Genomic DNA, 264885 nt, shown 5'->3' with positions numbered 1-264885 from the left:
CAGTGAGCTCCAGCTAATTACAGTGGAGAGGAAGACTGACATGCAGAGAAAGGAAGGCCACTAGAGACCAGGCAGTATCAGAAACAATCCTGGTGTTCAGAGGTTTCACAAAGGTTATATTGACACACACAACGACTCCTGCCGTTACAGCTCAGGTCAAGAGATCAAGGAAACTACTTTAGTGTCTAGTATCGACTAAACCTCTGCTGAAAACACAGAAACACTCAGGTAACAACAGACTAAAGTTGCACTTTCATGCAGACAAGTGATCTATTCCCTTTAAATGGCTCCAGCCAGTCATAGTCATGATGCCTTCAGGCGCCTCTCAAATATCGGATAATACAAAGCCTGAAAGTTTTTCGCGTTCAAGTGTTTTTAACGGGCCTATTCTAAATAAAAAACATAACTGTATTGTTACTTTTTATATTATTATTATTATTATTATTATTATTATTATTAATAATAATATAGAGACAAGTAGCTATATTATCCTGTGCCAATGTGTAAATAGTTGTTTGTGTATCTGAGATAGAAAAGAAAACACAGCAACGCACAAAATGCGAGATGGACACATCAATGGAAACACCAAGAAAATTAAATCGCCAAGTCCACTGTGTGTTTACATAGTTCCGACGACCCTGAAAGCAGCATTGGTCTCATCTACCGTGACGCGCCTCGGCTACGGTAGTCGTGCGGTTTTTAAGCTGTTTGCAAAACTTTGCTGTTGTTATTTCGACATGGGAAAGTTGGTGGTGGCCTCGCTTGCGGTAGCTGCCTTGTCGCTGCTGTTCGGGGAGAGACTCGTCAACCTGAGGTAACAACATTTAACGTTTCTGCGCTTGTTTTTCATTCAGGAGAAAAGTTTGGTTGTGGCCACCTGCACTAATGTGCGTGCGTGTTGCAGGAGGAGGACCCTCGCCTCCAGGGAGCTCGTCCAAAACCACCTCCCCAACTGTGTTGCACTCAAAAATCTGGGTGAGTAACTCCAGGACAAAATACAGCTGCGATAAAAAAAAAAACAAAAACAAACATCTGGGACACATTACAATTAACCATGTGACCATCGTGTTTGCAGATTATGGGTCGGAGGATATAACGATCCTTGAAGACGGACTGGCTTTTATCACGACCGTGAGTGTTTGAGTTGTAGAGCAGCCAGATCTGTGGCTCCAAGCTTAAACAAACATCACTTTTCATGCAAAACAAGGGCGCAACCAGGAGTTCAGGTCCTCTCACGCAGCGTGTTGGCTGATTGTGCTTGGGAAGATCCTCTGTGAACTAACACTGATGCCATATAAAAGGAAAAACTACCTGTTCACACAGGAGGAATTATCATATGTGATTTAATGTGGCCTCATAAATGTTTGTTAGGTCACACAGTTGGTCTTAGAATGAACAAAAACATGATTTGGCATCAAGTCTACTGACCTCTGACTCCAATCAAAGCTGGTTTTTATTTTTGCACACAGCATGGTGTCATAACTTTAAATTGTGAATTGTGTTTCATTTCCTATATTTTAAATATCTAAAGGGCCTTAAGTATCCTGGATTGCCATCCTCAGACGTGACAGGGAAGATCTTCTCCCTTGATTTACAAGATTCTCGGCTGAAACCTGTGGAGCTGCGAATGCCAAGAAACTTTGACCTGGAGTCATTCAACCCTCACGGCCTCAGCGTTTACGTCGATCCCAGTGGTAACAGCACAATAAGACATAAGCCTCAATTAAATCCTCAGTTTAATCCACATATCGACGCTTATGGGTCAACAGATCATTTGTTTATGTGTATTTGTATGTTTTGCTATAGAAAAACTTCTGTGTTTACTGAAGATGGGTTTTATTTACGCTCTGCTGATGTTATATATATTAGTGTGTGTGTATTCACATACACGGTGGTGGTTGTGGGGACACATTTTACTATTCTTATGTGGACATTTGGGGGTTTTTGAGGAGGTTTTTTTGTTGGAGTTAGGCTAAAGGTTGAGCTTAGCTATTTAGTTTTGATAGTTAAGGTTAGAGTAAGGGGCTAGGCAATGTGTTAAGTCAATGAGTGTCTTCACAACTATAGTAAGACTTGAGTGTGTGTGTGTGGGGGGGGGGGTTTACCTATGGTAGACTGAGTAACCTGTGGGGCCATGGGTGGCTGATCAATCAACTGATCGATAGATGCCTTTAATGTCTTAGTGCAAGTGCAGGATTAAGGACCTTCCATTGTGTGCTAAGAAACCTGATGTACAAGTTGTGGCTTTATGAAGGGTCCAGTTTAGTTTTGCACGTTACCAGTCAGCTGTGGAAACACTGGTATTACTGTAAAACACAAACTTAGTATTATTGTCATTTCATTTAGTGTGTTTGTGTGTCGTCCTATTTTTATTCTTTATTTCTTCATTGTGTTGGACCTGAAGTCTGAGTTGAATTGAATACCGTATTTTCCAGACTATAAGTTGCACCGGAATATTAGTCGCTTTTAGCAAAAACAGCCTTGTCGAACAGAAAACAACATATATAAGATTCTTCAGTGTGTAAGTCACATTTCTAATGATACTAATTATAATCTAAATTATTCTATATAAATATAGAATATATAGGATAGACATAAAAAAACAGAAGTGCACTACTGAATTCATTCATCCTTGTCAAGTAACGTTACACACCTGCACCAACATCAGGATGGGGAGATGAAACTCCCCAAAATGAAATTCAAGATAACCCGTAGCCAAGATTATATTACACAGAATGTGAAGTGTACATTAAAAATGATATATACACAATATGTTTATGCAGAAAAAGTATGAGGTGTGCGTACTTGTATGAATATGGTCTGTGCTGCTACAAATGTGATTGTGATGTGTGGAGCTGTGATAGTTTCTTTCCTTCTTTCTGTTTCTCATCAGATGATACAATATACTTGTTTGTTGTCAGCCATCCTCGACACAACAGCCAAGTAGAGCTGTTCAGGTTTGTGGAGGATGACCACTCCCTGGTGCACCTGAAAACCATTAAACACGACCTTCTCTACAGGTACGGTTTGGTGACAAGCTCCTTTTGTACTTACCATCTACTGCAAGTTTAACTCTCCCATATATATATATATATATATATATATATATAATTATACGTAAGGAAATCATTTTCCAGTTCTGCTTTGTCTTTGCAGTGTAAACGATATCGTTGCAGTGGGGGTGGACAGCTTCTACGCCACCAATGATCACTACTTCTCCCATAAAATCCTTAAAGGTTTCGTGGAGCCTTTTCTGGCTCAGCCTTGGGCTAACGTTGTGTACTACAGTCCCGAGGACGTGAAAGTGGTGTCGCAAGGTTACTACTTTGCAAATGGCATCAATATCTCCCCAGACAAACGGTAGGAATGAACTGTGGCTGCGTTCACTCATGTTTCAGATGTCTGGATTTCTTTACTGTGATACTCTTTCTCAATCATAGGCATATTTACATGGTAGACACGTTTGACCAAAATGTGCACGTGTTTGAGCGCAAAGACGACAACACACTGGTCTCTGTGAAGGTAAATGTTAACAAAATGCTTTAATTGCACATTTTAAGATTTGCATTCCCATTTAATGGCATAAATGTTTCACTGTCGACTCAACTGGACAAATGTCTTTACACATGAAGAGAGAAAATTTCAATAGCTGATTTTTTTTTGTTTTCAGTTTTTATGCAACACAGTGGAGCCATCATCATCTCACTCAAAGTGAATGAATGATAATAGCCCAGTTCATATTGACATAAAATGAAAATATATGAGGAATTTTTTTTTTACCTTTTCAAGGAAAACTCCTGCATCATTTAAGGAAATCTTGTCCTCCCCATCTTCAGTGTTAACATTTGGTACTGAGGCGGCTTTTCTTATGCCACGTGTACACTAGGTACAGGTAACTTGAGGTATGGTTACAGATTTCATTTATGCATCTTGTGTGTAGTAAAACACTGCAACGACAGTAAAGAGGTGCAGGAAATTAGTACAAATCAGGCGATGCTGGAATTTTCCATGTTGAATGTATGTTTTTATGATCCTGCCCGTCACACCTCACCAGTCTGTGGACGTGGATTCACTCTGCGACAACGTTGAGGTTGACCCTGAGACTGGCGACCTGTGGCTGGGCTGTCACCCTAACGGATGGAAGGTTTTGATGTTTGACCCCAAGGACCCACCAGGATCTGAGGTGCGTCTTTTTTAAATGATAAATTATTAAATGTATTGAACTAAATTATTAGAGACCATCCACTGTACGAACAGCGGTGCTGCTGTTTTTCGCTCTATTTTCAGATCTATATGTATTTCATCCAAACAAATGATCTACCTTTTCCCACTTACTGTCTCAATGCAGCACTTTCTTTGTGGTGATCATGTTTTCTTCAGGTTCTCCACATTCAGAACATTCATTCTGATCAGCCAGTGGTGAAACAGGTGTTTGCTGACAACGGTCAAGTGATCATGGGCTCCTCAGTAGCAGCTACACATGCAGGAAAGTTGCTGATTGGCACCGTGTTTCATAAAGCGCTTGTCTGTGATTTAGAGTAGATGCTAACTCTTTAAAACTATGATTCTCAGTAAACATAAAAGTTAAAAAATCAAAATTTGAAGCTCAGTTTGAGAAAAGAAAATCAAGATTTACCTTTTTGCAGTGATCCTCCGATAAGGCGATGCCGATGTGAGTGAAGCTTTACGTACTGTAATAGAAATAATATAAATGATCGTGTACAAGACAGGATCTGTCATCTGGATAAAGGGATGGACGGGGTTAACTGGTTTTATTATAACTGGTACAAGAGTAAATCTGAAGTTATTAAAGTAGCCAGATACAGATACAGCCATTGTGACATAAGTACAAATATATTGTTAATCAAACATGTAAAATGTTTATATTGGTGCGTTTTTGTCATGTGAAATTTTGTCGTTTATGTATCTGAGTGGTTTTGCATTGTTATTGCTCTTAATCGAAAAGGTAGTCATGCTACAGCTGAATTGTTATGGTTCAATAAATGTGCATTAAATATCATAAATACCAAGATCTCACATCTCAGCAGATTTCTGTCTCTTCTGTGTAAATAGTTCAGCCTTCATGTTGCACATACAAAATTATAATGAGCTTTTGTGTTTTCTGTGTCAGATATCTCATATATACAGTGGGTACGGAAAGTATTCAGACCCCTTTAAATTTTTCACTCTTTGTGTCATTGCAGCCATTTGCCAAAATCCAAAAAATTTCATTTTATTTCTCATTAATGTACACTCAGCACCCCATCTTGACAGAAAAAAACAGAAATGTAGAAATTTTTGCAAATTTATTAAAAAAGAAAAACTGAAATATCACATGGTCATAAGTATTCAGACCCTGTGCTCAGTATTGAGTAGAAGCACCCTTTTGAGCTAGTACAGCCATGAGTCTTCTTGGGAATGATGCAACAACTTTTTCACACCTGGATTTGGGGATCCTCTGCCATTCTTCCTTGCAGATCCTCTCCAGTTCTGTCAGGTTGGATGGTGAACGTTGGTGGACAGCCATTTTCAGGTCTCTCCAGAGAAGCTCAATTGGGTTTAGGTCAGGACTCTGGCGGGGCCAGTCAAGAACGGTCACAGAGTTGTTCCGAAGCCACTCCTTTGTTATTTTAGCTGTGTGCTTAGGGTCATTGTCCTGTTGAAAGGTGAACCTTCGGCCCAGTCTGAGGTCCTGAGCACTCTGGAAGAGGTTTTCTTCCTGGATATCTCTGTATTTGGCCGCATTCATCTTTCCTTCAATTGCAACCAGTCGTCCTGTCCCTGCAGCTGAAAAACACCCCCACAACATGATGCTCCCACCACCATGTTTCACTGTAGGGATTGTATTGGGCAGGTGATGAGCAGTGCCTGGGTTTTCAAACACACACATCGCTTAGAATTAACGCCAAAAAGTTCAATCTTGGTCTCATCAGACCAGAGAATCTTAAATCTCATAGTCTGGGAGTCCTTCATGTGTTTTTTGGCAAACTCTATGCAGGCTTTCATGTGTCTTGCACTGAGGAGAGGCTTCCATCGGGCCACTCTACCATAAAGCCCCGACTGGTGGAGGGCTGCAGTGATAGTTGACTTTGTGGAACTTTCTCCCATCTCCCTACTGCATCTCTGGAGCTCAGCCACAGTGATCTTTGGGATCTTCTTTACCTCTCACCAAGGCTCTTCTCCCACGATTGCTCAGTTTGGCTGGACGGCCAGGTCTAGGAAGAGTTCTGGTCGTCCCAAACTTTTTCCATTTGAGGATTACGGAGGCCACTGTGCTCTTAGGAACCTTGAGTGCTGCAGAAATTCTTTTGTAACCTTGGCCAGATCTGTGCCTTGCCACAATTCTGTCTCTGAGCTCCTTGGGCAGTTCCTTCGACCTCATGATTCTCATTTGCTCTGACATGCACTGTGAGCTGTAAGGTCTTATATAGACAGGTGTGTGCCTTTCCTAATCAAGTCCAATCAGTTTAATTAAACACAGCTGGACTCCAATGAAGGAGCAGAACCATCTCAAGGAGGATCAGAAGAAATGGACAGCATGTGAGTTAAATATGAGTGTCACTGCAAAGGGTCTGAATACTTATGACCATGTGATATTTCAGTTTTTCTTTTTTAATAAATTTGCAAAAATTTCTACATTTCTGTTTTTTTCTGTCAAGATGGGGTGCTGAGTGTACATTAATGAGAAATAAAATGAACTTTTTTGATTTTGGCAAATGGCTGCAATGACACAAAGAGTGAAAAATTTAAAGGGGTCTGAATACTTTCCGTACCCACTGTATATATATATATATATATTAAACACTGATTGTGGTGAAGATCTTTCACCTGATTTGTTAAAAAACCAACAAACTCTGGAAGAGGAAAAACCTAAATCTTAAACCAGATTTCGCTCTGACTCTGCTTGTTGCCATGTACTTTACTTTAGCTCCATCTTCTGTGTATCTGCGTAAACGCACTTTGGACGCTTTCCTGGGTGGCCTTTGACTTGTAAACATGGCTGCCATGAAGAAAGCACTGCTTGCTGCTGTTGTAGCTGCATTGGCAGCTTTCATTGGACACAGGCTTCTTAAGCTGAAGTAAGTGAATTTCATTTCAACTGTTTTATTTTAGCAGTAAATAAGAGCTTGTGTACACAGTATAGTAGAAACCTGTAAAACTTAATGTATGAAGCTTTTGTTTACAACATCAGTGAAGCACATTTCAAAGTGTCGTGCAGTCAGAAATGTGACCCTTGCACTCGGACGTCTGCTCTACAGCTTTGTGGTCTTCTACAAAATTGCAGGTATCACCAGAGCGGTAGAGAAAACAGTCTCCATAACCTGGAACCTGGCCAGATATATCGCTGTGATTTTTTTTTTTTTCACAGAGTCTTATGAAAGTGTCACCTCTCTGTTTTCTCTACCGCTCTGGGTATCACTACAAGCACCAATTGGCACATTCAGCCTGTAGCTTTGACACTTTATGCACAAATCGGTTGTATATTTTGGGGTTTCCAGGCATGATCAGCTGCATAGATGGGACTCGTGTCCCTGTTGTGGCTCCCTCTGTAAACGAAGGTGATTATTGTCGTGGTAGTGTGCAGAACGGGCCGAAACTGATTGACCCAGGACAAAGGAAATGACTGCCTTTCATATCAACTCAGCAGTTTCAATTTACACAGTCACAAGTAAATCACACCTGCATGACATACACACAAGTGAATACACAGTGATTAGCGAGTCTGTGTGACTACCTGTCTTTTCCCCTGCTTCCTACTGAAATACAAAGCAGTGTCGAAAGTCTTTGTTGAATTCACACAGGGAGGTAGCAGACGTACTGTCTGTCACAGTGACGGTTATGTCAATAGGAAGTCCTTCCACAGCATGAATGTGCAGGGAAATAAGGGCCTTTAACATTCATCATGAAAGATGATTCCATCACAGCTAATGCAGATTTTTTTGTTCTGTGTGCCTAAGGTCATAGCTGATGCATCACACGTGAAGAAAAGTGGCCTGGATCTGTGCATGACACACATTTTTCATGAGTGTGCACTAAGCCACAGATTTTGCTGTGATGAGTAGTAACACACACCTCTCTATGTTCTGTTATCCATGTATCTCTATACGGGCCAGAACTGAAATGACCGTGGGCATAGTCAAGGCCTGGTTCCAGTGCTTTCACAGGCTCAGGGGCAGACCAGACAGGGCCTGGGACGTTACTGTGGTGTGTGTGGTTCTCCACAACATAGCAACAATGTAAGGGAGCAGTGTCCTGCACCAACAGAAAGTGAAACAGTCCATCTTGACTAACCTCAGGAGGTGCCAGATGACAGAATAATTAGGGACACAATTTGTTTTAAACATTTTGCATAATAAAACAAAGAGAACATATAAGTTTTCTTTATTTCCTGCAAGCACAGATGCAATAAATGGTCATTTTATGTTAAAACCATCAGACATTAATAGCAACACGTCACCTTACCCACCATTAACTTGTGTTCCAGCAGCTGGGTTTCTAGTTGGCTCTTTTTTAAATGATCCATCTCTAGATTTGGTTTGTGTATTTGTTCTCCACGTATTCTTAATACGGTTTCACTGGGAGCTTGAAGAACACGAAAGAATGATGTTCATTCTGCCACAGCCCTTTAGTATAATTGCAAATCATTATTCAACAGGAGACACGATCTTACAGTGGCTCGTTGAAACAGGCCCCAGGTTTGAAGTTTTAGGTTTTCTTTTATTTTGAAAGGCTGACTCATATTTACATTTCTCTGCAGGCAAATGACCCTTACTTCCAGAGACGTAACTGTGAAACACCTCAGCTGTCATTATTTAAAGAATATTGGTATGTTTTATGTTTGTTGTCTTTATTTTGGAATTTAGCTTCATGTGCAACATGATCATGGCCAAAGACTTTGCAGTTCAGTTAAACGTCACTACGTCAGCAGTTTGTGTCTGTAGTCTCAGGCTTTGTCTTGTAAAATGTGAAGTTTTTCTTTTGTTTTGCACAGAACATGGGGCAGAGGATATCACAATACTTAAAGATGGACTGGCCTTCCTAAGCACAGTATGCTCTTATTGTGAAGATCATTGTAAAGCTGCAAGATTTCAAAGAGAGGAAACAATCTGATTTATTGTTAGCGTGATTGTTTTAATTAACCTCTAAATGATATTATGGTCTGGGTCATCACTTTTAAATTGGGTGATGACCAATTAGTTAACTTGAAACTGGACAATGACCTTTTCAAGCAAATTTGCAGACATTACTAACATGTACCTTTTTCCCCTCAGGGGTTAAAGTATCCTGGTCTGCCTTCGTTCTCTGATGAACCTGGGAAACTGTATTTACTGGACCTACTGCACCCAAGACCGAGTCCACTGGAGCTGCAGATTGAAGGGAAACTGGATCTCAGTTCATTCAACCCACATGGCATTAGTGTATACATCAATGAAACAGGTACAAGTACAAATCAGATGCAAAATCCTAAATAAGAGCAAAGAAAATAAAGTGGCATCTCGTGGTGATTCAGCAGAATGCAACTTTTTGAGCACCCCACTGTAAAACAACAAGGAAGACTCACAAAATGTGATTTCAGTAAAATACCTTATTTTTTAATTACAGTGTGATTAGTAACATACAGTGGGTACAGAAAGTATTCAGACCCCTTTAAATGTTTCACTCTTTGTGTCATTGCAGCCATTTGCCAAAATCCAAAAAGTTCATTTTATTTCTCATTAATGTACACTCAGCACCCCATCTTGACAGAAACAAACAGAAATGTAGAAATTTTTGCAAATTTATTAAAAAAGAAAAACTGAAATATCACATGGTCATAAGTATTCAGACCCTGTGCTCAGTATTGAGTAGAAGCACCCTTTGGAGCTAGTACAGCCATGAGTCTTCTTGGGAATGATGCAACAAGTTTTTCACACCTGGATTTGGGGATCCTCTGCCATTCTTCCTTGCAGATCCTCTCCAGTTCTGTCAGGTTGGATGGTGAACGTTGGTGGACAGCCATTTTCAGGTCTCTCCAGAGATGCTCAATAGGGTTTAGGTCAGGGCTCTGGCTGGGCCAGTCAAGAACGGTCACAGAGTTGTTCCGAAGCCACTCCTTTGTTATTTTAGCTGTGTGCTTAGGGTCATTGTCCTGTTGAAAGGTGAACCTTCGGCCCAGTCTGAGCTCCTGAGCACTCTGGAAGAGGTTTTCTTCCAGGATATCTCTGTACTTGGCCGCATTCATCTTTCCTTCAATTGCAACCAGTCGTCCTGTCCCTGCAGCTGAAAAACACCCCCACAACATGATGCTCCCACCACCATGTTTCACTGTAGGGATTGTATTGGGCAGGTGATGAGCAGTGCCTGGTTTTCTCCACACATACCGCTTAGAATTAACGCCAAAAAGTTCAATCTTGGTCTCATCAGACCAGAAAATCTTATTTCTCATAGTCTGGGAGTCCTTCATGTGTTTTTTGGCAAACTCTATGCAGGCTTTCATGTGTCTTGCACTGAGGAGATGCTTCCGTCGGGCCACTCTGCCATAAATCCCCGACTGGTGGAGGGCTGCAGTGATAGTTGACTTTGTGGAACTTTCTCCCATCTCCCTACTGCATCTCTGGAGCTCAGCCACAGTGATCTTTGGGTTCTTCTTTACCTCTCTCACCAAGGCTCTTCTCCCACGATTGCTCAGTTTGGCTGGACGGCCAGGTCTAGGAAGAGTTCTGGTCATTCCAAACTTTTTCCATTTGAGGATTATGGAGGCCACTGTGCTCTTAGGAACCTTGAGTGCTGCAGAAATTCTTTTGTAACCTTGGCCAGATCTGTGCCTTGCCACAATTCTGCCTCTGAGCTCCTTGGGCAGTTCCTTTGACCTCATGATTCTCATTTGCTCTGACATGCACTGTGAGCTGTAAGGTCTTATATAGACAGGTGTGTGCCTTTTCTAATCAAGTCCAATCAGTTTAATTAAACACAGCTGGACTCCAATGAAGGAGCAGAACCATCTCAAGGAGGATCAGAAGAAATGGACAGCATGTGAGTTAAATATGAGTGTCACTGCAAAGGGTCTGAATACTTATGACCATGTGATATTTCAGTTTTTCTTTTTTAATAAATTTGCAAAAATTTCTACATTTCAGTTTTTTTCTGTCAAGATGGGGTGCTGAGTGTACATTAATGAGAAATAAAATGAACTTTTTTGATTTTGGCTGCAATGACACAAAGAGTGAAAAATTTAAAGGGGTCTGAATACTTTCTGTACCCACTGTATATGAATATTGGCTGTATCTCAAAGGATGGTTCTGAAATGATTACCTGTAACTGCTGAATGTGGTTTTTTAGTCTTTTTTAACTTATAGGAAATCAAATAGCAAAAATCAGTCCTATTGTTAAAATAATTTCAAGTAAAGTGTCATTGTTTTTAAGTCGTTGACATGTTTTCTGTAGTTGTACCTTTTTTTTTTTTACAAATTAATGGATTTAATGTGAATTCATCCTTTGGTTTTAATTCATATAACAGGACAGAAACACAAAAAACAAAAATACAGTGCACGTTTCTTTGCATCACCAGATGACTTGCAGTACACTGTGGTTGTTATAATGAGCATTCATCAAATGAAATGGGCTGGAGCTGGAAGCTGTGCTTACTGCGTTGAAAAACAGTCAAGGTATAATGTTACAGCACACAACAACCCAGTTTATGGGAAACGAGTCGTGACAGCCACAGAGTTCTTTGTGAACACCGTGCTAATGTTTTGTTGACCACCTGCTAAAACTCATGATCACCTGTAGGAAAGCTAATGTACAGTGTTACAGTAAGTCTGAGCCACAACAGATTTGCGAACAAACGTCATGTGCTTACTAGTTTCTAAATTACTGGTGGTGAGGGAACGCAGCTTCCACAAAATAGAGACTCAATAATAGAGTAGACTTGCAAACGTCAAAAGGTGCTCTGTGTTTTTTAGTTCGAAACTCTTTCTTCATGAATTTTACTCTGCAGCAGTGAAGTTTTGAAATTTAGAAAGCAGACCACTGGAAAAACTTTTTTTATTCATGGTTGATCAACTCTCCTTGAGCAGTTGTACAATCTGGTTTACAGGGAGTTGAGAAAAAACATACGACTAATTCAAAGTTAGATAGAAATAATAAGAAGGATGAATAAAAACATGAGACGTGTGTGTTTACAGTTAGAAACATTTGCTGCTGGTTATTGTTTGTGTTTGGGTCACTGCCATTTGATGTATTTACATCCAGCCACGACCTCCGTAAACACCGGTGGTTTGCTTTGGTCCGTCCACCAGGGGATTCACAAGAAAACCGTGCACAGTCCAGAGCTACTGTTTGTCATTTGATCTGATGCTTTACAGTTTAGTGCAGCAGAGTTAACCCAACATTTTCACTGCACTTGCATCACGTTACAATGCGTCAGCTACACAAACAGACTGGCTGTTATTACCCACTGCCACAGGAAAGGTATGTATTTGTCACAGAGATGAAGACTGACCACAACTAAAATATGCGTCTACAAAACAGCAGTGTTTTTCTGGGAGCTGTAGTATTCAACCACACATGCTGTTACCCGAGTAACCAGACTAAAATCTCAATGATTAGAACTTTAGGTAAAACCTAAAATTGTCATGGCGTGACAGCAAGACCAGAGCATGTGTGGCTAACGCTGACATTACTGTTTCTTTGCAGATGAGTCTGTATACCTGTTTGTTGTCAATCACCCTCAGCACAAAAGCCAAGTAGAGATTTTCCGTTTAGATGAAGAGGACACACTCGTGCACCTAAAAACCATTACCCACCCCCTACTCCACAGGTACGTACTGTATAAAACCATTTCATTTTATTACACCTTTTACATTTAACAATCTGTAACTGTTTTTTCCTCTTTTTCATTATCTCTTTCAGTGTGAATGACATCGTTGCAGTTGGAGTAGAGAGCTTTTACGCCACAAATGATCATGCCTTTCCCAGTGATGTTCTTCACTTTCTGACCATCCTTCTGGGCCTTCCCTGGTGTGATGTGGTCTACTACAGTCCAGAGGAAGTGAAGGTGGCAGCCAGTGGATTTCTGTCTGCCAATGGCATCAACATATCGCCCGACAAACGGTTATTCTCAGTTCACTTTAGCAGTCACTGATGACGTACAAGTGCATCTTTTTTGAAATTAAAAAATTCAACAGTAATATGTTATTCTGCAGTAATGAAATATTGTGTATTACAGGTACATTTATGTTTCAGACATCGTAGACCATGAGATCGATGTCCTTGAAAGACAAGAAGACAAGGAGTTGGTGTATATTAAGGTAATACAGCGTTTTCTTATTTAAAAAAAAAAAAAGGAATTAAAGGTGCAACATGTTTCTTCTGAACACTCCTGACTCCCCACCCGTTTGGCATGAGGGTGGGTACGGTGGTTGTCACCTTTAAAACAAAACGTTATTTCCTAGAGCCAGCGTTTAATTTGTTGGTTCTGGACTACTGTAGAAATATGGCAGAACAACATGGCTGCCTCTGTGAAAGGAGACCCGCTCCATCTGTAGATTTACAAGGCTCTTTCTAAGTTTATGAAAATGAAACAGTTGGTGTTTTACTGGTGATCACACACTAATAACAACATATTTAGGAATAATATATTCCATTTCTGCTAATAGATCATTGTACATATCACACATTGAACCTTATCAGCCACTGAACATAAGCTCAGTACAGCTTGGAGAGACATTAACCTTCAGTAAGTGTCATTATGATATGAATCAAACTATATACCACTCTCTTTACCGTAAAGATTGGAAAACTGAAATAGTTGTTTTCTAGAGTTGTAATTTCTAGAGTACAGAAAAAATAATTATCAGGCCTCATTTACTGTATGCAATTTTTCCAACCAGTCTGTAGCTGTTGGGTCACTTTGTGATAACATCGAGGTGGATCACAGGACGGGTGACCTATGGATGGGCTGTCATCCGAATCCCATAAAGATGTACATGTTTGACCCCGAAGATCCACCTGGCTCTGAGGTTCGTTCTACCATGTTCGTTTTTTTATGCAATACTTTTGCTGTGTTTGCTGTGGTTTGATTTGCCTGATAATTGTATTTGTGTGTTCTCAAGGTCATCCAGATTAAGAACATTCACTCAGGGCAGCCAGTGGTGAGCCAGAAGTATGTTGATGATGGCCATGTGATCATGGCATCTTCTGTAGCAGCTCCCTATGAGGGAAAGTTGCTTGTTGGCTCTGTTTTCCACAAAGCCCTGTGCTGCGATTTGAAGTAATTTGCCTTTCTCTGTTCCCGTAATCACTACAGTTTGAGAATATAAGTGTATTGTTGTGGATATAGGATAAAATAAAAACAAGTCCTGTTTGCCAAAAGAAGAGTAGTATTCTACCTGAGTACTGGCTCACTTTGTGCACCTTTTAAATGTTGACAAGTCACATGTGTCCTCGCAAGGATAGGAAAACTATCTGACAGTGCAGCCTCGGCGTCACTGGCTCTTTTGATAACAGTATTCAGGATATTTCTGTACAAAACCTTCCCCCAACATTTCCTGACTGCTTTGACAGTTGAAAGGCGAAAAGGAAGGGGTGAAGTTTTAAAAACAACATTTTACCCTTTTTCGTCTTTATCTGTTAACACATCTTCCTCTTCAACCTTGCATATTGTAAACCTGGTCCCCCTGCCGTCAGGGCGTCGTACACTTCCCTCTTCTGTAGCATTACTCGTATGTACTCTAAGGATGACGCGATCATTTTCTGAATCCAATGCAGAACTGTCCTCGACCTCATCACTATCCGCCCTCACCCGTTCTGTAGGTTCATCTCCATTGCTTTCTGGTGTTAAAGAACCTTTGTCCACTTGGTCGTCGTCGTCAGTAGTAGCATTTGCATTTATGAACACTTCACTGATACTGATCATGCGTCTGTGCCGTGGCGAGTGCTCCAGGGTCTGGATGGCCAAGATGTCGCTGCAACTCTTAGAGCGATTGATGTTTTCTGCAGGCTTTCTGTTCTTTGCTGTGACTCCAATGGCCTTGATCACTGTGCTGTAGTCGTCGTCCTTCTCAGACAGGAAGTTGAAGATGTCAATGACGGTCGGCTTTATGTTTGGGTTGAGTTTTTCCATGACAGGCTGGGGTTCCTCGTTACAGATGTGTCTGTGCCTGTGCCTTCTTTTCTTCAGCACTTTGTGAGCTTCCACTACCATGTGGACGTTCCAGCTGAAGAACAGAGAGAGCCAGGCCAGGCCCATGTAGATCCATAACTCTGCGAACACTCTGTACAGTCTGGGATATTCTATGTTTGGGTTTACACCTGAAATGGAAGTAGGCGCACCGACATGACTTTTACAACTAAGGAAACAAAAACGTAGACACAAAAATAACCTTAGAGAGACATTGACCTTCAGGAAGTGTCATTATGATATGAATCAAACCTACCTGCCACATAGTCTCCAAAACCAACGGTTGTGAGTGTTATGAAAGAGAAATAGATGCCTTCCAGGTAGGTCCATCCTTCCAAATGCCTGAAAACAAATGGAGGTAGCACCAGGTGCACCAACAGTCCCCATAACAGGAATAAAGCTGTGCAGATGAACTGGACCTTTTTCTGTCGGAGGGGAGAAAAGAAAACACACGTTCTGGTTGAAATATTACAACTTTATCAAGCCGCCTTGTAGAAGAATATTCAGACAAACACAACATTCAGCCTTCAGTCATTTCTTACCACTGAAACACCTTTACGTATCAGAACCTGGGACAGACGTTTGGCCCTGTCTCCAAAAAATGAACCCAGTTCACTGATCCATACCAGGCACAGTGGGATCCCACACAGACCATAGAGGATGCAGAACACACGGCCTGCCTTAGTCTTGGGAGCAACATTACCATAACCTAAATGAAGAATAAATATATATAAATAAATATAAATCATATATTGTTGTTGCCTTTATTCGTGGCTAAAAGGTCATTTATTAATCATTTATAGATGTAAAATAAAAGAATATGAACTAGTGCATATTATCTGAATAGTCATAAAAAATAATGATTTGTCAGCAGAGACCTTTGCACTGTGTGTGTGTGTGTGTGTGTGTGTGATTTTCAACTTAACACAAAGTATTGTCTTTTTTTCATTCCATTTGTCTTAATGTGTCCAAAGTGAATAAATAGAAGTGATATTACACATTGTAGTACTACACACAATACAAACCTACTGTAGTATTACGCAATACAAACCCACTGTAGTATTACACAATACAAACCTACTGTAGTACTACACACACACATACAAACCTATGGTGGTGACTATGGTGGCAGCAAATATGACCGAGTTCGCCCAGTCCCAGGTTTTGCGGTGTCTGTCTCCGGTGATGGCGACACCTTGACCAGCAGCCTCCGACACGATCTGCAACAATAAACGCAGCAAATCGGTCTCAACAAAACCCGCTGGCAAACTCCGGCACTGCTGCAACCTCCCGATGCTACTTTTCCTGGACCAAACCCAGTGAATACCTGTAGGCTATGCGGTTCATCCTCTGTGCTTTTGTTTATGCTCGTTGTTGTGGGAGAGTCTGCGATTCATGCAGCTGCTAAAACCGGGACACACCTTGCGCAAACATCCAAATATTTGTGGCTGAAGACGTGTACCAGCACGTGTCCCTGAAGGCATGGACGCCTCACTTCCCTGTGCCAATCACGCTCAACAGCCTTTAGTCGCTTCATAGAGTCCGGCAGCTTTAATGGTTGTTTTCTAACGTTATTCCCAAACAGGAAAACAACTTCTGAGGATCCTGACGCGTAAAGGAGACGACCTTCTGTCTCCTCAGCCACGTTCTGAGTGTGTGCTCGCTCAGAGCGACATGTATGTAACTTACTCTACAGGCAGCATCTGCACATGTTTTCGCTTCTTTCCTTTCATTTAACAACTTCACCACAGTCGCTGGCTCTTTGGTTTTTTGTTTGGCAATGGCAAAGTGACGCACAGCGGACTATTGTGAAGTTCGAGCCCTGTTGGGATAAATGGAAAAGTCGTTTCAAACAGTCAAACAGTTAAAAACAGAAGGTTCCATACCTCCAAGATCTCATCCAGACCTTCTTTTGTTAAGCAGGCATAGTTCTTCAGAATGTTTTCCTTCTGTAAGATGTATTTGTCTCTGGCTGCCACCCAGTTTGGCTCCTCCAGAATCTGAAATATCGCCGCCCCGATCGATAGGTAGAAAATAATACATGAAGTTAGAAAAGGACCCTTATCAGCCATATTAAAGTCATAACTTCCGTCCGAAAACGTCGGGTAGCTCGCAGACTATTCCTCCAGAGGGCTGTCGTTTTACTACCAGCTCTGCATTCTTCCTGCTAAAACATAATGGGCTGCCTCGCTGCCCTCACTGGGGACTGATTCAACCTTAGCTCCATTGTTCAGCTATTGGGCATTGGTAGAAAAAACAAAAGCAAGAACTATCTGCGCCTTTAAGATGAGTGTATCGACAGAAAACAACAGAAGCGCTTTAATACTAAAGTACTTTAAGAATGATCTTAATAGCTCGTATCAAAAATGTAAAGCTGCTTTCATTCAACGTTTTTACACAGATGACATATTAGTTTGAAGAAGCCAAATGTAGAAGTTTTTCAGTAGCTAAAGGCTGGAACAGCAAATTACAAATAGTCTGTGACCAATACAAAGTAAGATTTTACACAGGTAAACTAGTACAACTAGTAAAAGCATCAGCACACACACACACACACACACGTCTCCATACATCACTTTGAGGTAAGAGCAAACTCGTCTGGGGGAAACACTAATAGTTTTTATTCTCGGGGCTGAAACAGTTGAGCTGTGTGGAAGCAGCGGGCTCTTCGGAGGTGACCTCAGGAGATGGCCCTTTTTTTTCTTGGCTTTTTTCTCTCTACAAGTCAGGAAGCAGGCAGGCTTGGACACGCATGGTACTGGGCAGCTGAAGGCAGGGAGGGCCCGGCAAATTAAAGCAGATTTAGGAAACGGCTCATGCTCCCTCAGGAGACAACGACGCATTACTGACTTCCACTAATCTGAGACCAGATCTGTTGTCGCGGTTCAAAGCACAGCTGGTTGTGCATTTCGTGCGAGGACCCTGAGCTGGCGCACAGAGGCTGAGCAGCTGGTTGGAAACCCAAGGTCCCCCTGGTGGAGGCTGGCTGCACAGATCTTGTTGGCCAGTCACTTTTTTCCCTGATAACTGGGTCTAGAGCCTAAAGCAGGTACTGGGACTACTTGTCCTCTCTAAATGGTTAGGCCCCACAGACTGACAACAGCAGCTGAGCACATTGTGCGCGTCCCCCTGGGGATCAATGAAGTGTTTTCATATGTCCATCTATAATAATGCAACATGATTTAAATGTTGATTTTAATGTGTAGGCTATTAACCTTTCTGGGTGCAGTTATGGACACATCCACCAGGGAGCAGCACGACGTGAGTTGGCCACGCAGCGTTTCTCGCAGTTATGTGTAGGTATTCTTTCGTGCGTGTGCGCCGCTGGTGACGGTTTGTCTTATCTCAGTGAGCAGCTCTCCAGGAGGCACAGTGCGCCAAGGTGACCACACAGGGTGGATCCTCGCTGTGCTGCCTGATAATGGAGAATAGGGGCTACTGCATGCCAAAGGTGAACATGAAACCATCGGAGACTATTGATCTGCCTGTGGAAACAGATGCCAAACAAATAAATAGAAAGAAATAACAATATTCCTCGCGTTAAAGGGTTAATCCGCATATTTAGAATCAGGCAGAAACGTGAAACCAGCTACTTCATGTTTGTTCAGGGACTACTTCTTACAGAAACAACTGTTAGAAATTAGTTCATGTTTTGTTCATTCTCCAAAAAGAATAAACAGGAAACAGCGCCGCTGTGTGGATGCACAGTGAAGTCTGTAGGATCTGCCTGTTTTGTCGTGCCGACTCCTAAAATCAGCTCAGAAGTTGAGAGTAGTTGGACAAACGCGGGATGTGTGAGCTCCTGTAACGCATCAGTGCCTTCCTTATATAACGCAGAGCCCTGCAGCAGGAGAGCTGCACCTGTGCTGCAGGAACAATGCTGGGCCTGACTCACCTGGACACCTGCAGACCCTAATGTGTGTGTGTGTTAGGAGAAGTCATGCCTGCGCTTCCACAGACTACCAGTGTGGCCCTACTTGTCGAAACAGGAGTTTACGCTCCCACCTCAGTTCTCCACCCATCAGCTCCTACTGCTGCGTCATTGCTGCTGCGTCACCCCCTGTCAGTGGAAACCTGGGCGCGAGTGTCCACCTTGTTCTGCGGGGAAACACCGGAATTATGGCACCGACCTAAACGCGGAGGAGACATCTGCCTGCACAGGTAGGACTCGCCTACGTAGAAACCACTGTGCTGTTTGTCGGACACCTTTTTGGGACGAGGTTTGTTGTTTTTTTCCATTTCCCGTTTCCTTACGGCAGGAGTTCGTTTAGAGTTCACTGCGTCGTATTTAGAGGGATTATGTCAGGGATATTGGTGCTACCAGTCTAGACAGAAAGCCAAAAATACGCCTTCCAACTGTCTGGATGTTCAGGTTCGTTAAAATGTCAGCAAAACGCGTGTTAACTTTGGTTTCATCTGCCCAGAGACTGTTGGGCCCAGATATTCCTCAAAGCCCAGACACACGTATCTTTAAATCCTGTGGGAATTCTGCAAACTGCATGAGGGAGGTAGGGATCCAGAGGGAAACCAGTTCTATAATTACCTGTTACCATTGCACTGGTTATGTTCATGTTCCTGCTGTCTGTCTGTTGCACAGCTGTTGTGTGATATGTTGGTAGTTGAGCCCATTGATCATGTAAATAAATGTCTACCTGGAGTCTGGACCTCTTCATGGACCGGTGCTGTCAGGGTTGGATGTTTCACTGTACTGACATGCTCTTTCCCTTTTTGTTTTTCTGTCCGGGCCTGACCTCACGTTGAACAACGACCACCTACACCGATATGATGTGAGTAAAAAAGCCATTTGCTCTGTTGCATATAAGGATTGTTTTCTTGGTGTTGTGATGTTTTTCATACAGTTCACTACTTTACCTTGTCCTCCACCATAACATACCACACTGAGGTTTAAAGGTAACACAAATAATAAATACACATTACTGCCCTGAGCTGCAGAGAAGCATGGAACAATTCTATCAGAGCTCATCAGAGAATATAAGACCTGAATTCTTGATGACCTCTATCTGATGTGCCAGTCCCACTGGGATTTCACTCTAGACTATTTAGACTCCTGGTATCTTCTGCAAGCATAAGTTCTCTTCAGTTTATTTGTGAGAAAACATGACTGCTATTGCTCGACCTATTTATTTCAAAAGAGGAAAGGATTATTATTTCATTCCACATTCAAAATTATCCTAAAAAACTGCTGGACCTTCTGGAAATTATGGTGTGTTGGTCTTGCTGACTTGTGTGTGCCCACATCTTGCTAGTTTTGGGAGGGGTAGAGTGAGGGTGTCAGCCTGAGGCGTCTGGACGCAAACACATTTTTTATCTCTCAGAAACACATGTTCCCATCATGCATTACAGCAGAACTGACGGGTACTTTCTCTCTTTGTCACGACAGATAATTTAAGTTAAATTAAAGAACCGACCTTTACCCATGTAGCTTTTTATTACAAAAACACTTACAATACATAGACAATACCTAAATATGACTATTTGAAACACCATCATGTGGCATACACAAGGAAAGTAATTTATTATCTGTCCACCAGGTGGCAGCGTAAACTAAGACACCTGGGTACTTATAGTAGCTGCAGACAGTCAAACCAAATGTAACATGGACTTAGCAGGCCTGGAGAGTCTGCTACAGTTTGCTTGGTGTACTGTGAGCCCAGGACTTAGTACAGGGACCGTTTGAAGAATCTAATACCTAAAAATATCCAAGTGTGTGCATATTCATGTCGGCATTTCAGTTCAGTCTGCCCCGTCACTTGAATTGTCTGGATGCAAATGTTTCACTAGCTGAACAAAATGTGTGTGATGCGTTTGTGGGGAAGTTGTCCCATCTAGTCCCTGTGTTAGGTCGGAGCTGATTTTGTCCTTGATGAAACATTTCACTCTGTAATGTGAAGTGTCTGGGGTGAGAGAATTCATACTTGGCCTAAAGCAAGGAGGAGATGCTTTATTCCTTCTGGCAGAAAGGGGCCGAAACATGGAACGTTCCTGGTTCATAAATTCTTCATAGCATAATGGTGCACTATGAATATTGATGTTACCAGAGCTGAGCTCCTGAGCACAAATAAAACCCCTGCATCCACATGCCTCCATCGTTCTCATGTTGAAAGCATTTCAAAGCTGCACATGTGCTTTTACATAAGATAATGGAGGGAAGGCGGCGGGGTGTGTGACGTGTACCCAGATGCAGTAGTGAAAGTCAGAGAGAGATGAATTGGGTGGAAGTGGTATGTGGCGTTATGTAATCACTGAGCGATGGAGCCAGAGAGGGATAAAGATGCTCCAAACAAACATAACCCCTGTGCACTCAGCGGGAGTAATGCCCTGCACCGTGATGTGTGCGTGTTTGCCTCTTGCTTTTGAACAAATGAGGAGCAGTGATGGGGGAAACAGAAGGCGTGCGTCACCGCTTTGGGTGTGTCCGCTCTGTGAGTGGGTCGTCTCAGAGTCTGTGGTTCCAGTCTGTCACCGTCTCGGGGGACTGTGGGTCTGTGAGTGCTGCTGCTGCTGCTCTCCTCTCTCCTCTCTCCTCCCTCTCCTGGGTCCAGCTCAACACCTGCTCTTCGCGGTCGTCGCAGGGCAGGGCAGGGGTTCCTAAGCAACTGCAGGCGATGTTACTACTTTCATACAGTCTTTGTTTCTCTCTGCGGCTCCTCCTCTGTCTTTCTGATTTGCTCAGTGCATCCAGAGCTGAAGCAGAGAAATCAGAAACTGCACAAATACACAGAATCCAAATGTACTTGCTTTGTTTCGTACCAACTAGGATTAATCGGATCCTTCCCGTCCTGTTACGGTGGAGTAAATGCTGAGCACCAGCAGTTTGTAATCCTGCAGCTGCATCCTCACTTTGCTCTTTCTAAAGAAAACAAAAACTCTGACTGACTCTAACTGTGAAAGGGGGATATTTTGTTTTCCTCTTACTCACATGTTTCTTGTTTACTGCTTTAGAAAATTTTAAATCATCATATTCATGGATTAGTCTTTAAACTAATAGTTTTTTTTCCAATGAAGAGGAGATAAAACACGATATGTGACATTGCTGTGCATGAAGTCATCTGAAACAAAGGTGCTGGTGCTTTACTCATGTGGCTCAGAGAATAATACCCCCCCCTCCCTCCCCCAGGCCCCACTCTCAGCCTGAGCTGCGTGGCCCTAATGGGGTCAGGCAGATGGGTGGGGACCATGCCAGGGTCCATAAAGACAGCTTGTGTGTATGTGTGTGCAGAAACACATGTGTGAGCTTGATTGTGTTGAATCTTTAGGTTTAGAGGAGATGGTTGAGGGCGGATCTGCTGTTGTCACAGATGAATGCACCGTCCCGTTTTCTGAACCGATGCAAAGTAACTCAGACCTGTACGATGTTTATCTCTATTTTACTTAAGGATTTCCATTTTCTGCTACGTTTCAAATTAAAATATATACTTTTATTTTATAACTTAACTTACTAGTTACTTTCTGGACAGATACAAGATACGTCACATCAGTGTTAGTTAACATTAGCTCCACCTTTACCAGCTGCAGCATTAGATTAATGAAAACAATAATGCATTAACTGTGATGGACTGGGGACCTGTCCAGGCTGGACCCCTGCCTTTCACCCAATGAGAACTGGGATAGGCTCCAGCTGGTCCCTGGGACCCTGGTTAGGACTAAGGGGGTCTAGATGATGGATGGATGGTGCATTAATAAAAATGACCCAGTAATAGAAAATACATTAATATTAGATTTACCTTTGAATACTTTTACTTTTGGTATATCAAGTGTATTTAATACTTTTTTTTTTTTGCTTTTACTTAAGTCTAGTTTTGAATGAAGTATTTTAAGGTAAGAAAACCTTTATTTGTCCCACAATGGGGAAACTGCATAGTTGCAACAGCAAAGTATAAGTACACAGCAGAGGGCCAGAAGTAAAGATATGAGATAAACAAGAAATAAAAATATTTAAAAAATACTCTGTTACCTGTATCAGAGTATTATTACACTACGGTCTGTGACCTTTGCCTCCCTCCAGTTTGTGGACTTTGTACTGTATCAGTGATTATACTCTATGGCACGCCTGCCCCAGTGCCTGCTGGGACGTTTTGTACTGAACTTTAGTGTAATGTGTAACAAAGTGACGGGCTCTGTATTAAAAGTGGATCTAAATATTTCTTAGTGTTGGCAGAAAATATACACAGCTGTCATGTTTCTGCAGATGTTGCCAGCTGTGAGTCGCTGTGCTGCGGGCTTGGATTACAGCAGCAGTTGTGGTGCCCTTTAGATGAATCCTGCACCTCTGCGTGCTGCTCGGTTCTCAGTTGGTCAAACCGAGGTCCAAGCTCCGGCGTCAGACTCCGCCCCTTTACGCGCGTCGGACACCTCCAGCACAACAAAGCGCGCGTCGCTGCGCAACATTGTTTCTCCTGTGAATGAGCCGAATATCGGGTTTGGTCGGATTTGTGCTGTTCGCTTCATCATTGATGCTCAGCCCGGACAGGTAAGACCGGCGGGAGGTTTCCGCTGCTCGGGTTGGTTGGCGACGACTTAGTGTTTATTTGTTTTGTTCTTCATTCGGCGCCATTTTCATACCCAGGTTGTTTAAATGCCCTGGCGCGTTGGCCCGACACAGAAAGTTGAGTGTTTTACTGTGCGACCTTTAAAGGCTTAGTTATTAAGGCACGTTGAAATGATCGCATGTGGTGTGTCACGGTGTGGAAGAACAGCTCCAGAAATCCAAAGTGGTCCGTGTTAGAGGAGGGGGCGACGTGTGGTCCTCATGTGTGACTTGTGTGAAACCGAAGGGGCATCTCAGTTATTAGTCCGCTAAAAAAAAAGGGCGCACAGTTTGCACATTTTAGTAAAACTCGCTTTAAAAAATATTGATTTGTTTTTGTACTATGTTTAGGTGGTATCACTATTATGAAATAGTGCAGAACATATGTATTAATCCTTCATGTCTGTCTAGTAACTGCTTCATTTCACATGTAGATGTGTGGTCAGATTTAATGTGACGTATGAGACAAATGGACTCAGATCTGTTGAAGCCAGATGATGCACATGTGTCTCAGGATGGTCTTGGTCTCAAATGCATCTCCATGTTACTCTGTGTTACTGAAAAGGTGTTTGCTCAGATGTGCAGATGTTGTTGCTGTTGCAGAGAAGCTTCTGCTTTTGGAGATCATTTTCTGCTTGACGTGACTTGTTCTTACCCCCAGAGGAGCTTATGGGTTAAAAATATCCATCTTCAGTGCAGGGCGGCATATGTGTGTGAACGTGTGTGAACGTGTGTGACCGCCTGTACTGTACATAACACACATAAGAGAAACTCATCCCGATTGATGACTCTGCTGGAGATGTATATGTGTATATAGTCGTGTAATCTGCTGCAGACTGATGAGGGCGAGCCAGAGGCTGCTGAAACACAAAGGTTATAAAATGACAGAGAGGAGACGTTTGTGCTCGGGGTCTCCTCTACTGCTGAATCAGCGGTGTTGTGAGCACAGAGCTGCTGAAGTGATGCTGAAGGATGTTTTTGGCCCTGCAGTGTGAGAGTGAGGTCACCGAGGTCCCTGAAGAGCTTGCTGGTTTTAATCCTCTTTGGGGAGTTATGATGCGTTCGGCAGTTAGACTACTACTCTGTGTGAGCGTGCTAAATAGGGTGCGCACCCAGTAACAGATTCCCTTGCTCTTTTCTTAATGAATGGAGGGAATCTGTGGATTTGACTCATTTTAGAGTCCCGGTGAAAATGAAGCTTTATTTTTAACCCATGAAAGATTCAATTTCAGAATCATTTCACTTCATCGTGGTCACTTGAAAAACAACACACAAGTCATTGTAAATCATTATGTAATGCAGACACAGATGTGGACTTTGTGTGTGTCCGATATAAAAAGAGCACATCTCTGATAATGTGCACTAATGTACAGATATTCTACCCCTGCAAGGGGCTTTGGTTGAGATGATGTTGGAAATGGATTCAGAATTGCTTTCAGAGTAACCACAGTAAATCAATCAAGCTGCTTCGTTCTTCTCCCATGTTGGTTCAGGTTACAGCATCAAGCTCACGGACCATCTGTGTGTATCGATCGGTTTAGGACTGGGTTTGGGATGGGGTTTCACAGGGAGCTACACCGAAATACCCCTTTGTAGGCTAATACCTGTCGGTGGACTGTACCTCAGTTCACACCAAATGTTCACAATGTCATTCAAAGTTCGATGATGCAGTGTTACTTTGGACTTTGGACCATCTGAAAAGTAGAAAATGTGTAAACTCCAATGGTTTCAGTTCCTGATCATTTTACATGTATCATGATGTACACGTCACTTTAACCAGACTGACAAGCTGCTTTAATTGCACTAGCACCCATCGTGTCTGTACTGTTTACATAGTGCACTGGTTTGGTACTCTAAGCTGCCATGTGCCTTATGCTGTTTCACTTCATTTATGTTTTTACTTTATTTTTATCTGCATTCCCCATTTGTATTTTCATGTTGCACTATTTAGTGTTTAGGGTCTAGGTCTGTCTGAGAGTACTGCAGTTTCAATTATCTGTTTGTGCTCAACATGTGGCAGAATTGACAATAACCAGGCAGGCTCGTGTGTGTGTGTGTGCGTGTGTGCGTGTGTGTGTGTGTGTGTGTGTGTGTGTGTGTGTGTTAACTGAACATATGAACAGTGTATCCAGGCACATGTTACTGTGTATGTTGGCATGTGTGTCTGTGTTTACTCAGCAAGGTTAATAGAAGCCACCATGTGGGCAGAGGACTGATATCTTGGCCTTCCTTTCATTTCTGTTGATTTTCAGCCAGGTGGGCGTGGCTAAAGTTAAAACCATGAATCAGCACAGCTGATCGCTACTGTCCTTCTGCCAGCCCCTCTCCCACACACACACACACACACACACACACACACACACGGATGCACGCATACCCAGAGAGTGAGAGAGATACTGTAGGCAGGTAGATGGAGATAATCTCACTTGGTCACTTGGGGGCTGATTAACTCTAAACTCCCTCTAATTCCTTAAGCCTGCTCACAGTACCCAGGAAACATGCTTTCTTTATGTCCCAATATTCCTGCCAGCTGAAGTTATTTTGGAGCTCATGTCGGTCAGTGACCAGCATTGGTGAGCACGAGGGAAGTGAATTTACTCCAGAGAAATAAAGCCTTTATCTGTTGCCTTAAAACTAGGAGGTAAATTTAGTTTTGTGTCTGTGTGTGCGTTAACTCACACATGCACACATGTATGCACATGTGCGTGATGCGTGTTGTGTGCAGTACACTGTGAACAGAAATAGATATGAGCGTGTCTGCAAAGGCGAACTAATGAGTTCCTGCATCCTGAGTACTTTGAGTTATTTATATACACCTCCTCCTTCATCGCTGCAAGTTTTTCCCGATTCAGCCCTCTCATCTCGTTTCATCGCACATACCATAGACCTTCTACACACACAGCAGCAGCAGCACTGCAGCGCCCCTGGCAAATAATAGGAACCTTTTGGTATCCAGACAAATTCCCACATATGTCTCTTTAAACCTGATGCTTTGTGGGGAATTAGTGAGTCCATTCATTGGACTCGCATCAGTTAAAATTAAAATTGTTGTTTACATGAATTTAAGCATAAAAAATATAACAATCTCAAGTCATTTGTTCTCCTAAAGACAGTAAATGTTCAGATTTTATTTTGACCTTTAAGTGAAATTAACTGATTCAAATTAAATCCCATCAAATTCCAAATGTTCCTCCTGTGGGAATATTCAGTCCAATTAAAGGCAGAGAAAGTCTAAATCAAATCCTGATTCAGCTCCATCCCTGGTGTTTGCACCTGATCCACTGGCTCTTTGTGAGCGCGGCCTACTTCATCTATAATTTAGCTCATTAGTGACACTAATTATGTAGTATTGAGGGCAGATAATTTTTTTTTAGAGTACAGCAATATTTCATCTAATTACGTCGACAACAAAAAAGAAATATGATGCTGGTGTGATTGATGCTGTATGGAGAGATCCTGTGCTGTGGCTCTGTTTTTCTCAATTGGTCCTGATGCAGGTTAGCCCTGCTCAGCTGGCTCATAGCAGAGACGTTAGACAGCAAACGTAAAATGGAGGAGGCAGCAGACACAAGCTCAGCTGGTCCATTAGAAGCATGTCTGTTTCCTGACAATCACAATTGAGATGACAGAGCATTAAGAGACCCAGAGGAGCCTGTGAGCATTGATGCATACCGGTGTGTGTGTGTGTGTCTGTATGTAGTGACCTAGGGAATGGATGTGTGTGTGTTTGGTGGTGGTGGTGTGGGGGGGGTCTTATGGGGGGAAGGGTAGGCAGGATTAGTTATAGTGTGCAGCATAGTTATTGGTCACTGGACACAAACAATGGTAGGGCTGAAGAGGATTTGGTCTGTGTCTGTGTACCCCGCCTTCCTCTCCTGCTGTCCTGGAGTGCCAGTACGAAGGGTATGGTATAGAGAGCCAGGCTGCACCCTTTGGGGCGGCCCTGTACATCTGGAAGATTGGTCTGTCTGCCTGTCTACCATTTCCCCTCCCCCCACACCATACCAGTCAGGGTGAGACATTGAACTACATATGGAGCAGAAAAACAGCCCCATTAGTCACCAATTAGACAAGGCCTAGTCCACAAACAATGGGTTTCTCAAATCTCATACAAGTTAGGAACTGATTGAGATGTGAGTGACTGAAACTGATCTGTTGCATTATACCACCAGTGTGTTTCGGTCAGTTCGTTAGAAGTTTCTAGGTTTTATACCAGATGTGCCACATCAGAGTTAAAATCTGTGATAAGAGTAATTGATGCAAATGTCCTTGCACTGTTACACATTAGCAGCGGCCTTTACATGTTGTGTAACTACTGCACATGTAGGCTGAAAAGGACAGTGTGTCAAATGTTTGACTGTGTAGAAGTTGACAGTATGGAGAAAATCCTCTTCCACAGCATCCTGTGTGATATGTAATGTGACATCTAGTGATTAGACTGAAGAATGCATCTTCCCCAACCAGCAACAGTTAGTATTTTTCAGTGATTACACACTGAATACTGCACTATATTTATACTAATAGATCACTGTAAATATTACGTACTGAACCTTTAATATATAAATATATTGGGGGCAGACCACGAGTTTTAACATCCTACCTTAAATGTGTTTTTTTTTTTTCTTTTTATTTGGTCAATCCAGCAAATTAAATGTTTAACAGAGATATATTAACAGAATAATTACCTTAGTATGAGCAGCAGGCCATTAAGAGTTGACAAATGTGATACGATCCTGTGGTGTATGTCATGTCCGGGGTCGGTGTGCATGAAGATGCTGTGGGTGTGTGTAACAACCAGTCATGCTCGGCGATGATGATCCAGGCCGTGATGATCCAGGCCGTGCTAATAGGCAGCTCCAGAGCAGAATGTCTCCTTTGTGCCAGAGAAATTTAATGAGTCTGTGATGGGCAGTGTTGTGAGGAAGTGCATGTAGACACAGACACACTCTTCAACAAGGAAGGCTATTGTGTGATATTGTGATGTTTGTGAATGTGTGTGTGTAAGAATAAGTGTGTTTGAGTTACAGTATAATCTGTGGGTGGCGGTTGGTTGGATATTATATGGAATAATTAGAGCAGGATGCTGTCAGTAAATTTAAGGACCAATGCAAATGAGTCGTCGTAAAAATTGCCAATGGTAAATTACAATTGATTAGTGACCAACAGCTACAGGGATAAAATATTATTATTCAACACACAAAATTTGGATTATTTTTGTTGTTTGTGGAACTGAAGCTAAATATTATTTCCAGTACTGAAGAATCTGTCAGATATTTTCTCACTTGGTTTATGTATAAATTGTTAAAAAAAAATAAACCAATAATGTCCATCACATTTGGATAAATACTTTTATTGTCTAACAATCAAAAACTAAGATAGTGATGTATACAATGATATAAAACAGAACTATAGATCCAGTCACCACCATTTCTGCTCTAGTTGTTGCTGATAGTCTTTGAACATCATTGAATCAACATCAACATTGATTCCTGAAAAATACTTTTCAGCATCAATGCTGCATCGTTATAGAAAAGTCCATGTCTTCCATTTGATGTCCGTCCACAGCAAAGTGAAGTATGATGCTTCCAACACGGGATAATGCTTCTAATCTTATTTGTTGTGCTCCAAGTATAGCCGTAACTGTACGCCACCTTGACCTTTCTCCATCCATGACGCCCTTCTGTTTTCCTTCGCAGTGGCTACCATGACAACAGAGGGAAGTGCCGTGAGTGAGACGGAGACCGAGGGCAAGCAGAAGGCCGGCGGTGCCGAACCTGAACCAGAAAAGCCAGAGACCAAGCAGAAGCCAGAGCCGGAGGCCTCTGAGGCTGAAGGGGAGCAGTCGAAAAAGGAGGCCCAGGAGCCGTCCTCTGAACCTGGGCCTTCTGACGTTGCTACCTCCCCTGAAGAGGAGCAGCTGAAGCCTCGTACACGGACGTCTGCTGGAAAAGGCCTGTCTCGCCTTTTCTCGTCTTTCCTGAAACGCCGCTCGCAGTGCTCGGAGGGAGAGGGGTCTGAGGCAGAGAAAGCCAGGGAGGAAAAGGCTGACAGGGAGGAAAAAGCTGAGAAGGCAGAAGAGGAGAAGGAGCAAGAGGCGAAAAGTGATGAGAAGGAAACTAAAGCCGAGGAGGAAACAGAAGTGAAAAAGAAAGAGGAAGAAAAAGTCGAGAAAAAGGGCAGCAAAAAGAAAAAGAAAGATGCTAAAAAGAAAGTAGAGGTCAAGGATGAAGAGACGGTGAAAAAGGAGGAAGCAAAAGAGGAAAAGGTGAAAACGAAAGAGGAGCAAAGGAAGGAGGAAAAAACACAGGAGACTGTAGAGAAAGGAGAAGAAACATTGGAGACAAAGGAAGAAAATAAGGAGACTGCTGAAATTAAAGACAAGGGGACAGAGGCTGGAAAGGAAGAGGAGGAAAAACTAGACAAGAAGGTGGCAAAGAAAAAAGAAAAGGAGGAAAAGGTAAAGAAAAAGGAAGAGGAAAAAGCAAAGAAGAAAGCAGAGGAAGAAGAAAAGGTGAAGAAGAGAGAAGAAGAGAAAGCAAAGAAGAAAGAAGAAGAAAAGGCCAGAGAGGCAGAAAAAGCTAAGAAGAAAGAGGAGGAAAAGGCAAAGAAGAAGGAGGAAGACGAGAAAGCAAAAGAGGAGAAGACAAAAAGGAAAGAAGAGGAGAAACTGAAGGAGGCAAAAAAGAAAGAAGAGGAGAAACCAAAAGACGAGTCAAAAAAGAAAGAAGAGAAGGTGAAAGAAGAGACGAAGAAGAAAGAGAAGGAAGAGGAAAAAACAGAAGCAAAGCAGACGAAGGCCGAGGACAAAGGGAAGAAGAAGGAGAAGGGAAAGAGCAGAGGAAAGAAAGAGGAGAAGGAGGTGAAAGCACCTATAGCCGACCCAGAGCCTGAGCTAAAAACAGAGCTGGACACTGAACAGGCCCCGGATCAGCACTCGATAAGCAGCACAGAGACACAGGTGAGTGCGACTAAATGTTACACCTGAAGGAAGAGTTCTGTGGGAAACTCTGGCTCCTCTGCTGAGCGTTAGATCAGATCAGTGTGTTTCTCCAACCTGTGCTAAGCTGAACTAACTGCTGCTGTCTGTGTCGGACAGGAGTAAGACTGGTGTCCGTTTGTATTGAACCCTCGGCATCTATTACCCAAACTGTGTTTTAATCATGGGTGTGTGGTAGGGTCACCTTCCTACAGAGGCCCGTCAGAACCAGCTCAGTGTGTGTGTGTGTGTGTGTGTGTGTCTATATATGGACTCATACTGCAGATGTCATCGTAGTGGAGAGCACATTTTTTCTGTCTAATGAATTTTTGATGATGTGGACATCTGGCTCAGTGAAAGCAGCTCCTCTGGTCTGAACTGAGAGCTTGGTCTAAAGTGACTCATGCTGCTGTGAACCAGAGCCACAGTCAACAGCAGTGTAGTCACTGATTAGTCCGATCTGTAGTTGTTTTAATTAGAGCTCTGGCATCTTTTCCAAAAAAAGCACCTTGTCCTCCTGCAGCCTGACTTTGCAAACGTCTTGTGTCTTTGATTTTTTTTCTGTCTGTCTGTCTGTTTGTTTATCCATCTATCTATCTTGTGTTGACCTACCAGCCAGCTCAAGGGGGTCACAAAGTAGAAGCTGCGATAAAGACGGAGCCTGAAGTGTTGGAAGAAGTGAAGGAAGAGGTCAGAGAGAAAACCGAGGAAGAGCCAGCAGAAGAGGAGAAAGAAGCCAGACAAGAGGAAAAGACAAAGGAGGAGGTGAAGAAGGAGAAGCCTGTGAAAGAGAAGAAGGCAGACGAGGCTAAAGGCTCCAAGCGGCAGAAAGTCATGCAGTGCAAAGTCACCTTGCTGGACGACACTCAGTTTGAGTGTGAACTTGATGTAAGAGACTTTGACCTTTCAGTAGGTTCTTCTGGTTATGTGGTTCCTCTAAGTAAACATCAGATTGTTATCAAGTCTGAACAGTGTCTCCCTCCTCTGTCTGCCTGCCTTTAGAAACACGCCAAAGGCCAAGAACTTTTGACGAAGGTGTGTGACCATGTCAACCTTCTGGAGAAGGATTACTTTGGTCTCGCTAACTGGGAAACCCCAACCGGCAAGGTAGACTCTTTTTTCACCTGTAGGTTTAGAGACGTATATGACACTGACAGAAATGGTTGTGAGCAGTTGGTAATGTTTTTCTTTATCTTCTGCAGATATGGTTGGAACCCACAAAGGAGATCCGGAAACAGGTTTCCGGTGCCGTGTATGAGTTTACATTCAATGTTAAGTTCTACCCTGCTGACCCAGCACAGCTTACTGAAGACCTCACCAGGTGAATGTCTCTAGACTTTCTAATAGTTTGACATTTGGGGAGATGAACATTAGGTTAGAAGACTGATACCATCTGTCCTTCAGGTATAAAGCCTGAGCCAGCAGCCACTTAGCGTTGCCTAACAGAAATACTGAAAATGGCTTTTTTCTTTCACATGTTCTCCAGGTACTTTCTGTGCCTCCAGCTGAGGAAGGACATAATCCGAGGTGTTCTTCCCTGTTCCTTTGTCACGCTGTCCCTGCTGGGCTCCTACACGGCCCAGTCAGAGCTCGGAGAGTATGACCCAGAGGTTCACGGAACAAACTACGTTGCAGATCTGAACCTCGCCCCCGCACAGAGCAAAGAGCTCGAAGAAAAGGTGATGGAGCTGCACCGCACATACAGGTAATCAAAGGACATTAATCAGGTCTCATCGATCGATAAGGAACTTGCATCTTCAGTGTTTTAAGAGGATGAGTCCAAAGCTTTTTTTTTTTTTTGTTTGTTTGTGTGTTTCCAGGTCAATGAGTCCAGCCCAGGCAGACATGCTGTTTCTGGAAAACGCAAAGAAACTTGCCATGTATGGAGTCGACCTGCACCAAGCAAAGGTAGGGGAGCACAGTTACTTCACCTGTTTGGATTAATCCCTTGTGGATTACCTGGTGGGGTTTTTATTTAAATTCTGAAAGCCCTGTCCTCAAATCTCTACTCACCCCCCATGTATTTTTATAGCGTGTCATTTTGCAGCAGTGTGCTTGTACTGCATCAGTGCCTTCCAAATTGTAATTACAAAATTGATGTAAGCCCTCTTTAAAAAAAAAAGGCAGAGATTAATAACATCACTACATGCTGTTATAGAATGAGAAAGTCTGCCTCCCAGTGGGTGTTTACTGCTAGTGCAGGCTTAGGGTGCCTGTTTGCAGTGATTAAATCTCACAATAGTTGAATGATGTTTCTGTACATGCAGGATCTTGATGGTGTTGACATTATGCTGGGGGTTTGCTCCAGTGGTCTGATGGTTTACAAAGACAAGCTGAGGATCAACCGCTTCCCTTGGCCCAAAGTGCTCAAGATTTCTTACAAGCGCAGCAGCTTCTTTATCAAAATCAGACCATCAGAGGTAATTTTTGCTTTTTCGGTTTTACATTTTGTCCCGTTTACATTTGTGTATTCGAATAGTGAGAAGAACTGACTTATGGATCAGCTGTTGGAGTTATGGACTTATTTTATGTCCTCAGCATAAGATTATTATATCTGACTTTGACTGTATGTTTGTTCTGTTTCCTACAGCAAGAGCAGTATGAAAGCACAATTGGTTTCAAACTGCCCAACTACAAAGCTGCGAAGAAGCTATGGAAAGTTTGTGTTGAACACCATACGTTCTTCAGGTAGGAACAGGTTCTTCTCACCTTTAGCTCAATGACACCTGTCCGCCTGGAAACACAGGTCGTTCTCAGTTCCTACCTGTCCCCTGGATAATTGGCTTAATTCCTGTATTGGCTCTGTAGCAGCTGAACCACTGAGGAAAAGCTAAAACCATCTGGCCTGGAAAGTTTTGCCTAGTTAATAAGATAAAGGTTTTCCTATCCTTGTTGCATAATAATGTCAGTGTTATAGAATCTTTTATGTGATATAACATCATTTATATGTGAATCCCTGGAGCAGAGAGATGACATTTTGCTAACCTGATTAAAATATGCCTCAACGAGAACTAAATGGCCGTTTCTGTCCCTCAGGGTTTCGACAGTGGAGCCTCCATCATCACGTCGCTTCCTTGTCTTGGGCTCCAAGTTCCGGTACAGTGGGCGAACTCAGGCCCAGACCCGCCAGGCCAGTTCCATGATCGACCGGCCAGCTCCTCGCTTCGCACGCTCTGCAAGCAAGAGGCTGTCACATAACCTAGATGGAGGTATGTGCGTGAAGCAGCGCTGTAGGGTGAGACCTGTGTGTATCATTATAACAGCACAGGGTCAAAAAACGTCTCTCTGGCTTGTTTGACTTGCAGCTGGAGATGAGACGCTCCAGTTTGTGCAACAACTCTCAGCATCATCCAGGTCTGAGACCGATGACTGGTCACTGGTGCTGACGTCTGACAAAGCTCAGCCTCCTCCTGATTTCACAGGTACCAGGATCATTGTGGAGCTGCACCCGCGTGTTTTGGCAGATTTGCAGAAATAATTTTATTCTCACTTGAAAACAGCCTCATCACGTCATTTAACACACTCATCCATTTTGGCTTACTGGCTTTAACACTCACAAGCTTTAGAAGACATCGCCTTTCAGCTTTGGATAACATGGTTTACTTGTCAGCACGGCAGCCTGTTCAGACACGTGGACAATGACACCCACCTTGTCCTTTCCCTGGAATCAGTCCAGGGTAACTTTGGTCCTTGTGAACTCTGAAAGTGAAAAAATAAGGCATTTCCTCACTTGCTTAACCATTTTCCAGTCTTGAGGCTGCTGTTCCTCTTTTTTTGGCGTTTTCAGAGGTTACTGCTTCATGTGTGTTGCACAACGACTTTTGTTTGCTTGTAGTTTGTATCTTTAACTTCTTAACCGACTGACTCATTCACTGACTCATGCTCCAGTTGCTGCCATTAAAACGAGATAAAGATGGATCTTTCATTCAGCTTTGTACTAACCCCAGTTTACTGGACAGAGCAGTCTGGTGCTTGGCGTCATCAGAAACATGCTTGAAGCACCGTGAAGTGTTCACAGCCATCATCTCTCCAGTAAGACCGTTACATAACTGCCACCACCTCGTCTGTTCACAGCCAGAGGAGAGTCTGGGCAGACTTTCATTCAGTCCTGGGAGGAAGGGCCGTCTGTTCAGACAGTCACAGTAACCTGGCAGAGCACTGAGACTGGGCAAACTGGCTCTCAAACCATCAGCGAGTCAGACAGTGGGACGTGGCAGGATCTAGCATCAGAAGAGCAGCAGCAGCAGAGGGTAAAGGAAGACGAGAGGTCTGCTCTGCTGCATCTCCATCCTCCTCTTCCTGTTAACTCACCTTTTGATTTTGAGAAGCGCCCAGGTATCTTCTGCACTCGTAACACTCTGCAAATTCTAATTGTTTTCCTAAAAGGGACAGTAAACCTGTGCTTTCTGTTGCTGCCTCACTCTGGATTGTCAAAGATCATGCACCTGAATTTCATTTCATTGTGGCCTGAATGCTGCCAATACATTTTGCTGCAGTTTCATAGAAACCAAACCTGTGACATTGTTCCACTTATGTTAAATCATCTACATTGAGATCTGTGTGGGTTTGCTCCTTTGCTATGATCGTACTCACTGTGGTGTCTCTGATGTTGTCAGCTAAGCTCAGTTTGACAAACATGAGCTTAGCTGACAGGCTCTTGCAGCCAGTGCTAAAACAGCAAGATGACTGGTTCCTGTACTTTGACCAAATCTTCAGCCTGCCCTCACGTCAACCTGTCGAAAAGCCATGTGAGTTTGTTTGTGTGACTGTGTGGAAAAAAATTTTTTTCACAGCTTTGCAGCATGAATGAAATTTTAGTCCCCTTCATGGTTCATAGTTTTACCTTCTCCTCTGCTCTTCCCGTCACCCATAGCCCGGCTCCAGCTCCAGGAGAAGCGTGAGAAGGTCGTATATGTGGCAGAGCAGGGACTAACCAGCGAGGAGGTCATTGAGAGGTTTCAGGATGAAGTGATCTTGGAAGAAAAGCTGCAGGAGGCGGTTACGTTGGAAAGGAGGCTGAAAGAAGTGAAGGATTTAGAGGAAAGGCTCCTAGAGGTAGACGAGATAGCAGGGAGACTTCAGGAAGCAATAGAAGAAGAACTGGGGAAGGAGGAGGTAGAGAAGTTACAAAAGGAAGAGGCAGATTTGGAGAAGGAAGAACAAATACAAGTGAAAGGTGTAACAGAAAGAGTGGTGAAGAAATCTGTGAGGAGGTTTGAGACAAACGAGGGTGAAGTGGATGAATTGGAAGAGCAGATAAAGAAAGTGTTTTTAAAAGGCCTGTTGCCTGAAGAGGGAGAGGTGAAGGTGAAGCAGGAGAGTGAAAAAGACGTGATAGATGATAGTTTGAAAGCAAAGCTAGTCCAGATAGAAAAGGAATGGCAAGAAGAGGTGGAGGAGAAGTCTGGCTCTCCTGAAGCTTCTGTAGTGGCGTACCAGAAGGTGGAGCGTAGGACTAAGAAGAGATTGACAATTGTAGATGAGAAAGGGAAGCAGCAGGAAGATTTGGAAGACGTGCAGGTACAGCCTGGTGTCATATCAGAGGAGAGCTTAGAGCACCGAGCCGTGAGGCAACAGACCCTGGAGCAGAGAACTGAGAGAGGAGGTGCAGACAGGCGTCAGGAAGATCTCTGGTTCGTACTGTTTGATCGGCCTCTATACAAAGCTGTTGTCAAACCACCAGGTACGGTATGTGATTGTGCAAACAGCTTTACAGCGCCACTAATCTCTCTAAAGATACAGCTTCTGTCTCGTTTGTGCACTGAAAGTTGAAGTTAATGGGGATGTTAACAATCCAGGACCCAGTTTGATTTGGTTCACTCATGTGCTTTTCTAATAAATACAGTTTGATGTTTATCAAACCCCTTCTGTCGGAGAGGGAGCAATGACTGTAGAGCTGGGAAACTGAAATCTGGTGATGTAGAGGTCCTAATAGTGTAACTGAGGGAGCGGGGGATGGATAATTGACACCAAAACAGTGATATTAACATATTAACCAACTAGTTTGGCTTCTTTTCTTGGAATTTACTTTTTGTCTGTTTACCTTATAAGAGAGAATAACCCGCCCGTCCCCTCACACACTTATCCTGCTCTATTTCTGTTAGCATGAGCATCTTGGCCCTGCAGGTTCTTTGCTCCATTCAAAGATTCTGTCTCTTCACTCTCGTCATTAGTTACCACTGTGGAACGTACTCAAGCGGGTGAGGGTGAGTATTTCATCTCTGAGGCCGAAATGACAACCGTTGAGGAGAAAAGAGAAAACATAGCAGAGGAGAGACAAATAAGAGAAGAGAAAATATCCCGTGCTCCAGAGCTCCTAGCACAGACGCTCAGAGAAAAAGATGATGACTGGTTTCTGGTGCTGGATGGTGTTCCCAGAGAAACGCCTTACGTACCTCCAGGTATATCAAGAACCTCCCTGTACTGCGTTGTTGTACCTTACACCTGGAATTATGCTTCTTACTGACGCTAATACTGTTTATGCTCATATCAGTTATATTCAAGGAACAAGACCAGGTGGTTGCTGAAGGTTTAGTCTCAGCAGCTGCAGTTGCAGCAGATGAGATTAGAGAAGTGGTTGTTGAAAAGAGAATGGTAATAGAAGAGGCACCAACACATGTAGAAGAAATCTCACAGCAGCCAGTGACAGACAGGAATGACAACTGGTTTGCGTGGCTGGATGTTGTTCCTAGAGAGACACCATTTGTCCCTCCAGGTATTGTTAAGATCCCCCTGCACAGTTTCAAGTCTTTATAAAAGAAAGCAATTATCCTGAGCCTGATCGTTGCAGCCCCTGTACCATGCACAGCGTCTGAGGATTTGTGATCTCCTTTGTCTTAGCTGCCGTCGTGGAGCGTGTTCGAGTGTCTCCAGAAGAAAGTGTCTCTCAGGTAGTAATCACGGTGGTTGAGCAGAGGGAAAAAAGAGCGGAGGTTGTTGGAGACACAGGAATAAAACGAGAGCTGAGTGAAAAGCGAGCAGTGGCACTTCCGCAGGCCCGGACACAGATTGAGGATGACTGGTTTGTGCTGCTGGATGTTCCCATTAGAGAAGCTGCATTTGTACCACCGGGTAATGCCAACTTCCTCTCATGCTCTGTCCTTAGTTCATTCATTGCTCATTCTGTCACTTCTCTGGCTTCGATGTCTGAAAGTCCTCATTCATTCTGTTTACCGTCAGTTACCGCGGCCGAATATGTTCAGGTTTATCCCGAAGAAAGCATCTCCTCCGTGGCTGAAGTAATATCAGTGGAGTCCAAGATGGAGGCTGTAGTTGAAGAGACTGTGGTACAGAAAGAGGAAAAGACGCCTCCCGTGCTGAAAGTATCCCAGCCAGTGAGAGAAAGAGATGATGACTGGTTTCTTCTGCTAGGTGTTGTTCCCAGAGAACCTTCCTATGTGCCTCCAGGTATCCACAGCCCTGAACTGTGTTGATTTTCTTTCCCCACATGTTTCATTCTGTCAGAGAAACAAATTGTGTGTCAAGCAAACTATCCAGAATTGTTTTTGCTTAGTGCATATTATACCAAATGTGAGGCTTCTGTCAGATTGGCCACTGACAGTGAAGTATTTACTCTGTTCTCAGTTTCTTTGGAAGTGCCGAGCCAAATTTATCAAAGTGTTGAAGTTGAAACAGACGTGAAAAACGTAGAGCTGAAGCTGCAGCAGGTCGATCTTAAACAAGTTAGACCGCCACCTTCCCAGCCGCTGCCAAAGAGAGACGATGACTGGTTTGTGCTGCTTGGTGCCGCTCGTGAAGGGGCAGCCAGGCTGCCGTCAGGTACTCACTTAAAATACGCTCCACCCCTGACGCTCTCACACACGTTATACTTCTTATGAACATGTGCAGCTCTTTAAAAATACAGGGTTACTCAGTTCTTATTTTACTTCTGTCTGTTTGTGCCAGTTATTCCAGTTGAGATTATTGTGGGTGTGAGGAAGACAGTTGATGTTGAGGTGGCAGCTACAGAGACTAAAACATGGAAGAAGACGATAATTGGTGCAGACAGCAGGCGGGATGAGACACGCTTGTCTGAAATTAGACCGAGCCGAACTGCGCCGCTGTCAGAAAGAGGAGATGATTGGTTTGTGCCGTTCGACGCTGTCCGGGAGAAACCTGTTGTCAAACCACCAGGTATCTTTGAGGGTCTGTACATGAACCTGACGCCTTTTAGTTTGTGCCACATTTATTTACCATTATGTTTGTGTTGCTGTGGTGGAGCATGTTGTTGATCCGGCTTTGTGTGTATTCTACGTTAGCTGCTGTGGATGAACCTGTGCGCTTGTATCCTGAAGTAAGAGCAGCTAGAGAGCTTGTGGCCGCAGAGCAGAGGTCACAGCAGAGAGTTACTATAGTGGAGCAGGTGTCACAGCAGAGACCGAGCCCTGCGGTGACAAAGGTGGAGGATGATTGGTTTATTCTTCTGGATGTGGCCCCGAAGAAACCAGGTACAATCCAGTGTGACTGAGTCCAGTTATACTGTATATACATAAACATTTCTAGTTTTTCTTTAGTGTTTGATCTATGAACCTGCTCTGTCTTAAGACCAAGCAGTGGTTTTATTTTATTTCCCAGTTCTTTCTCAGGTGTAGTCCTATTTCACTGTGAATGCAAGTGTCCTCGTATTTTGTACCTTATTTCCACAATAATACCTGGTTATGTATTTGTAATAGTCGTTATCCCCGAGCGCATCCAGTTCCCAGCAGAGGTCAAAGTTCCAGCTGCCGCGGCCAAAGCGGGGACCGCTATTTCCGAGACGAGGCCACACTTTGAGAAACGGATCCTGACAGAAAGGCGTCCTTTGACGTATACACGCGTCAAAGACGATGACTGGTTTGTTCTCCTAGATGATGGCCTCAAAAAGTCAGGTATTATTTGTTTGGGTTTGTTTCTTCAGATGAACTACTCACACGTGATCGTGGCTTCCTTGCTTCATTAAACGCTTATTAACACTGGCAGGCTGTTTACAGGACACGCTAACTGTGTCCACGTATGGCAGTGCACGCTCGCCATTACTCAAAGACGTCTGACGGTGCCGTGCGTGCAGGCTGGAGAAACAGTGCTTTCTTAATATCAACTCAGCCCAAACCAACCTGGTTGAGCTTTTTAGCTCCATGAGGCCTGAAATCATCTGACTTTGCATCCACCAGTGGACCGTAACAAGAACTAACTGCACTTCTTGCTCTCATTCTGCTTTGTGGATTTTTGCTTCTGACCTACCACCAGCTCCAACAAGTGCTTGTTCTTTTTAAAGAACCAACGCAGCATGGATGGTACAGTGTACCTGCAGTGTGTGCTCTTAACACTGAGGCAGGAGACTGTAAGTATGATGTGACGGCATCGATGCTGTTTTCACTGTGTGTCTTACTCACTAAGAGGACTGATCATGTCAGATGTGTGTCACACGTTGTTCTAAAACATACCCATTTTGGCTTTGTTTTGTTTCCAGTGGTAAGCACGCAGAGGGGCACCCGTCCTGTCAGTGCTCCAGTCTTCTCCCAGGCCGCTCTGGCAGAGGCAGGGATCCCCATGGCCCCCTTTGAGCAGCCCCAGACCTCCACTCCAATCAGGACCGGCCTCCTGGAGGAGAGAAAACTGGAGGTCACTATTGAAACCGTGGAGCCCTCGAAAACTGTAGCCGAGGTCAAGGTATTCAGTTTCTCTCATCACTGTTTGACATGTTTGTGATGTGATATCAGCAGAGGTCTGAACGTGTGTGTGCAGGAAACATGAAACTCCAGGTAAATGTGCACCTGGCAGGATAACTGGCACCACTGAACCATCGACAAATTATACATGATCTCATGGCGACTTCCTGTTGGGTTTAATTGTAGATAATCACAGCTGTACAATGAATACAGATAAGTCTTCATGTAAACACGTCGTAGACTTAGTAATGAAAGTTACTGTGTGAACTGTGTCTCTCTTGCTGCTGTAGCCAGCAGTGTGGAGGGACCAGAGAGAAGTAGACTCTTCACTGATACCCACCATCAATGGGGATGTTCAGGTTAGTGTCACTGGCCTCCTGCATGTCCTCCCCTCAGAAGATTTGTCTCCACCATGGCTTGGCTGTGAGTGTTAAAACCCAACACGTGGAGGATGCTAACATGTGTCCCTCTCTCCTCCCTGGGGTAGCACGAGTCTGAGGTGATGAGCACGGAGGTGGTGCGAATGCGAAAGGTCAGATTCGTAGCCACGTGTTTCCATAAGCATTTCTCCACCTCCATCCTGTTGACATCAAGCTACTAATCCAAAAGACAAAAGACTCATTTCTTCCTCTCCCCATGTTGTGCATTCACACAGCTAGGTCAGGTTCAGTGCACACACAGCTGTAATATATAAAGACTGTCATTTAAAGATGAAGATCTCATGCTTGTCTCATAATATGTTTTGACATATATAAGCTCTTAAAGTTTCCAGGGCAAACATTTCCTCTCACTGCCTGCTGCTGTTGTAAACCCTGGAATGGAAACATGCATGATTATTGATGATTAATGCACTTTACTAAAAAAGGGGCATGATAAATAGTGTTTAATCACAAATCTGTCACTCCACTGTTTATTATCTGTCCTCATTATTACAGTAATCCACTAGAACATTAGGGTCTTTGCTTCATTATTACACTGCAGCTTGGCCCTTATGGCCACCTGGCCCCATACTGTTTTGCATGTGGACTCCTCACAGTTCCTCTCGTCTGTTGTGTATAACAGTCTGTGAACTCAGTGCATGTCCTAGGTGTGGCAGTTTGACATAGGCTTACAGGGAAACGGAAACAAACCCACACTGTTTTTGTTCTTTTTATTTTTCACAGAAAAGAGCTAAGAAAATTGAGGGTGACTCAATTTATATCAGACATAGCCTTTTAATGTTGGAGGTTTGTATCCCTTCTGGAAACGTCTCTAGCTTTATTTTCTTGCTCTTTGGCTGCTGTTTAATATCACGCTTGCATGTGGCATGACCTGCACTTTCCTCATCAGCGTAAATGACTGGCTGTAGACACACATAATAAATGTGTGAGTGTGTGGCCACATGAGTCTAATCTGGTTGTTTCAGGAGACTGCTGCTGAATTTACTAACCAACAAGTACTGGGCTCTGGTCAGGACTGTACTGGTGTACACCAGCTGTGTCCCTGACGATGACCCTGTGATGTGGTACATGAGTTAATCCGGGACAGGAAAACCTATTTAGACTGTTTTGAGTTGTTTTGGTCCTTGTTTTGGTTTGTTTTTGTTTTTTTGGCCAGGATTCACCAACAGCTCCATCTTCTATATTTTTGTTCCCAGATCATCAGTATTCTCCTGCTCCTGCTTTTGCTGTTTCTACCGCCATCACCTTTTCTAACAAAGCATTGCACTTTCTCAGCCATTATGCAAATGCAATATTTTGACCACAGAAATGCAGATTAAACAGACGGTAAAATTATACACCTGTGCTCTTCTGTGTGAAAGGAATGACGTTTGGAGAAACACTTACCATTAAGTTGCTCTTTGGCACCACAACGAAGTGACGATTGACGGTTAAAGAAAAGTTCATGGACCAGAACATCAGCATGTTTCATAACACAGTTGTCACTAAGAACGTTGTCCTTAAAGATCAACTTGGTGCTAAATGTTTTTATATCATTGCTGCTTTGAGTTTGAGTTAAATGAACAGGGTTCTCCTCTTTCACGTGTTGCACCGTGTCTGCTGTCATCAACCCTCACGCTCTTTGTTTTGAAGCCTGTTTTCATGGTGTGTTTCACTGCAAACCTGATGCTGAGAACTAGATTTTAATGCTGTGCTGTGTTGCTAATAGCTTCTATTCATCCACAAAGTAATAATCCGCTCTGGTACATCATGACGCTGATTCCTTTGAATCTGCCTGACTTGATTTGCATTTTGAAAAGGAGCTGCTGATCATTTATCAATACTCGACATAGAGTTATCACCTAGATTAATGACATGAATCAGCAATTAACCCTGCTTCTGCTTATTTGTTAAATCAGCAACATGTCAACACAAATTGTACGCAAAGAGAAGAAAAGCATCATAATCAGATTTTTGCACCATTTCTCTCTCTCTCTCCCGACTTTTCCTACATCTGTGCTTTTCTTCCTCCTTCCTCATCCAACCTTCACTGTCTGTCATCTCATATTTTGTCACCTGTTTTTGTTCCGTTACTCCACATCACCCCCTCCTCAACCACGCTGCTTTCCCCCTCTTGACTTTCCTCTGTGTAGGACTTTAATAAGCCTCAGGAGGAACTTCTCAGGCATCATGCCAGTATTAGTGAGCTGAAAAGGAACTTCATGGAAGCTGTCCCAGAGTCGAGGCCCAGTGAGTGGGACAAGCGTCTGTCCACGCACTCTCCGTTCCGCAGCCTGGGTGTCAATGGTCAGCCTCTGCCCAGTGCAGACGGGGTAAGTCTGCTAAAACACACCTGCCTTTACATATTTCATCTTGCGTCAGTCTCTCAATTGAAAACAAATCTTGCAAATCAAGTCAATTTCAGCTGAACTAGCACATTAGTTTGTCATTCCTGAAGTGACTTGGTTAAAATGACCTGATCACAATTATTTTCCATGGTTTTAGAGATTAGTTTACTTGAAAACAACACATGAACATGTACATGAACCTGAAATTAAAGCTAATTAAATACTGATTTACTGCATAGCATAATATTCTCTTTACATGGTGAATGTACTAAAACAAAAGAAACTGCTAAAAGAGCAGATCAGGCTTTTCAAGGTATCATTCTTGGTTTGAGTATAATGGTTGTGTGTGTGTGTGCATGTGTCTATTCAAGGTAATAGCATGTGGTACGCAGCACATGCATGTGTATACAGAATGCAGTTTGACTTGTTGAACAGTCTGTACTTTTGTTCTTTTACTTCAATGAGCGATGTGGGCCAGGCATCCTTGAGACAGGTTGTCCACACATGCAGAGCTCCCGTTGGTTCACCCTGTCTGCGATGGATGCCTCTGCAATCTGACATGTTCACATTGCATGACTGACAAACTGGACTCATAGTGCATGACTCAGAGAAGACCACTCTCTTGAATCTCTGCACGTACTGACACCGAGCAGAACTGACCTTTTCCCCTCCTTGCTGCCCTTTGAGCTTCCTTTCTGCTTCTGCACTTTTCTGTTCATGTTATTGTTCCCTGTTTTTGGCTGCTGATTTCTTCAAACTGTGGCTGTTGTTCTATGAAGAGACACGTCCTCATTCACAGCTGTATCAGCAGTGAATAATAAAGGATTGCAACATGAAGCTAATGTAATCGTAGCATTACTGGCTTTAGATCAGGAAACACAGACACACATTCCCAGTCTAGATGAGCCACAGGCACTTGATCAAAGTGTTATCTGCTGAGGTTCATTCTGCATGCCCTGCAGCAATTTATTAATTCAAGTGCATGATAAGAGCCTGGAGAGAAACCACTCTTACACAGCCCAGACGTGCATCGGTTTGTCAGGATGCACTAGAGCTGCAGTAAAATCAAAGCAAAGCAAAACTGTAATCGCAGCAAATGTGATGGAGGCATTTAACACAGTGACGCTGTTTGCACATTGTTTATGCTAAATTGTCCAAGGCAGTTTGTCTTTCTGCTTATGCTAAATGTTCATTATAATAATAATAATAATAATAAGATTATAAGTCCTTATAAGTCCTCCTCCCTAATAAAAGATCCCAGAAAGGCTAGTTTTTAAAAATGCAGATGAAGGTTGTCTGATTATCAGCCTCTGTCAGAGTTTAATCACATTTGCACTTCACAGCTTTGTTGCTGTCCAGCAGCCTCAGGCTGCATCAAATCCCATTTAGCACTTGGAGATAATGTCACACAGGACATCTGCAGCAATTTAACATCTCACATTAGAGGTGCAAGATCATCCTGCCTGGACTAACTTAGAGATGCACCCCCCCTTTTTTGGATTAAGATACTAGTGTGGAGGACTATCTGTCTTTTCAGGCTTAAGTGAAATGTGGGACATGGAAATAAATGAATAAAATGCATGTGCCGGTACAATTTCCATGCTCTGGACAAAGCTGCTCTCAAGCTCAGTCACATGTTTAGTGTAAGAATGATCACTTCTGACAGGCTGTTGAAGCTTGTGTATTCAAAAACCATCTTACAACTTCAGTTCACTGCCAGTCTTTGCAGACAGTTCAAAATTCCTCCCTCTCATCTCTTTTCCTCCTCCTCCCCCCACCACAGTTTGTTACCCGTCTCCCACGTGGCCCCCTGTTAGACTTCTACTCCAAACGCAGCTGAGGGGCCATCTGAACCCTGCGGAAACCACACAGGTTTGAGTGTGACCCGTGGAGACCTCACCCAGTCCATCTAGCCGCCAACCTCTAGCTTTTCTCTTCTGCTCATCCATCTGTCACCGCCTCTGCATTCTTTTCCTCTCATCCTCTGCTCCACTTCAGAAGCTATCCCTTTTTTCAAGCCTCTGCGGAACAAGACTTTCATTCCTTTTATTTCTCACTGCAGCAGTTTCCCTGGTTTGTCCAGGGAGAACAGACCTGTTCTCCAAAGACTGTTTAGGACCGGAAATGACAATCAACCCACTACTTTTTTGCATTTTCTGTGATACCTCTTGGACTATAAAGATACCAGTCAATGATGCCAGTGTTACCTAACAACTGGAGGTTTTTAAATGTCTGACCATGACACTTTGAGCCTGCTTTTATACCCATTTTCAGATCCATTTATATCGTCGGTTATTGTAGGGTATTGTCTTTGTGTAGGCTGATCACTGTGATGTGGTTTCATTTGATTTTATATATATGAACATATGCTTTTATCCTGAATCCACATTAAGTAAGCACCAGGAAGTGTTTTAGTCTTTGTACACTATAGTATTTCCTATGATGGGAGTCCTTGAGGCAGCTTAATTGTAATACTTCTTAAGAGTTTTCTTGTTGCATGACTTTTTCGACAATCAACTTTAACCAAAGAATAAAAGTCATCCCACGTAGAGCAAAGTGACTGATTGTTCCTTTCAAGGAGATTTTCTTTAAATGAAAGTACATCATCTTTAAGGACATGGCTGAACTGGCCCTGCATGACTTTTTTTTTGTTGTTTTTTTTAAAAACAGAGTGTTTTGAAAATTATGACACATATTATTTGATAAATTATATTGATTGGTAAATATACAGCATGCACCCAAACCTGTATTCAGCATCTCTTTTATTTAATGTAGTGTGTGTCATGTGGCCACTTTAATGCAACACATTGTCCTAAGCTGTGGCATTAAAACGGTGATTAGATTTTTAACCTGCATGCATATGTCTTGATAAGCTGCATAGATTTGGCTTGTTGTACTCATCACATCAGCAGGAATGCTTCACCTCCCCGTGATCACGTAGTGACTGTGTTGTCTTTTTTAGAGCGTGTGCATTAGTACCCAGTGCAGTGGTTCAGAGACAAAGGCTGCACATGAGGAAACCTGCAGCCATTTGGGTTTTTCAGGCATACCCAGTCCCGGTGCGAGCCACAAGGGTGGGCCTGATAGTGTCGAAGCCAACGGTGCGCCCGTTCAGGAAGTGTCATGTGATCAAGAGGAAGTTGTACTTTTTGAGAACTCCTTGGTGCCCATCGTAGAGGTGGAGGTGGCGCAGTTGCCTCTCTCCAGCGACCCCTCCTGTAAGGCTTTAGATGAGACCCAGGAGGAAGAAGGATCACATCCTGGAGTGTCAGAGTGCTCTGGGAGCATAACTGGAGCTTCCCCAGCCTCCTATTTCAGGAGCGATGGTCCACAGGTCATACGCTGCTTCCAGGTAGCCTCCTGCCTCCCTCAGGGCGATGCTGATTCTGTCTCTGCCTGGCCTCTGTATGATTTCACTGCCACACTTTCTCGCTCCTTTGCAGCAGCATTACAAGTAGAAATTTGTGAAACTGGTGTGAAATGATGCTCATCATAATAAACCTGGTTGCTGCCAAGGTGTTTCACAGTGGCCTGCTGTGGTTATGGGTCCCTGTAACACTTGCACATTCTTCTCTGCCACAGAATGGTTCTAACACGTTGACTAGCCTTTCACCATCTTGCCAACCCACTTATGGCTGTATGTTTTCACTGTTTCACTTCTGCTTTCTAATAATTGGTGCTGGGAAGGAAAGTAACAAGGCCATCCTTTCCATTAATCATAATTGGAACAGATTTTGTGAGAAGAACGGGCTGTTGCAGTGATAATCAATCCACGCAGACAATGGCTTACAAAGGAGTGCATGGTGTGAAGTGGACGTGGTTTCTGTGTGGTGCTATGTGTCCGGTCAAACAGCCACTCATGGGACTATAACTCCCATCCACAGCCCCCTCTGGTGCAGACCCAGACAGTCACCATCTCAGCTGTCTCCAACTCCTTATCCAGTGGCATCACCACCACAGAGGTCCCTATCGTCCCGACCAAGAGCTTCACCTATGAGTCGTCCAAGGTATGGGGCTCCAGCACCCGCTCAGTCCAGATCTGTGTCAGCTGCAGTATATTGCAATGAGGAGAGGGTAGCACCAGCTGACACCAAGCAGGTCTGGAAGACCAGGCCAGGTGCTCCAGAAACACCACGAGGCAGCACCTTCCCTGGCCGAGGGTCATGTAATATAAAAATTTTCTTCAAGGTAGATTTTTTGACTTTGTTTTGTTTTTTTCCAGGTGACAGTTGATGGGACAGACGAGGACAAAGATGGCACGATGTCCAGCTCCAAGACCATTACTTCAGAGACCACCAGTGGTACCACAGTCACCACCACTCACATCTCAAAGGTCAGTAGAACAACTCAGTCCTGCCCTTTTAGCATTATTTTACTTCATTTGACCCCCCCCACTTGTATTTCTGTCTTCTTTCTACCAGGTAGTGAAAAGTGGAACTTCAGAGACTCGTGTGGAGAAGAGAATTGTCATAAGTACAGACTCGGACATTGACCAAGAGAAGGTAGAAACTCACTGATGAACATGTTTTATCGTGTTAAAGTAGCTAAAGTGTAAAAATGACAGGGGGCAGTGACTTTGTGGAGCCACATTAGCTGTTTCTCCTGCTTATGCTAAGCTATTCTGCTGGTAACTGGAGCTTCAGTCCACTAATTTAACCTTTGGCCAAGTAACTGGACTGTATTTCTCAAACTGTCAAGCACCATATAACAAAGATGAGCATTTTTGATTTTATCAGTTCAGCTTGATACAGTTACACATAATGTCTGTATTCCAGGAGAAACATGGCGGAGCATCAGCATTGTAACTGAATCACCACCTTCACTCGTTCCCTAACTCTCCACTCCTGACGTCCCTTCACGAGCGTCGCACTCGACACACACTCACCAGCCCTGTGTATGCACACACACACATCCAAAAAGAATGATCTCATAAAGCCGCATCTTAGTAGGTCATGTTTTCTATTTTCCCCAGGTGAGCTGTTTGGTTGTAGCTAGAGCAGGGCTGTGCTTCAGTTTTGCATTGAATGCTTACAAAGGCTTAGCAAATACACATATATTGGTTAAAAAGCTGCATTTTCAGTTAAGTGGTCTGAGTTATGTTTGATTTTAATTGCTTTAGTTTTCCTAGAGGTTTTAACATTTGTTCATTTTATAGAAATGCACTGTTTCCATTCCAGTTTAGACGATATTTATTCCCTTGGTGCTGCTAGGGCAACATTAAGACCACGTTCAAGGGATTTCTTTTTGCTGTTTACTTGTTTTATTTAGGAGAGAGATGAAATTTTTGACATGAAATGACATACCTCGCATCAATAAGTGAACAAAGATATTCTGTGCTTAGATCCGGACAGTTTGTTTGGCTTTGTTCATTGCTCAGGTACAAAAAAAAAAACAAAAACCTAAAATATTTCTTCCCAAACCAGCCAAGAACCAGTAGCCTACACATTATTGTAAAGTTTGAAATTGATCTATTTTGAAATATTTCTCTATTTTATAGAATTAATGCTTTTATAGGATTTGTACAAAGTGAGGTTTTTAAGTTATTCGTATCCATCTGCTCATTAAAATTCTAGGTTGCCGTTGTGCTGGTTATGCAGTGTTCAGGTCTCTGGTCAAGACCTGCTCACCTGTCTTGCCTGACACCTTGAATAATTGTTTTCCTCTCGTTATCCACCAAGTCTGTCAAACACATCAAAATTTACATGACCACGGAGTGCTTCCCTCGGCCCTGTGTCTTGTTCCGTAGCATAAAAGTCCTAATTGCTCTGAATATATTTGGCTGATAAGAAACGTTTTACAGGTTTGGTCTGCTCATCTCAGGTTTTGCTGTTTGTAAGACTACAGACCTCCGCGATTGTACGAGGAATGTCAATATATGTGCATCCGTCCTTACTTTTTAATTGTACATTTATATTCAGCCAAGTGACGTCAATAAATATAAAAGGCTGTTTGTCAGAGTACCCACACATTTAAGAGGTGAAGGCAGCTGCCCCGGTATATGTGGCTTTTCTTTCATAGGCGCACACGTTGTCTTTTTCTTTTTTTTTACGTTCTGCTATACAGTAAATTACTTGTAAAGTAGGAACTGTTTGATGTGATTTGATGTACTGTGATGTTTCAACACAAGGTGGTTTCCAGGCTCTGTTAGAGATGTCACAATGTTAAATGTTGCATTCATTATCTACCGAGGTTGTAAAGCCTTTTGCCATATAGTCTGAGTAGATCGCTCTCTCACTCGCTGTTTTCTTGTACGTTTCCATAGAGGTGAAAATGTTTGAGTCCCTTTTAGATAACATGTCTGTTAGCAAACCTTTTTAATCCAAAAACAAAGCCATTGGTATTGTAGCTACATGAACAACAACAACCTCTCCTGAAATGAAAAGTAGAATTTCACATGAAGTAAAATAGTTTTTAGACAATGGAAAATATTGTTGCTTTGTGATTTATCCGTGTTTTTATGAAAAAAAATAATAAAATGTGCATTATTTTGCATTTGATGAACTGTGTATATATGAAGCGTGGACCTCAAAAAGTATGAATGAGATCTTTGTAGGAAATAAATATTTAATGTCATTCATTTGTTACATAGTGGATGTTGTCAACACCAAACAAACAAATCTGTCTAGATTGTAACATCACAATATAAACACAATGAAACGACAAAGAATTATCAGGAAAATATCACCACAGTCGCCTTAAACAAACAAGCACAAACAGCTACTGACGTTAGAGAAGACTAAAGTAGAAGAAGGATACTGTCTAGCATAGGTCCATTTTAAGATAAGTTCTTACTTTCTGCCCCTAATTTGGCATTGATTGTTTCTTGGAAATTAGCAGCTGATCATATTTACACATATTGATGCTTTTAAATTAAATCCTTTAGCTGAAGAGAAGAAAGTCTTATGCAACATCCACAAGTTAATGTGACTTTTTAAAACTTTGACTTTCATTGGGATTGCTTAATATATCTCTAAGGCAAACCTTTCAGGGGCTGGTGGTGAGATTTTCTTTACATTTAATCACCTGCAGTTAAGCCACAACTTAAATTGTAGCCTTTGTTATCGCTAAATTAGACATTTTCTGTTCAAGAGAAACCCTAAAATTTAAAAATATGGATTCATGTAATAAAAAAACACTCTTGTACCACAAGAGATGACGCTTTGGGATTAATAACATTTTTCGGTTCAGACAAAAACTAACTTGCTCTAATATAAATGTCACACTACAGCAGAGGTGACTCCAAATGTGTCTTTCAACATAAAGATTGAGATTCAAGAACTGTACACGCAACTATTGGAAATACATAATCTGTTGCTTCTAACAAATAGTAAACAACAAAGTCTGTGAGTGCACTGTCTTCATCAAAGTTGAGGTCTAGCGAATTGTCTTGACTGGGCTCTTGAAACTTGATGCAGCCTGAAGTTGGAGTTGATATGCCATTGGGTGAATTTTGAAACCATACAGCCTAAAAAAAAAAGGTTAAAAAAAAAAAAATCAATCAAAATGCTAACTTTTCTGTGTGTGTCAGTTTATCAAATATTTAAAGCTACAGGACAGATTTTGATCAACATTTGATATAGAATCTGTCCCCTATCACTGCTTTAAAGTGATGAACAATATCATATGTTGAAGTGTACTGGTTAACAATAATGCTACGAATAAACAAGTTAGAGGACGTCAAGTCAAACCTTGGCACAAACTGGTTGGCCGGTCTCTTTGGACGATACTCTGGGTGCACCATGAACAGCATGTGTGGGAACCCTGTCCCGAAATAGGCTCCATCTGTGTGGTGGTGTCTAGAGGATTTAGGGGTGTATACATCCATGCACTTTGGGCAGTAAAGCTTTACCATTGCTTCTCCGGGGATGTCTGACAAACCTACATCAGACAGGAGATTAAGAGTGATTGAGTTTGTCTTCATAGCCACTGCCAATTGTCAGCATCATCCTATTACGACGGAGATTTTGTTTATCATTTAAGGTAGACTAATATCAGACTTACCAATAGGAAGCATTGGCTGATTCTCACAATAGACCCTGGGGCAATAGCCAAAATCCCCTTGTTGATACTTTTCCAGCTACGGAAAACGACAAATTTACTGCTGATTGTTGCCATGGAGCGTGTATGAATTTGAAGATATTAAGTTATATATCCTACCATCTGTGCAATGCCTCGGTTCGTGAGGATGTAACGTGCATGTATGAGTCCGTAGAGCATCTCTGCTGCCTGCTCTATCAAGTCACTCTGGTTGGGGTTATCTTCAAGTTCCTCATCTGTCAAATTAAGCCCATTCAGATTAAATCACATCTGACTCTGCTTTATTCTATTTCACATAGGAAATATTCTCACCTGGCTCCAGGTCAAGAATCATGTCCAGAGCCTGGCGGTAGTGAGGCACCTGCTCATTTAAACCTGTCAGGTTAAACTTGTCCTGGATGTAGTCCTCATCAACCTGTAATGCAGAACATCACTACACCACACTGATGTGGAAATATTGCATAAGAGCTTTACAGGATTACTTAGCTGCTACCAATGAAGAAAGTACGAAGATAAAATTAGAATTGGATTTTATTAACACTTATCTATCAGTGTGTTGGACACTGATGCCAACACTGACCCACATGTCTATGTATTTTTCCTTTCACATGTCTCCCTAAGGTGCTTTTTCAGTGAGAAGGCCCCACGTGGAACAGATTAGTAACAAACAGCAGGGGGAGGTGGCTGTTACAAGCAGCACCTAGCTGTAAGACTTAATGTATGGTGACAAAATAGCACATGTTATTGTTAACTAGGAAAATAGATGTTGTCATCTCCAGATTTACCTTCAGGCAAGTAAAATCTGTAGAGTGTTAATCCATCATCTAGACCCCCTTAGTCCTAACCAGGGTCCCAGGGATCAGCTGGAGCCTATCCCAGCTCTCTTTGGGTGAAAGGCAGGGGTCCACCCTGGACAGGTCCCCAGTCCATCACAGGGCCACATAGAGACAAACAACCTCACACACTCACACTCACTCCTATGGGCAATTTAGAGTCACCAATCAACCTGACATACATGTTTTTGGACTGTGGGAGGAAACCAGAGTACCTGGAGAAAACCCACACAAGCACAGGGAGAACATGCAGACTCCGCACAGAAAGGCCCCTGATGGGTTTCAGACCAGGAACCTTCTTGATGTGAGGCAGCAGTATGTCTGATCTACTGTTCTAGAAAGTATAGTATAAAGACTCACTGTAACCAGTCTTGGGGCTGAAACTGGGCATGATTATTTTCTAGATTCATCGTTTGTGCAATAAAATATCAGGAAATATACGTTTCTATATTCCCTGGTACCTATTTGTGAACGATGTTGCCGCATTTATAAAGATTTTCAACCGAACATTAACGAAGGTCAAACAAAAATCAACGGGTTTCAATTATAGTCATCTGTTTGTTTTTTATTTTCATCGGTTTGTCCCTGTCTGAATGTAACTTTAGACATATAATACAGAAATAACTGCAAATCACCCAAAATGATCACGACTGATTATATCTCACACGAAATATGTAACTGGGAACACAGGTCCCGGGGGAACCTATGTAACTGGGAACACAGGTCCCGGGGGAACCCTTGTAACTGGGAACACAGGTACCGGGGGAACCCTTGTAACTGGGAACACAGGTACCGGGGGAACCCTTGTAACTGGGAACACAGGTACCGGGGGAACCCTTGTAACTGGGAACACAGGTACCGGGAAACATAAGGAAAACCCTTTACAGGTAGTCGTCATTTATCTCGCTCTGTTGGACCAACAGATTAAAACCCGTAGAAAGTTACTATTGACGCTACTATCATGTAAAACAGAAGGGCAGTAAATTGTCACAACTGAGAAATGACAACTTACTCAAATATGATAAACATATCGATTAATGGACTAACTAGCTGATCATCGCAGATGAGGTGCCAGCGGGGGGGGGGGGCTGTGTCTGAGTCTGTACCTGCCTGTCGGAGCTGTAAAAATAAAACCCCAGGTACTGACCTCACAGAAGAATTCATTGCCCCTCAGTCCACAAAACCAGGATATCCAGGACACCTCCTCCGAGCTGCTCATTCTCCTTACAAGCTAAAGCAGAGAGGCAGAGACCAGGACTCATTTATACCCACACTGTTTGGCTAACTGCCAACAACCCGCTGCTACTTCCTGCTGCGGTAAGTCGAACTCTGTAAACACACATTTCACGTGTGAATCCACCGCACTTTCAATAAGGCGAAGTCTCAAACAAATGTGTGACACAACGTTAATTTAATCTTTAAATTACCTGCTGCCTGAGTTAGCTAGCTGAGTTAGCCTGAGCTAGCAAAACGCTAGCCCGAGTTAGCCACACGCTAGCTTACGCGCTAGCACCGGTTAGCGTTAGGTTAATACATGAAATATTAGAGTTACTGCAACTGAAATATGTATTTACAAGTACTGTCTTTTTAATGTACACGACGGTTTCTACTGTTACTTACCCTTCTCTATGTTAGTAAGAACATTAACTTGCGAGTTTAGCTTGTTTATCCTCGCTCCCTGAATGACAAGTACGTCTTCCGGTCATCCAGAGTTTTCACAATAAAGTTTCTCATGACGTCTCTCATGGGCAACTGACGGGAGAGGAAATGTTGGTTCGTGTAAAAATAATTAACATAGAACATTTAATAAAAGTGAATAGAGAGAAAAGTGTGTTTTGTTATTGTCTTCATTGACAATAACAAAACACACTTTTCTCTCTATTCACTTTTTATTAAAATTCCAAAAACTATAATAATACAGAATTAGTGATTGTTTATGTAGATGTATTTTTATATGTGTTCAAATGTTTATTTTATTGTTATAAAATGTTGGCCTTGACATATAGACAGTATAAAAAGGTATAATTCCTATATTTAATACATCATGAGGCATTGAATTACCTATAATGTATGAAATCTGGACTGTAGTCATAATCAGAAGACAGAATGCTCAAACTTTTTCATTAATCCTTAAAAAGAGACACATTTTACAATATAATGTTTTCCTGTTGACATGAACGTTGAAGCATTTACTGTTGGTGTCATAATGACACTCATTCTCAGCGTCTTCAGGGAAGGTCTGAAAATGTTTTGCGAGAGGGTGGTCCAGCCTCTTTCTGTTCCTGTTCCTTCCCCATGCTTTCAAACATCAAGATCCTTAAAAAAAAAAAAAAACAAAAAACCACTCACAGATGCTATTCAATATATTGTTGTAAACTTTAGACAGACATTAGATTTGAATTACTAACCAATCATCAGATGTCATTTCTATTTTTTTCAGGTTTATTTATTGAGATAAAACTAGATTTGCTATTTATATCAGGACCTCAACAAAACCTGTAACTTCATACAAAGTTATTCAGTTTTTTAAACACAGCACTTCCTTGTTTTTATATTTTTTTTAAATCTCCCGTTAACTCAAATCATCCTGTTATGAAACCTTGGATATCCCCTGAATTACCCTGAGCATTTCACACTCACAGTTTCAGTATTGCATTTCGTTTTCCCAGCATCATGTTCAAGAAGTCGTAATAGCTGATAGTCTCTTTTGATGCATCTCCAATCACCTCTGACATCATCTTTTTCAGCTCTAAATGAGTCTTGGCCACGCCGAGTTTTTCCAGCATTCGTTTTAACCCCATTATATCTAGAAAACAGGTAGTTCAAAGAAAATAGGAAACATATACAAAGAGCTTATACGTATATTCTGACATCTTTGTTGTTAGTACTGAAAGTTGCACAATATAGCTAAGAATATTTTAGTGCCGTTTTACCTATTTCTCCTTTGTCAGTAAGATCAAACTCCATGTATTTCTCTGTGAAGCAAGCAGATCAGATATTAGCACATGTATAACAGTTAGCAGTTCATAGAGGAGTAATAGGTGGCCCCTTGAATACTCACTTTTAAACATTTCAAGCTTTGAGGCAAGGTCTTCCTCGTCTGCATACTTAGAATCTGAGAGGAAACTCTAGGGGGGTGATAGAAAAACAACAGTGACATTAGTATCACAGTAGTATCATGAAAACACTATCAATCAATAAAGATATCGTTTTCCAGTTCAACTCACCTCGTTGATAGAGTTCAGTTTTTCTTCCTGTTGGGACTTGAGCAGACCATATGCTTTACCTCCTGTGAGAAGGCGTTAACCAACAAATTTGACAAATCATTTTATTTTATTAACTGCACTACTGAAATAAGTTTTTAGATAGCATAAATGTAAAGATTAAAAAGCATAGACGTAGCAGAAAAGAGACAAATCAACCTTGCGCACTGTTGTCCATTTCTGTTCACTGTGCTGAGTGAATAGTTGTGATGGTGTTTCTGTAAATTTAGCCAGAAGAGGAAGTGCAATAACAAAGTTAGCGTCAGTGAGGTTCCTCTGCTGTATCTAACACCGCAGCAAGAGGAAGGTGTAAATTTTAACTTTCTCATGTTTGAATTTCACCAAACTGGGACTGTTGTTGTGCCCGTTAAGAGACGTTTGTGAGGACTGGCTCATTGAACTTTAACAACTATAATACAGTCTGTGTAAAAAAGAAAAGAAAAGAAGTGCTGTTTGTTTCCCACTTTAAAAATAAGCTGACATTTGAATTAAAGAAGGAAGAAAGACCTAGCCAGCAGAAGTGTTTCTTTGAAAACCGAAACCAATGTAAAGTGCTCAGCAGAGATGATTTGGTCATGAGGTATGTGTGTAAAACGATATTGTAAACCTTAATTTTTCAGGACATTTTGACGGGTAGGGATGTTGGTTTTCTTCCTGAATGTCACATTCACACAGTTTCTTCAGTTTCATCTGCTGCAACTGAGCTTTAAATGCTACTTTTATCATTTTCCCCATTCACAGCTAAAAGTGTGCCCAATAAATTAGGTGGTATCATTCTGTGCTGTTATGCTCAAGTCCATGTAATGTTTTGTTCTTGCCACAAGATGGCAATAATAGCCACATAACAAGTCAACAGAAAACTGTGATTAACTGCGGAGCTGGTTTCAAGGTGAGGCTTTGTGTGGATCTTAGGGAACTGAGAATAGATGTAGACTTAAAAAAAACTCTAGAAGACGATAATCGTTCTTCTCTTCACTTGCTGCATGGCACAGAAAATGGCGCTTTTCTCTCCGCAGCGTCTCCTGTTACTAGCTCTGTTAATAATCCCATCTGAGTGCAGAGGTGAGTAGGTCACTGGATCCTTTCCTAATCTGTTAAAATTCATGAATGTCATAAATGTATTTTACCCACTTCTGTTTTTTATAGTCAGTCGACAAAAGGATTACTTGTTATATACAGACTGTGACTGTGAACGTATACACTACCCTCTTATTTAATAACTGATGCAATCCTAAGTTATTTACATTACAGTTGTGAAACTAAATGCTTTAGTTAGCAAAACATCCAGTATGCAGTGTGTGATTCTTATTCTTTTTGTCTTTACTTTCAAGTTATCTCACCAGAGACAGTTTCTGCTTCTCGAGAGGAGGATGCCGCTCTCCCTTGTTTTAATTCTACTGTTATGGATCCAAAGAGCTGCTACAGAGTCCAGTTAATTAAATATGCCACAGATAGCAGTCAGGAGAAGGTTGTGTTTGCCTGGCCTAGAAAAGACCAGGTTGTTGAACATGTAAAATGGGAAGCTGATGGGAATGGACAGGTGTCTCTTTTTCTGACAAAATTACAAAATTCTGATGGGGGACTGTACGGCTGTGAACTCTGTCATGGATGGGAATGTACTGTGGTCAAAAACATATCTTTAAAAGTCAGAGGTGAGATTGCATATTGCAGTGCCCTTATTTTTCAAGTAGATGCCATTTATGTGTCGCATCACTTTTGAATCTTCTCTTCTTTCCAGAATGTAAACTTTCGAGTGTAAAGGCAGCGCTCAGGGCATCTGTTGAACTGAAGTGCCCAGTTGGGCCAGTGTCAGAACGACAAGGACCCCAAAATATCCTCTGGACAAAGCTGAAAGGAGACGACCCTGTGCCTGTCAACTATACAGGAGCTACAGTTAATGACACATCACTGACTCTGCATTCTGTGACGGCCAGTGACAGTGGCTGGTACAGATGTGAGTACATGCTCGGAAAAACGCAGCTGTGTTTTGACATCAAGCTTACGGTTGCAGGTAAGATTTTAAAATATTGTGTTTGGTATTATCACCAACAATGAATATCTATAACCTGTGTACCTTTCCTAATTCCTTAATGAAGAGGAAGCTACTGTTAGATCCACAGATGTTGCAGGGACAAGAGCTCAGCAAGGTCTGTATCTCTTGAATATATTCCTTATTAGTTCAGTTGGGTCAGTAAGCTCCTGTCAGCATGTCGTTGTAATTTTAAACACCGTCTCTTTTAGCACTGTCAACCACCGAGACTTCATTAGCAAACAGGAAGGAAGAGAGCAGTGGAACAGTTATTGCAGTTATGACGTCACTCATTATCATTGCCATTATTGGTGCACTGATGGGACTGTTGATTTATCGCAGACGTCACACACAGGGAGACATGATGCCAACCCAGAGGCACTCAGCAGGTTTGACCACTCCTGAAGCTGTTACAGTTGTTTAGAGCTAATACACTGTAGTGAACTGGTGTCAAAGCTCCACATGTATCTGTCCTTAAACAGGTACTCTTAGGCAGTCAGTTGATGGCTATGAGACTGTGAATCTTACACTCCCGGATGGTGAGCATGGCACCTTTCAGTGTGACCACTCCGTTTGTTGACCATGTCAGTGACAACTTTTTAACTTTGTCTCACAGACCGTTTACAGCAGTCCAACAGCCTGTACCAACAACTGGATATCGCTACGGATCAAAGCATGTGTACAACTTGTAAGTGGCACGATGATTATACAATCTGCTATTATTAAATCATAAATCAACTAGTTCCTCATCATGTTAAATACCCAAATAACATTTTGTCTCCTTTATTACAGTCCAACGTTAGTATTTTTTCAGTCTACTCAAGAAAAAGAAGATTATCCTTGTGAAGTACTGGAGTACTGGTGTCTTATCTGGGTTGTCTACTAAACTGTTTGAGATCGTAAGAAGAGAAACTTATTACTGACTTTGCCTTTGTACAGTGTATCTGATAATAATCTGTTATTTTCTATAAAACTGAGACATGTTTACAGTTTAAAATCTGCTGTCCAGTGTAAATCTACCTGGGCCCAACATTAAATGATCATGATGGCCTCAAGCATTTATCAACTTGTCTGTTTGTCACCTTTTAAATGTAGGATGAGAAACATATTTTTAGTGTGTTCGTGATTAAAATAGAGACATATCATTTTTCAGATCTAGTTTACAGGCTGTAATACAGCATAGCAACTGCTGAGGGTGGTTGCTTCTCTTTTATGTGATATGGTCTGCTGTAGTTCCTCATTATTTACATCTTGAACGTCCTCATAAACATGAATCTGTGAACAACAATAGTGCGGTTATTGCATTTGAATGTATTAGCTTGATACAAAGACAAAGCTTTTAATGTTTAAACTCCGTTTCTCTTACCGTTCCAATATCCGACATCTCATTTCCTGCAAACAGATAGGGATGAAAACTTCAGTTAGCTAAAATTAAATATTGGTCGAGCCTGTTAAAGCAGTTTTAATTTATGATTTTTTAAATCTTTTTTTTTTATTTTTTACCAGATTCAGTATCTACATCCTTGTTGTGCTTCTTCTTCATGTACATGTAGAGTCCCCCAGCAGCTGTAACTGTCAGGAGACCCAGGGGAAGGGCTAACCACGCAGGTGTTTGCAGAGCTGTGGACAGTAAATTATTATAAGTTTCCCCCAGTTTACTCAGAGATCTGTGCATTTATTCTTATCGGTGAGGAGAAAAGGCAACATCCTGCCATACGTACGAGAATCCTTAACAGGGCACCATTTCTTTGATGCCATCACAGCATCTTCTCTGTGGACAGAGCAGGTTATGTCATCTGATCTCACCGACTGAACCTGGAGCTTGTTCATCAGAGTGTTGCTGTCAGTCATCAAACCACTCTGCGGCTGTTTTTGGCTGCTTCCAGACCAAGTTAAATTAAAGTCTTTTTCACATTCTTTAGCACAGATAAGCGTGCAGGTCAGGGTCAGATTATCTCCTCCAGGGCCACCCTCTGAGGTAACTGGAAAGATGAGAGCAAATGTTTATTGGCAGTGATGAACAATTCACGCTCCGTCGGCACTTACAGAGTTTGAACACTCACCATCGAGGACGTGCAGTCTGATTGTTTTTAACAGTTGTTGCTGACCAGTGGTGTCTAAACAGTGGTAGTCCCCACCATGCAGCACACTCACTTTGCCAATGACCAAAGATGCGTCTTGAATAACATGAAATGCGTCTGACTGACTTTTATTCGGTGAGATACCTTTCATCAGTGGCTTTCCACCCACATCCCTCGCCACACTGACGCCAAGAGAGGAAGTATTGCTACAAGAGAGGGACACTGACTCACCCGCTGCAGCAAACACTTCCTCAACGCCATCTGGACAGAAGGTACCTCTGGTTACAGCTTGTACATTGTGAAACACATCGTTCGTTTGTGGAAACTACAGCTTTAGTACCTGTTATTGTTGATGTATAACTGATGGCGGCTTTAATCACATCATTTTGCATTAGTTGGCATTTCCATTTCCTCTGATGGTCTGTCAGTTTTTTGCTGATGATCAGTTTAGAGAAGCATTCGGAAGGATTATCAAAGCTAAACCGTTTTCCGTTTATTGGTGTGTCATCCTCAGTAGTCCACTTGATAAGTATCCCTGTGTTGCTGCAACCTCTATATCCTTTAAATGTATTGAGGAAACAGTGAAGTTCCACTGTGTCCTCTGCAGGAGTTGGGTTCTCAGTAACTGGTGAACAACAAAAAATATGCGTGACCATCAAGATGATATTACCTTATTCAAGAAGGGTGTGAGATACCAGGACAAATCACTTACTTTCAGGAATCCTAAGTGAAACATTTGAGCTAAGTGCTCCACTTTTGCAAAAGTAGTCTTTAGCATCATTGAGAACCAGGTTATTAATCTTGAGAGAGCAGTTCTTTAGCAGGCTGAACCTGCCGAGGTCTGGAGCTGTCACTCTTCCTGCTGTTACCACTTTGCTACGTGGCTCATTTTCTCCAACAATGCCCCAGTTAATAGACGTGCAGGATCTGATAGAGGGGATACCACATGGCAGAGTAATGCTGTCCCCCAGTAGGGCAAACCTCACCAGGGTATCTGTTGGAGAACACAGCATTTAGGTTTTTAAGTATTTAGGATGTTTTCTGTAAAGATCTATTTAACTTTTGCCTGAGCAATGTTCCCTGACACGATGACACACTGACCCAGGTGACCCAGAAAGTGCTGATAAACACAGCTGATTGCATTTTGTTATTACTTTTTAATACACTAGTTTTCTGCTGTAAGCAGTCAGTCTCATTCATTCCTAACAGTGAATCTTTCATGCAGATACAGGCAGTAGCTGGACATCTTGTGAATATAATCATATACTGTATCAGTAAGTCATATCATACAACAGATTAACTGGGGAACATTTTCTGTAATTACCTGATGACTGAAGTCCGCTTTGTGTCCATGTCAGAGGAAGGAGACAGAGTCCTAGCAGTGAAAAGTAAATCATACTTCTCCCAGATGATATCTTCTTGCTAAATACTCCGGCAAGATAAGTTTTCACAAACATATTTTGAGGAAATGACACTGAGGCAACTCATTTTGCTTTTGGGACCAGCCCCTGGGTAAGTGGATCCCTGTTCATTTACACACATTAACCGTTATAGTTTTACAATTATGGAAAGAAAAAAAAAACTGTACCAATCTATAAATTAATACATCATGTGTTTGCATTACATTTATTTTTTTATATACAGTGATATTTTTTTCTGTTTGTCCCTTGTGTGTAATATAAGTTAGAATAATTCCTTTTATTGGGCAGCTCTAAGGAGAACTAATATTGAAAATGCAGATAAGACGACAAGCGGTGCCCTAACCCAGTGATGGGCCTGACCCAGTGGATGCTGCATGTCACCTTCCTATTTTCCACAAAAGGGAAGTTATTTCACTTTTGGTAGCAAGAGTGTTTGTTCCTGAGTGTCATAATTTTACATTTGACCACTTCCAGTTTTCAATAAGCCACACTGGACCCACTGGCTGACCTCTTTAATCACAATACAAGCAAATAGAAGAAAGTTTGGATAATAAACACATTTTAATGTTCTGTCATCATTTTTACATATAAATGTTTTTTAGAAAACATTCATTTGTTTATCCAGCAAGTACTCCGTACAGCCTCTGTGGCTCAGGGATGAGTTACGGGTCTCGGACGTGCTCTGACTGTGTAGGACTTGACCTTGAGCACAATACTAGCTACTCCTCTCAGGTCGGGCAGAGGGGCGTCTCTCTCAGGAGGAAGGAACTGAAAATCTCTCAGCAAGTAGGCGGTGAACAGAAAGACCTCCATCTTAGCAATGGACTCTCCCAGGCAGAGCCGAGCCCCCCCTCCAAATGGTACCAGGGCACGGGTTGAGCCTCCACCTCCTTCCAGAAAGCGCTCTGAAAGAGTGATAGCGTACCTGCTTAATCTGAGCTCTGCTAGGCCAAGTGAGGGGAATGTATTTCACTATGCAGGAGTTAGAGCATTACCTGGTTTGAAGCTGTACGGATCAGTCCAGACCTCAGGGTCATGGTGAGCTCCAAAAAGATTAGGAATGACGACCGTGTTCTTAGGAATAAAATAACCTGCAATACTAAACATGTACGTGAATTGTACATTTGCTGTAGTGCAATAACCTGTAATATGCTGTGAAAAACAGCCAAAGCAGAACAACATTAAATTGCTGAACATCAATAGAAGTAATTTCTGTGTAAATGCATCCTGGAACATTTAAGCAGAAACCTGTCCCAACCAGTTAAGTCCATTATTTATAACATACATGGTAAATATAGACTTGACAGAGTATTTTGTTATAGATCTGTAGCCAAATACACATTTTCAGTTTGGAAAAGAAACAGATTTCTTTTCTGTGCTCAGTCAATTATTTATTCATTTCTTTAGTAGCTCGGCTGACCTGCTGTCTCTGATGGCTCTGTGTGGCACCGCTAGTGGGGCAACTGGCCTGAGTCTGAGCACCTCATTGATCAAAGAGCACAGGACAGGAAGTCTGTGCTTGTCACTGTATTTGGGGTATCGTCCCTCTAGTACTGTGCACAACTCCTCATACACCCTGGTCTGTACCTGAAGGTTAAAATAACACAGAGAGAGAGAGGGAGAGGGCAGATAGTGAGATGAACATCAGGCTGTGTGTCTGTTGTGTCTTTGTAAGGTATTTTTGTAAAGATGTGCCTCTGGTCTGTGCAGAAGGAAGGCCACGGTCCAACTCAGCCAAGCTGCAGTGGTCTCTGATCCCCCGATGAGAAGATCCACAGTAGCCATGTGAACGTGAGTATCTGTGAGGAGCTGGAGACAAATGCATGAGGACATATTATTTAGTGTGCCACGAGCTGTTTAAGATACTATAGCCTGAGGGTTAGAGTTTCACCTGGGAGACGGGGGGGGGGCTAAGGCCTTAACAGCCCTGATCCACAGTTGTCAAAGTGGGAGCTGAGATGAGACGAGGGCGGACAGAGCCTCAGTCACAGGAGAGCTCACAGAGGAGCGCACGTATGAGCCTCAAACAGACGTAGCGCTCTTAGAGGGTGGTGTTCTGGGGAAGACTTGAGCTTTAGAGCTGGCTAGTGCTCTGGCTCTGGTTCTGGCTCTGGTTCTGGCTCTGGCTTCGGTCCGGCACTCCTTTCAGGAAGCTGGCCGCGCACTGTGTTTGTTATGTGGAAGTGTTTTGGTTGTAGCCTCTTGGCGTGCATATTTACTTTCAGGTTTTGCATGGATGGCACCTTATTTTGTCTTAAGTTAGAATAAAGGCCTTTTGAAAATGATAAGTTCATGTGTGTGGACTCCCATCCTTGTTTGAGCCAAGCTGGAACAGGCTTATTTATAATTTAGTGTTTATCTGTATGCACCAAGGGTCTGGGAGTAACAACATGTCGACTCTGTATATGCTCTGCATGTGGCAGAACTGACAATAAAGCAGACGTCATTTGTAAAACCCACATTCCAGTTGGTTCACTGGTCTCCCCTGAGGTTCCCTGTCATAGTATCTGCACTTACCACTTCATGTTCTGTGCTGTGCAGTTTGCCAAGGCCCTGGAGAAGGGATCCTGTGATGGTGTCCTCATTTTCTCTGTCTTGTGACTGCACAGAACATAAAGTAATACATTATACTAACTACTTTCTATATATATACTAAATGCAAATTAACATGGAAATGAAATTTGTTAAAAACAGACAGATGGATATTTTATTTTGACAGAATTTATATATTTATTCTTGACTAACCTGGTATTTGTTGAGATGTTGTGTTATAATTTTATCTCTCCTGGCTACCTCTTTCAGGAGCCGGGAAAACACAGGATTGGGTAAGTTCTTTGAGAAAACACGAGATAATGTGTGAAATCACATTCAATAGATTTCTGGTAGTTTATCTCTGATCCACAGTCCAGTTGATTAATATGTACTGACCCTGAGCAGTGGGAAGGAGTCCAGAGCAGAAATCCAGGATGAGCCCCAGAGAGCAACAATCTCATTCAGACAGCTATGCAACTGCTGCAGCTCTGGAGAACACTTGTCATACTAGAACACAGAGAACTGTATCTTTCAGAACATCATGCTGTACTAGAGTTGGACATTTTAAATGTGCGTGTGCAATGTGAGCTCCAAAGTGGGTCAATGTAAACAGCGGCTTTGCCCAGTCCTGATCACAAACAGGCAACTAAGCAGAGCCACATTCCGAACTGTTGGCTGATGAAAGCAGATTCTGTTTTCCAACTCCACTGCTCCTTTTATTTACTCAAACTGATCTGTGAAAGGAAAGATACTCACTTCTTTACCAAAAGCCAAAGTGGTGATGACATTACTGGCTGCTACCGTGAAATCCTCTGAGAGGTCTACAGCGCTGCCTTTATAGCCCATCAGGACCTGAACAGTGAACAAACCAATCTTCTCATGTGATCACCCCAACCTTTGCTTTGCTAGCTGGATATGTGCTATCACATTATTAGCCACTGCAGCTTCTTCTTCCACTTATGTTCTGTACCTTTCGCAGATGCAGCGCCTGTCTCTCAATCACGTCGTGCAGAGACTTCTGGCAGCAACGTTTCAAAGCACCATGTACTAGACGCCGATGTGCCTTCCACTCCTCAGTATAGTCCCCCAAAGAGATGGACAACCCTCCTCTAGACACAATATCGCCTGATACAAGTGAGTAGAAGTTACTTTGATTGTTTGCTTGTGTTTATTAATTGCAGCTGCTTTTCATACTGTAATAGAAAAGGAAAGTGGAGCTTTGTACCTGTGTATGAAAGTGGCCTCCCAGCAAAGTCGGACCACTTCTTTACCAGTGCTTCTCTTATGAAGTCAGTACTATTAAGAACAACCATAGCTGAAAAACAGACACGTCAGGGCTTTAGTGTGGTGATCAATGAGACCCCAGTGTGTTGATTTGCCTTTTTCTTTACGATACAGTAAAAATCAGTGAGTACGAAATGGGTTACTTGTGTTTCCACATTTAAGTTTGTAAATGTTTCCATAGCGCTGGGCCAGACTGGTCAGATGAATTGGCAGATGATCATGCATCAGCTCCATCATATTGCCTATGAGGAAGAGACCAGGAGGACCTGGGAGGGAAGGAGATGAGGAACAGGGGAGGAACTGATAGAGATAGTGCAGAGGTCCAGACTGAACTCCTAGATTGAGTTAGAGAGGACAGAGGTGAGACAGAGAGGGTGATGCTGTTATTAGGATAAATTATATTAAATCAATAATCACCTTCAGTGATCTGTGTTGTAGTTGTCGGAGTATACGTTATATTTTCAGTTACAAAGACATATTTACCTGCCGTCTTCTTGGCCTTGTGATCTCCCTGTACATGTTTGTGGTTCTGATCAGAAATGCAACTCAGGACCCACAGCAGCAGTACAGCTATGAATACAGCTCCCACACTGGCTGCTGATATTTCCAGTACCATTTTGACTCTTCTTGCTGGTGTCCTGCTTCAAAAAGCTGCTCATCTCACTGCCTGTCCTCTTTATAGTCACCTCGATGAATCCCGTAGCATGTTGACTTGATGCTGTTGGTGTTTTCACTAAACTCAAGGGCGTCTAAATATTTTTGGGTCAGCATATCTGCTGATGAGTGGAAAGCACCATATATAACAAGGGACAACCTGATAAACATGACTGAGACGTCCTGAAGGGCACGATAACTAATCACCTTTGACGCAGGCAGGAAGTTACTGTGACATTCATCTATCTCACGGTGCAGAAAATGAACACATGACACATCAAACCCACATTAGCCACATTTATTCCAATGGAGTGAGACAGTGCAAATGTAATTACAGCAGTAGTGGGGTGGCATACTGTTGAGGTGACCAAGAGGGAGTCAAAACAAAACTTTGCTGAAATGGACAGTAATTATAATAAAAACATTTCTCCGTTTCTCGTTTGGTATATTTCTTCAAAAAACAGCCCAGAAAAAAAAGAAATCAAATGCACTGACAGCTGCTGTTACAGCTTTCAAAATCACTGTGCATGCACTTTCAACTGAACAGTGACAGGAAGTAACTGAGAGCCATTGTCCTATGGGCCTCTGGAGCTCCTTCACTATGTTCGATGTAAGGTTTTCAGGTTGGAGGGCCCACGGAGACCAATGTGTGTTTAGCCACGAGTTGCTGGGGAGAACCTGGATGGTCTGAACTTCATTTCAGTGAAGGGAATGGAGGAGTCTTTACCCTTCCAGTCTATCCACACTATTCCCTATATACCAACAAACACAGAAGTGGTGGTGTGTGTTCAGTGTGCTGTATGGCAAAAGATAAAACTGTTCGAACTCATTAGAGATGAATTAGAGATGAATCATACCTGGTTATTACTGTTGATGCCATACAGACCGTTGAGGTTGGCCTTGTAGCAGTTCTTGTACCACCAACCTCCCATGTAGGCCCTGGCACAGTGGATCCCCAGAGCATCAGGATCTTTGTCCCGGGTTGAGAATGGACGCCCATTGTGGTACCTCATAGAGTCACCTGACCGAGCAAAACAGTGACACAGGCATTTACTCTATGATAGATAGATAGATACTTTATTCATCCCCCATGGGGGAAATTCAGCTGATGACTAAAAATCTGAGCTGAAATGTCAAATATCCTACATGCTGCACATGTTCATTAAGATATTACAGTTTTATGCAGTTTCCACCTGCTGTTCCCGTGAAGCCGGACACTGTGAGAGTGTAATGCCTGTCCTCGGAGCCGATGGAGAAGTTGGCATAGTGAGCGTAAGCCATGTCATTTCCAGATCGCATATCCACCCTTAGACTCACAGACCCGACACTGGTGAGGTTGTGAAGAAGCTCATTTCCTGTTGGGTTAATACCATCGTCGGTTAGGGTAAAGACACACACAGATGATTCACTCGATAATATCTTGCTGCTGATGAGTTAATAATAAATGTTTGTTCCAACTGTACCGAGCCAAAACTCTTCACTCAGATTTCCAAATCCAGCACCGTATTCACTCCAGGTCCTATAGAAATCTATCTTTCCATTCGTTCTCCTCTGGAACACCTAAAAACAACACACGCCAGATGTTTGGATGCTATCTAAATCCATTCTTTCATTTCTTTAGAGCAAAAATGAATAAAAGCAACAGCAGTTTTCCTCACCGTCCAGCCCCCTCCATCAGTCTCCATGTCACAGTAGACTCTGACCGCTTGTCCGTCTTTTCCATATGGGTAGATGTCCACCTCCCCTGACAGCAGAGCGCCATTCAGCAGCTCCTGAGAGCACTCAGCAGGGAATGGGAATCGTAGTTTACCTGAAAAATACATTTGCTGGCCTTACGATTCATGTAGTTATGGGTCAAATCCATTGGCAGGAGTTTTTTTGTATTTATTACCTGTGATGAATTCTGTGGTGACAACAGGTGTGTAGCGCCCGTCTCTCTCGCCTTGTACCACAACAATATAACGTGACATGGGTAAGAGCCCTGTCAGCTTGTACTCTGTGATGGTTGGGTCCAGGACCACTTCCTAATGTGTGTTTAGAGACATGAGAAGCTGAACGTTCCTGTAGATGTCACTGCTCTCTTTTCTATTAAACGTGCCAATGATGAGGTCATATCACCCACCTTTGTCTCCTGTGCCACCTGATAGAGCACTCTGTAGCTGTGATAAACAGTAGTGGATCGTCTCCACGTTATCACCGCAGAGCGAGGACCCACGTCACTGGCTTTAACCACTGAGGGACACGAAAAAGCAAGCCCATGTAGTTTATGCATTTCAGCACATAAGTCTACTCTTTATTTTCCCACCTCTACTCACCATTAGCAGTAGTAAATGTGGTTGATAGGACCATACTCTGGAGGCTGTCCTTCTGGCTCAGGACTTTGACCGTGTACAGGGTGCCTCTCTGTAGGCCTCTCAGCTGGTGCTCCACAGAGTTTCCAGACAGCATCACTGTCACTGTCACGTTAGGAGCTGCAGCAAGAAGCAGAGTTAATAACACGAAGCTTACCAGCGCCTCGTCGTTCCTCATTAACATCACCACACTCACTCTTAGAGGACTCATAGCTCAGGACGAAGCGGTCCACCTTCCCCAGACTGGGTGTCCATTGCAGCACAGCTCTGGTGTCTGTCACATTGACAACTTGAAGGTGTGTTGGAGGGGCAGGCACTGCAGTCCGGAGACAATCCACAGTGTGTTTAAAACTGTTTTCACAAGACAGCCAAAACCACCACAACAAGCGTGTTTGAAGGTGTACCTGTGGTGATGATGGACTTGAGGGCATCACTCTGGGATCTGCCTTGTGTAGAAGCGACAGAGACCATGTAGGAGGACCCAGCAGACAGTTTGGACAGAACCACAGAAGACTGCTGAGAGTTCAGGGTCACAGAGCGGCTCTCCCCTAGACAGATGATATCACACCAAAACAGTTAACGACCTCAACAAAATATCCAGGCTGTCTGATAGTAAGCAAGGGGATTATGACCTGTAGCGTACAGGCAGCCTCTGACAAACCTGTGACAATGTTAGTGGATGTGACCCTAAAGCCTGTGAATATGGTCTTTGGCTTGGACCAGGACACAGTGACAGAAGACTCGGTTACATTGCTGAAAACCATGTCTGTGGCTGGCTCAGGACCTGATGAGAGGAAGAATATATAACTCACTTCCAGTCCTGGTTGTGTTCGTAGCAGTAGAGTTATATATACGTGCCTTTAATTACCTGTGACTGCAGTGACTCTGTGAATCCTTGATCTTCTCTCAGCACCAGTACCATAAATATGCAGGACGTAGCGAGTGCTCGCTCGAAGGTTACTAAACTCCACAGAACGTACACTGCCAGGGACCACAATCGAGATCCTCTTAGTTTCAGTTTTATCCCTGGATCCAACAGTTTTACCAGAGGACATGGTTGTGTTGGTGGTCTCAGCCTGTACCTGGACCTCAGCCGGGTTCTTAGCCACAGAGGTCCTGTCTACTTTGGAAGCATCTTCTTCAAACTCCTCACGATCGTCTTCATCACTCTCTGTTTGTGGCTCTCTTCTGATCACAGTGAAGTTCTTAAACATCCCTTGAGGTGCCGACCATGTGACAGTGAAGCTATAAGAGGATATGTTCCCAACCTTCACAGAACCCAGTCCAGAGCCTCCCGTGCCCCTGCTCATCCCAGAACCATGGGTGGTTGTTTTGTTCTGCAGTAATCGAGCCTCGTCTGACGTTACTGCAATGGTTGCGTTCAGTTCGTGCCGACTCTCCTGTGCAGCTTTCCCTCTTCCATTCTTTCCAGGTTCAGTGCTCCTGTTGTCAACAGGCTGCACAACTTTAACTTCCTCCTTTTCCACCTTAGTGCGTTTATGTTCGGATGACAGAGTAACGTTCTTCTCAGCCAGTGTGGACTGTTCCAGGGTCTCCTTCCCTGTTCTGGTTTTATTTGTTCCCACGCCTTTGGACAGAACCGTCACAATTTTTGCCATGTCATTAGATTTCCGCACGTTACTCTGAGTTTCATTAGTATGAGGTTCGTCTTTCAGGTGATCAGATTTAGGATTTGTTTTACTGGCAGCTCCTTCCTTAACAAGGAGGTCAGTTTTCTGGAGGGTCCTTTTCGAGGCCAGGACTGTTATGCCTTTGTGGGCCTCTTCCTGCTTTCCGCCTTCATGTTTCAGCAGAACTTGAACAGCTGGGCGGCTGCTTTTTGTGGCACTTGAGGAACTTTTTGTGGTTCTTTTGTTAACAGAAGATTCCAGCTTCGTTTGTGTTTTAACACCTGGTTTAGAGTTAATAGCTACTTTGGGCTTGGTCATTTTAATCCCCTTCCTGAGAGTGAGCTCTACTCTGGTGGTTTTCTCCTGCATGTTGTCCTTGTCTTTGTTCAGCTGCAGGGTCACTGTCTCCACAGTCGGTTTGGTCTTCCCTTTGGCAACTTCTGAAATTGCAGAGCAGACATTGAGGTCAAAGTACGAATGAGATAGTAGTTAAAGGGCAAAGAAAAGACTTTAAAAAACAGAATCTCTAATGCTACTACATCCAAACTATGGTGCAGCTCCTTGGGCACACTTACTGCAGTCTGGACCTGTGAATCCCTGATGACAGACACAGTTTCCCTTTTCACATTGTCCATTGCCACTGCAGTCATCTGGACAATTTGCAGAGCATGGACCTGTGCAGCACAAAAACAAAACAAAAAATGAATATGTTTTCCATATTTAAACATAATATAATCTGCTGAGTATGACAGAACCGTACATTTCTCTTTTAGGAGGGACATCTCTCTTTCCAATCGGGCCAATCGTCCCTTCAGTGCAGCCATCTCGGCCTCACATCCCCCACTGCAGCCACCGGGCACCAAGCTGATCTTATGCGTCATCACCAGAGGAGCACCGGGTGTCAGCTTCAGCTCCTGCTCCTTGGCGTCGCTCGAGTCACAGCCGTTGCTGATCACCACCTTAATCGGTTGGGAAAGGGCAGGCTTTTCTTTGGTGGTGTCGGGAGCCTTAATGGCAACGGTCCGGTTGGCCGAGGTTGTAACCTTATCTTTCTCGGCTGCAGAACCAGCAGCTGTAGCAGCCTTTGCTGCTGCCGACTGAACTGCAGTCAGGGCTGGCTTGTCTTTAGGGCTTTTCCCATCACTGCTGGAGGGAGACTTAGCTACAACGGTCTGATTGACAGAGGCTGCAGGCTTGTTTTTGGTGGTTTTAGTGACACTGGCAGGAGCTGAGTCTGTGGATGTTGACTGAACATTTTGAGCTCCAGTGGAGGCAGGTTTGTCTTTGGCAGCTTTTGTTTCACTGGTTGAAGCAGATTTAATTGAAACAGTTTGATTAACCAGAGGTTGGAGTTTGTCTTTGATGGTTTTAGCACCGATGGCTGGAGCAGATTTTGTGGTTGTTGACTGAACATCTGGAGCTCCGGTTGGAGCGACCTTATCTTTGCTCACCCTCACTTCGCTGACCGGAGGAGGTGCAGTCGTGTTGACTGAGATGGTGTGCTTGTCTTTGTCTCTTGCTGCTGATGGACTAGTTTGATTTGCCACTGGGCTGGACTTCTTTTTGGAGGTCCCTGTAGCGTTGAGAGTAGGATGCTTTTGGTTGGGTGCTGTAGTGGGTAAAACTGACTGGTTGGAAGGCTTCAGGGTTGGGCGAACGGTCTGCTGGGCGTGAGCAAAAGTGGTTTTGGGTTTTGAAAGGCTGGAAACAGCGTTAGGTTTGGTTAGGCTGTTTGCCGTGGAGTCTCTTTTGTCATTGCTTGTGGTTTGAAAGGAAGGAAATGGGGTGAGGAGGAGGAGAAGTCCTAGTGTAAACAGCATTTTGAGCCAGCAGCAGCAGCTGTTAGAGGATCTTCAGGTATGTTACTGTAAATTTATGATCTCCTTCCTCTATGTTTCAGTGACGACTTGCAGAGTATAGAATTTTGCAGGTATCCCCTACAAATTAAAAACAAATGCTCAGTAAAAGCAGAGTGATGATGAGTATAATGCAGGAAATGTTATGCCAAATCATTTGAGACCTTTTTTATCCCATGAAAGGCTTTGCTGAGGGTAAATACCTATTTTTTTATGCTCCTTGAATTGGTTACTAAAAAAAACACACTTAAAACAATTTCAGGTTTTGTGCCTTGCTCCTGGCAGCAGCATCGCTCACTCCACACACTCGTATCTTTTAAATCTCACAGCTTTTTGCACTTTCCTAAGACCGCAGAGTTGTGTTTTTTTTAATTCCACAAACTGGGCCAACCTATACTGGACCAATTCTTAGGAACATTTTAAAATGTTCATACTGTGAATGGAAAACATTGCAAAAACACATCAGTGTTCAGCTATAATGCCAAATTTAAAGGTTGGCCAAACCAAGCAAACTCTAAATGAGCCCATTTTGAACAGGAAGGAAGAAGGTGACCTGAGCTCTCCTAGGGAGACTAGTGGAGGTAACAGTGTCCCACAGTTCTCTGGAACTGTGGGACACTGTAACGTCTTTCAGGAGGTTTCACACTCCACTACACCCACATATCATAAAACCACTAAAAAAAAATATGTCCAGCCTTGACTTTCGATCAGTAGCAAATGAAATACATCATTCATCAGGTAAACGTATTCAGATGCTTTGCTGTGCAGCAGTGAAATGTTGCATTGGAGAGTTGGAGTGATGGATTAGTCGACTAATTGCTGCAATATAATCTAAAATAGTAGCTACTCTTTACTTTTAAAGGCTCGTTGTCACAGAACGTTGTCTCATGAAATGAGAAATAATTGAAGCGGAGACAAACTTATTATCACAGGTCTAACAGTGAATGTTAAAAATATACTCCACACAAATAATAATTATATTTGTTCTCATGAAACTAAAACACACACATAAAACTAACAGACTAAAACAAGACTGTTTATCATCCAGTCAAGAGGCTTTATGATCTGAAGGAAAGTCAAAGTGGAGTCTGTAAAGGCAGATAAACCAATTCACTCAAATCACTGCAGTCACTTTCCTCATATTTTAATGACATGGAAAAATCACTTACCTCACATAGACCTGCTGGATGTGATCTGGGAGGAAAGGTGTGAGAGAAGGGACCACCACTAGAAATCAGGAGAGTGATACAGTCGGCTCCTACTTAAGGACCCCCCCGCCCTCTTCCCTCCCCCTTACACACTTAGTGGCCCCACTTTTTCACCCACAATGGAAAATATTTGTATTAGACCTAAAAAAATGATCAAAAATGATCAGCTGCTCTCTTGAAAACATGTTTCTTAGGTTTAACGTTTATTCTCTCGTTAGATTTATCAATACAAAAGATCCAAGTTAGATCCTTTAAGTCAGTGTATTCTGTTTAAAAGATAAATACTAAATCTGTTTGTGTGTGATTTAATATCATATTTTATTCGGTTTTTATTGATTCAATTTGCAGTTTTGCTCTCAAACTCCATAGGTTATATCATGTTTTTACAAAAACAGCCTGTATGCTTCAGCTTTGCATGGATCATGATGGTGATTTGAGTGTCTGCTGTATCTAACATGACATTGTTAGCACCTAGACACAGTCCTCGATTGAATAAGGGTCAGCGAATCCTGATTCTGCTGGAATACAGAGCGTAACACTGCAGGTATTCAGTGCTGAGTCTGGGGACAGGACCCTCGTGCTATGAATTGGCTGCTTGTTGGAAGTAATGAGATGTAACTACATGGGGGTTATGTAAGTGACCAAATATCCAGCAGATTTATGGGATGCTCTGTGAGGGCACTGTATCTCTAACCAAAGGGCCACCCACCGTTCCACCTTCTGAAAACCACATGAAGACGAGAATGTCAAGGGTGTAGAGCAAACAGGGCACGGGTGTCATTTTCCTAATTTTACATGAGAGCAAAAACAAAATGTTATATCACCGGAGCAGTTTATATATTCAAACGTAATATAAGGAATGTTGATATTAGTTAAGATCCAGTTAAGTTATGACCAAATATTGCATTTGTCTAATAATTATGTGTTAGAATTATTAAATAATAATAAATTCTTATCTTATCTTGTGATCTATGACTCTCCAGCCTTATAAAAACCATAGTTACTTTTTATTCCTGTTAACATTAGTTCAATCCATCCTTTATGAAAAATTAACAGGAGAAAAAGTTTCATCTAATATCAGATGAAAAAACTTTTTTGTTACCTTTCTGGCAGTAACACCAAATTCTAAGATCAGTTCTTAAAGGAGACAGCTGCATTAATACTGTTACAGCACATGCACGTGAGAACCCATGCACTAAAACATACATTTACCTGTAGGTATTTTAGTTGTAAATATGTTGAGACAGCAGGTTTTTCTTGCACCGTGTTGCAGTTTGCTTGGAAATCGAGAAAAGACATGACAGAGACGTACTGACAGGATGAAACGGCCGCAGATGCTGAGAACAAGGAGCAATCAGTCAAATTAAGAATGAAACTATACATAGTTGACATGACGGGAAAGAAAATCTGCTTGAATAGTGTCTTACAATGTGCAAACACATCCTGAATATATGCTCAAAACTACTCACAAGCTCACCCTCCACATCCTTTAATCATGGCATGGACTGTATGTTCACAGCATTAATTTGGGATCAGTTGAAAAATGTGCCACATCTTATTCAGAAATATTAGATTTGTTTTTGTGACTTGGCAGGGAAAGCACAGCTGTAAGGATCACTTTGTGTTTTTTTTAGTTTCCCAGTTAACAGAACAAAGATGCTGAAACTGAAGCATCTAAATGGGATTTTACCATTTATGTGGGTGCTGTTCCTGATGTGTACGTCCAAAAATGTCTGTTCTGATAACAAGTCGCCCTCATAGCAAGATGGAAAACAAGAAGTAAATGTCAGAGAAGTCTGGACTTAGTTGGTGGTCCCTCTCCATCACGGCCTCCATCTGCCAGAAGCCTCCAGGGGAGTTCCACCTTCACTCTTCCTTTCTTTCCTTCCTTTCTGCACCATAGACCACCCTCACTCTGCTGATCCTGTTCTGGCCTTTGATAAAATGGCTGGAGACTTACCTTCAGCACCTAAGACTGCAGCACACCTAAGAAAATACACCTGGACATACAGTACGTGCACATTTCACCATCCCCAAGCCAATTTCACGGCTGCTGCCTAAGCACATTTGGTCTGTCGGAGTAGGTGAACATGTGCTCATAGAACATGTGTGTTTACAGTCAATCTATCCAAGTCTGTCAGTTGGTCTTTGTTGAGACATCCTGGTATTTTTTAGTGCTGCACAGAAAATGTAAACAAGTAAACTTTTAGACTTTTGCTTTCAGTTTATTTATTGTGACTGTAACCATAACTGTCTACGCTGCTGATTAAGGATGCATTCAGAAACATCATGTTGGCCCAATGGTTTTCCCCAGATGAAAACGTGTGACGCTGAACTCAGTGTGTTTATTTACCCTTTGATTCCAGTTTAATGAGATGTCTAATGGCGCGGCTGAAACAGCGCGGGCATTGATCTGGCTGTGATTGAAGTAACGCTCGGTGCTCCCGTGTTGCTTACATTGGACTTGGCCTCACAGATTAGAATAATATAAGCATATAAGCCGCCGCTTGTTCCTCACTCCTCCACCCAAACCCCCTGCCTCTCCCTCTGCCCCGCTCCCTCCCACGACCCCTTGTTTTCTCACATTACCTCCCTCTGCATCACTTACATATACCTGCACTAAGTTGCTAAGAGGATATGCATGTTATCTCTGTCTAATAAAGAGCTTGTATGCTCATGACACGATGAACTAACTCACCAGGAGCCTGTGAGACTCTTTATGTTTCGGCCGGGGCTGCGTCGAGCACAGAGGCCCCTCTCAGCTCCTTCACTGCCAGTAAAATAAAAAATACATTGAAAAAGAAATATATTCAGCAGGAAAGCTAAATCAAACCAGTCCACTAAACTCAACTAAACTATTTGGACGGACATGAAAAAACAAACATACGCTGGTGAGTTTCATTTCCAGTGGTTCTCTAAACACGTCTGCTGCAACCCAAATAAAAAGACGTACAAAGGCATCAGTTAGACAATATTAGGAGGTGTTTTTATTCAAACACTGTTAGCTCATATAAAGTTAGATATGATGAATCTGTCATTCATACTGTCTGGCTAGGAATAATAGATGCTTTCTGGGCTGATTAGAATATGTTGAGTTAAAATAGCAGTAAAAAAGTGCCCAACATGTTGAGTCACAGGAAGGAAAGTGAAATGATGCAGCTTCTTTCACTGTCTGCAGCCGTTTATCTTGTACTCATCCACAAATTCAGAAAAACCTGAGCAGGCAAATCGATGGGCAGATTTTTTACACTGTTCACTCGCAGGCCTTTGCTCAACCCAGGTGTTTGATTCCAGCAGATACTGCATCCTACGAACGAAGAGAATGAGAATCACTCAGGTTTCATAAAATACACTTGACAGTTCAAGTTTTAATATCACTGATGCTGCTTACTTTCCGTTCGAGTCGGTTGTGGAGCCATCTTTACCCATGATGAGGTACTTTTTCCCCAGATGTAACTGTTCTTTACACTGATATCTCTTAGCAAACACTCGGACAGAGTTCTCACTCACCAGCTTATCTCCATCTGGCAGACACAGGACAGTGAGAAATGTAAACATGCATGAACGTTCATTTAAAGGTCTGCTGAAATTCAGGTAGTCTGAAAATACTACACGTGAAAATATTAAACGTAGCCAGTAACATTTCTTCTCTCATTTCTCCTGAGCTTAAGAACCTTAAAAGTCCTCTAGGAGCTCCTGGGAGTGCTTCTGAATGTGGCCCCGTGGGTTCTGGGTACTTACGTGACTTGAGAACCTCGGTTACGTTAGTTTTGTACAGCTCAAAGTTACTCTTCACTGACACATCCACAACGTGAACAATGTAAGCTGCAATGAAACACAGTTATTTAGAACCAGTCGTGTGAACCGTAATGTGATAGATGGCAGGACGCTACGTCATTGTCTTGTGCACAGGACTGACCGTAGTCCACCGTGGGCAGGAAACAGGCATGTTGCATGCGGTCACTCTTTGTGATCCTGCGATTTCTTTCATTCAGTTTGAATGTCGCTTGTATTTTGTGACAGGGCCCTGTAGAAAATATGAGCATTTTACACAGTCCAGAGGTGCAAAACCTGCTTACATGTTTAGAGTATGTGAACAGTCTGAGGTCTGTCAGTGTGGGCCTACTTTCTGCACACTGGCACACATCCTCTGAACACAGCTTGGAGACCAGCTTGCTTCTTTGGGGAGCAGAGTAGAAGACAGTACACTTTCTGCCTGTAAGAATAGCACAGATAACCCAGACGTTCCTGTTACACTAAACAAAGCTGCCCCTTCTGTAATGAAAGGATGTGGATAAAACAAAAGATGAAGCTCACTTGGTTCATAATAGTCATAGAACACAGCCGGAGCAGGCTGTAGAAGCCCAATCGGCACCGTCTGTGTAGCATCAAAACTAATACATTCCTCGTGAGCGAAGAGCTAGAGAGGGAGAGCAAATCTTTTAGTATTCCACAGGCTTGTTTTTTGCAGCGTAAACTGATTTCAGCCTTACTTGATTGAAGTAGAGCAGCACTCGGCCATGGGAGGTTTCATAATGGGAAATATATTGTTCAGGTGGTTCTTTTAACTGGGAGGAAAAACAGAATTGAAGTCATAACATAAAAAAATGACAAAAAAACATTACTAAAGGTCAGTCCTCTCATTTATGGCTCTGATTTGTAGTTTGATGGAGTAGAGTTTCAAAACTGGTGTTTTTTATTTCTGCATGACTCTAAATGCTAAAGTATCAACAAGCTTTACGACCAGTAAAACCAGTTGCTAATTAACGTGTGGCTTGTATGTTGAACCTGCACAAAAAGAATTGAGTGTAAAAACAAAACTATGTCGTATGTAAGTACACAGTGACCTAATGAGGAGCATCTCAAAGTCACGTGAGCCAGCTCCTCCTCCCACTTTGTTCAGAGGGTGACGGTGATGAAGAGGAGGCAGAGAAACCCACTAACCAGGTCCAGATTCTGAGTCTTAGCCTCAAATCCACTCAGGAGTGTGATGTCAGCAATGGCCATCCCTGTGAGGCTGCTGTTCAGGCTATGACTACACAAAGCAACGAAAGCACAGGCTGAGTGAAACATCCTTGAGGAGCCTGCAATGTTCATTGTCTGTGTGTGTGAAGCTCATTCAACTAACCTGACACAGACCCTGTAGGTGACAGTTTCATCTGAACTTATATTATCAGTTTCTCTCCTGTTTCGGGTGTGAGCGTCAAACCATTCAGGGGCTGATCGAGACACCCTCGTCTCCATTTCCTTGTAATCGTAGTCATAGTAGTCATAATTTTCCTGGACCGTATCTGGAGAAACAGAGGATCATGAAACCGTGTGGCTTTTATCAGCAACACACATGGTTGTGGTCTGTAAACGCTGCCACAGGCTCACCAGTGTACTGCACTTTCCCCTCCACTGCGACGCTGATAGACAGTTTATCACAGTTGTCCTTGGCATCCAGCAGATGATAGGCCTTTATAAGCTGCCACAGGTGGATCATTAACTGTAAAGTATGTACGTATTTCAGCAGAGGTACAGACATTTACTGAACTTACCTTTAGCTTAGCTTGTCCTTTTCCTGTCAACTCCACAACAATTTCATTCCCTACAAGTTTCTAGGGCAAGAGAAGGAAAACGGCTCATTTCAGAATCAGACAGTGTGTATTTGTGTGTATTATAGTGACTGTCCTGACTCTGATACCTTGAGGTCTGTTTCCACCCTCTGCTTCTTATTCTCCAGTTCAAGCTTTGCCATTTCTTTCTTTCCTCGGACGGTGAAATCTGCTATTACATTTACTTCAGGACTGCTGGACCTGGAGAGCTCATACTCAGAGAGGGCTTCCAGTGCCATGATGGTGTCCTGGACATGGCAGTAAAACATTATTAACATGTTGACATCACTAGTCTGAGAGTTATTATGGGCTGTACTGCATTGTTCAAACAATACAAGTAACCCTGTGAGTCACCTGTGATGATTTGTAGCCTCCAGAATAGTTTTCTTGGCTGGTTAGCCAGCAGGCGGCCTTGCTTGCCCACTCGGACTTCCTAAACCCCACTGCAGCTAGGAGGGCATAAGTTGAAGTCTCTACTGTGATGGCATCTGCCTGCTTTTGATTGGTTTCACTGGGATTAGTTGTCCACAGATAACATCCATTCTTCCCTAATAGGTAAGCATGAGAAAGCTGTCACGCCTCCTAAAGACCAACATACTGCGACACGCTATGGTCACATTTAGGTTTAGCTTTGCAAACTGTGTGAAACTGTAAGTGATTGCTAGTTATTGATGATTCCTATTATACATGCCTCTAGTAGCCATCGTTTGAAGTTTTATCCAGACATGTGTCAAATCTGTTTCTTTTGGCAGGCAAACTGAGAGACAACAGGCTGTAATGGCAACGGCATAGGGATGCTGAAGCTCCTCGAAGTTTGACAGTAGATATGTCGTTGATCTTGAAATAGCTGCTTCCTGGTAAAGAAGTGGGATAAAGGCAGTGGATTCATTTTCTTGCACATAATCCTGCCTGTAAGTAATGCTCTGACTACAGGGTATTAAAATCTGTTAAAATAAAATAACACCATGAGATTAACAACTTCATTTACCCAGTTTGTTAGGTGAGTCGTGCTGTGGTTAAAATAAGTGTCAAAACAGTTAAACTCCAGTAGATATTTCTGTGTGAGTTGTCTAAAAGGAGCATCACTAACATGGCTATAAACAGGACAATATGACAATATTTCTATTTTATTTTTTAATATTTTGAACATTAGCTCACCGCAACACTTCGCCCTTCAGGTTCCAGGAACTGAAGAGACCGGTTCAGTGCAAGAGTTATGAAGGCCGTCCTGGATGAATCTCTGTCTTTGTCCTTCTACATTAAACACACAGAGAGAACAATACTGTTTAAATTGTCTATATATACGTCCGTCTGTCTGTCTGTCTGTCCGTCTGTCCGTCCGTCTTTGTGTGTGTGTGTGTGTGTGTGTGTTCCAACATTTACCAGGATTCCTCTGTGCAGCACTGGATATGGATCAGTGAATGACCCATCATTGTTTTGTGCTGAGACCAAGTAACTGACTGGGTGCCTGATCTGCCCCAGTGGCACAGCCCTACCTAGCCTGCCCTGTTGACCAAAGGCCGTCGTCTGACGCTCTGCAATCAGCGATAGCACTTTTACTACAAGTGCAGTCAACCTGGGGACAAGAAAAGATGAAGGCAGGAGAAGAGAAGAGGACAATAAGGCAACAGGATTCACCATGTGAGACGCTCAATGTAACTACTAACCTGTAAGTTGCAAATACTCACCAGTTACTAGATGACTCTGAAGCCCATGGCCCATAAGATCCATTAGGTTTCTTATATGTGAAAATCCTTATATAACCTGACAAAGAAAGTGTTGACTGTGTGTAAATATCTACAGCAACATAGCAGGTTCAGCGTTAATGACGACATCATACAAATGAAACACTATGATCACTTTTCATTGCTCGTTGAAAAGGTGGCGGTTGGAAAAAGTGACGTTATGTTTTTCTATTGGTCCCTAACTTGTGTCCCAGTCCTGCAGCTTAACTTAACATTGTCACTTATGGTGCCGTCAGGCTTCTTTTATGTTTTATTCAGTTTCCAGATAAAGTTGAAGTTCCATACCTTCATGAGTATTGGAAAACATGATACCACTTGTGTTCTCATAAGAAGCAGTCCTGATCGTTTGATCCAGTTTTGGATGAGAGATAAAATGTCTAATTCCATTTAAATTTTCCTGTGACAGAACCAGAGCACCCAACCTTAATTCTTACTCTGGTGCTTAGGAATGAATTTTGTTTTCCTCAGTCTAAATCTGTCCTGTCCTAAAGTGCAAATTTTAAAATGATACCTTTGCAATTGACTGACTTGCTGTTTGTATTCTTACTTTGTTCAATGTGATTGAGAGCATCATCTCTGGCACCAGCAGGCTGGTCAACCCATTGGTCACTCTGGTCGAGGTAGCGGACGGCCAAAGCTGTCGGGACCAGTCCTACCATTGTCTGCTCTAAACATCCTGTCGGCAACACGATCAACCTCGCGACTTTCTCAGGAGAGAGAAGGTTCTTCACCTGTGAACTGCCAAATCCATCCCCTGACAGGTAAGAACAAAGTTGAGATATTTATTAGTTGTTTACAAAGATTTGTAAAGTGTGTGTCTGATAGTACACACCTTCCAAAGAAATGAAAATATTGTTCTTGGAGTCAGGAACCGTCCCATCAGGTAAAGTTCCATCAAAGGTCAAACTCTTTGGGCTCTTTCCTATCGGGACAGAAATAAATGAAAACACATTTAATATACTAAATAAAAATATTTAAAAATATATATATCAGCCAATTATCTTTGAGGATACTACAGCAACTCACCATCTAATTTAACCACTTCAGTTATTTCGTCTCTCATTTCTATTCCTTCTGTCTGCAACATGAGGACAATGGAACCAAATTAGTTTTTGTTTTGTCCCATAAGCATTTTCAAAGAATAATCATCTCACAGACTCACCCACACATTCAAACTCTTTTCGACTGCATCTATCCCACTCTCATCCTCTATGTCGTAGAGGCGTATTTTGATGGGTATTTTGCCAGTTTTCATGGGAACAGCAGAGAAAGAGACAAACTTGGAGGACTGTTGGGCCACAGTAATGTTGACAAAGGCTGTTGTGGTTGCTGAACCGGGGGAGCAAAGTCCTTCGGTTTGTTCCATATGAACCGCCACCTATGAAAATGCAATTAATAACAAAGAATAACATGAAGGACTGAACTGTTTTGTACAGCAGGTGGTTAAAGTTAACATTAGATTATAGCTACCTGCAATGGGTCATCACCGTAGTTGTAGATAATGGGGGAAATGGACAGCTGCTCATACTTTTTCACGGAGTAAGGCAGCCTCAGAGACACAAATGTCCTCCTAAACGCTCTGACCTCAGATGGCTTCACGACACAGAAACCTGCAGCACAGAGGAAGCCGGTTCCTGGTATTTAGAAGAAGCTCTGTGGTCAATATCCAAAATGCATTTGGCAGGTTGGGATCTGTTATTACCAGTGTCAGCAGATAAAGTGGCGACCTGAACCTCCCATGTGGTAATAGAATCGGGTAGAGCCAAAGAATACCTAAACAGGGTTTCAGTTGAGAAACAATCAGTCGGCTGTAAAATGCATCAGACAAACACTTTCTAAAGCATTTTACCAACTTCACTTATAGTAAACTGTAAAAAAGGAAAAGGGACTGTCAGTCTCTTACTGTCCTTTGCCGTTTATTTCGAATTCTGTGAAGGCAAAGCTCGGGGGGAAAAATCGCCGAATGTACTGAGCAGCAGAATACAAGAAGAACTCTTCGATGTCAGCTGTGCTCGCAGCTGAAAATGAAAAGGTGAGAGATTTGTGTTTAAACTCTTCAATAACCATGCCACACTCACTAAGTCATATAAGGTGCTTGATGTCGACACGTCAGTTAGTCTCACTCCGGCCAAGTTCCTTTACTGCGTCTTCTTTCATCTTCTCTTTCCTCAGACGTTCTCCTTCAAGGCAGCATTTTAAAAAAGCGTCTGTACAAGCTTGGTCTGTGTTCAGCAGAGAGACCCTCTTTGCTCTTTCCTGACATGTCAGTCTCATGGGGATCACAGCAAATCCAGGCTCACAACACTCTTGCAGTCTTCCTTCAGTAAAGTTCGATTCTGAAAGCGACATTAAAAAAAGAAAAGGTGCATTTCATAACATGTTCTTACGAGGACTGTTCTAAATGATCTAGTTGCAGCAGCAGAGTGTCGTCTTACTGAAGGCCATCATCCCCTGTTGGAGGTCCACAGAGCGTCTCTGTCGTGCACCTTGTGAATCACACTCTGAAAAGTGATGCACACAACAGCACAGCAGCTCATCGTAGGATACACAGGAGGACAGCTTCCTTCAAGTAAACTACTATGATTCTGAATTTGTAGTGACAGTGTTAATTATAATTACAACCAAAATGGCATCAAGGTCACACTTAAGGTCACACTTATATTTTTGTTATACCCTTTTTCCACACTGACTGTGTCAAAGATACAAATGATAGTCCAGCGTGTGTTACTACAGATGCTGAGTCAGCTCCTCCACCATATGAGCAACCAAGGTCGTACGACTGCATCGCAGAGAACACCTGAAAAGTGGGAGCATGAGATTCACTGTGTTATAACTGACTTGTGTTGGTTGGATGAAACTGCTTCGGTGTGTGATTGCGGAGACAAAGGAGTGTGTGGACGTGTTACCTGTTTGGATGTGAGTTTGTTGTCAGCATTGAGAGCGTAGAAGGCCTTATCCACAGCCAGCAAAGCCACTTTGGCTCTCTGACCATGTAAGTCAAATTCTAGCTTTGATAGTTTTCCAGGTTCAAATGGGCCTTTTTGTTGCACCTGAATTAAAGTTAAGATGTTACGGATCTTTTCTGATATGCTGTCCACGGTGAAGGTTGATTATGGCAAAACATTCAAATACAGCGTCTACGTTGGGCTGAGTAGTTTGGGTCTAACCTGAACTAAATCTAATTATATATTTTATGTTGGCATGGATAACTGGCATGCAGCCTAACAACAACCACAGCAGCTTAAAGCCTTTGCATCATTTTCACATCAATGTAATGCAAAACAATAGAGAACGGACCTGTTCCAACACATAATCAACCGAGGTAAAGTTCTGTTTGTCTGCTGTGTCACTCTTATCTGCTCTGTTTACTCACATTGACCTTTATCTCACATTCATCCCTGACATCAACCCACGCCGAGTCAGCAACAACATCGCCGTTCTGGCTGTAGAAATAGCCAATCAGACGGAAGGATGGAACCATGTCAGGCGTTATCAGCACCTTGTGTTTAAAAGAACTACCCATTGGGTGAGACTCGTTTTTCATTAGGATGCCACGGCTTATGACCTGCAACAGAGAAGAGTTTAATCATGACAAACTGCAGCTCCTCTTTTCTGACAAATACGTCATGTTGGATTTAGTCAAATGTGGCTCACCACGGAGTATATAAACTTGTCTGTAGGGCCATTCAGGGTGTTGAATGTTACGGTAAAGAAATCGTTCACAGAGTACACCTTGTTGGTAAAACTCAGGTAAAGGTAGCTGTTACTTGGAGAAGAAAATCGGCTGATTATTTTCTTCTGTTCTTGTTTGGTCTGCAGGACTTCCACGGTCACCTGTGAGAGCCAGAGGTGGAAACATTTAGAAGTGAGCACGTTTAAAAACAGCTTCAGGTGAGTTTGGGGATACTAACTTCAATGTTAGTCTGAGTTCCAGTGCCCATATTAAAAGGACAAAACACTGCCCCCTCCTGGTCAGTGGTGCCTTGAAAAGATTTGTCTGTAGATACTGGAACATTAATCTTTATTGGCACACCAGCTGCTGGAGAGCCATCTGGGAGACGCAAGACCACCTGTAATAAAACAAACAAAACCTTTTGCATACAGAATCATGATCAGAAGCATCCAGTGTACTTAGCTGTGGTTTGTTAGTCCATTGCATACCACCACATCTAGTGGATACCCAGGGAGGAAGTGGGAGCGAGTTCGAGAGAGATCAATGGTGTATTTGTGGGAGACGATAGGAAGGAAAACTTCTGCCTCTTGTATTTCACCACCTGGAGCAGAAAATGCACTTGGAGTATTATCCATGACGGAAAAGGACGATATTTAAAATCCTGCAAAAGTATCATTAAAATATTTATGTAGTAATTTCATTGAGGTGTGTTTCATAGGTTTGAGTCTAAAAATCATGATTTCATGATATTTTCCTACTCTTACACTCTTGTATGAAGCCCCTGAAGTTCACAACAAAGTGTCAAGCTGCTGTGTTTCACCACAGGACCCATTAAATACCAGATTGCAAAAGCCAAAGTCAAAAATGTGCCCTGGAGTTGCATAACTGAAATTAGCTCAGCATCTCCCCATTTACATCAAGCGTGAGTGAACTACTGCTGTATAAAAACACTGGAGTCTGGTTTAACAGACACACAGACAGACAGATAGATAATATGACATCAATATTAAACAATTATCTGAATGACCTAAACAATAAACAGCGGCATAGTGTCACAGCGTGTCCTTTACTTCGTATGTTGGTCACATGTACTCTCAAATAGATTTGTGCTCCTCTTTGCTGTAAATCAGAAAGGGATCCATTCATCTGGTTGTGGACTTCCTTGTTTATATTTTCTGTATTCAAAGAAAGTTTTGCAGTTCCATTCTTGACCTGCAAGAAATTGCAAAGTCACGTGTTATCACGTAACGTGACGCTTAAGAAGTAAGACTTATAAACTTTGCACAGTTAGCAGTTTCCTCACCGAACCAGTCAGCACCAGTGTCCTGATAAAGACAGGGTTTATGTTTTGACCACGTCTTTTCACCACTCCAACTTGGCAGTGGTACGCACCTTCCACTTTTTCACCATATACATACCTAAAAAAAAAAAGCATGTCAGAAGTTGTTTGTTATTTTGAACAATATAAAGATCATAAAAAAGAGTCGTCGTCTTCTAACGTTATAACGTTGAATCCAGTTTTTAGAATAAAAGAGTTTAATGATTGTTTTTAATGAGAAACCAGCACTTACATGGCTGAGATGGTGAAGTCAAACTGTTTAGCATCCAATAAAATATAGTTCTGCTCCATGGCAATGTTCACTTCAAAACTGGGTAAAACTAGAGGTGCAACATCAAAACGTCTTTTAGATTGAAAAGATTTTATCTTTCAGTTTAGTCTTTAATCAAATTTTGAACTTACCAAATTTTTTGACCTGGAACTCCCGAGAAACAGTGTTTTCTTCATCACCGTCGTAGTGAGCTGTGATCTTCCATGTGCCCGTTCTTTGGAAACACAACACACGTGGGTTCATGTCAAAGTTGCTCAGGTGCTTATACAAGTCACAGTCTGTTGCACACGTGGTAGAACCTACTTGGAGACATCAGGAATAGTGATTGTGTCTTTGAGTATTCCTCCCTCTGCCGATTTAAGAGATTGCATTATTCTGTTTCCAGCAGCGTTCTGTCATAAAACGATAAACCCATCAGTCATTTGTGCAGATCTTCCAAAGTCGTCTTTCCTCTGAAAAAAATGGGTCTACTCACAATTACTGATATGTGGATCATCTCCTTATGAGGCCTGAATGAGTGGTCGAGAGTGAATATCCTGTACTTCACTAGAACAGGGACATTAAGTATAAAATGGCTTTCAAAAGAATCACTGTTAATCCTCTCGTAGGGTCTGGAGTTTCACATTTGCTAACTTTCTCTTACCTTGCTGTGTTGGGTTGTACATTGGCTGATCAGTCTGAATGAAGATATAGCCCCTGTGTTTGGATACCATGACCTTTGTTGACTTCCTCTGAGTTAAGGTTTGGCTCTCTGCCACCAAGGTAAGGTATGTGCGGCCATCTCGCCAAGGCAACCTGTCCATAATTTCTTTGTTTATCTGCAAAGATGCATATTGCGTGTGTGTGATTATGGAGCTCAGTCTTGCCTAAACTGTGTTTTAGTGTGAGCTGGGGAGTTGTCATACCTTCAGCTCCACTAGTTTGATGTCGCTTTCATTTTTACACTCAACACCTTTCTTCTCTGACACGAGAGTGTTAGTAGTCTCATGCTCCAAGTAGAGAGTAACAACTGTGTTCAGGTGATGTTTTCCCATCTGCACTAGCACTTTCTCTTTAACACCCACATGAAAAAATCTGGGAGCTGAGATGAAGAAACTGCACAGAAACAAAAAGATGCAAAAATAGCACTTATGTTTTCTTTTAAAAAATGTACTGAATGTGAATGTGCAATACAGACAACACGTTTTAACCCTGTTTTCATTAAGCACAAATAGGTTCATTCATAATGTCTTTCATGCAGGTATGTACGTTTACCTGTTGTCTGCTGAACCCTGTGATTCCACAATGAAGGTCAGGAGCAGTAATGAAACGACGTGGAGCTTCATTGTGCAGCTTCTGTCTTCGCCTGCTCTGCCACAGGATTGTGATTAACTGAGGTTTTGTAAGTTATCCTCCCTTGTATTTCCCAATACTTGGATCTCTCAGTGTCCTCCCTCTGCTTTTTTTTTTTTCCCTCGACAACTTAAAAATATGATTCGTTCCTCAGAATAATGTCTTGTGTCCCAAAGCAGCAACACGCTCATGCAAACCAGAGAGGCCACAACATTAAAGCTTAATGCAATTGAAAAGAAAGGAGAAATGACGTTGTACACAAATTACACATGTTGTCACAAATTCCCACAGCAAACCTGGATTCCCTTCAATTTGGGAGCCACTGTTGGATAGTTGGTCCACAACATGTCTGATTGCATAAAAGTCTGTTTTGAATCACTGCTTGACCTGCAGTATGTTTGTTTCTGTTTCACAATCTGTAATCATGCCCACATTGGTTACTGCACATTTCCCCCAAATCATGTGATTTACCAGAAATCAGGTTTATGCTTTGTGTTTTTGTTGGAATGAGACCTATTGGCTCTAAATGTGGTTCAGGAGTGAATGAACCACATTTAGCTGAGTTTCTTCACTTTAGTGAATCTGAATTTTTAATACTATGGATAATTAGTAGAGCGTACCTACAGTGTAAAACTGTATTCATCAGGGAACTGGCCTATATTGACTGAAATTTAAAAAGCTTCCAAACTCTTTTCTGATGTAAAAGATTGAAACAGTATGAACGATGACACAGACCCACAGACAATGTCAGAAACTTTATTTCTCTTCATGAACATCTTGATAAAAATGGTTAGTAAAAACATATTCTATCTATCTGTCTATCTAGTCAAAGACATGCCAGCAAGATAAGCAAACAACTCATGTTTTACTTCCTTTTCCAAGATAATATGACATTCCCACTGTTTCAGTTTTCAGAGGTTAACAGGAAAATTCAAACTCCACTGTGGCCTACAGGTTTTGAATTTAGATTCTTAATTAAAGCCAAAAGCCACATTAATTACAAAAACATTATTTTTTAATAGTATTTCATTTCAAAATGTTTCTAATCCAGTGTGGGCCCTGCAAAGTCACATGTTTTATCATTAAGATGCAGGCCTGTCATAGGACTAGCTACATGATATAATTCATATATAATTCATGATATAACTCCAACATCGATCCCTGTATTATCACCGTAAGAGGTGAGAGGGAGTAAAAACCAGAGACTGAGGCATGATGTCCACCCACAACTCCTGGCTGTGGAGAAGTAATACAAGAATTGCGTTTGGACAATCAACACCAGACTCCCTGTCAAACTTGGGAAGATCAGCAATAGCATCTCTTGGCCTTGGGAGTAAAACCTGCAGTGGATTAATAGTTTGATAATCATAAAATAATAATTATAATATGATTGTAGTTTAACTAAAGCAAGTGCAGAAATCATAAGTGATAAAATGCACTGAAAATGTTAAAGCATTTGCTCAAGCAGTTTATTTAAGAGAAAAAAAAGAAAGCATGTTACAGACTCTATCTAATCCAAGAGTAGCTGTTTGTTTACGCACCTCTGACACTAAATGTTTTAAACATACATATCTGTGATCTAACACTTTCCTTTATATCTAATTTATAAGTGTCAGTCCATTAATCTGTACCTGGAAGCAATAAAGTAAATGGTTTTAATACTTACATTATGAACCATCAATAGTCAGTGTCAGTAGTCCCAGAGAAGCCACTACTCATAATCCCTATGTATATGAAATATTAAACTCATTACTTCTGTCATTTTAAATGTGTGTAAAGTTCACTTTCCCCTGCATCCGTCCTCAACCGCTGCCTGTTCAGTTTGCCTGTCCATGTCCCCCTTTCTATCTCTTCCCCTCTATCCATCTCATTTCATGCAGGAGTGGGGTTACCTAAGAGACTGGCCCTCAATGGAGAAAATCTCTTTTTCTACAATTAACTGTGAAAGTGACAGAAGGAAAAGAAGGCGGTGATCTGCGGAGGGGTGCAGACCTGGAGGAGAACAGGATAGAGGATGTGCATTACAGGTAGAGGAATATAACATTAAAAACTAATATTTGCACTTTTTTATCAGGTTTTAACTTCAGGAAATTTCAAGGCAAATACCCAAATAAAGTTTTTAGCTGACCGTAATTGTAGATTTGTTTTAGAAAAACATCTGTGCCCTCATCTTATTTGGTATCTTATTTGTGTATGGTTTTAGAGAGGATGATAGCATATGATCATTGTGATAAACTATTATATACAGTAAAGAATATATTTGTATATTATGGATTATTATGGATTTGGTTAAAATTGTTCTCATGCACCTGCAGTTAATACATGAACTGTTGCATCTCTCTGCTCGCAGTGACAATAGGCCGAATTAGGCTGCATTGCATTGATCCCAGTGAAAGTGAATTATCATATTTATCTTTAAAAATGCAGAGGGAGTAACCTCTGGGTTACCATGGAGAGATGTACACAAAAGGGTGTGGCGTGGGAATGGCCCTCAGGGGTCAGGAGTGAGGGTGAACAGGTCAGAGGTCAGAGCCAGCTGGACAGAGAAGAAGAGGAGATGAGGGTGAGAAAAGGAGGCGAGGGGGGAGTCCAGAGACTGACTGACTGAACCCAGTGAGACATTAACATTGAACTGATGGGAGGCTCACTGACCAGTGCCTATTCAGGGAAACACTAAGCTGTAACACACTCATGTGTAATGGTCCATGGTAATTGACAAGTGACAAGAACCTCTTTGTGGATGCAAAGGCAGTTTTTAAAATGCAGCAGTGGATTACAAGCAATACATGGTGCTATTCTGTCGTTATATGGGATTATTTTATTCAATAACACCAAAAGACCATATCAGTTATAGATATTTATTTATTGGCAGTGTGGGGTTTGGTTTCCAGTAGTTTTAACTTCCAGCATTAAAGCATAGTCTAGTTCATGCTTTGCAGCCCTCTTCACACACACTTCTGTTTTCACCCCAGTGAACACTGACTTTAACATGTACCAACATTTAAAGCCCATTTATTGTGTATGTGGAGCGTTTTAAAAAATGAAGTATTATTTTTAATGCTAAAAATCTTTTTATTTTCAGTTGCTGTGGTTGTTCCGTGCACCTCAAGAGTACAGACAGGAAGGTAAACATGAGCTGTGGCTTCCATGTAGCTGCTAGTGAAGGTCAGGTCAGTGAGGGCAGCAGGCAGTCTGGGATGGGGGCCACACTCTGGTGGTCTAAAAAAGACAATGTTGGGGCCCAGACCAGGGGTCAACATACAAACAGTAACCCCTAAATGAAACGCACAGAGCAAATCAATGTTCTCACATCAGTCTTGTTGCCCATGGCTGTGAATATGCACGCCTACAGGCGGCACAAGGTTTTCGTATTTGAATAAATGTGGTCTCAACAACAGGGGAGACAGCTGTATTTGAACAAAAGTAGAAGCCTGATGTCATAAGTGTGTGTCTTCAGTTCATCACAAATCAGTGGTTTGATGGTACAATTACTAAAAACACTGTTAGAGTATAAACACAGGCAGCACAGGTATGTTAGCTCTTTATACAGTGTGATGAAAACCGCAACAGGTGTCTTCAGTCCTCCCCACTCATTTTGTACATGCAGAGCTGATGACATCCAGTTTTTCTGCACACCTACACACTGCTGCCCTCTTGTGGCCTCAGTGGAACCAGTTCGATCCAGACGTGTCTGGGGTCCCAGCTCTGCTAACTTCCTGTAGGTAACCTCACCCAGAGCCAAATATTAAAATGACAAAAGTTAGGGGTACTGTCACAGTTGTTGCGATCACAACTGACATTTCTGTAGTTGTGTTGTTGAGCTTAGTCCTTCATGTACCGTGCATAGGATCTGTGGTATTAGGGACATTAATTGGCAGTTGTTGCTTCTTTGGCATTTGTTTGATATAAGTGTGAAATAAAACATAATTAAAATGTGCTTAGAAACACTGGAAGAATTAAGTGTTCTTAACAGGTGTCGGCTACTCTCACCTGTGCAAATTTGAAAATCAGTTCTGTGTTTACATCCATCCATCATCTGTACCCCCTTAGTCCTAACCAGGGTCCCAGGGATCTGCTGGAGCCTATCCCAGCTCTCTTTGGGTGAAAGGCAGGGGTCCACCCTGGACACCCTCACAGACATAAAATTTAATTTTGGAATAAATACAAAACTTAAATGAAATTGTAGACAAAACGTGTGGACAGGTGAGAGCAGCCTACACCTGCTAAGAACACTGAATTCTTCTTAAGCACATTTTAATGATATTTTATTATAAGATTCTGCTTATGAGAAACAATATGTCTGGTCATGAAATTATGTCAGACCCAGAAAACATATTTTAGGTCCTGAAAAATAAGTGATGTCCAGAAAATATATATGTCAGGTCCTATAGTTAATTGACTTCGATGGAAAAATATTTTAGCAACAATTCAATTTTGAATTCCAGATATCTATACTTTCAATTCATTAATGGATATTTGAAAGGGCCCCATATGAGGCACATGTGAAAAGAAAAAATAAAATACTGCTTATGAGAAATTGCAAGTCAATTCCGTATCTAAATGTTTAGAAGCACAATAGCTCATCTACAGATCTTACAGAAACTACAGCCTGTTCCTGTAGAACAATGGGGCCTTAAGTTGAAATTTCCAGACTGAGGACTGTTGAGCTTTTTAAAGACTGGAAAGTTTTACTAAACAAGTAGCCTGGCCAACCAGACTAACTCTTCCTTTTCTATAGCAAAATTTAGTCTGGAATCTTATTGGTCCAGTAGACGCAGAATAAACCAATCAGAGAAACGAAGGATATGACGCAAACAACAAGACAATGAGAGCCGTATCAACCACAGACATAAAACACATACAGTGTATTTTATATGTCTAAGGTGTCAACAAACAAACTTGGCGTTAATCCAACAGAGCAGAGACGCTAGTGAGTGGCTGCTGTAAAAACAGGATGTTATCACCAGCTCCACGGAGTAAACAGCAAAAGCTGCGGAATATTTGCGGACTTGGGACTGGCATTGAGCAACTTTAAGAACAAGTCAGTGCGCATGTGCAAAGTGTATTTAAATCTGGTTGGACGATTGGCGCGTAAAGCCCGCCCCATTGCAGATAAACGGCTGTGATTGGCCAGGCTCTTTTAAGGCCGGAGGAAGAGACCCCCTTAAAACGCAGGGGTCCAGACACACATTCTTTGCCTAAGAAAGGACTGGGTCTGGCTGGTCAGGCCTCTGGACAAGACCACTGGGGCAAAAAGAAGTAATATAATACACCTCAACCCTAAAACCATTCTAAGACCTTTTGTGGGTGTGGCTCTCCAAACATTAGCTCACATTAACCCTGCTGTGCCTTAATTAGGCTTTTGTAGTGCAATTTGCCATATTATACTCACCATCAGAATGAAAACAATCACACGTTTCCATTTGTTTAAGCAGGGAACTGTTACTTTTCATTATTTCCACTTTATTGGCGATGAAGTGGTGTTTAGGTGTAACCTTAAATTGTGTATATTATTGTTTTAAATGGTCAAGTATGAACCACTAATTTAAATAAGTATAGTTAGGTAACAGTAGTAGGGGTGTCATATGACGGGCTGTTATGGGTGGTCCCATGAGGCTTTTTGGCTCAAGGGATCCTGGCATGGAGCCATCATGGCCTGTAAACAACAACAACATCGTCAAGCTGAAGTAAACTGGACCGCAGTGCTGGCCTGTTGTCTGGGGGTTGTCTGAGCTCAACAAGTACAGAGAAGCGGGTTTCAACGATGCGTCGAAGGTATATCTGGTAAGTGGCTTCCACCTTTAAACAACCGTGAGCTTCGGGACAACAAACTGCTCCTTCAGACCACGCACTGCTCTCATGTGAGCTACGTTAGCCACGTTAGCAACGTTAGCAGCGACCGCTAACAAGCTAATCTTAGCTACCCGCCGAGGAAACTCCGCGCTAGTTATGCGACTTTACTGAAATGGGACTATCACTGTGGAGTCAACACGCTGCGCAGTTCTGCGGACTATCGGGGTAGATTGTTTCCATATCACACTTTTGACAAAATGTCACATTGTGCAATATCGTTTCCCGTTAGCGCCGCTGCTGCAGCCGAAGCTAACGTTAGCTCGTATTAGCTAGCCACGGTCTATTGAACGTTTAGGGTCTTTCGGCTAATTAGCTAACAGTAAAATACAAGGTAAGACATTATTGATGCGTTATTGCCACTATAACACCGAGGTAACTGCTGTTCAGTGAAATACGTAAACACGGCTGCGCTTATGGCGTTTAACATTTAGCTTAGCTAGCTAACGTTAGTAAATATCTCGTGTAGTTAAATGTTACTGCGTATCTTTAGCTGCGTTTAGCGAATGTGTGAGGTTGTGGTGCCGACAGTAGCTAAAAAAAACAAAAACACTGGTACAATCTAAGCTGCAGTTTTAACAAAGATTCTCACATAAAATGTTGTTAAATCTAAACGGATTTTCTATTTAGTTTGACTTGTTTAACTTGGTGCGAATCGTGGAAAACTATTTGGCTTGTGGCCTTTAATTTATCAAACAGACGGGTTGTTCATGTTCATGTTGCCCATTAAATGAGTCCTTTTGTGTGAAAATTACTATATGTCACGGCCATTTTAGGGATATAGGAGTTAGTTAATGTCAGTGGTTAGAAAACTGGTTAGTAAACGCCACTGTGTCCTGCAAATGGGACTAACGTTACAAATAAAGATGCTTTTCTCGGTTTTATAACGTGAAATGGTCAAATTTGTTGATACATTTCAAAATAAATGTCAGACGTCTTGTTTTGTTTGACCAAGAATCCCAAACCATGAAATATTATATTTTTGACTATAATAAATGGGGTAAAACGGCACATCTCCCCATTTGAGAAGCTGGAGAGAGTATTTGGCAACTTTTATTGAAAAATGACTTAATTGATAACTGGTTTACCTGTTGACAATTATTGAGAAGTCAGTAGTGTTTCCACAGTACTTGTGATAAAAGGCTAAAGACAGATGTTTGCTTCAGATATGGTCAGAACCAAATGTAACTCCTAATTGTCTTTTTGTGTTGTCCTCAGATTGATATCCTTCAGACAGGACGTCGTTCTCTCCGCTGGGTAGCGTTATTAGTCATGTCCTCACAGCAGCCCAACAGTACAGCCTCCAACAGTCCCACCAACATCCTGAGTTCACCTTTCTCAGTTATCAGCCCCTCACCTAACTCCCCACTGATCTCACCTTCCTTGGGATTTGGACCCATCAGCAACAGTCAGGTTAGTATTGGAAAAATTAGTAAGTCTACCTGTTGAAAGGTATTGGTGTTTGTTCACATGGAGCAAAGGGTACACACATTAGCTGCAGCTTTTTTTTATTGCACTTTATAAAGTGCAGCAAATGATCAGAAGATGACGTATATTTTGATAATGCTAGTTGCCATACGCTTTAATATAGACAATGGAGACTGATGCTGAGTCATTTTTATAACAAACGCAGTCACTAGTTGGTTCAAGTAACAAAAAAAATCGGTCTTGTCCTTGCGTACCATTAGCCAACATTAGTTTTAATTGTTTTATTTGGTTGCACTGTGTATCCAGATTTCTTCGTCAGCACCTGTATCAGGAATGCACTCAATCAGCAGCTCAGAGGATATCAAGCCTCCTTTTGGCCTGAGGCCCATGCCAGCTCACAGCCCTGGAATAATGTCTCAGAAACGCCTGTGTGTCATCTGTGGAGACCGCTCTTCTGGTGAGTGAGTGCACTCAAAGCTGAATGGACCACCATCAGCTTGAGTCTGTTTCATTTATATAGCAGTTTTAGTGTGTTCACAATCTAACAAAATACATCTAAGTCACTGTTACTAATAAAAATACAAAATATTCATTCGTTTGTGTCTGATCTTGGCCTCTAACTTTAGTTTTTTGTTTGTTTGTTTTTTTTAATCCAGGTAAACATTATGGGGTGTACAGCTGTGAGGGTTGCAAAGGTTTCTTCAAACGAACTGTGCGCAAAGACCTGAGCTACACCTGCAGGGATAACAAAGAGTGCCTGGTTGACAAGCGCCAGCGCAATCGCTGCCAATACTGCCGCTACCAGAAGTGCCTGGCCATGGGCATGAAGCGGGAAGGTATGCAAGGAACAGGGCAGTGTAAGAGGTTTAAGTTCTTGTTGAGAGCCTGTTCATCTTCTGAAGGTTTAGGCACATGCTTTGTTGTGTTGTGTACATACATATATATATATTATATACAAAGATTACGCAGTTTTCACCAACAGGAGGTAAACATTTATTTTTAGAATAACTGAGACATTGGCAGTGTTAGATTTCAACCAAGGGACATCCAGTTGAAGTGATTAAATAGTATTGGATTAGTTCTCTATTTCTGGCACAGGTCAGGGTGGATTCCTGATTATATAAGCTAAAAGGTAGAGATGGGTGTGTTGGGGCTGGTTTATATAACTAACCCCTCTCCATCTCTTCCCTTCACTTTCTCATATTCTACCCTTTCTCCATTTTTCAATAGTGATCAAACAAGTAAAGTGGATAAAAGAAGATGGAAAAGATGAGGGATGGATGAGTATGACATTAAAATTTCAAAGATACTGTACTTTAATGTTAGCCTGTTATGCGAGACATGCTGAATTGTTGACTAGAGGATTTGTGTATGAAAAATGTACCCAGAAAAGATGGAGAGTGAGGATTGCTATTTGATTATAGACTGCTTTATGAAATGAGCTGTGAGCCAGCTGTTGTTCTCTTCTGAATGTCTGTAACCGTTTTTAAAATCTTGTTAACTAGAGTGTGTCACCCCAGTGAAAATCACCATGAGCCACAGGATCGCTTTTAGGGTACATGTATGGAGAGATGAAGGCTCGTCATTCAGTCTTTGTAGCTGTGATTTTGGCTGCGTTTTAGGCACATAAAGTCGGTTTATTGTGTCACTTTATTATATCTCCCTGTGTCAACGTTTCCAATGACATTGATTAAATCAGAGTGATGTGCTCTGAGCTTGGTCTCCTTTTGTGTTGCTATAGAGAACAGTCACTCCTTCACTGTTGCTAAGTTTCAATGAACTGCCCTAGACTCCTCTAGACTCCTGAGTTGTCCACGTCGTGCTTTGTGTAGGTTCGGACAGCAGCAGGCTGGCGTATGTAGTGTACTGTGGGAGAAAATCTGTAATCCAATATCCAGTATGTGCAAAGGTCGCGAATCATTCATAGAATTACTTTTTTTTTTTTTTTTTTACCATGACCACATAGAATCTGCACAGGACTTTAACACATCAAAGCCCTGCAGGAGGCAGAGCCTTCATAATAAAATCACTCTATCAATTCTCATTCTTCCTTATTTACCATCATCATCTCATTATATTTCTCCCCCCTTTTTTTTTTACCGTATCCTTGTGGTTTGTCTGACACAGCGGTCCAGGAGGAACGCCAGAGGAACCGAGAGCGTGAAGGAGAGCTGGAGTTCAGCAGTGGAGTGAATGAGGAGATGCCTGTGGAGAAGATCTTGGAGGCAGAGACGGCCGTGGAGCAGAAGACTGAGCTTCACTCGGGCGTCGGCTCGGCCGGCAACTCGGTGAGTGATTTGAACTGACAGTAGATTTATAGAAGTTACCGTTGGTCATCTGTTCTTTTTATGATGGTGTACGGGTTGTGGGTTCTAAAAATGCACTTTCATGTAAAGGGTAACGAATTCATTTTTGATATGTCACTAAGAAGCGGTGATGGTATGTTGTTTGGTTTCAGCCCCACGATGCAGTTTCCAACATCTGTCAGACTGCAGACAAACAGCTGTTCGCCTTGGTGGAGTGGGCAAAGAGAATCCCCCATTTCTCTGAACTGCCCCTTGATGACCAGGTCATCCTTCTGCGTGCAGGTAGGAGCCGTCTTCCTTCAGGAGAACGATCTGTGTGAAACAGTGGCTTTAAAATCAAAGATGTTGTTCCTGTCTATTACAAGGTCGGGGGCAAAGACTTTCATTTCTTTATTGTGTGCTGGGTTCAGCTTGAGAGGAAAAGCTAAATCATGGGAGAACATTAATGCAGAAAGATTTCTGTAACGAACCTCTAGAGGAAGGTTTTGGTGGCTGACTGCTGACGTGTCCTGGGGCGTTAAGAAAGTTATTGAATGTGAAGATGTTTTCTAACAGCATCATAATCAGATATTACTTTTCATTTAGATTTACGCTGATTTTCATGATGAAACATCATCAGCAATTATTTTTGCTGCCAAATTTAACATCGCATACTTGAGTTTCCATTTAAAACAGCTATTCATTGTGATCACGAGTTCATCTTAAGATCCACTGAAATGTTTCTCGCTGACATGACTTACCAGGGTGGAATGAGCTCCTCATTGCCTCGTTCTCCCATCGCTCCATCGCTTTGAAGGATGGAGTTGTTCTTGCCTCTGAACTGCAGCGCAGCAGCACACACAGTGCAGGGGTTGGAGCCATTTTTGACAGGTACTTCAGTGAAGAATTGCAAGGGCTTTGTCTAATGTTTTGCATATGTGTAGTGACTTTTATAATATTGTTTTTTAACACAGGGAGAATGTGCAAAGTGCAGAGGTTGGGGCCATATTTGACAGGTAATTTAATAGTTTTCCAGTATTTAACTTCATAAAATTGTTTTTTTTCCTTCATTCTGCTCTTTGTACTAAAACCTTCCACATTTGTCATTATTTAGGGTTCTTACTGAGCTCGTCAATAAAATGAGAGATATGCAAATGGACAAAACAGAGCTGGGCTGCCTCAGAGCCATTGTCCTCTTCAACCCAGGTGCCTGACACAATGTGCTCATATGTGAGACAGTCGCTGTTTTTACAGCGTGGGATATATACATTTATATACAGATAAATTGAATTGAAATAGTTTTATAGCCTCTAATTAAAATGTGTTTCTGGTTTCCTGCAGATGCTAAAGGGCTCTCCAACACCAGTGAGGTGGAGCTCCTTAGAGAAAAGGTCTATGCATCATTGGAAGCCTACTGCAAACAGAAATACCCAGAGCAGCAGGGAAGGTAAATGTCTGCAGCTCAAACTAGTGTCTAGTCTTGTTTTTTTTATTTTACTTTTACGTAATTTCTTTCTTTTAAATGTTGACATTTAGATTTGTTTTTCCTGTTTTCCCACAGGTTTGCTAAGCTTCTCCTTCGACTGCCAGCACTACGATCCATTGGCTTGAAGTGCTTGGAGCATCTCTTCTTCTTCAAGTTGATTGGTGACACACCTATTGATACTTTCCTTATGGAAATGCTTGAAGCGCCCCATCAGTTGTCTTAGATAGGAAACGTGTACTGTGGTTAGGTTTAGATAGTTGGAGTGGGACTGGAGTGGCACTTTAAATTCTTTGAAGATTTGTCAATTTGTCTCACTGCTTGTCTGGGTGACACTATTTTAGTGTTGCACAGATTTGCTCTTTAGACCAAACCCAAGGCTTGGCATGATCTACAAGCTGGTGCTATATGTGGAATTAACTTCATGAGTTAGCATGGTTTAAAAAAAAAAAAAAAGGTATTTTTAAAAAGGTAAATACATTTACATATGTCCCTCACAGGAATAGCTATAATTTGGGTACTTGTTTTTATATAAGCTTTTTAGACTACTCAAACATTAAGTTTCAATTGTTTCTCTAACTGAACCGATCCCTAAAACCCATTTTTTAAGGAAGGCAACCTGAATCATGAGGATACATTAAGTCCTCTTTTTATAATTCCTAATTCCAGCCAGATTTGAAAGTCTATTATTGCACCAAACAGTCAGCTAGAACTATGTCCAGCATCAGCTGTGAGTTTTCTTGTGCTCGTCGCAGAAGGTAAAATGTAGAAGACCAGTCAGCAGTTGAAACTGTGAGGTCTGGCTTCTTTGCATTGATTGAGGATCAGCTTTGAATTGATCTGTGTCTGGTAACAGATAGGAAGTGTTGTTTACTTTGACATTTTATTAATCTAATCACGTTGTGGTTAACAATTCTACTGCACTGCAGACACTTGCTATGTACTATTTCTAAAACGTACTTTAAATAAATGCCTGCCCTGTAAATGGCCAGGTGTTTGTCTTTTGGTGCTATTTCAGAGGTAATTTGACTAATGCAAATCTACACCAAAACAGAAAACCTAAGAAAATATGCAAAATCCTTCTATCGATCTCTGTAGCAATATAAAATGTAAAATTGATAACGGCTTTCTGCCTGTAAGTTATTCAGGGGTTTTACAAAGCAAGAAGCAAGTCATGTCTGGTGGAAAGGGAATTGTCCGTTTTTATAATTTATCTGTTCAGTTCTAAGGTACTGTGCAAAAATAATTGTTCAGGGAAAATGTATATTGATAAATTTGAATTATGATCAGGAGAAACAAGTTCTATAATTCTTAATATGCCCTTGTTCTTAGTTTTCAACTCGGGTAAAGCAGAACATGTCTTGGGTTGCACTGGATTTGCTGAGACTGTTTTTGCTGTTTTGTTTTGTTTTTTTTTTTTTTATGCTAAGTTGTATTTCATACCTTTCCTTCCTTTTTAGTTAGCTGTCTTCTTCTTTAATGTCTTTGCAATTTATTAAGAGCAAACAATATAATAACATTTAGATCCATAACACCTGTGGATACATAGGACTTTAGACAAGACCAAATGAGGTCTGTTTGATGGCTGTAGGCTGTACTACAAAGCTTGTCGTCGACCTCCATGTGCTCTTGAACATAAAGTGACTTGAAGCATGGGTTGTGTGGACTAAAAAAAATAAAGAGGCAAAAGATTTTTTTTTTTTTTTTTTTTTTTTGGGGTTTGTATTTTCTGTTAAAATATTCCCTGGAGAGTAAAAGGACACCACTAAAACATGAGTACAACATAGCCAAAATATCTTTTAATGAGCCTTTTTATTGTAGTTAACATAGGTTTTGCTGTAGGCATAGATGCAGTTGAAGCCTTGGCTGTATAGCACTTGTGTCAAGGTTCCACAGTGATGTTATGGCACAGGCAGCAACGTGTGTGGTGGGCTAAACATTTAAGGAACAAAATGTCGAGTGCAATGAAATCAAAAAGTCTTCTAAGGGATTCCACAGGAGTAGCTGTTAATCAGTCCATAAGTAAAAAGGTTTAACAACACACTTTCAAACCCCACAGCTCTGAAAACCAAAGTGAACCTCCCTTTGTATCAAGCAGATGTGACACCTTTTTTAAACCATGCATGGCTTGGTTTGCTTAAATTAGAATAATACTGCTTTTAGTCTATAATACACTATTCTACACACGGAGCAATGAAAGGAAAAAAAAAAGACTGTCATAAACATGTACATCATTTTACAGCATTCCCCTACATTACTTTAGACATTTGTCTTACATTTGACAAAACTCAGTACAATCTGGGAAGCAATGAGCTCTTTCCCCTGTAACTTCAGTTCTAAATTGCATGCTACACATTGAACCTAAGGTGCTGAAGAGATTTCAGTAAATACTAAACAAACGAAAAGACCAAAAAACCTTCCTGCTGGTGTGGATTTATGTAAGTTTGTCATGACGTATGCGCTCGATGCTTGTTTCTCTCAGTGGCTTTCCATCACAGTTAAAGTTTAGCCAAGACCGTTCCAGATTAATCAAACGCACAATTAACTCAATAGTTTAAAAAAAAAAAGTCTACAAAATCAAAAGTCCAACTCCTTCTTGTCCACTTCAATACTAATTTACAAGTTTTTAAACTAATTACGGAGATTTTATGTGCATCTGTATCAGCTCTGACGTCCACACAGGATCCTCTTCAGGTCATACAGATGACAAACCAGAACATCCAGTTAAACTACACAAGCTCTTAGATTTTACCTAGATCTTGACGAATGGAACAACGCATGTTTAGAGTCTACAATAAGGCAACAGGATACAGCTAATCTGCATAACCAATGCATATACTGTCATAAATACTCAAAGCTATCTTCATAACAAAACAATCTGATCTGAGACACACAAAAAAAAAAAAAAACAAATTTTGCCAGGACAAGTTTAAAAACACTGGTTAAAAATAAATCACAGCTCATAAGTGATTGCAGTATTAATCTCTCCTCCCTCACAGACCGCACATCTGTATTTCATGATTACATGTCCCTGAAAACATTTTAATAAATAACTGTCTTTGAAAGGCACTCTGACATGTGCAGCTCATAGTTTCTACAAAATAAAACTACATTAACTCTGAAGACTGCTCCTGTAACCTGCTTTCCTCAAACTGCCTCCTAGCGTTCAGTCCGTTAGTACGACTAGGTCACATGACGCAACTTGTCTATTTATTTAAGCTATTAAGCTAAACATGTTTGCGTGATGAGCATCAGTAAGAAACTAGTGGCATCACCAGTTTTATCCACAGTAACTGAACTGCAGTATTTAAAAATATTTGCACTTTTTCTGCTAAATTCCTTCCTAAGAAAACTAATGCACATCTGCCTCGAATCTGTCCGCTCGGATTAGAGGTTAAAAACTGTGCTACTGTTGAATTGCTGGTTAAACCGTTTTCAGATTCAGATGTCAGACTGGTTCATCAGTGTCAAGAATTTCACATTCCATTGATACCAAACTTTTACATCCAGTGCAATTGTTCCTTATTTGAGCACCTTCTTGAGCAAAATCAATAGAAACACAAAACTACCACAGTAGTATAAGACAGAATAACCCTCTGCACAAAGCCATCTATTTAATAGATGAATGTCTTTCAGTCCATTTCGTCACTAAAGCTGCAGAGCTGACACTAAACCCAAGCGAGCGAAGTGAGTGGGGAGTTTAGTGTCTGTACCGCACTTCTAGTCCACTGGATTCAGTCAAGGCCTCGGAGATTGAAGCATTGCCAACTATTTTGATGCTCTCGGCCTTAAATAATATACTTTTGCGTGTTTCTATGCAATTTCATGTGGGAAGGATGATTGTGAATAAGCCTTGTGGGTGCAGATCGCCTGTGTTTTTCCATGAACACCAAAGCTTAGTGGTTGGACTGCAGCGATCTGTGTCTGTCTGGCAGTTCAGCCTTTTATCCATTCTTCAAGAAGCACTTGTGTCAAACTTATGTAAACCGAACGCATAAAGATGAGATCAACTCATCAAAGCTCGGCCCCGGGGGAATTTAAGTGCCAAGCCACAGTAGAGTGGGTTGCCAGGTTGGGTGCAGGGGGCAGTGAAAGGGCTTCCACGACGGGAATCGGGCCGAGCTCACACCTGCATTTCTGAACCACTCGACAAGCCGAGAGCATTAGCCTCCTCTGTCGTCAAACCGTTCTTCAGAGTCCTCCTCACTGTTGTCAGTAAGGGACAAAAAATAAGGGGAAATGAATGAATGAATGAGCTTCTTATAGTGTTCACTCATGCAGCTTTTGGCTTCCTACCGTTCACAGTAATTAATCATGCAGTTGGTTCAGTGGTTGACTTACGTGATTTCCGATTGGCTCGGGAACGTCGCCTCTCTCGAGGTTGCGTCCGCTGGCCGGGCCCCTGAGTGGCTGACCTGACAATCCTCTCCATGATCTCATCAGCTGTGTCGTCTGTGCAGTTCACCGGGTCGTCGGTGGCAGAGTACCACGGCGGGACACGCCCTAAAACAGCGAGGGGACAGTGGGAAAGATCACAACAGGTTTAGTCTACAGAAGGGCAGCTGTAATATACCGAGACTGAAAACCATCATGCTCACAATAAGTGCACGATAATGCTGATGTTGGCCAGGTGTAAGTTTGCCGTGATGGTTGGCACTGTTGCCTCACAGCACGAAAGGTTCAGAGTTTGAATCTCATTCAAAGCTAAGGACTTCCTGTGTGAAGCTTTTAAGTCCTCACTGTGTCTGTGGGGTTTTTTTTGGGCGCTCCAACTTCCTCCCACAGTCGAGAGACCTGCAGTTTGGGCTTAGGCTAATGAGTGACCCTAAAGCCACACCTGTAGGTGTGAATGTGAGTGTCTGCCCAGGGCGTGCCCCACCTGCTGCCCAATGTCAGCTGGGCTCCAGACTCGCCCTGGATGTGCCAGGATCAGCTACAGATACTAGATGGATGGATTCGCTGATTGGCACCAAACATTAGCTGAGGCTGATAGAAATGCCATTAAATGGAAGTATAGTCAGTCTAGTCTGAACTGGTGACATACAATAAGTACTGAATTTATTAAAATGCACTCGAGTGTTTCATCGTCATCAATCTAATAGTTTTAAAGAGATTTCACTTAAAACCGTGAACATCTTGTGCTGCCTGATGAAAAGCCAGGGGATTACTGCAGTCATGAGGATCCATTTTCTGGAGATCCCATGATCAGTAAAAAAGATTGATGACACACGAGATAATTCAGTCTGGACCAGTTTCAGGCTGAAGTAAAGTGAGATGCTCATGCTGGACAAAGGACATGATGACAGTTTGAAAACTATGCAGGGGCTGTAACAGTAACACATGTTTAGGAGACTGACCTCTGGTGCTGCTGGCTCTGGTGCGCGTACGGAGGCCCGGTACCGTGGACGTCCCACACTCTCCGCCCTGCAGGCTACTTCTTAGCACAGCCTTCATGTTCTCATGTTCAGCTGCATCTTCAGCATTCTGGATACCCTGAGGCTGTGCGTCCGATGAGGCACCACCAAATTTACCAGTCTGTGCAGGGGACGATACACAATTACAGAACCCGACAGTGGGAGACAGTGACACTCTCAGTGCAAAGGAAGAGGATTAATGAGGAAACTTGTCATACAGGTTAATCTTTAGTAGCGACACAGCATTTAGCCTGAAATAAGTCAGAGAGTTACAAGTTGCACATGCACATTTAGTTTTTGACACAATAAAATCTTTTTCCTCATGACTTCAACAACACACACATGCCAGGTTGAAGAGTTCAAGCTTCCTGTTTCACTTCTCTACCATCGAGCATCCACGTGCACGTGACACACAACCCGTCAGTCCTGCTAATGACCGGTCCTTTGTTTGTCCTCACAAATACACAGCTTGCTGTTTAAAGTGATAACAGCACAGCCTGGTTGAGTGTTAGTGACAACAGAAGGTTTACATGCACTTATTTACACACAGCTACGAGTTACCGTCCTACCTCACTATCATCTTCATCCTCACTCTACAGAGGTGAAGGAAACGGGGGAGAAGGTACAGTGAGATGTGCTGTAGGTACAGTGTGCTGCTGGCATCGATCAGAAAGTGACCAAATCTTCAGAGTGACTCAGGTTTTTACGCAGGTTGTGGAATCATAAACTGGAAATAAGCTTATTTGTTTCTGTGCTGAGAGTCAGATGAGGAGACTCTTACATCTGAGAGGTAGATACAGACCTGGACAACTGCCGCCTGCTTAGCTTAGCATAAACAACTGAATCCAGGGGAAACGGCTAGCCCAGCTGTGTCCTGACAGAACAAGGCCACTTTGAATGTACAGATATACTCTATCACTCTTCTCATCCAACTCTCAGCAAGAAAGTGCATGAAAACGTCAGACTGTCCCTTTAAACATCGAAGGTTCTATGAGATTTCCACCTTGCAGGTAAACACACTGTGGAACAGAGACGCAGATGTGGCTGAACGTCTTCCTACGTGGTGGTTAAGGCGTGAGTCTTATTATTTCTCCTTCAGGGACAGCCAAGGCTTTGAATTTTCACACAGTGATTGAATTAGGGTCCACTCTGAGAAGCTGACTCCTGGGGGCTTAGAGGATTTTAATCACGCAGAGTGGTGTTTGCTCTGGCCTTTCTTACTCTGCTGCAGCAGCTACAGAATCAAATACACTAGAAACAACTCTCAGACTGTCGTCAGAGTCAGCTATACACGTGAACACGTTACAAATGCTGTGCCGTCTCAGAAACAGCCACATCTGGTGCTTTAACCAGGATATAACCAGCGTCGAGGGATTGTTCTTTTACAAATGAAACAAAGCATCAGGAAGTGCAGGGTGTGTTTGTGGTGAAGTCCACTTACATCAGTGATCATTTTTCCCCTGGTCTTATTTCTCTCTCGGTGGTTGGCCCTCTTCTGTTTCTGCTGTAGCACGCGCTCTCTTGTTGTGCGGTACTCCAGGGCAAATTCACTCAGGATCTTGCTGAAGCGATGGATGCTGACTTCACGTACTGCATATATCGGATGGCCCAGGAACAGCAGAAAGGCATGAAACCTGTGGACGCGTCGACAACATCATATCACGGTGCAGCCCACAGGACACGAAGCTTAAACACGCCCCAGTATGGAATGAAAGTCGCTTCAATAAAGACAACAAGTGGCTGTGAAAACCACTGACAGGTGATATGAAATGCAACATGACGTGATATTAAATGTTTTCATTGGTGAACATACCTGTTGATGATTCTTCGATGTACTATCTTCAGAATAATGATTCTTTCTGCACAGTCTTTGAGAAAGTCTGACATTTTTTGTTTCAGCGCTGGTTTCATCTCATGCTTAGCGATGACCTTGAGGTGATCCCATGATGCTTTGCACCTTTGCTCCATCTGGGCCAGATTGTCTTGAAGCTGGTCAAAGTCCACCTGACAACAATATATTGCAGACAAAACTCATCACATTAACAAACTGATACGGTGACGAAAGAGTTTTTAAGAGGTAAACAAAGCTAACCTTTGTCAATCGGGTGATAGCTCCTATCTCAGAGTAGAGGTCAGTGCTGTCTGGAAACTTCTCCACCACGATGGAGCAGGCGTGGTGCAGCAGAGACTGCTTATGAACCGTGTCCTTCACCTCTGGGACTTTCTCCAAGTAGCTGAGCTCAAAGCCTTTAGCCTAGAGATGCATACGTACACGGCAACACAGAATCTGAGGCTGAAGTTAAAGATCAAGAGCTCCTACTACTCAGGGACCAAATTGCAGTGAGTTTCCTTTTTGGCACAGGCAGAAGAGGGAGCTCAATGGAGTGTGCTGAGTAGATATGTAGATTCATTAAGCTGCAATTATCAGAAACCACAGTCTAGTTCAGTCCGGACCCATTGTCCTGCTCACCACAGAAAAACTAAAAACGTATCAGGAAAGACATAATGCTAACAGCCGCTCCCTTGTTCTTCTGCCAGCTTTAAACGACTTACTGCAAAATATAAATGCAGCCATTATTTATGGGAACTACTTGTTTTGATGTTGATGACTTATGTTTCCCTTTTGCATGTTACGCTCTCACATCCCAGAGGTACGTAGACTTACACACACATGAATGCACACTAAGGACCTTGCAAGACTTCAGAGACACACAAAGAAACCCAGAAATAAAAAACAGAGACACAGATGTAAGTTCACAAGCAGCCAGAGAAACTTCAACTTCTAGAAAACACACAGTCGCTCAGCCTCCCTCCCTCCGTTATTCTTCTTTGACACACACACACACACACACAGTCTACTGTTATCGCTGCCAAATCAATACATTAGTGGGAGAGCAGGAGGAGTGTGGGGAGAAATGCATGAAAAAAGAGGAACTTCTCACTCACATTCGAGCCATTGAGGAAGTTGCCTATGGTCAGAAGTGTAGTCAAGATGTAGCGCAGAGTCTTGTTTTTCTCCAACTGGTCCATTCCCTCCTTCACATCTTGAAGAGGCTCAGCCACTTCCTAAAAAAGCAGAAATATGCAGTAAAGAAACACATTCACCTTCCTAGCCTGCTTGTTTCCCCGTCTCTAGCGTCATATTCACCATGCAGACAAAAACTAAACAGGAAGTTATCTGCATGTGATTGGAGTGAAATGTGCTCGACCTTCTCAATCAGCTCGTAGTCCATCTTGAATGCCCACAGCTGCAGGCGGGCGGACAGCTCCGTGATGGAGGACAGGGTGAGCAGGAACTGCTCAGCGCTGCCCAGGGGAATATCAGGGTTTACCAGCTGAGCCTCCTGGATCCTCTGCTTCTCCTCCTCTGTGGGGATCATCGTCAGGATTTTCTAGAAGAAATACGCAGAGGACGGGGATAGAAAAGGCTCAGAAGATAATTCATCATCTGCATTTCCAACATTTTTTAGTAATTTTTTCAGTTTGTCAAGGGAATCAACCATAGACAGGGAGAGGAAACTGATTCTGACACTGTAGCTCTGTTTATCTAACATGTTTTGAGTTTTACCACAGACTTATGGGACTTCTGAACTTTCAGCCTCGTTTTTGTTGTGGATTGGGATACGCCTCTCCGCTGAGAATGAACTCAAGGAGAACTACAGGTTATATAATATACCAAAAAGCTCCCAACATTAGTGTTACGCCCCAGCCTAGGGGTTGCCGGAGCGTAACACGATTGTGGAGTTCTCCTCCAAACCTCTTCCACTCTCAACAAATACGAACTAGACGAACTACGATTAACACGAATATTTATTCTGTTTAAACACAGAATACAATACAGAATGTACAACACAAACAAAACGCTCCGTGAGCCCTACGATAGTATACGAATACGGGAAAACAAACACAAACGCTAAATATAGCCCTATGGTATCAATCAAAAGAAACAACACAAAATCACAGGTCGCTAGCCTGGAAACTCCTAAAACAAACAGGAGAAAACAAAACACAAACGTAACCTACGAATCTAAATATTTCTAATCTAAACAACGAAAATCCTATCAATACTAAGTCCTCTAAACGAAACAAAAACCTAATCTCTAACTAACTAATTTACGAAATCGAAGTCTTTATCAAAATAGCTGGGAATGGCAAAGGTGGGAGAATAGCTCTCCTGAACAGTAGTCCGTGGGCTTCTTATCTTCCTTCCGGGAAGTGTTGGACCAATCCCGGAAGTCCAATCCACGGCTTCGAGTCCACGCCCACTCCAGCATCCGATACACACACATACATACACTCGAAATGGGGAGGGGAGAGCCAACAACACACAACCACACACCCAATGACCCCTAGGGTCATAACAATTAGTCACTGTTTGCTGATGTGAAGTGCTTCAAAGGTCTACTGAAAATATCAGCTGGGATTATTCCCTGTCAGCCAAATCACACGTGGGCACTTCCACCTTGACAGGTTAAGTTTCATTTTTGCTAAAATCGACCACTGCATTTTGCCGTAAATATGCAAGAAAAGCCTGTTTATTTTGGACCCTGTGAGCTTGAATTCATTTTATTTGATGGGAAAACACCAGTCAGCCCTTTAAAATGTACATCTAAATACAAACACTTACCTCAATGCCTTCCTTGTTTAGTGCGTACTCATCAAAGTTGAGGATAGCGGTCTTGATGGTGCGGGGGGGAGGTAAGACAGTCAGGCCAATGTTTATAGCATTGCTGCGTTTTGAATCCAGGACTATGATTTCTTGTCGTTTGCCATCAACAGCTGCTTTCTATGAGACATGATAAGACACAAAGACACACCTGACTTGATATTATATCACCAGTAAAATCTGACAGTTTGCCCCGAGGGTGTTGGCTCAGTGGAATAAACAGTTTCTTCTGGGGAAGACAAATAAACATGAACCTCCAAACACGTGCTGGTGAAAGGCTCAGACGCTGGTTGTTCTTGTGTAGCGTCTTCACCTGGTGCAAGCGTTTACCATTTGAGACAACCAAGGTGGTTTGGCCAAGTTAATCATGAACCTCAATAAAATGACCTTTTCTAGTTTGGTCCCAGCTAAAAACAAATCTGTGCACCTGTGTGGAGAATGTCGTATTAATATGCATGCCATAGCAACGGTACAGCAGTAAGTTACCTTTGTGACAGGCAGCTCCTTGGATTTGGACTCAAACAGCTGCTCCAGCTTGGATGTGTCCAGCTTAACTGGCTCCAGTTTGGACCAGAGGGACTCCTTACAGAATTTATGGCTCTTACACTGCCAGTCCACAGGACGCACCTCGTTCCAGAAGAGACGGATGGTCTTCTTCTTCTTCTGGAAGAGAGGCGCCTCCCCTCGACTCAGCTGAGGGGAGGGCGGAGGGATGGGGGCCATGAACGGTGGGGGTGGGGGCATCATTTTGCCAAGCATGGGAGGGGGTGGGGGGCACCCAAACAGGGGTGGGGGTGGTGGCAGGGCAGCATTGCATGGTGGAGGGGGAGGAGGTGGTTTCAGGTCACCTGAGCCCATCATGCTGTCCATATCTAAGATGTCTATGTCATCCTCGTCCTTCAGGTCTGTGAAATCCAGTTCTTTGATCCGCAGCTCCCTGGGCGCTGCCATCAGCTGATCCCAGATATAATCGGACTCCTTCTTAGGGGGTGAAGCCGAAGAGGCGGCGGCTGATGACTTGTCAGTATGTTGCTGCTGCTGGTCTTTGGAGGCCTCCCCCTCTAGAGGCGACGTTAGGCCTTTGACCAAATCTCCAAATCTCTCCGCCACTGCTCGAACGCTGCCCTGATTGTCCAGATGTCCCACCTCCATTTTTTTCACAATTTCTTCTCTGGCCTGTCTGTGAGCCTCCAGCGTGGAGATCCTGCTGGCCAAACTGGCCACAGAGTCGCCGACCTCCGTCTCCTTCTCGCAGTTACATTTTTCCTTCTCCGACTCACCTACATTCCCCTCGTCCTTGTTGGTTGTCGTCTGAGAATAGAGCATGTCCAGCATGAAGCGCTTGCTGTTGAGTATTTTCTTGCACTGGTCATTCACATCTGCATCTTTAACGCACCGAGCCCACTGACCTGTCAATAAGGAAACAATACTGACACAGAGAGAAATATACCCAGTTCATTATCAAGGTGAATATAATCTCCATGGGTCATACCTGCTTCCATGTCATTGGTGAGCTTCTCCTCTCGTTCCTCCCTCTCCAGCGTGCTGCTAGTAGAGGAAATGCTGGAAGCGGAGCAGTTGTCCTTTTCATTCACTTCCTCATTCTGCCTCTCCTTCTCACTCAGCAGTACACCGTCCTCGACATCCCTTTCCATCAGCTGCTCCTTCTCAAATTCCTCCTCTAACTCAACATCCACCTCTCCACTTGGCTCTTCTAGTTTATCTTCCACTACATCAGTTACGTCCACTTCTCCTACCTGCTCTTGCTCCACCGCCTCGTCCGTGCGCTGTTTCCGTTCCTCAAGCTTCGCCTGCTCCCTTCTCTCGACTTTCTTCAGGGCTGACGGCTGATCTGACTCCGGCTCTGCTGCTGAAGTCTCAGCAACATCCTCCGTCTCTGCAGGCGACTCCGTCTCAGTCGGCTGCTCGTCTGGCTCAGGGGGAGGTATCGGGGACTGTTCTGATACTGTTAACTCTGGCGCTGGACTTTTGGTTCTTGTCTGTGGGTCAAAGTTTGGCTCTGAGATGTGTACTGTTCCTGGAAGAGAAATCAAAACAACGTGGAAAAAAAAAAATACTTTAAACTACTTCAGTTGCTTTTACTGTATATTATCTGATAGTTTTCAGAAACATTCTTTGTTTATAATTAAAACAGCTCTAAATTGCTTCCTGACATATCCTAAATTACACTCTAGTCTAAACTCAACATACCTTTTCAGTAATTCACAAAGCAGTCATTACAATGTCTAACCATGGCTCTAACCGTACGACCTGACTGAAACATTAATGCAGTCTCAAAAACAGGACGTTTTGGCTCCTACACCTTTTCTCAGTTACACAAATATCTCCATCTGTTTTCCTACAATAGCCTGGTTTCACTTACGCCTTTTGATATGTATTTATAAAAAAGTGTAGCTGAATCTAATTTCTGTGTGATAATCAGCCAGACCCAGGGTGCGTGTGTGACAGGTGCACGAGCAGCCAGTACTTTCTCTGCCAGCCCTGTAAGCCAACATTACAGCCCTTCGTGCTCATATCACTCGGGAACTAACGATGCTGAAAGAACGGTTGGCAAACGCCGCTCACCCGATGTCTGGTGTGCGGTGGCGACTGTGTCCGCCTGTGTGATCGTGGATGAAGGCGTGGAACAGCGGGATGCTGAACGGCTGGCAGGACTGGAACTCAAACACAAAGTGATCTCAGTCCGTCCTCTGGTGGGCACTCTGGGGCGATCCCGCTCAGACTCCTCTGCAGCTAGCCGCTCTGCAGCTTTGTACCTGCCAGGGGAGACCACGGCTGTCAGATGTCTGGAATCTGATTTAGATGCATGATCTTAACCTTAACCATAACCACTACCTGCCTAACCCTGAACCTAACCCTGACCCTGACCCTAACCCTGAACCTGACCCTAACCCTAACCCTGAACCTGACCCTAACCCTAACCCTGAACCTAACCCTGACCCTGACCTCACCTTATCTTTGAACACAGTGGTCCATTTAAAATTCAGTGCCCCCTTAGTCCTAACCAGGGTCCCAGGGATCAGCTGGAGCCTATCCCAGCTCTCTTTGGGTGAAAGGCAGGGGTCCACCCTGGACAGGTCCCCAGTCCATCACAGGGCCACATAGAGACTAACAACCTCACACACTCACACTCACTCCTATGGGCAATTTAGAGTCACCAATCAACCTGACATACATGTTTTTGGACTGTGGGAGGAAACCAGAGTACCTGGAGAAAACCCACACAAGCACAGGGAGAACATGCAGACTCCACACAGAAAGACCCCTGATGGGTTTCAGACCAGGAACCTTCTTGCTGTGAGGCAGCAGTGCTAACCACTATCCACTGTGCTGCCCCAGATATGGCCAGAGAGAGATAACCACACCATCCATGCCAAAACCCAGCTACATGCTTGTCCTGTTAACTCTGGGACATCTTAATGGTGAGCAGGCCTAAAGGGGCCCTGACATCTATAATTCAGCCTCAGGCTGGGTGCAACTCACTTAACATCTGCTATCAATTTGTGGAAAGACTCTGAAAGCATTCACAAACCTTCCTCATTTCTAGATTTACTTTCACAGCATTATTTCAAATCCATGTGAAATAAGGTGAAATAAACTCACCTTTCCTCTCTGGCTTGTCTGACTTCTTCCCTCTTGTCTACATAATCTCGGCTGAAAGGCAGAAACACAGCCAGAAGGGAATGAATGTGTATAAATAAATGTTTTAAGTATGATTGCCCAGAGGACACGACAAACGCAAAGAAAGCAAACATGGAATTTTAAAATGCTAACACAGGAGAAGCAGAACACACAGTTTTGCAGCCCTCCTGAAAGACGGGGCAGCTTTTATCAGACTCACTGGAGATTTGTGAGTCCAGACTGAAGCTAATTACACAAACCACCACTGACAATACAGATGCTTATGGTACAGAGCAAAAACTAACTTCAAGCGGTTCCTCTCTTCTCTTTCGAGTCTCTGCAGACGCTCCTCTCTCTCCAGACGTCTTCGCTCTCTCTCTGCAGCCAGAGACTCCTGATGCTGCCTGTATGATGAAGTCAGCAGGCCCCCTAAAGCAGGTCTACGCACCCGAGAGAAAGAAAAACATAGGTGACCTTATTAAAACTGAGTGACTGGTTTGCATTTTGGATTTGGTTTTTTTCCCCCCAAGAGGAGCTTTACAAGATGGGGTGAGTGTCCAGAATGAGTTGTGCATCACATGGGAATATCTCGACTGACCTGTCAGGTTTGGAGTCTGGTGAGGAGGCTGCTGAGCCGGTAAAGCGATGGCTGGGTGATGGAGGGGCCTGGTGCCTGCCAGGGTATGGAGTGCCACTGGCACCGATTCTGTTGAAGGAATGGGACAATAAATGCTTTGTTCTTTCCTTTTCCACGTACAGGGCTGGACGTCACTTTAAGAATCTGTGATGTGTCATATTGCACTGAGATGTGACAGTGTTGGATAGAAGTGCTCTTGATCAAAGGTTTTCCTGTGAGGAACGTCATGGCGTCAAGCTGACAGGTACCTGCAGGGGCAGGTAATGGCGACCCTCTCCAGGTCTGCTCTTTTCTAAGAGGCTTTATAATGATTCTGTTGAATTTCACAGCCAATGTGTTTTAGCTACAAACGTGCAACATCTCACTAAGACCGACCACGTAAAGTCCTCGGCACCATTATGACCTGTTGTGTTAGCTGCTTACCTTTCGGCCCAGCAGGGCTTTCTAGCTCTGTAAGACGTAGCCGAGCTGTTTGTATCTGTCAGACTGAAGATGGAAGTCAGAAAAACAGAGGCTCAGGTCAGACATCCTAAAGATGAAACACTAAACTGTTAGTGACACAGACAAGATAAGACAGAGAGACAGCAGCTGAAGGTACAGTAGGAGGGCTGCAGGAGCACACAACAACAAAGCAGACAGGGACAGGACAACATCTCTGTCTGTGCTTCTGATTCTCAATCCTTCGGCAGGATCACTTCTCACTATCCACTTCTAAAGGATGGAGTCATTTCTGCTTGGGGAACTGCTGTGCTAGTCCAGATTTTCTTTCTGTTGCAACAGAAACATGAACATCTACGAGAAGGAGTCTGTGACTCATGGTAATACTTTGAATTCCTTAATACTTTGAATTATTTTATTGACTTGTCTTGGATTAATGTGGTGCAGAGCTATAATAAGAGACAGATGAATGGTAACAGTCTGCAAAATACTTTTCAGAAACTGAAAAAAGGAAGTAATTATAACTTTCCTTTTTCGGTACAAGATGGTTTGGTGGATGACGGAGCTAATGTAAATCAGCTGATGGGAAACAAGGGCATTTCTGGTCACTTTGATCAGACAAACATTTTTAATGGATGAGAGAGAGAGGAGTTCAACTTCAGCATTTCTTACACAACCTCATGGCACAGAACATTTTAGATGAAAGGTTTAAAATCTTAGCATTGCTGTGTCTGCTTTTACTCTAATGCTTCTTGCATGTGTGTGTGCTCAATGCACAGTGAGTTACAGAAAGACACACACACACACACACACACACACACACACACACACACACACACACACACACACACACACACACACCAGTGATGGGAAAGACACGTTTCCACATTTTGAGGTGTAACGATCTGGACGTAAGGGAAGATAAACTGTTCAGCAGCTCCTGCTCTCTACCTGTAGCGCCCTTCTCTGTCCTGGCCCTTCTCACTGTCCTCGGCCCCAACAGACACCTGGCTCTGGCTCAAGTCGGGGCAGGGAGGGAGAGGTCGGGGGTGACAGAAGGGGGCTGCGGTTGGGGAGGCCTGACACTGTGCAGAACCTGGCACTGTACTCAGAGCAACGGGGAAGAGACAGTCAGGTGGCTGGGGAGTAACACAGGGACTAAAGGTCCTCTTTTTAGGTGCCATGGACACAGGAGATGATGCCCTGGTCTTGACGCTGAGATTTTCTCTCTGCCCTTCAGGGTCACTGGCTTTAGGAAGGATGTTGGCCATACACTTTAAGCTCAAACACATGTTAGGAGTGTCTGCTACAGCTGGAGCCACACTAGGATGATAAAATACAAGAGAATAGGAGTCCAAAAGGGAACAACCATAACAACCATATTTTCAAACGGAAGAGAAACTAGGGATACACGGTATGAGCACACTGGGAAAACTGCATCACAACTGGGAAAACCAGTCTAAAATACCTGTCAGCACCCTGTCTAGAAGACTCAGTGACTGGATGACTTTCATTATCTGCCTCTTCCTCATCCTCCTCCTCTCCCTCCTCCTCCTCTTCTTCCTCCTCCTCTTCCTCTTCTCTGCGGTGAGAGGAGGGGTCGAGGGTTGCAAGGAGGAAAGGCAGGTGAGAGGGAAGAGAAGTGGGACAAAGACAACATGAAAACACAAGCAGAGGATGGACCAGGAGAGACAACACACAGAAATGACACGAGTGTCGAGAAAGCATTACAGATGTTTGAAGAGAGACGAGCTCAAAGATGAATAAGAAGGTTAACAGGTTATCATGTCAGAAATGAGCATGCACAGCCAACAGGTACAACTACTCTGACAGCAGCATTAAAGCAGAACAAATAACTGCTCAGTATCAAATAAGTCCCTTCTGTGTTTGAACCGATAGTCTAGGACACTTTGTCGAACACGGATCTGTGGCCAGCTCGCTATTTGGACCCTCGTGGTCGTCTGGGTTTCATTAACAATATGGAAAATGGTGATGTTCAAAGGAGACTTGAATTTCCTGTGGTGGACTGGAAGAAACTAGTCAGGTATCAGATTACCTGCTGGATTGAATTTAAGTACAACTGAAGCCCTGAATTCAACCGGGAATATTAGCTGTGCTACTTTAACAAGCTTGTTCTTAGTGTTAGGCCACTGGATGATGTGACTAAAGAAGAAGCAGTAAACACTGATGATCTTTCAGTCAAAAAGCAAAACAAATCATTTTTTAGTCTATTTCTCAGTTGTTGACATATAATCTACAACAGATTGTGCAATAAAGGGTTACAAAAATCTCCTGAAAGAGGAAACGCTGGACTTTTCTGGTGCTGGTCCAAGCAGCTGCATAATTAAACAAAACTGCAATTTGCTTCTTGCCTGAATCACCAGTTGTTGGTTTTCTGAGTTTGCCATATATAAAGCAGACGGGGATCAGTGCACCGTCACTAAAGGAAGCAGACGGCTCATATCATGTGTTTCCAGAAGCTTCCTATCTCTACCACTGGCAGGAGAATCCAGAGAAACAGTTAACGTCACTCTGCAGCAGAAGTCTGTCTTTACATTAATATATAATCCAACTCTACTTTGGCTTTAAACGGAGCATTATTGTATACAACATTTTGTGATTCCTTCTTTGTTTCAGGGTTTAAAATACACAGGATTGAAAAACAAATCGTGGCTGAAGCTTTTTAAAAACAGGACCAGACCAAGTTCATGGTAAAATACAAGGAAGGATAAAGTTTCTTTTCTTCTCTCGAACATCGTTAATTTTTCAGTCGCTCTCTGTCCGTCTCACCTTTCGCTGATGTCTTCAACGCGTTGGCCACTGAGAGGCAGGAAGCTGTTTGCATGAGCATGAGGGGTGCTGGGTGACGCTGGGGCGGAAGCGTGGCCTCGGTGGTTCTGAAACGAATGTCTCCGGCTGCGTCTTCTCTCCAGGCCCCGCCTCTCATTGGTGCCGCCGACGCTGGCCCTCCGTCGGTCTTTTCGGCCGCTCGGAGGCACCGGCGTTTCGTCGTCACCGTCCTCGTGACGGAGAGTCATCTGGGTGAGACATCAATGAGAAACTGAACAAACTAACAGCAACCTGAGTATAAACAGCTGCTGCAGGTGTCAGAGGTCACGTTTATGACCAACCATGACACACACACACACACACACACACACACACACACACACACACACACACACACACGTTTACATTACAGCTCTTTGTTCTGTCAGGGTTTGCCGTGTAGGTTTACTGACCTCGTAGATGTTGAGCTGCTCCACAAGATCGAGGTCAGTGCCCTTTCTGCTCAGGTGTCTCTGCGCCATGGCTTCGATACCCTGTTCCTCCAGACAGTCCACCATGTCATAGTAGGAGTCCTGGTCTGGAAGCCCTGCCAGAGTCTTAAACACAAACACACATGTATTTAGACAAGAAAATAAAGACTTGTCATATATAACTAATAAGGGCAAGCATGTACCCAAATCTTAAGGGTAAATCTTATGTTATGCTGACTGGAGGGCAGGAGTGTCAATATCACTGCTTCTTCCAGGTGATGACCTGATTCAGTCTAGACCTGATTCAGTCTAGACCTGATTCAGTCTAGACCTGGCAGACCTGATGCCATTTTGGAAACAACTGTTCTGACAATAGTATCTCACATTAATGCAGACATGCTAATACAGATGTAGATATAATTGTCATGTAGTGTGTACACACAGCCTGACGATATGGACAGTGTGCACTAACCTTATTAATGAGTGTCATTGCGTACACCAGCAGCTCTGTGTCCACTCCATCCTTCTCATCCAGGATCTCCATGACATTTGACCACAGTTTTGTTCCTGCAGAAGCAAAGTTGAGCAGCACAATGAGAACAAAACAAGATGCAGAGCCACAGTCTGTTCCCTACACCACAGCACAATGCAGAGCTTTTAGAGCGGCAGGTAACCGAATCCCACTGCAGGCAAGAGTTACGGTCCGTCTCGGTAAGCCTCGTTCCACGCATGGCCAGGAAGAGGCTCAGGACAACTGATCCGACTACTGTGTAACACGAGGCCGTCAACTTAACCGCACTAAAGCCACCATGGCTGGCTTGATTAGTGGAGCTGAACAGGAAATCTACCCTACAAGGAAATTTAAATGGAACTTCTGTTATACTGCTCAGGTTTCACTTGGGATTTTGACATATTTGAAGAACGTTCAACTAGCAGGAGTCTATGACAGGAAGCCACAAGTTTAATTTAAAAATGTTTTACTTCACCCAGTGAGTCCACAGACTGTGCCCCTGATTCAATGGACTGACACTGAACGTTGCACTTTCCCCTTAAAAAAGATGGCAGCACTGGAACGACTGTATCTGTGGCTTTAAATTTGCTCATCTGTAAAGATGAGCCTTAACTTCTCTGATCAGATCAATGACACATGAGTCATCGTCATCATTGAGAGACTACTGACAACCAATCCCTTCTTGTTTTTAACAGTTTACTCCTGTAAATTGAGCCGCGGGCTGATCAGCCTCGACCTCTTACCTCTTTTAGCGTTCACAGCGCTCACGGCCTTTATGAGCAGGGCGGCATTAGACTCTGTGTACTCCACAAACACCAGCAGCAGCTTTAGCGCCGTCTTCACCACCAGACGGAACTGCACCGGTACGCAAACAGAAAAAGACAGTTAGTGCCGAAGACACAGGGCAGCATCAGCCTTAACAACCACGGGTCAACACGGCACAGTACGTACTGCCCCTTCAAACTCCAAACACCAAATGGCATCATCACACAGTGTAAAGAGAAGCTTTTCCTGTCAGAACAGTCTTGAGAGGTTTGATAAGAAAGTAAGTGTTGTCTGACACTGACAGCTAAAAGAAACATCCTGTACAACAGTGAAGGAACATGCAAATAGCATAAAGGTAGAAATGACTAGAATACATAAAACAGGAACTGTTCAACAGTTTAACAAAAACATACCAGTATTTACTCAGGAAGGCAGAAAAGCCCTTAGTAAGAGGAGAAAACTGTGGGATGAGCCACTGCAGTTTCCTCATCTGGCCACTAGAGGGCTGAAGCGACTGGGGGTTGGCTGCATGACATGACTAGTGAACTAAACGGTTCAGCATTGTCCCTGCACAGACGGGGCTGCTGAGTTGGCTTCAGAGTATATCTGCTGCAGAGCTGTGGCAGGGACCTTGTAAAAATGAACCTTCATTTTCTTTACCTTGGATCCAACCAGGGTGTAAAGCCACTGGACCGTTTCACTGTGAGATATGAGGCCATTCATCCCGTCCACATACAGCATGATCTGACCAAGAGCTGGAAAAAGAAACAAAAGACAGAGGGAGACAGAGAGAAACAGAGAGGGGGGGGGGATCTTGGTTAATCAGCTGCTATTTTAGTTCTTTTCTCTTAAAGCACATCACCACAGCAGTAAGAGCGTACTCTGATTGTTCTTTTCTCACATAAACGGCTTCTGTTGGCAATTTGTTTGCTTCACAATGAATGTGACATATTTAAGATGAACAGAGTAATATCCTGCATTTATAAGAGGTCAGCTTGTTTGTTCCGTCTACACAACATTACATTGTCATAGATATCACCCGTGAGATTTTCACACACGCACCCACACAAATACAGAAACTGGGGCCTTGTTAGGAAAAAGGGTGATTGACTTTCCTCCTCTCAGTGATTTTATTTACCCACAAAACTTTGCAAAATTAGCTGGAGACCTGAAACAAAAAACAGTTGTGTCTCCTTCAAGTAAGCAGACACAACTTAAGGGAAAGTATTTGAGCAGAGTGTCTCACTGGATGATAACATGACTTCCATCTGTAACAGGATCCATAAATAAGAACGTAATAAAAGCTGAGGGATCCCAGCGAGGGCCAGTAAAAGTGTAGAGCTTCTGTTAAAGAAGGGGGAAGGGAGGCAAACAGGACGGAAACAGACAAAGCTCCCTGTAAAAGTATATTGTGCTTTTTAACAGCATCTCAGTGGCTTTCCACACATTAAGGGTTAATGCAACTGGATGCTGATAGGTTAGCTGACATAGGGAACGGTTTTACATTTCTTAGAGAAAACTCTACGGATCTGAAGGGGGTGACTGCTGTGATCAGAGATGCATCGGCTGCCAGGTGTGTTACACTGACACACCAGGTGATCTGAACAGATCTCTGACCAACAACAAGATAAAAGACTTCGACGTACTGGATGCTCCTGCAAAGCACACCGTCCATTCTTCTCTTGCTACTTTGCAAACAGCTTCTTATGTTATGATGAGAGGCTGCAGCTTGTGTCATATATTTTTCCTCTGCTCTTCTCCAGAGGGGCATGAAAATCCACGAAAATGCTGCGGATGAGCCAAAATTCCCAGGTGCAGCTGCTGTGTGTGCATGTGCTGTGTGAGAGTGTGTGGGTGGACACCACTGAGCGTGTGTGTGTGTGTGTGTGTGTGTGTGTGTGTGTATGTGTTGATGGCCCACTGCTGCAGGAGCAGAAGTTCATCTTTTATCAATCAGGGTTAATTACTCACAATATGTCAGGGCCATAGCTTCCTAACAGTCATCCCCTGGTGCAAGCTCAGGGCCCCGTGTCACAGCCGTCAGCAGCGGGGACAATATGGCACATCACAGCAGACCACATCAGAGTGTGTTTACGAAAACATCACTAACCCTCCTCAGTCAGCATGCACCCTAACCCTAACCCTAACCCTTTCCTGTAACTGCCCCACTTCTTATGGGGCCACTGGTGACAGAAGAGCGACAGCACTAAAGATATGAGCTACAACTGGCCGACAGACGGCAGGACTGATATTTGGAAATAATAAAAAAAAGATCTCCATTTGTGACTTTCACTGGATGAGTAATGAGCCACAGGTTTCTTTTCCAACTGGTAGCCGGTGTCTGACCTGCAATATCATCAGTGCACAGACTTTTATCTCCTGGCTGCACCTGTGTGCAGTATCTGCAATGAGGGTTGGAGGAATGTTCATTGAAAACAGGGCTGAGAAAAGATAGACGTCCTTAACGAGGCTTTTAAAAGTGTCATTACCCAACGTGAATGTGCTGCTGCTGACAGATGACACGTTATGATTGTTACATCATTCCTCACATATTATCCTGGCATCTTACAGATGTGCCCATTTAGCATTCAGCCAATCAGAACCAATCTATAGTCTATGAAAAGTCCATTTATTTCAGTGAGCAAAATGATATTTAACCACACAATCATTATCTTTGCTCCCAGATTTATTGGAAATGCTGCTTCATTAAGCTGATATTTAAGTATAGTTCAACCTTAGGGAGGAGAATCCACATGCACTGCAGTTGCCATGTAAAAGCTCATGTAAAACAATAACGAGGAAATGTTTTATTATGGGAAAGTGCGACCCTCAGAGTCTGGTCAGAACACTTTAGAGGAAACATCTCATCACTCTCAAAGCAATCATCTTTGTGAACTGCAAATGGATCTGGTTTCCAAACACTTATGATCAAATTAGTCGTGAAACTACTCCGGAAAATGAAACACAACCTGTGTGGTGCGGTCCAGGATTTCAAGGTGCGATCAGATCATTAAACTATGCTGTACTTTTGTGGAGAGCCGAGACTCGGTCCGGAACCTGGGCTTTGTGTTTTAAACCCTCTGACAGACAATAACTTTGCAAGGGGAGTAATAAGAAGAGCATGTGAGTGCTGAGTCTGTACAGGACTCACTTCAAGCACTGATCTGGGGCCAAAAATGTGGGCCTCCATTTGAGTAATCATGAGCAGCTCTACAATACCTCACACAAAGTACAACAATAACATTGCTAAGTCTTTTTGCATGTATGTCACGTAATGAGACGCTGGCAGACGATGAGCTGCCTTTAAAGCACAGTGATTAGAATTTAAATGTAAGCCATTATGGGAAAGGACAACCGAGGAAGAAAGATTTAGGTTCAAAGAAACTTGGAAGTGGTCTGTGAGCAGCCCGGCATCTGCGCAGCACTCTCACACTCCATCTCATTCAATACTTACTATACATTTGCCTTTAGAGTAAAAACAGTATCAGTCTGCAGAAGGGAACTACAGGCCTGCTGACTGAAGGAGTCAGACCCTGTTTGTTGTCTGAAGCAAAACTCTGAGTGCAAAAGTGAGGACTCGAGCAACTGAGGCCCGTTGGACGTGTTCAGGGCCTCTCCCTCTCATAAACCGCAGCAATTATCTTCCACAGCCCCAGGAATGTGCAGGAAGGGCTGCTCCCCAACCACTGCGGAGGTGAGAAGGACTCTTGAGGTCTGTGTGGCAGCACCAGCACAAGCTGACTTATACTCAGACATAAAAAAGGGCAAACTTATTTATGAAGATGCAAGAACTCAAATCATCGGTTTCCCTACTACAGATCTGTTCACTCCCCCTGCAGTCAGCAGTCTGACCCTTTGGTTTCATTTACGTTTTGGAATTTATCAAAGCTGGGTTAGCCAAACCGTCTGTCAGCACGTAACATTTATTTTACCAGGACTTTGGGACAGCGGCCAAATCTGCATCCCATACAGTGCAACTTAGAGCCTCTTATCTTGTTATGTTCTGCATTAGCCGGGGGCTGCACTCCCAGCTCAGAAATCTGCCCCTCTGTGCCCACATTAGCTGGACGTGCTTTACTGCAAAGGTCTGCCAAAGACTTTTTATGTAGATTCTTGCTCTACTATGTCAACGCAATTATAGTAAATGATTTCAACAGTGGAGCGCCTACACTGGATTCTGGGCAGCGACACAGGCGGCACTCAACCATGACCTGTGAGTTCCCTATTGGTGGTGGCCATTACTGATAGTGACTCACCAGGTAAATTAGAGAATATTTTCCTCCTGACAAGTGAAAATCAACATTTTCACTGTGACTTCAGGTTTTGATATTTACAGCAACTTCTGCCTTAAATTCTGTATTTTCCAGACTATAAGACCGTTTAACTGTTTTTAGTCCCCTGGCTTTCTGTGCTGTCATTACTGTTATTTTGTCAAATAGTCACTAGCATTAGAACACACTCTTGACTCAATGGAAGATAATAATGTTCTGCCAAAAACATAAAAACCTACACGATGCGGTGAAAGCGCCGCCCAAAACAAAGAGCTATGCAGCAGACGTCAACCTGCAGGTAGCAAAGTCTGCAGGTGAGTGTGGCGTTCAGGAGGACACGCTGCTTCACCTTCCCCACGAAACTGCATTTGGTTGTTGTTAATATCAGAACAGCGACTATTCAACCAAGGTTGGGACTGTTTAGTTATGAAGAACTGGACTAAACTGTGCCTTGATAAGTAAAGTCAGCCAAAGTGAATATTAATGTTTGAACCATCTGACTGTTGTTGAGAAATTTCAATCTGAACCACTGAGGTCAACCGACATTATCACCCCAAGAAGAGTCTAACTGCCCTTAAGCTATTTAGTTAATTTAGTGTCATGAAGAACAGATTCCTTTTTGAACCCTGACGTTGATGATTTAGAGTCTGCCCAGAAATAAAATGGCAGGTTTACTACTCAGTCCAATCAACCAGCTCTTACAGTATATGAAGTGGATAAGACATGTTCATGGGTTATGTTCCATTTGTTATTCAGCTAATCAGCCAGATCATTAGAGCCAGACAAACCACCTCTGCCAGACCAATTCCAGTCACTGAGCTGACTGCCAGACACTGGGCCCCATCCAGTAAAACAACAGGGGGATGCTTCCATTTTCAGGCCTGGATACATGTCTGCCAGCAGCTGACACAACTCACAGTGGGCCTGAGTGCAAACAAATTCCCTGAAGACAAACAATCAGACCTGACAGAACAACAGCGTGGAGTAAGGCCAAGTGAGCGTCTCTGCTGCAGCTCTACAGGCTCTGCAGACCTGATGAGCAGGACAAACTATATAACTATAACGCTGCTTAAATATGCTATTTTCTATACTTCCCTACTGTCTCTGTATTTAAAATAGTATGAAGCTGAGCAGTTTTGCTTCAGTACTACAGAGATTTTGGAAAATCGCTTTAGCCAACAACTGGGGAAAGCCCAACAGATGAGCTTTTCCCGTCTCATCCAAGTGGGGAAGATTTTGGAGAAAAGCTACAGCATGACATCCACCCACTTGTAGAGCGGACAGAAAGATGAGCTGTGGTAAATCCTTAGTGCTCTTGAGAGAGCGGTGATGTGATATGGTCTGATTCTGGCCGGCCATTTGCTGAACTCAGTCCCAAAAAACAGTCAGCTCACAGGAATCGGCCATAAAACCCACTCGAATGCTTTGGGTCTATCTGCTGCGTTACTGAAAGGACTTTTATTCCTAAATTATAGCTTATGTGTCTTAGATAGCAAAGTCGGAGATGATGAAATAAGAGCTGATCCAAATCAAACCTTCCTATAATATAATTGGCTTGTATACTAAATTCTGTTACAGTAAAACAGGCTCCAGGATGGAGCTGTAATTCCACTGGCAGTGGGTTTTCCTACGGCTGAAAACTTCTACAGAGGGAGAAGAAAAGGGGGGTGGGGTGGCAGAATATAGGTCAGGCAGGTGGGACTGAATTGGGTTCAGATGCAAGCTGTGTGGGGGTCTGTGGGGGGCTGTGGGGGTCTCCGGTGTCTGACAGAGGGGAGGACCGGGTGGGAAGTATCTGGTAGGAACAAGCTCTAAGCTTAACCAAAAACACGTCAGTAGGTTTATGTTTTCCTACTCGGTTAATGCACGCCTGGTGAATCTTTAACCTGAAACTCTGAATGTGTAATCTGTATGTGAAAGGTGTTAGCACGGCTGTACCCGGATTATATAGTAGTGTTTGTGTTGCACGAGCGGGTCAGGCAGTTTGGAAGCTGGTTCTGTAACAGAGAGGGGCTGTGGGCTGAAACCAGGGGCAGAACTTATTTTCTTCATTTCCTCTGACCAAATGAAGTCATTCCTGCCATCCTCCCTCAGACAGGTCCACAACCTCAATTGTGCATAAGAATATTAATGGGTTTCTCGAGAGGCTGAGACTCTGTGGTGGATCAGGTTAAGGTTTAACTAGCACTTTAAAGAATAAAACTAATTTAAACTAAACAAAAAAAAACAGCACCAAACCTGTGCATTGAAAAAAAAACGCAAACCAACTATTGAAAGAATGCACGAGTGGCATCACGTCATTGTATGTGTGTGTGTCTGCGAGGTCGTTCTTCAGCCTGAAGATTTAGCTTTGCACAAAGGGACAGCTGGAGCAGCGGCCGGATCGGAAAAGGACTGAAAAGGCCTGACTGGTTGGAAAACATGCATATGTTCCCATGAGATCTCATTACAAACCAGAAGTTCAAGTTTCTATTGGTAAGACAGGGGCATTCCTGGAGATCTCCTCCTCGCTCCAAACACAGGGTTTTGGAGGGTCCACATATGGGTGTCAGCAGTTCCTGTGTTTTCCCTCTCAGATTTCCTTTATCCTAAGACCTAGAGGAATCAACAGATATTCTCCAAAGCAATATTCTTGCAAGATCACTCAAATGAGGAAATAACCGGCATATACGTTGATGCATTTGCACGAAGCCCAGGCAGAATGGGAATGTTTATCCAGACGATGGGTCAGAGTAAAGGTCTCCCCCCTCCAGAACAGACGACCTATAACACAGCCAGACAACACAATACACACTGTTTCCAACAAGGGCTTCCAACACCGCTGTTAGCTCAGCGATGCCTGGGTTTTCACTTAATGCTCAGCAAAATGGCCAAAGCAGCAAGGGGCAGAATAGAGTTACACTGTTAAACATTTAAAGAACTCCGGTAATGGAATTACACATAAACAATGATCCTAATGCTAACTTAAAAAAATAAAATGCCATCCACGTGTGTAATGAAATACTGGAAAAATATGAGGGTAGTAGTGACATTAGCTACATGAGATCACTTTGTAAATACAAGCAAAGTCAGTCTATCGTTTAAATGTTACTTTAACAAATTGATGTCTGAAGGTTTATGGGTTTTCAATCCAAACCAATGCTAGATCAGCTGGATCAAACTCCAATTACAGCAGGAGCAAATAAGTGAAATTTGTCCTCCTCCAGTGAAAAGCCTCCTGGGTCACACACGTTTACGGCACACAGATGAAAACGGCCACACAGACGTGTCACGGGATGTTCTGCCTCGCTGATCTGACACAAATAAAACTGTCTGCCTCTACACGAGACCATTTACAATGTCAACAGAATGTTCTTGAGTTTCAAGTGAACCTGCAGGTTTGTGAAAAAGACTGCTGACCGCTACGTTTACTGCTGTGTGTGGGTGAGGCACCAGAAGCTGGATGGAGCAGCGTTCTAGGTCCCAGACAGTTTAAGAGGCGACGAAACACCTGACTAGCACATCTACTTTTCCCACAGACAAGGCTCCCTCTGGAAACCAGAAAGTCAAGGTGCTTTTATATGTGGCACAACAGCTGTGTCACTAAAAACAGAAGATCTAATCTGATGGCAGCAGGACGGACAGTGGGAGAGAGAGGGGGAGAGAGAGAGAGAGAGAGAGAGAGAGAGAGAGAGAGAGAAGCAGAGGATGAGAGAAAACCGCACAACATCATGAATTATGGGCATGACTTATTTGACGCAGTTCTACTTTTAGACAGTTCACGGCACAACTCCCATTTCTTGGGAAGCCATAAATTCACAAGTGGAAATTCCAGCATGTAACCGTATGCACATACAACATAATACAGCCTGTGATGACATAGAGCCTTTTGGTTAGCTAGATCATTTTGATAAAGATTAACAGCGTGTTGGCTGTAAATTCCTATAGATAAGGAAAATGTCAGCTCCTCTTCTAGTTTGATTTCAGCGAGGCTTAGAGATGGCCCGTGCTTTGTAAACACTAGCAGGCAGGCAGTGCCTTTAATAAGCACAAACAGAGAAAGTGCAGCTAAAGACATAGCTTATGGTGAAGAATGTCAACAGTGAACATTTCAAAGCAGGGAATAATTGCTTCAAGTTGACCCTAATTGGTTTGTTTTTAATTTGCCCTCTGTCTGCCACTTCCATTTTTACAGTTGTTACTGTTGTTATGCTGTTTCTGTAAATACTGCAACTGGAGCGATGATCCAGGAAAAACCTTGTTATTTGTTCTTCCACCTCATCTCCTTGTTTTGCTCACGATAATTAGTTTTTCTTCTTTTCAGCCACAAAGAAAACGATCGAGCTCAGAGCAGAACCTTCAGACTGTCTACGGTGTGAATGAAAGAATCTACACAACAGCACAATAGAAAATCTTGCAACAGGGAAACAAAAGCTTATAGAAAAAGTGGGCAAACAAACATCTGGGGCTGTTTTGTGTGCACCTCGTGCATCATGAATGCCAAACCATACTAGTCTAGAGGTTGAGTCATGGTAAATGGACTTCAGTTTTTAGGTTGAAATGTTTCACTACTTATCTAAGTGGCTTCATTAGTCTGGAAACTCCAGTTTATCTTTCAGGCTGGTTTCACTCCACCCCTAGTCCCATAGGCTCATTGGGTGAGCTATGGAAACCAGGTGAGAGTCCTTAGACCCACAGTCCTGAGTTGGTTTCACTTCACACCTGGCCTGAATAGGCTCGTTAGGTGAACAATAGATGTGAGCTCAGGTGAGGGTCATTAGGATTTAATAGTGGGCTCATGTGACCCCTCTGATTCACCAAGAAAGTGTCCTCCCTGGAAGACTTCCAGGACTCTAGATAATCCTGTTAGCGGCCCCACCCCTTTTTCTTTTCATTGGCTACAACATACGTCCGTCATCAAACAATGCAACTGGCTGATTTTACTGTCATTAGAAGTTGTTCACTCCACCTGGGTGGGTATTGGTCTGAGTCATGAATCCAATTGGTTTTCGTACTTACACTGTAAAACGTAACAAACATGTTTGATTGAGGCCTCGTGCTTCACAGAAGCTTGCTATGTGAATATTTATTGAATAAACGACAAAATCAACCGTAAAACGAACCGGATTAAAACTTCTCATGAGGACGACGATGGTTTTATGGATTTACTCAGGGATAATACGTCTTTTGGACTAAAAACATGGATGCACTATGCTCCCTGGATTCTAAGGAAAAAAATGATATGCAATACTGTTTCAGTACATGTACAAAGTAACATGACAAAAAGGTAAGAACTGGTGTTATTCCAACAGATGTACTCTTGTCAAACATTAAGAAACTGTAGTCGCTGTGATAATTCAATCCTAAATTGCTTTATACCATGTGAACGATGAGACTTTCTACTTTCATATGATATTTTTGTTTGTCGGACTCTATTCAAATTTGTCCGACGATCTTTGGTAATACATCTGCATACATACAATTTTGGTCCCATGGCTCGGACCGGGGTAACTGCTTCACCTGAGAATCTCCACAGACAAATAATATTGCCCGTCTCTGAGTGCATCATTCACACAGGAGCCCCCACAGGAACCTCTCTGGCATCGAAAACACTGGTTTTATTGAACTGTCCCCATTTGTCACCTGGATGTTAAAAGACAACTGCATATTTTGACATTCAAAGAAAAGTTTGCATCCAATTACTACGTTTGAAACAGAAATACTATTTCCAACACAAGGAGTTTGCTGCACCACTGCAGTTTCATAAACAGTATTCTTAAAACCAAAACATGTATTCTGAGAGCCAAAGATTTTGAGATCCATTTCAGAAATGTGTTTATTTTCAGATGAAGAATAGAACTAATGAGCCCTTTATTAACCTTGGCTCCTGTGTGTTTGTGCACTTCACCAGGGTTGAGAGTGTGAGGCTTACAGGAGTACCAGATGGCATAGGCAACTCTATTATTGTGACCTCGCACCCTTCCCTTCTTACAGGGTGATGAAAAAAAAAAAGGGGGGGGGCTCCAAAAAGCTGGGGTTCAGGTCTGAGCCAGGTGTGAGGGGCCCAGAGAGGGGCCAGACCTCAGCCAGGAAGACCCAAATATACCCACATCACTGAGGGAGCGCTAACTGGCCACAGACGCCTCCGGGGCTTTGAAAAGACAGAATGAAAAAATTAGGGGGAAAAAGTGAGATGGTATAGATTGCTGAGAGAGCTGCAGGAACTAGCATTTACAATGACGGCAATGTTCCAGAGAGCTAAAGCCTGGGAACCTGTTCCTGTAAAATGCATGCAGACTGGTGTGCATGTGTGACGGTGCCTTTTTCAACTACAAAAGACCCATAAGACTGATTTTTATTCATGAAAGAGAGCAAGATTGTTTTGTTGGGAAGCTTTAAATGCACACCAGACAGATGGGTTCAAGGCCACATTCCTACTTTTTTTTTTTTAAAACTGGCCTCAACTTGAAAGACACTGCAGAAAGAAAACACACACACACACACACACACACACACACACACACACACACAGAAACTAGAAGTGATCAGTGCTTGATACCAAACCAATTACTGTTGTTGGTTCTCTCTGTCCTTTCTTATTTTCTCTCTCCGTGTGCACATGTGAAAATTTCAGGCAACTAATTCACTCCCCTCCTGGGAATCCTTATAACACAGCTCCTCTTGGAAATCATCAACAGTAAAGCAGCCAGATCTATATACATCTCTGACCCGTGCATCTGCGTTCCAGCACATGCTCAACTTGTGTTCTCCAACACGTCGCTCACGAGGGAGGGTGATCTGCTGCACCCACATTTCCTCAGCTGGTCAGGGGAAATTAGGTCACGGGTTAAAAAAGGTTAAAAGGGCTTTTGGGAGAGAGGCAGTTTGGGTTAGTCTGGTGATGTAGAGACAAATGGGGGAAACTGCACAGTCTGCAGAGGCGAAGTGCTAAATTAGCACATGAAAGAAAGACACTGGCACAGATGTTTTATCAGGGAGATGAAGGGGGAAAATAGTACAATAAGGAGGGTGGAAAAGATTTGAGAAGCGGTCTCATCATTCACAGCTCGATGACACTAACAGCTCTTACATGTGGTCAAACTGAGCTTTCCAAAAGCCTGCCATTTTCCTCCTCTGCTTTCTTTTGACCATTTAACCCGTGTGATTTATCTGCCTGAATCAGGGAGCAGGCAAAGTTCACAAGGAGCAACATTAAAGAGCCAACAGGGGCCGTCCAGCCAGAGGTCACGTTCATGTTTATACCCTGCCCAGGGGGCAACATCAGCACTTTATTACTCACATCCGCCCTTTAATTTTTCGGAATAACAGAAAAGGTCAACATTGAGCTGGCTGCAAAATTAGAGAGCCAGTTTTTAGGAACATGCTACAGGTATTTCAATGAACATATGGAGGACTGACAGGACTGAAACCTGCACCCAGATTATGAGGGTCAGCTACAATAAGTCTTATTTTAGCAGGATGTGATGAAGGACAGGTGTCCGAAACATGAAACTTTAGTTTAAACTTTAAAGCATATGTGTCTTTACTTGTACATGTATGATCAAACATTGGACGTGAGAAGCAATTAACAAATAACATGCTGACATTTTCACCCATGTTAAGTAATAGAAGAAAATTAGAGTAGGAAAAAAAGAGAGGAGCCAATCCCAGCTGACAATGGGCCAGAGGGGTTCACCCTGGACAGACCTCAACACCATCACAGCTGACACACATTCATCTTCACACCTATGAGCAATTTAAAGTCACCAACTAACCCTAACTCCAAACTGCATGTCTCAGGACTGTGGGAGGAAACTGGAGACGCTGGAGAAAACCTGCACACACACAAACAGGGAGAAAATGCAAAACTCCACACAGAAAGGCCTCGGGTTCGAACCTGAAAACCGTGCCGCTGCACTGCCCCTCACTAATATCGTGCCAGAACTTTTATTAGCCAGTTAAACATGTGTGACCTGCCCCCTCACAGCAGGCTTTTAAATGGTACTGACCTTACAGTGAGCACTTTGGTTGTCGTGCATCCCCATCCATGCTCCCCCCGCCACCCCCATGACCCTAACACATAGGACCTTTCACCCGACCGACATGACCGACATAAATTCTCCAGCCACTAAACACAGCCCGACTTCCACATTATCTGTGGCAGGCATTGACTCTGTTTATAACCCTTAGGTGTGTGAGGGTGAGGGGGTCATCGAGCAGAATCATCAATTTGCATGGTGTATGTACACATGTGGCTCTGGATAGGTTTATGGAAAGAACAGTGTTACAGGATTGATTAATTACATCCTCAGTCAGCCAGTGCTGTAAATTGAGTTGTGAGAAAGTAGAGGAGAGGGAAGCACACGTTGAGTTTATTGATGTAGAGCAGTGCCGCTCTGCAGTGGGACGTACCCCTGAGGATGTAATTCTGGTAGTTCTGATCCGCTTCGGCTCCCACTTTTATCAAACATGTCAGTCCTTCTGCCACCACAAATTCGTGCACCAGGTCCTTGTCATCCTGGGAAAAGAGGAAAAAGAAAATATTCACAATCCATAATTCCTCCCAAACAGAGCCACTCTTAGTTATTTTGCAAAACCTAATTCATATTATTGATATATTTAATGGCTTTAGGTCAGCCTGTCACTACATAGTGGCCTTTGGAGTTACTTAAACTAGGCTGAGAATTAGAGACATGCAGGGAAATAACATGTTGTTCAGTAGTTCGCCCAAATCTTTTCAATTACTCAAAGAGTTTAATTAATAATTTATTAAGAAGCACATCAATCCCACGAAGCTCCAGGACCTGCTGATGATTTAAGTACATGAATCAATTGGCATGCACACTTTTCATAATTCTCCTTAAACAGACGCCTCAACTGGATAAACGTCACCTCTCATGTTTTACATTCAGCTAAAGCTACTGTGAAATGAGCAATGCAATCTGTTTGCAGCTTGTTCAGAGGGATTACTGCTGCTCTGGCCTCCCCACTTCATCCCACATTTTTGTCCTCAATGACAAAACCACCTGCGTCTCTCACACCTGTCGATGGCTCTGTGGTTTAAGGTCGAGCTGGAGTCTTTCTGCAGGATTTATTTTCTGACGCACTCTACTGTTCAGATGGGATACAGAGGAAGACAGCAATAAATGCCATGGGGTGGTCAGGGCTCCTGCTCTCTCAGGAGGAGGTGTAAGTGCTTCCAGAACAGCTTTACCATAGATGAGTGATGGAGACTCCAGTCCTTCGGCAAACAGTCTAAACAGAAGACTCATATGTACACTACACTGTCAGGACCAGAAGGTATAAAAGTAAGAAAAAGCTGCAGACCATCTAAGCCAAAGAATGATCAATATTCTCTACAATTAAACCTTTACAACATGTAAAAAGTGAGATAATCTATTCTGGGTCTGCATCACTGTCTCCTGCCCTCTTTTCTAAAGACATGTCTGTTAACCCTCCCCCTCCACAGTGGACTGCCCAGCCTAGCCCAGCGTGAAGCATGACCAGTCCTGAGTCCTCCACAGCTGCCACGAAAGCACACTCTCAGCAGCACGACCATGCACCAGGAAAACAACGCCGTGTCCACGTGCCACTGTGCATACAGCTCTTGCATGTTGATGTGTGCACGTGCACCTGAACACTGAAAGCCCTGGAAAAAGTGGGCCAGGGGATACCTCAGGAGCAGGACCGCTGCTTTCTTGAAAAATGCATATGAGATCATGACGACGCAAAAAAGTACAAGAATTCACCAAAAAAAAAAAAAAGAAAAGAAAAGAAAAATACCTGAAAAATCTGCTTCAGGGAAAAGAGGGCCCTTCGCAGCTCCCGCCCAGTGGAGTTATAGAGTTTTTCTGTATGGGAAGAGAAAAGGAAAGAGTGTGAGAGTCAGCTGAAAATCACACATGTGGTATCTGCGATGTTCTCATACACAACGTGAATGAAACAAATAGGCATGAGATTCCAGATGATTGCAATTTATCTTGAAAAATAAAGTGCCTATTAACTAGTGCTTTAGTGTATCACTTACATCGCTGCTTGAACTTCAAATTTCATCATAAAAATTGCTTCCTTGTGTCACTGGCAGCAATTACCCAAAGTAGCTAAATATGAAAAATATCCCACAGGACGAGCAGTGAGAGCAAAAGAACAGTAGGAGCAACTCAGAGCACATCTGTGGAGAGTTAGTGAACAGAGGATGTTTCCTGCTGACAAAGCCATATCTATAGCTTAAAATAATACAAACTCATAGCAGAAACTCAAGCCAATAGCCACCACGATGGCTAATACACAATACACCCATTAATCAGTTATGCAAACTCCACAGGGTACTAAAGGAGTGATATGATGGATGACAGATGGTTGTGATGGAGGCGTACACTTCCTGCAGCTATTCTGATAATCTTTCACCCTGCGTGCTGTCTGCAGACTCTGCCAGGGAGTGGCAGCACTGAGCGCAAGCCCAGCAACCTCACTGCTGCAGGAGCTCCCTCTGATTCAGCAAAACCTGCAGAGCACTGCTGCAGATACAGCAACAAACACAGCAGACCTCAGATCAATGCAGGCCGGTACTGGCCTCTCTGCATTCTCCCTGGATTCACCCACCGGATTTTCTTTTTGGTGCAAAATGTCACATTTGTCTGTATTTGGAAGGTATTTCCTACTTACAGGCAAAATTCCTGGCATGTACACACTCAGGTATAAACACAGTGAGGCATCTTGCTTCTCTTAATCTCTCTCTGACTCTGACACACACACACACACACACACACACACACACACACACACACACACACACACACACACACTCCACAGTTCATAAAAACATAATTAGCACTCTGCAGAGTGCCTCTGGTCTCTGTGTTGCACCACTGCTGCTGTTGCAGTAAGATGCTTTATCACTGTTTGTGCATGAATGTGTTCGAGTTGAGGCAGTGCACTAGGGCTTAGTCCTGATTAGTCCTTTTTCAAACAAAGATTCAGAGCCCAAACTCTCAATGAGATCTCATTCCCACATGACAACGATTCCCGTGTCTGCATTAGCAGTGAGATCCATGGCCTCAAACCCAGCGCTCCCTTCTCACCAGTAACAGGAGTTACATCACATTATACTTTGACATAATGTGAAAAAACATATACATGTCATGCAAATTACAAACTTGAAGAAAAAAAAAGAAAAAGTGATTCATGTTTTACCCAGAGTCGTGCAGCCCTATTGTGCACTCAAATATGCAGCTGAGAGAAGCAAATAAGCAAACATACGCTCATGGCGCCTTTGGATGTTTTCATACAAAGACATACACTGCCATGCCCATGAGCTCCTTGTTTTACAAACAGCTGCCTCTAATTCTATTCAGCAGTGTGAGAAACACACTGATGAGTGGATACACTTGGGATCAAGAGCAACAAACCTCTATTCATTATTGTCGTTGGCCTCCTCAGCCACAGAGCAAATCCCTTCAGATGATGAACTCGGAGACAGACGGGCAGAGAGAAACAGGCTGCGTTGCCAGTTCTGTGGGCACACAAGGGCTACTTCTAGACACTGGACCAGACAGAGTAAGTACTCGTGGTTTGAGGTCTTTGGGAGCCTTTCCAGTGACACACAACGTTTTCAACGCACACATAAAACTTGACACGCAGTGACATCTAGCATAGGCCCATTGAGACGACTCTCATGCAACGTCATAAAATCCAACCCAAGGACAAAACTACTGTGGAGCATAGAACATGGCAACAAACCTAATGACCAACAATCTAATGTATCTCGTGGTCTCTTTAATTGATCTTAATAAAGTTTAATATGAGTAGAACTTTGGCTTAAGTTTATATTCCTTGGTCAGAACGTGCTGCCATACTCTGGGGCTCCTTTGCAGTCTTAGGTTGTCCTCAGTAACCCTGCACACTTCATAAAACTGCTGTAATCAACACCCCCCCAGACAGACAAGGCTATGGACATATATCTGTAATGCAGGCAGCATGGTTAAAAGGAGCTCATCCTTGAGGCTGCTTTGTGAAATCAAACCCCTCTCAATTGACTTCCTTCTCAGGAGATGTCTTGTCTCTAATGACTGACTCAGACGCTGAACGACGTGAGCGGAGCTTCTAGTGGTTCATACGGGGGAAGAGTCTCAGCAAGTCACTGGCAACAACATCCAGACGGAATAAATCTCTACAAGTCCAGAGACATCAAGAAGGGAAGCTGTGCGTTGTTGGCGATTTATGTCTTTGTAAATAACAGGAAGGAGCTGTGACTGGTCCTTTTTGGTTCGGGCCCCCCCTCCTCAAGCTGTGGAACTCCCAGTATGAGCAAGTCAGGGTTGCCAAGTCAGTATCACCTTTTAAATCTTTCCTCAAAGCTGACACGCTGTTGTAGTGGTTGCTTTCTTTTCTTTTACCCCTTTTCAAAACACTTGATTCTCTTTGTCCTTGTCATTCTGTAAATATAACGGACTAAGTGAAGTATAAGAAAATAAGAATTCATATTATTGGATTGAGTTTTAAGGCAGCGCAATGTTCAAACACAAAACAACAGCATATCATTTGTGGTGCCTGTATTTTATGTGTAAGCCTGATTACTGTGATGTGTCATTTTCAATGTCTCCAGAACAAAAATATTACATTTTTATATATCTGATAAATACTTACACATGTAATGTGTAGCTGACACAAACTGAAGCACACAGCCATGATTTGGCCACTGATAATATAAGGACTCAAGGAACCAAAGCAAAGTGACTCACAGACAAATTAAACTTATACAGTACGTGGTTCTACTTCACCTCGTCAAGGTCCGATTCAACGTGGCCCAGAACCAGGTTCCCCACAGACGTCTCCTGACACCCTGCGCCCCCATAAAGGGACGTATTGGGACACACACAAACGTTGAACACATCACAAGGCTTTAATGATGTGTTGCATTGTTCACAGTTTAGTTTTTGTTCAGGTACTGAAAGTGTTTTATACTTTGGGGACTTAACTGTGTTAAGAAAAAGCTTCTTACAGTCATCAGGTCTCACCAAGGCCAAAATAAAAGCTCTGGCCTTAGGAGGTTAGTCAGTCAGCAGATAAATCACACCCTGCACTGCTGAACAACCAGTGATGATGCTGCCCAGATCAAACTCAGCACTAGGGCAGTGATGCATCAGCACACGGGCTGCCATTGGGTTTGGATAAATCCCAGGGGCATGTTCTGCGTGTGTGTGCGTGTCAAACAGCAGCAGCACTGCAGAGAAGATTTTTCCATTCACAGTTTCGTCGACATTTGCACTATGCGCTTCTTGCTTCTTTACCGAGTCCTGTAGTCGGACCATAACTACCAGAAAGTTATTCCTGCCCAACGTTAAATTGAGTCAATCTGCAGGAACAGTCAGTTCCTTCCACATCCCTGTCCTCGGTGCACACACCAATGCACCTCCCAGAGGCCCATCTCTAATGAGAAATAGCTCAGAGGAGATTAGTTCCATACCATTTGACACAAATATGCACCCAAAGTATGCCTTCCACGTTTCCCCATTCGGGAGAAGAGCCTAACAATGTATTCAGAGGAAACGTAATGACCCCTACTCCCAAAGTCATATCACCTGAAACCACCTCAAACCTCTAACAGTTCACTAGACATGTCCTGGGTTTGTTACCGGGCCAAAGCAAACCCGGGACGAGACAACATGTAGACTGATGCACATTTTGATCAGCTCAGATGAGCCTTTCAGTTCTGACTGGACTTCAGCCCTAACACGGCTATTACACAAATAAACTACAACTAAGCTTTCAATCACGAACTACCCTTCACACCAAAAAAAAAACAAGGCAGCCTTTAAAACAGAAGAATGTGCGAGTGCATCTGAGGACGCACAACCCATTTTTCACATTCACCTTAGGCTTTTATTGGCAAGCACATGACAGTGATGACTCAACAGAGTGAAAGTGGGTCTTTGATGCTTCACATTGATGCACCATGGAAAGCAGCTGTTTTCTCCTCTTAAACTCCAACACACAGGTTTACTCAGCTGGAATAGCTGCAGGAATGTAATGGCCTCCTAATTATAACAATCTTAAAAAGTAGTAGTGGAATTTCCATAATCAGGATTGTGCTCAAATACCTGGGGTAAAGACAGAGGGAGGAAAATCCAGCTGTGGGGCCTTCATGGATGGGAGTGCTACTGCTCAGAAGACAACTGAATCTGTTTCGTTCTGCTCCGGACGCCTTCTAATTTTATGTGCCAGTGCCAGCACATTCCAGTTAAAGCTGTGTGATATGAGTCACTGGCCACTTTTTATTTATCTCCACATGCCAGTCCCAACCTAAAACCAGTCCCCTAGAGCTCGCTGCTGGAGAGCTAACAAATAATCAAAATTCGTTTGCCAATAAAGACATTAACATGGCTCATTTTCCAGCTACCAACACGTCTGAAATGGTCAGTTACTCAGTTAATCTGTTTTCATGCCTTTGTTTCCAGAAAGTGCCATAAAATAAGAAGGATGGCAACCACTGTTCATGTTTCACGCAGCAGGCAGAACACATAAACCACATCCAAAGTGCAGTCAGGAAACCCACAAAGACCCCACTGGCTCGGGACAACCCTGCACACACCGCTGTAAATTAAACTGTGCTCGCTTTCAACACAAGAAGCTGAGGAGGAGGAGCCCTGGTGCTGTATTTGTGATTGTATATAAAACTTTCTAACAGCGTATAGTCAGATCAACTGGCCTTCGTGTGAGACCCGAGGGTTGGTAAGAACACAGCACATACAGAGTCCGTCACCAGGCTGGGATAAGAAAACAAGAATCCTGGATAAAAAGCAAAAACAATCTTTAAGACAGGGAGGGAAGAGAAATGCTAACATCCAATCATCAGGAAGATAAGTCTTATTTCAGCACCACCTTCTCTGACCTTCACGAACCTGTAGAGGTTGTAGGTGGATTCTTGGTTGGATGTGGGGTTTGTAAAATTGAAATCTAATGAACAGGAAGTTCAAACTGTCATGTGTCTGTGTAACATGAGGGTCAGAGCTTTGATCTGTGATTGTCCTTCAAAGCAAACGCAGCAGGAAACGACAACTGGGGACGTATTGTCTTTACGTGTATGATCATAGAAACAAAGGTCCGTTTGTGCCGAAAAGTTTTGGTCCGGTCAAAGCTGGACCTTATGGGTGCACTTTGGTCCCAAACCAGTGCCCTGCCCATGTCTGCATTTAGCTACTGGTAAGAGAGAGAGAGAGAGAGAGAGAGAGAGAGAGAGAGAGAGAGGGGTGACAGTGGTCAGACTGAGGGCAGGCAAACTGTATCCATGTGGGAGGCCACGGTCTCGTCTGTGCCAGCATTGCCACATCACTGCCTGCCATGTGTATGGATACAGAAACCCATCTTTTCATTTTCGTCGCAGGGAAACGTCCCTTGAGTTTACAGTATGCACAATGAGCCTCCGCAGTCACGAAACACAGCGGCACAGCAACATCAGCAGCGCTTCCTTCGCATGTTTTCCTTCTCGCCGTTCTCACACTGCAAGGGAAACCTCCTGTTCCAACATTTATGAAGAGAAAACACAAGCAATTAAGGTGGACGACCTCCCAGAGTGTGCACTGGCATGTAATGTGCTGCCTCTTTTTATGCCCCTCTCCATGAGCACAAACACACGGGAAATGACGGGTCAGTAAAAGCATATTCTAGCACTCAGGTGGAAATCATTAAGCAGGAATGCAGGTAAGAATGAGATCACTTTCAAAGCATGTGGGATTCCAGTGCAACTGAACAGTGGATCAGGACGATTATATGGAAAATGTCTGTGTGTATGTGCCGGTGTAAATGAACACGCACGTGCACACACATACGGGCAGTTTACAAAGGGATTAATTAATTTGTTCCTGTTGCCTGGAGTTTATTCAAATGCTCTGGAAGTTGTGATGGAAGACATATGGGGATGATGGTTTAGATTAGAAAAAACTGATTCGGGCCACACAGACTGGAAAAGCCTCTGTCATTGGGAGCAGGCCTCACAGGAAGGACTGGTTTGGACCCACAGGGAGTCAAAGTCTCTAAGCAGACACACAGCTGAAGGCATTGGACAGGAGGAAAACCATCAGAACAGCTAATAAATCTGAGCTCCATCTACAGTAGTGATGACAAAAGCATCACTATACAGTGGAGAACTGTAAAAAAAAACAGTTAAATGTGAAGTGCCTTTGCACATTTTCCTATATTTAATACAAAAACAGATTGAGCTTTCACACAAAGTATGCCTGGACTTTGTTCTTCTATTTATGGTAATGACAGAGTCCAGGACATGCAAATAAACCTCACTAATTCACGCTGATTCGATTTCCCGCACGGGTGTTGTACCTGGACTTTTTCTGCACAGTTGCACGGTGCCCAAAGTCTCACGGGAGCAAACGAGGAGATCGGGTTTCTGGCCCGTGACACTAGATCTCAGGCAGAGGCATCTGATACCAAGGAACACCGCGGCCGAGTTCCAATAAACACAAAACCTGGCCCACGGAGATGAGCGACGCTCATTGTCCCGTTGTGGAAATAGGGAAAATTGGATTGTTGTGTTTATTGGTATGTTTACATCTGACTTTCAGTCAAAGTTTATGTTTTTGTCAGTCACAGTAACTCCTCTGGATCCTTTCACATTTAGCAGTTCACTAGGTGGAAGACAAGTCCTGCTGTTTAGGCCTCAAAATGTTCTGCTGGACACTCAAAGGGCATCGCGGGCTAATCTGTGAGGCGCTTCAACATACTGTATGTGACCAGGCATCGTGATGTTATCTGACGCTGTCAAAGAGAAACAGGAGAGGGAAGCGAGAGTGGAATCTGCAGAATTCCAGACCAGGAGAGAGACACGACAGCGAGGCCAAGGTGAGGACAGACAAATCTTTCATTAGTGCCTGCCTGTCTAATGAGTCATTCCTCAGCTACCAGGTGGGGGTGACCCTCACTACACCGCCCTGTAAATCTTTTCTTCCCTCTGCTTCTCTGCAGCCGGACCTTCACCTCCTGAGCAGGATCCCCCCCCCCCCAGGTCGCCACCACTGACCCAGGTACCTAGTGGAGCAAGGAGCAGACCAGAGGACAGCCTGGTATTAGCGTGGAGGGGGGGGCGGGGGGGATGAGGACCGCTGTAATACACCATGTGCAGGTTTATAGTTATGCTACCTGCTCATCTAATAATCTCTGTGTGTAAAATAAAAATGCTTTGGATGGAGGTTGGGTCAAGGCCTGTTTCCCATATGATGCTTGGCAGCTGCTGCAGCCGAACCACTTTTCTTACAGCAGTAAAAAAAAACAGCCATGTGTGTATACGAGCCAGGACCAGATGTTGAGGGAGTGAGATTCAAAATCTCAGTACATAGATTTTCTACTATCAGATTAATGCGCACACACTTTTTTTAAAATCCTGGGAATTTTCTTTTTCTCTCCACAAATCCAAGTGCTTTTCTCAGTATAGACTTTATGATCCTTAAAATCCAAAACCTTTTATTCGATGTATGATAATTAAATGAAAAAAACAAAAGGAGTCTTTTTATTCCCCATAGTAGAGAAGGAAAATATTCTTAACAATGACCACAATGACTCTCCCCTAACCTACTTCCTCCATCACTCCACTTGGCCGTCTCTCTGCCGCTGACCGTCTCTGCTCCCTCCCATTCTTAACAACCTGACACGTGGGGAAATGCACCAGCACAAACTCTGTCCAATAAACACAGATGTGCTGAGACCACATCTATTTCAGACTCTGCTCTAGGAATAGGAAGCAGGCACACACAGCTGTGATAGTACACCATCCTATTTCAATACAGGCCACGCTGTGACAGAAGCAGAAACGCTCTCTTCAAACTGGACCCACTTTCTCTTTTTTAAAATCATTTCTATGATGTACTTAACTCCTGTCTTCTATGTGAAGAAGAGGACGACCTTTGGCACCGGTCTGGTTAACCTGACGTTCAGTCTAATAAGAGGAGCCCCCTGTCATCAACCCGTAATGACCCTGGGTAATTACTTCCACCAGTAAGACTGATGGACACACGTGAAACTGTCATGTGACGGAGACGAGAGAGGAATATGATCTCAAACGAGCCGTGTTCCTTTACATCCTGACAAGATCTAAAAAAAAAATCACTGGGTAGAAACTACATTGTGGAGACACGTGGTCTTTACATGTTCATGGAGGCCTTTTTAATTGACTTCAGAACAAAATGAAGCCTGGAATGAAAACAACACCTATGAGAACAAGGCTCCAACATCTTCCAGAATTAAAGGAAAATGCTGGCTCTAAATCAAGCAAAGGGCTGTACAAGTATGGACAACCCCGACAGAATCGAACATGGCGGCAGCAGCAACAAAAGAGGCGCTCTTAATCTCACATACTATGCGATATTTCCAAGCACTACTCAGCTCTTGGCTGTTAGACGTTCATCTTTGATCCAGAACCACAATCAGACTGGCACAGACATTACCTACATAAAACAAGTTAGAGCAAGAGCTTGTTTTTATAGCGTGTGTAATGTTACAGCTATGGATCTGGCCTTTTAAGCCTCCACAGTGAAATGATTTCTAACGAATCCACGGAGGACGGACAACGAGGTATGAGCTACATCATCAAGCTGTCCGGCTTTAATAGGTACGGGCATAAACTAGGGCACAAACGTTACCCTGCAGTGACCTGTGATCATAAGTATCGGTGAGCGTGCCTATCCGGGCCCTTTGTGAGCACCCGGTCACGTCAGACACCGACTGTGCTACGTCCAGCCGGGTGTCATGTGCGATCTGAATGCTGACAGGTGGCAAGAGTGAAGTCAGCCCCGTTATTACAACCACAGAGCCAAGATGCAATTTCATGAAAAACAGTGATTAGCGTGGCGTGATCTTTGCGCTTATGGTAGATCTGACATTTTAAGTATCAAACATGAGTCAAGTCGAATTCTAATCAGTTGTTTAAGAGAAATCAAAGAAGATTCTGCTCTTACAAATCAGAAGACACAGTTTCATCCTGAGGCGTTAATCATCTCTGTTGTCAACCAGATGTTTTGTTTGGTGGACTGGGCAGTCCGGTACCACTGAAATGAACGTAGTCCAAGCTTGGCACAGTCAAATGGACCGTTTTTCCCTCTGGGCTCAGCCTGTTTGCCAACTGGAACAAACTCACAATCAACACAACCGATAGATTGATCTTCAAAATCCCACTGAACACCACCCACTGACGGATGGCTACAGTCAGAAACCTCCCACTCAAGTTAGTACTGGCAGATAAGAGTTTTTCTTGCTTGATAAGGATGTTTGCTTGGCAAACAAAATGAGTTCAGTCAATCACAGCCCAACAGAGATAGTCCAATAAATCACTTGATTTTTACATGTCTAGATTAAAATTATTGTTGCTGAACAGGCATCACTGCTCAACATTTACATTGGGCATGAAAATCAAGAAAATGTTAAAGTTGACTCTAAAATCTAAAAAAAAACTAAAGCCATCCAAAGCACACGTCACTTATCAGTTCTTCTCTCCAGTCATCTGGTCCTGGAGGGACAACATTCATCACTGGGCCACGACGTGGCCTGATTTGGATATATGCAGAGTTACAGGACCCCAGACTGGACCAGTCTGAGGGAGGAACTGCAACTCAAATCCATCAAGAGCACACACACACACATTAATGCAAATGATGATGAAAGGAGATGCAGAGTGAGTCCACAGGTTTGAGATAAACGAAGGCCTTTCTGTCCAACATGATCCTAATGAGCTAATTTCACCTCGGCCCACACGGTCGGTTCAGTTTGTAGCAACGTTGCTGAACAGCTTAAAATAAATGCCTCTAAAAATATGAGTTTCCTAATTTAGTTTGTCACAGAATAAATAAGACATATTTCTATAATTAGCAAATTTAATACCGATTGCTTATAAAGTGAAAAATCCAATTGAAAAAGAAGAGAAAACCATCTGCGATGACAAATCATAGCTCCATTAGGACCAAGAGAGACCTGGAGTTCTGGTGCTTTATTTATTGGTCTCTCAGTTTGACAGCGAAACCAATATCATCCCAACATGACTATTTTGAAAAATATGCCTGGAAAATTAAACAAGCCCCATATCTCAATGCAAAACTAATGGGAACATTACAGCATCAATAAAAAGTGAAAGGGGAGAAAGTCCACGTTGCCAGCAACTGCTGCCCACTTTGAAGAACGACATACCTGGCTCTCACCAAACATGCCCTAGCAATAGAAATTCACACGAAGAGATTTTTGAAAACCACCATTAGGAGCCAGTCATGCATCCCTGTAGCATGACAGTGTCAAGGTGGAGAAGGATTGGCTGGCACACCTAAAGCAGCCTCAACCTCTGATAGGATAAAAGAGCATTCTGGCTCACAGCACTACAGAGGATCAGCCACCCTTTGGCAAGAAAGAATGTAAAGTGTTCTCTTACCTTATTTAGCCAAAGCCAGCCGTCACAGCAGAGAGTGGGGAGAGGAAAAAAAGAGAGAGATAGGTTAGATTAGGATCCAATGCTTTAAAAACAACATCAACAAAACATACCTTAAAGTTATGGAAAAATATTTGTGGTACGAGGACGACGAGAGGTGTGCACATCCCAGCACCTCAAATAATCTATGGAGGAAGAGTGTCCATAATATTTATCTTGTAAGAAAGGGATGGGGTAGATATATGGCGCCACGTATTACTCCAAAAGTGGGAGATATTCACAGGCTAATTCCAGATGAATCTAATCTGCTCTAATCTGAGTGGTTTAATCTGACCTCGTCTCACACAAGACAGAGAATGAGTTTTATTTCCCAGTAGTGATGCATTAGATTAGAATCCAACAATAATGGCTATAGTGTCATTGCTCACACTACAAACACACACTCACATACACCCTGGGCTATCATTTCACTGCATTTTGTCCAATGACACCACGTCTACGTTATCGCTCAACAAACCCAGAACCCTTATTTGTGTAAGTGTGTGTTTACGTGCGTTTTCATGTCAAGACTGGGTGTTTGTGTGTCTCCCAGGATGACAGAGATAAGAGATTCCTGGCAGCCTTTAAAAGGGGAAGCACTGACATAAGGGACTGGGAACTAAACAAGTTAGAATAAATAAAACAAAAAAGAATGGACCCTATGAATCTAATTTATCCTGCCTTTTAAAGTATCAGCAACTTTATGACCTAAGTTACACAGAACTTCATGAGTGCACTGTGTGCAGAGGGTGTCTTTAAAAACCTAACCTCTAGGGGTCTCTGTTTTTATTTTTTTTTTTCAAGCATTATTGTGCATGAGTTACCAGGTTTAACTATCCCAGCAGGACAGGAGGCCAGTGTAATAAAGCCAAACTATGCTTTCTGCACAGCAGGGGGTATGCTTTATGCATGGCTGCATGATCTTCATTATTGGAGACTCACAAAAAAAGTATGCATACATGTGCCTGGTTTTGGTCAATAAAAATACTGGGCTTTAATATTTCACCATATTCTCCCTAAAAAGTGGAGCCCAAAATATCAATCAGCTAAAATGCCTGTATCATAGATTCATTATATCAGGACATGCGTATTTCACGCGTACCTCCAATGACAGGAAGTGCAGTACTTTGAAAACATAGAAGAACCAAAGTCAAGGTAATGATGCTGCTGCCAATCAGATGTATGTTACTGTGTGGTTGCAGGGCAAGGCTCAGGGTATAGTGATGATTATTCCCAAAACAAATTCACTGAACAAACGCTACCTGGTTTGGACTCTCACATGGTGCAGGGTCACACACATGCACCTGTGGGTGTACTCCAGAGTCTAGCTCTAATACTTTCAGAGAAATTTAATAACTGGGGGAAAGGATTTTTTTTTTTTTTTTTTGCCCTACTAGGCTTGTTGGACAGACTGATGAATCGTAAAACTAAGAATTCACCTCATTTGTCTTTCATCTCGACTGCCCGATAAAAAAATCAGGCAGATTCAAGAGCCAATTATTGTAAATAATACTTACAACTTCACACAACCCACATATACGTCTGCTCGTCTACCTTGCACCTTCTTAAAGAGGTTAAAGAGAAAAAAAACCCAAGAATGCTGAGTCTGGGGGGGGGATTTCTGGGTGTGCGAGACGAGATTTCAACAGGCAACAGCCCTGCACGATCACACCGTAACAAGTTCAGACACCGTAGCCTAACACCCTGGTACCAGACTCAGTCCGTTTGATGTTTTCACATTAAGCAACTCCATTCCTCTAGTGCTCACCACTCTTTCGCACCCCTCCTACTCTGCAGGCCTGTTTTGACCCTGTGCCAGTTTCACCAAAACCTTTTCAAGCACACCTGGTAGCGGTTAGGCTCAATCCCAGCATAAAGCCCCTGAGCGCTGCTGCAGAAGACAGTAAGAAGTTGATGGAAAAAAGGTGCTCTCATTAACACATCTATCCCATGCACCGTCTGTCATCGTGCAGTTAGATGTGAGGAAGAAGATGCACTGGAAACTGCACTATAACTGGTTGTGCTTCCTCTTAATGTTTGAGTTTGGGTCGTGTTGCCTGTGTTGTTGAATTGGTGAAGTTGTTTTCTTAAGCTGCAGTTTGTTGAGCTCTCAGGGCCTCATACATTTTGGCCACACTATTCATTAAACCTTTACCGCAGGTGGAGTTAGGATGAGACTGTGTGTGTGTGTGTGTGTGTGTGGCATTGAGGTCACAGTTTCACATTCACCCCCTGCTGTCTTAGAGGTTTAATGAATGGTGTCATTTCACTGATTCAGGTCAAATTTCACAGTTGAGGAGATTTGGAGCAGTTACACCATGTAAGACTAGTATCAAAGGGTACAGCGGACACTATTAAAATCAACTGTTCCGAATTTTGTCTTGCCTTTCTCAAGGCTGCAGTGAGGGTCTGACTGGACTCTCCTTGGCTCTGATCTGGTCCAGATAAACGTGGAACTTTGGAAATGCTGGACCAAGCCAGCTGGATTCCATAAAGGCCTCAAAGCAGCCTTTAAACGCTCTGTGCAAGCCACAGGATTTAACCAGCAGACAATGCAACCTCTATATATTCTAAATATTACATGATTAGAAAGAGGGGAGGTTAGATAAGCAGAGCAGAATATGCCACAGAGCTACAGACGTACAAACACAAGCGACGTCTGGACTGTGAATGAATGCTATGATTTGCATACTACTGAAGTATGAAGAGGAAGAAAGAACACATGTGGTTCAATAACTAGAACAAACATTGAAACATTCCTAATGGCATCCAGAGGGGGAACAGACATGTTTGTTTACAGTGTCACGGTGATGGCTGTTACTGTTTCGTTTGGGCGGCTTGGAGCGGACGGGCTGGGAGGATGTGGTCTTTTTGTTCTATGTTCACTTCTGTATGATCGAACAAGGAAGTGCAGCAACTGTGCTAATTGTATAAAATTGCATTTTCTTGTGATGTTTGTACTGCATCAGTAATCAAACAATGTAGGCAGGATTGCAGCATCTTTGTTTTGATTTCTACACCAAGCTCCTGGTCTTTTCTTTGACTGCCCTTTGTCGGTCACGTTAACGAGCCAGATTTTTCCTTCTATTTATTCAACACAAAGTGCTTTGGCTGCATCAAAGAATGTTATTGAAAATCAGACAGTGTAAAAATAGCCCAGCATGGGGAGTCTACAGCCGTGCCAGTGTGACTTTCCTCCAGAGAAAGTTCACTAAACGTTGTCCAGAGTGTGTCAGGGCTGTAGCTCCGCAGTGACATTTTGTTTTGATACACGCCGCAAAACCACATAATTTAATATTGGCAGAACGTGTTCTGCAGCCACTTAAGTGCAATGTCACGTCAACTGACGAGTCACCGACTTAAGAAACAATTCGAGTGTTAAGAATAGCTGTATTTGCAAAGGTCACAAGTCTGATCTGAAACAGGAGAAGGGTCATGGGCATTCCTCCGACTGCTGAGTCGGATTTAGAGACTTATTCTGGAAGGCTGGTTTGGATGGGTCCCCTTCCCTCATGTAGTCTGAATGCAATCAAGGGTTACTGCAGACTGGGTACTGTATTAAGACGTTATTCTGGTTAACCCTTGACCTCAGTAATTATCTTTTATCCTTTCATTCTGCAGCTATTTGAGGCCACAAAATATCTCTACATATTAAAATTTCTGAAATGAGAATCAACATAAATATAAAGAAACCTGTCTCCCCTGCCGTTCATGTCAAAGTGTGTATAACTGCAGCAGAGCGAACACTTTGTGTTTGCACTGTGGGACAGCAAGGCTGTACTTAGCATGTAGTTTTTAGCCAGTCTTCTATGTCTAGGCCCATTTGTCTCTGGGCCGACTGAACCACATCAGCGGGGTCGAGAAAGAGAAAACTGAAGTCTGCATGTGTGTGACAGACACAGGCCTGGTTCACAGGGCCACTGTGACCCAGGATGTCACACCAGCCAACAAATCCTCAACTGTAATTAGCAGATCCATGGTGAGATTTCTGTTCTAATTTGTCTTGGGTTGTGTTTAGATATATCCACTGTACGTATGAATGCAAGCACATGCAGCAACCAGCAGAAAATTGAGCGACAGTTTGCCTGCAGCCGTATCTGTGTAGAGAAAAGCAGCTATGAAATAAGTGTGGTCGACAGAGGAGGCTGGAAGTGCTCTCTGGATCCATATCAGTCTGTTTGACAGTGAGGTCAGACTGAGACCTCCACTGTTTATCCAAACTGCCAAGCAGAGAGCTGGTACAGGTGAGTGCCTGATCCCCAGACCTTAAACTCTTCATAGACCTGCTTCCTCCTCCTCCTGGTCCTGAATCTCAAACCTTTCACTAAATGGACAGTTGCTGTAAAATGATCCAGAACGCAGATTAAAACGCACATGAACAGCAGAGAGACAGGTGACAACACAAGAGCTGCTCAGCCTTTTGTTTCACCATTGAACTGAACAAAAAGTGCGTCCAAACATTTGAATGTTTCTATGTGATGTGAATTCATGTGAATGTGACATAATGTTCATGTAAGTGTTAAAAACAACATCCTGCCATGTTTAAATGACCTAAAATAGGAAAGACTTGACTACACTGCCCAGTACAGCGAAACACCAGAAAACCTTACAAAGACAGGGCAAATATAATTGTTATAAGAACAGTGATATATAATTGTTTGACGAGAATATATATTTTTTAAGGAATATCCATCAGAGATCAGGAGAAAATGACAGCCTTGTGTATTTTTCACTGCATGGAGACGCACCAAATATGTCCACCCTAGCATTTTGTGACCACAACAGTATAACTAACAAACAATAAAATGAAAAGGAAAAAACTACAAACATCATAGTCACTACATCTCACTGACATGTTTAAAACCCCAAACAACAGTAATAAAGTCACAGGGAGCTAAGCAAACTGACATGTGAATTCACTTTGTGAGAATACCATTGCTGGAGGCCGTACTGGTTGCCAAAACCAGGCTGTTCTTTAAAACACAGCCCTTTGCTAAAGAGCTGCAGACATGTCAGCCGCTTATTAGAAGTTTCTGCTCTTTGAGCCGATAGTCTCAATAATCTGCACCTTCTCTCGACTTAAAACAAACGAGTCCAGAAGAAAAAGTAGGTCTGGATTTAGGTGTGGAGAATGGGTTTGTGTCCCATCCTCTCCCCTGTAGAAACCACTAACGCTTCCCAACAGCTGCTCTAGTTCACACGACTAAAGCACGATAAGAGTCTCTTATAATACTGAGAGCCACGGGACATAATCATCTGATTTTACTGACCCATATTTCTGGGCTGTTGCATTGTTTTCTCCCTGAACAGAAATGCAGGGGTGGTGGCGGGAAGGGAGGAGGGTGAGCATCTGGTCATTTGTCCACATCTGTCGATCACGAGGAAAACCTCAGACATCACGGACTGTATTTTTTGAAAGGGGTGTGGGGGGGGTCCTCATCACTGCAATGCCACAATTACGGGTCAAGCTAAGGCGATAGACTTGAGAGCGGCTCACCCAGAGGTGGACTACGTCACACTGATAATGGGGCCGCACGAAACTGCAGTCACCACATGTAAAAGATGTTACTCTGCGTAATTACAGCCATAATGGCACCTACAAAGGGCAGCTATGATTTCAATTCCAAAGGCTAGATAGAGGTCTGACAGTCACCACTTTAATATGTGAGTTTGTCAAAAACATTCTACCATCACAGATATAGGGTGTATTCACACCTGCTTTGCTTGGTCGAGTTCGTTTCCTCCTTTGGTCTGGACCTTTGGTGCAGGTGTGAATACAAACATGCGTCCAGACCACACAAGTGGACCGAGACCCATTTGAAGAGGTGGTCTCAGACCGCTTTGAAACGGACACTGGTTCGGTTCGTATACGGTGGGAATATGAACTGGCCTCGATCCGGCCCAGCTCCAAAAAGCCTATGCCTATGGGCTACCATGGCCGCTGGGTATTATGGGAAATAATCAGCTGCACACACCACGCTTACGGTTACCAGTTGCTAATCGAGTAACGCTGTGAATGTGACAACGCTGTCGAATGAGGTGACGCTCAAAATGGTTTTCCCACAAGAAAACAACGTAAGAACAACATAAATATGTTGACAAGACGTTCAACACGCAAAACCTCCATGTTTGTTTTCCTTTACATGTGTCTTCGCTTTGCCCCGCCCACATCTTTTCTGTCCAATGCTCGCAACGAGGTGGTTTTGTTTACAACGTTCGGTTCACTTGCAAAAAGTCCACGTTTGGTCTGGACCAAAGCAAATGAACCAAAGGGCGTTTCTGGTGCGAACACACCCATAGGTTCTGTAGGACGGTGTCTAAAAAGTATGAACAAATATTTGCGTTTCTCAACAACAAATGACATCACGATGATATTTAAAGCTGTGGTTAACCGTGTCATCCCTGAACACAAGTCATCTTCACCCTTCCCATACATGCAGACCAGCATGGTGGATCTCCAGTCATCAAAGAGCATCACTAGGTCTGATTTAGGTCTGCACAGATGTGTAAAAGCCTTTTTACAGGACCAGGTGCACCTTTTGATGCACTGTTCCCTCAATATGTTAAGAGATGACAAAGCCGCCATAGACAGAACTAAACAAATTCAAGAGCAGTTTCATGAACACGAGGGTGAATTCCAACACCCTCAGCTCAGGACGTGTATTGCTGCATTACTTGGACAACTGACGCTGTTAGAAAGGTCGAACATGGCTCAGGTCCTTGGAAGGTAATCAATATAAGGACTTACTGTTTTTTTGTTTTATTCTCGCCACAGTGTCGACGTAAAAAACCCTGGGCATTCGGCCTCATCTCAGCTGACTGAACAGCGAAATAAAGAAATAAAAAATAAGTATTAATAAGAATAAATGAAGATGTTTCCAAAAGTTGTGAAAGGCTGAAGCAACTGAAGACGAATTGATAACTTACAGGTTCCTTATGGAGACAGGTCTGCCTTCCCTCGCTCTCTACCTTTTCTGAGCTTTACCGAGCATGACCAAAATTCCTCAGACATCCTGTAAAACCATCAACCTGATTTCCCCTCGTGTCACACTTTAATGTGTGATGGAACAGTGCAGCAGGGCCCATCCAGGCGCTGAGAAAACACTGACTCAAGGCTTGAATAGCAGTCTAAGCAACTTTCTGCTACACCTTGGCAAAGACAAGAGTGGAGACAGATGCTGTGTTACATAATACTGAAAATGACAAAAAAAGGGCAATTTTTCACTTTAAGTGGTTATATGACGTCAGACTCTTTCAACAGTAGAGATCCTACGCTACAGAGCACTAGACAAGACAATTGAACCAGCTATTCCAACGTGATATCACATCTACATGTGAATAAAGTTTTCAAATCCTAAACACGGGTTTGCTCTCCTAATGAGATGGAGAGAGCTGATGCAGCTTGTTCATGCTGTATGCAAGAGTAAAGTGAGACCTGACTACAGCCAGAGCATATGTGGCTTAGATCAAAAAATAAAGTCGCAAAATCTTTGCGATGAGTCACCAGCTGAACAGCTAAAATAGTGATGGATCATGCTAAAGATAAACACGAGCACATGGAAAACCAGGACATAAAAATAAAATAGGTTTTATTAGATATACAGTAGGTGGAACGTGGCACACGGTGAAGTCTCTAAAATAAAAAAAAATCCCCTGCTGATGCTCAGCTCTTCTGTTAAAGGCAAGTAACAAACGACAAAGCCTCTCTGTTAATATTCAGGTCACCCTTTCATTACCATTCTTCATGTAACTGAGAATATCTACTGTATTAGAGCGTGCAGATCAAGTGACACAGAGTGCTCGGTCTGGCAATAAAAATAGCATCAAAACCACATTCAGACCCCTGCTTATATCATTTTAATTAATGGCTTCAGAGAAAGCTGGGGACACATCTTAAAGACCGGCGGAGCAAACAGATAGAAGGGGATTTGATGATTAATTAAATCAAACATACAGTTTAACACCATAAACTGGCAAGCGCACAGGTATGCTGGATTTGTATAGACGAGTGTGCATGTGGTCAGACATGACAACTTAGAGTAAGACAATATATGATAATACTGAAAATAATAAGATAATGTCAAGACCACAGTAAAATATTCAGGTATGTAGAGCCTGGGGGAGGAACTGACACCAGTCACTGGAGAGTTAAATATACACACATTAGAGAATTATACAACATAGTTTGGTTTACCCAATTATATGGTGCACTTTCATTTGCTTCCAAATGGGATGCTAAATTCAAAAAGTATGAAATTGCATAACAATAATGAAATAAACCCGTGCATCCCGAGAAGACAGTGGATCTGATGAGAAACTGTCGCAGCCTGAAATCGTTATAAATGTTCCATTATACCAGAACTTTGTGTTTGCCAAGCCAGGAAATGACCACGCTGTTTTGATGAGACAAACATCCATAGAAATCCAGCGTTACTGCAGGGTGCTAATTTGTCATGCCCTGCCACAACATGCAGAACCTATAGCAGGCCATCCAATCTCCTGCTGGCTCCTGGGGGTCATTAGGGAGAGGGGGAAGAATCATAGCGATATAGACAGAGAGAATGACATGGATTCCTGCATTAAGTGGATGAGGCCCTCCACACTACAGGACTTGGGTTACACTACAGTCTACCACACATATGGAGCTCTTTGTCCCACATTCCCTCAGCTATTCCATGACAAAAAACTCTAGCTGTGTCAGCTAAAAGCAACTTCCAATCTTGGACCATCTTTTGGAACATGTAGGTCTCGATGTCAGAGATTGCTCATCATGTCATCTCATCTCTGTTGTTGCGCTCTTCCAAAAAATGAGATCAGTTTTCCTCTGGACCAGCCACACAACAAGATAACAGTGTGGCTGGTCCTTAGATACTGAGCAACTACAGTCATATTTTCTACTCTTTTCTTCCACTACTATCCAGCACAATGTCTCCAGATTTTTCCTCAGTAATAGTGAGCCAGGGATGTCTAGCTGACACTGGACTCCTTGCTCCTGAGTTTCTGTGGACTCGACACTTTCCAAAGATAACATGGGCCAAAGATTTCCACTCGCGGGCAGGCTGAGGCCCTGCTGAGGCAGCCTGCCTGATGGGGAACAGACCAAAAAGAGCTCCCAAGATCCAAAGAACTGCACTGCATGCGATATGTCCTTTGAGGTCTATAGTTAATACGAATGAGAGTGTGCTCTATAAAAGAAGTACCAGAGCCAAACACAAGGTGCTCGTGATGCCAAAGGTGAAGAAGAATAAGGATGTTATGAGATACAAAACACAGGAACGTTTGGTGGTCAACCAGTCTGGGTACAAACCACATGGTAGCAAAGTCCAGGACGTTGAACGTCATATTCCTCTCTCTTTCCTCGTTTACTGCATTGACTGCTAACTGTCAAAGGACAAATGAGAAAGCTTAAGATATCAAGTGTAATTCTTCATGTACACACACAGTACATGTACTTTTATATTATTCTGAGGGAAACTGAGATTTCCTGGAAAGGCTCGCCCATCTGAGAGGGCCTGCGAAGCCCTGCCTGATGGTGTGCACAACCATACGCCACATGACGTCTTAGCAGGGGAACATTCCTCCATGTCTTTTTCGCTCCCTCTAAAACCATCTTTCTCAATTTAGAAACAGGGGGGAACGAAAAGTGGTTTAGCACAAAAATATGGGGCAGTAGATTAATAGAAAATTAAGCCATAAAAAAAAAAAAACTGACATATGTGAAATGTCCCAGACTGGGATGAAAAATCATTTCTTCTATCCAGAACTTTCCACAGGAAGAAATACATGAGACTGAATTCCACTTAACCTCTTTCTTCAGCATGCCAAAGAAAAAAACGTCTGAAAGCTTTTACCATTGTCAAACACTAGCATTACCTAACAGCATCTCTCTGAGGCCAACAGGTATCTAACACTATGTCCAAAAGGTAAGGTCTTGGAAGAAAGTCAGAACAGCTCATGCCAAAGGATCTCTTCCAAATATTTTCTTTCCTACTATGCCCATCTAACGACCACAGAGGAAGGCGAGGACTGAAACGATGCCATGGCGTCAGTGTTCAATACAGCTTACAGGAGCTGGGATTGTGTCTCTTCTCCATAAATCACTCTGTGGTGACAGGAGGTGGTCCTCTACTCAGTCAGCCCACCCCTGCCGACTGACCTAAGGGGCGACAGCTTCCCTCAAGCGTCAAACCAAACAAAAAAGGGTGCAGCCAGCTCCCAAAGCTGGAGCTATAGAGGTCACGCAGTCCTGCACCAAACCAGCCCTTTCATCCTGTAGCATTTACAGGATCAGCATCCTAGAGCACAGGCATCAAAGTCAGAGAGGAGGGTGGAGTGAGAGTGTGTGTGTGTGTGTGTGAGAGAGAGAGAGAGAGAGAAATGACCTCCATGACCCCTGATATGTGTGCAGCTCGTGTGGTGAGATGTATAGTTGAGGTCTCCAGGTGGGCCAGAAGGTTAGACAGGGTTAACCTCATGTTGGCCCTGGCTCTCAGCTGTCAGAAGTCAGAGATCTACCCTGAGCTTGAGGAGGAAACCAAGGCAGCGTCAACCATGTGAGATGCTCCTGAACAGTGTGTCTTTTCAATACGCATCAGAAACACAGGAACAAGATCCTCATTATCCTAGATCAAACAAATGGCTGTGCATCAAGAACACTGTGTGTGTTTCTTTGATTAGAACTATATGTAAATTACACACATATGTACATTACATGTCATAACAGCAACATATACTTATGCCTTAACATGTTTTGTTTCAATATAGCTTCTATTATTCTGTGCCAGGTTTGAAATACCAAATGTATTTGTTCCAGTAAAGTCAAATGATAGTATCTATCTCAGGGCAAGCCTCAGCAGAAGCACATGGCTGGTTTGCAGGTCGGGTTTAAACACTACCTCTGTGCTAGGTGGAGGTCAACCAGATCAGTATAAAAAACTTCTAGAGACTATATAAATACATTGTTGGATTGAAGCAGCAAGGTGAGGGGGGGGGGGGGGGGGGGGATAAGGTTTGACATTGCATTCTGGGAGATGTTTGTCTGGGAGAGATTCCTGAAACAGAAACTATTACATTCCTTCCGGGGAGGATGACAAGGCAGGAGATTATGTACAAACCAAGCAGAGGGCGTCGTATGAGCAAAACAAAAGTTACTGCTTTGTAATTCTCTCTTACTTTGCTCTGATGAACATTAAGAACAATATTAATGAACATTATTAACAATAAACATGAGCTCGATAAGTACAACCACAAGCATGCGATGCTGGACTGTCAAATCACTCATAATGGATACAACATGTATGTGCAGAGTCATGAATATATTCATTTGTGGTGCAGTTAGGCTTAGTTGACAGTTATATTTTTGCTCTGTACTTTGAGCACCAAACTGTGGCTTCTTTCAGTAAATGTGGGAGTAAAAAAGCTGCAGAGCACCATAAACATTTTCATTAGTCACTCATGTGGCTGGAATCTGGCTGGGATCATCTAAATCTGATGAATGTGTTGGTGTATTCAACAAAGTCTGGCCTCTCGCCTGTGACACCTCATAGTAGACCGCAGTTGTCAGAAAGCAGGTGTGCACAGGCCTGCATATTTATAAGCTATCATGTCTAATGATCCAGTTATGTGTGTGTGCCACTAAGTAGTGGAAATCTGCAAGCCTAAAGATGCAGGGCAAGGCACAGTCAGTAATTTAATTGCAGTATATGTAAATGTCAAAAGTAGGTCAGTAAGGGTGTCAATACAGCTGCTTAGCTGCTGCAGTGTCAGACCGAACAACCTTGTTTATCCTCTGAAGGACAAAAGCAACTCTGACTTGCCAACCCTAAACTTAGCATTCTAATTTTTCACAAGCAGAAAACAGATGAACAGAAGAAACCGTGCTCTTTTCCTCCGTGACCCTATTCCAGCACAGCTGCTCCTGTGGCCTGCCACTGTGGGCTGTGCTCAGCTGCAGCAGTGGAAACTTTGGAGGGAGTCTGGGGCTAATGTGCGGTTCATGATGCCACAGTTGGAATAAAATGCACACTTCTAGTGTGCTGTGCATGAAGTGCCCAAACTATATTATAATGATAGTATTCATGAGGTACACAGAAAATGGCTTACCATCTATGCCACATAAGGTCATGAGTGGTCTATGGCATAAGGTCAATGAATGGATTCTGCACTTCCTGCCTCTCTGGACATAGAAGTGACATGAAGCCTATACTACAAACCCTCTTTGTATGAGAAAATGTATTGCACTTTTTGTGTACTGACCGTATTTTACTTAAATAAGATAAATTAACTTATGAATTCAAGTGAAACTACTCCTCATATGTTCTTTTGATTTCAGTGGACTAGGTTATCCAGGTTCTACTTACTGGACTTTGTTTACTGGCCTTAAATTTTGTCTTTAACATTCACACCGATGCTTTCAATAGTTGTCACCGTTGCTTCTGATTATTTTTAATTATTTACCAGTTTCAGCGGCTGGAAATATTCAGCCCCTTTAACTTTTGGTACCTCCTGCAGTCCAAGTCTCGAGTGTCCGAACTCTTTTAAAGCTTCCAGCCCACTAGTTGACGTCAACTTACTGTAGCTGCCTTTCCAAATGCAACTTAGCACTTTGAAGTAAAAACTATTTTTCATGTGCCATTTCCCATGCTAAGTACCGGCTCCTAACAAAAATAACACCTGATGCTAATTTTGTAAAGCATTCATTTAATATTTAGTGAGACTGTGTCAGAAAGCTGCACGCTGACATTATGATGGCAAATGGCTGGGATACATTATATTATAGTCCAGTTTACGCCAAGTCCAGCCTCTGGATCCATAAACAACAAAGGAAAGAATAACACCAACGCAAAATAGCTTAATGCAATCTATTTCACTTTACGATCAGATGTTTGTATGTTGCGTCTCCAGCATGTGCCTGGGAACAACAAATTCTGAATGAAACCCAACACGGCCTCTCCTAACTCTGTGTTGAACCTTGCTAATACAAAAGGCATTCATCACAGAACAAGCAGAGAGAACAGCCACTGATGTCATTGAATCCTGAGGTCCAGACACTGGGAGAGATTCAAACATTTTCCCCATTTCCAAACACTGAGATTAAAGGCTTATGTACACGCTTTTATCTTAAAAACAAGAGGTCCAAGCAAAACATCTCAGCGATTTGTGTGTCCAATGATCCTTAAGTGACCACGGAGAAAACCACCATACGACACCAATGAATAGATAGATCAGAATGGATCACAGCAATGTCTGACATATTCACCGAAAGATGAGCCTTAACTTTACACAGCTTTAGCCACAACAATGATGTAAACATGCCTCGTTTTCCCACCCAACGTCAGGAAACATCACTTATGGTTTACACCAATGGAGGTTTTCACCCCTCTCCATAAACCGGATTAAGCAAAAGCAGACAATGTTTGTTTGTTTTCTACTCTCACCACCGAGAAAGACTGGGTGAACTGTGCAAATGTGATTATTACAGGATTCATTTCATTATTTCAAACTAGTTATTGAGAACAAACATTCTCCGCTCCATTGGTGCTATCAACTCATGTACATATGTTTTGCATGAGTGTTCTGCATTTGTAAGACACTTCACAACTGTGTGCGACACACATTCCAGGCAGACACTCTGAATCCTCCTGTAACCTGCAGTTCAGATCCAGTCATCCCAACTGCCAAACATGCCTGGACTGATTAATAGGCTCTTGGCTGGGGCCTCTTCTCTTTTTTTTCTCTCCTCTGTGACTCTTTTCTCTTCAGCTTTGAAAAACACAACAAAGGGTGTCCAATTTTCTCCTGCTAAGGCCACTGAGTGGTCCACTCCTGAAACCCCCCCTCACCTCGACGTTCAGCATAAACCGAACAGAAAGCGGCTTGTTGTGAGGTTAACAGTGAAAGAGGATATTATGTTTCATTAAAGGACCTACTAAACAAATATTACTTAGCCCACTCCTGGCCTGTACTTGAGCTCACATCAGCTCTAAAAATAACAACTGCAGTTGTTGCTTGGCCTTGAGCATGTTTAAAGCTGATAAAGAGACGCTGGTACCTGACGGCCTAGCTAGTGTTTACAATGGACCACAGTATCCAATAAGCTGTGTATCAAGTCTTCCTGCTGGGTGATTACAATGTTGGAAACCAGACCTGAAATCGTTAAGGACGTCACCACAAAGAGACACTTATTGTCTACCTAAGTATGAATATGCCTAAGGTTTCTGTTGGCCTGCAGCCATTTACCACAACACAATGTGAAACACTGGGAGTTACAGGTGTTCCTGAGCAGCATTACTGAGAGAGATAAAAAGGGACTTTGTTATCAAAGAGCATGACAGCTGCGTACTACACATATTATGAAGAAACTATGAAGAAAAGAAAAATCTTCTTACCACAGCTGTGCCAGTTCCACCACAGCAACAATTAAAAAATGTCTCTCCACCACTGACACACCAAGTGTCATTTTGGGTTTAAGCTTTCTTTCTGTACAAAAATGCAGCAGCATTCAACAGGTCGTGTCAATCTTTATTTTCCCAGCTTACAGACTAAATCTATCTTTACAGATGTATGTGACAAAAACCCATTAAGCCCTCCTTCAAAGCAAAACAGCAACGGTAAATGATTCAAGGCGAGCCAGCTGTGGCAACACTACGCGATCCAAGGTGAGAGGGGAAACAACAACACAGTGGATGAGTGACAGTTACTGTAACGACAAACAGAGAAAATATGAAGCGTTTTTGGTTCTCTCAGGCTTTTCTCATATTCGTCTGATGCAGAGAGGGAAAGTTTCCTCACAAAGACACTGACATCAAAGCTGAAGGAAAGAAAAGCAGCCAGCATGACATGTGAGGGAGGATGTGAGAAGGAATTCCATGGCACACTAGGATTTGGATGGAGGCCAGTGGGGTACTGAATTAAAGGCCAGTGCTTTTTCTAGTCAATAGTGGCACTCAAAATCTCCCTGCCCATATAGTATAACCATAACCTTAAGCTCAAAACTCACATCTGACAAACATGATGAACTAAGTAATGTCTGAAACTCTGCTAAAAGGCAGATCACGTCAGGGGTCTCCCAGTGAAGATTCACGGTACTGTTGAAAACAGTTTACCAAACCGTAGAGTTCAAGTAATTAAACCCAACCAAATAAAATCTAATCAATAATCTCCATGTAAAAGCCCAAACATTCCTAAGTTCTAGTTTCTAAACTGTGAGGACTCGCTGCTCTTCTTTCATCATGAGTTATAGTAACTGAGCATTTGAGGGTTTTATCATCATAATAAAACAAAAAAGATCTTTGGCTTCAGGGAAATGTGAACAGCATTTTTCGCTATTTACTAAAATTACAATTAAACAATCGAGGCTATTGATTTAACTGCGTTTACATCTGCCTGTACTGAGTTAAATCATTCCGATGAATGATGAACAGCTTCATTGATGTCTTTCTGCTTTTCCTCGCCCACGGTCCATTACGGGTACAGAGAGAGAGAGGGCAGATGCTGGCTGAGCAGAGGCAGTTCAAACCATCACAGACCCTGTGTAAATATACAACAAACAATGCTCTGCAGACATCAAATAAATGTTGGCTTCAGCAAAAACAAACTTCATTCCTTCCAAATGTTCCTTCCTGCCCGTGGTCCGCTGTTTAATGTCTGTGGCTTTGGAGGTTGCACACCTGTCCACATCAACAATAGACTGTCCCACAGCGGCGGCTCGGTTTACCACTTCATTTGTCACGATGCACAAATTTCTGTTCTGCTAAAATGCAGATTTAACCGATTTTGCACCAACGATTTACTTATGTAACACGAGATTTTTCCTTGGCAGAATAAAAGGGAGCATCACTATTTAAAGCCCGGAAAGCTAATAAAGAGGTTCTAGGGATCTATAGTTGACCACGAGACCAGAGTTTGGGCCCCTGGTCAGGCTGCACACTCGCCCTTCTCCCTGCCCTCTCTGTCTGGTAAACACACCACGAGAAAAACACTCCCCTCTTGGATGAAAACTTAGACAGCTCTCTTCTTTTTGGATTGGTAAGGAGCAGCACTGAGGGGCCTTACAACTGGAACCAGATGGCTTCTTAATATGTGCATGCCTTTGCACGAGAGAGAGCGTGTTCGCGACTGTGAGCATGTGAGTGTTCTTATACCTCGTACAGTATCCGACACAAATCTGTAAAAGAGCCAGCAATTAGCCGTAATCCTATCAAAAATGGAAAAAAGTTATGTTTAAGCTGTGAGGGACACAATGAGGAAACACTGGTCTGTATTTGTTGCCGAGAAATGAAGCATTACCCTAAGCTATGTTGTTATCTCTCTGCATGGGGCTGTTAGGCTCCCAGCCAAACGAAAGTAGAAATAAAAAATAAAAGAGTGAGCCAAAGTGTGAGTGGAGTGATACCATCAAACCCTCCACTGATCCACTTCTGCTATCAGCTGTGAACTGATGATCAACACCCACTCTGCTCCCTCCTGTCTTTGGAGCAGTGCTGTTTAGGTTGGCCTCCTGGGGTGACTCAGTCCACGATCCCCATTTTAGGGCGACTTTGAGGGGAAGTCAAAGACATGAGAGACCGGGCCATCTGATCTTCCTCCATGTCTCTCGGGCACCATGTGATATGCATGTTTTTAATCATTCCCTGCTCGCTTGGCACACTGCGATCACAGAAAAATGACTAGCTATTTGATCTGATTGCTTTAAAGTGACTCCAAAGTATGGAGCAATTCTGAGGATCTTCTCTCTCTAGATACTTGAGTATAGACAGCACTACAACACAAGCATGATTAACTAGAAAAGAATGCCAAACAAATGAATTCATATATTTTTAATATTTTCCCTGGATTCATTTTACCTGACACAGGGAACTGGATATAACCCACAGCCTTGACTTCCTTAGCTCCTTACAAAATAAGAGCATTTCAGTTGATCTTTTGAATAAGCAGGTTAACTACTAGAACTGTTTTTTTTTATGTTTGTGCACAAAAATGCAGATGGCTCAGCAGAGATCTTGGCAGAGCGTGTGGAAAAGACACAGAGTGGTTGGGAGTACCACGATAACCCGCAGGTGATCTTATCATCCTAAGTCAATGTGCTGACATCCCACACATACACAGATAATGCATTAATTAAATTCATACTGAAAAGCCCACACTTAACAGTGAATATTACCATGCAAATATGTTGTTAGCTGCCAGGAACCTGTCTTCCAACTTGGGTTGCAGAGGGATAATCGCAGAGAATTTACTGCTCATCGTCTACCATTTGAAAAACCACAGAGTTTTCAGTTGTCAACCTAAAGATCAAAACTACTAATTTGACAAAATTACAGCACGAAGGAGAAACACAAGTCAAAAGCGGTCGCAGTGAATCATGCCTTGAGCCTGGCTTATGAGAGGTTGTAAAAGTCAAAGCAGATAATCCACTAAGAATGTGTCACCTCCGATTAAAGCTGTCAGTCCTCAGCTGGGAATCAACGCGTTGACAGATGAACCTGCTTTTTAACGGGAAGAGCCTGCCAACAAATTTCAGCATCAAATGATTTTAACATTTGTGAACAATTAGTGCTCGCTATAAACAACAAAAAAACTCTTCTACCACCAACAAATGAGTACAGGTCTGTAACCCACACTGCCGTCTCCGCCACTCTCTGAATTCAAGCTCTTCATGCGTCCGATCACAACAACTCCAGAGGCCTCAGCAACAAAACGGCACATGAAAAAAGGCTTCCTGTACTTGCAGACAACCTAAAATTAGAAAGAACAAAACTGCTTTAATAAGGGCCTTGCCACCACATCCAGTCCACCGGCAATAATAACACCCTAACAATAGCAACAGGCTGTGTCAATTGCTGAAATGCAGAGAATGATGAGTTTAATTTAGAAACCCCAGGCTGTTGTGAGGGTCAAACGAATATAAACAATGACCAAAGCAGCAGTGGTTTTCCAGTGATAAAGGTTTTATAACGTCTTATACAGCAGCACAGAACAGCTATTGGGCAAATTCAATTATCGGACCTTGCGTTATTGGACCTGCTCCGCCTAGGGATCATTGTTCCACACGGATCGTAATCACTGTCGCACAACGCATCTCATTATCAAGAGTTGGCGCTAAATGTCCAAAGTCTGGGATCATTTCAAACCTAAAAAGGTGACAACACGGTGCAATGCGTGTACTGTAAAGTAGAACTTTGTCAACATCTGAACAGAAAGCATCCAGCTGGAAACATGAATTAGTGAACTAAATTAATAATTATAAATAATATTAAACTGCAAGTAAGCAATGCACCAAATAAGCCGACTCCTACAGCATCCAGGTGTGAACCAGACCGGCTCACACGGCGGAGCCGACACAAGGTAACGTGTTGTTTCTGTCCGGTATTACACAATAGCATTATTGTAATCGCTGAAATATTCAGTAGAACACTCGACTCCAAAAATGATTGATTATCGATGATAATGAAAACCAATCACGTGGCACGTCGGGCAGGTTGACGCCCAGAGCAGCAGCTGCAGCCCACAGGCTGATGTTTGGGCCGCTGTCAGGAGACGGGCCCGATCAAAGAAGATGAACAGAACAGTAAATGTTGACCACAACTTGAGTGTCGGCGTTAACGATGAAAACTCCCAAACGGACACAGCCCAGGGCCCAAACGCTGAGAGCGATTTTGAGAGGAAGGATTAGAGGCAGGAGGACTTTTAGCAGCTGAAATGATCGGGGGCTGAGCCATGATCTCCATATGTCGACTATCTAGTCTTAGAAAAAGAACACGAGCAGCTATGACGAGCTGTTTTAACATTAAATAAACTGTATTTGAAATAACTAAAACTGAAATTACATCACTATGTTGTTTTACCATTAATTGGATTGATACCTGCAATGTATTGATGACTAGAACAATTTGTTATTTAAGCAAGAACGAAATTTTAGTCAAAACTCAAATTTCATGTCCACAATTGAACTGTGACTAGTAATATATTAGATACACCAAAAGAAAATGAAAAAATAATTCAAATGCATCGAAAAACACAAATAATGTAAAATATAGTTATGACTGATCAATAGTTTATTAAAGATTCATTAAACATATCTGTAATTCCACTTCTGACCTGTCACAAATCTGGACTTCACACTGTGGACAGTCAAAATTAAATTCCTGATAAAGTAGTTTCTCCTTTCAGGCCAATGAGAAACAACATGTATCAGGTGTCTGGGACTAGTGATCAATATATTACAGATAAACTGAATCGGTCCAGCTCAGCACGTGTCGACACAAACAGGATTAATATTAATTTGTGTAGGAAACAACTGTCTGTCTGTCCCTCCGACTGGTTTCACTGGTGGGAGCAGTGTGTGTGTGTGTGTGTGTGTGTGTGTGTGTGTGTGTGTGTGTGTGTGTGTGTGTATATATATATATATATAACTGGGCCAACTGGTTTGGTTTGTGTTCCGGCCTGTGACAGTTTGGACTCTGGACCACCAGCTTCGCCTCCTACACAGTTTAATGTGCCGCTTTTCTCATTTACCTTCATTTCTCTTCTTCAAACCTCCAGTGAGGCCAAACCGGCTGCTCCCACCGGACGGTCTCACGCCCCATCACCGCCATGTGGTCACCGCCATGTGGTCACCGCTTCGGCCTTCGTGTGCGTCGCTAAATTACCGCCCCTCCCTCCGACGCTGTAAAAAAGTTCCGCCTCGCGCCAGAAGCGGCCCGTTAACTTCAGTGCGGACCGAAGGAACAAATTGACCAGGTATCTGTAGTTTTCCCCGGACTATTTATTTTCCTTCCCCTCCCTACATTTAAACACAAATGTCTGTACTTTCTGCTCCTTAATTATCAAAACAGGCTCGTTACTCTTTCTGTCTCCGCGGATGACGTCACGACGTAAAGACGTACCTAACTAGAGGGAAATGTACAGGTGTGCACAGGTGTTATGATAGAGAGAACCAAGGGATCCAGGGAGTCTTGTCGAGTCCGACGACGATGCAGCAGATTCGGAAAAGCCAGACATCCCCCATCCACGTCCGTCTTTAAAGAACTGTTCTAGACTGATTAATGATGAATGTGGTTCGTTCCCTGTTCCAACACTGAGCAGGTTGATGATCAAAGAAGAAGAATTTCCTGTTTCTGTGTCGAACTATTTTAGTTTTGTGGAGTTATCAAAAGATGTACTGTGCTTCAATGACAGCACAAAAACCGAACTTAAGTACCTTTCAGACCGTGTACTCTCTTACTTGAGTGAAGGAGCTGAGTCAGTACTTCTACTTTTACCAGAGTCTTTTTTTAACACAAGTATCTGTACTTATACTTAAGTACAGAATGTGTGTACTTTTGCCACCTCTGGTGTGGACCTTTGGCCCAAAACTGTCCAGGGCTGAGCTCAAAATATTCACATGCAAAACATCCGAGGCGGCAAAAGTACTCACATTCAGTACTTAAGTATGTGTATTTGTACTTCGTTATTTCCCACCGCTGCACAACACAGATGTATATTTGACAAGAATATACGTCTAGACAAACCTTTCACAGCCCGATAGGCACTTGCAGTATGCAGAAAGCCTGGGCTGCCTCACTGTGTGTTTCTAAGTCACTGTGCCAGAGGCGGACTGGTAAAAAGAGTTTAATAAACCATTAGCTCTTTGGGTGAACACTTTGCTTCCCCCACTGGCCTGTTTCATGCAGAGCCATATGTATGTGAGAGCTAATGATTATAATTAGGAAAGCCTGGATTAAGCCTCACTGGCGCATGGACACACATACACAGACAAAGTGCAAGTTAGCCGTGCGACGTGTGAATCTGGAGAAAACCAAAAACCACACAACCCAAACAATTTTATGTACTGCTTAATTAAAACCCGAAATACACGCAATGACACCGACTACATACGATTGTAACCAGTGATGCCCCAGAGAGAAGCTAAATACCTGAATGATGCTGGTGTGTTCATTTTGCACCAATATTACCTGAGGATGCTTTAGAAATTGTGACTAAACAAAACACATGGTAACGTTAAATACAAATATCCAAACAGTCTGTTTGACTTAAACAGGAAATCTGTGTTAAAGCCGCCCTGGTGCATTTATCCATTTTGTACTGGCTATTTTCCAAAGGCAATGTGTTGTAACAGAGTGCCGCTCTTTTCGCTCCCATCTCTCATTCTAGGAAGACTAAAGAGTATGGCAATGGGAGGACTCTCTGAGCCAGTGAATCCCTTAATACAGAACGTGTGCACAGCCTGAGGAAAACCATTCCAGTTGTCATTGGAAGACTAACAAATTATCTCCTGTGCAGAGCAGGAAAATCACCCAGTAATTCTGCACTCGTGGGGTTACGAGGTAAGCCCTCTAGTCAGATAAAATTAGGCTCAAATGTCTGGACGAGTTACAGTAACACTGACCAATTCAGCTAGAGGGAATAAATCAGCTACACGAGGGCAGACTAGAGAAGGGCAACAGGTGGCTGTCAACTTAGAGGGAAAGACAGTCATCATCCACTTAGAGAGGAGCAGCAAGTCTGTCTGCCACTCCCCAGGCTCCACTAAGCCAAGCCAAGCAGCAGCAGGAGGAGAAATAAGGTAAAGCCAATGCAGCGAGGTGCATGGACAAGGTTTGTCCCAACGTTCACATGTACAACCATGTTCAGCGCGTGACCTCGTGCATGAGGCGAAAGCTGGATGCTGCAAAAGAAAGATTTAGCCATGTTTGACAAAGCTGCTTAAAGATATTACTCTATTAATTGGATAATTATGGTGTCAAAGGAATCAAAGAGAAATTCTCTTCGCAATCAACATGTGCAAACTAGACCTCACTGAGCGTGAGGTCTAGTTTGTGTCTCATCAATAGTTCAATGAGCTGTCACAACAGAAGAATCTCAATAAAAGAGCCAGTGGAGTTTCCAAACCTTTCCACAGCACATCATGCATCAGTAGGCAGAATAAATAACCAGACGCAGCTATCAAAGACACTGACTTCATTCAAATGAGAAATGTCTGGGCTCCTGATTCACTTCTCCTGCACAGGAGAACAACATCCAAATTCAAAATCTGACAATTTATAGCCCGATTGCTTTTACAGATCTGGGGTTATTTTTATACTTGAAGCCTGTGGAGGAGGTTCCATGTGTCTCTGTGTGAGAACGTGTTCTCCTACTGACAACCAGTCCATGGCAAATCACTTTACAAGGTCTTGTGTTCACTTCTTACATTATGTAGACATGAAACCAGAATAGAATAATTAACACCTATTTATTAGTTATACCAGTGAGCATCCTCAAAGCCAAACTCTAATAATCATTAGTGTGTCTGCGACAGCTCGACCGCCCTGTGCGTGTGTGTTTGCATATGTTTTCACTCGACTGTCTGTGTCGGTTCCCTCGCATTACTCAAAGACACCAGGAGGCCCCAGAGTGACAGGACACAGTGACCCCAAAAACACAAAATGTTTTCATTCTGCGCTCTGTTTTCAGAGGGTCGCTGAGTGAAATGCTGTTAATTCTCACTCAAATTAAGACTGTTCTCCAAAGCTGCCACTGTGAAAGCTCAACGAACTCATCCACGGGTAAAAGAGCTCTTACCTCACTGCTAATAAAGGCTGAAGAAGACAAACCGACCCTCCTAAAGTGAGATGTGACAAATGCACAATTTACTTCACGGTACAGTTGTTGTACTCACCAATGCAGGCGTGAACTCTGACTGAAAGCTGTGTTCGAAGAATAATGCTGTGTTTCTTGCCTCTCCTGTGAACAAAGCAAAAACACAAATGTTATGTGGACATTAGGAGCATTGTGATTATTGTGTGTGTGTGTGTGTGTGTGTGTGTTTGCACTACCGCTGCACACACACACACGCATACACTAATTCTAGATAAGGCAGCCATCAATACGCCAGCATCAGACAAGTGCAGACAAGAAAATGTAGCCGGATGGTTAATGTGCTGAAGAGAACAATCTTCAGATTAAATTCTTCTTCAGCTAATTGTACATTCAGTCTGGTCCAAACTCTTCGGTGTCTGCAGTTTGGACACAGCAGGGAACAAATCAGCAAACAAAACAGGGGAAAAGTCTCCGTTCGTGAAAATGAGGGATGGGAGCGACTTGGGGGTCAACTCCACCCCTCCGTGTTAATGTGTTAATGGAGATGTGCCAAGACCCCATCACCAGCCTGTCAACTGCTTACAATGTATGAATGACAATCCAAAACAAAGACAACAACAATGCACCTCAATTCTATTGAATTGTGAAAGTGAATGTGGCAGCAGTGTAGTTTGTAGTCATCCAAGAGATACTCTCCCTCCTCAGACGCCCACTCTCTAATTTGTATATGAATCCTGGTGTAGAATTTGTCTTTTTAAAGACGAGGCTGGCAAACATCAACATTTTTCCCAGTGTCAACAAATCCCATGAAAAGACAAAAATCAACAATGACTAAACTCAGCCATGGATTATGCATTTACTGCATGAGGGGGTGTATTATGTGGGACTGACTCAAACTAAACTTCATTGTTTGTGTTCAAAGTAACGAAGAAACAAACTGTTGCCAAACTGTTTTTAATTGTGTTTGGAGAATAACAGAATCTCTATGGCAGAAATCAGCCTTTATTATGAACCTGCATCCCAAAACGCATCAAACCCACGACATTATCAGTGAAGAGTAATCGCTCACATTTAGTTGTCGTGTCACCCCAATGAGTTTGACGAAGCACATTCTCACCCTGTGTTTTTGAATTTTGGTGCTGTGAGCCACGTCCTTGTTTAGATGTGCATCACAGATCGTGCCTTTAAAATCCCAACTAGCTGAAGACGCACACAAACAAACCCAGTAGACACAACTGTAGACAAGAGCACAGCAGGTAGAGTTACGCAACACCCCCTTCCTAATTCGTCTCTCTGACAAATGGGCTTTCATGCTGCCTCCACGGTGGTTGTCTGATTGTTCAGACTGGAACATTGCCAGCAACAGCCTATCACTCTTAGCAACAAACAGGCAGCCGTGGGTCTGAAAGAAAGAAACAGTCTGTCAGCACAGATGGCAGATCATTGCTCCTTCTCCACCAGCACAAAACTGCACGACTACCTAACTGCATTACCGCTCCACATAAACAGGGACACACTGACACCTCTGCAGTCGGGGGGAGGCTGCGCTGACATGCACATACTCGTGGATTACATGACGGTGGAAATCTGTATGTGCTCGCTGTTTATCAAGTATAATATCCGGCCACGAGCAGAGGCGACACAGGTGCAACATCTGTCAACATGGGCTTTCACTGGCGAGATGAGATGGCGAACAGGAACTTAATCCTCTGTGATGCTGTTGAGGCAAACGGGTAACCTGAGCCACTTTGTCACGAGCGTCTGCTTTCTCTCTGCCCCGCTGCAACAGTATCCCTGTGCTTAACCAAGACCTGAGGCTCTGCAGGCCAACATGCTCATTATCAAATTACACAAACGTGACCACCCTCACCAATTAACCATGTTTGAACTATACTGCTATAAAAGGGAGGAGTCCAAAGTTACAGAAACAACCCTAAATATAAAAACATGTCAACTAAATACTGGGATTCATATAAAATCATCAATGAGTCATCGATGACCATTTTTAATAAACTTTACCATTACTTAAACGGTTATTTCTTAGGTCCTGAACATTAGCCAATGCAACTGGGCAAAATCAGATTCCTTCTTAAAAGATTAAATGAAAACATCTGGCCATATTTATTCAGTCTGCACATGAAAGGACGGACTGAACAATGAACCTTTTCTCAATAGCAACAATCTGATATTCATCATCATCACTTTGCATTTCAAAAGTTACATACAGGAATACAGCTGCGGACACTTAACAACTGCACTGTACCTGCCAGCAGTGTACCCAACGTTTTCTCATTCTCTGTTCATCACTGCTGTTGTACAGCACCGATACCAAGCTCTGCCTTAGTCCTAAGACCCAAAGCAGCAACTGGACCAGTGGATTCTGGTCCGGTCTATGCTGTATACCAGAGCATTACTGGGCCTGTTTATAAAAGAACACAAAACACATACACAGAAACTGAACATGCACACTTGGAATACAGTAAAGCCAGCCAAAGAGCAATTAATGTCAGGATAGAAGGCCCCCCCCCGCTCATCTACTGACTCAGCACTTCTTGGTGAACACCAGAGACTCCTGCATCGCTGTGTGTGTGGACGGAGCCGCAGTGTCCAAGTGATCCAGGTGGGGAAAAGAGGCTAAACAATGAGGCTCAGACTGCCAACCAGGTTCATTTCCCTCTGAGGGGCTGCTTCACTAACCATTTACCATGTACACATGTACACACACACACACACACACACACACTGAACAATCACCAAGCTGTTCTGTTCTGTTAATAATACCCTTAACCTGCTCTGCAAACACTGAGGGGACAAGTGGTGTCAGATTTCCCTCCTTGAAGTTTAAGCTGTGGTGTGTTTGACAATTTTTCTGGTTCTTTTCAAATGCACTTTTTCCTCAAATGAAACTCTTGTGTGCTGTGAGGGTCTGAGATGCCGCGTCCAAGTGGGTCAGAAAAAATGAAAATAACGAAAGCGGAGCTGTCCTAAGAGAGACGGAAGGATGTGATGAGAAACTCTGAATGGTCGAGGCTTACAGAGCAGTAAGAGCTGGATTTTAATATGCTTGACTTGTAACTTGTTGTTGAACACGTCAAGGACACTCAGTAAAACCAATAAAAGGCGTTTTAATGTGTGTTACACGTACCAAGGCAGCGAAACGCTAAAGTGTCTTCTTCTGTGCTGTGTGTCAGCTACACATTCACATGCTGAATCAATTATGCAGTCAATAACAGCGCTTCATGTTATCTTCTAAAGACAAGCCAGGGAATATGCCCTTGAAGGCTTAGTTTACTAATCATCTGCCAGTCAATGTCACGTATTTGAGCAAAAACAACATCACGCCCAACACATAGCTCCACATATGAATTCAATACAGCATTTTTCCTACTACACCAGGGCCGAGGTCCCTTGAAAACCCAAAACAGGCTCCAGCTCTTCAATACATCTAATCCACACAAATATTCAAAGGCTACAAATGTCTGTAAGCACATGTCAGGCTATCTGATCCTAACTACGTCCCCCATACTCCACGTTGGCTCAGGGCTACACATGCAGGAAATTGTGTGCATGGGGGTCAATCAATCCATCATAGGTAGGAGGCTGAACGGCACAGCGACTGCCTAATGCTGTGCAGATATGCCTGAGCACATGTCTGAGCACATGTCTGAGCTGTATGGTCAGTTTAGAACTTGAAATGAGACTGTATGAAGGATGGGACAGGGAATCTATGAGTCACAGTCTCCTATAGCTGAGCTTCATAACGCGGCGTGGAAGTCATTACGGACCCCAAGCTCCCATGACATGGATATCTCCTGGCTCTGCAGCGTTCTGTCAGAGGATCACACTTTAATCTGATTGTAAAGACACTAGGAATGACACAGGTGCCTCAGGAATGTAACCTCTCATTAATATCAATTACAGAAAGATTCAAGGCAAAATGTCCTGGAGAGGTTGGGAACCCAGGCAGGATATGTATATGTTCTCCTTCCAGTGGTACATGGTCAGGCTTAAAGCAAAAACAATGAGAGAACCATTTAGAAGCTTGTTAACTGGAGTTAATGCACGTTGACAAAAACTTGTAAAATTCAGAGAGAAAGTGGGGAAAAGTTTTTCCAGGTTAAACGCCTGGAGGTCGATAGAGGAGAAAGAAAATAAAAGCACAATGGAACAAGTAAAGGTGAAATGTCTCATGATGCCTTTCATTAGCTCACCAAACCAATCAACAACCAGCACTAAGCAGAACTGGCCTACTTTCACAAAATAGCTGGCTAACCACGCTCACCCCCAGCGTTCTCAGACAGCACTGTGGGTTTAATGACACACATCCATACCAGCCCGCGCCAGCTGGCACGACACAGGCACCGGCAGCCTCGCTCTTCACGTTAACCTCACAGCTCTCAATAGCCTCCCATAAGCTCCTAACCATTTCAGATGGAAACGGGGAACGACGGCACTCGGGGCGTCCAATAGAAGCACCGAGCAAGAGCACAGCTTATGAATTCCAAGTTAGACAAATAAATCCATACATGTTTGTGGTCAAGCCAACCAGGGACTCTCATGCCAGCCTTTGGTTTGTGAAGTGGGCAGCACATGAATGTTATATCAACACGCTCCACAGTACATGAAAAAAAAACATATGGAGTCAATAAAGTCACTGGTCAAAGGAGGCTCATGAAGCTGAAATGAGACTAATAGAATTTTAAACCTCTCTTTTCTTCATCCAGTCATGAGTTAAGTCAAGACAAAGTCTAATTTAACTAAACAATACGACTAAATCAGAAACTGGGCGATGTGTTGGCGGCGGGTGTACACCTCATAAGGGCTGGATGTGGTGCATTCCTTGCAACCACATCACCATCATGTGCATTAACATACAGCAGATATAATCATTTCAAATCTGCAGACTTGCACACACACAATATAAGAGATGCTGGTTGAGTGGAAATGACAGAGGTCCATAGACCTGAAACTGTGTCTGTCCTCTAAAACGTCCCTCACGCAGAGTAAAGCCTGTCCCCTCAGCTTTTCAACAGACACATAATCAGCTGGGCCCTGGAAAAAGGATTATTTCACTAATTCATCCTGGTAATGTGTATCATTATGATTCCCATTGCTGGAATAGAACCAAATTAGGCAAAGATACAGTAAACGTGATATTACTGCATATCCCAAAATGTAAATACTTTATCTTTTACTCTTATCTTGTCTTTTTCCTCTCAAACACCAGTAACCACATCGTACTGACGGACTCTGACTGTCAAGGTGAAGAAATATTCAGTTGTGGCACCATTCAGACCTGCACCTGACGAAGTGCAAGGAATCAGCCAGAGACCGACTTTTTATATTGGCATCTAAATATATTTCAATTTTAACTTTAGTGCTGCAGTTTAAAAGGTTTTTTTCCTGTGTACATGTAGTTGTTTTCTTCTGAAGTTTGGTGATAGTGAAGGGAAAGAGAGAGCCAGAGATGCAGATGATTATTGTCTTACCCTCCTTCCTCCTGAAATCCCTCCAGCTCGTCTCTCTGCTCTGCCAGAGTGGACTCCAAGTCCAGGTAGCTTCCATTATGGGACAGCTGAAGGGCACAGTCGTCAGGCTGAACAGAAAAGACACAGTTAAACTTTGATTAGTCTTAAGATCAATGATGCTTAGCATGTAAAAGTAATGCTTAACCTTTATTAATGATAATAATACTAAACTCTGATCCCTTTGACACTTGGAAGCGACTGGCACTAATGTTAAACATAAGAATGACTTAAAGACACAATACACAGTGACCCCTTTCATAACACATACTTTTTCATGCACAAAGAAAAACAGCATTTGACTCTACGGACGTATACGGAGCAGTTTACATTAGGTTGATGTCTGGTCTGCCAGAGCAGGTTCTTCCATCAGCTCCAGTCAGTGCTGCACAGTGACAGGCTGAGCAAAAGAGAAGTCATGCAGATTTGGAGCAGCTTGGCAGTCTGGTGCCTCTTATCTCTCTGCTCCCACTGTCTGATAAACTATCATCACACAGGATGAGTTTGCAGAGCAGGTATGATTTGTCTGGTCTTGAACGGCTGTCATCAGCCGACCGTGGTCAAGGAGATGACGAACGACAGCATCTGCTCACTCGTCGGGTCGACCTCTAAATTGGAGATATTAACCTATTTATACTCAGAGTCTGTCAGCTCTGCAGGACAGCGGCTCCAACAGCGAAGCAGAGGACAGGAAAATAAATACCATTACGGGGGGGGGGGGGCAAACATATGACAAGGGGAGAGAGCAGCATGCTGTTACTGCCCACAAATAAACTAAACTCAATAAATTTGTCTTCCCTTGTCAGCCCACTCTGGGGGGCTTTGCAGGGAAGCAACAACTATAACACACAGAGTGGAGGATTTACACATATACACATATACACATAGGTAAACATTATATTTTTATTTAGCCCAGTTGTTGCCAGGTTTGATGCATTGAATGTTTTTTCCCAAGTATGACAGCAGCATAATTGAACGTGAAGGGAAAAGGGCTGGGAAAGACATTATGGGTCTGATGGCTTTGATCTGTTCAACCGCTCTGTTTGTATTACTGCACTACAGCACTCAAGGACTGTGTCATATTTGAGAAACAAACCATGTGGCTGGTTGGGGGAACTCTCTCCGACTCTTTCTGACTCCGAGCCGCCCTGTTTGCTCTCCGTGCATGGTAAACCAGGTGATTAAGGGGAATTTCATACTTGTATATATACATACATACAGTAGAACAGTGGGGCTTATAGGGCTGAACGACTTCATTCTCAGAGGACACCAAAGCTGAAGCTGATCCAGTAAACATACGCAGAAAACCTTAATCGCACAGGAAATCCTATTGTTTCTAAGACAGTGACAAGGCAGTTGTTGATGTTCTTACAGGGAGACAGACATAGATAGGGGGAAAGGGGACAGGTAAACACAGCAGAAACCAAACAAACAGAGCTGTACTGTACACCGACAGGGGAGGGAACCAAGTGATTCGCCAGATTACAGGACAGATTTTGGGCTGATGGGAAAACCAGACTTCAGGCCCAAGTTAGGTCCACTATTTTTACGCCTATGGACTGGCATGCCTCTGGAAATCATATGTAATATTAAATGTAGCATGAAGGAGAGGACACACTAAATCTTACATGCTAACCAGTGGCTGAGCACTACCTAACCTGGGAGACACTGAACCAAACCATAGGAAACGTCTAGATCCTTGAACGCCTATGTATTAAACACTTAGTGTGGCTATCCTCATGGAAATAATTTGTTTAGTGTTTTTGACCTGTTGGCCTGTTTTCATTCCTTTAGCGATAAATCAGTAATAATGTATTGAACTTGCTTGTAATAAGATTTTCAGCTTTGACAAAATGTATTTTAAATGTTCTCGTCACCATTTTTTAGCTTCTCGCTTTCTGGTGTTTTCAGTGCCATCACTGCTTATTCTAACTATCCTGTTTGGTTCATTTCAAATAAATGCGTCCGCCAGTCCAAAATAAACCTCTTCAAACACTGACAGACGATGTTTAGTATAAAAGGTTTCATGAACTGGGTCCAAATGTTGTGAGACGCAGGCATTTACGAAGTAAAATCAGATTTATTATTACGGTTCAGTTCAATATTTTGGTGCTTCTTACCCTCTGAAGAGTTTTAGGTTCTTTAAAATATACTTTAAATGCTGTTAATCTATCTTAAAGTCTTTATGCTCTGCATCACAACCTGAAATAGACAAAACACTGGGCTGAATTTGCAGCTGTAACCAGTAATTAGCCAACGGTGGAGCCAAGAAATGCATTTCACCACACAGGGTTTTGACTCAGAGACCAAAGCTGAGAAGTCAAAGTGAACCAATATATGTCTGCCATTAATCGATTCTCATCCATCTATTCCACAATGGATCCACACATACATCAGTAATCAAGTGTGGGTTTAGGTTTTCATCATACAATCAGCATGGATTACTGATTACTGATATAACCAGGCCAGGTTAATGCAGAGAAATGGCCCTTAATCCAGGAACAATGCTATCAGATCATCATTTGCAGAAGCTTCCTTAGCGTTTGCCTTCCCTAGGATTGAACCCACAGTGGCCTGTGATGGCCAAGTCCAGAGAAGTAACCACAGGTCCTCTGCTCACACACTGAGGTCTGGCCTCTCCCTTTAACCACCATACTGTGGTCCACTGACCAGGCAGGCAATCAAAGCAGAAGGACTAAAAATAAATACCATGCAATTTCCAATTTAAAACTGCTATCTCACTCCAAATGTCCTTGTATTCTACAGGGGGAAACATTTGCAGTGAGATAGTGTGTGACTGTGTGTGACTTGCACATTTGAAATTCATAACACCATCCTGTACATAGTTTTGTATCACTGCTAACCTTGTGCTACCCAACCTTGCATGTTTTTGTCTGTACACTACGCTGGACTCCAAAGGAAACGAGAAGAATTAGGGTAAGCTGCTTTGAAAGCTTTAAGCTGGTTTGGTAAAGGTGACGATGGCATCTGTGGTCGTTCTCTGATTCAAAGCACTTTAGACTACAGCAGCGATCCTCGATTCATGTGGAGGATGAAGATGCTGCATTCTTCTGAAAGGAGCCCTCTGCTGAGACAACCCTCCGTAACGCAGAGACCAGCAAAACCTCAACTCTGCATAACAATGTGTAGAAGAATTGAAAGGAGCTCTGACAGACATGAAGAAGGAACCTGTATTTTACAGCATTTAACATAACTTCTCATTATGGGACTCTGTAATTTCTTCAGAAAAATGCAGGAAAACAACTTGCCCAAAAACTGAAATTGGTAAAGTGAGAGTCCATTCTCCAAAACCTGGCCACATTCTCCCTCCCTCGAGTTGTGCTTTGCACCAAACAGCAACCTACAAAGCGCTGAAGCAGAAGAAGCATATAAGCCAATACTGATCTGCTGACTGCTGTTCATATATACATATAGATATGGAGAAGGTCCCAACAGCACAACAACATCATTACATTATGATACAGGAAGACATTTGTTAGCAGAGCAGTAAACAGACTTCTTCTTCATTGCCCCAACACTGTTTTGCTCTACACATTTATGAAGTGGCTTATTGCTTTAAATAGAAATAGAAATCCTGCATGGATTCCTCCTAAGTGATGTTTGACTCAGCACAGTCCAGGTGCTACAGCCCAGTCCAACACACACACACACACATACATACGAGACCCCCCTGAGACCTCAGACGGGACAGGAACAGCAAATGCTAGCTGTTTTGACTGCCGTCGGGCCATGTGTTAGCAGTGAGCTATTTCTGTCAGATACCACAGAGACAACAGGTTTGTTGTCAAAGGTCTTTACAGGGTCACGTCTGCAGACTTTTCAGGGTGTGACCCAGAAAACCTATTGCAGTGGTAGAGTCTTGACATCCACCTGACAGTTCTTCCTAAAATAAATAGCACAAGGTTCCTGCTAACCACAAATGCATATGTGACCAACCATCACTAACCAGGCACTGCAGTGCCTACCACTGGTGGTCCCTCTGCCTAGTTTGTGGTCCAGCTGGCCTACTACTAAACTCAGACCAGTCGACTCTTTGTTTGTGTTTTTAATTCTGCCCGCTTCCCTCTTCTTTCTCAAACAGTGGAAAGTGGTCCCATTCCGTTCTGCCAGTCAGGCTGCGTGGGCTGCAGAATAAAAGCCAGGCTTGTGGTGATCCACAGCATCCTGAGGGTTTCATGACTTATCTTACCAGCTCTGCTCAAACAAGATGGACTGCCATTGATCTGACAGAATGAAGAAAAACCCAAATTAACTTTCTATTTGCGCAACTTCCTGGTCAGACTAAGATAAATGCTCAACAAAGAGTGAAACTGATGCGGTTTGGCCTCTTTTTGTTTTGTTTACGTTGAAAGATCAGTAGATAAGGCCTTTTATGATTCTGCAGAAACAGGCATTTCTCAAAAGACAGAGGCTTTGTAGGCCTGAAACATGGACGGCTTCACCTCCTCAAGCAGTGAAGAAGAAATGAACATGGTACAGCAGAGCAAACACAACATTAGAAAGAAGATTTTGATATTGACCACATATGTCAAGAAGGTACACTGTCAAACCAGAAAATTATGGAAAAATGCACTGTGACAGTTTGGACCCACATGGGCTCAGAAGTTGTTTTGTTTGCAAATTCAAATCCCCAGATTTAGGACAGTCCGGGTGGGGAATTACCCTCTTCCATCCCTCAGCAGCTGGACATTTGATCCCATCTCTTCTAACTGAGGCTTCGAGACAGTGGCAGAAATGGTTTCATGATACAAGAACATGCAAAACAAACTTCTTATCTGTCACAGTTTCTTTTCCTCAGGAATTTCTTATTTGAGATGAGTTGACTGAAAACTACCTTTTTAAGTGCAGTCTAAAATAAATATTAATAAGGAGGGTACAGCTGTTATTGTCTGACACCTGATTTATTCTTGTAAAACAAAACAACCGGGGCCAGATGCCTCTCTCAAATGTTCTAAGGTCTCCCTCAGTCTAGAGAATGGATGGGAAGAAAAGCAGGTTGAGCTGAAGAAGGTTGAAATAAACATTAACAGATGCCAAACACTGTGACTGCTGCTTCACCTGAACTCACCAAATGCTCCATAATGATCCGGGCACATCGCGCTGACACTGGGCACGCAGCCGTTTGTGTGTCGGTGTCAGCATGATGTGCTCCATTAACTTTGTTTGGTAGCAACCGCATCAACCCAGCACACTCAAGCTAATTATTAATTTGCCATTTGGCATGTTAACGTCTCACTGGGTTAATTTAAAAGAAACATGGCCAAGAGATGAGAAATATATAAAGTGCATACCTTCTGTGGGGCTTTGAGCAGCCTGTGGACTCCAACTATTTGATTTATCAGGGGAATATCTTCCCTGAAAGTGTACAAAGGTGGTCTGGTGGGCTCGGGGAAGTTGGTGCTGTTAAACGGATCAGTGTCATCTAAGAACTGTACCCTGCATATAAACGTGGCCATGATGTATCCATGCAAGGCGGTTCTAGATGATCGGAGTGGTGGATGCGACAGACGCGCAGCTCCCGAAGAGCGAAAGACCAGCAGGTTTTCTGCAGCAGCACCCGCTGTTATCCTTGGAGCTTCTCCATGCGCTCAGCCAGCACAGAGGACTCGGGACAGCGTGCACAGCGGTCAAAAAGTAAAGATCCCTGGGTAGCTCCTTGGGAGACAGGTTCAGTCAGAGAGGTGTGGAAATAAGCGGGGCAGCAGTATCCAAGGGCATTGCGGGCGGGTGAGGTGCTGAGGCAGACTGCGGACGGGACTGCTCCACTTGGCGCCTGGTCTGTGAGAAGCGGCTCCCTCCTCAAGCAGAAACTCATCCAGGGGACACAGCAGCCAGACCTCAGCCGGCCAGACACTGCTCATATTACAGCCACATTGGCGGCCTCCAGTGGCCGACGTCAAAAGTGCGCAAAAGGCTGTGCGCTAAAGCTGGTGGGGACTGGTGCATAGGACGCAACACGGACAAACACACAGCATGTGGCATTTATAATAGTTTTAACTAACTATGCTTCAATTCAACTCAGTTTTATATGTATACATAGTTGGATTACTGAACAGGCCCAGGGGCCAGAGGGGTCAGGGGGCCCTTGACCATGCAGGGACTGTGGAAAATATTTTAAACTACTACGAAAACTACAAAACACCTACAAAGATCCAAAACCTCTACAAGAAACAGAAAATGACTAAAAAGACAGGAAACTACTACAAAAATATGCAAAATAACAAAAAAACAACAAAGATGGAGCAAAAATGTGCAAAAGGACTTCACAGACATGCAACAACGGCTAAAAAACAGACAGAAAACAACACAAACTGACCACAAATCACATGGTTGCTCAATCTTGCTCCTAAAAGTGCAGGAGGAGGTGGGGGCCTTTTACGTGTCTGTACTCAGGGGCCCATTGTGTCATAGTCCATGCATGTTTGTGTAGCTCCAAAACACAATAAATCCAACAAACCCCCTCAAATGAGCGAATGTGGGCTCAGTTTAGCGGCCACCTGGGTGAGTGGATAGAGCAGAGAGAAAAGAACAGCAACAATACACAACAAATAGACACTGTGCAGGTTGGTGGGGCCAGTAACTGCACATCAGCGATATACAGCTCCAGGACCAGGGACACCTGCAGAAGGTACAGGGAGAGAGAGAGAGGACACACCTCGGAGGAAAAGACAGTGGTGGCATATACACGTGAGGCGTGAGGGGACAGGAGAACAGTGAAGAGGAGAGAGGCATTTGATGCATGATGGGAAATTCCCAAGCGCTATAGGCCTATAGCAGCATACCTAAGGGATGGTCCAGGGTCACCTGAGGCAGGCTTGTCAGTTACTAGTAAACACGGTGGAATGTGCCAAGAAACGGGTGAGCGTTCCTGTGGAGGCTCCCTGTCTGGATTCTTGCCCCGTCATATGGCTCTGGAGAGGAGGTTATCAGGCCATGGCGTCATAAATCTCCAGGGTAAAGACCAACCTGACCAATCATAACAACAAAATGCATGAAAGAACTGTTGGCCAAGACCCACTGATACAGTTAATTACACTCAGTGACAGCAGAACTGTCAGTGTTATCACCGCTCAGCCACGTTATGAAGCATCCATCAGCAGCTCAGCTGACAGCACCGTGAATATGATGAGTGAGTGGACTTATCAGACTTTTGTTTTGAGGTCAGGAGTGAGCCTTCAACATGTGTTTGTGAATGATTTATACATGTGAATCAAGTGTTTCATGTCAATGTGTGATGAAATAAAAGCCATCATGACAATAATCTTACTCTTAATGGGATATAGATCAGTTATTTACACATCGACTACCAGTGACTCTTACAGGAAACGTTATAATTGTTGACACACGTATAAAAACAGAAATCAGAGAATAATCCATCCATCATCTGTACCCCCTTATTCCTAACCAGGGTCCCAGGGATCAGCTGGAGCCTATCCCAGCTCTCTCTGGGTGAAAGGCAGGGGTCCACCCTGGACAGGTCCCCAGTCCATCACAGGGCCACATAGAGACAAACAACCTCACACACTCACACTCACTCCTATGGGCAATTTAGAGTCACCAATCAACCTGACATACAAACTGTTTGCATGATTAACATAAGGACGGCATTATCTGTGTGTCTTCAAAGAGTTTCTGGCTGAAACTATATCCAGTCCCAATGTACCACATGCTTCAATATAGGTTTTTACTATTAAACATGTTTTCTCAGGTAAACCAGAGAAGACCAGTGAGTCTGTAACCTGGGCACTAGTTAATTGTCATGTGTACCACTGTGACACCACAGCCTAGTCCGTCTGTTACAGACTGTGCGAACCACAGTGAACATCCCAGCACACTAAGGTACTAGAGCGTTACCGTGTTCGAACCCGGAAGCTACAACTCCCTGTCTAAGCTTGGAGGAGAGGATTATTGTCCCATCAGCAGCCGGACATGCTGGAGAAGGAAAAGGCCTAAGACCAGAACGGAACAATAAGGCCTAGTTCTTGCTGACCTGCATGGGGGTTTTGTGTGGGACTAGGAAATGTATGGTGTTGCCCTCATCTGTGTCGGAGTCATGGAGGAGCCGAGCGATGCCTTCATGGTTTACTGTGTGGTTATTCCCTCTTTAATAAGATCAATGTGCACTCAGCTCACAGATGTCATTCTAGATTTATAATATAATTGTAGAACCACCTTCTCACTGGTGCAATACTGCCAGATTTAGGAACATCCTGTCTCACAATGATGTAGAAAGACTTTTGTTACTTCACCGTTAGATTAACGCATTTCGCTGTAGTCAGGACGTCCCAGTAGATCATATTTCTCCTATATTAGCTTCTCTTCATTGGCTCCCTGTACAGAACAGAATTTAAAATCCTTCTTCTCACATACAAATCCCTTCATGCCTTAAAGACCTCATGGTACCACACCATCCCAATAGAGCACTTTGCTCTCAGAGTGCAGGTCTACTTGTGGTTCCCACTTTCCAAAGGTTCCTTGTTAAAATTCCCAATTCTTTTAATGCAAATATCTGTCGGCTGTCAAGTCTTAGCTGTGAATCATGTGAATCAACATTCAAACATTCAAGTATTGAATGTTTGGTTTGCTCGTCTGTTTCCTGTTTAGTTGCTTCCATCACAGTAGCTTGGTTTAGAGCATTTATTCCTCAAGTAGTGGTCTGACTTTCTGCAAGGCAGATCTGTCTCTATTGAGGGAAAGGCTGCAAACATGACTAGAAACAGCAGAAAAACAAACGGGGTGAACAACACCACCACAGAAGAAAGTCTGAAGGCCATCATCTTCATCAAGGCAATCTGTTTTCTGGCTGTTATAATGGGTGGCACAGTGTTGTATGTGTTCATGATGCTGTGGTCGTCATCTGGCATCTGCACTGAAATGAACAGGCCCTTGAAATGTGCCTCACATTATTATCTACTCCTGCAGCCTAGAGATTTAGGACAAACAGACAAATGCCCAGACTACACTAAGTTTCCTGACAGAGAAGATTTTGATTCCCGGTGTCCCGTCATGGGTTTATCCTTGATATGCTCAGACAATTAGCTCACGAGCAGGGAAGGAGCTGCTGCACTAGAGAGCAGGTCATGTCAAGAAGGAAAACCTGTGTGTCCAGCTGGGGTCACTGTTGCAGCATGTTAGTAGTGTGGCGTGTTCAAGACGTGAGTTCGATGTATTGATTAGATCGGCTGCTGTTTTCCTTTTTAACCCCTCAGTTAATGACACCCCTTCATGGCTGCAGAGTAAATGATGTGACTGCTAATATGCTAATATAATAACTCTGTGTTTTTGATGACAGTCTAACATGCTACATCTTTTTTTCCCTGCAGCATCATAAGTGGACGCAGACTGTGCAAACAACACGTCATGTACTGTAACTTTTTATCAAATAAAAGATTAACACTGCATGTGCACTATCACTATTTTACACCAGGGGTTTATTATTTATGCAAATGTCTGTTATCAGCATCCTATCATGGTGCTTTACACAAGGGCTTTTTATTAAACCAACAAGACATGTTGTTCCCACAGCTTCAAGAACAAAAGCGACATAAAACTAACATTGCCACACACCTGCTGATAGAAACAGGTGACAAGTCACTCTGCTCTTTTCACACAGAGCGGACGGACAAGTCCGACAAAAAGATTAATGCTTAATAAATAAATTAAACCAGAAAGACAAAGGCCAAAGAAGAGATGGACGGAGAAGCTGGAACCACTGAGAAGGAAGAGATCACTGAACGACCTAAGTGGGACAATAAAGTTCAGTATTTGCTAACCTGCATAGGTTTTGCTGTGGGACTTGGTAACGTGTGGAGATTTCCATATCTGTGTCAAATCTATGGAGGAGGTAAGATCATTTCATTTTCATGCTAAAACAGTAAAACTGGACAGTCTGGTAAAGTGTGACTCTGTACAAAATGAAAAACAGTTTCCCATTAGCCTTAATTTGAAACTCTGATTTCCGTGCTGTAATTATCAAAAGTGATGTTTCTAACTGAAGATAAAACTTAAGACTTAACTCTACATCCACATATAGTTGCATCAGAAAATATTCAAAGATATAAACATTATACACATTTTATTGTACTGTAGATTTGTTTTTTTTATTTTAGGTCTTTTTGGCCAATCTGTAATTAATATCCCTTTTTAAAAACTGATGACATAATGTACAGATGTATGAAAATTAAAGAACAAAGCCTCTGGTTTAAATACTATGTTATATTCAGACCCTCTGCAGGGGCGCTACAGATGTATGTGATCTGGTGCATCCTGTCTAACTTGATAAGGGTCCACCTGTGCCAAACTGAAATGACAGTTTGGGAAGAAAAATCTGCTCCAGAGCAAGTTCAGTTCACGTTTCAGCACAATAACGACCTGAGTCACACAGACAATGATGGACGTGGTTCAGGACAAGTCCTTGAGTGGCTGAGCCAAAGCCCAGACCTGAGCACCACAGAACATCTATGGTGAGACCTGAACATGTCAGTTCCCAGGAACCAACATTCCTCCCAGGATCTGCTGCAAATCCAAGTGTGAACAGCTTGTAGAGACTGGTCCGGTTGTGCCTGCTGCCAAAACTATATAGATTTGAATATAGATTTTTTATTTTGATGTTTAATACATTTGCACATTTTCTATAGATGTTTTTGCTTGTGTTGCAGACCACATTTAAATTCTATAATCATTTTTTCATCAGTCCACACAATCAATAACCTGCTTCTATAATGATGATGTAGACCAGACCGTCTGACCAGAGGAGTTAAAGTCGACCTTGGATCTCTCTTCATGGAAAAGGAAAAGCTTTATAACTTCCTGAACTAATTATGGGACTGTAGCAGACTGATTATTGCTCTACCAAGACTAGTCCTGTTTGGTTTGTTCACTGCTATAAAAATTGATTGTTTTCCAATGGGACCAAATGTTATCACTATTCCATACAGCAGTGTGCAGAACATATATTAGATTAGTCAAACGATGTCGGGTGTTAAGGTCTGTTGCTATTGGTGTGATAAAACTCTGAGTGCTGATAATAACCTGAAACAAAATGACCTTCAGCCACAAAGGCAATGACAATGCTTTGTTTTTGAAGGTGAAGCCAGTTTCTGACTTAGTCATTGATTAATTTTGGTCATCACTTTAACATCTCTGGTTCACTGGTAGGGGCATTTCTGATTCCTTATCTCATTGCCTTGGTGTTGGAGGGGCTGCCTCTGCTGCACATGGAACTGGCCATTGGACAGCGGCTCCGAACAGGAAGTGTTGGAGTGTGGAACTCAATCTCCCCATATCTCGGAGGTTTAGGTGAGACCACATGGTATCAATGGACTAAATTGACTCAGAAAGGCAAGATGATAACTTGACGCCATCCACAGCGAACATACTTTGTCTGTGTGACTTGTGTGAATGTGCACACACAGGTGTGGCTTCCTTAGTCGTATCCTTCCTGGTGGGTCTGTTCTACAACATGATCTTGGCCTGGATCCTCTGGTACTTTTTCCACTCCTTTCAAAGTCCGCTTCCCTGGAGCGACTGCCCATTAAACCTAAATCACACTGGTAATGTCATGACAGCAATCAGTCGAACAATAAACACCTGCAGTACCTGAAGGAAACCACTTTAAGTCCTGCTGATCTCTTTGATACAGGCTATGTGACTGAATGTGAGAAGAGCTCACCAGTCACCTATTTCTGGTATCGTGAAACGCTGAACATCACGCCGAACATCGAGACCGGTGGCTCCCTGCAGTGGTGGCTCGTGCTGTGTCTCGCATCTGCCTGGTGCCTCGTGTACGTCTGCTTCATACGTGGAATTGAGACTATTGGGAAGGTAATTCCCGTAGCTCGCTGCAATGCTAAAGCTTCTTCTCACTGTAACATCTATGACGTCAACAGAAAGAGTAGCACTGGCTTGAGCTGAAAATCACATCAATATGAGACAGGTCCTCACCTGCAGGTTGATCAGATTAACTTCTTCACTTCAGTCACTGTCAATAATTTACCACACCCTCGATTTACAAACATTAATTTTAAGAGCTAAAAACTAATCTCACAATTAACATTAAATCCATCAGTTTGAGGTCAATATTAAATATTTAACCAATGTCTAACCATCTTTGTAAAACAGGCCACCTATGTCACAGCCACGTTTCCATATCTGGTGTTGACCATCTTCTTGGTCAGAGCCTTGACCCTGTCTGGAGCAACCGATGGCTTAATATATCTCTTTACTCCAAATGTAAGGTCATTTATGTTTCCTGCTGAAATACAATCATGACTTAATGAGTGACATCTGATATCTAACTACAGTGTCTGTGTTCATCACAGTGGGAAACCCTGAAAAACCCTGAGGTCTGGCTGGATGCTGCCACTCAGATCTTCTTCTCTTTGTCTTTGGCATTTGGGGGACTTATCGCTTTTTCCAGTTACAATCCTCAGAAGTAAAACAAAACAAAAAGACTCAATAAGGACAGCATAATGAAGGCAAAAAGAAACTGAAATAGTTTTCTCTAATTGCAGGAATAATTGTGAGCAAGATGCTCTAATCGTTGGATGCGTGAACAGCTTCACATCAATATATGCGTCGATTCCTATTTTTGCCATTCTTGGATTTAAAGCAAACGAAAACTACAATAACTGCCGAAATTGGTACGTACCACTGAAGTAATTATGGTGTGTATAGCCAGAATAATAATTATACACCTTTATTATTACATGTACAACTGATAATTATGCCATTAGAAGCTGTCAGAGCCCAAAGCAATGCTGTAACTATACCAAACACATGAGCCCAGTGTCTGTCAGTTATTCCTGATATCAAAGGATGTGGCCTTTTTAATTAAAAGCTGTAGGTGATTAATTAAAAAGAAAACCTATATTTTCTAGTACAGTCATATTAGCTGATTACATTTGTGGTTGATTGCAGGAACATTCAAACACTGACAAATACATTCAACATTGGGGATGAAAACATAACTCTTGAAAATTACGATGATTGGTTGAACTATCTCAACGCAACTGACCCCTTGGAGGTCAAAAGCCTCGGCCTAAAAACCTGTGATCTGCAGACGTTCCTGGAGCAGGTATGGCTTATCTGATTATTGAATGGTTTTCATTCTTCATACATATACTGTATATGAGGTCACATGTCACACCCTACCTGTAGAGCGACTCAGGAACCGGACTGGCCTTCATTGTGTTCACTGAGGCCGTGATAAAAATGCCAGGCTCGCAGGTGTGGGCCGTGCTGTTCTTCGTAATGCTCTTCAGCCTGGGCCTGTCCTCCATGTTTGGAAATCTAGAGGGGGTCCTCACTCCTTTGCTGGACCTGCACTTGGTTCCATCCTGGATTCCTAAGGAGATTTTCACAGGTAAAGCAAGAAACGAAATATGTAAAAAGATAAGAAGTAATTTATAGAATAGAGACTGACACACATTATACACGTGCACAACACAAGTCATGTTGTTCACAGTTTATGTTTAAATTTTAGACACATTTCTTTTTCGTGTACATTTTCTTTCCATGTCAAATATCACAGCTCCTTGTGATTCAGTAGTTTATGAGTGAAAAATGTTCAGACATTGGTCACTTCCTATGACACGCCACATACGCCGTGATATTTGGACATACGCCGCATGACAATGGTCCATCCATCCATCATCTGTACCCCCTTAGCCCTAACCAGGGTCCCAGGGACCTGCTGGAGCCTATCCCAGCTCTCTCTGGGTGAAAGGCAGGGGTCCACCCTGGACAGGTCCCCAGTCCATCACAGGGCCACATAGAAACAAACAACCTCACACACTCACACTCACTCCTATGGGCAATTTAGAGTCACCAATCAACCTGACATACATGTTTTTGGACTGTGGGAGGAAACCAGAGGACCTGGAGAAAACCCACACAAGCACAGGGAGAACATGCAGACTCCACACAGAAAGGCCCCTGATGGGTTTCAAACCAAGAACCTTCTTGCTGTGAGGCAGCAGTGCTAACCACTATCCACCGTGCTGCCCATAAACCTTTGTCCTATATTTTCCTTTGTTGTTCTCAGGGTTAATGTGTCTCACCTCATTTACCGTGGCCCTCATCTTCACAATGGGCTCTGGAAATTACTGGCTTGAGATTTTCAACAGCTATGTGGGATCCGTGCCTCTGCTCATTATAGCGTTCTTTGAGATCATCAGTGTGGTTTACATCTATGGAATAAACAGGTGACGTTGTTATTGTTGTCACCATCGTGTTTGCAATATGACCATGGGGGATGGTTGATTTGACAGTGTTCCCATTTGCCCACAGGTTCAACGACGACATTGAGTGGATGACAGGCCGCAGACCAAACATCTACTGGCAGGTCACTTGGCGCTTTATCAGCCCTCTGATGCTTTTTGTGGTGTTTGTGGCCTATGTTGTCATTTCAGCTGAAAAACAACCAACATATAACGCCTGGAACCCAGACTATGTAAGAAAGATTCCACAGCTCTACAACATCACTGGACAAAATTTACTGAATCACAGTAAAAACAAAAAGTACTTTCTACTCTATCACCCCCCCACAGGCGTACTTCCCCCTTGCTGATGTTCTGCATTATCCTGAATGGGTTTTTGTTATCTGCGTGCTCTTATCTGCCCTTCCTGTGGTCTCCATACCTCTCGTGGCTGCCTACAAATTCACAGGCTTCCTGAGGACAAACATCATGAACAGGCACAATCAGAATCCATATGCAAATGAGTCCTGTCGGGGAGAATTGTAAACGTTCAGTCGTCTTATCTGACCGGTGGTCATTACCAATGACACATACAAAGAGGGTGTAAATTCATTTGGCAAAAAAAATGGCAAACTAAAAGTTTATCATATTTTTTCATATTTTTTTGTTTATGATGTTTCAGGTTTCTAAATGTAGTTTAATGACAAAGCAGCAGGATTTTCAGTAAATCTGCCAAATAAAACATCAGTTTTGTCCTAATTTAGTCAAGTGTGTTTATATTGGTGACGTAAATGGAGACACTGTCGCTCAGATTAAATCAACGCAGGCAAAATATTAACGGCTGAGGACCAAGGGCTCCAACTGAACCTCAGGCTGGTGTTCAGATTTGATTAAAGACAGACAACAGTTAATTTCCTGTGTTGATGGTGTGAATGGGAACAAACGGGGAGTGATGGATAACACTTTGTTGTGATAAACATATTGTTCGTTTAAAAAAAAAAAAGAGCACCAGCTTAGGTTTCTAATAAGGTTGGGTTTCTCCAGTTAACATCCGAGTCGGTTCTGAGTGTAATGGACCAGCTTGTAGTAAATCACACTCCTGCCTGTGCAACAGCTCAGTGATATAAGAGTTTTCTGCCTCCTGCAGGTGTAGGGAGAGATGTAGTGTTGCATGATGTGTTTATGTAACTTTTTGTACATGTCGACTGCATGTGGGTGTACGAGAGGACCGTGCTTCTGTGCATGTGGGTGCATGCACATGCTCACGGACCATGTGCGCGTGTGCGTGCATGTGTGTACTTTGTGTGTGTGCGTCCCCTGAGTTACACAGTTGTCCTTTTTGTGGTGTGAGTGGACAGTGATATTGTCCCCCTAGTGTCACGTGCTCTGGAACATGCTGGCTGCCTTTGTGTTCCCGCTGCCTGTTCTGCTTTTCTGGCACTTTCATACAATGGTGCACTTGAACCCTGCGATGCTGTTAAGCCTTTCAAACTACTACAGCTCAAATTGCAGCTCACAGGAAAGAGCAGCATCCCATCGTAGGACACATGGCACAAGACACATCATCGAGGAACAACATCCAGGACTGAGTTAACATCAGGACAGAGGTGAAGATTGACCCGGAGCCTTTAGTTATTCTCCGTTTAACACTGCATTAGTTACAGCTACACAAGGATTTATGCTAATGCTACTTTCAGTAAATACCTGACAGAATATTGATGTTTGATATGCTTTTACAATCGGATTTATCGAGCCATGTCAGGACCAAACATCATTTGTTGGTTTTTGGTGGTTTCTAATTGTTTCCTAGTGCGTAGAGTGATAACAACCACCACCCCACACTTAAAGTACTGTCAGTAGTTACAACCTGAGCTGAGCCGTCTATAAGATTATCTAAGAGACTGAGTGTAATGAAACACCGCACCATCAACAAAAGGAGTGAGACAAGTTCAACTGATTTTTGTTGTTTTACCCATAATCCTCCTCTAGACAATGTCCCACCGAGCAGACGCCTCCCAGTGTGGTGGTGTTGTGGTGGAGTTTGAGTCGGATGACATCAGGGATGCGAGAGCTAAAAAAGCTAGGAGTATACCAGGTGAGTCAAAGTTAAATGTGCCCAAAATGTTTGCAGTGTCTTCTCAGATTCTCAATTTAATTTGTACTTATTTTGATTTTTATTGCATTTTCTTGTCAGGTTCAGCTCTTATCTACCTCAAGGGTCCTAAATTTCTTATCTATGTGAGTGGAGCCTTATCAATGTGGGTAAGAATCAATCCTAAACAAACAGATTCCTTTTGCTATAGATGAGACGTCGAACCTTAAATACCTGCAAGGTGATCTACTCTCATTTAAATGTATCTTGCCAAAGCAGCACGTAATGATGGCCTTTTTTTTGTTTTCTCAAACAGGGGGACCGAATGTGGCACTTTGCTATCTCTGTGTTCCTGATCGAGCTGTACGGCCGTAACCTGCTGTTGACTGCGGTGTTTGGACTAGTGGTGGCTGGGTCAGTGCTTCTGCTCGGGGCTCTGATTGGAGACTGGGTTGATCGCAATCCCAGAAATAAAGGTGTACAATCAATTCACGCCCATTTCAACATATTAGATTCAGTATATTATAGAACGGTGATGTGGATCAGTGGATCTCAATCTTGGGCCCACAAGTCTGCTGGTTTCCTGTCCAGGTGCCAGGTGGTACGTTCACATTGCATTCAACTGTAAAGCAGGCCCTGATTTGATGGCCAGACTCAACACCAGCAGGACTGAAGGCACAAGGTCCACAGCCACTGAGCCACATCTGGCAATGCTAGCATCCATGTCTTTTTACAGATGACCTACATCTTAAAACTCTTTTTTGTCCCCTGTTTTAGTTGCACATGCGTCTCTTTTCATTCAGAACATCTCAGTGACATTGTGTAGCATTGTGCTCATGTTGGTCTTCTCATATAAGCAAAGGATTGAACAGATCTGGGACGGATGGCTTACTGTGAGTACATGTTACTTACTTGACAATGGCATTTCATGACTGTGCAGCGTGTTGATCAGCAAACAGAATACCCACCATGGCTGTTAGGCAGAGGAGATATTCCTGCTGTTGTTCCCTTTGTTGTCTCTGCTTCTGAGCTTGTGGCTACTCTGTGCTGTCGTAGTAACATGTTGCATCGCAAAACTTATACAAGGTGGTTTGTTATACGGTGGTGATCGTCCTGGCAGATGTAGCGAACCTTGCAAGCACAGCGCTGACCATTGCCATTCAGAGGGACTGGATTGTGGTTATCACAGGCTACAACCGAGGTCACCTGGCCGGTGAGGGGATTCACTCTGTTGTTGCACATGTTGGTTTGTCCTGTGGGTCGGTCACGGGCTTGTTTCACCTGTTGTGCAAAGTGTGCTAGTGGAACCTCTTTAACTTCCGTCTTTGATCCGACAAAAGGAATGAATGCCACCATGAGGCGGATAGATCAGGTGACTAACATCCTGGCCCCACTGGCAGTGGGACAGGTCATGACCCTGGCCTCCAATGTGGTTGGCTGTGGCTTCATCCTGGGCTGGAACCTCGTGTCTCTCCTCGTGGAGTTCTTCTTCCTGTCACGGGTGTACCGCATCGTCCCTGCTCTTTCGGTCAAAGCGCCAGTGGTGGAGCTGGACCAGGTGTATCTGCAGAGCACAGAGAGGAGAAGGTCACAAGGCACGAACACATTTTTTTATTTCCCTCGTATTCATAGATAGTAACATTATTAATATATATTGAGATTTACAGAATAGAAGATTGTTAAGATTATATTTGTAAAATATATATTAATATGTTTCACAACTGTGCATTAGGCTCATTCATTTTAACAATGGATGCTGCTGTAGTGAGATTTTCCATGGGGCTTAATGGAACAACGACCATTTCACACTAAATACATACATTTACATTACAGTCCTCCAGACTGTGACACTAAGCCTTCGCTGAATTACAAAAAGCACTAAGAGTCACTGTAGAATGAAAACAAAGATTCATTTGAGCATTCATCATTTTACACAATCCTCAGTCGATGTCCAGATAGAGATGGCCTATGTTTGGCAGGTGATGCTGATTTGAAAGAGTAAACAAAGTAAAAGTAGAAAGGGGGTCCACAACATCTCCTGAGGGCTGGGCTATTCAGACTGATGGAGAGAAGCGATAGATGAAATTTCTCTTTTTCACCAGGGGAAGGAAATGTTGCTCAACCTCAGCCTCTCACTGAAGGCAACTGCAACACAAGCCTGCACCTAAAGGAAATAACCGACCTGCCGCTGTGTCTCCGGAGGTTTCGCTGGCTGGTGAGCACCTGTAAGGACGGCTGGAGGGCCTATTATCGCCAGCCTGTCTTCCTGGCAGGATTGGGTCTGGCTTTCCTTTACACCACAGTGCTGGGATTTGACTGCATCACCACCGGCTATGCCTACACTCAGGGCATAAGCGGCTCTCTCCTCAGTCTGCTGATGGGCGTGTCAGCTATCACAGGGCTGATGGGCACCGTGATGTTCACCAGACTCAGGAAGACCTACGGCCTGGTTAATACGGGCATCATCTCAAGCTGCCTCCACCTGGGCTGCTTGCTGCTGTGTGTGTGCTCTGTGTTCGCCCCTGGCAGTCCAATGGATCTTAGCTTGCTTATGCCCTACAACTCCAACTCTTCTACTGACTTTGGACGGATGGCAGGCCAGAGGCAAAAACATACGTATCCTCTGAGGGGAGGCAGCAATCAGCCCCTGCTGCCCGACCGCTCCTCCATTCACTGGACCAACAACACTGTGCTTTTTGACAACGTGCCCTCTGGCACAGAACCAGAATCTTATACCTCCATTATCTTGCTGTTCTTAGGCGTCATCACAGCACGCATCGGTGAGTAGGCAGACATTCAAACAGCAAAATATGGACACGTCCCTGTCCTGTACATGTATTAGTCACAGCCACAGTATGTGGATCTTATATTGAGTCATCACTAAGCTGTAGTGTCAGTATGTTGTACCGTATATAGCCCTGTCTACGGGCGCCTGAAAGCCTCACTATTGTTATCACACCTCAGAGACTTCATGACAATATCAGCTTCAGTAGCTGTAGTATAATAATGTCAGTTGTATTTTGGTGTTTAGAGCTGGATAAACTCCCAGCTGTTCAAACCCCTATGACGTCTGTGTTTCAGGTCTCTGGTCCTTCGACTTGACAGTGACCCAGCTGCTGCAGGAAAACATCTGCGAGTCAGAAAGAGGTGTGGTAAACGGGGTGCAGAGCTCTATGAATTACCTTATGGATCTGCTTCACTTCATCATGGTGATCTCTGCTCCACAGCCACAACACTTCGGCATCCTAGTTATTATTTCTGTGTTATTCATCACCACTGGGCACACCATGTACTTCCTGTATGCACACAAAGCCAAGAAAAAACGCAGCCTCGGCACATAAGGAGCAGGAAGTGGCCCACGCATCCAGGCATGAGACGCTTAGCAGCACTGACTCCACTCTGCATCTGTGAAATGAATGTGTCCCTCCTGCTCCTCCAGCAATCGTATTGCAACACTCCATTCCCGACTTAGCCATTCATTTCAGCACAACACAGCAAGTGCCTGTTCCACCTCGGCTGCTTTTTTCCTGCGGGGCCATGTGCCGTGGCAGCAAACTAGAACTCAGGTGAAGCAGAGTGGGAGGCACACTGTCCCTTCGTGTACATACGTTGAGGTGGTTACAATAAATGCAACAATGGTACCTCCGAGGAAAATGCCCTAATCGAATATACAGAAAGGCATAAAGCCTTTGCAAACCTGCAGGATTAGTGCAAGACTTTCCTCAGACGCCCGTTCACTTAGATCGCTTTTTGGATGGGAGAGTAGCTGGATGGAGACTTTTCCTCCCCTCAAAAACAAAAACAAAACCACAGTACTTTCACGAGGGGCATTGATGTTACTGATCCGTCCACTTGGAAATACTCCAGGATGTCCAATAAAAAGGATCATCAAGGGAACATGATGTGACGTTGTTTGATTTAAGGAAAGTAAATAGAAATCAGGAAGGCAGCCCCCTTTAATGGACACGAGTGAAAGGACGAAGTTTTTCTTTCACCTGGTTTGTTTCTCTGTGGATGAATCAAGAAAACATTTGCCTTTTGTTCTGGAGGTGAACCTGGAATTACTACAAAAACATTACCACGCCGTGTACTTCATACGTATTACTACAAAAACATTACCACGCCGTGTACTTCACACTTATTACTACAAAAACATTACCACGCCGTGTACTTCATACTTATTACTACAAAAACATTACCACGCCGTGTACTTCACACTTATTACTACAAAAACATTACCACGCCGTGTACTTCACACTTATTACTACAAAAACATTACCACGCCGTGTACTTCATACTTATTACTACAAAAACATTACCACGCCGTGTACTTCACACTTATTACTACAAAAACATTACCACGCCGTGTACTTCATACTTATTACTACAAAAACATTACCACGCCGTGTACTTCATACTTATTACTACAAAAACATTACCACGCCGTGTACTTCATACTTATTACTACAAAAACATTACCACGCCGTGTACTTCATACTTATTACTACAAAAACATTACCACGCCGTGTACTTCACACTTATTACTACAAAAACATTACCACGCCGTGTACTTCACACTTATTACTACAAAAACATTACCACGCCGCGTACTTCATACTTATTACTACAAAAACATTACCACGCCGCGTACTTCACACTTATTACTACAAAAACATTACCACGCCGCGTACTTCACACTTATTACTACAAAAACATTACCACGCCGTGTACTTCACACTTATTACTACAAAACATTACCACGCCGTGTACTTCATACTTATTACTACAAAAACATTACCACGCCGTGTACTTCATACTTATTACTACAAAAACATTACCACGCCGTGTACTTCACACTTATTACTACAAAAACATTACCACGCCGTGTACTTCATACTTATTACTACAAAAACATTACCACGCCGTGTACTTCACACTTATTACTACAAAAACATTACCACGCCGTGTACTTCGTATGTATTACAACAAAAACATTACCACGCCGTGTACTTCGTACGTATTACAACAAAAACATTACCACGCCGTGTACTTCGTACGTATTACTACAAAAACATTACCACACCGTGTACTTCATACGTATTACTACAAAAACATTACCACGCCGTGTACTTCATACGTATTACTACAAAAACATTACCACGCTGTGTACTTCGTATGTATTACTACAAAAACATTACCACGCCGTGTACTTCATACTTACTACTACAAAAACATTACCACGCCGTGTACTTTATACGTATTACTACAAAAACATTACCACGCCGTGTACTTCATACTTATTACTACAAAACATTACCACGCCGTGTACTTCATACTTATTACTACAAAAACATTACCACGCCGTGTACTTCATACTTATTACTACAAAAACATTACCACGCCGTGTACTTCATACTTATTACTACAAAAACATTACCACGCCGTGTACTTCATACTTATTACTACAAAAACATTACCACGCCGTGTACTTCATACTTATTACTACAAAAACATTACCACGCCGTGTACTTCATACTTATTACTACAAAAACATTACCACGCCGTGTACTTCATACTTATTACTACAAAAACATTACCACGCCGTGTACTTCACACTTATTACTACAAAAACATTACCACGCCGTGTACTTCACACTTATTACTACAAAAACATTACCACGCCGTGTACTTCACACTTATTACTACAAAAACATTACCACGCCGTGTACTTCATACTTATTACAACAAAAACATTACCACGCCGTGTACTTCACACTTATTACTACAAAAACATTACCACGCCGTGTACTTCATACTTATTACTACAAAAACATTACCACGCCGTGTACTTCATACTTATTACTACAAAAACATTACCACGCCGTGTACTTCATACTTATTACAACAAAAACATTACCACGCCGTGTACTTCACACTTATTACTACAAAAACATTACCACGCCGTGTACTTCATACTTATTACTACAAAACATTACCACGCCGTGTACTTCACACTTATTACTACAAAAACATTACCACGCCGTGTACTTCACACTTATTACTACAAAAACATTACCACGCCGTGTACTTCATACTTATTACAACAAAAACATTACCACGCCGTGTACTTCACACTTATTACTACAAAAACATTACCACGCCGTGTACTTCATACTTATTACTACAAAACATTACCACGCCGTGTACTTCATACTTATTACTACAAAAACATTACCACGCCGTGTACTTCACACTTATTACTACAAAAACATTACCACGCCGTGTACTTCATACTTATTACTACAAAAACATTACCACGCCGTGTACTTCACACTTATTACTACAAAAACATTACCACGCCGTGTACTTCGTACGTATTACAACAAAAACATTACCACGCCGTGTACTTCGTACGTATTACAACAAAAACATTACCACGCTGTGTACTTTGTACGTATTACTACAAAAACATTACCACACCGTGTACTTCATACGTATTACTACAAAAACATTACCACGCTGTGTACTTCGTATGTATTACTACAAAAACATTACCACGCCGTGTACTTCATACTTACTACTACAAAAACATTACCACGCCGTGTACTTCATACGTATTACTACAAAAACATTACCACGCCGTGTACTTCATACTTATTACTACAAAAACATTACCACGCCGTGTACTTCATACTTATTACTACAAAAACATTACCACGCCGTGTACTTCATACTTATTACTACAAAAACATTACCACGCCGTGTACTTCATACTTATTACTACAAAAACATTACCACGCCGTGTACTTCATACTTATTACTACAAAAACATTACCACGCCGTGTACTTCATACTTATTACTACAAAAACATTACCACGCCGTGTACTTCACACTTATTACTACAAAAACATTACCACGCCGTGTACTTCATACTTATTACTACAAAAACATTACCACGCCGTGTACTTCATACTTATTACTACAAAAACATTACCACGCCGTGTAGTTCAGTCAAACTTCAACACAAAGAAGTTTTTTCTTTTTAATTCGCTTGTGTACTTAGATCAATCTAGTTTTTCCCTTCCCACATAAAGAGTGATATAGTTTTATAGAAATCCAAGAGGAAAACAAACTTCATTTTGTGCCATGTTTGAAATCAGTCAGTATTACTTCATTCTTTCATAGTTCTGATGAACTAGACATTACCTCACCTCAAAGAGCAAATATGACCCGGGACTCACTCTCAGCTACTGTATGTTTTCATATCTCCTTATTGTGCAGTGGAAATAACAAAGTTGTCATACCACCAGCAGTACATCTCAATATATTTGTATCATTTTCCTGTGAAATTTCCATATTGTTATGTTGTCTTCATTTTTTCTCAAACTGACAATTATGATAATAAAGATGACTGAAGAGGATTCAGGCCTCAATTCTTCTGCCCAGACAAACACATTTTTTTCTGAATTTGCCCTATGGGGGAGGAATAAAGTATCCCTCCATCCATCCATCCATCTATCCATCCATCCATCCATCTATCTATCCATCTATCTCATAGTCACCAATCAACCTCCCCAAGTCCCTGAATGATTCTAATAAAGTGGACAGTCACACTGTGGGTATATTACAGAGTTTTCTGTCAGTCTCCTTTAACTTACAGTCCAGCTCCTGCAAAACAAAGTGAGATGTAGTACTGCAGCTGGAGTTAGCTCATTATCGTAATCAGGCTGCAGCACACACAGTGATATCATGGTTGTTGGCATAGTGTAAAGGGGAGACGACAACTACAAGGAGACGATATAAAGAATTGACACAGTGTAATACACAACTTTATCACAGCCAGGAGCATGTACAGCAAATGTAATTACTGATTGTGGCCAGTAGAGGTCAATGTTACATTAAATGGCAATGGTAATTCCAGAAAAGGAACGCTTCAGGCCATTGTGAATTATTGCCACACACTATCTTAATGTTGTATCTTAATCCTCGGATTTTGAATTATCAGCACCGTCTAAAAGTGATGACAATACACTTATAAATACTTCTATGACCTCAAGCAGGACAAAGGAGAACACAAGGTTAGACAGAAACATAGAAGAAGAAAGTCCAGTCCAGTCCAGGTTTCAGTGCAGACAAAAGCTCCACTTAGTCTTGTTTTTAATATATTAGTCCACCAGTAGAAATGAGCAGGATCTCATATGTACAGGTTTAGCACTGGAGCACAAGTACGTCAGGAGAACTATACACCTGAGCTTGTACGACTGTTTTTTATACTGCATGTTGTTCTGTTCCAAAATCATGATACTGAATTCCTCCATGATTAATGCCAAGTGTGTTACACTGAACTAAGCTTGTAATGCCTCCATCACAGTGAGTGGCAGTGTGTCATTGTGTTGGCAGCGTACCGAAGCCACGAGCAGGCCAAGAAGAGCTGCTGTGGTTGTGATCTGAGTGGGAGCCATTTCTACCACTGTAGACCTGATGATCAGTTTGTCTGATTACATAAGTAACCTGCAGCTGCTAATCAAATCCTTTCTGTCATCTTTTAAGCAAAGCACGTCAAACTCACTGTCCCAGTTTATCAGACGTGGTTCTGGTTGGTAGTTTTCACACTGTAAGTCAGAACAAAAAGCAAACTGCATGAGCTCCATACTGTCTTAAGGATATCTATTAAGCATGCGCTTTAATTTTTTATGAGCTTGTGCAGCTGATGAATTTCTATACTCTGCTGGGTATTATGTTGAAACTGCAACAAGCTTAACAGAGTTTCATCACTTTCCCACTTTTATGCAGTGCTGCAGGCGTGTTGTCATGGCAGTCCCTGCTTAAAGACGGCAGCATCAGTACAAGCTGGCTAATAAGTCTGACTTTGGGCATTTTCCCTTCGCACTTCATTTACTTGAGAAACTGGGTCAGTGGAATAGTTGTGCTCCTGGCCGTGTCTCACTAAGGATGGTTCACTAGGAAAAAACAGGAAGGAAGACGAGCTTGTTTTAGGATTTTCAAGGCCTCTTATTGTTTCCTAGGGTTCTTTTCCTTTGTGAAATGGTACACAACATACTGCTGAATGACAGTATATATATCTATATATAGATGAATACTGTCATAACTAGGTTTGTGACCTAAAAGGGTTAAAAGCCAGGATGTGATAAAAGGAGTTTCATTTTTCACAATGTTTAAGTCAATTCTGTAATTTGCTTACAAAGATTTTAAGAGCTCCGGCCTATTTTATCAGTTCCAGGACTGTCAAAAGAACAAAAGATCCGAGTGGAACGATGGGACTCACCTCAAGGACCCAGTCAAGTGTCACACTGCTGGAAAGCTATAACAGTAACAGGGACAGTGTGCATAGAATCAACATCCTTCCTTTACCTGGATCAGTACATGTAGGATGTCTCTTTACTTACTTTACTTACTCTTTAAGCAACTGACAAGCTTCTTTTACCATAGACCAGCTGCTCTAACACGGTGCTAATGTGCTAACAAGAAAATAAAAATGACTTTATTTATTCTCTCAATCAAAAATACAGAACTATAAACATAAATTCATTAGATAAAGCAACAAAAAATAACTATTTTGATAATCAGTTAATCATTATATAATAATATAGGATATTTTTCTTCGTTCGTCTTATGAGGAGGTTCTCACTTTGGTATCATTTTCTTGGGCTTTGAGAACCTGAGAAAGACACTGCTGGAATTTTATAGATCAAATTATTCATCATTTATCAAATGAATTATTTTAATCAGAGGTTCTACATTGACAGTTTGTTTAAACAAATAGTGAAAAAATGTAAATTTTCTACACAAGATGTTATTTTTTCTGGCCATTAATTTTCTAAACTGAAACCAGAAAATGTTCAGTAAAAATGTTCTTCATAAATAAGTTACATTATTATTATTATTATAGATGATTAATGTCCCACTGTCTTTCTCCTTCTTCTTACTGTGTAAACAGTTTAGTAACAGCTCTGTGACATTTATATGCCTCTATTCTGGAACCTGCTTGTTCTTTTCCTATATTTTAGTCACTGTGGCTGAAAACCGAACAGTTAAGCATCATTTTAGTGCTTGTGCCCAAATGACGTTAAACCTCCACACACGTAACACATCTTCACCTGAATGTTTGACCTTCCAGTGCAGTGTGCCCTGCCCAGTCTTGAATCACGACTCTCTCCTGCTTTCGGGAGATTGTCAAACTTCCTTTTCTGGGCTGTGCAGCTCACCAGATGTTTCCTGACGTCTTCCTAACTCTCTCCCTCCCTGATGGTGAAAGGGCAGAGAAGGAAGAGAGAGACTCAGGCGTTCACAGTCAGTAAAGTAAAGCAAACACAGAGTCTAACTGTTCTAGTCTCTGTGTGCCTCCCTGCTACAGAGCTGACCAGAGCACACAGCAATTGGGACTAACTTTAGCAGCAGTGACAGAAGACTCTGTAACTCACTGAGACAGCACACAACAACACACACACACACACACACACACACACACACTCTACACACTAGTTTCCTCTTACACTTTTTAAGAGCGCTGTGCAGGTATTCTGCTGTTGTGGCTGGTGGACAGCCAAAGCCGGCAATGTCGTGGGACTGTGGCCTGAGGTACATGTTCTCTGTGTCCCCTGCGCTGCAGCAGGGGAGCATGTGCATCCTGCATGACAAGGAGGACCTGTCCAGACTGGAGATGGTTCAGAAATTGGCCAAGGATGGATGCCGCTTCCTGCAGAATCACAGCAAGGGCCCTGAGAGGACATGTGAGGTGAGATAACAACAACACTGCTGCAGTCGGACCATTCAGATATTAGAAAAATGTATAATACAGAATAACTCAGAGATTCTGCACCTGATCACCTTCACTGAATAGTTATCCTTGTCACAGCAACAGCATGTCAAGCTGCTCATCTTGATGACATTAGGAACTCCAGTGATTTAATGCACTTTGTTATTGAATGTGTAGGTATTCACATCAGGCTGTGGTGAGGTATTTTCTGTTGAGGTATTTTATGCCTAGGCATCATTTCTTGTACCCCCTGCAGCGTTTCATTAATCAGCCAGATGTTAATTTGCTGTCTGTGTTTATTGGGCTCCATACATTTTTTTTAATGTCTCTGTAGACGAACACAGTCATTTAGATTTTGTCCAGACAACAAAAGCACAGACTGCAAATACATATCACATGTACATACATGCAGTACATGCAGTACATGCAGTACGTGCAGTACGTGCAGTACGTAAATGACTTCAGAACAGGAGAATGTGGACTGCATCGCACTCACATGCATTGCATCTATTAAATTCATCACTGGCTCGGTCCTTGTATGAAAATGCAATAAAGGTTATACTGCAGTTTTCTTAGGTGTCAGGAGAGATTTCGTTTCAAAGCACGACCTCACCGTCAATCTGTCCTTACTGAAACTGTAAGTACCGTATGTTCACGTCAACCTGCGCACTTTTTTTAAACATTACATCAGCTGCACGTCTGATTGGCCGACCTCACGGTGGGCTCAGTTTCTCCCTTCCTGCCAGCTGTGTGCTGCACAGTTCAACAATGGCAGGAAGAGCTGACGTGAGCGGCTAGACCACCATGCCAAGACATTGTAAGGCTTCAGGGTGGATCCCAGTGCCTCGGGTCTTTGACCTTTTCTCCTGTGACACAAGGCTGGATCTCCTTATCTATGCTGTTATTTAACATAATGACCTTTTGTCAGTACAGCTAATCTGATTATGACCAATAATAATACAACAATTAGTCTTTTCTTGGTTCAGTCTATGAAAACTGTTGATGCCAGTGGCACCTGCCTCTAGTGTAACTAGTGCTAACAGCCAGAAGGCTGACTTCGCTTCAATGGATCAATATACTAGTTGACATTTACTAGAAAAATGGATATTTTCTTCTATATATAGCGCTTCTAGATTATAGAGTGGTCCAGTGATGCTGCAATGCACATACTGTAATACTACGTGTTATTATGTGACTCCTACAAATATTCAAAGAGCTTAGCGATCAGTTAAAAGCCAGCTGTTTAAGATACAGTAGGATGCACCATCATCAAAATGCATGAGATATTTTGGTAAAGGGGGGGGGTCACAAATGTTATTTCACAAACTGTGTTTCTAGGTCTTTTCTTCTAGTAGGACCTGGTTTTGACGTGACAGTTTTGAGTCTTTACTCCATGGAGTCACACTGGACTCATTGAAGTGTATCTGCATCCAATATTTCTTTGACGTTTATTCTGTTTCTTCTTTCAGTTCTGTGGGAGTCACACTATTCATTGCGAGGAATTAAGAATAAAGCAGCACCGTGTCAGGACTGAGATAGTCCAGGTCTCTTTAAGTGTTTCATACCATGCGTGCCAGACCTGCTGCAGCACAGAGACATGCAGAGAGAGCGTGTCCCTCTAACTACTGCAATGCATCTGGAAGCCTGAAAGAGACAGTAGACCGTTTGGTGGGACCTGATAAGTAGTGTTTACTCTTCCACTGACAGTGTCCATGTTAGGAGGACTTCAGTGGTAGTTATGAGTTGAGCTCAGCTCCTAACTAGGTTAGGAACTGTATGGCCCTGGTGCTGTTTTAAGCATCTATTCTAATGGCCTGATTGTGTGTGTGTGTGTGTGTGTGTGTGTGTGTGTGTGTGTGTGTGTGTGTGTGTTTTGTATTGGGTCACTGGTAACCACAAAGCCCAGTGCAGATCAATAATACATTATGAGGAAATATGCTACTGTTTGCTACAGAGACACATAAACACGCAGCTTGTACGTCATGTCTTGATAAAGATAGAACAAGAAGTTTCTTTTTCCCAAGAACCAGGAAGCTAATCAGCACAGACTTCCCTTTCTGGGAATTTTCTACTCCTATGCTTTTCATCACACACACCCAACTTTATGTCATAAGTCCCGTTACAGGATAACACAGCATGTTATTGCACAGGATGCACGCTTAAGTACATAAAGGCAATTGTGTGCAAGCATGTTTAGTGTTTGTATTTAGATGCAAAAGGAATGAATTCATGAGAAATCATTTGATTTTATGAGATGTCAAAACTTTGTTCATAATAACGAGCCACAGATCTGGAGGCACAGCAGGCAAACATCAGCATTACTGGGCCTTTTTGAGGATTTGATCACGTCTCTGCTGTTTATAGATGGGAGTGGTTGGCTGTGTAATGTTACTGCCTCACAATGGGGACAAAGCTGTGTGTATTTGTTATATTAGATCTGTATTCTGTCCATGCAGATAAGTGTTAATGTGCCAGGAAGTCATGTGTAACTGAAGGGCAGTGGCTGCTTCTCGGCAAAAGGCAATTAGGGCTGAAAACTGCAACCACTTCCAGCCTGACTGCCTGACTAATTGCATGCACAAAGCTTGTGTTGCCTTGACTGACAGCTGAGGAGAATAGAGCTGAACTGGGGAGGAGTGTGTGGTGTAGGAAACATACAGTGTCCTGCTCATTAGGCCCAATATCTCTGATATCTCTGATCCAGACTCTCCGTTGTCGAGCAGCCACCAGCCAACGTTTTGACTTTAGAGATGCGGCAGTTCGACATCTTGTTTAATATGTAGGGTTAAATATGGATAATTGATTAAAAGCTGTTCAAGCTGACTGTCTATAGATGTCATATCTATCAAATAATAATACAGCACACACTGCAGCTCCAGCACATGATACATACATGCATAAGGCTGGTGGCCGGGGGCAGGGGCAGAGGAGACACTTTGCTTAATAACATGATGACCAAAGTGAGAGACTGTAGGCAGCATGAGGCTGGATTTGTCATACAACAAGGAGCTAGCATGTGAGTGACAGTCTCTACCACACTCTGAGCACCATTGCTGGAGTGTGAAAACACACCAGCCATAATCGAACAGGCTCTACTGGGCAATTAAAAAATGCATGAGTCTTTTCTGCTAATCCCTGAATGGGCTCCACTGATAAGGACTGAATAGTGATATATGGACATGCTCTTTCATTTACAGTGCTGCCTTTGACAGAGCATTATGATGGAAATCAGTGGTGATTTGTGCGAGAGAGAGAAAATGCAGGGGGATCTCCTTGGTGATAACACACTGCGACCCTCCCTCTTGTCTCCCTCCAGAGTGACGAAGCAGTCCGTGTGCGTCTGAGGGAGAGGGGCTACGATGCGCTCGCTCTCCGGAGAATGTCGTCAGAGCGACCGGCCCCCGCTGCATCGGCAAAGGGAGGAGGGAGGGAGGAGGCGAGGAACTGGAGGTAAGCCTCCCCACTCCTCATCCTTCCTAGACTCCCTCCCTTCTTCTCTCACTGTTTCTCTCCCTCTCATTATTCTTCCCTCTCTGGATCACACACTCACACAGCCCTGCTTCCATCCCAGCCCTTCACACATAAAAGCCTACATGAGCTCCATAGAAGTGAGCAGCATGGGGCTGTGAGGCAGAGCTCAACTCATACAGGAGCTTTTTCAGCCGTGAGCACACCGGGTTACCTCAGTGCGCTTGAGGGTTATACGGCAGTGGACGGGCTGTCTCAGCTGCAGGTGAATGGATAGATGGGTAAAGGGGGCATGCAGCAGTAACCACGGCAACGTTGCCGGCGTGAGGGCACGCGGACTCTGCGAGGATGGGATCTCGGCCACAGCCCCCGAACCTGCGGCAGGAGGAGGGCAGGCTGCTGCACGCCGCTTTGGTGGAGCAGGAGGAGGACGAGGACGAGGAGGAGGGCTCAGAGCGGAGCAGCAGTGACAGCACCAGCCGGGCCGAGCCGGTCACGATGCCCACCTTTGACGTCCCTTACTTTCGCTACATAGACGACGAGGGGACAGAGGGAGAGGAGGAATGGAGCAGCAGCCGCTCTCTCTCCTCTATCGAGGAGGACTCATCTGCTGACTCTGTTGTGTCTGACAGGTACGTGGTGGTATCAGGGACCCCGGAGAAGATCCTGGAGCACCTGCTCAATGATGTCACACTGGACGACGACCAGGGGACGACACAGGGCAGAGAGTCAGGTCAGCAAATATACTTTCATGTCCTGGAGCTGTATCTCCACATTTGTCCCTCCTGCATGTTGTCGGTGTAATATCTGTATTTTTAAAGAGCAAACGTGTTAAATAATCACAGGAGATGTAAGTGCGGTGGATGGATGGCACCAGCTTTAGGACTACAGCATTATCACACTGGTGGTCCAGGGATGTTTCTGTGGGTGTTGGCAAAGATCGAGACTGAGCGATAACTGGCATCACTTTTCGTTTTACTTTCTCCTCTCCACACTCCCCCCCCCCCCCTCTCTCTCAGAGAGGAGCTGGGACAGCAGCCACCCCCGGGTAACATTACTGGGCTAATCATGTGCTGGCAATAAGTTGGAGTCTGTTTAAAAGCAGTTAACAGAGACAAATAAGAGCTTTTATCTCAGGAGTGGGGCTGTAACAGACTGTGCGACGTGCAGTCCAGCCTCACATCTCATCCCAGCAGGTACATGATAATGTGACCCTGTTGCCAGGGCAGAGGAGACTGTTGCAGAAGCTGAAACAATGGCTCGATGAGAAATGATGACTGAGAGCAGCAGCACAATCAGTCAAGTAAAAGGGTGAACAAGGATGTAAATGAGAGGAAACAGAGAGAAGGAAGAGGAACGATGCAGATTTTCCTTGGAGATGCAGGTGGTCACAGACGAGCTCTCACTAGGATGGAGGCAGGCTCACCCCTCACCACAGATCATTACTCATGAGCACAAGAACAAAACCGGTTCCTCTCAGTGGCAAAATTAAAAGAGAGCAGGCATGACCAGAGCATGATGCTGAGCGATATCCAGGGGCCAAAGAGCCAGGGACCTGAGTCAGAAAAGAACTGAACAGCAATAGATCTGCACTCAGTGATGTTCGTTAGTCTGACTCCTGTTTGGTTATTTCTAAGTGAATACTATAGTGTGCTGTGTTGAAGTGCTAATGCTGAGGGAGTCTTTGCAGGTTCAGTTCAGTGACAGCGTGATAGCACTGGATCCTCGACTTCATCAAAAAGAGATTTATTTGCATATCCACCGAGCTGCTGTTCTTGGTCTGTCGCTCCAGGCCTGCTCAGAAAGATTGAGCCACAACACGACTGATGATTGCTTCAGGGTACTCATGTCGTGTTTTAACCTACATTCAGTGCAGCACATTATAAATCCAGTTTCATCCCATCATGGTAGGTCTCGTTTCCATCTTACACAGCACTAAGACTGTAGAGCTCCACTTCTCTGAAGGCACCACAGGCAGGAACAGCAAACTGGCTCTGCAGTAACGTGTGCTGTGACGACCTCTGCTAAGCTACATCCTTTTTCTGTGGGTTAGCGTTTTGGTTACCGTTCAGAAGTGCCCAGTATCCGAGAGCGGCCATCGATTCTTGCTCTGCACAGACTCAGACTGCGAGCTCGGAAGAAAACATGCAAAGGGACATTTGTGTTGCTAATGAGAGGCTGTTACTGATGTGCCAGGTGGAGAAATGTTGATGCTTATCTGTGGTCAAAAAAACATCCCACTGACTGAGCAGATATAAAATCCTGTTCCTTTAAGGCTTTTTACATCAAAATGATGAGTCAGTAAGTGGCACATTAACATGTTTCTTTCAGAGGCAGCACTGACGGATCTTATTTACTGAAATGTGAAAGGGATTGGAAGGCTGATTGATTTCTCACCAGATTGTGAAGTTGGATCAATGAATCCATTCTGCATTTCCTCTGGGGGAATTAAATAAATAAATAAATAAATAAATAAATAAATCTATCTATGCAGGTATGGCAGCCAAACGCTGGTGGTAACTAATATTCTTAAATGATATTAAGCGTAGGAGTGACGAATCAGCTCAGCCGACTGTAAAATCTTATTTATACAGCACAATTTATGCATAAATGTTTTAGCTTCTGCTAAATTGTTTGCATTAAATCTTGACATTCCCTTCATTTTGCCTTTGTCACCAAGAATAACTTGAGAATATGACTTAAGGTTGCAAAATGAAATATTTATTCTGCCCGGGGGAGCAGCATGTAAGCTGTTAGTCATGCAAAAGTGCTTTAGTTAAGACTGTTTGGTACAATAGAGTGAGTGGGTTGTTTTCTGACTTTGTATGAAGGTGTGTTACTGTATCGTTGATGGGGGGGGGGCTACATGTGCATGAGTGTGTAACCACTCACAGCGTGAGTGATGAACCCACAGCTGCTCTGCATGGATTAACATAATGATGTCAGAGAGCCCTGTGGACCAGAACGCACACAAAGCCCTCGGAGGCCAGTGTGAAATCAGAGAATCTCCAATCCTGGGTGAGGCACACTTACACAGGGGTCCAGGGGAGGGTGGCCCTAATAGGATTTGGAAAGCTTTTCAGTTGTGGCAGAGCATCATGTCTGGGACTTTATGCCTTAAAAATACATTTTAGTGGTTTTTATGTCAATTTCAGGAACATACTTTTACAGCTTACTGTCACATTAACATTTGCTAATATTTATTTAGAGATTAAAGGGACTTTGGGGGATTCCTAAGACAGCCTGATGAAATAAGGGCCAGTTTTAAAATGATAAACATGCACCTCATCTTAGGGAGACTTGTCAGAGCTGAGCTGTGGGTTTTGTTCGATATAATCTATTTACAGACACACGTCCCCATAGGAATACATTGGCAGAAAGTGCTGCTTGTATTTCACAATCAGGTGATGGCTAAACAGAGGAGGTTTCTGTGCCAGATCATAATAATAATAACAGTGTAAGTGTAAACACGGACTGAATCAGAGGCCAGGGAGAGTGAAATGACATTAACATTAACATTATTGGCTTTTTGATTGAAGATAAGAGTAAAGGCTGAGGTGAACTAAAGAATCCTCAGGGACCATGAAGGAAAATGTGCTGAGGAAAGGTCTCACGTTATATTCGCTTCTGCAGTGTCTCTGCTTTAGTTAACTAAGTGCTTGTTACCTGATATTTAACAGCAGCAGGGTGGGCTCTCGTCCTCGTATCACTGAAGCCAGATCTTTGAGCTGTCATTTGTTACTGCATGTGCAGCTGAGCAGACATTAATCAAACAGTTAAGGCCACTCTGCCCCGCAGCATCCTGGGATATCGTATGAACCTAACGAGGAAGATGTGCACGATTCACATGGTTTCATTGAAAATGTCAAAGAACATTTGTTTCCATGTCAATAACACGCTCTTCTTTGCAGATACACTTCTGGATGACTTTCTGCTGACCTACCCCGTGTTCATGTCAACCAGTGATTTATGTCAAGCTCTGCTGGGACAATATCCTTGAACACGTCGGTTTTTATGAGAACATGATCAGCCTAATAATCTTTTGTTAATTCCACAGATGCTAGAACACAAAAGCACTTATTTATTGACTCTAAGCTAACTGTGCTCATCAAACAGACTCTCCCCCTTCCACCTGCCCTCAGTCAAATGAACAAATGTCAGCAAATGTAAACCGCTCTCCGTCTGTACCGACGCCTTAACTGAGTCCCACCTATTGCACCAGACGATACAGAGGGAAAGAGGAAAGAAAGGAGGCTCTGGAGAGGAAACGCAAAGTCCTGCACCTGGTGTCACAGTGGCTGTCTCTGTGCAAACACTTCCTGAGAGAAGATGAGCACGTCAAACTGTTCATGAAGGTAGGAAATCCAAAGTACGAGGAAATGGGTGTAAAACTGGCTGTGAGAGAAACCCAACAGGCGAGAAATGAAAACAGACATTTCCTTCCAGACTTTGTATCGTTACGTGTTGGACGATCTTTATGAGCACCCAGCCCTGGAGACGGATGTGAGGGAACTGCAGAAGCTGTACCAGCTGCACCTCAGACAGTGAGTGACCACATTAATACTAAGTCACATATTCTGTACATGCACTTAACACAGACTATCTATAAAATGGAAAAGAAAAACCGATCACAGTGTGCACAGTAGTAAGAACTCTGACTGATGGGAGTCTGAGAAGAAGAAGAGACACTTGCTGGTCTCTGAATTCAAAGAAAGAGCTTATTCTCTGCTCGGTGCCTTTTATTTAGCTTCTTTTCAATGAATCCATTCAGACATTGAAGAGTAATTGCTGTGTTCTGGGATGTTATGCATGGAAATATGAAGGTCACAAAGCTCTTTGTCTTCAATCTCCAAAATTGAGGAAATACAGGAATTTGGAGAATTAACGACAAGCTGCTTATTAACCCCAGGAAAAAAAGAAATGCTCTGGGACACAACATCATGACTATTAAACACATGCGTCCCTATCAGTCTTTACTCTGCAACGGCAGATATACTGAGTCCAGGCATCAGGATAGAAAAAGTTGTATCAATGCACTGAATAGTATTAAATACATATATCTACAGACGTAGAAAATAGATCCATAAGAATAAAATTATACTCAATATAAGCACATTTGAAGATATTGTTATATCTTATCTTATATATAAGTTTATGGAGTTTAGAAATCCATTCTGGTGAAAACAAAGTTAGGCCACGCCTTCACTGAAAGTGTAGTTAATCCTCCAGTACAAAACCTGCTACTGTCTTCACTGCCCTGACAGCCGATGTCAATCATGCCAACACACCATCACCAAATTCAGTTCCATCCTGCTTACCTGCAGAGAGCTGGTCAAACGTAGCTGCACCTGTTTTTTGTAACACGCACCTGTTCTTTTAGGACAAGTGTTTAAAGTTACACACTGATTATCACATTCAACAGCAGCTTTTACAATGATTTATGTGTAAAGGTACAGTGACCGTCACCTTTAAAAGAAAATGCACTTCCCTATTTAAAGCCATTGTCTGGTTTGTCCATTCTGGGCTACTGTAGAAACATGGCTGTGCAACATGGCTGCCTCTGTGAAAGGAGACCCGCTCCAACATAGATTTAAAAGGCTCTTTCTAAGATTTAGAAAATGCAATGTAGTAACGACACACTAATGACAACATATTTATGAATAGTATATTTTCTTTTGGGTGATAACTTGCTCTAAATATTACACATTGAACCTTTAAGCGCTATACACATGTATGACGCATAGACACAACATCCAAACAGATATATAACCTAAAAGCTCCGTTTCCTTATGAAAACATCAAATTGCTTATAAACATTATGGTGTAAACAACCATCAGTTACCAGACACATGGACACACCCAGGTCTCCATCCCCCTCCCTCAGCCACCAATCAGAGCCTCTCCCTGGGGATGCTCCAACCTGCCGCCCATTAGAAACCAGTGCAGACAATTCAAACTCTGCTGCCATTATCTTACTACGCCTTATTCATGTTTATGTCCATGAAGAGAGATCCACAACACCCACTCCTTTAAAGCTGCATTCATTTTGTGGGTGTTACTAACTGACATGCTCTACTATTTATGAGCTTTTCACCATCGGGCTCATCCCGAGGGAGGATGAGGTTGCTTTGTGACAATCTGCTACCAAGTGAAAAGCTAAAGGGTGTCATTTTTACAGAGAAAAAGAGGCTTTTATTCCTTTGTTCCAGTCAACTTCCATCTAGTCTTTGTGTGAAAGAAAGCTCAGAAATCACACACTACCTGTTCTCTTGCACTCTCTCGCCATGTGGCTTTATACCTGCAGAGCTGACTGACATCCACGGCGACTGGTTTTGGAGGAGAAAGAGAGTGAATTAGGCTTTGAGCTCTGTTTTGACATCACAGTGAGGACTGGGTTTTTCATTAATGCAGGACTGCTGCTGGCCAGCGAGGGGGGATCCCTCAGGGCAGGCTTTGTGCCAACATGCCTATTGTGATGCAGAGCCCAGTAAAAGCTGAGGGATGATAATGGACACAGGTCTATACATCATGCTAGTCCAGGCCAACTGATGAGAATATTGTGATTAAACGAAGGGATCACATTGGAAGGTCTAAAAATCGACAAAGCACTTTAATCCCGCCTTGACGCTGCACTTAAGTAATGGACTGGGTATATATACTGTATGTACGTTCAATTTGTCTTTTTGGATTCATTCTTTTACTGCACACAGAGGCAGCCTAGGGAAAATCACCAGATCATATTGTAAAGACAAAGTTCAGTAATTTTGATGTGTGTCACTTCACGAGTTTATCTCTTCTTCCTTTTCCAGCACGGTGGAGGAATATTCCCCTCAAAGAAAGGTAAAGGAAAAGTCCTCGTCTCCATGACGAAAGAGTTTGAATCGAGCTGGGCGCCTTCTTTAAAACACAGCTTTGGCCCCTAACGTTTCCTGCTCAATGTGTTGTTGTGAAATGCTCAAATGTTCTCAGGCTTTAATGGCTGTATCTCAAAATCTACATGTTTCCCTGCTTTTTCAGAGCAAAGCACTTTTCCACCAATTGAGCCTGAAAGAGAACGGGCTCCAATCCAGAAGCACACAGAGGGAGACCAAGGAAGGTAAGTCATAAAACATGGTGTTCTTCACACATTCCTACCATCATACGTTGTTTCCAACGCGCTGAAGGGAGACGTTTAGTCTGAACAGTAGAACAATGGGAATCTTTCCAGAGAATCAATGGGGAAGGTTTGGAAATAGAAATTCCTGAGTGATGACCCATAAATTCCTTGTGCCTCGGGATGATTTTGCTTCTTTTTAAGGGCAGGTTCTCAAAAATACAAACAAAAACAAAACAGCCTGATGCTGAAGTTTTGAGAAAGGTTCTTCTGAATAATCCACACTCCTCGTTCTGTTCTAAACTATTTTTATCAAAGGAAAAGTCCCGGCTGAACCCAACAGAAACCTATTGTGCATGTTGGGTCCGGCACAGTAAAACCAAAACACACAATCTCTTCCAATTGATGGTTATACTGGAGCAGCTGAGGGTCAGTTGCTTCACTTAAGGTCAGCTTATCAATAAGGAGCAGCCCTGTTACGTCCTTCTCCTCCCTTCTCCTTGAGACAGGAGCAGATGATTGATAAATGTTTAAAAGACCCACCAACATCACTCTGTGGATTGATTACCACCTTCTCTAGACTAGACCCTCACCTCAATTTCAACATTTTGAATTTTCAAAGGAACGTGAACCTTCATAACTTGGAAACCGGATGCCATTTAATATTACTGTTGTTTCTCTTGACATATTGATGCTGCTGTGTCGTGCTGTGGGAGGTGACTGGGTTCATGCATAATGTATAGCAGGATTTGAAGAAGGGTGTAACCCCAACGAGAAGCATGGGCAGAGCTGCACTTAATGTGCTGTTCTGTGTGACACCTATCTGGTTTCCACTCTCTTCTCCCAGTTCTGTGTCATGTGTATATCACCACGGACTCATACATAAGCATGAAGGCCCACGCTGGGACGGCGGCCCAGGAGCTTCTGCAGGCGGTGGCAGAAAGAATGGATGTCCCCCAGGGGGAGCTGGTACTAGTAGCTGTCACTTATCCTGAAGGTAAACACCATCAGACATCAGACACCACCATTAAAAATGATATGTGATGACAGCTCACAATGGTGGCTGTCTGAGCACCGGGTCAGAATTTGTAATTGTTTTCTGAAGACATGAAATAATCACCTGTGTTTCTTGGTGTTAGCCGATAACGGCAGATTGAGAAACATATGTAAAATAATGCTGCTGCCAATATGAACAGAAAAGAAGTCATTTTCAGTCAAACTCTACTCTGAACATAACAGGCCAGAATATGTTCGTATAAAGTTAGAAGTGACAGTAAAAATTAAATATTTGGCTGTAACTTCTATTTGATTGAGCCGAGATGTGAACGTTTGAGATCGTCATAAACAGAACTGACCTACATTTCTACTCGGAGTTAAAAGTGAGAAGCGTTTCCAGTCCAGTAACATTAAGTCAGTATCCGTTATCACTGACTGGAGCACAGACGGCCTTATCTCCACCTGCTGACAGCTGCCTGCACACAGCCTGACAAATCTTTAATGATGATGATGTTTGTGATCTGGCCCCCCCTGCAGGCAGGCTCCTGCTGCAGCCTCAGGACAGGGTCCTCACCGATTCTCTGCGGCCCGTCGGCAGGCTGCACATGTGCAGGAAGGACCTTGGGGACGTCCTGGTGGGAAACACAGCACCATCTTTAACACACATGTAGTGCAGTGTGTACATGTACAACCTGACAGCTCTGCTCTGGTTCAGTTGGGTCTGTGCTTTGTCTCCCCTCTTCAGAACCCACTCACAGACAACTCAGAGCTGCAGCACAGGACGGCTCGCATGCTCAGCTTAAACACGTGGGACGTGGCTGTTGCTCTCACCAGCTTCGACTGGTCCATCTTTGACTCAGTACATGAGGTTTGTCACAGTCTGAAGCCTTAACCATAATAAATCTAAGGTCACTGAAGGTGCCCTGTCTGCCTCAGGCCTCAAAACATCAGACATGATAATGTTAGACCCTTAGCATGGCATGTGTAACACTGTTCACTGTTCTTCCAGCAAGAACTGGTTTATTTCACCTTCAGTCGCCGTACCAGCAGTAACCACACCGTGGCGCTAGAGCTGCTGCTGCAGCGCTGCAATGAAGTTCAGCTGTGGGTGATGACTGAGGTGCTGCTGTGTCCAACACTCTGCAAAAGGGTCCAACTCATCAAGAAGTTCATCAAGATCGCTGCCCAGTTAGTACAGTAGCTTCTGCATTTTAATTAGCCACTTATTGATCGTAATCACTAACACACTGGCTTCTCTCACTGTTGGCTAAAACTACACGTGTTTCCATTTGTATGGAAATGCTGCCCCCATGTGGTGGCACATCAATAAACTGCATCCACTCCTGTGCTGTTGAGCTGTGGCCCTGGAGGTGACTGAGCTGTTGCTCTCTTACAGCTGTAAAGCACAGAGGAACCTCAGCTGTTTCTTTGCTATTATCCTGGGCCTGAACACTGCAGCTGTGAGCCGCCTCAGTCAGACATGGGAGGTGAGTCCTTTAACCTAACCCCCCCCCACAGGCAGCTATGTCTTCTAATATACCGTAATATACAATATGCCATGTGATCCTGTTTTTGACCTGCAGAAAATTCCTGGGAAATTCAAAAAGCTGTTTTCAGAGCTGGAGACGGTCACAGTAAGTTTCTCACTGAACAGTATTAAAATATCTGCCCTTTAAAAGAACTCGGGGGACCCTGGTCTTCATCCACACTGTGACAGGGAGGGATTCAGAAAATATGAGTGAAACAAACGTGTTTTTCATTTCTAAACATCAGACAAAACATCTTTTGGATCACTAGTCACAGATAATTCAGCTCGAACACAGCGTGCATGCACAGGCACACACGTCGCCCCCAGAGAACTGGACTCATCGCACTGACAATGTCTTCACAGGATCCTTCGCTCAACCACAAGGCCTACAGGGACTCCTTCAAGAAAATGAAGACGCCAAAGATCCCCTTTCTCCCTCTGCTCCTGAAAGGTTCGCTCATTACTCTGCCACATCACTTCTCTGCAACTAGTCTCAGTGTGGCAGGGGGTCATTGTACATCAAATACACGTTGGCAAGTGCTGACAGAAAATATTCATTTCATTTAGATATCACATTCATTCATGAGGGCAACAAGACGTTTCACGATAACCTGGTCAACTTTGAGAAGCTGGTGAGTTTGTCTGTTTTTTCAGTCGTCCTGAATCTTAAATGACACGTTCACTGACGCCTGGGTCCGTTTGATTTGCAGCACATGATTGCAGACACAGTGCGTCTCATCCGGCAGTGTCAGAGAGACCACATGGGTCAGTATTCAGTCATTGTTTGTTTCTCCTCTGTGGCGTGAGATAAACAATACCAGGAAGTTGTCTTTGTGACTAGTCTTTGGTCTAGAGATGGTGTTATATTATATGATAGTTTCAGCACGTCAGGAATAATAGTGACGTGATAATCAACAGAAGCTAATTGTTGGAAATGGATAAAAGGGTAAAGGCCTGAAGGCTGCTGCCTTTGCCTGAGTAAAATGTGCCTTTCTTCCAGGAAATGGCATCAGCCAGAAGAGCAGCTGTGAAGTGCGAGCCTACACTGATCACCTTCACATCATCGACAATCAGCAGACTCTGTTCGAGCTGTCACACAGGCTGGAGCCTCGTGCTTAGACAGCAGCTGTCCCACTCTCGTCAGCCGTGCTGCTGGACTGCCAAGGAACAATCCATCGTCTCTCTCAGGACTGTCTGCAATCAGAGGAGCACTGCACGATCCTGGCCCACCACAGGAGGGCGCCGCTCAGTCAGCCCCTCTGAAGAGAGACAGAAAAAAGAAGCAAAGGATAGGTCATAGGTTAAATGCGTAAATGTTTGTGTAGATTCGTACCTGCATTGTCTACCTGGCTAAACCTACAGGTTCATTTTCCCTCCTATTTAGATGGCAGATGAAAACAAGCCAACAGCGCCCCTCTGTGGAGAATCAGCACAATGCAGAATGAGTTAGTGGGTTACACACCAGTAGAAGATGAGGTGCTTCTTATCTAACAAAAACACAAAGGTAGAAGGAACCAGACTATTCCTGACACTAGTAACACGAATGAGGGATGAACTAATCTTAAATTTAGATTTAGCATGATACATCTTTTTGTATTTACAGGCAGATTATTGATCCGGCAACAGCATCGCTCTATTTGATTGAACCAAAGAGTCTTTAACACTCACTCCTGTTTTCTTTACCTGATGACATGCAGTCAGTCCCAAACCAGTCCAGTGTATGAGCAACAGGCTGAGGTCTTGCTAAGGAGAACCTAGAGTAAAAATGATTTTTACATTCCCAAATATCTATTTTTTGCTCCAGAGAATTTTCTTCCCATGCAGCTTCCTGTTGTCCAAAGTGCAGTCTATTAGCAGACGCTTTACAAAGGCTGTTGGTGGTAGGGCAGGAAATCAGAGAAGGATAAATGGTGTGCTGTATTTCTTTGGAGTGTGGGTGTTCGTGAAAAGCCGTGCATCTCTGTGAGAGTTACAGCCACGTATGTTAGTGCCAAATACCTTCATTCAAATTAGTGCTAGAGGCTCATCTTTTAAAAGCATCGGCATAAGGATCTACAGTAAATCTAGTTGAGCTGTGGACAATCAGTGAAAATGAAGCAGTAAATGGATACAGTTGTTTTTCTGTGTTGGTCCGTTTGTTCAGGTTAAAACACGATTTCCTCAAATCAGAGGATCAGCCATGGAGGGAGCTGTGGTCTGCAGATACTGGTTTTAGTTTTAGGTTTGTGGAAACCTAAGTAGCATTTGAAAAACATGTCTTTCCAAAAATAATGACATGGTGGCTGAGCATTTTCCCAGAAGACCCCTGTGTAGTTGAACCTTCTCAGCTCCATCACCGAGCTACAGCTGATCCCTCTCGTCACCACGTGTTACAGACGTGTTGTGTTTTTGGGTGAACCGGCCCGATAAAGAAAATGAAGTACTAGAGCACCTTCTGGACAAAATACGTAGCGAAGCCATTGGTTTAGGTGCAGTGTGTAGTAACAGCACTGTGTACTACTGTATGGTATATAGCCATAGAATATACAGTATTTACTATCTGAATTGATCAATTGAATATTGTCACTTTCGCCCTAAGGTTGGGCCATTTTAAGTAGGTGTGAAGTTCTGTAGGTGGAACTTTTTATCATAGTCTTATAATTTTATTTGTATATTTTGGTTTTAAAATCCCACAATGTAACAAAGAGAGCATGCTTTAACAGTCTATTTTATTTTTTATTTCATTTCTATTATTACCAATGCACAGTTGGTTCTGTTTGTACTGTATATATATTTTGAAATTCTGGACACAAGTATTTATTTATTTCAGAATTATTTATAAGTTAGAATTATTACTTACCTAATCTGTTTCCATTTCAAGTTTTCTTGTACGCACTGTTTGGGTTGGTCTGCATGATATGGCAAACCATGGATTGACCACCAGTGTCAACTGTGCATGCAATAAAATATTTTCCTGTATCACATCACTGTGTAAAAGACATGTCCATATGTAGAGTATTGAGGGGGGGGGGGGGGGGGGGGGCACTTTCTAACTTTACACCAGTGATTATCCTGAGTCCTAGGTGAAGTAAGAGAAAGCTAAACTGAACTTTATCAAAAACACAAGATTAAATATGGGAGATAAATTTAGAACCTAACGTCATAGTAAGGTCAGAATAAGAATCAAAAATAAAAAACAGCAATGACACAAACATTAAATAAAGTATAAGAATATTACATTGCTTCACATATTCAACGGTTCCCTCCTGTCGTCTCCGTTAAAGAAGAAAAAGTCATTTTATAATCACATGAATTTCTAATGATGAAGCGTCGCTGCCTCTCTGTGGCTGTGACAGGGCACTGTAATCCACCACTGTCTGTTCCTTAATGCTTTGCAGTCAAATCCAGAAATGTCTAAATGATGTAAATTGCTTCTATTTTATTTCTAAATTAATACCGTGTTATATATATATATATATATATAATATATTTTACTTCCTTTTTTGGATCCTGGGTTTTAAAAAACAGGTGCACTGATGAAGTTCTGCTGCCAAAACAAAAACACACAGAATTTAATTTTTAAGGAAATGATCAGGTTGATCTACATGGTCCAGGCTCCAGACCCTCTTGCAGTTTAAAGTCCCGATATGGCTTGTGGTTCTTCAGTCAACTGCAGATGTGATAAAGATTAGACATTATTATATTATCTGAGGCTCCACCTCACACAGGGCCCCTAAGTAAAACACTAGTTTTAACATCATTACATTATTTTATTTGTATATATTGTGCGTCCGCGGCACATTGGACTAAATTAGTTTGTGCTTATTCATGTTACTACAAACAAAATGCCAAACATGCACAGCGTGAGAAAACGGGGTGGCTGGTCCACGGGGGCCCACAGTGACAACTCAGGTCGTGACCACCTAAAATATTTTCAGGCATGAATAGACCGCTCGACCACTGTAAACTGATTTCGGCCATATTATTGCAGGTAACTTGGTCTTTCAGTTTTCAGTAGAGAGACAGCTAGAGACCTGCACTGTCACTGGAGAACTTAATGAGTGCTTTTACAAAAAGCTATAAATGTGGGCGCTTTGTTAAAATTTTTGGATAACAAGACATTGAGTACACAGTGTCTTCCTTGGGGGCTGCGAGGCGGAGGTGTGACCCAGATGCCCTTGCTGACTTTAACCAGGTGTCCTGCTTGGCCTTTTAACATGACTATCTGTGGCAAGACCCCTGCTGCGCCGGGGCCCGTACCCTGCCATTTCCTCCCAAACACTGCCGGCACTGTATCATTTCCCTGTCACCAAATGACTGGCTAGCTGCTGTGGCGTTCTAATGAGGGGAAGAGAGCGCAGATGAAGAGAAACTACAGGAAGACTGGTTCTTCATTTCCCCTGTGCAATACAATACAAAGAATCAATCCACCGTCCTCCACTTGTCTGTCTGCAGCCCCTTTGGCTGCAGGGAGAAATTAAGAGCAACACAGCCGTTATTAGCGTTGGAGAAAATCTCATTTGAGAAGATCAGAGTGCTGATTTCCATCCAAAATAAATAAATAAATAAATCTGTGTTTCAGTGGCTGTAATTTCATAATGTGACTTGTTTATCTTAGCAAATAGCACTGATATAAAAATGCTCCTATACTGTCACCAAAACAAAATACTCAACGCTTTAAAAAATCTAATTTTAGTTTTAATAATATGTGCAAACTTTAATTTTTTCAGTTATATGTCCCTTATATCTGCCAAAGACTCACTTTGAACTCCCTTTTCTTCATGCTGCTTCTCATTGCAGGAGTCTCTATGTGATCACAACCTTGACTCAGGAGCGCCTGCAATATTTTAATGCATCTCTGACATACAGAAGACAGACGGACATGATTCATTCTATACACATAACACACTAAAAGTCTAATCTGAAAATCTTGGTTTTCAATTAACCTCCTTCAGAAAAGACAACATTCTAGATAAGACGGGTTCTCCAGACTCATTCAGCGTTATAGGTTTTATTTGGTGCATATTAGGTCAATCAGATGCTAACAGAGAGTGCAGACAGATAAAGGATGGGTAATCTAATGTGTTGCTTTCTCATCGAAAGCTATCAGTGTCTTTGAATAGGGTTCTCCAACAGGTCTGGCTGAATGAATTACACTTAGTGTGTTAGTATTCTGCCTCTGCCGTACGAAAGGTCAATGTCAAATGCACCTCATTTAAAAGTCAATAGCGGCCATGCACATCATCTCCTGGGAATTCGGTCCGGGAACCCACCAGACGGCATTGTGTATCATTCGGCTGGCCGAGGGCAGCCAGAGAGCTTTTTTAATCTTGACCTTCCAATAAAATATGCTCCTTAACCAGAATTACATGGTCTCAAATGGAGACATAAGCTCCTAACAAATCATGCCCAGACTGAACCATCTCCAGGGACGGATTCAACAATGTCGGACAAAGACCCAACAGGTTTAACACTGGCTCAACATCTATCTCCACTTCTTTATCTACTTCACATCTAAAACACATGAAACACTACAGTGTCAGTATTGTCACAACAGCAGCCATAATAATGGACGACTAAAACTGAGCAAAATACTGCAATACATTATTCAATACTGTGGTTTTTAACACTGTCTGTTGGTAAATACTACAGAATACTTCAGAACTCAGTGCCTGCCACTCCCACAGCATCTCACACAGACAGCAGCAGTGCCACTCCAGCCACAGTCCACTTGGCAGGAGGCTGTTTTGTGCGGAGGTGGAAGCTCCAAACATACGTGTGCCCACGCCGCTTGGTGCGATACACTGGACACTCGTAAGTATTCTTCAGCTCCTGCTCCTCTGCAGGCACAGCTCTAACATACAGCACCGGCATGGCCGGGGTCAGATCCCTCAGCGCCGCCTCGCAAATGACTCCGGACTGTGCGTCCCACCGTGCTCCTAGAAGGACACGGGAGCACAAAACGTTTAAAAAAAATATATGTGACTTAACTCATTGAAGGATATGTGGTGGATGGAAGCTGGATTGATTCTGACCTTCCATGAAGAGTCCGTGGATGTAGGCTCCCTCCCGTGGTGGGTGTCCGAAGTCGTCTTTCATCTTTTTTGTTACATCCACAGTCAAAAGCATTTTGTCCAGGGGCCACTGGTTCTTGCGAGCGATGGTTTGCAGCACAGCTGGGGGGAAGCAATGTGTGTGTTAGTATTTTTGTTGCACGTGGCAGTTAGATCATCATCCTCTTCACAGACTGAGACCTCACCTATGAGAAAAGCCTGTGGGTTGAAGAGCCCAGACACCCAAACAACTGCAGGGAGAACAAAGTCTTGAGTCCAGGTGTCCAGCTCACGACAGCTACACACGAGATCATTGAACCTTTAAAATACAGAAGGATCCAGTGAGAACAGTGCATGAAGTCTTTTCACTGCGTCCGCACAGGTCACATTTACGTTAGCTTTATGCTAAAGATATTTAAAAGGCTTTGTTTCAATGAACAGAGAAACATAATAAAAGCACCAATCAAAAAGAGATAAATGCCACAGGAAAAAAAAAAAAACAGGTACTGACCAGAGTCCCAGGCTTTTAGTGGAGGGATAAGCCAATCTGGCCCAGGAATCTGGGACAGAATCACTGAACAGGGCAGACTGTAGAGTCTCCATACTGGAAGAGATGGTGAGTTCTCCCTGTGGACAGAAAACCTCAGTGACACAGAACATTCCTGTTGTGTTAAGAGCACATGTCACAGCATCCTGTACCTTCAGGCCCAGGTCCAGCTCATTAAGACTCTTCCTTATTCCTGCTAGCAGCAGGTTCATGCGCTCACACTCCTGGAAACAGACTAAACTGTAGGGGCTTCGCTCCGTCGCCTTCGTAACCATCTCTGCCATATTATACTCCTCTGGAAGCTTTTCAAAAAGGTCTTCAATGACAGACTTGACCTGACAAATACAATCATGGTTGGGTTATTCATGGAGGTAATCATCTGTATTATCAACAACATTAAAGCCTATTTCTGCTTCCACACCTTGTCCTCCATGTTCTCAGCTCGCCCCTCTCCGTTGGAGGACACCTGTGGCTGCAGTTCCAGCAGAGTCTTTAAGAGGCTGTCTGAGGTGACAGTGAGGCACTCAAGCTCAGTATTTGGATGTAGACCGTACAGAGTGGGGCTCTCAGGTGGGAGATGTTCATCAAGGTAATGGTGGTAACCGCTGTAGTCCATGAAGGGAGGGGCCAGAAAGCCAGGACACAAAAAGAGCTCCCCTTCAAACTATGATTTTTAGATTGAAAAATACAAAGATCACGATCACACACACACACACACACACACACACACACAGTTACAACACACGATTTAACACACTGCAAAAACATTTCACTTCAACATGAATCTTACCAAAACAGAAAATATAGGAAAAGGATGAATTCCAGTTGAAACGTGTATCAACTAAACACATGTTAAACAGTGAATAACCACCTAATAGTGCTATGAATAATAATGAATTTAATGCACAAAGTGCCATCGACACCAAAGTGACGGTGGAAAACTGGCAAGTGTAGTATTGTAATTCAGATTTCCACCCCAAGAGGGCACCCTCTACCCTGACAACACCACCACTACATTCAAACCAGCTCTGCACATTTTCTGATACAGTAAACTTGAACATACCCACATTTTGACTCTATAGCTCCAATTAAACCATCTTAAATTAACCTGTAGTGCAATAGGTCAGTGGAAGCCCACACAAAGATGGGAACAATATGAGAAGATAAATCTTACATGGACACATGAAGACCAACCCACCATTTTTGGATGCATGAACTCTTGCAGATAGGTTTGGCACAGTCTTCTGTCCCAGATGTCAGTAATGTGTCCTCCATACATGATCTCTCCAAAAAGGTAACACAAGTCGTCCCAAGGCACCTGCATGGACTGTAACAGACATGGTGTGTAGACTAATGGAACTTTACAAATATAAGAACAATCTGGTTTTTAAATAATCAGGAGCATTTTCCACTATAAAGAAAAAGGCCATTAAAATATTTCAAGATCACCTCACAATTAGTTTCTGCACAAAGTGCCATTTATCTTTTATATTTCCTGCATTATTAATTTCCTCCTTCCAAACTTTAAGCAGCAACTACTGTATATAACGTCTTCCCGAACGAGCTCTTTAATAATGATTATGGTCGGGCAAATGTAACAAAATTATGTTTCTTTACACACACTGATCTAATGTAAGACAGAAGTGTCGTTTCCTCAGCGGGAGATTATGATCCGTGAGGGTGAAGGAGGAAGAAAAGAACCTGTGATTCATAACAAATTACAAAAGCTGGAGGTTCACAATCATTTGTACCTGTATTGTTTTGCAAATTGCTTCCTTCATCAGCTCTAATTGCAGTGATCACTTATGTAGCGTTGTGAACTGTCACATTGGCTGCATGTAATTACATTTAGGATAACGCTTCATTGCCCTTCTAATGAATTCTCTGTATACGCACATACAGGTTAGTGTTTGGTTAACATAATGAAGGACATTCGTTTTTGGAGGGCAAAATACCTCGGAGACATAATTGGTTGTGACCACAGTAATAGAAGTTCTAAGAGAAATGCATTAGGAGTTACAAGGGCGGCAGCATCCCAAGAATGGATTTTTTGTCTAAGTGAAATAAAGCTAAATTATAGGTTGCATGTTCATAGTTATACGAGAAGATGCGTAGAAAATGGGAATGAACATTATTCACAAATAACAGAACAAAAAGATTCCAGTAAGTAACTGGGGACAGTTCACAGTAATTCAGAATGCCTCTGTGACAATACAGCAATGCCACTGCAACCACCTTCACTTAATGTATTCAGTTTAAGATAAATCAAGAGTTTTATTCATATCAGAAGAATAGTAAAAATACTTTGGTGTTGGCCTCCAAGTAGTTGTACAAGACATTTGCAGAGATGGTGAGATCTCCAGTGCTGAAGGGGTAGTTATGGTTCCACCCTTGAGGACCAAATTTACGGCGCTCTGTAACACAAGCATGAAAGAAGCAGAGGGAGAAGAACATCGAGTTGAACTCCTGTTCTCTGGAACAGGAATCCAGAGTGTCCTGAAACAGGAAAAACAAAGGAAGAAATGAAGTTTAACATATGTTGGATTTAATACAATGCATGTTTAGAAATCATATTTTATAACATACTTGACTAAAGTTGTTGAGAGCTGCATGCAGGCTGGCATTCATGCCAGTGGGGGGCTCAATGGTGACTTTGATGGCATTCTCCAGGATGCCCCTGGGAATCACATGCTGCTCAGGGCTGGGAGCTGGTTCCCCGGTGATGAAGAGCCTGAAGTTGGGGTGAGTGTCCATCGCTGCTGCCTCCAGAAAAGCCTCCAGAGAGGGCAGCCAGCGAGCCACCAGGTGTACATTCTCAAAAATAAAACATTTAAAAAATATATATATATATTAGAGAAATTATGTTCTGAGTTGACAAAATACATGTGTTCTGTTGTTCTTGTTCTTATGAAGATTATTTCCCCAAAATGCCTTTTACTGTATATTCTGTATTAGTCAGAAGATGACTACTAATGACTCACTTGGCTGCAGGCTTCTTCTGCTAAAGGAGGCATTTATGGAGCTGATCTAGCCAATTATGGCTTTTATTGAACCAAATTGAGTTTACTTCCCTTGCTCAGGGGATGAGATAATATTGTTGGGTGCATTACAGGCTGGCTGGAACAGCTGCCTGAAGTCACTCCACTCTACAATGAACAGTGAAATTACCTACCTGTAGAATGACCCAGTGTCCTAATTTGGAGGCGTTCCTCAGAATCCGTTCAGCTACCTCCTCCTGCCCTTGCCCCAAGGATATGTTGTGTAAAGTGCCCTGGTCAGTGGAAAATCCCAGCTTCAGTCCTGACAAGAATGAACATTCAGAACATTAACCCTAAGAAGACATCAGAATGTATACGTTACAAACAACACATGTGGTACCTAGCTTCTCCACGTCTTTGAGTGGGTCCACTCCAGGTGAGAGAATGAAGAACATAGCATTTGAGGGGCTACTCTCCTCATACAACTTGTTGAACTCCAGCCTGGCAGTGTGCACATACTTTGTTCCCATGACGTCCTCTGCAAAGTTCCTACCAGGAAGCATTGTCAAAAAGCTGAGTGAAACAGGGTTTGGTGCTTACGTATGCAAATGTGCTGTGGGTACTCACTGACCTTAACGTATAGGTCATCCTGTCAGGGCGGAGCGCTCTAACAATAATGAGCTTCTGAAGGGAACTTTTATTCTTCCAGTCCTGAGGAAGTCTTTCCTTTTCAGGACAACTGGATTCAACGATCTTCCTCCAGCGTTTTGGCGAGCTCTCAATGTCTCTGTCCAGTCCACTGAAGTTCTCCATCGCAGAAATTGTCTATTTCCAAAACACAGACATTGTGAGGATTCTCTTAGCAGTGGAATCAGTGATGACCTGATGACTGACTAGAGTCAACCGTGACCTTTTAACATCACAAATGTTATCAGCCTTTACTGTACCTTAATGGCTCCCCAGGCATGCAAAGGGAGGAAGGACACAGGACTAACTTTGCTGGCCTCGACAGGGAAACGTAGTAGGAAGTCAAATTGCTGAGCATCGATCAGGCCCTGCTTAAGCAGAATCTGAGGGGACGGACCAAGAGCAGTTTGCAGTGGTCATTGCTGCATCTTGTTTTAATGACTTCCACAAAAGAAAAGTGCAAGAAGAGATTTGGTAAAGTCACAGAGGCTGAATTAAGTGCCTCTGAATGTGACATAGTCACATGAAGGGCAGCCTTCAGAGAAGCACATTTTCAAAGATGAGAACATTTGGTGCAATGACAGATAATTGCATTATACCATCAAAACCAACCCACTTGTCAGAACCAACTGTCTGAACAGCAGCCACGGAGCAAGGTGTGAGAGGTAATCAATAGCAGCGTATGGTCCTGCTGACTGCTTTTAATTGAAGTTAATGTGGGGGCAGAAAAGTACTTTGATTGATGAGGATGACAGGAGGCCCCACCTTTGAGGCGGCCCCGAGTCCCTCACCTGGAAGGCAGTGTGTGACAAGAAGGTTAACTTGTCTCTCTCAAACAGGCCCTGGCTGGTGTACAGGAATACAGAATAGGTGATGGCCTCTGTGAGGGTGTGCACTCTGGTCTTCACATCCTCAACCCATTCGGCATGCTCCATTGCTTTTTTAAATATAGAGTTAAAGGTCTGGAACACAAGCAAAGGGAGAATTAATGCTATGATAAGGAACACACAAACACAGCCAGAAGGTTCTGCATTGACAGATACTCTAAACACTGTATTATGATAAGAAACGGCACTGCATTAAAAAAAACTACAGATTTGTGGTCAAGGAGGATCAAGTATTGTTCAAAATACTGTCCAAAAGATGTGAGTTGCCTGAGAGCACTTCAGTGCTAAAGGTTTCACCTTGAGAGAAAACTGGTACATGGGGTTAATTTTGCTGAGGTCACTGATGATGAAGAAGAGGAGCGAGGCTCTCTCGGCCGCGGGGCGGTATAGTTCTCGAGCCTCGTTGATCTTTGTCTCGTTCTCTCTGGCTTCCACCACCTGTGTGTTCCAATTGCACAAAATGAGCTATTAGGCTCTTAGTCATGCTCAAAAACCCTCTCACACATATCTGTAACTGCATTTGCATGTGATACAATAAAATGAGGCCTTGGTGGTGGGTGACATCCAAAAACACTTGAGCGACAATAAAACAAAAAGAAAAAAAGAGGAGAAACCTACGTTAGTCAAGTAAAGTCCGGTAATCGAAAGGCCTCTGTTGGTTTAATAACCTCACCTTGCACTGAATGTGAGCAGCCGTGGTCTTGGTGGTCTCAAGTTGCTCCACCAGAGAAATATCACCCAGAAAATTACCGTCTGCTGCAGAGAGGCGACTCAACAGCTCGTCCTCCAACCTCTTGAGCTCAATCTTGAAGAGATTCTGTTGTGTGGTCAGCTCCATCTTTGACAACATCCAAACAATTCAGACTGATGGACTTTTCTATCACATATTACGTACTATAGAGCGCATTTAAAATCTCTAGAATAAGGGTAGGTTTAACAGGCTACACCAGTCATAAAAACGCTTAACGTGTTCACCTTTAGTGCCTCCAGGTCGGGCCTTTCCCGGGACACTACTTGTCCCAGAAGCTGCTCTTCGAGGCCCACAGGAGTCACTGTGAAGTTGATGAGTGTGGTCTGGGCCTGTAGCTCAGGAGGGAAATGGGGATTGGCTAACTTGCTGTGCATAATCAGCTGAAAGTTACTGTTGTATTCACAATCCTTGTTCCCAATCCGAATGTACCTGGAAAACAGAAAGCACTTTATTATTAGTCAAAAAGGACTTGACTTAGCAGTGTGGTTTTTATTTATAAGCCTGTGCAGCTGCTGCAGAACGGAAAGTGCACTTTAAAACACGGCAAAACTTTGAGACTGACTGAAACTTTAGAGCCACTTGACAAATGTTTCTATATCACATGGTTTATATCTTCAAGAAATCAGCATTCGTGCTTCATGTTTAAGGCAGCAAGACTGAGAAGACTCACATCAAATAAACCTCCAATAAAACAGAGCAAACTAATCTGTTAAAAGCTGCAGAAAAACCGTAAGTGGGGCTTTGAGGTGGGGTCAACAATTAGACCTTTCTATTCATGCACCACTTCTTCTGTCTGCTAAGACTAAAAACTGCAAAAGCATTTTTTCATTAATTTTGCCTGAGGTGGTGCCTTTCCATCTAAAAGTTATTACATTAATTTTCCAAGTGAGAAAGTGACTAGTAAATGTTGATTATATGATGATTATATCATTATCTACTGTGCTTTCAGTTGAACAATGCAGGTGATTTCAAAATCACTTAGCCAGAAAGAAGACAATGATGAGAAGGCTGAAGTTGAGGAGGACTGAACTCTGAAAGTACCAAACTTATTTTCAAAGCTACCTTCTCTCCTGATGCACCTGAATCCATTGACCTCTCACTTTCATGTGCTACAACTTCAGAGAAATGAACTTCACACTGGCTGGAAATGTCAATTATACCATAGACAAATAAGCTTGAATAAATATGAAAGATTATCATCACAGCAGCCAATATTTATCTGTTCCTGCATTTCAATTAAATTAGCACAGGCTTGACGAACCTGGTGGCATTTCATTTTTCTCTAATTACCCCTTGGATGTCAGGCAAGGCCCCAATTTTACAGCACAGGTTCCTCATGGCCTGGGTCTGGTTCAACTCTATATCTTCACAAGCCAGAATTAATGTACTATTGATAGAACCATTACTCCACCAAATTAAAGTCCTTGCTGATGGATTGGCTTGTAGTCTTCCGTCAGCCATGAAAGGAATAATTAGTATTCATTACTTCACACTCTACAACATTCCAATTATTAATGAACTTCAGCTGTGGAGCCCTACCAGATCCATCATGGCTGCCCCAGCAGGTTGTATTAATCATCGACAGAAACAAGTGCGTGGGTCATCTACAAGGGATAAACTTATAATCAGATTTACTATGATGAATTGTTACGCCTGGGCAGACAGGATTTCAGAAGAAGCTCAATGAACATGCTCCAAGATGCTCAATACTGATGGTCATACGTAGATCAGTGCATGAAGGATAGAAACAGTTTTGAGGTGGAGGTGAGCAGATTATGTCAGTGTTAGGGCATTTCCATTTATTGGCTGGTGGTTGATTTTAGGAAATCTTCAAGATTTTGCTTGTTGAGGGTAACCGGTAATAGAACAAAGATAATTACATAGCAGCTATTTTGGTGGCACTGTGGGTTACAGTGGGTAGAAGATCTGAAACCAGATAGATTTACCAAATACAGGCTGTTTCAAACAAATGCCAGTTTGCACAGCAAGTCGAGTTATGTCAAGTGCAGGCAAAACGTTATTTCTAATTAAATAACCACAAAAAAAAAAACAAAAAAACCCATATGTGACTGACAATTAACATCAAGTTGTGATTTATGATAATCCACATGCAGTTACCTTAGTCAGCGTAAAGCTCAACATTATTATTGTGTTTCTAAATAGTAAATGAATGCAGACTAACACCAATGAACCACCTATCAGGAGTATGAAATTACTGAAGCTGTATTGGCTTTGCCATAATGATGGAAGACCACTGAATTTAGTGCAATGCATGCCAGCTTTCTGTGGGAGACAGGAGTCCTTATACATAACCATGATTCTCGTCAATGCAGCTTTTACACTGAGGCTCAGCTGTTCAATATTCATCACACCTAAAGAATATGAACACACAAATATACATCTATCACTAGACTTGAGGGGCCAATCGATACGTTGGCCTCAGGGATTCAGAACACGCACCGCAAATTCATTTATAATCTAAGGAGTGGGCAATAATAATGCATTCAGTCATGTCTTACTGGTGTTTCAATGCTCAGTGATATTCAACCATCTGGTAAATCTGCTCCTATTGTCTCGCACCGCAGACACATTGTGATGACTTGCAGCCTTATTGATTTGTGTATTAACAAGGATATAAAAACTATACATTGATTTAAAATGTTTTGGTGTGCAATACAGCAGTTAGTATTAAGACGCTGATCTGGTGCTTCATGAATGTTTTGTCCTTGTCCAACAGTGTAAATATGATATTGTGGTTTCAGTACCAACCTTCCTTTTTTAATAGTGCTCCTGCTGAGTAGAGGCTCCAGGACTGGGTCGACCTTTTCTGGCAGATTCTCTATCAGAACTTTTTCACCACAAACAAGAGCTTGTTCGATCACATCCAGGTACCTGCAGAATCACAAGCACCAGCATTAATTAAAAACAAAACAGAAAAACCAAATGTATTTTAAAATGCAGAATCTTATGGTGTATAAACACCATGACATGGTAAAAGGAGACGCCGTGGTTGCAAACAGACTCCGTTTCTCACCCTTTCTGTCCCAGCTGCACCACCCTCAGCTCCGACCCTATTCGGTTTCGGATCCACTTGATGCCCTGCTGCTGTGGGTCAACGATGAGTGGCCAACGCTCACTGGTGGTCAGGATGGCAGCATTCTCAGTGGACATCCTATCATTTGGCAAGCCCTGGTTTTGCCAGGCAGCCACAGTGGCATCATCTGTAATCATGAGGATTGGATCCAGGCCGTCTGTCAAGGGTACAGAGACCTGGAACAGAAACCAAGGAATGACGTCACCCATGTTGGAGCACGGGCACAATGAGCTTCAGTTGTCAGAATTTAGTGTGAATGTTTGTAGAGAGAAATTTTCACTTTCTAAACAACTCTTTAAACAATACAAAATCTGTTGTAGAACTGATCTCACCTTCTGAGACTGAAGAAAAGGGATCCATGTGTTGTTCAGGAGCTCCACACGATACTGCCTGGTAAAATAACCCATGTAAGAGACAAAGGCTGAAGTGAGGAGGACATCACCACACAGGCTTTTCTGTTGCTTTGCATATTGCACGACTGCTTGGGACCAGCGCTCCTTCTCTGACTGCAAGACACAAAGACCAGGTGGTTTCAGCATAATTTTAAAAACATGCAGAAACACACACAGATAATGTTTAACCATCAGTGTAACTTTCCCAATCCATTTCTTTTGCAAACTAAGGGAATGTGAGCAGAAGAGCATACAGATATATTTTTCTTAAAATACGGTTGGAAGTCAGGCTGTAGATTCACTCAGCATCAATTTAGCATTCATTTAAACCTTCAATACTATGACTGTGACAGTGCTACAACAATAAATCATACTTGGCATTTTCTTACAAGAGGCTGAGGATCTAGAATATGTCACATAATAAATTTTCAGACAGTTAAAAATCACTATAATTTTACTCTAATGTATTATGGATTGCCTGTAATATCACTCAGTCTGGGGTGAGCTACCGTTAATTTCCAACAGCTGTTGAGGCTTTGAGGTAAGTTAATGATTAAATATAGACGGTCTGATTTATTAGTCTGAACACTATTGCTTCCAGGTCAATGCCATAAAGACAAAACATTTATCTTGATATGCTTAAAAGCCAAGCTGTTCCATGGAAACCACATTTATTTCCTGCAATAAGAAAGTCGAACTTACAAAATGGACATTGAAATGGCCATCTTTTATTTCATATTAGCATCCATGAAGGTAATAGATACGGTAGCCTGAAAAAGCCATGCACAGGAATATTAAAGAGATGAACTCCACAAATTAGGCAAACACCTACTACATATGTAAACACACTACATAAGCCCCACTTGGTCATTTATTAGTGGGACTTTTCAGATTGTTGCAGTTTATCAGTACTTTAAATACATAGATATTCAGTGTATATATACAACCTGTCTATTACACCGATTGAAAACAGTGTAAATGTCGCATTCTTGCCAACTCTCTTCCTTTCTGCATTTGGAATCTGTTCAACCAGCCAGTTGCCCAGTTCAGTCATGCATTTCTGTGGTCCAGCCCTCTCTACCTGTCTCACAAGTTCCCAGTATGCTGCTGGGCCAGGCTGTAAAATCTCCCTTTGCCTGATCTACGCACACAACTGTCAGGCTGTCCTGCCAGGACATAACCACTTCTAGTCCAGATTACTGATGCAATTCGATTACCAGTGTGTCTCCATGCATGCTTCCAGCAAATTGACAATTTACTTTATGCCAGGTCAGCCCTGTGACACCAAACTCCTCTATCTCTCCTTGTTTACCTCTAAGCCCTTGACTAGACGGTTGGCCAGTTTGATGGTCTGGATGGTACGCGACACCTCCTCCTGACAACTGATTTTCTCAGCTGTAGCCCTTTCAAACTGAGCTGTTAGGTTCTGGAGGCTGGCATCAAGATCCTGGACAAACAATCCAAAGGAAACCGTGGAAATTATACACCAGTACAAAAATTCATCTTGTTGAATAAATGACTTCAGAATGTATAATAATCACATTGTACTCACTGCCAATTTCTTTTTAACTGCCAACAGTTTGGCTGTTGCCATATCTAGCTCTGTATTAGCATGTGACAGTGCATGCCTCTTTGGGATGACCTCACAATATATCTGGGGAAAAAATAAATAAATAAATTATGAAATCGGGTTCCACATTAAGAAACTGTATAAACATTGTTTTAACTATAACTTATCTGAAGACGTAGTATCTGACCTCGTAGTATCTAACAATGTTAATAATCCAAGCACAGAGACCAGCTGCAGCTGTCGATTTGGTCCGAACAAGATCAGGATGAAACTCTGGGTTTGTCAGATACTTTTGTTTCACCACAGACAAACAGGACTCAGGAATGTGCTCCTTGTCATATGACACTAAGGCCTGCAAGAAATCATCCACCTGACCCACATACACACAAAACTACATTAATATTCCCACGGCAGTGCAGTTACAAAATATTTACTCCCTAATAAAATCTAAAAATGAAGACACATACAGGCAATGTCACAAATCAAAACAACTTGACACAGCTCTATGTTAATATTTACAGCAGAGTCCCAAATGAGGATTATAATTAGGTTTCCTCTCTTTCAAACTGCACACAAATTAAATAATGTCTGTGAAATGTATGAGAAGACTTGGGGTGGACCAATACTAAAAGTTTAAAATGAAAATGAATTACTTCCATTTCATACTAAATTTTACTACTTTTCTTTTTTTAAAAACAAACTAAATACAAGCTTTTATGGCCACACTTTCATTAATGACCACTTGGGGTTGAGAGACCGGTTGACATATGTGCTCTGCTAGTGAGTGAGCATATTCATGGAGCCATCCAGCTGTAATGTGAGCATTACATGCTGAGCAGGGCCAGGGTCAAGGCCCACACACAAATTAGATTGGCATTAATCAGGCAGATGTGATTGACACAGTGACAGCTTAACCTTGCCCATGAAGGCCCGTGCCGCCTTCCAGCTCCGATCCTTAGGTACTCGACCGCGGGGAGCTAGCAGAACCATCACAGCTGCTGCTACATTGATCACTGCCACTGGAGGGTTTGGAAAGGCCTTCAGCTCAGTGAGATTCATCTAAAAAAAACAAACAAACAATTGTAATTGTTTAGTTAAAAAACAATATATATATTTAGAACAAGTAGATATTTGATTGAGTTTTGTTTTATGAAATGAAGCACCTTGTTGAGTGTATCCAGTGCTGCTGTGGCAGCTGTCAGTGACGGCTCTGCCTTGGCTAGGTCATTTTCACAGTCCTTCTGTTTGGCGGAGACTTCTGCCTGGATGATGGCCACCTTTATAAAAGCAACGCAGTAAATATGACATAGTGCGATATGAAGAGCAAAAAAGTATATGGAGACCAATATGTGGCAGGATAGCTCACCTTTTGTGCCTCGATATCAGCAGCCTCCCTCTTGTTGCTAACCCTTTGAGTCTGCAGTCCAATCTTTGCAATTAGAGCTTCAATGCTCTGATTTTTAAAGGTCAGCTCAGATTCTTGGGATGCCAATTTGGCTTTTAGATGCTCAACCTGAAACAGAGAAAATGATTGCACACATTCTTGGGGTGGGGGTGGGGGTGGGGTTCCCTGACTTTAACTGTTTAAAACAAAGACTAACACTATTCTTAATTTCCCTACCTCAACCTTGTACTCTAAACCCTGATATTGGCCCACTCTCCAGATAACAGACATTTACCTGAGCAGCTGTGGTTTGGAGTTTTTGAAGGCCACTGTTAAACCGGTTCATCTTGTGCTGGAGCTGAGCCCGACTCTTCTCCAGAAGGTTTCTGTACAGGGTGATTTGCTGGAGAAAGCTCTTGGGGGTGGTGTAATTGTACCTCTTCTCATTGCGCTGGTATTTTTCACTTGCCTGGTTGACACTGGTGTGAACATAGGCCATGAAAAGACTGATGGATTCCTGGACGGCAGGCTGTAAAAATAAGCAGACAAGGGGGGAGAGGGGAGAACAGGGCGAGCTGGATTGAGTAGAGTTTAACATCCCCAACCTGATGGGGACTGAAATATTATCTTCATAAATTTTGAATTCATCTACAAGTTTTGCCACCTTACTTGGCTGGCCCTGACTTACTCAATCTGAAATTTAGGTGCAGCTAGCAGGAATGATTAGGCTTTGAAACCTCTGGGAAAATAATGTGTTTAGACCACTGACATGCAATGTGTAAAACATGCACAATGTTTACATTATCTCTGATGTCCTCCAACTTTCTAAACACTGTCTTCAGCGGCTGCAACTAGGTATTCATCATATGGTGCTCAATGGCACACAACCTCCATTAATCACACAGTTAGCGATCAATTAAAGCAAAAACAAATGAGCAGAGAATAGAAGGATCAAACCTAACCATAACTCACAACAAGCCATTGTTAATGATCATGAAACCAGCAGGAAAAAAAATCATTATTAATTAAGATCTGACATTATGCTTTTTGACAAAGCATGTTGCGGTCACCTGAAACGGGGAAAAATGTTCTAATTGATTAGCCTTGTGTAACTATTATTGGGCTGTGCATTTCTAAGTGTAAATAAATTATAATTTCATTATTTGGATTCCTGCCTCTTTTCAGAAGATAAACAATCATTAATGACATTATATATAACTTTTCAAAATATTTTGTTATTAATGCACATTAACTTGAACTAACACAGTCCTTTCAGCCTCGACAAAACTGTATTATTTATTTTATCTTATAATGCCTGCTCCAAGTATGCTCTTGCTAATACAACTTACTACTACCCCAACGCGGATATTATACATCCCCAACTCCCATCCCTAACAACATCAGTGTTTAAGTCGCCTTTATTAGTTTTCATTTGCATCCTAGAGCAACTACTATGACAAAACACTTTTTCTGCACATGAACAGCCACACATGGACAGATGTACAGAGACAAAGAGCGGAAACCAAAAGTCTGGCACGTGTTCACCTATGCGGTGATGCTTCCTGGTTGTGACAGCTGTGCCTCCTTAGAGGGTCGTTATGTGCTTAATCACTTTTCTCTCATTAACACAAATGATCCTGGTTTGTGATCGTTCCACTGCTATGATGGAAAACAATGATATGCCTGCACTTACTGTGACTCTCCAGGCATGTGTTCAGCCATTTGTCAGTACGGCAGCAGAGAACTAATGATGAGGGATCTATGGAAAAGTTAATCCAGCTGCACTGTAGTAATTAGAAGGTGTTCATTACAGTCTAACTCAGCCTGGAATAAGGCAAACATAGGGAGGATATTGTATGTCACACCCACAGATGCATCTCTGTCAGCTGATATTGTTATTTGTAGTAATATCACATAGTTCACATGTGGTGAAAGACAGAAGGCCAAGAAAATCATGATTTCTTTCAGTCTGAATATTAGGGAGACAGCAATGAGACGAAATACTTCAGCTCAAAGGCCTGACCTCGATGTCTTCAATCTCTTGGATGAACTTGTAGCTGACCGACTGCAGAGCTTCTGAAGTCCAAGGATGGAACCAGTCGATGGTGGTGCATTGGACAAGGGCTGGGAATCGACGGGCCCTAACGTGAAGGGTATTGCCCACAGGAGACAGACACAGGACCACCTACAAAAAAGAAAACGCACACAAACACGTGTGAATACATACAGAACATCCCCAGACCTGAACATGACAAGATACAGTCAAGTGCACACAGTGGAAATCAACACAGGTAGATGTCGTAGATGTGTCCAAAAGGGAAAGCCATAACTGGCAGCCTTTTGTGCCCCCACTTTCATCACCTTGGCACGTGGATAGGGAGCAACATTCCCAGTTGGATGGAGCAGACGCTGACGCTACCAGGGGCCCTGGCGCAAAAGATAAGCTGGACGGCATACATGTGTACCGAGACAAGAATTTACTTCATTTTAACCCCCCAGTTTGCTGGCTCTGTTACTTCAGTGGGTCAATATTATCCAGCATATGTGCTTTTCACTGCTTAGCTAAAACATGATTGCAGGTTTTACGATTTTCACAATTTCTTGCTGCAGCTGTGCATCCAAGTTCTTTTAAAAATGTATAATGTGTGCTGTTCTCCACTTTACAACCTAACTGATGTGAAGCATACATCTGTTTCTGAATTATTCTTTAAAACAATAGAATAAAATTGTTATTCTGCTGTTTAGTAGGATGGTTATAATTAATATGTCTGCAACAAGACAAAACCTGTATACAATGAAATAACAGCATATTCAGACTGATAAAGTTAGAAGCACTAGTGAACAATAACAGAAAGTAGTAGAAGGGATTTCAAAGACTAGACCGTGAGCTGTAGTCGGACTCTATCAGTAAAGAACCTCCAGCAGTTCTCCCTTGTGTCCAGAAGTCCAAGGTCTCGGACCTCAACTCTCACCGTCGACACAATACCTTCAATCTCCTCCTCGCTGAAGAGCTGAGGAATTTCTCCTAGAAGAACAAGCACAGTCATAGTCACGGACAAGCTGCAGTAATCAATAGTCACTCATGTCGAACGATAGAATTTCAGAATTATTTAAGGCTGAATAATTTTTTACAACTGGTGAGGTACATTTAGAAATGTAGTCACACAACATGGCAATAACATACAACCACATGCGTGCTTTGATGCAGACACAGCTGGAACACAGTATGACTGCTAAGGAGTTTCAATCTGACCTGATGCCAGTAAGTCATTAATAATGACCAGAAACTCCTCATCGGGTATCTGTGCATCCGTCAGAAGCAAAGCCATACGCTGGTTCTTCACTCCAGTCTTTAGAAACAGGCTGGCCAGATCCATCTGAATAAAAACCACACATGCCATGAATGGACATCTACTGGTTTATGTTCCTGACAATTTCAAGTTGTCAAACAAAAATCAATGAGTTAGCACACGTCCCATGATAAAGCCTTTTAAACAAGAAACCTGCTTCATCACTGAGATATTGAAATATTTCACAGTGGCTTTTAATAGTGTTTGACAATTATTGCCTGCATCGGTAGCGAAGCTGAACAAAATTGAATTCATCAATATCCTGGACTTAGGAAGAGGGAAAATTGATCTAGAGATTTCTTTAAGAACCCAAGTGAATTATTCACATTTTGCATAATACCAATGTAATTTCCATAATTTGTAATTACAAGCAGCTCATTTTATGGTTACACTTTTTCAGAGGAGCATATTTTATGAACTTATACTGTTATACTGGATTTGCTTGGCTGTAGCCTACTTGAGACATTAATATTTACCTTGAGGTCCTGGACACTGTAACCCTTGCTCAGAGTGATTTGGAAGACTTCCACAGAGGACATGTAGGCAGCCAGACGAGTCAGGCTCTGTTTCCCACTGCCCCCGACGCCAACCAGTAAGGCATGACCCCTTGGAAACTCCAAAATGCGACTGATGCGACAGCTGGTAACAACAACGCTCATTATGCTACTCAATAGATGCAGCTCTCAAATATTCATATGTACACAGAACGTCTTTAAATCTTAAAATGTACTGTCCAAAAAACAGTAAGGAGCCTTTTAACACAACTCTATACTTGGCATAATTTTAACTTCCCTTTCATCTTATATTTCATGAAGGTCTGTATTATTTTCTTATTACCTTTACATTCTGTCTGATGTGCCATCAGTGTCTTTGACTTATCAAAATAACTTATTTCAAATATGGTCAGTACAATTACTATAATTAGATGTGAAGCAGCTACGGTGCACTTACACATGCTGCATGGCGTCTTCAAACAGCACCAGATTCATGGCTGCATTGAGCTCATTGTAGCTTTCCAGTGCATCTGTGAGGACGGACCTGAGCACAGACCAGTTTGTGACAGGGCTATAGGAGGTTTCCTCTCCCATTTGGGCAAAGTGGCAATAGAGGAGGGGTTGCTTTGTCAGCTTTGTGTCCTCCAGTCCCTGGATGAGGGCAAGCATAATAATTCATTAAAACCTTTCAGTCAGTGCTGAGATATGTAAGTACACTTAATCAGAATCTGCATTGCACCTCAAAGCATTCATGCACGGTCTCCATCTGGAGCTTCCGGAAGAGCTGCAGGTCCTTGACATCTACCAGTCTGTCTGAGTACACCCTGCTGGACTCATGGAGCCACAGTAGTGCCAGGTCAGCGCTCTCTTTCACACTCTCAGGCCTAACAAAGAGAATCCCCTAAATAACACCAATATTTACATTAATATTTCATTTTTCACTCAAAGGTCTAACTGTAAAACTTGAAGCTTGCTCAGCATTACCTGAAAGACGTTAGACAGGTCTCGCAGATTGAATGTATAGTGAAACTTGATGGCTGTTGGCAGAAAGCTGTGAACCATCCGTTCATGAAGCATTATTGCAGCCTGGACTACAGCTTCAATGCTTCTCTGAACTAGCAAACTGAACATCTGCTGCTTCAGGTGGCCAGACAAGATTTGACTGAAGATGAGCATCTGAGACTCAGATGAAGGAAAGTTCACTGCGAACACTGAGAAGTGTCTCTGTAGAAAACACAGGTACGACCAAAGTGAAAATGTTTATCTTTTAATTATTAAAAGATGTTAGTTCCAGAGCAACTTCCATTCAAAAACCTCATATTTCAGTATCAAACATACCTGTAACCTGGGGTTGATGACAAAGCTCCCAGCAGTCGGATTCATACAGACAACATACTGGGTATTGTGTATTTCTTTTAGAGTCAGCTTCTGTCTGTCGTACCTACAGAGCACGAAACGGAAGGAGGTTTGACTTAACAACAAAACACTACACAGCTTGGTACAATGTGTTGTGACACTATCCACCAGCAGACAAATGGAAAAGGTACTAATTGTGTGGGATATTCTCACCAGTGTCCATAATCCAGATGCTGCCGTATAAGCGTGTGCGGCTGCACTGTTCCATAGCTGTCAAAAGCTGGCATGTTTAGATCGTCTATAAAGTAGACCAGCCTTCTGTTCCCTACGGGAGAGTAGCTTCTGCCCACTCTCTTCTCGAGCTGCTGCTCAAGAACCCCTACACGAGACAGTGACAGAGAAACACTATCAACTGAAGTGCAGTTATCTAACACACATAAGACAGTGCTGGAAAGTTGGGGATGTCATATGACAGGGGAAATGACTGCTGTAAAAGCTGTATGTCCCTTTTTCTGCCCCTCGGCCCCTTTTGAACCTTAACGTCACCAGCAGAGGGTGCAGCAGTTTACTGGTGTGGTATTCCCAAGCAGAGAACAATGAAAAACCATCTCACTCACTCTGCAGCATGAGCGAGGTGGTGTAGTAGTTGAAGGATACTTTTGTAGTTGTGTAATTCTCTGGCAGACAGTCTAACTTGTTCCTGACAAGCACAGTCTTTCCCACTCCAGCACTCCCCACAAGCATCACAGGCTGTCTCCTGTCCAGCAACAAGTCCATGAAGTACTGGAGACGCACGGTCTCTGCTGTGTGTACCAGAACAGCCTACAATCATAGAAACAGCAGGAAGACAGAGCACAGAAACATACATGGTTATTATGGCTTTCTTTGAGTGTGATTTATTGACAGACATGTGTTCACTGAATTGTGCGTGATTTATAATTTCTTGTATTTCCCCAGTACACTACAACTATTCTGTCATAATAGCATCATTTGCTCAGAACAAAACCCCACTAATTATGGCTCAGCAAGAGCCTTTGGAGCATTCACAGCTGTACGCAGGAGCATAAAGAAAGACAATAGAGTGTGGGCGATAGCTCAAACCTTGTTGCTCATGCCTTCACCCCCACACAGTCTGGTATGGGGTGTAGTAGATGGTAATCAGACACAGTGGCAATCCTATCATCCATTCTTGCACCCCTGGCATAACCTCATGATGTGACTTTACCCTCTCTTATTATGTTCACTGAGGCATACATACATTTTTAATATGACTGCATTGTTCATTTTTGGTTATTTTTCTTTAAGAAGGTTGCTTCTTTGAGTTTGTGCATTTGGCTGACAGCTTTGAAAAGTTCGTGTTTTTGTAGTTACCTGAAGGTTGTAGTTATTCTCCCATCTTATGGGTTCTTACCGACAATGGTGTACAAGTCTCCCTTTCAAATGGAGGTACACTATCACTCCATGGCAGGAACCGTCTGGTTTGAGGGTCGAGGTAATAGTCAAACACTGTTCCCTGTGCTGGCAGCTTCACTGTCTTCATCTCTTTGGTCCACCACTGACTGAACTCTACCCGGAAGTCACGGAGCTGGACAAATCATTGAAGATAGAAAATCCTGTATTCACTATATTATTTCATTAGAGGCACTGTGTTGCACTTTAATCTATATTTACATCTTGGAGAAAAAGAGAAACTGAGAAAGCTGTCCTTACACTGGTCATATGGAGTGAAAAAAAGACAAAATTTTAATTTTAGACCATATTCAATGTCATCCATTTAAATGAGGCCAAAGTAATACCTGGTCTTGATACAGGGCCCCACCAAAAGCCCAGATGCAGGCAAAGATAAAGTAGGTTTCGTAGAGCTCACGTGGAGAGTCAGATGGAATATTTTCTGGTGTTAGAAGGCAGTCTAGCAAAGTGCAGAGTGTCTGAAGGAGCAAAAAAATCATTTTACAATGATTTACTCACTGCATAGGCATAAAAATATAAAAGTATGTTCGCTGTCCATGCTTGAGTCTCTACCTGCACCATGGAGTTCTCTGGGATGGGGGTGATGGTCTTGAAGGAGTTTCTCATCTGCTCTAGACAACGAGGAACATACTTTTCAAATAGTATGGTAAGGTGGGCCCTTTCTGTCTGACGTTCTCGTCGGTCAATCCAACTGGCAACGTACCTGCCCAACAATCCAAGGAATTATTTTATATTATATTATAATTATTATAGCTGAGCAGATCTAATTTATACTAGGAACAATGTCATTGGAGGCACTCTATAGAGTTTCATGAAAGCAGATAATACAAAAGCAGCATCATACTAAAAACCTCCAAAATGCTCTGGACACCGTGTCAATACAAACTATGTGACTCACGGGTTCCAGCCCAGATCTTGCTGATTAACATAGAGGATTCCTGCTCTGGACACAGTAGCTGGAGTGGCTGTCCTCAGATGACTGATTTCAAATATCAGACGCATGGAAGGAGTAAGTGACACACGTTCATTACTAGCCAGAGTCAGGACCTGTAAAATGGTATGATGTATTATTATTCTCACATATAATAACATCTGAATGGTCATTATGACAGAAAAGACTCCACCCAAACAATAAGGTAAACACCTTCATATCTCATCAGGTTTGACAGACTTGCTTTAGAATATTTCAAAGGTACAAGATCACATTGACATGATTTATTGCCGCAGAAAAAGATCTCCAACTACTTACACTCCAGGTGATTGCTGGAGGAGCGAGAAAGAAGCATCTTTTTCCATCTTTACCACATTGGTTGCTATGTGTTGCACAATAGTGTATGAGTGAAGAGGAGGGAGGTACCTTGTTGTCATCCATCACTGTGTTGAGTGATTCAATCCACATCGGATCAATGTCTCCGTCCAACACAATCCACTTAGGTCCTAGGTGGGAGATGTTTGCCTGCTCTCGCATCAGTGATGAAAGCAAACCTTACACAGTGATTGGGGAGGCAAACAACTGCTGAGGTTGGAAGGTATGAGCACTATTCATACAGATTATGATTTTGCCTGATTTTGAATAGTTTCTTGTTTAAACTTATTTAAACGCAGCTCGGCTTACCGTCTTTCCACTCCCGAGTCGCAGGATGGATAAAGCCAAACAACTCATCTCTGTCTACGGCCTTTGGATTGAGGTCATTCCACACAGGCTTCCTTTTCAAGTTCACATAGGTTTTATGGAGAACTCTCAATATCTGTTTAAAACATAAATACCATTTGACATCCAGTATTGCAAGAGAAACTAATTTGGGCATTTATGTTCACAACATTGGTGGCATACAACTAACTCTTACCTGACTTTTGCCAGTCCCTGCATTTCCAACAACAAAGAGGGAATGATGGACTGCCATGAGTTCCTCCAACTGCACCACCTGACAAAATAAACATCTGTACACTAAGAGTCTTTCATTCTTTGAGTACTGACCAAGTATAAACTGTATCATGTCAAACCTTAAGAATAAATGTCTCCTCCGGCTGAAGTCGGAGCTCCAGTGTGGTTTTCCGGATGGCCTTTTCAAATCCACAGTCTCTCTCTCTCTCCACCTCTAGTCCTGGGAATAGGTCTCCCAGTAATCCCAAGAAGACAGCTACATCCTCTGTCACAATCTTTGGCATGTTGAAGTCCCTCAGGGCACGCACTAGCACCTGAGACGTTGAGAACACTTAGATTACATAAGGCAAGAAGGTTGTGACTGAAACTACATGTATGTGTAAGTCACCTGCTCCTCTGGTCTTGTCTTGTCCCTTCTTCTCAATGCCCCTGCCACAACCAGAACAGACTTGACAGCACGCAAACCCCAGTCATAGTGGTCCTAATAGACAAATAAGGATAGACAGGAGAGATGTGTAAACAGTTTCCTTAAATCATATCTGACAAAATACTACAATTTATTGAGCAGTGCTACTTGGAGCTTTTCTCCTACCTGCTTGGAGAGCAGTTCTTTGCAGAGAGTGTACAGAGTGACAAACTTCCTGGATAAAGTTTTAGCACTACGAAAGCCCTCTGCCACCAGCATTATCTCACAAATAAGCTCAGTGTCTGGCACCACCATGGCACAGGGTCTAGAGCAGGACACAGACAGCAGAGACTGTACTTTACACATAATAAAGGCAAACTATAACTTGTGAGATGCAGTGACCTGTGGACACAGGTGAATGCCATCAAAGTGATCATGTCTTTCCTACCTGAAAAGAGCCTTTAGGTTCTCGGGGAGCTCCGTCCTTCCTGCATAGCCAGGATTCATAGTGATGAAAATCCCCACAGACGGCTTGAGGAGAATCTCCTTATCCAGGAATAAAAACCTGAAAGGTTGCAAAAAAATAAATAAAATAAATTTAAAAAAAATTTTTTTTAAAAAGTTTCTGCTGTTATAACATTAAAAAAAACACAGCTCTAATTACTCACCTTTTCTTTTTACAGCGAATGGCGTCCTGTATAGTTTTGACCTGCACTGCTACCACTGACAGAACATCAACAGCAATACGATTGAACTCATCAAAGCAACCCCATGCTCCAGTCTGGGCCAGACCCTTGTAGATATTTCCAATTGACTACAAATAAAGGTAAATTTAATTTTCCAACTAAACATGCACGTTTACTGAATCTGAGCAAAGGGTGTAAGTATGAACCGTTCACACCTTGTAGTCCATCTGCTCAGAACAGTTGAAGATATAAACCATGATGCCCATGGCTCTCCCAAGATCCTTAGTGGTTTCGGTCTTCCCTGTCCCAGCAGGGCCCGATGGGGCTCCGCTCATGGTCAGGTGGAGTGCCTGAGTCAGGGTGATGTAGCACCTGTACTTGGCAGTAGCGCACAGAGAAGTACAAATACTTTTAGCAATGCTATAGAAATAGTAAATGAACCATGAGCACTGAGAAGCTGCGGAGTTACCGGTCTGTGAGCGGAGTGATGACTAGACGTGGTGTATTTCCAAGATACTCATAAGAGTAAAGGAACTGAGCATCACAGATGTTAACATAGCAGTGGTGATGCAGCTCATTCCAGCTGTGTCGTAGCTGCGAAAGCCACTGGAAGGTCTGTGAGCTGGTGACCTGAGAACACAGACAACAATCATCAAATAATAATTCAACATACAGTAAGAGCTACAGTACATTGAGACATGAGCAGTGGGCAGATCATAACTAGATAATACTGTTAATACTCTTGTGTTTGCCTACATATGGATAGGTAGTGTATATTTAATATGAATGTGATGTACCTGTTACCACATACAGCTTGCAAAAGGAAACTGGACTTTTGTTACCTTGTGCATTGTCTGTTTCAGTAAAGTGCAGTAAACAGTCAATAGGGTATGATTCAGCTGTGTTAACCTTTTGTGCAATAAGGCTGGTAACAACATCTCTGGCATGGACATCGATTGTGCATATAGTCATGATTTTCTGCCTGTTTCCTGAGCTCAGCTCAGTCAGTAGCATGCTGATCAGAGAGTTGAGCTGAGAGATCTAGAGGAAGAGAGAGTCAAAGAAATGCTGAAGCCAACAGAGAAAAACTGAGATAAGCAAACCACTTTAAATTCACTGAGAAGACTGACTGGGCAACAATCTCATATAACACGGTTTGAATTTTCTATCTCAGTATTCAGAGACATTAAAAGTAGCAGTTTTGAGCCCTCGTTCTGACTAAAACACCCCTAGATGCCTTGGACATCCTATATGGCAGCAGATCCAATTAATGCAGAACAGTGGATTAAGGGTTGAGAGAGATTGAAGCTGAGACAGCCAAGGACTCGCTAACCTTAAAGACTGCTGATGAAACTGACAAGAGTGATAATACAACTCTGAGCACAGTCCACCACAAGGCTCCAGAAACCCAGCTCTGACAGAGTAATACTATGGTTATGATGACAGTAAGGAAAATGTCATCGCCTGTAGCAGTTAACACTTAATGACTACACAAGATTCAGTTTAATGGAGTGCTATGCTTATATATGTAAAATGCAACTGTACACTTACTGCTGATGTAACAAAATTGACATAAATCCAAAAGTCCTTTGCACCTATTAGGTACATATTCATAAAAACGGTAACAGTTAACTGCTTATACATAAACATATTAGGTACCTGCTTCTTGTTGTAGTCTTTCAGTGCAGACTCATATCCCTCCTCCAGCCTTTTAAACACAAGCTCCATATCATTGCTCCACCCAATCTGAGATCCAGTGAGAGCCACTTGGGCAGGAAAGTCCAGAATCCACTGTTCTCTGGGCCTGTCCTCATATACACACACAGCCTCAGACAGGTGACCCCTGACACTTTCCTTCATGGATTCCTCCAGACAGGTAAGCCATACCTCAACCTAATTCAAAGTGTTCCCATCAGTAATTATTTTAAGGTGTGCAATACCAAAGTCATATTGTTCAGTACTGAATGTGACCTTACCGGCCCATAACAGCAGCATTCAGTCTGGAAGGGGACATATTCCCTCTCTTTGCTGTACATACCCACCGCAAATTTAGGATTAGCCAGCTGTTCATTTTTGGCAAATTCAAGATCCGACATGTTACTGAACAGTTTTGAGAGGTGGACAGTTACCTGCAGAACACAGTCGTTACATTTCTTAAGAGAAATGAAATAAATACTGGCCCTGAATAAATACCAGAAACAAAAAGAAAAGGGAAACTCAACAAATGTACCTCTCTGGGAAGCCTCCCTTTAGAGAGAATGTCCAACAACTCTGCAGATGAAATAAAGTAGAATCGTGGAAAGGCAAGTCTCTTTGTCTCCAGGTAATCTGCAAGAGCTTTCTCACACAATGCAAGTCTGTTAAAGAGAAGTGTGTAAGAATAGTGACCACAGAACTTCAATCTGCGAACTATATAATGAAAGTGAGATCGAATCAGTATTAACCTCTTCTGCAGATCTTCTAACTTCTCAAACAGATTAGGTTTATTTGTGGCGTGAATGACATTTTTGGTTTGAGCGCTATCCAACATTAACTCCTGAAAGAAACAAAAGTCCCATATTTACAAAGATGACGACAATCAAATTTAACTGCTTGACATTTCAACATGATTGGCAGGTGCAGACCTGAAATTCTGCATCAACAGCTTGGAATCTGTGTGCATCTACAGGCAGCTGTTGGCAGATGTCACCACAGCCTTTGAAGATGCTTTCCAGGTAGGCCCACGTCCTTTGGACCTCCATCCAGACCATCAACACAGAATCAGCTACAGTCAGCTGCTTTTGTAGTTCTATTACCTGTAGCAGGAAGTGGTCCACATGCTTGCTCTGAAAGATGGCCTGGAGCTGAACCTTGAGCATGAGGAGACATGAACATGAAATCATCTGAAGGACTTTGTCAAATGTGAAACTCTAATAAACCAAACTACAGTACAATCTGTGCTAAGAGAAAGATTTATCATGTATAGTCACATGAATATAATTTAAGTTCAAACATATCAGCATGCAATGCCATAAAAAAGTGGGGGAGGGAAAGAGTCTGTCTACACAAAGATTGAGGGACTGAAGCAGCAAGACTTCTAATTGCTGGCTGTAACCATCCAATGCATCTGGTGTACAAGTACAAAGACTGCCATGGTGCAAAACTGCCCTGTGTCCTATGGTAGCTATAAATCTGAGGACTCAATAGGGACCTCTATAGTCTCAGCTGTGCTGTTAGACAATCCAATGGGACAGCCCCTTTCTGCAGTCTCATCTATTCATCACTTAACTATCAGTGCTTCTCACCAGCAACAGTTCTCGTGCTTTACAGCCATTGAGCATTTTTCTGTGGTATAAGGTCACACATAAAATATCTTTCAGTAACTTTAGATTTATAGCTACCTGATGATCCTCAAGAGTTTCAATGAGTCCCTCATCACATTTGAGGAGAGGCACAGAGGTTTGGTAGTGATCTTCATATGTAAGCTCCACAGAGGTCCATGTTTGGCTTATTTCTGTTACAACCTGAAAAAAAGAACAGCGATACAGCATATTTAGCAATACGTTGCTTATAATAGCCAAGACGTTTGCTGGACAATTACATAAAAACAACTCTTCCGGTGTCCGTTCTTCATCACAATGCATAATGTACATGCTAGATAGCAAACTGATAAAACTTTGCTAGAAATGATGTGCAGCTCAGCATGTTATATTTTATAATGGATCATTATAGGTGAAAAAGAACCTTCTCTATAGCCATTTCTTTGACTGCCTTGTCCACTATGCTGCAAACTTCGTCTTCAAATAAGTGGAGTTGCAGATCCAACAGGTCTTCCAAGGTGGTACTGTCAGTCACAATAAAGTCCACCTATTTAAAAAGAATTATTGTCATAATGCATCATATTAATTTAAATGCTGCCCTATATCGAGGTCCACTGTATGTATCTGCGTACCTGTGTTGTTCTAATTAACTGCACCCAGTGGCGTTCTCTTATTGCCAGGTTCTGTAGCTGACTCACAGCCCGCAGTGACGTCAACAGGTTCTTTACATAAAGGTCTAGCCCACAATACACATCCCATACTCGAGCCTCTTTGTCAAGCTTCCGCATGTCCTACACAAACAGAAGGTAGGTAAACATAATTATTTATTAGAGGCATCTGTTACAAACAGCAATGGTGCATGACAGCAAGACAGCAGGAGAGATGCGCTTGTGTGATGTAGCACTGTTGGTGACCTCACTTTGGCATAACTCCTCAATTCTGCATCCATCTGGTCCACGTTTATCTGCCTCCATTTGGTCATTGTCCAGTTTGCCACACTGCTCTGCACAGATAAAGATGCATGTGGAGGGGTCACTGGGGTGAGGGTGCTCAGTGAGGGACATTTAGAGGCTACAGGATATTTCAAAAAATAAAAAAAACATCAGTAACAGCCTCTAAAAGGACAATCTGGTCAAGTTACCAAGTTTTGGGGTCACTGTGGCAGGTGCCAAGACTTTTCAGCTGTATTACCTTTTCCTGAAAGAGTGACATATAAGTCTACAATGAAAATGAAGTTACTTACGCGCACAAACACAACAATGTCCCACAGTTCTTTGAGGACAGTAATCTCTCTTCTGCAGAGCTTGATGTCTCTATAGTCAGGAATAGTAACTTCAAATAGGTTTGTGAATTCCTGAAGCTCTGCCACTTCTTTCTCCATGTCTCGGATTGCTTTTTCAGACTAGGAAACAACATGTGACTGTGACTCTTTGTGTACAATACAGTGTTACTTTACTGCTATAACCAAACAATGACTAAAGTCATTACTTTCTCCAGACTTATGTAGGGATGCACTGCTTTGTAACTGAAGGGTGCAGTTGCTCTGAACATCAGGTGGAATTTGCTTTGTTTCACCTGAAAAAGACGCAGCACAATGATCTTTACAATAGGGTAACAATACAACAGCTGTGCATATATGTTTTCTCTGGACATAAAAGTGATTTGTGACCTCAAATGCCATGCATCGTCTTCGTAACACCAACACTTCTGCATTCTGCATCGGTGCCACCTCATGCCTCACTTTTAAGGCCAGTTTTTTGGCCCCACTCCATTTCTCAGGGAGTTCCTAAGGAAAGAATTATTTTGATTTTTTTTTTTTTTTTTAATTCTATAAGAACAAAATGAATCTGTATCATTCAGACATTTTGGAAATGGCAGTATTACAGCACTATGACAATGCATTCTTTACCTCCATCTGAGAATAGACTTGGTCTGGTATGGTCACACCGTATCGTTCCAGGAGGACTATTGTGTCTCTAACAGGCTCAAACATCCTGTCTGTGGCTGCCTGCCTGTCTCTAACAGCCAGCAGGTGACTCATAACGTCCACCAAGCTTTGATGGTCTCCCTTAGCCACTCGCTGCCCAAGCCCTTCAACGGTGGTTTGGACAAACTTCTGCAGCCCATCAAGACTGAATGTGAAAGTATGTATAGTGAGAATAACGTATATTATAGTTTGGCTTCAACTTATTGGCCAATTAGAAACTGTACCTGTTGGTGACATATCTCAGGAGGTGCTCTTTAAAAAGCCAGCTCCACTTCTTGATAGTGTTAAGCAGGCTGACTTTGAAGATCTTGATATCCACCCGAAACCATCTATTGAACACTCTGAAGTCTTCAAGTTTGGAAACTTCATCATAAAGATCTTCATAATAATCTATCTGTAACATTAAAATGACAATACAAATTAAAACTAGGACAGCTGCCATGTGCAGAAAAACACAATTTAATAAAAGCCTTTAACCTGTTCTTTGAAGTTATCGATCGTGGGTGGGTTCTCAGGGAGAACATCTGCACTGTAGGCCTCCATCTCTTCAGCTGTAAGTAAACGTCCATACAGGAGAAAGTGGCTGAGAAACTCAGCCCTGTCATCTTGCCACAAATGGGTGTAGCAGTCAAACTTTCTCTGGTAATTTATCGCTTTCTGCAGGACATTCTCCACTTGCTCCATTATTTCCTGTCTCAGGTCCAACAAATCCATCATATCATCCATTACATCCTGAAAGAGTTATATATATATATATAAGACCTATAACATCACTTGTACCTGCTGTTTGTAGAATAGACATGAATGAGTTTACCAATTTAGGACATTAAGAGAGAACACATATGTTTTGGGTCTGAATAGAAATATTAAAAACACAAAATTCACTTCATACATTTTTACAATGTCCTTACAAGTCTACCCCTATTCTCCTCTTGAAGCACATCTATTGAGGCCTCTATCCACATATTTATATCTGTTTTGTTGCTATGGGACCACAAAGCCAGTCTGAGGGAAGTTTTTAAGTCTTTAAATGCCTCTAATATGGTTATTGCATTCACTAATAATACTAGGTATAATCTGCAAGTCATCCAAAAGTCTGCAGCACTGGGGACCTTGCAGACACATCAAAAAAAAAAAAATCTATCTACTAAGACTGCAATATGTCCATATTATACTTTGGACTTTAGACTTGTCTTTCAGTCTGAAAGACAGGTTGAAACAAACGTGTTGTCCCGAGTTCACAGATTTTCTAGTTGTTTCCCTGTATGTGAAAAGGCAGAGTGTTGTACCTGGTAGGTCTCCATGCTAAGATGAACAGCCACTCTGCTGATATTCAGTGAAGTCTTGAATATATCGCCAACCAGTCCTTCCATTAGCTCATAGAAGCCGTCCCCCGCATCTCGCTCCAAAGAGGGGATGAAAATCATTCCCGAGCTACTCAGCATCAGCTTAGCTTCAAACAGAGGTGCCTGGTTCTGCCATGACTCCATGTTGTCCACAAAGAACTTAAGAGAGTGGCTGATGTAACTGAAAAGCCCCTCCACCACCATTTCATCCACATACTCCAGGTAAGACTGCCACGCCTCTGACGCAGGGTCAGCATGGAAAAGGACCATATTCTCCTGATGAAACGTGGAGAGATGGTCAAAACAAAACCGGTTTTCTTTTTTAAGGCTCTGTACTTGTGCCACTATTTCTGAGGATAGAACAGGTTGTCACATTTGAGAGGAATAAATAAAACGATCTGAACTACAAGGTGAGACACAGCATAGCAAACTTATTTTCTATCAACTTTAAATTCAGCCATGTTTGCATTGGTACAGGACAGGGTTGGATTTTGATTTACCTAATTATATATGTATTATCTTATAAGGAACCTAAATCCAAAACTACACACAGTCTGAAGTACAAATCATGAAAGTAATAAAATGTAAATAAACAAGGCAAACTGATGAAGATGATTGTCTCTCCTAAAGGGTTTTGGAACAGGGCCCAGGCTTTCTACCATGTACTGACAGTACAGAAACACAAGTATTCATTACACAGCTATAATGCACAAGACTGGATATTATCATAGCATATGCACCTGCACCAGCACATGGATAGAGTCTCCGGCCTTCTTCATGCCAGCGCATGCCTTCTTGACACGGTCTCCTCTGTCTTCCAGTTGTATAAACGAGCCTCTCTTGTTGTCCTTTCTGCAAAACATGGCCTGTTTGCTCCACCCCTTCATCACTGACTGAATGGCTTCACAATTTTCCTTTGCTCTGGTGACTCGACTCGTAAGGTTTTGAACCAGGTCTTTGGTAGTGCTGATGAAGCTCCAGCAGTCCGGGTCCTGCCATGTCAGGTCAGTCTCTGCTCTCGTCAACTGTAGGTCTATGGATTCCAGCTCAGCTCTGATGAGAGGAAGTTCTACCTCTAGCACTGTGTGCTTGAGCTTATTGTACCATTGTGCTAACAGCTGCAGACTGCTTACATACTGGAAAATTCAAGTGTGGAGAAAATACCTATTTTAGGTACAACTGTGTATGTAAGGAGGACATAATGTGTATTGTTTAACTCAAACAGATATGCATGAGTGTGAGTCTGTAAAGTAACGTGTTTTTGTTTCTGACCTTTGTGAACATGTCACGCTTCTCAAAAACAATCATTGCAGCAGCAGGGATGTTGATCTGACTGAGAGTCTGAATATACTTCACATCTTTCAAGACTTGAGTCAACTGAGGAGTGAAAGTAAAGTAAATAGTGATTAACTCATATACATAGTCACAGTAGGGTGGTGGTAAAACGCTTATTCTCAACTAACAGAAACCCTTGGAGAATATAAAAACAAAAATTACTCTAACAAATTAGTATTTCATCTGACGAGATGCTTCTCTCCACTTGTTACAAAAATGACTGACCTCAATGAAGTAGTGCTCTGCATCTGGATTTTGTACCATTACAGTAGTATTTTTTTGGCCATACGGTACCTATTAAAGTGACTCAAAATAAACTACTAGGAAACCCAGTTGTTAGGGCTCATGATGGCCCTTTAGTTTTTTAAGAGAGAGACATCACTGTGACAGTAAGTTAGAAAATTATTTAACACCGTAGGATGTTTGGACAGTGTGTGCTTTTCAATTTGCGCAGATCATATATTGAAGGGCTGCAGCTATTGATTATTTTTGGAGTCGAATATTCTACCGAATATTTCAATGATTACTCAGGTAATCAGATAAAACAGACCTGCATTTTTGAACAACAATACTATTGTGTTTTTGTCACAGCACCAACTGTTGATACTGAAATGTGCTGTGAGATAGTGATTATGGCCCGTGTGGAACAATGATCCCTAGGTGGAGCAGGTCCGATAACACAAGTGATAGTAATTAAACGAATCCTCAAGGCAAAGAATTTGCTTCGACCATTTTCTAATTGAATTCCTCAATGATTCGTTGCAGCCCTAATATATTGATTACCTTCGGATTAAAGTTGACTGAGATCAAGCCAGATGAGGTATTTCTGGAGATGAGGGGCTGGTTCAGGTTGACCAGGCAGGCCTGCTCCAAATCATTACACCAGTCAGAGTAAATGTCCGCTTCATATTGGTCCAGGAGGCCCAACATCTCATTGTACATGTGGTACTCCTTCTCCATCTCCAAACCTGCAGACCTGAAAATCCTGCACTGTATTACACTATATATTAATTCAATTGTGAAAGAACTGTCACTTTAAGCCTGAAACACTCTAAAGGTGTTTTTACTTACATGTCAGATAGTAATCTGATTTTTTCCCATGGTGTCTGAATGCGTTCTCTGAGCATTTTTGCCCACTTCAAAGCTCCGGATGTGCAAGTCATGTTCTTAGTCAGACCGCTTTCCACCTGTATAAAAAGAACTGCTGAATAAACGATGCCTGTTGTGTCTTGAATAGATATCGCTGATGTCCAATTATAGCAGTACCTCGATGAGCTGGGATTTAAACAGGCATTTACAGTTGTCTAGCTCTTCTCTGACATGTTGTTGCAGCAAAAGAAAATTGGGACTAAATATCTGTCTAATTTGTCTTCTCTGCAGGAAAGGTTCAACAACAGTTAGAAGCTAAAAGACAAAAAAAAGGAAAACGAACGTTGATATTTTACAGCACTGTCAGTAACTAGTCATGTTATGAATTATGTCATCCATATTGTTGTATTAGTCAAGCTCGCTTACTTTGAACGCCGATTCCAGTCCTGTGCAATCTTTAAAAGCCATGCATAGAAGGCTGGCAAGGCAGCGTTCAAAGTCCACAATCCATGATTTGAAATCCCTGTAATTGTTTTCAAAATCCTTTTGACGGATTTAACAACAGTTTATAATAATGAACATCGGTTCAAATTCACGTCTCATGATTCTCAGTAAATCTGAATGATCTACAGTATGCAGTAGCTATTAGCAATACAATTGGCAATTTCACCTGTGAATTTAAGTCAAGGGGGTTTTCACTCTGCTTAAACACGTCACAGCGCTTAGTGAACTCTCTGTACATGTGAGCAGCATGCTCACTGTAGTGTTTGCCTTTAAGTCCACCAAATTCTAGCTTTTCCATCCTCTGAAAGTCCAGCATAATGTCAAACAAGTCCTGCAAAGATAACACATTGTAACAAGAAACAAAACCACATAAAAATTCAACCTCACTGTGACACCTGAATACAAAAACAAAAATATGATCTCACTTCCAGCTGTAGCACACGATTAAGGAACCAGTTGAAACGTGCAAAAATCAGAGCAGATGGGAAATCCCAGGGTGCATGTTTCACATGGCTGGCCAACCTCTCCCTCTGGGTCTGGTAACAGTCTGTGAAACATCTAAAGATTTTTATCACCCTTTTTACCATTAGCTGACTTTCCTCTGGATCATACCTGACGAGCAGATCTGCAGTGAGGTATGCAGAAGCCTACAAGATGAAAGATTTCATATCTGTGAATTCATTTACAAAGACGATGCAGTAAGTGAAGTGAAGAGTAATGGTATTTGACTAACATCAGCAGAACATTAAAAAATACAGTAAATACATTTTAGAAGTCCAAATCCAAAATCCAAAAATCCAACAAAGTCTCAAATTACATTCACAACAATTTCACAAGCAGGTGTCAGTGAGTGAAAATCATTTCTACAGGTGTTTCAAATGAGAATTCTTACCTGTTCAATGAGCAGATTGCAAAGTTCCTGCAATAACACCACAACTCGTGCCGATCTTTGGTAAAATTGGCACTTGGAGCAGATAAGGAAGACGGTGTGAAGCACTGTAGGGATGTATGTTTCAAAGTAAAGAAATCCTTCATTTCCCAGTTGAGACAGTTGCTTTTGCAGTGGTTGTAGGTGCAGGTCAATGTCCCGAGCTTCCTGTAGTGCTTTGGTTGAAAAAATAAAATACATTTTAAAAATCAAGAAAACATACGAAATAAGTTGCAGTGATCACATTCATCAGACATTAGACAAGGTGCAAACTACAGTACGTTTTCCTTGGCTTTGAAGAAGAGAGCAGCTAGTCTTACCATCAAACACATTTCCTATTAGAGTCTTGATTGTTGGATGATAGCTGCTATCCATCACCTCCAACAGTTTTGTCATCTTTTGAACAATAGGACTCTGAAGCTATAAGGAAAAGTTACCAACACTTTACCAAAGAGAGGAAATGAAAGTAAAGTAAACATCAGGAGGAAAGGTGAGTATACCTGACGATAAATGTTCTCTATATTGCTTTTCCGGGAAGCCCAGAAATTCAGCTCTACGTTCGGCCCTGGATTACAGCCTGTCAAAAGTAGGTCTGATGAATCTTCCTTTAAGATTCTCTCAATCAAACCGCTCCAGTTGATGACATGGGTCTCAATGGTGTGGGCTAGTGCCCTGTCATAGTTACTATACCTAAGGCGAAAAAAGCATTTTTGTAAGTTCTTACGATATCAACGATCACCAACTCTACATTACTCTAAAGTTTTCTTACATGTTCCATGATTTTTCCATCCAGTCCGTTGCGTTCGGGATAGGGAGAACAGTTTTCCCTAAAACCTGTCCACACACAACTGACGTCTTCCAGCTCAAACTCTCAACATGTCGACTGATGTCTTCAGACAACAGATTTGGCCACGTCCGATGGTTTGTGTTGTTTGACAGCAGAGGAACACATACCTTTTGAAGGAGCAGGATAAATTTACCAGACCTCACAGAAACTAGCTAGATATCTGTATTAAAAACAACAAACACTGAACATGTTCTTATTATGAGATAGATGAGAAATTGTATTAATCCCTGAAGGGAAATGCAGGAAAAGTTCACCTGTTCAATTGTGCTTGAGAGCTGCAACAGTGGTGACGCAGACAGGAGGCCAAAGACCAAGAGTTCCCTGTAGTTGTCCGGGTCGACAGGGTCAGCTCTTTTCTTAAGAATATAGATTTGCTTGTTTCCGGCCGCCGACAGGGCCTACATTTGAGAGAGAGACAAGCTGTCAATATAAACATACGTCACACTTCCATCAATGCCATGACAGCACAGTCAATCAGCCCTAAGGCTAACAGGCTAATTTAGCTAGCACACAAAACTGTGTCGTGTGTGTGCAACAAGCCCACCTCTTTAGAAGCAACCAGACACCCTTTCACTGATAAGGAGAAAAAAATGACAGGCTCCTCTCCAAAGAAGTCTCTGAGAAGTGTCTGAAACCCTTCGCTGACCACATTTCGCTCCCACGTCTGACGCCGCAGCGGCATCAGCCCACAAACTTTTCCCTCCACAAACTTCACTCTGGCGTCCTGGGGGAAGGACGGAGCACTTTCGTCGTCGGACATGATTTCTCTACGACCAGGACATGCTCTGCTCCTGTCAAGTCCTTCCACGGGCCGGAAAGGGAGATATATCCGTGACAGTTTCCCAAACCTACCCCTAAGTTAGCGACTAGTTAACGTAAATAGTCAGAAGAGTTGACGGTTCACCGACGGCTGGTACAGTCGAGGGGGCGGGTCCGCATTCCGTTGCGTAGCAACAGCCACTTCCTCAATCACAGCCAGATGCGTGACTTTCTATTGGCCGGTAGAAAAACCAAAACAAAGGGTTTAGTTGGAGCTGAACGGCAGCGGGTTTCTTATACTTATTCGGGTTTTTGAGCCGAGGCTCTAACTAAAGTGTACTCCACCATTAGGCTTTATAGAGCCATCCCTGGTGGACCGAAGTTTTGTTTTCCACAGTGTAACTAGCTACACCATGTCCTCGCTGGCTGCACGCTGTAGACTCATTACACACTGTGTGGGCTAATCATGGGTAATTCCTCCATGAAATTACTGGGATGTGATGTGAGCTTGACTGGATTTGGGAGGACTGTACGTTTCACAGATGGGACTTAGATAAAGTACATGTACTTTTAATTAAAGTTAAGGTAATAATTCAGGAGAAATAGGACAAAAAAAATCATCATCATTTAGTTGTATGAAGTAGCCTAATTGAAATATCCTTTTCTTTTAAACAGGAGCAAATCACTGGTCCCTTTTGTGACACATATGGCCCTTTTATAACAGGAGTGGATTTCAAGGGGCTTATCGGCTGAAGTCACAAACAGCAGTAAACTGTGTGATATATGTGTGTGTGACAGGTCTGACTGCTGTCTTAGCAGCAGCAGCACAATACCCAGCATCTGCCCTTTACAAGGCACTTTACCACACTTCATTTCAGAGCAGCTCAGGGGTCTCGCTGCTTTAAATACATTTTTAAATGTGCTTTTGAACACGCTTAGAGATTTGATCAGCTGACTGCTATGCAGAATCTGGTCTAGCGTTAAGTGCAGAAAGCAGTTTACCCAATTTCTCGAAAATGCACTGTACTCTAGAGCCACTTACTTTTTCTACTTGATTTTTGCATCACGAAACAGATCCTCAAGGGGAAAAAAATAAAATAGAAGACAAGCTCCTCAGTTTTGCAGGTGGCACTGCCATTTTGGACCTCATCACTAACAATGACAAGACCACCTACAAGGAAGAGATTGCCTGCCTGTTGCTATGGTGCTAATAACAAGTTGGAAGGAATGCATTCAAGCAGTTAAGTTGAAGATGGCTCCTAATGTAATCCACACAGTCATTTTTTATGAAAATCAGCACAGATGTTAACATGGTTGAGAACATGAGTCATTCATTTTCCCGAAGACCAGAAAATCTTACAGCCTCAAATGGGAAGAGATCATTTCAATTATCATCAGAATTTAGAGGATGAGACGAAGATGAATGTCTTGCAGTCTTTCTGTCCCTTCATGGTAGATTGGCCTCGCTGTCATTAAAGACATATGTAATAAATAAATATCTTTTCCAATTTTACTTTCTGACCATTTCTTATGCTGTAACATTACAAAGTTAGCAAAACAGACTGTACAACCAAAAATTATCCCTTAGCAAACAGGGCTGTTCAAACCTGGCACTATACCTGCCACCTCAACCTGTTTACTCCTAATATTGCCATCCACCGGTTGTTGTGCTGTCTGCCACAACAAAGAACGTGCTACAATCTTGCTCTAAACATTTAAGTTCATTTATCACTTCCAGCCTTTCACAGTGGTATGGAAATGTGTGTTCTGTCATAGGGCATAATCTGTTTTCTTATATTAATCCATTCATAACACTACTGCACTTTAGATCTCTTGAAACATTTGAATGCATATTGGTCTATACTCTTATTTTGTATGTTACACTCTTGTCCCTAAGAAGTTGTAAATTTGCAGATCCCTGGGACCCTGGTTAGGAATAAGGGGGTATAGATGATGGATGGATGGATGTACAGTTTCTTATCCAGAGCTGAGCTGACTGTATATTGAAAACAAGACTATATATATGTGCAATACAGGTTCCTTCTATAGAGTCCCTACAAACACATACTATTTCTAAATAAATAATTAAATTGTTACTGCTTATGTTTACAGGAAAACTGAAACCTAAAACTAGTTTTCACTACATGAACAATCGACTGTGTTGCTCTATGCAACAGAGATACTGTTTTATATAGAAATATATATATATATATATAGACTGTGATGGACTGGTGACCTGTCCAGGGTGGACCCCTGCCTTCCACCCACAGATAGCTGGGATAGGCTCCAGCAGATCCCTGGGACCCTGGTTAGGAATAAGGGGGTATAGATGATGGATGGATATATATATATATATATATAGATTCTAGAACCATAGTATCAAGTATTTGAACATCTTATAGAACCCTGGTGAAAATGCAACCCGAAGTTATTTTTTCAGTGCGAGTTTTAAAATATGGTATTTGTGTGACCCTCTTGGCTCTTTTTTTTTTTTTAGTTAGCAGCTTAGTAACTATGATTAAATCATTTAAATCCTGGTGCAGGGCACATCACAGTTCACCTGCTGTGTGTTTATAACATCTGATCCCAGGAAGTCAGAAAGTCCACACCCCAAGGACGCCCTCTACAGGAGTATACATAGAGAACTAACTTTGTTTGTATGGCACAAAATCACATAATCATCTCGGGGGCTTTACAGTATGAACATCTGGTCTTTGGGGATCCTTAGGTGCTGTCTTAGTCCACGTGGGTGGAAAATAAAATCATTACTTCGTCTATTATTATTTTTTACCCGTTTTATTCTTGATTGATAAAAATAAAGTGGCTCTATCGCAGTGCTGTTCCGTAAAGAAGCCAATTATTTAGATCCAAATAAATAGATCCACAATGCATTTGCTGAAATCACAGTTTATGTGAAGTATTGAGTCCCTGGGTGTGCGCGGTCACCATTAGTGGCATCCTGTAGAGGGCACTGGCTTTTCTCTTTTGGCAGGCTTTGCTGTCGGTCCAGGGGACTTGGAGACCTAGAGCTGAGGCAGTCTGTCAACGTAAACGTGTTTATTTTAAATTATAGATAGATAGATAGATAGATAGATAGATAGATAGATAGACAGATAGATAGATAGATAGATAGATAGATAGATAGATAGATAGATAGATAGATAGATAGATAGATAGATAGATAGATAGATAGATAGATAGATAGATAGATAGATAGATAGATAGATAGATAGATAGATAGATAGATAGATAGACAGATAGATAGATAGATAGATAGATAGATAGATAGATAGATAGATAGATAGATAGATAGATAGATAGATATAGATAGATCTAATAGAGAAAATGGCAGCAGCTACATAGTAAAAGTCAGAAATCAATTTGCATGGCGTATTTAAAAAAACACAGCCCGTCAGGTGGTGAGCAAACTGCGTGTGTCTGTTGTTTGGTGACCTCCCGGCCATATAATAACTGATCACATTGACTAAATAATAATATCTTGTCAGTCATTCAGTCATAAGTGATTGCTCCACCTGTCTCTGGAACACGATAAACTAGTTTTCATGTCTTGGTGGAAAATAACAGCTTACATGTGGGGAATTTTGCCCTTTAGTGAATTAACGCCCCTGTACTGAAATGTTAAAAAAAACAAAATAAACATTGCTGTGTGCTACGAGCTCTGTTGGCAGATCACACCAAATCCCTCCAGATAGTGCTAAAGCTCTTGGGGTGTTATGTAAGCTTCCCAATGTACAAATTTGTTAGCCCACACCCGAGGGCATCTGGTGATGGATATGTGTCCTGGGGGACTGGGGGAGCCGCAGCACAACAGCCGGCCGCTTATCTTGAAAGGCTTGTTTTAAGTGTTCCTCTGCTGGGAAACAAAGGCTTTAAGGACAGCCATTACCTTACAATTGTTGTACAAGCCCCATTGTCAGTTAGTTCACACACAGCCGCATCAGAGCATATGCCATGTATTAGGGTTACGTTTAAGCGTAATGGTTGAAGTTTTAGAGGATGATTATTAGGAGGCTGAACTCCTGCAAAACCAGTTTAATCCAAACTCCAGGTCTCTGGTGAGACCTCTTCAAGTGTGATTTTTAGTTTTGATCTATACCTAATTATTCTGTGCTAAAGAGCATTAAACTAAAAAAACAAAAAAACTCATCTTACACTTTCTGTGTGTTTTCCTTTGTGTCTGTACATCTGTCTGTGTGTGTGTGTCTCCAAGGCAGGGTGGGGCGAGCGTGTTGTGAAGGAAGCTACAGTCCAGGCATTAGGCAGGACTCCCCTGAGGCCAGCCAGGCCACTTGTGTCTGAGGGGCTGGTTTATTAATCAGCATCCTGTGAGATTGGCACTACCCCCTTGGCCATAATGCCTGGGGTCACTGTGGGCTCCTCAAAATGAAGTGAAGTCCCACCAGACAATGCTCCTGTCAATCAGCCTTAACCTGAGCTGGGCCCTTTATTCCTCATATAGTGTACTTGTGTAATCATTCACTCCATAAATGCAAATTAGTCTCATCAATGTTTTGACAAACACAGGGCAAGGTTAGATAGAGAGCATTTTTGCATATCAAATACGTGCATTTCTCACAGTACAGTTTCCTGTATAATGCACTATACAGCCTCCTACTATAATGGGCCATACAGTAGGGCGACATCAATCTCACACACACCTGCTGAGATGAGGTTTTTGTTATAGGACAAGCAAACGTTCAGATTCTCTCATTGCACATATGTTAAGTAAAAATGGAAAATTCTGCTTGTCCCTGTGGGGAACAAACCACATCTCAGGCTGATCATCATAGTCGCCTACAGCTGGAAATACATTCATATAAAAACGAACAGGGTAATGGAGACACAGGAGAATGCTTCCTGCAATTTTCAGTAGCTCTTCCGCTTCGTTTAGACCATAATTTGTACTTGTTTAGATGATGCATACAGTCAGTGGTTTGGGGTTTCTTCGCGGTAATGTCCCAGGGGCTTCTGTCAGTCCGGCACCAGTATAAATGACAGAGCTGAGTGAGCCTCTTTGGCTGTTTCTCAACACGATGGCTTCCTAAGGGTCTTGTGCAGCATTTGCAGAGCGCGTGCCCTTTTGATTTCCTAATCCCAGCACGAGCTCTGGAATGCTGGCTCTCTATGAGATATTCCACTCACAAGCCGTGATTTATGTTCTCGTGGTGCAGGGCTCAGTGTTGAGAGGATCACAGGTGTTGTGCAGCCTCGGTAAAAACTTTTAATATGCACACCTCGTGGTCTTTGGCAGTGCCCAGCACAAGGATTACTGCCATTCAGTGGGGGAATGGGTCAATAAATGTTTTAAATTCATCTGAGGCCTTACAGTCGGATAGCTATTATACAAACGTACATGTATACATTTTTATAGCAGGAGTACAGTACTGCAGTGGATCATTACCAGGACACAGGGTGTTATTTTGAATAAAACAGGCAAAAGATAAATATATTTATTTATATATATTATTTAAATAAAAAATAAATTACAAAAATAAAAAATCTACTCATGTGATGAAAATATAAAATACAAAAACATATAATTGGATCCCTGACACACATAATATAAACCAACAAAGGCAATGGCACATGTTCTACTGGCTGTTAATTGCTGCATTGTGTAGTTACTGCTCACTTTAAAGCAAAGAGGTCGACCTGTGCTCATCATGTCACAATAAAAGTCTCAGCAGAAACTGAATGGCATGTTTTCCTCCTCTGTGTCGTCACCATTCAACGTATGGCAGTTTGCACCGCTGTGGCCCAGATGTGCTATTTATTTCATTCACGTGTGTCTTTGAGAGTTTTGTCATGTGATATGGAAATAAACTTAGAATCGGGCACGGGGAGCTATCGTTTGACTATTGCTATTTCCTGTTGACAATTTTCTGAATAAGTTTATAAGGCTGACAAGAGAAACAAATGTAGTTCATCATTAAATGCGATGACACTAATTATGTCGTATCATGCCATCAAAAAATTTTCCATTCAGAGATTTATTTGGATTCTTCCTGCCAGTGATCCAGATTTTGTCATGACATGTCAAAGACAACTTCATGTGCGCTAACAACCTTCTTGCATGATTTAATAACAGTGATCTGTGTTAATCACCCACCCTCCTTTTCATTCTATGCCAGAGGAATTGCTGTAAACAGCACCAACTTACTTGACTGCAATCATCTCAACTTCTAATGGCTGCATTAGACCCCCTCCCCCCTTTAGGTTGTTATCTAGGCGCTGAAGTCAGGAAGGCCTTTCAGCCGCGTAGCTGGAAGTGGAGTGACCTTTTCAACTCTACTCTTCACTGTGAATCCCTGAAGTGGTTGTGGTTTTACGTTCATGTTAGTCTTCATACAGTATGTGAGATAATTCTTAAATGCTGTAAATAACATAAATATTTAAATCCTGTTCATGAATGTAAATATTTTAGTGGTCTGACTTTTTACGTCACAGTCTTATATATATATATATATATATATATTACTAAAAATAAATAACTGATTTCCTACTACAGTGGCCTGTTAAAGCCTCATTTGGTAACAGCCCCTAAATTTCTGTCGCACTGTCAGAATTTCACCTCTGAATTTGCGCTAAAAAATGTTCCTCCCCAAGGTTACAAAGCAGATTCATTTAGCCCTTACTGTGCCATCCCCCTGCTCGCTCGCCCTCCTTCCCCTTCTCCTCCTCTTTCTTTCCCATGTCCATTAGACCTTGCAGACTAATCGAGCAGCACCAATTGCTCCTGTGGTGAGATCATTAAGTAAATTATTTTAAGATCAAACGGTCAGCAGCCACAATGAAGTCCTGTGTAATGGCAAAAGCCTCAGAAGCTGCCACCCACCCCTCTCCCAAATTAAAGTCCAGTGGGGGGAGTATGCACCTCTCAGGTGGATGCCCCCGCTATTAGGCCTTTTAGCTGCAGGCTAAGGTAGGACCCATTAATTGGTCCTTTGAACAAAACTAACCCACTGACAGGATCTGACTTGCGTGCAGCTTAAGAGTGCAAAATTGTTCCCGGCCAAAGACAGCAGTTTCAAACCACTGTAATAGTCCACCTAGAGAAAGTCGACATGGACTTGTCCTGGAGAGGTGTCAACAAAACCAGTGATATTTAGGAGGATTTATAAAAAGAGACAGACTTCATTTACTGCTATTTTATTTAACAATTGCACCGAGCAAGGTGGTAGTTACAGTGATGAAGAGGATGTACATTTAGTTAAAGAGTGACACAATGATTGCATTACAGAGATGATTGGCATCAGTAAACCAACATATTTATAAGGGAATTATATTTTTAATCAATTACTAAAAAATGTATTCAAGAGATTTTCAACAGAATTTGTGATGTAGACACTTAAGGAGGATTATTCACAGTTTTACTTGTGTTTTAGGCTAAAAGAAACTCTGATAAGAACATAAGACTGGAGGAACATAACCTTTTGAAATGTGTGTGTGAGTAGGTGCATATAGGTTTGTGTGTATGATCCAGTATAAAGGCCATTAGACAGCGATTACTCACAAAGTGCTGACACCTTCCCTTTCAACAGGTCAAAGGTTCCCTCAGATTAAGATAATTAAGTACATGGACAGTACTGTATGTGCAGAGAAGACAAATTCATATACATTAGACACAGGTTTATACACCGGTGTTGGCCTTCATCAGTGACTTTGTTTCCTTAGATTATTCTACATATGTGACTAAGAAGCTACGGCCTATAATGCACAGCAAAGCTTTCAAAACAAACTGCAGACAGTAACGCTGTGGTCTTCCTGTTGTTTATTCTCTCTGCTGAGGAAGTGTTGAACTTACAGTGGCTTGTGGTGTGGAGAAAGGAACCAATGCAGCAAAGTGACTGTGAGAGTGATTTATCCTGCTTTGGCATGAAGCGTCAGTGTCATCAATCACATGGTTTTAATTAGTGATGGCTCCCTGTTGTGGCTGAGAAATGTGCATGTAATTCAATTTGGGACTCAGTGCTGCCTCAAGAACCACACACAAAGATCCGTCGGTCCACTGTAGGTTCATACACATTTGAAATGTCTGATATTGACAGAGCTGACTGCACCGATCTGCAGAGAATATGATGCTGCTAAGAAAGCACTCCTCGTATTGTGTTTTCTAAAATGATTTTCTATTAGTCTGTAGTATTTTAAAATAATCCACAGTTAAATTATTCAATCAAATTATTCACACCAATGAATAATCTGTTTTAATGTAAAATACAGTAGTTACTGGTTTTTAATAATAAAAAACTGACAAATACAAACATCTTATTTTGAGAAGTACATGGCTATTTATTATTTATTATTTATTATCCTATCCAACTGAATGATAAAGAGGTTTGTGGATGTTTGTTAATTCACATTTATCCAGTGGAAGATATAGAAACAAATTTAATCCAAAGTCCATTATGAGCCCTGATAAGTGCAAACGTTTACTCTTTCTCCTAAAACGTCTTTTGAAAATGTTTCTTGTATGCATTTTATTTTGAAATGTCAGTCAAGACGGGTGAGATATCAGTGAATAACTATCTAGTACAGAAGCAAAGTCTCTTCTGAGAAAATATTCATTAACTACACAACACGAGCACTGTCACTGTTTTCTTTCCCCTTGAAGTAATTCATTGAAGTGGCAATACATCGCTGCAAGACAAAACAGCTCCTTTTAGCTCTTGACACACAGAAACCTCTTACCCTTCATTTAAATATCGGTTTCTTCTGATTTCCTCTTCAATGGGAAACTTAAATGATTCCAGCAGCAATGGCCCGACCCTTAAAAAGAAAACAATGACAGCTTTAAGTGTTAAGATGGCCATTGAAATGCTAAAATATCAATAGCAGTTATTTAGTTCTCTGAAGACACTTGAAAGTCTCTTATCTGACACATGATAATGAAAGTCACTGTAGTGATGTTTATTTCACAGCAGTCATCCACTTTATTGTCAAAGGAAACCCTGGTTTTGCATCTGAAGTCCCATTTCTTATTAGGAATTTGACCCCTGACCCCATCACTGCTAATAAAGGGAATTATTTGTTATACTGTCGTAGTGACATTGGAAAAAAAAAAATTAATAATAATAAATATATTTTTAAATGTTGTATTTTTAGAACATGTGAAAGAACACAATGGTTTTAACTTACATAATCTTTTTTCCTACATGTATTGAATAAGTGTCAATGCGTTGCCTGCACTTGGCATAATCAAATCTGAATATCAGCTTCTAGCAACATTAAAAAACGTGCAGATGTTGATTCAATAGTCTGATTGTGCTGCTGTCAGATTTAAGGCTGTTGTTGTTCTTGGGATAGATCAGCTCTCTTACAACTTCTACCTCCAATCAGTTTCTTTGATTCTGGTGTTCTGGTGTTTAACTTTTAGAGGCGCTGATTATATTCTGCTTTCCCCTCTCTCTCTCTCTCTCTCTCTAGATCCCCTCCATCGGCACCAAATCAGGGTCCCAATTTCACACGAACATGCTGCTCACAATCAAGCTGCTATTTGCTCTATGAAAATTTGGCTATGCCATTAGCTGATGTGCTGAGAAAAGAAATTCCAGACCTCTATCTGTGTGGTTGTTTTGAAGGAAATGTTGGTTTCACCCCCTGCTGATTGACTCTAATCAGCCACACCATTCCAACATGATTCTGTCCTGCAGCCCATATACACTGTTGACTGATTAGGTGGGAAGGCTGGATAATTGAAAAATACATAAATATTTAGTAAGCCTTGATGCTCTAAAGCAACAAGGAAGCCTCTTTGATGCACACACTGCGTGTAGTCTGCAGGTCCTGTAGTGATTTTATCTATATCCATATATTTTAACATGAAAAATAAACATGCAGTAAAAGACAGAGAGACAAAATCTAAATAAAGTGCACCTGTACGTGTCAATGCACATGGTAAAGTAGAGCTTGTAGAGAACGAGAGTAGAACACAGCGGCCGGCCCACATAAGACGAGGTTAAAAGTGGTTGCCATAGAACCTGTAGTGTGCCCATAACTCTAGCAGCCAATTGTGGTGCCATCAGCAGTGGTTGTTATTGTTGTCAAAAAGCTTGTTACAGTCAAACACATCACAAGTATTGACTTGTGTTTCCATGTTTTGAACAGGTCTGACAAAGAAAACATCGTTGACGCCAGGCTTATGCTGTGCTGTCTGAGTTGACAACAGGTTAAAACACCACAGTGCCACAGCTCCAGGCTATTCTCATGCTATATACATATTTCACCCCATCCTGGATTGTGAAACCACCACATTGTAATCGTTAAGATTAGTTAATACACTTAGAATAAAAGTCGTTTTCTACACAGAAGAAACATAAGCACAATGCTGCACATGCCAACATCAGGAGAGCTTCATCAGTGCCAGTGCCCAGGGGCTACGAGAGACAGGTACTTCCTATGTCCTGTGGTTGATGGTGATGGGCCTCACCTGAGCTGTAATCTGTGAAGACTGATCACAAAGAAGCAGGCTGAAGTGAATTCCGTCTATCCTACTTCAAACGCAGCTGGATAGTAAATCAGACAAGTAGACAAACACTAGGCGACTCACTTATCCCTTGTGTTCACTGCTTCTGTCCCCGAGGGCACAGGAAACAAGTATGCCAACAATGTCACCTGACAACACCGTGGAGCCATTTCACCACAAAACCATTTTACAAGTCTGCTGCTGACGTGTGCAGTGAAGTTATGTGCCTACGCAGAAAGTCATTCTCCAGACCACACGAAAGTTGCAGGTTTGAAAATGGAAAACCTGCAAGAGACAAATAACGCAGATTTAGCTCCAGACAAAATATTTTACTATTAAACTGCTATTGTTATGGTTATTGTAAATTGTTTTGTGTTAGCTATGATAGTTGTTGCAGAAATGGTTATTTACTTATCTACCTTTATTTACTCTCTTAAGTAAATAATTAGAACAACACATTTACTGACCCTGGCCGTCTTGTAACAGGGTTTTGTCATAACAGATCAACATTATCAGTCAAATATCAGCAAATTTCAAGTTTTCATAAGGCTAAAAAAAAACCCAAATAATGGTCACTGCAATAATAATAATAATATATATCATAAAACAAACAGAAATAGTCTTTATACTGTGTGCAAATCCTGAACTTATGTCACAAGGCATCTTACAAAAATTCCCAGTAGGTGTCACTGCATAAAATCACTCCGAATATTGAATTCTGTCCTTTAAGGTGATTTGTGCAATATAGAGCTGCATTCTTGTGCAAAAACAAACCTGCTCCTCCAATAGACAAAGTGCATTTAAGACGGACAATTAGACTGCAGTACTGCAGAATAAGCTTTGATTGCCAAACTGAAAATTACAGGAAGGGTTACAGAGCCAGTGTGTACAGCTACTGAGAGGTCCATCTGAGGATGGGTGTCAAGGAAGAATGAATCAGAAAGGAACACCAAGGTCAGTGTGATATTTCACGGCTTCTACTTTACATGGCCGCATAGCAAATGAAGGCCTTCAATCAAGTCGGGCTCTGTGGATGCACTGAAGGTACAACAACATCCTGCACTGAGAGTAACGACAAACAAATAAATCCATCAAATAAATGAAAAAAAAAAGAAGTGTAGAAAAATTTCAGGGTCACTGTCGCCAGATAGACCACATGATACTGTTTGGATTTTTTTTTTAAATTTCTCACCATCTCCCATCTAAAAAAAAAAAACCTTTGCATTTCTCCCATGTGGTTAAACATAATGCACGATCTCTAGATTCAGTTTGATGCAATTAAAACCAAAGATGTGAAGAATGCGTGATCCTGATCTCACCTTGCTGTTATCTTGTGCGTGCTTTCCCTTCCCCAGTGCCTCACCCTGAATACTTTTGCTTTGTACTGAGAAATGCAATCTTTCTTGTATGAGCCTGAGGACAAAGATGCATTTAACAAATAGTGCCATACATTACCACCTTGTCATTATTGCAAAATGTTAACTGCAATACAAAATCAGTCTGTTTACCCTTTTCTTTCTTTAACCTATTTGAATTTACACTGAGGTGATTTTACAAATGAAACGTATTAGCACCCGTGATGCTTCATATCTTCGCTGCCAAAATGGAACATATCCAGGGCATTAATAACACAGGGGTTGATCTACTTCGCAAGAACCATTTATCTAAAGTTTGTGCGATCTAAATATGAGTCAGGAACCCAGTGCACCAGTGCTTTAACAATCAATACATTATCTTATGTGCAAAGTCTAAATGTTTTCAGGGTTTTTTTTCCAAGCGTGTGGAACAAATTAAAAGCCTGGCCAGTCAGTAAAAGACCAATTCATAAAGGTAAAAAAGTAAGGCTGCGGCTGTGACGGGGAGGACCAGTGAAAAATCTCTGCTGACCCTCTCATCCCTCTGCTCATCTATCTCTCACTACTGTCCACTGATAGATTTCCCCTCGTTGATTTATGGGAGAAAAAAAATGTCACAGTGGAATGGGCTTTTGATAAAATTGTTCAAGAGATTCTGGGCAATAAATCCTGATCTTTACATCCAGGTTGCTAGCTACTTTCACATTCTTTTGCCATCAATAAGTGCCGCCAAACATGACAACTAATCAATAACTTTACAATATTCTGGGCAGTTTGGGAAAACAGTAACATTTATATTTAACAGAAAAGAGCAAGTCACTCTTTTATACTCGACAAACTACGGATAAGAGGAGCTTGACTGTAACTTAGGCTGAAAATAAGTCACACTGTGTTTCAACTGCCTGCTGGAGAGAAATTGTTGTCCTTCACAATAATTTTTGGAAAAATAGTTTCTGACTGGAAAGAAACAGAAATACCAGCCGTTCGATGCATTCCAACTGTGTGCAGGAATCTACCAACTCCTGTCAATCTGTTCACGTCCCATTCACCAAAATATTCAGATACATAAATCATTTTGCCACATAAGCACATGGGGTAATGAAAAAATGGTAATTTAGTGATCATCAATCAAAGTGAGTTTATATTGTAATGGTTTCCAAAGATGAGCTTATATGTCTGTGAAGCAGAAACAGCCCAGTATAATGGTACTAACAAGGTACAGGGTTCCTAGTGTAACATCAGTCATGATGGAGGGGTTTTGACAGGAACTCTTCAGTCAGCCGAGTGGCGCCAGGAAGGATGAGTGATTCAGCAAACCTGCCTGGTGTTGTCTCTCTGGTCTCTCAATCTTTTATGACATAGCTAAGAGAAAAACAATGAGCCTGTTGCTCAGTACAGGTGTTTCTCAGAAGAGATGACTTGTAAAAACAGGTAGATTTCCACAGAGACGAGAACTGACTCACATAAAAGGCTTCTGCTGCTGCAATAACTCACAACGGAGTTCTGGCTGTCTGCCCGGAGACTGAAATCATAGTGGTGTTTAATTTGCACAAATCTCCTCACAGGACTGAATGTAAAAAAAAAAACCAAAAAACAAACCTGTGCAGCTGAAGGCATCTGACAGTGTTTGTGGTAATGTAATCCTTTGTTGACTGGGAGATAAACATCAGCACTGTAACCTCAGATTGACAAAAAGACAAACAGTGGGCCACTTAAAACAACATATTGTAAAGGACATTCACACTCTCAATAGAAGGAGAGAAACACTAGAGCGTCACCTGAAGTCACTCTAAAGACGAGGCTGTCACAAGGGATGAGAGAGGAGGAAGCACAAGACAAACAGAAAGTGGGGACTTTGTCTTCCAGATTGAAGCCCAAGCAGCAACAACGATGTCCCTGACAGGAACAGGAAATGAAATGTTTACAGTAAGGGGCCGATAAGTGAGGCCAGATGAGACGACAATAAGAGCACTTGCATTTAGCTGCATATGGGGGGGGGGTGGCCATTCTCAAAACAGGTGCCTCCACACGTAAAAAAATAAATAAATAAGGTGGTAAATTCTGAACATTTACAATTTTAGTTCAGACTCAGCAGTTTGTTTTGTCCCTCAAAAGAACTAAATGAAAATAAAATAGTTTGCCACAGTCTGCTAATGATTCCTTTCCCCGACTGCCAAAAGGTTGGTGATACATTTGTTTTGTTTCATGTATGTGCTGCTTTAACTGAAGCCCCATGAGAGGCTCGACTGCATTTATCTGCAATTATCTGAATTATTTAGAGCCGCTGGCTCAGACGTCCATGATTTTAAAGAACTTGCTCAGTTTTCTTGCCGTTGTTTGCAGAGGGAGCTGAGACATTTCCTCAGAGATAGGCTGCTTTTCTTCCTCCTGTGGGGAGAAAAACACCCTGTTAATTTAATAGGTCCTGCTTGATACAGCAGCATGGGAAACGATCCTTGTTCTCATCTTTGTAATCACAGCGGCAGGAGCAGAGGGCATACGTCCCCCGTGCCTCATTTCAGGGCTAATCTTTCATTTCATAGCCCATCTCTCCATATCAAACAACACAAATGGCTCAATTTGCATGACAGGATTTGTAACAGGGCGAATCAGGTGTCAGACTCGATTAAACATTACACCGGCACACTATCATAATCAGCCGTCTAATGAGTGTGGCCGCTGGTGTGAGGGGCTTGGATGGATCAGGGAGAAGGGCTTCACCGTGCTGCCCAGCGGGGGGTGAGTAAAGTGAGGGATTAAATCGGAGGTGCGGTCTCTCTTGCCCTGACAGAGGGGCTCGTCTGGGTGGCAGGACTTGATGCTGATGAGACGAGGCGACACGGGCCACACACACACAGGGAGAACCAGAGGGGAGAGCGGCTACAACACACAGCATCTAAGCACCACTCGCTCCTGTGCATCCTCAGCTCTGCATCCTAATGCACTGGGCCATTCCAGAGGAGAGCGGCCCCAGTGACCCCAGCCCTGGATCACATCAGACTATGGCTAAAACGAGGCAATGGGATTATTAAGATGCAGTGAGACTCTGGACCAGACATCATTTGTTCAAGCAGGAGCTTTGACGTTGTGCTTCTTTTTTTTCCAGTTTACTATTTAACTGCATTTACTTTAAATCCCTTTTCAGTGAAAACATTTTCAATGACTAAATTTAGTTTTATTTCTTCCTGTAGATGCTTTTTGGAACATATTGGAAACAGGGGCTTACACCACAGACCGCCCTTTAACTTCATGTAAACATCAAATCATCATGTGCTTTACATAGCCCCCACTTCCCACTGTCATCACTCCCCTCATGGTGTACAGTTTACCCCTCCCATTGTCCGGCCCTTATTGTTATCTACCGAGCATACACAGATGCTAATTC

General features: G+C 42.6%; 16 protein-coding genes, 2 long non-coding RNA genes and 1 pseudogene across 38 annotated transcripts; 10 read left to right on the top strand and 9 right to left on the bottom strand.

Annotated features, from left to right (window-relative positions):
• The first annotated feature begins 675 nt into the window (after nt 1-675).
• LOC113122029 (serum paraoxonase/arylesterase 2-like) lies at nt 676-5044 on the top strand. Its single transcript, XM_026292929.1, has 9 exons — nt 676-814; nt 905-975; nt 1076-1131; nt 1532-1694; nt 2894-3020; nt 3157-3360; nt 3441-3522; nt 4055-4183; nt 4381-5044. The coding sequence occupies exons 1-9, from the start codon at nt 738-740 to the stop codon at nt 4540-4542; spliced, it is 1071 nt and encodes a 356-aa protein (XP_026148714.1). The 5' UTR covers nt 676-737; the 3' UTR covers nt 4543-5044.
• A 1850-nt stretch (nt 5045-6894) lies between these two features.
• Nucleotides 6895-14279, top strand: LOC113122121 (serum paraoxonase/arylesterase 2-like). Its single transcript, XM_026293144.2, has 9 exons — nt 6895-7079; nt 8759-8826; nt 8993-9048; nt 9273-9438; nt 12676-12799; nt 12892-13092; nt 13208-13289; nt 13872-14000; nt 14094-14279. The coding sequence occupies exons 1-9, from the start codon at nt 6997-6999 to the stop codon at nt 14253-14255; spliced, it is 1071 nt and encodes a 356-aa protein (XP_026148929.1). The 5' UTR covers nt 6895-6996; the 3' UTR covers nt 14256-14279.
• On the bottom strand, nt 9257-17437 carry LOC113122120 (potassium channel subfamily K member 5-like). Of its 2 annotated transcripts, XM_026293143.2 has the most exons (6): nt 17047-17437; nt 16269-16380; nt 15703-15869; nt 15417-15585; nt 14783-15291; nt 9257-9365 (listed from the first exon to the last, which is right to left on the bottom strand). In XM_026293143.2, the coding sequence occupies exons 1-6, from the start codon at nt 17230-17232 to the stop codon at nt 9336-9338; spliced, it is 1173 nt and encodes a 390-aa protein (XP_026148928.1). In that variant the 5' UTR covers nt 17233-17437; the 3' UTR covers nt 9257-9335. The 2 variants fall into 2 exon arrangements, with proteins under 2 accessions (XP_026148928.1, XP_026148927.1); XM_026293142.2 differs by lacking the exon at nt 9257-9365 and having other exon boundaries at nt 14346-15291; nt 17047-17435.
• Nucleotides 17438-30446: 13009 nt separating this feature from the next.
• On the top strand, nt 30447-49590 carry LOC113122119 (uncharacterized). Of its 7 annotated transcripts, XM_026293137.1 has the most exons (31): nt 30447-30666; nt 31300-31572; nt 31687-31791; nt 31887-32005; nt 32171-32389; nt 32505-32592; nt 32952-33104; nt 33275-33372; nt 33721-33893; nt 33990-34106; nt 34759-35019; nt 35301-35432; nt 35558-36367; nt 36858-37085; nt 37178-37399; nt 37525-37755; nt 37864-38091; nt 38269-38463; nt 38590-38829; nt 38943-39131; nt 39357-39551; nt 40133-40332; nt 40622-40690; nt 40819-40863; nt 41495-41557; nt 42904-43083; nt 46061-46450; nt 46983-47105; nt 47321-47431; nt 47520-47600; nt 47874-49590. In XM_026293137.1, the coding sequence occupies exons 2-31, from the start codon at nt 31519-31521 to the stop codon at nt 47901-47903; spliced, it is 5349 nt and encodes a 1782-aa protein (XP_026148922.1). In that variant the 5' UTR covers nt 30447-30666; nt 31300-31518; the 3' UTR covers nt 47904-49590. The 7 variants fall into 7 exon arrangements, with proteins under 7 accessions (XP_026148922.1, XP_026148919.1, XP_026148920.1 ...); XM_026293134.2 differs by lacking the exon at nt 30447-30666 and having other exon boundaries at nt 31369-31572; nt 38590-38817; XM_026293135.2 differs by lacking the exons at nt 30447-30666; nt 40622-40690 and having other exon boundaries at nt 31369-31572.
• Nucleotides 49591-49648: 58 nt separating this feature from the next.
• On the bottom strand, nt 49649-53743 carry LOC113122122 (casein kinase II subunit beta). 3 transcript variants are annotated; one of them, XM_026293147.2, is made up of 7 exons: nt 53589-53743; nt 53116-53199; nt 51448-51550; nt 51256-51356; nt 51100-51175; nt 50787-50976; nt 49649-50563 (listed from the first exon to the last, which is right to left on the bottom strand). In XM_026293147.2, the coding sequence occupies exons 2-7, from the start codon at nt 53185-53187 to the stop codon at nt 50473-50475; spliced, it is 633 nt and encodes a 210-aa protein (XP_026148932.1). In that variant the 5' UTR covers nt 53188-53199; nt 53589-53743; the 3' UTR covers nt 49649-50472. The 3 variants fall into 3 exon arrangements, with proteins under 3 accessions (XP_026148932.1, XP_026148930.1, XP_026148931.1); XM_026293145.2 differs by having other exon boundaries at nt 51256-51371; nt 53589-53741; XM_026293146.2 differs by having other exon boundaries at nt 51256-51371; nt 53116-53297; nt 53589-53731.
• A 168-nt stretch (nt 53744-53911) lies between these two features.
• Nucleotides 53912-55489, bottom strand: LOC113122731 (allograft inflammatory factor 1-like). Its single transcript, XM_026294267.1, has 6 exons — nt 55391-55489; nt 55196-55257; nt 55030-55096; nt 54902-54943; nt 54609-54774; nt 53912-54284 (listed from the first exon to the last, which is right to left on the bottom strand). The coding sequence occupies exons 1-6, from the start codon at nt 55407-55409 to the stop codon at nt 54197-54199; spliced, it is 444 nt and encodes a 147-aa protein (XP_026150052.1). The 5' UTR covers nt 55410-55489; the 3' UTR covers nt 53912-54196.
• LOC113122730 (uncharacterized) lies at nt 55488-58315 on the top strand. Of its 2 annotated transcripts, XM_026294266.1 has the most exons (9): nt 55488-55811; nt 56248-56293; nt 56563-56883; nt 56970-57242; nt 57328-57378; nt 57473-57649; nt 57743-57799; nt 57877-57948; nt 58053-58315. In XM_026294266.1, the coding sequence occupies exons 3-9, from the start codon at nt 56634-56636 to the stop codon at nt 58061-58063; spliced, it is 891 nt and encodes a 296-aa protein (XP_026150051.1). In that variant the 5' UTR covers nt 55488-55811; nt 56248-56293; nt 56563-56633; the 3' UTR covers nt 58064-58315. The 2 variants fall into 2 exon arrangements, with proteins under 2 accessions (XP_026150051.1, XP_026150050.1); XM_026294265.2 differs by lacking the exon at nt 55488-55811 and having other exon boundaries at nt 55879-56293.
• Nucleotides 58015-60815, bottom strand: LOC113122729 (uncharacterized). Its single transcript, XM_026294264.1, has 8 exons — nt 60666-60815; nt 60054-60335; nt 59682-59966; nt 59324-59602; nt 58982-59242; nt 58764-58880; nt 58627-58652; nt 58015-58535 (listed from the first exon to the last, which is right to left on the bottom strand). The coding sequence occupies exons 1-8, from the start codon at nt 60796-60798 to the stop codon at nt 58416-58418; spliced, it is 1503 nt and encodes a 500-aa protein (XP_026150049.1). The 5' UTR covers nt 60799-60815; the 3' UTR covers nt 58015-58415.
• A 423-nt stretch (nt 60816-61238) lies between these two features.
• On the bottom strand, nt 61239-65295 carry cyp21a2 (cytochrome P450, family 21, subfamily A, polypeptide 2). The gene is made up of 12 exons (XM_026293864.1): nt 65062-65295; nt 64722-64913; nt 64520-64609; nt 64265-64419; nt 64051-64146; nt 63691-63801; nt 63508-63594; nt 63280-63363; nt 62458-62571; nt 62183-62349; nt 61758-61861; nt 61239-61667 (listed from the first exon to the last, which is right to left on the bottom strand). The coding sequence occupies exons 1-12, from the start codon at nt 65192-65194 to the stop codon at nt 61414-61416; spliced, it is 1587 nt and encodes a 528-aa protein (XP_026149649.1). The 5' UTR covers nt 65195-65295; the 3' UTR covers nt 61239-61413.
• On the top strand, nt 62505-70102 carry LOC117152734 (uncharacterized). Its single transcript, XR_004463255.1, has 4 exons — nt 62505-62553; nt 63565-63587; nt 64274-64428; nt 69988-70102. It is a non-coding gene; the product is annotated as an uncharacterized LOC117152734 (long non-coding RNA).
• On the bottom strand, nt 65857-70745 carry LOC113122675 (tenascin-like; annotated as a pseudogene).
• Nucleotides 70746-75238: 4493 nt separating this feature from the next.
• c4b (complement C4B (Chido/Rodgers blood group)) lies at nt 75239-86693 on the bottom strand. Its single transcript, XM_026293662.2, has 41 exons — nt 86158-86693; nt 85809-85998; nt 85547-85721; nt 85379-85449; nt 85207-85295; nt 85035-85117; nt 84865-84952; nt 84597-84711; nt 84364-84505; nt 83782-83894; nt 83532-83690; nt 83275-83454; nt 82994-83185; nt 82527-82670; nt 82294-82417; nt 82056-82121; nt 81744-81956; nt 81524-81638; nt 81323-81393; nt 81091-81230; nt 80783-80998; nt 80647-80698; nt 80453-80542; nt 80168-80374; nt 79564-79639; nt 79259-79451; nt 79034-79129; nt 78567-78729; nt 78230-78423; nt 77965-78123; nt 77819-77878; nt 77655-77745; nt 77407-77569; nt 77223-77313; nt 76772-76846; nt 76596-76698; nt 76405-76494; nt 76198-76305; nt 76020-76103; nt 75670-75802; nt 75239-75585 (listed from the first exon to the last, which is right to left on the bottom strand). Exons 1-41 carry the CDS (start codon nt 86226-86228, stop codon nt 75444-75446), a joined length of 5127 nt encoding a protein of 1708 aa, XP_026149447.1. The 5' UTR covers nt 86229-86693; the 3' UTR covers nt 75239-75443.
• On the top strand, nt 86148-89658 carry LOC113122365 (uncharacterized). The gene is made up of 3 exons (XR_003294853.1): nt 86148-86284; nt 88116-88262; nt 89318-89658. It is a non-coding gene; the product is annotated as an uncharacterized LOC113122365 (long non-coding RNA).
• A 2193-nt stretch (nt 89659-91851) lies between these two features.
• LOC113122335 (retinoic acid receptor RXR-beta-A-like) lies at nt 91852-98975 on the top strand. 6 transcript variants are annotated; one of them, XM_026293615.2, is made up of 12 exons: nt 91852-92019; nt 93304-93498; nt 93820-93970; nt 94170-94370; nt 94744-94797; nt 95641-95801; nt 95972-96101; nt 96563-96689; nt 96773-96814; nt 96913-97004; nt 97140-97245; nt 97360-98975. In XM_026293615.2, exons 2-12 carry the CDS (start codon nt 93358-93360, stop codon nt 97505-97507), a joined length of 1353 nt encoding a protein of 450 aa, XP_026149400.1. In that variant the 5' UTR covers nt 91852-92019; nt 93304-93357; the 3' UTR covers nt 97508-98975. The 6 variants fall into 6 exon arrangements, with proteins under 6 accessions (XP_026149400.1, XP_026149404.1, XP_026149403.1 ...); XM_026293618.2 differs by having other exon boundaries at nt 91853-92019; nt 94170-94349; XM_026293616.1 differs by lacking the exon at nt 91852-92019 and adding an exon at nt 92105-92253.
• Nucleotides 98976-99074: 99 nt separating this feature from the next.
• fhod3b (formin homology 2 domain containing 3b) lies at nt 99075-175247 on the bottom strand. Of its 6 annotated transcripts, XM_026293608.2 has the most exons (27): nt 174738-175247; nt 169390-169496; nt 163980-164044; nt 130648-130715; nt 129277-129382; nt 117275-117369; nt 116593-116704; nt 115811-115905; nt 115321-115464; nt 114869-115116; nt 112064-112126; nt 111602-111709; nt 111309-111443; nt 110986-111036; nt 109948-110138; nt 108854-109399; nt 107848-108770; nt 107323-107481; nt 105905-106087; nt 105642-105761; nt 104788-104949; nt 104509-104699; nt 104137-104329; nt 103265-103288; nt 102639-102816; nt 101623-101784; nt 99075-101487 (listed from the first exon to the last, which is right to left on the bottom strand). In XM_026293608.2, exons 1-27 carry the CDS (start codon nt 174900-174902, stop codon nt 101405-101407), a joined length of 4677 nt encoding a protein of 1558 aa, XP_026149393.1. In that variant the 5' UTR covers nt 174903-175247; the 3' UTR covers nt 99075-101404. The 6 variants fall into 6 exon arrangements, with proteins under 6 accessions (XP_026149393.1, XP_026149394.1, XP_026149395.1 ...); XM_026293609.1 differs by lacking the exon at nt 103265-103288 and having other exon boundaries at nt 174738-174902; XM_026293610.1 differs by lacking the exon at nt 110986-111036 and having other exon boundaries at nt 174738-174902.
• LOC113122674 (sodium-dependent neutral amino acid transporter B(0)AT3-like) lies at nt 174929-184190 on the top strand. Its single transcript, XM_026294172.1, has 13 exons — nt 174929-175080; nt 179115-179290; nt 180604-180744; nt 180861-180998; nt 181088-181269; nt 181567-181677; nt 181767-181879; nt 181959-182087; nt 182365-182521; nt 182605-182809; nt 183491-183650; nt 183736-183898; nt 183996-184190. Exons 1-13 carry the CDS (start codon nt 174929-174931, stop codon nt 184188-184190), a joined length of 2022 nt encoding a protein of 673 aa, XP_026149957.1.
• A 1446-nt stretch (nt 184191-185636) lies between these two features.
• Nucleotides 185637-189077, top strand: LOC113122333 (solute carrier family 40 member 1). Its single transcript, XM_026293614.1, has 8 exons — nt 185637-185739; nt 185839-185906; nt 186053-186212; nt 186514-186629; nt 186823-186949; nt 187077-187331; nt 187839-188516; nt 188818-189077. Exons 1-8 carry the CDS (start codon nt 185637-185639, stop codon nt 189075-189077), a joined length of 1767 nt encoding a protein of 588 aa, XP_026149399.1.
• Nucleotides 189078-196008: 6931 nt separating this feature from the next.
• Nucleotides 196009-211853, top strand: LOC113122090 (rap guanine nucleotide exchange factor 5-like). Its single transcript, XM_026293047.1, has 18 exons — nt 196009-196493; nt 199831-199964; nt 200615-200715; nt 203894-203972; nt 204193-204337; nt 204429-204526; nt 206792-206822; nt 207000-207078; nt 207923-208072; nt 208609-208706; nt 208817-208939; nt 209081-209259; nt 209468-209558; nt 209655-209705; nt 209963-210050; nt 210167-210231; nt 210310-210364; nt 210600-211853. Exons 1-18 carry the CDS (start codon nt 196314-196316, stop codon nt 210716-210718), a joined length of 1866 nt encoding a protein of 621 aa, XP_026148832.1. The 5' UTR covers nt 196009-196313; the 3' UTR covers nt 210719-211853.
• A 3305-nt stretch (nt 211854-215158) lies between these two features.
• LOC113122091 (dynein heavy chain 11, axonemal) lies at nt 215159-249802 on the bottom strand. The gene is made up of 82 exons (XM_026293049.1): nt 249448-249802; nt 249158-249301; nt 248826-249010; nt 248557-248746; nt 248377-248476; nt 248021-248232; nt 247554-247775; nt 247295-247459; nt 247051-247167; nt 246802-246939; nt 246607-246722; nt 246319-246511; nt 245473-245577; nt 244941-245336; nt 244144-244476; nt 243332-243586; nt 243079-243248; nt 242777-242999; nt 242537-242653; nt 242356-242442; nt 242111-242269; nt 241787-241870; nt 241500-241658; nt 241292-241414; nt 240949-241071; nt 240193-240417; nt 240013-240104; nt 239799-239925; nt 239545-239697; nt 239228-239461; nt 238478-238609; nt 238038-238198; nt 237784-237940; nt 237551-237696; nt 237331-237447; nt 237069-237207; nt 236865-236957; nt 236596-236790; nt 236439-236516; nt 236207-236339; nt 235949-236076; nt 235490-235638; nt 235144-235294; nt 234918-235049; nt 234533-234706; nt 233739-233943; nt 233335-233500; nt 233104-233206; nt 232750-232989; nt 232505-232666; nt 232223-232416; nt 231748-231910; nt 231175-231298; nt 230804-230946; nt 229945-230106; nt 228217-228450; nt 227904-228050; nt 227701-227814; nt 227453-227596; nt 226725-226907; nt 226520-226621; nt 226280-226414; nt 224908-225081; nt 224516-224751; nt 224251-224373; nt 221706-221910; nt 221404-221568; nt 221028-221168; nt 220635-220805; nt 220104-220226; nt 219788-219981; nt 219557-219705; nt 219351-219478; nt 218765-218992; nt 218483-218674; nt 217377-217505; nt 216600-216842; nt 216331-216513; nt 216143-216258; nt 215838-215950; nt 215614-215754; nt 215159-215517 (listed from the first exon to the last, which is right to left on the bottom strand). Exons 1-82 carry the CDS (start codon nt 249661-249663, stop codon nt 215270-215272), a joined length of 13371 nt encoding a protein of 4456 aa, XP_026148834.1. The 5' UTR covers nt 249664-249802; the 3' UTR covers nt 215159-215269.
• Nucleotides 249803-264885: the final 15083 nt, after the last annotated feature.

Source organism: Mastacembelus armatus, chromosome 16 (assembly GCF_900324485.2).
Source record: "Mastacembelus armatus chromosome 16, fMasArm1.2, whole genome shotgun sequence".
Classification (NCBI taxonomy): Eukaryota; Metazoa; Chordata; class Actinopteri; order Synbranchiformes; family Mastacembelidae; genus Mastacembelus; species Mastacembelus armatus.
The sequence above is the reverse complement of the archived record's forward strand: the minus strand, read 5'-3'. Positions and strand labels throughout refer to the sequence as shown.

What these genes read in the sequence shown, in the direction of transcription:
- c4b (XM_026293662.2), bottom strand. Translation starts at nt 86,228, where the DNA reads ATGAAGCTCCACGTCGTTTCATTACTGCTCCTGACCTTCATTGTGGAA. An exon ending in CTGAAGGGCGAAGTGTTGCG is followed by an intron (nt 78,730 to 79,033) that starts GTGAGCTAATGT and finishes CTTCTTTACCAG; the next exon opens with GAAGCAGCTATTTCAAGATC. An exon ending in GGGGAAAGTGCAGTACACTG is followed by an intron (nt 77,570 to 77,654) that starts GTGAGCCTGTGG and finishes CTGTTTCTCCAG; the next exon opens with ATACGGTCCAGGAAAATTAT.
- LOC113122029 (XM_026292929.1), top strand. Translation starts at nt 738, where the DNA reads ATGGGAAAGTTGGTGGTGGCCTCGCTTGCGGTAGCTGCCTTGTCGCTG. An exon ending in GACTGGCTTTTATCACGACC is followed by an intron (nt 1,132 to 1,531) that starts GTGAGTGTTTGA and finishes AAATATCTAAAG; the next exon opens with GGCCTTAAGTATCCTGGATT. An exon ending in AATATCTCCCCAGACAAACG is followed by an intron (nt 3,361 to 3,440) that starts GTAGGAATGAAC and finishes TCTCAATCATAG; the next exon opens with GCATATTTACATGGTAGACA.
- LOC113122335 (XM_026293615.2), top strand. Translation starts at nt 93,358, where the DNA reads ATGTCCTCACAGCAGCCCAACAGTACAGCCTCCAACAGTCCCACCAAC. An exon ending in TCGGCTCGGCCGGCAACTCG is followed by an intron (nt 95,802 to 95,971) that starts GTGAGTGATTTG and finishes GTTTGGTTTCAG; the next exon opens with CCCCACGATGCAGTTTCCAA. An exon ending in TACCCAGAGCAGCAGGGAAG is followed by an intron (nt 97,246 to 97,359) that starts GTAAATGTCTGC and finishes GTTTTCCCACAG; the next exon opens with GTTTGCTAAGCTTCTCCTTC.
- fhod3b (XM_026293608.2), bottom strand. Translation starts at nt 174,902, where the DNA reads ATGGCCACGTTTATATGCAGGGTACAGTTCTTAGATGACACTGATCCG. An exon ending in CAGAGTTCACGCCTGCATTG is followed by an intron (nt 130,716 to 163,979) that starts GTGAGTACAACA and finishes CTTCCCATACAG; the next exon opens with AAAAACTCTATAACTCCACT. An exon ending in CATCGAAGAATCATCAACAG is followed by an intron (nt 104,330 to 104,508) that starts GTATGTTCACCA and finishes ACGCGTCCACAG; the next exon opens with GTTTCATGCCTTTCTGCTGT.
- LOC113122090 (XM_026293047.1), top strand. Translation starts at nt 196,314, where the DNA reads ATGTCGTGGGACTGTGGCCTGAGGTACATGTTCTCTGTGTCCCCTGCG. An exon ending in AGGACCTTGGGGACGTCCTG is followed by an intron (nt 208,707 to 208,816) that starts GTGGGAAACACA and finishes TCCCCTCTTCAG; the next exon opens with AACCCACTCACAGACAACTC. An exon ending in TGGTCAACTTTGAGAAGCTG is followed by an intron (nt 210,232 to 210,309) that starts GTGAGTTTGTCT and finishes TTTGATTTGCAG; the next exon opens with CACATGATTGCAGACACAGT.
- LOC113122121 (XM_026293144.2), top strand. Translation starts at nt 6,997, where the DNA reads ATGGCTGCCATGAAGAAAGCACTGCTTGCTGCTGTTGTAGCTGCATTG. An exon ending in TCATTATTTAAAGAATATTG is followed by an intron (nt 8,827 to 8,992) that starts GTATGTTTTATG and finishes TGTTTTGCACAG; the next exon opens with AACATGGGGCAGAGGATATC. An exon ending in AGGAGTTGGTGTATATTAAG is followed by an intron (nt 13,290 to 13,871) that starts GTAATACAGCGT and finishes TTTTCCAACCAG; the next exon opens with TCTGTAGCTGTTGGGTCACT.
- LOC113122729 (XM_026294264.1), bottom strand. Translation starts at nt 60,798, where the DNA reads ATGTTTGTGAAAACTTATCTTGCCGGAGTATTTAGCAAGAAGATATCA. An exon ending in TTATACATCAACAATAACAG is followed by an intron (nt 59,603 to 59,681) that starts GTACTAAAGCTG and finishes CCTTCTGTCCAG; the next exon opens with ATGGCGTTGAGGAAGTGTTT. An exon ending in CAGACTGCACGTCCTCGATG is followed by an intron (nt 59,243 to 59,323) that starts GTGAGTGTTCAA and finishes TCATCTTTCCAG; the next exon opens with TTACCTCAGAGGGTGGCCCT.
- LOC113122333 (XM_026293614.1), top strand. Translation starts at nt 185,637, where the DNA reads ATGTCCCACCGAGCAGACGCCTCCCAGTGTGGTGGTGTTGTGGTGGAG. An exon ending in TCTGGGACGGATGGCTTACT is followed by an intron (nt 186,630 to 186,822) that starts GTGAGTACATGT and finishes AACTTATACAAG; the next exon opens with GTGGTTTGTTATACGGTGGT. An exon ending in CGTCATCACAGCACGCATCG is followed by an intron (nt 188,517 to 188,817) that starts GTGAGTAGGCAG and finishes TCTGTGTTTCAG; the next exon opens with GTCTCTGGTCCTTCGACTTG.
- cyp21a2 (XM_026293864.1), bottom strand. Translation starts at nt 65,194, where the DNA reads ATGGTACTGGAAATATCAGCAGCCAGTGTGGGAGCTGTATTCATAGCT. An exon ending in CTTTGGCTTTTGGTAAAGAA is followed by an intron (nt 63,802 to 64,050) that starts GTGAGTATCTTT and finishes TCTGTGTTCTAG; the next exon opens with TATGACAAGTGTTCTCCAGA. An exon ending in TCCTTCTGCACAGACCAGAG is followed by an intron (nt 62,350 to 62,457) that starts GCACATCTTTAC and finishes TTTAACCTTCAG; the next exon opens with GTACAGACCAGGGTGTATGA.
- LOC113122091 (XM_026293049.1), bottom strand. Translation starts at nt 249,663, where the DNA reads ATGTCCGACGACGAAAGTGCTCCGTCCTTCCCCCAGGACGCCAGAGTG. An exon ending in AAACTCTTGAGGATCATCAG is followed by an intron (nt 240,418 to 240,948) that starts GTAGCTATAAAT and finishes CTCATGCTCAAG; the next exon opens with GTTCAGCTCCAGGCCATCTT. An exon ending in TGTACCAGTTTTCTCTCAAG is followed by an intron (nt 220,806 to 221,027) that starts GTGAAACCTTTA and finishes CTTGTGTTCCAG; the next exon opens with ACCTTTAACTCTATATTTAA.
- LOC113122731 (XM_026294267.1), bottom strand. An exon ending in AACTGAACTCTATCAACGAG is followed by an intron (nt 55,097 to 55,195) that starts GTGAGTTGAACT and finishes TCACCCCCCTAG; the next exon opens with AGTTTCCTCTCAGATTCTAA. An exon ending in AAAGCTTGAAATGTTTAAAA is followed by an intron (nt 54,944 to 55,029) that starts GTGAGTATTCAA and finishes CTTGCTTCACAG; the next exon opens with AGAAATACATGGAGTTTGAT.
- LOC113122120 (XM_026293142.2), bottom strand. Translation starts at nt 17,232, where the DNA reads ATGGCTGATAAGGGTCCTTTTCTAACTTCATGTATTATTTTCTACCTA. An exon ending in CACCATAGTCACCACCATAG is followed by an intron (nt 15,870 to 16,268) that starts GTTTGTATGTGT and finishes TTCTTCATTTAG; the next exon opens with GTTATGGTAATGTTGCTCCC. An exon ending in TACGTAAAGGTGTTTCAGTG is followed by an intron (nt 15,586 to 15,702) that starts GTAAGAAATGAC and finishes CCCCTCCGACAG; the next exon opens with AAAAAGGTCCAGTTCATCTG.
- LOC113122730 (XM_026294265.2), top strand. Translation starts at nt 56,215, where the DNA reads ATGGCACAGAAAATGGCGCTTTTCTCTCCGCAGCGTCTCCTGTTACTA. An exon ending in CATATCTTTAAAAGTCAGAG is followed by an intron (nt 56,884 to 56,969) that starts GTGAGATTGCAT and finishes TCTTCTTTCCAG; the next exon opens with AATGTAAACTTTCGAGTGTA. An exon ending in GAATCTTACACTCCCGGATG is followed by an intron (nt 57,800 to 57,876) that starts GTGAGCATGGCA and finishes TTTGTCTCACAG; the next exon opens with ACCGTTTACAGCAGTCCAAC.
- LOC113122122 (XM_026293145.2), bottom strand. Translation starts at nt 53,187, where the DNA reads ATGAGCAGCTCGGAGGAGGTGTCCTGGATATCCTGGTTTTGTGGACTG. An exon ending in ACCGAGGCATTGCACAGATG is followed by an intron (nt 51,176 to 51,255) that starts GTAGGATATATA and finishes CGTTTTCCGTAG; the next exon opens with CTGGAAAAGTATCAACAAGG. An exon ending in GCCAACCAGTTTGTGCCAAG is followed by an intron (nt 50,564 to 50,786) that starts GTTTGACTTGAC and finishes TTTTTTTTTTAG; the next exon opens with GCTGTATGGTTTCAAAATTC.
- LOC113122119 (XM_026293137.1), top strand. Translation starts at nt 31,519, where the DNA reads ATGCAGTGCAAAGTCACCTTGCTGGACGACACTCAGTTTGAGTGTGAA. An exon ending in AGCTGCATTTGTACCACCGG is followed by an intron (nt 37,756 to 37,863) that starts GTAATGCCAACT and finishes GTTTACCGTCAG; the next exon opens with TTACCGCGGCCGAATATGTT. An exon ending in TCACCTATGAGTCGTCCAAG is followed by an intron (nt 47,106 to 47,320) that starts GTATGGGGCTCC and finishes GTTTTTTTCCAG; the next exon opens with GTGACAGTTGATGGGACAGA.
- LOC113122674 (XM_026294172.1), top strand. Translation starts at nt 174,929, where the DNA reads ATGATCGGAGTGGTGGATGCGACAGACGCGCAGCTCCCGAAGAGCGAA. An exon ending in CCCATATCTCGGAGGTTTAG is followed by an intron (nt 180,745 to 180,860) that starts GTGAGACCACAT and finishes GTGCACACACAG; the next exon opens with GTGTGGCTTCCTTAGTCGTA. An exon ending in TATATCTCTTTACTCCAAAT is followed by an intron (nt 181,678 to 181,766) that starts GTAAGGTCATTT and finishes TGTTCATCACAG; the next exon opens with TGGGAAACCCTGAAAAACCC.